We start from the raw sequence: 288,358 nt of genomic DNA on the forward strand, positions 1-288,358 counted from the left end.
CGGGTGCCGCAGTCATAAGTTAAGATTCATAAATAATTGAGCCCGGAAAGAGCAATAAACAAAGTTTGAGGGAAAATTGTTTACAAAATTCAATAGAAAATTCATGACGTAAAGAACACTGTATTATATTTTGGGTGGCATCACACGTATTTTAAACTAGTTAAGTTATATTATACACTTAACTTGCAATAGTTTTCATTGTTTGCAAATTATTATTAACATTTATCGCCCATAATTAGTTAATTATTATAGATATGACGATTTTGAGCAGAGCAATGTGTAGATCGCTATAGACTACGTCTAAAAACTGTGCTATATGCAGTTCTATGTTAAAACTTTGCAGCACAGATGTAAAGAAACAAATTTGGCGAAACTTTGCAAAAACTAAAACTTGATTTACCGGTGATAGGATAATCCTAGAAACTGATGTAACATACGAGGGCTATCCACAAAGTACATTACCTTTTGGAATTAATAATAAAGTACTGGAATTTTTTTTTATTATATACAGATGAAAGCGACACTTAAATACTACTTTTCTACATAGTTTCCATTTAAATTACGGCACTTATCGTAGCGATGGACGAGCTTGGAAATTCCTTCGTCGTAAAATTCGGCCGCCTGCGCCTTCAACCACGTGGTTAATCAGTAACCCGGTAGAAATACGATTTTTGTGGATTTCCTGGAAAGAGGCACTACAATAAACTCTCAAAGGTATTGCCAAACTCTGCACAACCTCAGAAGAGCAATACAAAACAAGCGCAGGGGAAAGTTGGGCTCAAAGATCTTGCTGATTCACGACAACGCCCGGGTCCACACGGAAAATGCCACTCGTGAAGTTCTCGAATCTTTAAAGTGGGAGTTGTTTCCTCATCCGCCGTACAGTCCCGACCTGGCACCGAGCGACTTCCACTTATTCCCAGCAATGAAGAAGTGGTTGGCTATGCAGCGTTTTGATGACGACGCACAGCTTCAAGAAGAGGCAACCACGTGGTTGAAGGCGCAGGCGGCCGAATTTTACGACGAAGGAATTTCCAAGCTCGTCCATCGCTACGATAAGTGCCTTAATTTAAATGGCAACTATGTAGAAAAGTAGTATTTAAGTGTGGCTTTCATCTGTATATAATAAAAAAATTTCCAATACTTTATTTATTTTTAATTCCAAAACGGAATGTACCTTGTGGATAGCCCTCGTAGTAAATAAGATGTACTTTTTAGTGCGGTTCCGATGGTTTACTTATTTCTGTCGAGGGATGTATGTATCAAAATTTGTAGCCTTAACTGGTGAGATTGGTACTTGCATAACCAAGGGGGTTTGACGTCCGAGCCTATATAAGCGAGCGGCCATCTTGGCCAGGGGTCAGTCGTTGGTCAGTCGTTTTGGAGGGTGGCTGGCGAGCGAGTCCCACTTGTGGGTGGCCCATGTGGTCGTTTGAGTAAGAATTTTTTGTGCCGATTTATTTCGAAAAAGAGTATTGTTTAATAGTGCAAGTGCGCAAGCATATATTTGGTGAACTGGAAGTGCTACGATTATTTGTGTGAGTACGAATTACGAGGTATAAATTGGCGTAAGTGAACATGTGGCGATCTGTGATTTCGCACCAAAACTGCTAGAACAAAGAGGACAGTGGGACTTGTGGTTCTGTTTGAATTGATTGAGTAATTTTCGTTTATAGCAGCGTACATTATTACTATTTGGAGGATAGGAGTCAACTTATTATTAAAGTAAAACTGTAAACCGTCTCACCAGTGCTAATTTCATTGTGTGAAAAAAAAGGACGACGCCAATAAATAGTGACTGAACTGTGTCGCGAAAAATGATTTTGATATAATAATCACCTAATTTTTGTTCCCTAGCATAAACTGTACTCATGTCTGAGTGAATAATTAATTCAGAAACTATAACTAATGCGCGAGTGTGGAACAGTGTACTAATGCACCTAGTGTGCAACTCATCCCCTGAGACTTACGTGAGAGCCAAAATTTGCACTCACATTTCTTAACTAACATTTGTATATGCACATTCGTGTGCACTCTGCAACCGCACTTCTTGATTTACCGCCCCGTCGCAGGACACAGAAGGGCGACGGAGATGATGGACATCTGGCCATTCCGCAGTTGATGTTTGGGGCTCGTTCGATTGTGGCAATGAATGGTTTGCACCTGCAGTTCCCACCGCACAATTGGTAAGATGTATCTATGGCAAAGCGTTCCGAGACTTTGATGAAGTCAAACCTGGGTTGTATTCAATCTGTAAACTTCATTCCATGGATGTATATAGTCACGTTATCCGTCAGTGGTACACTGAAGTGCCAAAGAAACTGGTATAGGTACGCGTATTCAAATACAGAGATATGTAAACAGGCAGAATACAGCGTATAACACTATCGTCTGCTGCTACTGTACCATGATCTTAAAGTTGGAGGCAGGTTGTGAAATAAAAGCAATTATTAAAGCAATTAAGGTATAACGCAACAGAGCAGTGTTACCCTCTGAGAGGAATTTTGTTATGTTGACCGTGTTGTACCTAACGGAGGTGGCTTATCGGAAATGAAAGTCAGAATTACGTAAATATTCTAACAGTAACAAATAATATTTTACCTAGCTACACTGTTTAAAGAATAAAGAAAACGGTCGCCAGCCTAATTAGGCAAGAGAATGATTGATATTCTTGTTCAAGAAATAAAGTATGAGTAACTTTAAACAGACAGACACAATCTATATTTTGCCACACGCGAGTGCAATGAACTCTGACACCTGCATATGTTCACAGTTAAGATTGGAAGCTGACAGAGCGGAACAGACTGTTTGCATAAATATAACAGATAACGGAACACACTATTACTTTCAGGGCTAATTCAAACCGAATATATATATATATATATATATATATATATATATATATATATATATATATATATATATATATATATATAATAACATTACTATTAATATCCACTGCAGAATCATAAATTGGACATAGGTTAAGTATTATTTTTCAAACACTTTCCTAGTTGACATAAAATTATAAATGTAGTTCACTGCAAAATTACGAACAGGTTAAATAATATTTATTATTTAAAATGAAAGTTAATTGGAATTCACTAACAGGTTCCTTCTCACTGTCTTTTGAATAAAGAAATTGTTGTTTTCATAAATAGTGGTCTTTCTATTTAATTGTTATTTATTATGAGCATTAAGGAAAACCTGTGGATCCTATTACACTATTAATGTGCACTTTCATTACCCAAAAGAAACAAGTGCTTAGCAAGCATGAGTATTTAACATTCCACTATTGCAGTTTTCCACTTTTACTACAGGGAGACACAATGTTGACAAATTTGCAAGAAACTGACTCACCTTTTAAAATTTACTACAGGCAGCACTATGATCGTTAACTAAGCAAAACTTTATAAGCCTCAGTTTTAAGAACTCTTAATCTTTAAAATAAACAGCAAATTGTCTTCATTACAACAGTCTTCTACTTTCAAGTAAATTATTAAATAGGTGACTTTGAAACTCAACAAAACTTTAAATTATAATGTTTCCATCACATGGAGGCTTTCACAAAACTACCTTTACTACCTCCCACAATTTCACTAAATCCACAGTAAATCTGAATACTCCCTTCTTACCAAAGATCAAACAACATTATTTAATTAACTATTTGGCTTTGAGGCTTTCATTTTTTCCACAAACTAGGACACTCGGTAATCATAGTTCAAATGGAGAGGAACCTGAGAGGTAGGTACATGAATTCAGTTATAAGTTACCTTATATTTGTGCACACTAAAACATCAAATGAGCTGATCCTTCACTGTACATTACTATAGTGCTCCATTATGGTGATTGAGTGATGTGGTGGCGATTGCATGTTGGTAGGTGGAATTGCCGGTAGAATTGCTGGACTCTGTCATTTCTTGGTGGCGATGATAGATACCAATTCCAGAAAAGTCCCAGCTATTTATCCATCCATCCGAGGCATTGGAAAGCGGCAAGAAAAGCCTCTCTCGGAACCAGTACAATATACAACTCTTACATGGGCAGTGCACAGTTTGGTAGCTCGTCCCCGACTGACTTTTCTACCTAGGCCAACCACAACTTGCGCGCGCTACTAAGTTCCGTTCCCGAGGGGAACCACACTGCCTTTTCCATACAGAATAACTAAGAACCCTAAGTGAAGGTCAACAGTTTACATAACAACAAACAAACATTTTAAATAAAACAGAACCTTTGCACACATTAACATTTCTATAAAAAATTATTTAAACGAAATTATTCAGTCTCAAAGATAACCAAAGACATTAAGTGAGAAAGATAAACATACCATTTGCTCATATCGTACATATTACCTACGTCAAACTTCCCACATTCTAAAAGACATCAAGTTTATAACAGAGAGAAGAATAAACACTCTCATGGTATCTATTCAATCAAACACATTTACAGAAGCTCAAAGATGTAACATTAAATAAAATAAAAGGCAAAATAAATCAGTAGAGCATTAGAGCTATGGTGTTACAAGCGATGAGGTTGGCAACGCCTATATGAGATAACAAGTGTCTGGCGCAGTTGTTAGATCGGTTACTGCTGCTACAATGGCAGGTTATCAAGATATAAGTGACTTTCGGCGTGGTATTATAGTCGGCGTATGAGCGATTGGACACAGCATGTCCGAGGTAACGATGAAGTGGGGATTTTCCCATGCGATCATTTCACGAGTGTACCATGAATATGAGGCATCCGGTAAAACATCAAATCTCCGACATCGCTGCGGCCGGAAAAAGATCCTGCAAGAATGGGACCAACGACGACTGAAGAGAATCGTTCCATGTGACAAATGTGCAACATGCTGCAGATTTAAATGCTGGGCCATCAACAAGTGTCAACGAAACTTCATCGATATGTGCTTTCGGAGCTGAAGGCCTTCTCGTGAACCCTTTATGACTGCACGACACAAAGCTTTACTCATCGACTGTGCCCGGCAACACTAACATTGGAGTGTTGATGACTGGAAACATGTTGTCTGGTCGGACGAGTCTCGTTACCTCGAGCGGATGGATGTGTACGGTTATGGAGACAACCTCATGAATCCATGGACCCTGGATGTCAGCAGGGGACTGTTCAAGCTGGCGGAGGCTCTGTAATGGAGTGGATGGAGTGGAGCGTGTGCAGTTGGAGTGATACGGGACCCCTGATACGTCTATATACCACTCTGACAAGTGACACGTACGTAAGCATCCTGTCTGATCACCTGCATCTATTCAGGTCCATTGTGCATTCCGACGGAGATGCGACACCCCACGCGTCGAGAACTGGTACAGAGTGGCTCCAGAAACACCTTTCTGAGTTTAAACACTTCCGCTGGCCACCAAACTCCTGAGACATGAACATTATTGAGGATATCTGGGATGCATTGCAACGTGCTGTTCAGAAGAGATCTGCACCCTCTCATTCTCTTAAGGATTTATGGACAGCCCTGCAGAATACACAATTCCATCCAGCACCATTTCACACATTAGTTGAGTCCGAATCACGTCATGTTGCGGCACTTCTGCGTGCTCGCGGCGGCCCTTCGCGATATTAGGCAGTTGTACTAGTTTCTATGGCGCTTCACTGTATATTGGGCCAAGTATAGTAGCTGGGACTAGCTACAAATTCGAAGTCAGATTCGCGTAACCATTCACACAACAAGCTACTAATAGTAAATTCTGTTGTTATGGGCAGTTTTGTAAGGTTTCTGTTTGAAATGGTAGTGTTTCCCATGAGATAATGTAAGATCTCTGCCCGTACATCGTCTGGGCAGGGCGTCGATGTCAACATATTACACTACTGGCCATTAAAATTGATACACCACGAAGATGACGTGCTGTAGATGCGAAATTTAACCGACAGGAAGAAGATGCTGTGATATGCAAATGATTAGCTTTTCAGAGCATTCACACAAGGTTGGCTACGGTGGCGACACCTACAACGTGCTGACATCAGGAAAGTTTCCAACCGATTTGTCATACACAAACAGCAGTTGACCGGTGTTGTTTGGTGAAACTTTGTTGTCATGCCTCGTGTAAGGAGGAGAAATGCGTACCATCACGTTTCCGACTTTGATAAAGGTCGGATTGAAGCCTATCGCGGTTGCGATTTATCGTATCGCGACATTGCTGCTCGCGTTGGTCGATATCCAATGACTGTTAGCAGAATATGGAATCGGTGGGTTCAGGAGGGTAATACGGAACGCCGTGCTGGATCCCAACGACCTCGTATCACTAGCAGTCGAGATGACAGGCATCTTATGACCATGGCTGTAACGGATCGTGCAGCCACGTCTCGATCCCTGAGTCAACAGATGAGGACGTTTGCAAGACAACAACCATCTGCACGAACAGTTCGACGACGTTTGCAGCAGCATGGACTATCAGCTCGGAGACCATAGCTGCGGTTACCCTTGACGCTGCATCACAGACAGGAGCGCCTGCGATGGTGTACTCAACGACGAACCTGGGTGCACGAATGGCAAAACGTCATTTTTTCGGATGAATCCAGGTTCTGTTTACATCATCATGATGGTCGCATCCGTGTTTGGCGACATCGCGGTGAACGCACATTGGAAGCGTGTATTCGTCATCGCCATTCTGGCATATCACCCGTCGTGATGGTACGGGGTGCCATTGGTTACACGTCTCTGTCACTTCATGTTCGCACTGACGGCGCTTTGAACAGTGGACGATACATTTCAGATGTGTTACGACCAGTGGCTCTACCCTTCATTCGATATCTGCGAAACCCTACACTTCAGCAGGATAATGCACGACCGCATGTTGCAGGTCCTGTACGGGCCTTTCGGGATACAGAAAATGTTCGACTGCTGCCTGGCCAGCACATTCTACAGATCTCTCAGCAATTGAAAACATCTGAGCAATGGTGGCCGAGCAACTGGCTCGTCACAATACGCCAGTCACTACTCTTGATGAACTGTGGTATCGTGTTGAAGCTGCATGGGCAGCTGTACCTGTACACGCCATCCAAGCTCTGTTTGACTCAATGCCCAGGCGTATGATGGCCGTTATTACGGCCAGAGGTGGTTGTTCTGGGTGCTGATTTCTCAGGATCTATGCACCCAAATTGCGTGAAAATGTTATCACATGTCAGTTCTGGTATAATATATTTGTCCAATGAATACGTGTTTACCATCTGCGTTTCTTCTTGATGTAGCAATTTTAAGGGCCAGTAGTGTATAATGTTGGCCGATTATGAAATTAAATTATTGAAACTGCTAATGAAGGAGGATCCAGCATTGTAGGAATTGCGCAATTTTTTTTTTCTAGAAAATGGTTCTTAGGACCTAATACGGAAATAAATGATTTGTGGTACGTTATGATATTAGGTTTTGTAGTAAAGAAAGTAAGTGAAGTAAAGATTTAACAAAGCATGATACAAAGTGTCTTGTAGAGATCCGGCAGCCGGGTTATATCTCCAGCTTGACATCAACGTCCAGATCAATGTGAATGCCCCTTGGTGTCTCTTACCATCTGCTGGAGGAGTCGCTGATAGCGCCTACTGCAGTTCGTCGATCTCACTGTCAGATGACAGAAATATAGCATTAACTGTGTGTGATATTCCTTGGCGAAGTTGCGTCTCAAGAAGTATCTATACTCCAGAGGCTGCTCACCATGCAAGGTGGAGGGCAAAAGGCATTTATTATTTAAAAATGTTCGTGTACTGTGTTGATTTATGAGACTGAACAGTTTGTTGCGAATAAAACAAGACTGTTTCTTACAACATTTGACTTGAGTGATGAGTTCCTTCAACTACATCATTCGCAACGGCATGGAAATGTAGATTTCATCAAAGCTCCAATAAATGAACGGATATTTTTAAACGGTCTGCAGAAAGAGGGCTACAATAAATTATTTACAAGAACGAGAAACAGAAGCAGTATGTGCTTCATGTTGTATTCGAGGATTGCTGCAAGTCCACGGCGTAGAAAAGAATATAAAAAATAAAGATTTGTTAATGAAAATGCGATTTTCTCGTCATATTTCCCTCACAGACATTTACGAGTACGTAGCAGTGTTATATATTTAATTGTTAACGTTATGTAACAAATATTGGAATTTAGCTGAATGCTATTGGTTGATCACCTACCTGAGTGTAATATTTTTTGAAACAAAAGGAACAGATTTTTTTGTGATTATTCCTTTTTTCCAGATGTAGTTTTCAAGCTGTATAACTCCCGTTTTCCTATGGAGCTCAATTACATAAAACAAATTTTTTCGTACAGCGGATTCAAACTAGATAATACAGCAAAGAAAGAAAGTTAAAAAAGGAGAGCCACATACGAGCCACCGTAATGTAATTGTTCCTTGCGTCTCTCCTAATTATCCCTTCCTCAGACGTTTCTGACAAATTGTAGTACTCGTGAGATGTAATGGTAAAGTAAACAGGAAAAGTTTCGAATTCCTTATGTTGTGTTACATGCGAATGTGGACAGAAAACGTTGTATGATTCTCAGCACAAAAAATTGTTTGCTGAGTAGCCTTTTTTTGTGCAGCAATTTATTACATAAGAGAAATTAGGGTCGTGGGGTGGCTTGTGAAGCATGTATATAGATGGCAGATGTAGTCCAGTGAGATATTCAGTACTAAGTTATGTGTCGCAGTAACAAGAGAATATGAAGAATAAGCAGTGTGTCCACGAGCAACTGAGCAATGCATTTGTCTCTCCGCACTGGCGTAACATACCATCATACAGAAAACTTACATAGTCCTATTAAAACACAGATTCTTCGTGTTTTTCTGGCTCCTGTAACAGATATTCTTCCAATGAATGTCGCTCCAGACTAGGGTAGGAGACTTGGATACACAAAGTTAGGTGTTAAAAAAGATATTTGAAATGAGAACCAAATCGACGTTCTTCTACTATTCTGGAAGTCTCAATGAATAATTAATTAATTTATTCATATCCGTTGATTCATTCTACGAATCACATAAACATAATCGGAAGTTATCAGGGAAGTTATCAGTCTCAGTTGCACATTTTGTAATACATTACATATTTCGATTTCTATGGATCATCTTCAGATCTAAAACAGTACACTTTCACTGACAAACCCGTGCTAATCCTAAAGCAGTCATGCACAAACCCTTCCATTTACGTTAGCAAGTTTATGGTAACGTATTTCCCGAAATCTGAACAGCTACTAAGCACTGATTGTTCTTAAATGAAAATGCTCGCAATACTGTTAAGTTTGCTGCACTCAAGTGTTTAGTAACCGATCTGATCAATATGCCACGTGGAATTACTATCTTTTCTCATATACAAAATTATTTAAAAAATCCGTACTTTCAAAAAAAAAAAAAAAAACACCGGAATGAATATGCCTTCACTTTAAAACACTTTTGACCCTGGGCTCCGACTCAGACTGCTGTAAGCATTCTCTATCTCCAAGAGAAAAGACGCAGAAAGAATACTCCGTTCTGATTGGTCGGTTTTCTTTGAGACCAATAGAAAAAAAATATTCTCTCGCGTTAGTCCGCGCTTTTCATGACTAACCAATCAACAAATAACACTTTCGAACTGTACTTTCTCCCAAAATAAATATTTAACATTCTGATATTTTGTTTATACTTATTAACTATTTTCATTTGCACTCGAATTAGTTTTCCTTTTACTATAAACTTACTTAACATATTATGATACAAAATTCCCCATCATACAATGTTCATCAGTAGAACAGTGATCTACATATTTACTGTACACCACATTCACGCATCATTCACACTACTAAAAGCATATACAAAACGTAACAAACATAAATAAACAAAAAAGCCTTCAAGAAATAAACAGGACAATTCACAAAAACATTCTCTTGGCCTGTTTCTTGAATGTCTCTCTGCAGTACTGCACTCTGGTGGATGAAAATTAGAACTACGTACTCGACTGCTCACGCTTCAGACCATCTGTCTTTGTGCAGACACGAGTCATTCTCCCGATACACAAGCTCCAGACAGGAGCGATATAAGGCGCCATGCCTCACAACGGATGTCTTTTTCCTGTTTACCGTTTGAGCTATTTGTAGTTGTGAAATTGGCCTTCCTGGAAGAACGGTGGAAAATTTTGTATTTCTGCAGCTGGTAAAGACATCTTGAAAAAACTGCATTGAAAGTGGTACAAACGTGAAAATTTTATATCGCTATAACCTGACATTTTTGCTTTAGAATAAAGTAATGCAGTATAAATGTATTGTATTCCCACCATTATCATAACAGTAATTTTATAAAATATTTATTTCAGGACAGAGTATGTAATATGCTTTAAAATATCCTGTTCTTTCATAAATAAATACACAATTTAAAGGAGCATTTACAGGGTGTTTCAAAAATGACCGGTATATTTGAAACGGCAATAAAAACTAAACGAGCAGCGATAGAAATACACCATTTGTTGCAATATGCTTGGGACAACAGTACATTTTCAGGCGGACAAACTTTCGAAATTACAGTAGTTACAATTTTCAACAACAGATGGCGCTGCAAGTGATTCTGTACGTCATCTTTCTGCTGTAAGCGTGTGCTGTTCACAACGTGCAAGTGTGCTGTAGACAACATGGTTTATTCCTTAGAACAGAGGATTTTTCTGGTGTTGGAATTCCACCGCCTAGAACACAGTGTTGTTGCAACAAGACGAAGTTTTCAACGGAGGTTTAATGTAACCAAAGGACCGAAAAGCGATACAATAAAGGATCTGTTTGAAAAATTTCAACGGACTGGGAACGTGACGGATGAACGTGCTGGAAAGGTAGGGCAACCGCGTACGGCAACCACAGAGGGCAACGCGCAGCTAGTGCAGCAGGTGATCCAACAGCGGCCTCGGGTTTCCGTTCGCCGTGTTGCAGCTGCGGTCCAAATGACGCCAACGTCCACGTATCGTCTCATGCGCCAGAGTTTACACCTCTATCCATACAAAATTCAAACGCGGCAACCCCTCAGCGCCACTACCATTGCTGCACGAGAGACATTCGCTAACGATATAGTGCACAGGATTGATGACGGCGATATGCATGTGGGCAGCATTTGGTTTACTGACGAAGCTTATTTTTACCTGGACGGCTTCGTCAATAAACAGAACTGGCGCATATGGGGAACCGAAAAGCCCCATGTTGCAGTCCCATCGTCCCTGCATCCTCAAAAAGTACTGGTCTGGGCCGCCATTTCTTCCAATGGAATCATTGGCCCATTTTTCAGATCCGAAACGATTACTGCATCACGCTATCTGGACATTCTTCGTGAATTTGTGGCGGTACAAACTGCCTTAGACGACACTGCGAACACCTCGTGGTTTATGCAAGATGGTGCCCGGCCACATCGCACGGCCGACGTCTTTAATTTCCTGAATGAATATTTCGATGATCGTGTGATTGCTTTGGGCTATCCGAAACATACAGGAGGTGGCGTGGATAGGCCTCCCTATTCGCCAGACATGAACCCCTGTGACTTCTTTCTGTGGGGACACTTGAAAGACCAGGTGTACCGCCAGAATCCAGAAACAATTGAACAACTGAAGCAGTGCATCTCATCTGCATGTGAAGCCATTCCACCAGACACGTTGTCAAAGGTTTCGGGTAATTTCATTCAGAGACTACGCCATATTATTGCTACGCATGGTGGATATGTGGAAAATATCGTACTATAGAGTTTCCCAGACCGCAGCGCCATCTGTTGTTGAAAATTGTAACTACTGTAATTTCGAAAGTTTGTCTGCCTGAAAATGTACTGTTGTCCCAAGCATATTGCAACAAACGGTGTATTTCTACCGCTGCTCGTTTAGTTTTTATTGCCGTTTCGAATATACCGGTCATTTTTGAAACACCCTGTATCTACGGATTTCTACCAACTAAAGTTCAATGCTCAGTCTCAACAACAAAGTAGCTTGATTCAATTGTTAAAACCAGTCAGGTGAAGATATGAAACTGATGCCACATTTTAGAGGAAGTGTACATTTCGTTATTACTTACCCAGTTAAAGTAAAAATTTTGAACTTTGTCTGAAAACGTACTGTGATGCATCTGCAGTTACACCTCGATGCATTTAGATACTTCAGAATATACAGAAATCTAAAATTAGCAGTCCATGTGATAACCACTGTAAACATTGAAATCGTCCTGATGCAGTAACCGATGCACTGCCGGATGATATTGGAGCACACATTAAATGTCTACCGAAGGAGTCCAGCCAGTTCAGTAGACAAAAGTTTCAGACCTGGTACCCATCGCCCGATTCAGCTGTAAGTAACGCCTGTAGGCTTTTGAAGGACATGTATCTAAGTAGTCCAGCTAGTGAACACATGTACAGAGATACTTTTAACTCTGAATTCAGTTTAAAATTTACTACTTCCGAATCATATACGTGTTAATATTTTGATGACCTTATTGCTGCAGATGATGAGGGAAAGAGACAAAAAATTCAGTTAGAAAGTAATCTCCACTATTTGAAAGTAAAATCGGCATACAAAACATTGCATACCGCATATTGCATCTCTAGAAACCAAGTTCAACAAAGACTGCAGTGCTCTGTGTGTAGACACGCAGCAAATTTTATCTTGCCCTACATTACGACATTCGGGTATATATTATCAGGGGCAACTTACACAAGTAACCCTGCTCTCTTCAATAGAGAAGAAGGGGAAACTACAATGCACTTCTCGTGTCATGAAAATGGGAATCAGCTGAAATTACCTCAGTATGTTTCATGTATGACAGACTTTCAGTGATAAAGGCGATTAATTGTTTGCCGTGATCGTTTTGTAGTGCACAACAACAAATGAACAATGATACTTTTGTACATCTACGTTGGTCCGGCAGGGTGTTTCACTACAGCCAGAGCAAGATTTTCTGGTTTTGGGCACAGCTTCCCGCACTATGACCATGCTTCTGCAGTACTTACGAAAAAATCGAGAATACGGAATGTCACGATTCCCTCTGAATGTATGTAATAGCTGAAGCTTGTTGAAGTATACCTTTTATTACAGGGGAAATGATCCAGTTGTTCTCAACGGTATTAAGTTCATTATAGTTTGGTTGAGCATCTAGTTATCTTGTTGGGGGGCTGTTTCTACAGTTCACTGTTGGATAAATCGCATGGTGTTTCTAAGGTATTTTTCAGTTTATAACTTTGAGAATAACTATTCGATGCGTAATAGTATGGCTGCGACGAACGAAATTAATGAGAAACTTTTCACTGACTCTTGCCGTTTGGTTTCACTGGATGTTAAGGATCTATGACCCAATCGATCGAAATATTCAGAAAAATTACCTCATACACAGTAAAATTTCAGTTCAAGAGAGCGCTGAATGCACTGAACTTTTACTGATGATTACAGGTTTTAACTATTTCACTTTTAATAATATGTTTTATATGCAAAACAATGTTTCAGCCGTGGGGTCCAGCATTTCAGGGACCATGTTTGACCTTTTGATCAATGACCTAGAAGATAAAGTTTTATAGTCTGATCAAGCCATCATGGGTTTCTTATAAACGTTATTTAGACGATACGTTGTCGCTTATTGATAGTCCTGAGGAACACATAGAAGATACAGCAAAAAAGTTCAGTAACACCCACAGAAACATTGAGTTAACTATGTAGCACGAAACTGACGGCAATATGCAATTCTATTTTAACATCAAATGTAGGGAAATGAGCACGCGTTAACCGTTTACAAGAAACCGACAGCAGCTTATGCTGTGATTCCTAATGATTCATGCCATGCCTCCCGTAATTCAGTGCCCAGGGCAGTCAACATGCCTATGACTGAGTTGGAAAGATAGACGGAACTTAACACCATTAAGAAGATAGCCATTATTGTTGCACAAAGGTAATAAGAACAGAAAGAATAAACTTAATGACAAAAATGAAAAGGGTCACTATGCCGTATTATAGAACAGTCTTGCAAAAGATCGCAAACATTTTTAAACCACATGGTATTAAAAGAGCGCTCCACACAAACAGCCTAGTGCGTTGTAACCTGAAGCATGCTGTCGGTTAGAAGGTAAATAAGTTCGAAAGGTTTGGAATTTATAAAATTCAGCGCGCATCCTGTGATGCAAAGTATTTTGGACAGAGAGTAAGAATATTTTCAGTATGAAGGAGCATAAAGTTACTTTCATACTAGGTAATTTTGACACATCAGATTTTGCGAAGCATGTGTTCGCAACAGGCCATCTCCTGAAGGGAACAAAAGAAGACTTGGAAAATTTGCACACTGAACAGAAAGGGAGGACACTCAACTTGCTGGAAGAACTGGACATAGTCGTTCATGAAAAGAAACACTGCAACATTGTGAATGTGCAAGGTTATTACTACGGAATGAGATTTGTTAACGCTTTTGTAGAACTATTTTTAGGCAGATACATGTTTATAAACATGCAATGCCTTCTTGACAAAGTAGCCGAAAGCTGACGACCATAGACATAGGAGATGAGGAAAATGCAGGCGACCAACAGAACAGCGTTATGGTTGACACAGTAGATGCGCTTACGCAGCAATACCGCGGACATGTCAGTTAGCAACAACCTCTGCATAAGCGTTGTCTTGACGCTCTTCGAGCCAAAGCGCAGATCAATAGGACGCGACCTGGGGCAGTGTGCTGTGTGTGAGGGGACAGCCACTGACAGAAGTCGTCGATTTTAATGTAAGGCGAGGACACAGAGTCCAATGTGTATTTATTCTTTTGTATCCCGCCTGGAAGGCGGCGCGTGGGTACTGGGTAGGAGCAGGAAAAGGTGAAAATCTCTCGGTAGTGCAGTGTGAATTAAAACCACCTTTACTTTAGCAACAAGAATAATACATAACTTTGCCCTGAGGTGCGAAGCCAAAGCGAAGTTTCCCAGCCAACTGCTCTGGATGAAATGGGTGGACTCTGCAGTGGAGCTCGTAGATCTCAACAGCGCCGACTAGAGGGCGCTGTCGTCGGTGTCGGTCGTAGTGCCAACCTAATAACTTTAAATCGCCGTGGCATCGTTGCTATCGATACCACATATTCCATTTTATTTTGGGAACGCTCAACTGTTAGACTTATTAGAGCTTCAAGTTCATGTGATAAGTTTTAGAACCTGTTGATGAGAGCATCGTCTCTCGAAACTCGTTGTTGAGTTGTGTGTGTACAAAAATTATGGTTGAATGCTACCAATATACCCAGGTCGATAGCCACCCTCTCACCTACCACCACCCTGACGATGTCACCCATGCCGCCTCCTTTCTCCAGCAGACCTTGTCTGAGGCCGTGGAGGCCCACGTTCCTACTGTCGCCATCCACCCCCACCGTCCTACCTTACCCCCACAGGCCGTTCTCCTCCTCCGTGAATCCCGTCGTCTCTACCGTGCCTTCCTCCGCACGCGTGACCCGGACACACTACGACGCCACCGGCAACTCCAGCGACACGTTCGTAATTTGCTCGCGGCTAAGAAACGCCGGGACTGGCGACAGACATGCACCCGTTTAACTGCAACCCTACCAATCAACTCGTCCAAGTTCTGGTCGGCCTTCCGTCGCCTTACCGGAACTAAACCCTCCCCCTACTATCCTCTTCTCCACGATGATCACCCCTTCCCTGACGCCCTTAGTAAGGCCAATCACTTTGCCTCCTACCTCTCCGATGTTTTCTCCATCCCCGATGATCCCCAGTTCGATTACTCCCTCTTCCCGGATATCCGCGATCGAACTGACACCTCTGTCCCTCCCCTCGCTCCTGGTTTCCAGTACTTGGACAACATTACACACACGGAACTCAATGCCCCTATCACTACACAGGATCTCATTGATACACTCCGCACAAAACGCAACACCGCTCCTGGTCACGATCGTGCCACCTACCGTCACCTTCGTGAAGCTCCTGTCTCTTTCCTCTCCACCCTGGCCAGGCTCTACAATGTAGTCCTGTCCACCGGTTACTACCCCGACCTGTGGAAAACCTCCCGTATCCTCATGTTCCTTAAACCTGGCAAACCGCCGTCCGCCGTCTCCTCTTACCGTCCTATCAGCCTTACCTCGGTCTTCAGCAAGGTCCTGGAATCTATCCTCACCCGCCGCATCCACCAGCATCTCCGCCAGCACCGCCTCCTTCCCGTCACCCAGTGTGGCTTTCGGCCGTCCTTCTCTTCTGACGATCTTCTCCTTCACCTCACTCATCTCCTTTCCGAACAGCTTAATTCCCGTCGCTCCGCAATCTTCCTCTCTCTTGACCTCGAACGCGCTTATGACCGCGTCTGGCATTCCGGTCTCCTCTTCAAGCTCCACACCTTTGCCCTTCCCATTAACTACGTCCGTCTGATCGGCTCCTTTCTCTCCCGCCGTCCTTCCTATGTCACCATCCATAACACAGATTCCTACACCTTTTTCCCCTCCGCCGGTGTGCCCCAAGGCTCCGTCCTCTCCCCCCTTCTGTACCTTTTGTACACGGCGGACATGCCGCCGCCGTCACCCCCCGTCCACCTTCTCCAGTTTGCCGATGACACTGCCTTCCTTGCCCTTGCCCCCACCCTGCAACGCTCCCAACGCCTTCTCCAATCCCATCTTGACCGCTTCACTGCTTGGTGCAACCAGTGGTTGCTTAAGGTCAATCCCTCCAAAACCCAGGCGATCATTGTAGGCAAAACCACCCCTTCCTTCCGCCTCCTTGATTTCTATCTCACCGTCTATGGCCGTCCTATCGCCCTCACTCCCACCCTTCAGTACCTTGGCGTCACCCTCGACCGTCGCCTCTCCTGGACTCCCCATCTCTGGACAATCCAAGCCAAGGCACGTTCCCGCCTCCGTCTCCTCAAGCTCCTTTCTGGCCGTACGTGGGGTTTGGACGCCTCCACAATCCTCCACACCTATAACTCCCTCATCCGCCCTATACTTTGTTACGCCCATCCCGCCTGGATCTCCGCGCCCCCTACCTTTTATAAATCCCTCCAAATCCTTGAACGCCATGCTCTCCGCCTTGCCTATCGCATCCGTCTCCCCTCCCCCACGCGGATCCTGTATGATCTCATCCCCTTCCCCCACCTCCTCCTTTTCCTTGAAAGGATACGGATCCTGTACATCTCCCGTAAACTTGATCCTCCTCACCCGCTCGTGTCCCCGATCCTCTCCCACCCCCGCCCGCTGCCGCGCCTGTATTCCCACATCCCACCTGGTCTCCATCTCTCCACCCTCCTTACCCTCTCCCAAGGTGGCTTCCGCCAGCTCCCCCTCCCTGATGATGTCCTCCTCCCCTGCATATACCCCTCCTATCAACTTTGATCCTCCCCCCCACCTCCTGTGTCCTTTCCTTTAGGCACCCTCCCTCCCCCCCTTTCCCTTCCCTTCTCTTTCCTTTCCCCCCTCCCTCCTACCCTCTCCTCCGGGCTTCCCCTCCCCCTTCCTCCCTCCCCCTCTCTCCTTTGCCCATGGCATCTCTGCTCTCCCCTCTCCCATCTCCCCTTCCTCCTCCTTCACCTCCACTCTTGGCAGGTCCCCGGACTCGTACACGCTGAGTGAACATTCGCGCGCCGGAGGTCATCGCCATCAGTGTATCGTGTGTGCCGTCGTGTTTAGTGTTCAGTTTCGTCGTCACACTCCATTGTTCACCAGGGCCATTGTCTTCTTCAGTGTTCGTGCGTCGTGACAACAGTTTGTTGTGAATTATCGTCGAGTGTGAACGGCTCCGTGTTTGTCTTTATGTGTCTCCTTTTATTAAACACCGTTATGTCACATTTGTGTATTCTTTCTGTTCTTTCTTATCTCCTCTACGGCTGAAGAGCGGCGTACCACGCTGCTGACAGCCTGCCTGTTTTGTACGGGTTTTAAAATAACAATAAAGAAAAAAAAAAAGCTACCAATATATTATTTCTGTACATGGATGAATATCGCTGCATATGACACAAATGCAGTGTACGTGCAGCTTGGTCAAAATATCGTTCACCTTTGATACGCCCTTGTCTTGCTAAAACCAAAAGAGGAAATCAAGTTAACAACCATATATCACTCATGGGATTTCCAGTGTTGTGTTAGGAGCTTTTTCCTCTATCGACAGCGAAAAAGGACTTCTTTGATGTATGTAAATACTGTACCTTGATGTACAGAACAGGGAATTTTATATGAACTTACCTTGCGAGTGAACAGTTCAAACTATTTATCCTTTGTATAAATTCCGCTAGGTTAATATTCTTGTCTTTTTTTAGTTTGGAGGTTAATTAAATGAATACATTGTATTACTTTAATATGCCTGATAATATATTCTGTTAATACATTCCATTATTTTTGCCTTAGTGACAAAAAATTAATATTTTTTGACACTGAACTTTAGTTTACAACGTACTTTTACCAGATATACAACGTTCTTACGCAGAATGCTACACAGATTTTAAGACAGCTTTCTAAGTATTGTAAAATGTACAAAATACATTTTGCTATTGTATAACATTTACTTCGTTGCTCGATTTTAAATAATAAATAAATAGTATCGAAGGAAAACACCAGTAATTTTTATTTGCTGGAAAATTATGAAATTGTGAAATACAACTTTCTTTGAAGGGGGTGTTCAAGTGTACATAAATGTGGAATTCACTTACACAGTTGTGCCAGCAACCTAACGTGTCTGTGGAAAAATCTCACATCAGAGTACGGTGTTTAGCAACTGTGGTCATTGTCTTAAACCAGTATCTGGCGGACCAGACATCAACTTAAAAACTTGACAGCAGTTGCAAAACACGTGAGGTTCTGACACAGATACGATTGTTTGTTGAAGCAACTACGTAAGTAAATATTATAATTATGTATAATTCTTTTCTGCTTGTAAAATAATAGACACTATGTACTTATACATACTTTGTTTCAGATTTAAAGTTGATCCACAGAGATGTCATGTATCATAACTGTGTAACTGAGAGTGAAGAATAAATGAGAATTGCTTTGAATATCAATACATTTGCTTTTCTCTTTTTTGTCGGCTGTAGCTATAATCGGAACTATTTTCAGAGTCGTTAGAGAAATCTTAGGTGAGACATCTTGCGAATACCCTAGATCAGGGCTTCCCAACCATTTCAGTTGGCAGACCCGTTCTTCAGTTGAAAATCCATGGCGGACCCCTAGTCAGTCAAGAGCACAGTAACTTTAAATTTCAGAGCGAAACCCGTGGGGACTGAAAGCTTCTTAATGCAAGTGCCATGTTCCCAATGAACCCCCCCCCCTCCCCCCCCCCCCCCACCGAGGTATCAATAGTCTTCGGTTTAGAGATGAATGAAAACAACTTGAAATTAACGATCCAATTTTAATTCCCACTGTATCCAGACACTTACTAGTGGATTTACACCCTTTGTTCAACACACTATAGCCTGATTAAAATTACTTGGTAATTGACATTTCACACGTTGGAGCTGCCTTCCTCCAAGAGCAATCAAAGTCACGTCCAGACTGTTCGCTGTTGACAAGCTGCCACTTGTGGTCTGTTCACTGCCACCGTTTGGCTACTGTTGGGTGTTCAAATGTATCTAAAGTCTATGGGACTTAACTGCTGAGGTCATCAGTCCCTAGTCTTACACACTATTAACCTAAGTTTAACTTCCGCTAAGGACAAAACACACATACACACACACACACAGACACACACACAGACACACACACACACACACACACACACATGCCTGAGGGAGGACCCGAACCTGCGGGAGCGACCGCGCAATCCACGACGACATGGCGCCTACGACTGCGCGGCCATTCCGCGCGGCTGTGAAGAAAAGAGGCAGACCCATGATTCGGGGTACAAACACATCACGAAAGAAAAGAGGCCAAGGGAATTCCTTTAAAGGGCTATTGTGACATCTATGGTGCAATGTGTGGGAATACATACACCCAGTTTACATGTGTTTCCAAAACCGGATTTCGTAAGCCGATGTCCCAGTTCCGCTTTTGGTTGGTCAGGTAAACACTTCAAAATCGATTCTGGAAATCTGCTTTTATAAAGCCATTTTCCAGTTCAAAAAATGGTTCAAATGGCTCTGAGCACTATGGGACTTAACATCTGTGGTCATCAGTCCCCTAGAACTTAGAACTACTTAAACCTAACTAATCTAAGGACATCACACAACACACAGGCATGACGAGGCAGAGAAAATCCCTGACCCCGCCGGGAATCGAACCCGGGAACCCGGGCGTGGGAAGCGAGAACGATACCGCACGACCACGAGCTGCGGCCTACAGAGTTATAGTTCAGGTACCTTCACTGAGCATCTTTACTATAGATGAGTCTGTAGGAATAGTAATGGAACCCTAATGTGATGGTTGAGGGTGCTTCTGCTGACACAATTTTGAAAAGTTGGGTTCAGTTCTTGACAACTGGAGACGGATGTCTGGTTCCGCATCTAGACAGCTTCAGTACTTAGTTTTGTGGGCAGCATAGATCGAGAATCCAGATTCACACATGTATGTTGTGGCAAACGGAAGAAGTACACGTTTGGCCTTTTCAGCAAGGAGGTAGTATTTCTTGTTATCCAAACGGATCCAAAAGTGTGAGTAACCGTCAATGTCAAAACTTGATTTCATGGTAGGGTCTGTGGCAATTTCTATCAACAACTCATATTCATTTGATGATAGAATGTTCGGCTTTTTGGATACTTTGAATGGGTTGACCACCCATTCGTATTTCTGCAGCTTCTCATCTTCAGCTTTTGGGAAATAATGCTCCAACAATGACATCAAGCTTCAGAGATGTTCCAGGATTTGATGAAACAAACTTCCCCAGCGCTAATGTTTTGTTTTTCAAAAACTCCTAGAGAAGAGGAAAACACTCAACCTCCCCCTCCTCAACACTCTCTGCACAAAAATTGATTTTCCTCTTGAATGCTCGAGCTTTGTCGTAGCAGTGAACTTTGTTTAACTTTGCCCCTGGAGTGAAATATTCATTTCGTTCATTTTGGAGAAAATATCTGACAAATAGGCAAGTATACACTGCCAATTTTCGTCATTAATAAGGTCTGTTAATTTGGTGTTATGCTCCAAAAGCTTCCAATCTTAATTCGTACAACCGAGGTAATGCATTCCCACGTGAGAGCCACCTCACTTCTTTGTGGAGAGGCAGGGAACGATGAAGGCTTCCCATATCTTCGCACAGTATTGTTAAAAGTCTTGACTTCAACAGCCATGATTTTATGTAGTTAATGATTTTAGTGGATTCGTCTAAAACTTTCTTGAACGAAACAGGCATTTGTTTCGTAGCTAAAGCGTATCTGTGGAGAACACAAAGACTACTGCTGCAAATCATGGCGTTTTCTTTTATTTTCTTTATCGCTCCGACTGTAGGACCCGTCATAGCTTTTGCACCATCTGTGCACACATCTATGCAATTAGACCATGAAACTTCGTTAGTCCTTAAAAAAATCATCCAATGGACGGAATATTTCAGCACCTATTGTGTTGGCAGGTAGTGGTCTGCACAATAAGAGGTCCTCCTCAAAACATCCAGAATATTCATAACGGACAAAAGCTAATAAAATCGCTAATTTTGCAACATCAGTGGACTCATCTATCTGCAGAGAAATGAACTGTGTTGGATGCGAGAGAGTGTCTTTCACATCATTTGACATGTCAACATTGCGTCTCTTGACAGTATTGTTTGACAATGGGACCGAAGATACAAGCTTTACTGCCTTTTCGTCTAGCATGCAAGAAACAATATCATTAACACACAGCTTTATGAGATTTTCTGCAATGGTATGAGCTTTGCCTGTTTTTGCCACTCGATAACTAACCAAGAACGAAGCTTTTAATGAATTTTCATTAATTGTTTTTGCATGAGTTTTCATGCAATGGTGAGAAGCAGCTAGTTCACCACTCTTCCTTTTGAAAAAATCGATGTCTTTAGCCTGGAAATCCGGGTGAGTACCTTCAAAATGACGGTGCAATTTAACTGGAACCATTGAACTGTTTGGAAGGACTCGCGCACAAATTACACACTGAGCTTTACCCCCCTTTGTCTCCACAAAGCCCATTTCTAAATATCTTTCGTTGTAGTTACGCTTCTTGGTTATTCCACTTCCACAGGATATTGCAACCAATGGAGTACTTGCACCGTTTACACATAATAAATCCGGCTTTGGAGCTTCTTGTGATTGTTCTTCCTTTGGTCGTCCTCCCTCCTCGTTCATTTCAACTGGAAACTTCCCTTGTTGGGGAGGCGATGGAGAAACTGCACCCTTCTTCAATGATTCTGACTTCAGCCACCGATCCATGTTAGAAGCAATAAACAGGTCAGAAATCGATTTATCAAATAGGTAGTGCACTGACAAAGCAAGTTTAAGATTTAATGAGGCCCGGGGCCGCACACGTGCCAGCGAGCGCTGTGATTGGTCTACAAAGCTCGCTCCGCGCCTGCGTAAAAAGTTTCAGCGCATCTAGCGCCGTGATCCGGCGCACAAACGAGCCCCATATTGTTGCGAAACAGTCGATCAGAGAAGCCGCATTCTCCGGCACTAATCTGTGTATGCGTTCTCACTTGGGAACCGCAAAGGCTGCTTGGGAATACGACCTGATGTAAAAGTACACATGTTTTTCACACGAAAAAAAGTGATGAATTTTATTTTCACACTTTTATTCAATAATTCTACTTATTATTTTACACGATTTGGTGAAAGGTGGCCGCAGACCCCCTATAAAGAGCCGGCGGACCCCTAAGGGGTCCGCGGACCACACGTTGGGAAGCCCTGCCCTAGATGGTAAGTTGCCGTAAGATTAGTTTGACAGGTTGTTAGCACGTCACCAGTAACAATGTTCTACGTGAAGCTAGTCCGTCTTCTCTCTCGTTTCACCGTAGCCACTCGCACCTTATTCAGACATTTCTCTTTGGTTAACACACTCACGCTTTCCTTGCAGCAGTCAGCAACATAGAAACAGTTTTGGGAATCGTGTCGTAGGACATTGCTACAGAGCTGTCAACTGCAGAAAGTGACCTTGACTGCATGCGCAGAGAGGACGTCGGCAGCGATGCGAGGAAAATAATGCGGTAATGGGTTTCGCGCTACAAGATGACGTCAGAGCTTCCCGGCGTCGAAAATAGCAGGTATATACTCTGCGGGGAAGACCACCACGGCAGTTAGTCGCAGCTCGTGCCGAGAGGTGTCTCCCGCTTCGCTGTATCCTCTCTTGTAAGTAATCTTATCGATTGCTGATAGCTACGTAGCACCGCAGTGCTACTAGTTAACCACACGGGCATTGCGCACCATGGCGTGAAGGTAAGTCAGTTAAACTGTTGATATCCCGTGTCACCTGCACGATAAAGTCCGAGCAGTATTTGTTGGATTTCGAGTCTACTTATCATGCAAAACACCTGTTTTTCATATAGACCGAAACACGTTTCAGCATCTTTGTGCCATCGTCAGTGGCATTTCTTTATTCAAATCTCTGAAATGTGGAGATGTTCAAGTGACGAGTAATCTACGAAAATTAGGTCTAAAACTGATTTTGTTTGTTGTTGTCTTAATGTTAGATTCACATTGTACAGTTATGCAGGACCCTCTGTATAGTATGTGGTCGTAGTAGCTTCTCATCTGCAACTAAATTATGTTAATATGAAATTAGTTAGTGAGTTAACGAATCACTTTATATCTAAACTTAATTTGTTGTGTGGAAATATTTCGTGCCTGTGCTTTACGAATACCTAGTTTAGCTTTGCTAATCCTTTCTAATCTGCGATCTCATGAGTTACTGAGAATCACAAGTACTACACGCGTTTTGCATAAATCTCCTTTGTAAATAACACTTTCAACTTTGCCAAAACAAGCTGTGTGGCAAACTGCATTCTCGCGTCTGAAGTGAGCCCAGTGTTAGGAATGCAGGCGAGTTTCTCTTCTTCCTCTATCTCCTCTTTGCGGATAGCCGAATCACTCGTTTTCTCGATATATTTAACGCGGAATATACATAATGCAGCTGAGAGAAATTAAGTTATGTCTCAGTGCAATGGTCGGCCTCTCTAGCAGAGTGGTGAACGCGACAGACCCTAATGTGGGGGGCTAGGTTCAATTCCCTGTACGGCCAGGGAGTTTTCCTTGCTCGTGGTGCCGAAAAGCTGCCTGATTGAGAGGTGGCGGCTCCAAGGTCGAAACGTCGACAACGAAAAATTCCTTACCGATTGATGCCGTGCTTGTGGAGTGTTTTAACATCTGTCATTGGCTGATAACAGCGATTAGATCTTTCTGTGCTTGTAATAATTAGGAATCTGTCAAACACATAAGAGGAGACGAACAGAAGATAAACATCTCGAGTACATCTACTAGTTAGATGATGATGAAGTCCCATACTCCTTCACACTGCATAGGGGAACGATGCGGGAGACCCTCACCGCTGTACTAGGCAAGGTCCTAGTGGAGGTGGTTTGCCATTGCCTTCCTCCGACCGTAATGGGTATGAATGATGATGATGAAGACGACACAGCAACACCCAGTCACCTCGAGGCAGGTCAAAATCCCTGACCCCGTCGGTAATCGAACCCGTGACCCCGTGCTCGGGAAGCGAGAATGCTACAGCGAGACCACAAGCGGCGGACATCTACTAAATAGAAGGCTTGGTGATATATCTTACATTATAACTGGTTGCTTTACAAGTTTATTATCATCCAGTTCTTCAGTATGAATACATCTTAAGCTCTCAGAAACCTGACATAAATTCAGCGATAACTGCACCAGTGAAATCACTACCGCCCAGAAACGTACAAAATAGATTCCCCTCTTCAGTAAGCCTCTCTATATACACAGCTAAGGGGGCAGGCAACCAAGGCAGCTATAAAACATGGAATTTCAAAAGTTTAAAACTTTGCTGTGCTAAGTAGAAGTGCCTTACAAAAATTGGCGTTTCGCTGCAAGTGGACTCAAGCAAATACGTTAACGTGTAATAGTTCTTTTGAATGTAATTTGGATTACCAAAGCTAAGCAGCAAGACGTTAATATGCATAAAGGCTCACTGTGGGACCCAGCATAACGAAACGGTGGATGCTTTAGTTAAATATAATGTTACGAAAGGCAGTTTCCAAGACTTACTACAACGATCAATAGGACGCTCCTGCGACGTGCGTGTTATTCAAGCCACCTCCATAGGATAAAAGCTAAAGGCGGTCTGTATTCTCCTTGTATTATCCTGCGAAAGCTTTACAAGCAGCCAATCTCAGTCACGTCATTTTGACATGCGAAAAGTACAGAAATGAGCAGGAATACTTGTACAGCAAACTTCAGAAAACGCTTCCCCCACTTCAGTATCTGTCTTACTTCACTGAAATTACAGCATTTAAAAAACATAAGCTTCGTATTTAAACATGGTTTATAAATGAATTAATGATCTCCCATCATTCCAATATCAACCCATGAAAAAAAATCAGTGCAAAGGAACTCCACGAATTTTCATTATTAATGTAACACCATGTTTCAAAACATGTTAGTACGTTTGTAGTTTAGTGTGTTGTGGTGAATCATTGTTGTGATTTATGTTTATTCTACCGGTAATTGTTAAAAAAAAACTGGCTGTTTCGTTTGACTGACAGAGGCTTACAAATAAGTAAGAACGTTTCCAGAACAAATTTTCATTCTGCAGCGGTGCGTGCGCTAATATGAAACTTCCTGGCAGACTAAAACTGTGTGCCGGACCGAGACTCGAACTCGGGACCTACGCAAAATGTTGGCACAGTTTTTATTAATAGATCTATTACGATTTTTCCTTTAATTGACTAGAGCCAGATATTTTAGCCATACACCAGGTCTACACTCCTTGTCTACATCAGGTTGTGTCAAGATGCCTAAATGTTCTGGTTTTTAGAAAGAAAACTCAATTCTTAGTTATGTGAGGTTTAAAGGTTTAACTTTTTACATTTGTAGCACCGTAAAAGTATCTGTACTTTATTTCAATATCGTATACCTAATCTAACATACCGTGTCGCACCACATTATGAAAAGCGTTCACACGGCCTACTTGATGATGCATTCAATTCGAAGTTCAAACCTCAGAAAGTAGAGAAATGGAATTTGTGTTACGTTTTCCCAGTAAAAACTCTGCACTAGAGCATGTCTTTTCTTCTGATGACTACGATATCTGCATCTGAGGAAACCAAATGAAAGTAGAGACTTTGAAAGCAACACTGATCGTGAAAGTCAGTTTGTAAAGCAGTTGTTCGGAATTCTGTGACTTCTTCGACATAAAGTGAGGCAAAGATCTGCTAAATAAAATTCACTCATCACATGATTATAGGGCATGAACAGCTGAGAGTTAAAGGCTGTGTGTAGTTTGAGACCTGGTGGTCAAGGAAGGCAGGATTCGGTTACGATCGTGGACGGGGCCGTAATCAGTTACTATTAGTTGACTTTTCTTTTAATCACAAACAATGTACTTAAAATCAACAACAAATTAAAATAATGGCAATAATTTAAGAATTGTTTGACGGCTGAAGGCATTAATGACAATAAATTAAGGATTGATTAAACTTGCTGCAACTTACAATTACAGTTATTAAAATATAAAAGACAAGTAACGAAGGCCTTAAATCTCGCTGCAAAAATACAATTTCCAAATTAAAATCTTAAGACAAGTAACGACACTCACTACTGAAGGCCTTAATGGCAATAAATTAAGAATTGTTTCACGGCTGAAGGCCTTAATGGCAATAAATTAAGAATTGATTCACTTGTTGCAACTTTCAAACTACAGTTATTAAAATATTGGAAACAAATCACCAAAGTCTTAAAGGTTACTGCTAAAAATACGATTGACACGTTAGAATTTTAAGACAAGTAGCGACAGTGACGGCTGAAGGCCTTTAACGCCAAGAATGGCAATTATTTAAAAAAAAAATTTAACAAACATACTGTCAAACAGCAAGGCAATAGGAAAAGTTAATTCTAAAGGACAAGCAACTGATCACCAAACAGGTGAGACAAAATGATAGTAAACTTGGTAGCACAACCGTTTAAACTCGCTGTAACGCCAAGAATAGCAATTACATTTAAAAAAATTCAGAAACACACAATAAAACAGCAAATATAATAACAAGATTAATTCAAAACAACAAGCAACTCATCACCAAATACGTGATACAAATGGTGGTAACTTGGTAATGCAATAATAAAATAATAACACAATAATAAAACACAAGGGCCAGTCACAGACGGTGCTCCACTAACCGACCTCTGAGTAGGTCAGGCCAAAAACACTTTCGCGAGTGATGAGAAAGGCAGCCAACAGTTGCATTCACTTCACAAGGTGGTAACTCAGAGTAGTGGCACTCTAACGAATGACTAATCATAATCTGCTGAAGCTACCTAACGTCCGATAACCAATGCAATGATGGAACACCACGCCAAAGCCGGAACCATCGGTCAGCACTACATCCTCAGAATGCTGTGTTTAGAGCGTCCGAAAGGAGAAACGAACCTCTACTACCAGAGTAGAAGAAACACCAACCGCCCTACAAATCAAGGAAACTGTCAAAACTACACTCCTTTCCTGACAGTAGCGGCAAGGCGAGGAAACGTACCCAGCCGTCACATACTCTAAGTTGCAAGGCAGGTCACTGGGGCGTTAGCGGCCACCAGGCAGGAAAAATACCACTGGTTGAACTTAACAGATAGTAACACTTAGAATGCAGCAATTAGTAACAAGAGGCCGAGGAAAGCTAATTAGATCCGCCTTTCCCCAAGGACTCCACTCGCTGCTCTTCGTCTCGGCGACACTGCGAGCAGCAACACGAAGCCAAGTCACTGGAGAATCGCGAGATCTCGCAGTGGAGGAGGTTTCACTGCTAGGATTAAAATCCACTTAACTTAAAGCCTGTTGGATCCGGTTGACGACTAGGTCGTGTACCCTCGCGACCACAGCCCTTCCATCTGACAGTCCATGCGTGCCACCAGCAGTCCCGGCGTGTTATCGCATTGCCCTCTTGGCTCCTCCGGAGTCCACAACCGAACTGCCTATTCACACGACCCGGAAGAACAACGACGTCACCCCAAAGACAGGATCACACTTACTACATATTGATAACCCCGCTGCTGCCACTAGCGGACAGGCAACGCTTGCCAAACCAAGTGGCGCCAGTCGACACAAGAAGAATACAAACAACCGCAACCATGTCAACTGAATGATACAGTGTGCTCCAACAAGGACGGAAACCTACAACAGCCCCAACGCGAGCCGCAGCATGGCTCGTAGTTACCTAAGCAAGTCTTGTGTCCTGTTAAGTAACTTTTAAGATTTAAGTGTAGTGCAGTTATACAATAACAAACCAATAATGTGCCTATGTTTCAGATTATCTTTTTTATACACTGATGGAAAAAATCGCAGCGCCAAGGAGGAGTTATCTGACATAAATGAAAGTTGTTAGGCGTGTTTCTACATCTGAAAGATGATGTCTACTCTGAACTCGCGCCAGTGGCTTAAGGGTAGTGTTAGTAGCGCAGATCAAGTTTGCTTTACGTACACTCTGTAACGATCGTGAGCCTTAGTTACCTCTGAGATTGGACATGGTGAGTTGTTGTTAGTCAAGAATGCCATTACGGCGACAAAGGAGCCACTACCAACACCTCACTGAGTTTGAACGAGGTCATGTAGTAGGGTTACAAGACGCTGGATGTTCCTTCTGCGATATTGCAAAAAGACTTGGCAGGAGTGTACCTACGTTGTCCTCGATGGTGAATGTTCTTCGGAGGTGAGGGTATCATCTGGAGTGCCCCAGGAAAGTGTGGTGGGCCCGCTGTTGTTTTCTATCTACATAAATGATCTTTTGGATAGGGAGGATAGCAATGTGCAGCTGTTTGCTGATGATGCTGTGGTGTACAGGAAGGTGTCGTCGTTGAGTGACTGTAGGAGGATACAAGATGACTTGGACAGGATTTGTGATTGGTGTAAAGAATGGCAGCTAACTCTAAATATAGATAAATGTAAATTAATGCAGATGAATAGGAAAAAAGAATCCCGTAATGTTTGAATACTCCATTAGTAGTGTAGCGCTTGACACGGTCACGTCGATTAAATATTTGCAGAGAGATATGAAGTGGGACAAGCATGTAATGGCAGTTGTGGGGAAGGCGGATAGTCGTCTTCGGTTCATTGGTAGAATTTTGCGAAGATGTGGTTCATCTGAAGAGGAGACCGCTTATAAAACACTAATACGACCTATTCTCGAGTACTGCTCGAGCGTTTGGGATCCCTATCAGGTCGGATTGAGGGAGGACATAGAAGCAATTCAGAGGCGGGCTGCTAGATTTGTTACTGGTAGGTTTGATCATCACGCGAGTGTTACGGAAATGCTTCAGGAACTCTGGTGAGAGTCTCTGGAGGAAAGGAGACGTTCTTTTCGTGAATCGCTACTGAGGAAATTTAGAGAACCAGCATTTGAGGCTGACTGCAGTACAATTTTACTGCCGCCAACTTATATTTCGCGGAAAGACCACAAAGATAAGATAAGATAAGAGAGATTAGGGGTCGTACAGAGGCATACAGGCAGTCATTTTTCCCTCGTTCTGTTTGGAAGTGGAACAGGGAGAGAAGATGCTAGTGTGGTACGAGGTACCCTCCGCCACGCACCATATGGTGGATTGCGGAGTATGTATGTAGATGTAGATGTACTGTACAAGACTGCTGGCAGCAGTAGTCAAGAAAATGTACGGTCGCAAGAAGACCAGGCACTACCGACAGAGAAGATCATCGTCTTCAGTGTACGGCTCTGGCGCATCGTCCTGCATCTGTTGCAGCAGTTTGAGCACCAATTAGCACTACAGTGATTAAACGAACTGTTATGAATCGGTTACTTCAAGGACAGCTCGGAGCCAGACGCCCTGTAGTGTGCATTTCACTCACCACAAGTCACCGCCATTTGCGACTTCAATGGTGTCAAGTGAGAGCTCATTGGACGGCAGGGTGGAGGTCTGTTATATTTTCTGGTGGATTCTGGTTCTGCCTCGGTGCCAGTGATGGCCGTGTGTTTGTTAGGAGGCCAATTGAGGGAGAGCAACTAACCTGTCTGCATGCTAGACACACTGGAGTTATGGTCTGGGATGCAATTTCGTATCACAGCAGGAGCACTCTCGCGGTTATCCCATGCACCCTGACAGTAAATCTGTGCATAAATCTGGTGACTCGACCTGCCATGATGCGATTCAAGTATAACATTCCAGGCGGTGTTTTCCAACAGGATAATGCTTGTTGTAAACCACCATTTCATACAGAGTGTCGACATGTTGTCTTGGTCTACTCTATCAACAGGTCTGTCTCTGATCAAGCACATATAGGACGTCATCGGACGTGAACTCCAGCGTCATTCACAATCAGCATTAACCGTCGCTATATTGACCCATCAAATGCAGCAGACATGGAACTCCAGCCCACAAGCTGACATCTGGCACCTGTACAGCACAATGGATGCACATTTCCATGCTTGCGTTCAACAGTCTCCTGGTTATACCAGTTTATAATGTACCATCATCTCATATCTGCTATGGCTTGTCTCGTGCTTACACTGCAATGTTAATCATTTATCGTAAATATGTTACCTAGACAAATTTATTCCCAAAATTTCATTACTGTACATTAATTATTTTCTGATGTTGCGTTTCTTTCCGTCAGTGTATTAACATTTCTGGCTTATTATTCATTTAGACGTATACAGTGCATTGACGTATTCCGAGAAGTGAGCCGCTACAAAATAGGTCCCAGCTTCGACTCCTAGTAATATGGTCACTTTATATTTTATTTTCTTCCAGCCGAAGACAATGGTCATCAGTATGTCCACTTTTTTCACGTTATTACGTGGCGTGTTTTTTAAGTAAGTACCGTTTTGAAATTTTTTAATTTCAAAACGGTACTTACTTAAAAAACACGCCACGTATTAACGTGAAAAAATGCTAAGATATCTCAATAATTTTATTTTTACATGAAAGCCTGTACCTTAATCTTCTTTTCTACATAATTCCGTCAATATTGAGGCACTTGTAAAACGCTGTACCAGTTTTTGAATACCCTCCTCACAGAAGTCTGCCGCCTGACTTGTTAACCACTGCATCACCATTGTTTTGACTTCGTCATCGTCTTGAAGACGCTGACCGCCCAGGTGTTTCTTCAAGTGCAGGAACAGATGGTAGTCACTGGGCGCAAGATCGGGGCTGTACGGAGGCTGATCTAGAGTTTCCCATCGAAAAGATGTGATGAGATCTTTGGTCTGATTCGCCACATGCGGACGGGCATTGTCTTGCAGCAAAACGATGCCGTTGCTCAACTTCCATGGACTGTTGCTTTGATTCTGGTGTGACGTAGGCCACCCATGTTTCATCACCCGTAACAATTTGGCTTAAGAAATCATCACCGTCATTGTGGTACTGCTCAAGGAAGGTCAAGGCACTGTCTAAACGTTTGGTTTTGTGCACATCCGTCGGTACCCAACGTGCGCACAATTTTCGGTAATTCAAGTGCTCGGTCACAACGCCATACAAAATGTGGTGTCACCGCCAGACACCACACTTGCTAGCCTTTAAATCGGCCGCGGTCCGTTAGTATATGTCGGACCCGCGTGTCGCCACTATCAGTGATTGCAGACCGAGCGCCGCCACTCCTTAGCACTCGCCGCAGTTGTACAGCCGACTTTGCTAGCGATGGTTCACTGTCTACATACGCTCTCATTTGCCGAGACGACAGTTAAGCATAGCCTTCAGCTACGTCATTTGCTACGATCTAGCAAGGCGCCATATTGAGTTACTATTCTGAACGGATAATAATGTGAATCATGTACCGTCAAGAGCGACGTTCATCATTAATGGATTAAAGGTAAGTATGAAACTAATTACGTACGCTTTCTGAATTCTGATTCCTTGTCATGTTCCAGACCTCACGTCAGTATAGTCCTTCCCTCCTCACGCCAGCCCGCGTGAGCTAAAACGCGTGCATTTCGGCCTCCATTAGTAACACGGTGTTGGCTCTTCAGCCAACACAACACAAAACACGAAGAGAAACATAAGCAAAGTCATCCCGCAAGGATGAAATCGTAGAGCGTCTGTTTTCTCTCACCTTATTGTCCACTTCCTGCACCAAACTTTCATTAACGACCGAAGGACGCCCACTACGTTGTTCATCATGCACATTTGTGCGGCCATCTTTAAATGCTCTCACCCACTTTCTCACCATTCATCACTCATAATGTTTTCTCCGTAACCTTCACAGATCTCACGATGAATATCGATCGCTTTTAGGCCTTTAGCACTAAGGAATCTTATAACAGGCCGTACTTCACAATTGGCGGGACTCACGATTATCGGAGGCATCTTAAACACTCAGTACACAACGTAAACAAGGAACAATCAGACTGTAATGGCGTCAGTGCGTAGATCAAGGTACAGGCTTTCATGTCAAAATAAAATTATTGAGATATCTTAGCATGTCTTTTTTTAATTTCAAAACGGTACTTACTTAAGAAACACGCCTCGTAACTCACCTGTAAACGTCCGATTAGCCCATTTATAAAAAGCTTCAAACGTCTGATTGCTTTGCAAATGAGTGAATGTGTCAAATGTTTGACGTTAAGCGTGTGAAGGAGAAGAAGTGTAAAAAAGTTTTGAAACTGTGCTTAAACTTTGCTGGTAATCGTTAAGTGCTCTCAACCTCAGATAATGGAAAATATAGTCAGGGTAATACGTGTGAAATGAGCTACGTTGGCTCAAAACATACATGTACACTGTTGCCAACTGTAACACTTGTGTTGCTGTGTTTAGCGACGACATAAGACTTGCTGTGTTACATATGGGTTTTCTGCTGCTGTGTGGTTGTTCTCTAACCAGCATTCCATACAAGTAAACCAGTTGCGACTTTTTAGCTGATGTTGCTCCTATTTTAGGTAACTAGGATATGTAGGGCTCTGCTTAAAACGAGCAGCTCAATTTAGTCATAGGGTCAAGTCGCACATATCTGCTTTTTTGCCCACCAGATAATCACTGCAAATCATAATCTGTAGGTGTGATCGTCCAGTCAAGTAGTCTACGCATTGTCATTGTGTATAAATAAAACAAGGCGGAAATATAAAATAAAAGAAAAATAAATAACTTGATAAAAGCGTTCTATTGTAACGTTTGTAATTGATGTAGACGAAAGTGAATTATGTCGAATAATGCGATCTGAAGTTTTCCCGGCGTATTTCCAATTAGAACAGTTCTCGGGTATCCGACCGGGTAGCGTCGTAATTTCTCCACAATATTTCGGCAGACGTACACGCTGCCATCTTCAGGTGGTTACTGACGAATGCTGTGTTGCTCCTCTCGGCGCCCTATATATACTAGCCGTTACCCCCTCCACCGTTCATCTCCTGGTGTCTTCGGTGCGGCCGGCGCGGCGGCTACTGGAGGTGGTGGGGAAAGCGGCGCCTGGGTCTGAACTGGGGTCTGCAGTCTCCCTGCTGCCGCCGTCGGGGGCGGTCCTCGATCTCTGGGATCGCGTCTTTCTCTCCAGGCTGAGTGCAGGGTTCCAAGCCTGACTAGGTTGGAGGCCGCTGCCTTTATTCATTAGACCGTCCTGTAGTCGGATTTCAATGGCATCTTTAGTAACGCAGTCCCAGAAGTAGGAGGATTGACAGAGTATTTTTGTTTTTTCGTAGTCCATAGTATGGCCAGTCTTTATACAATGGTCAGCCACGGCTGATTTAGTGGCGTGGCGTAATTCAGTATGGCGCTTGTGTTCGCGGCACCTCTCTTCTACAGTGCGGACTGTCTCCCCAGTGTATGATTTTCCGCACTGGCAGGGAATTTGATAAACGCCTGGTTTTCGAAGGCCTAGGTCATCTTTCACTGAACCCAGTAGAGTCAAGGTTTTTGCAGGGGGTCGGAATACACATTTCACATTGTGTTTCCCCAGGATTGTGCCGATTTTTCGTGAGGCGTTTCCGACAAACGGAATGCACGACAACAACTTGTGTTCGTCTGTTTCTTCTTCGTGTTCTCTTGGCGCAGTCTGTCTGAGTGCGTCTCTTATTTCCTTCTGGTTGTACCCATTTTTCCTAAATGTTGTCTCTAGGTGCTGCAGTTCTGCTGGAAGGCTCTCCTGATCGCAGATCGATCGTGCCCTGTGAACAGGTGTGCGCAAAACGCCTTCACGCTGGGAGCTGTGGTGGCAGCTGAAGGCATTTAGGTACAAATCAGTGTGTGTAGGTTTTCTGTATACACTGTGTCCCAGCTTGCCGTCAGGATTCCGTTTCACCAGGACGTCAAGAAACGGTAGGGCACCATCCTGTTCCACCGACGGCGGCAGCAGGAAGACTGCAGACCCCAGTTCAGACCCAGGCGCCGCTTCCTCCACCAACTCCAGTAGCCGCCGCGCCGGCCGCGCCAAAGTCACCAGGAGAGGAACGGTGGAGGGGGTAACGGCTAGTATATATAGGGCGGCGAGGTGAACAGCACAGCATTCGTCAGGAACCACCTGAAGATGGCAGCGTGTACGTCTGCGAAATATTGTGGAGAAATTGCGACGCTACCCGGTCGGATATCCGAGAACTGTTCAAAATGTCGAATCATGTTTATTCAACAAATAAAATCTCAAATAAACGGAAAGTGGTCCTACAATATACTGTTAACATACAAACAGGAAACAACATTATGAAATGCAATAAAGTTGCGTTGAGAGCGTCATGATAATGGTAGCAGGATGTTTCTCTTTTCAACAGTGGTGTCAGCTAACAAACGCTATCCAAGACACGTGAAAAGTAAGCCCATTTCGTGATCACAATACACGAAAAATTCACCAGCTCAAAACAGTTCAAACATGATTATTTACAAATTGACACACACAAGGTAATCTAATCTCAATTTTGTAATGCAGTCGGAAGTTAAGAATCCTGTAGCAGGCATCACCGCCCTGAATCTGTTACCTACAAGATCATATACCATTCGTTACCACAGGCAGCGCAAACGTGAAAGTGTCTTCTTCAAGATCTAAACGGAAAGTGTCCAGAATTGCCCGCTGGAGTGAACCAATCGAAAAAAGCCTATCCCACTTGACTCCAATGGTGTTCCCTAGGGACATGATTTGTCTCAAGTTGGCGACTTCCCACACTAAAGTAATACATTGCGACAACATTTCAATAAAGAAATATTATAAATCTCACTCAGACTATTCAGAATAATTACTAGAAAAGCTTTGTTCATAAATAAATAGCCTAGAATTTTTGCACAAGTGCGCTCATTTTATATCGTTTAAGCAATCTTATGTCTGCCTGATGGAAGCGTCTCTTGGTTCTATTTTCAACAGTGGTGTCAGCTAACACATGTGGTTGACCGTAAATTACCATGATTTTGTATTAGGAATTGTAATCAACACTTAAATAAATATCTGGCAGAAGTAGTAAAAATGGTTCAAATGGCTCTAAGCACTGTGGGACTTAACATCTGAGGTCGTCAGTCCCCTAGACTTAGAACTACTTAAACCTGACTAAACCAAGAACATCATACACATCCATGCCTGAGGCAGGATTCGAACCTGCGACCGTAGCAGCAGCGCGGTTCCGAACTGAAGCGCCTAGAACCGCTCGGTCACAGCGGCCGGGGCAGAAGTAATAACATGTTCAATAAATAATTGTCTGACACTCCGCCAATGCTGATGCATCGTCCCTTCTTCTAAAATTGTGACAGCTGTCCAAATCCCGCGTAATGGGATTTACCTACATCCGGCCCTTTGCTGACGCCTTTGGACCTGGCGTCGCCTGGAGGACTCGCTGCAGCTTGCTCGGCCATGGCGCTCTGGCTGAGCAGGCCGTGCCACGTCCCTATCCATGGGCGTGCTAGATTTCACCCACACCCATTCACCTCATACCAATTCTAGGCGGCCTGTTAGCTCGTCTCCATACGCGTAACATTACTCATTGAAGTCAATGAAATTTTTCTGTGTTTGTGACCGCATTGTCAGTATGTAAAACTACCGACGTTTCGGTCACTGATGCAAGTGACCTTCTTCAGGGTCACTTGGAACAGTGACCGAAAGGTCGGTAGTTTTACATATTGATAATGCGTCACAAACACAGAACAATTTTATTGACTGTGACAATGGCCGCGGAAGCCTACGTTTATAATTACTGATTGTGCCTCTTAATGGGTAGATTGTGACAGCGTTTTAAATTTTTAAATTCAGCCGACAATTATATGAAGTACTGAAAATCAATTTTTTTTTTTGCCCCTAGAAAGCGTTAGATAGGCAGCTTATAAGTGGACATATGAACCGTGAACCAAGAGCATTGGATCACCAACCGGGTTAATCAGTTAGTAGTTTACTTAATGGTTTAGACTGCCGTGTTTAATAATTGTCGCCCAATGTATGCTGCAGTCTGGAATCTTCTGCAGCTTCCTCCGTGATGTTTGTAGCGTTACTACTGATCAGCATTTTACTTCAAACACTCTACCGACTGCAGGGCACCAACCCTAGCTGCTGACTGGTGCGAACTTTATAACCAAGGGGCTGTCAGTATGAAACCATGCTAAGTGCGGAATACCGTTTTAAATTAAAGTTGTGTTTTGCTAAATTACGCAGAAATACGAGTAATATTGAAAACAAGTTTTAGTTACAACTTCTTTTTCTTCGTCTCCCATTGTCTTATCCCACTTCTTCTCGGGTGTGGCATGTGTATTTGGATTTGACTGTCTTACTGGTAGAGCGTGACCAGATGCCTATCCTGTCCCTCTCCTCAATCCCCCCCCCCCCTTGTCTCCAGGTGTCAATTAGTGTACGCCATTTTTCTGCATCTTGTCTTATGCCACGCGAAATGTTGCTGATAAAAAGGATAAAAATTGTTAAGTATGGGTTATACATACTTAGATCAATATCTGCTCACAAAATTTCATCATACGTGTATAACTTGCCCAGTAATCTGCAATCAAGCTGAATTTAATATATAAAGGGTGGTCCATTGATAGCGACCGGGCCATATATCTCACGAAATAAGCATCAAATGAAAAAACTACAAAGAACGAAACTCGTCTAGCTTGAAGGAGGAAACCAGATGGCGCTATGGTTGGCCCGCTAGATGGCTCTGCCATAGGTCAAACGGATATCTACTGCGTTTTTTTAAAATAGGAACCCCCATTCTTTATTACATACTCGTGTAGTACGTAAAGAAATATGAATGTTTTATTTGGATCACTTTCTTCGCTTAGTGATAGATGGCGCTGTCATAGTCGGAAACGTATAAGTACGTGGTATCACGTAACATTCCGTCAGTGCGTAAGGTATTTGATTCGTGATACATTATCCGTCTTAAAATGGACCGTTTACCAATGGCGGAAAAGGTCGATATCGTGTTGATGTATGGCTATTGTGATCAAAATACCCAACGGGACTGTGCTCTGTATGCTGCTCGGTATCCTGGAGGACATCATCCAAGTGTCCGGACCGTTCGCAGGATAGTTACGTTGTTTAAGGGAACAGGAAGTGTTCAGCCACGTGTGAAACGTCAAACACGACCTGTAACAAATGATGATTGCCAAGTAGGTGTTTTAGCTACTGTTGCGGCTGATCCGCACATCAGTAGCAGACAAACTGAGCGAGAATCGGGAATCTCAGAAACGTCGGTTTTGAGAATGCTACATAACATCGACCGCACCCGTACCATATTTCTACGCACCGGGAATTGCATGGCGACGACTTCGAACGTCGTTTACAGTTCTGCCACTGGGCACAAGAGAAATTACGGGACGATGGCAGATTTTTTGCACGCGTTCTATTTAGCGACGAAGCGTCATTCACCAACAGCGGTAACGTAAACCGGCATAATGTGACCTATTGGGCAACGGAAAATCCACGATGGCTGCGACAAGTGGAACATCAGCGACCTTGGCAGGTTAATGTATGGTACGGCATTATGGGAGGAAGGATAATTGACTCCCATTTTATTGATGGCAATCTAAATGGTGCGATGTATGTTGATTTCCTGTGTAATGTTCTACCGATGTTACTACAATATGTTTCACTGCATGACAGAATGGCGATGTACTTTTCCAACATGATGGATGTCCGGCACATAGCTCGCGTGCGGTTGAAGTGGTACTGAATAACATATTTCATGACAGGTGGACTGGTCGTCGAAGCACGCACTTTCGCCGGATCTGACGCCCCCGGATCTCTTTCTGTGGGGAAAGTTGAAGGGTATTTGCTATCGTGATCCACCGACAACGCCTGACAACAAGGGTTAACGCATTGTGAATACATGTGCGAACATTACGGAAGGCGCACTACTCGGTGTTGAGAGGAATGTCGTTACACGTATTTCCAAATGCATTCAGGTTGACGGACATAATTTTGAGCATTTATTGCATTAATGTGGTATTCACAGGTAATCGCGTTGTAACAGCATGCGTTCTCAGAAATGATAAGTTCACAAAGGTACATGTATCACACTGGAATAACCGAAATAAAATGTTCAAATGGTTCAAATGGCTCTGAGCACTATGGGACTTAACATCTATGGTCATCAGTCCCCTAGAACTTAGAACTACTTAAACCTAACTAACCTAAGGACAGCACACAACACCCAGCCATCACGAGGCAGAGAAAATCCCTGACCCCGCCGGGAATCGAACCTGGGAACCCGAGCGTGGGAAGCGAGAACGCTACCGCACGACCACGAGATGCGGGCAAATAAAATGTTCAAACGTACCTACGTTCTGTATTTTAATTTAAAAAACCTACCTGTTACCAACTGTTCGTCTAAAATTGTGAGCCACATGTTTGTGACTATTACAGCGCTATCTATCACAAAGCGAAGAAAGTGGTGCAACTAAAACACTCGTATTTTTTTACATACTACACGAATATGTAATAAAAATGGGTATTCCTATTTAAAAACTCAGTTGATATCCGTTCGACCTATGGCAGCGCCATCTAGCGGGCCAACCATAGCGCCATCTGGTTTCCCCCTTCAAGCTAGACAAGTTTCGTTCTTTGTTGTTTTTTGTTTGAGGCTTATTTCGTGAGATATTTGGCCCGGTCTCGATCAATGGACCACCCTGTAGATGTAAATTTAGATCGTTTCACACCGCCTAAAAATCACAAATTCTGAGTGTCGGTCAGTTCTTGACTTCCGCAAGGCGTTCGATACAGTTCCCCACAGTCGTTTAATGAACAAAGTAAGAGCATATGGACTATCAGACCAATTGTGTGATTGGATTGAAGAGTTCCTATATAACAGAACGCAGCATGTCATTCTCAATGGAGAGAAGTCTTCCGAAGTAAGAGTGATATCAGGTGTGCCACAGGGGAGTGTCATAGGACCGTTGCTATTCACAATATACATAAATGACCTTGTGGATGACATCGGAAGTTCACTGAGGCTTTTTGCGGATGATGCTGTGGTGTATCGAGAGGTTGTAACAATGGAAAATTGTACTGAAATGCAGGAGGATCTGCAGCGAATTGATGCATGGTACAGGGAATGGCAATTGAATCTCAATGTAGACAAGTGTAATGTGCTGCGAATACATAGAAGGAAAGATCCCTTATCATTTAGCTACAAAATAGCAGGTCAACAACTGGAAGCAGTTAATTCCATAAACTATCTGGGAGTACGCGTTAGGAGTGATTTAAAATGGAATGATCATATAAAGTTGATCGTCGGTAAAGCAGATGCCAAACTGAGATTCATTGGAAGAACCCTAAGGAAATGCAATCCGAAAACAAAGGATGTAGGTTACAGTACGCTTGTTCGCCCACTGCTTGAATACTGCTCAGCAGTGTGGGATCCGTACCAAATAGGGGTGATAGAAGAGATAGAGAAGATCCAACAGAGCAGCGCGCTTCGTTACAGGATCATTTAGTAATCGCGAAAGCGTTACGGAGATGATAGATAAACTCCAGTGGAAGACTGCACCAGAGACGCTCAGTAGCTCGGTACGGGCTTTTGTTAAAGTTTCGAGAACATACCTTCACCGAAGAGTCAAGCGGTATATTGCTCCCTCCTACGTATATCTCACGATGAGACCATGAGGATAAAATCAGAGAGATTAGAGCCCACACAGAAGCATACCGACAATCCTTCTTTCCACGAACAATACGAGACTGGAATAGAAGGGAGAACCGATAGAGGTACTCAGGGTACCCTCCGTCACACACCGTCAGGTGGCTTGCGGAGTATGGATGTAGACGTAGAAGGCGCATATTGAAGTTAACAGTCATGCCTAGACTGCAAGAGGCGCACCGGGAGCAGAAGGCGTACAGCAGGACTTTCCCACTCGGCCACAATATGAAATCGTATGCCAATGTTGCGGCTATAGCTATCACCGGTGAAAATGTGCCAACTCACTCCAGCACCACGACTCACCCCGCGAGCGCTACCGATCTGCTTAGTGGTCGTAGCGCCATCTGCCCTCTATAGGGGCGTGAGAGGTGTACACGTTCTTGTGAATTACGCAAAGATACACTAAGACACACTATCGCTCTCTTACACTCGCACTGGAAAGTATCACTGACATGACTGCACTAGTAAATATATCGTGTCGGGGAGACCGGGTCCCACGAGAAAAATGGGCCCTGCAACGAACTTGTGACGTCACACTAGTCGGCTTGTCCGCCACACTTCGCGAACGACGGGCGCCCTGTGGGGCCAACGGGAAATCAATAGCTAATTGAAAAGATAACGACTCAGGGTCCTAACTTTGTCAATGGGCTACTGAGAGTTTACATGCATTTAAACTCGTAGTCAAGAATTATTAAGCTCGTCTGAAATTCTCACGTGCTCCCCGCCAGAGATGGCTGTTGGCTTTTGGCAGTGTCACCTGGTGTGACGTAGGCGCCAGGGCCTGTGGCTCTCGTTGGGCCTCGGGGGAAATCTTTGCTCTTGGGACCTACGTTTAATAAGATTATTTGCGTCTTTCACTATCGCTCAGTCCCCCTATTGTGTGTACCTATAATAGACACTGAAGAGCCAAAGAAACTGGTGTACCTAACTAATATGGCAACAGTATTGCCGCAGTGGATACACCGGTTCCTGTGAGATCACCGAAGTTAAGCGCTGTCGGGCGCGGTCGCCACTTGGATGGTTGACCAACCAGGCCGCCATGCGCTGTTGCCATTTTTTGGGGTGCACTCAGCCTCGTGTTGCCAATTGAGGAGCTACTCGACCAAATAGTAGCGGCTTCGTTTAAGAATACCGTCATAATGACCGGGAGAGCGGTGTGCTGACCCCACGCCCATCCTATCCGCATCCTCTACTGAGGATGACACGGCGGTCGGATGGTCCCGTTAGGCCACTCGTAGCCCGAAGACGGAAAGTACCTGCATAATATCGCACAGGGCCCCCACGAGCACACAGAAGCGCTGCAACACGAGGTGGCATGGTCCCAACTAATGTCTTAAGTAGCGCTGGAGGGAACTGTCACATGAATCCTGCAGGTCTTTCCATAAATCCGTAAGAGTACGAGTCGGTGGAGATCTCTTCTGAACAGCAAGTTGCAAGCCATCCCAGATATTCTCAATAACGTTCATGTGTGGGAAGTTTGGTGGCCAGAGGAAGTGTTTAAAGGCAGAAGAGTGTTCCTGGAGCTATTCTGTAACAATTCTGGAAATGTGAGGTGACGCATTGTCTTGCTGGAATTTCCCAAGTCCGTCGGAATGCACAATTGACATGAATGGATCTAGGTGATCAGACAGGGTGCCTACGTACCAGTCACCAGTCAGGGTCGTATCTAGACGTATCAGGAGCCTCATATCATTCCATCTACACAAGCCCAAAGCTTTACAGAGCCTCCACCAGCTTGAATAGTCCTCTGCTGACATGCAGGGTCCGCTTCGTCATGAGGAGACACAATTCTCTTGAGTGGCAAGGCGTGCAGTCTCCACGGAAGAACCTTGTCGTGCAGGCGCTGCAACATCCGCATCCTGGTTACACTAATCGTGGCCCATGCAGTTGAGCCATACGTCAGGGCAGGCAGGAGAACTGCTCGGCAGATGCGGAGCTTGGTATGCAGATTAAGTTCCCTACTGTGGAAGAGGGGGTACAAAGCCCCGGTCAGCCTTTGCCCCTTATTGGTGACATACTCTGCATGACAGTGGAGTAGTAACATATGATCCATCTGGACCCATTGAGAGGTGGTCGTCGGGGACCAGGGCACTGCATGCCTGCAATCGAAATATTGTGGAGGCAGACTGGGCGCCGTTTGGTGAAATAGACTGCCGTAGTTTTGGCGGCAGTGAGAGCTATTTTGTTTGTCCGGCACCAGGTGATTGTGGGGATCACTTGTCGCTGGAGGCGGACGACGACGGCGTCATTGATACGGCCAGTGGTATACAGGGTGGCCCATTGATCGTGACCGGGCCAAATATCTCACGAAATAAGCGTCAAACGAAAAAACTACATAGAGCGATAATTGTCTAGCTCGAAGGGGGAAACCAGATGGCGCTGCCATAGATAAAACGGATATCAACTGCGGTTTTTTTAAATAGGAACCCCCATTTTCCTTACATATTCGTGTAGTACGTAAAGAAATATGAATGTTTTAGTTGGACCACTATTTTCACTTTGTGACAGATGGCGCTGTAATAGTCACAAACATATGGCTCACAATTTTAGACGAACAGTTGGTAACAGGAAGGTTTTTTAAATTAAAATACAGAACGTAGGTCCGTTAGAACATTTTATTTCTGTTGTTCCAATGTGATACATGTAGCTTTGTGAACTTATAATTTCTGAGAACGCATGTTGTTACAGCATTATTACCTGTAAATACCACATTAATGCAAGAAATGCTCAAAATGATGTTCGTCAACCTTAATGCATTTGGCAATACGTGTAACGACATTCCTCTCAACAGCGAGTAGTTCGCCTTCCGTAATGTTCGCACATGCATTGAAAATGCGCTGACGCATGTTGTCAGGCGTTGTCGGTGGATCACGATAGCAAATATTCTTCAACTTTCCCCACAGAAAGAAATCCGGGGACGTCAGATCCGGTGAACGTGCGGGCCATGATATGGTGCTTCGACGACCAATCCACCTGTCATGAAATGTGCTATTCAATACCGCTTCAACCGCACGCGAACTATGTGCTGGACATCCATCATGTTGGAAGTACATCGCCATTCTGTCATGCAGTGAAACATCTTGTAGTAACATCGGTAGCACATGACGTAGGAAATCAGCATACATTGCACTATTTAGATTGCCATCGATAAAATGGGGCCAATTATCCTTCTTCCCATAATGCCGCACCATACATTAACCCGCCAAGGTCGCTGATGTTCCACTTGTCGCAGACATCGTGGATTTTCCGTTGCCCAATAGTGCATATTATGCCGGTTTACGTTACCGCTGTTGGTGAATGACGCTTCGTCGCTAAATAGAACGCGTGCAAAAAATCTGCCATCGTCCCGTAATTTCTCTTGTGCCCAGTGGCAGAACTGTACACGACGTTCAAAGTCGTCGCCATGCAATTCCTGGTACATAGAAATATGGTACGGGTGCAATCGATGTTGATGTAGCATTCTCAACATCGGCGTTTTTGAGATTCCCGATCTCGCGCAACTGGTCTGCTACTGATGTGCGGATTAGCGCGACAGCAGCTAAAACACCTACTTGGGCATCATCATTTGTTGCAGGTCGTGGCTGACGTTTCACATGTGGCTGAACACTTCCTGTTTCCTTAAATAACGTCTCTATCCGGCGAACGGTCCGAACACTTCGATGATGTCATCCAGGATATCGAGCAGCATACATAGCACACGCCCGTTGGGCATTTTGATCATAATAGCCATACATCAACACGATATAGACCTTTTCCGCAATTGGTAAACGGTCCTTTTTAACAGGGGTAATGTATCACGAATCAAATACCGTCCGCACTGGCGGAATGTTGCGTGATACTATGTACTTATACCTTTGTGACGATTACAGCGCCATCTATCACAAAGCGGAAAAAAGTGGTCCAACTAAAACATTCATATTTCTTTACTTATTACACGAATATATAATAAAAAATGGGGTTCCTATTTAAAAAAAGGCAGTTGATATCCGTTTGACCTTTGGCAGCGCCATGTAGCGGGCCAACCACAGCGCCTTCTGGTTTCCCCCTTCAAGCTAGACGAGTTTCGTTCTTTGTAGTTTTTTCGTTTGGTGCTTATTTCGTGAGATATTTGGACCGGTCACTATCAATGGACCACCCTGTGTAGTGCTGTGTCGTCAGCAAGTCCGCCAGGCACTTCTTGTCTTATGTAGACATTACCGACCGCAGCGCCGTATTCTGCCTGTTAACATACAGGGTGTTTCAAAAATGACCGGTATATTTGAAACGGCAATAAAAACTAAACGAGCAGCGATAGAAATACACCGTTTGTTGCAAGACGAAGTTTTCAACGGAGGTTTAATGTAACCAAAGGACCGAAAAGCGATACAATAAAGGATCTGTTTGAAAAATTTCAACGGACTGGGAACGTGACGGATGAACGTGCTCGAAAGGTAGGGCAACCGCATACAGCAACCACAGAGGGCAACGCGCAGCTAGTGCAGCAGGTGATCCAACAGCGGCCTCGGGTTTCCGTTCGCCGTGTTGCAGCTGCGGTCCAAATGACGCCAACGTACACGTATCGTCTCATGCGCCAGAGTTTACACCTCTATCCATACAAAATTCAAACGCAGCAACCCCTCAGCGCCGCTACCACTGCTGCACGAGAGACATTCGCTAACGATATAGTGCACAGGATTGATGACGGCGATATGCATGTGGGCAGCATTTGGTTTACTGACGAAGCTTATTTTTACCTGGACGGCTTCGTCAATAAACAGAACTGGCGCATATGGGGAACCGAAAAGCCCCATGTTGCAGTCCCAGCGTCCCTGCATCCTCAAAAAGTACTGGTCTGGGCCGCCATTTCTTCCAAAGGAATCATTGGCCCATTTTTCAGATCCGAAACGATTACTGCATCTCGCTATCTGGACATTCTTCGTGAATTTGTGGCGGTACAAACTGCCTTAGACGACACTGCGAACACCTCGTGGTTTATGCAAGATGGTGCCCGGCCACATCGCACGGCCGACGTCTTTAATTTCCTGAATGAATATTTCGATGATCGTGTGATTGCTTTGGGCTATCCGAAACATACAGGAGGCGGCGTGGATTGGCCTCCCTATTCGCCAGACATGAACCCCTGTGACTTCTTTCTGTGGGGACACGTGAAAGACCAGGTGTACCGCCAGAATCCAGAAACAATTGAACAGCTGAAGCAGTACATCTCATCTGCATGTGAAGCCATTCCGCCAGACACGTTGTCAAAGGTTTCGGGTAATTTCATTCAGAGACTACGCCATATTATTGCTACGCATGGTGGATATGTGGAAAATATCGTACTATAGAGTTTCCCAGACCGCAGCGCCATCTGTTGTTGACAATTGTAACTACTGTAATTTCGAAAGTTTGTCTGCCTGAAAATGTACTGTTGTCCCAAGCATATTGCAACAAACGGCGTATTTCTATCGCTGCTCGTTTAGTTTTTATTGCCGTTTCAAATATACCGGTCATTTTTGAAACACCCTGTATCTCTGTATTTGAATACGCATGCCTGTACCAGTTTCTTTGGCGCTTCAGTGTATTTCAGAGATGTCCCACTGAAGAAGACAGATGACTCAAAGACATTCTCCTAAACGGTAGCCAACAGGGTGGTAACATCAGCATGCGGCTTTCAGAGAACAGGTTAACGTTTAACTGCGTCAAAACACAATACAAACTGCATGAAATTTTTACTCTACAGCGGAATGTGCATTGATATGAAACTGTCTGGCAGACGAGATACTGGCGGAAGTAGAGCTGTAAGGACGAGTCCCTGTGTTGTACTTGGTAGCTCAGTCGGTAGAGCATGTGTCCTTGAAAGGAAAAGATCGAGAGTTCGAATCTCGGTCCCGCATATGGTTTTAGTCTGCCCGGAAGTTTCACAACAGTAACAGTTCCTTACGCGAATATCTTGCAAAAGCTAAACTTTTTTACCCCAAGGTAGTTAATAAGTGAAGTCGACCATTTTAAACTACTAGGTGGAAGACTTTCTTGGTAGTATCACGTTCAAGATCTTGTACAGAAACTGAATGCTGCTGTCTTCACTTTGAGAGTTATCTCCACTGTCTCTGACACAGAAACTGTGTTGTTCACTTTTCTTACTTCCAGTTTATGATCTCATATGATGTCATACCTTGCGCCAACTCCGTGCACTCACCACGAATATCCTAAGCTCAGAAAAGGTGGTCACACTGACCTGCGGTGTCAGTTCGCGAGCATCGTGTTGGCTGTTGTTCATGTGTCTCGGAATTCCAACTCTGCTGTTCCTGTACATACGTTGCATGATGGGATTTGTTGTTGGCAGCACTGCCTCATCCCAGAGAAACTGGGAAAACGATATGCACTTCAATAGCACTTCCTTAAGCACAGAACATAAAGGTGAGCACTATTTAGCACGTTTAATTTTAACAGTCTTCCAGAAAACTGAAAGAATTTCATGGCAAACCCCAAGTATTCAGATCCACATTGGAGAGTTTCCTTGTTGCATACTCCTTGTATTCTGTTCTGGAATCCCTCACATTAGTTCATAACTTATTTCTGTAATGTGTTATTTATTCGTGTTCTGTCAGACAATTTTCTAATCATCGTTCTGTAAACCATGTACTGACTCGTGCGATGACCAAGCATCTTTCGCTCGCATGGTCCCAGCGCGATTGAAAACTAAATAAATAAATAAAATTTAAAGAGTTATGAGTAGCTGTATTCTCTTAGCAATTGAATATCTGTAGAAGTTTCGTGACTGTTTCAGTTTAAAGTACATACGGTAATGATTGATTATTAACTTGGATATACAATACATTTTATGGTAGGTTTTAGTGAACTTCCACATATTTACCGGCGGCACCTGAAAGGCCTTGTAAAGCAACTGTATCTTCCACACAAGTCACTCATTGCCGCCTTTTTTTCTTTTCTCTTTTCTCTTTAGGTGGCTGTAATTTTACGGCGCCATGGGAGACGCTAACGCCGTAGCTGCTCTCAATGCAATATCCCATTCAAACACCAACTTCACTGTGGATTTGTACAAGGTTAGTACAAATTTTAAAGATAATACTCACCAGATACAGAATCAACGTAACTCACTATGTAATGTTGTTACTTTAATTTATTCTGCAAGCGGTGCTGATATTCTAGAGCATAAAGGTGGGTTAAAAGCTGTGAGCTCTCTGAGGAAGTTAACCTTGTATTACTGCGCAACTGTTTCACCAGGTATCCAGTCTAGCTTACCAAATTCCCAACCAGACTAACATTAATTATAATCTTTTAATAGTCATACGACAACCGGAGATATATATATATATATATATATATATATATATATATATATACTCCTGGAAATGGAAAAAAGAGCACATTGACACCGGTGTGTCAGACCCACCATACTTGCTCCGGACACTGCGAGAGGGCTGTACAAGCAATGATCACACGCACGGCACAGCGGACACACCAGGAACCGCGGTGTTGGCCGTCGAATGGCGCTAGCTGCGCAGCATTTGTGCACCGCCGCCGTCAGTGTCAGCCAGTTTGCCGTGGCATACGGAGCTCCATCGCAGTCTTTAACACTGGTAGCATGCCGCGACAGCGTGGACGTGAACCGTATGTGCAGTTGACGGACTTTGAGCGAGGGCGTATAGTGGGCATGCGGGAGGCCGGGTGGATGTACCGCCGAATTGCTCAACACGTGGGGCGTGAGGTCTCCACAGTACATCGATGTTGTCGCCAGTGGTCGGCGGAAGGTGCACGTGCCCGTCGACCTGGGACCGGACCGCAGCGACGCACGGATGCACGCCAAGACCGTAGGATCCTACGCAGTGCCGTAGGGGACCGCACCGCCACTTCCCAGCAAATTAGGGACACTTTTGCTCCTGGGGTATCGGCGAGGACCATTCGCAACCGTCTCCATGAAGCTGGGCTACGGTCCCGCACACCGTTAGGCCGTCTTCCGCTCACGCCCCAACATCGTGCAGCCCGACTCCAGTGGTGTCGCGACAGGCGTGAATGGAGGGACGAATGGAGACGTGTCGTCTTCAGCGATGAGAGTCGCTTCTGCCTTGGTGCCAATGGTGGTCGTATGCGTGTTTGGCGCCGTGCAGGTGAACGCCACAATCAGAACTGCATACGACCGAGGCACACAGGGCCAACACCCGGCATCATGGTGTGGGGAGCGATCTCCTACACTGGCCGTACACCACTGGTGATCGTCGAGGGGACACTGAATAGTGCACGGTACATCCAAACCGTCATCGAACCCATCGTTCTACCATTCCTAGACTGGCAAGGGAACTTGCTGTTCCAACAGGACAATGCACGTCCGCATGTATCCCGTGCCACCCAACGTGCTCTAGAAGGTGTAAGTCAACTACCCTGGCCAGCAAGATCTCCGGATCTGTCCCCCATTGAGCATGTTTGGGACTGGATGAAGCGTCGTCTCACGCGGTCTGCACGTCCAGCACGAACGCTGGTCCAACTGAGGCGCCAGGTGGAAATGGCATGGCAAGCCGTTCCACAGGACTACATCCAGCATCTCTACGATCGTCTCCATGGGAGAATAGCAGCCTGCATTGCTGCGAAAGGTGGATATACACTGTACTAGTGCCGACATTGTGCATGCTCTGTTGCCTGTGTCTATGTGCCTGTGGTTCTGTTAGTGTGATCATGTGATGTATCTTACCCCAGGAATGTGTCAATAAAGTTTCCCCTTCCTGGGACAATGAATTCACGGTGTTCTTATTTCAATTTCCAGGAGTATATATATATATATATATATATATATATATAATTCACGGTGTTCTTATTTCAATTTCCAGGAGTGTATACATATATATATATATATACACTCCTGGAAATTGAAATAAGAACACCGTGAATTCATTGTCCCAGGAAGGGGAAACTTTATTGACACATTCCTGGGGTCAGATACATCACATGATCACACTAACAGAACCACAGGCACATAGACACAGGCAACAGAGCATGCACAATGTCGGCACTAGTACAGTGTATATCCATCTTTCGCAGCAATGCAGGCTGCTATTCTCCCATGGAGACGATCGTAGAGATGCTGGATGTAGTCCTGTGGAACGGCTTGCCATGCCATTTCCACCTGGCGCCTCAGTTGGACCAGCGTTCGTGCTGGACGTGCAGACCGCGTGAGACGACGCTTTATCCAGTCCCAAACATGCTCAATGGGGGACAGATCCGGAGATCTTGCTGGCCAGGGTAGTTGACTTACACCTTCTAGAGCACGTTGGGTGGCACGGGATACATGCGGACGTGCATTGTCCTGTTGGAACAGCAAGTTCCCTTGCCGATCTAGGAATGGTAGAACGATGGGTTCGATGACGGTTTGGATGTACCGTGCACTATTCAGTGTCCCCTCGACGATCACCAGTGGTGTACGGCCAGTGTAGGAGATCGCTCCCCACACCATGATGCCGGGTGTTGGCCCTGTGTGCCTCGGTCGTATGCAGTCCTGATTGTGGCGCTCACCTGCACGGCGCCAAACACGCATACGACCATCATTGGCACCAAGGCAGAAGCGACTCTCATCGCTGAAGACGACACGTCTCCATTCGTCCCTCCATTCACGCCTGTCGCGACACCACTGGAGGCGGGCTGCACGATGTTGGGGCGTGAGCGGAAGACGGCCTAACGGTGTGCGGGACCGTAGCCCAGCTTCATGGAGACGGTTGCGAATGGTCCTCGCCGATACCCCAGGAGCAACAGTGTCCCTAATTTGCTGGGAAGTGGCGGTGCGGTCCCCTACGGCACTGCGTAGGATCCTACGGTCTTGGCGTGCATCCGTGCGTCGCTGCGGTCCGGTCCCAGGTCGACGGGCACGTGCACCTTCCGCCGACCACTGGCGACAACATCGATGTACTGTGGAGACCTCACGCCCCACGTGTTGAGCAATTCGGCGGTACGTCCACCCGGCCTCCTGCATGCCCACTATACGCCCTCGCCTAAAGTCCGTCAACTGCACATACGGTTCACGTCCACGCTGTCGCGGCATGCTACCAGTGTTAAAGACTGCGATGGAGCTCCGTATGCCACGGCAAACTGGCTGACACTGACGGCGGCGGTGCACAAATGCTGCGCAGCTAGCGCCATTCGACGGCCAACACCGCGGTTCCTGGTGTGTCCGCTGTGCCGTGCGTGTGATCATTGCTTGTACAGCCCTCTCGCAGTGTCCGGAGCAAGTATGGTGGGTCTGACACACCGGTGTCAATGTGTTCTTTTTTCCATTTCCAGGAGTGTATATATAAAGAGAATTTAAATAAAAAGAAATAAATAAGTTTATATTTGGAAATTTATTTTAACATTGATCATTGAAATTTCAGCATATTAAACTTGATTCATAACTAAACTGGTGCCTTATTTAGGATTGTGAAAATGTGAGATTGTAATCTTACGAAACACATCAAATATGGAGCCCAGATTGGGAGACTGCATACAACACTGCATTCATAAAACAACACACGAAGAACGTTGAAACATATGCAAGAGGAAATTAACCACAACCAACCGATTCAATTTTCACCCAAAGAAGTTACGTTCGTATCGCAGTCCTGTTCGTCACGTAATTACCACACGCTGGTATACTAAATTCATACTAACTCTCTGTGAAATCTTCCCGAAAAGAATAGCTGAGGACTACTTTGATGATTACACCACATGCTTCACGTGGTCAACTTGGTTTACACAAAGAGTGTAACTCCACAATAATTTTGATAATTAAAATAAATTAGATCGAAAAGCAATTTACAAAAGAAAAACCTCTAACTGGTTACTATCGTCTTACTATTAACCTGATGAGCCAAACAATTGTATAAGGACGTGGTACTGGTCTCACAAAGTACACCCCATGTGGGTTGAACATAAAGAAAAGTTGCTATATTGAAAAATATTGTCAAGACGAGACGTTATAATCTCACCCACATTCGCATTTAAGATTGATGATCTTAGTTAGAGTTACTGATCAACACGTGGTTCCACTTTACTCACAAAGTAGTGACAAAGCAACTACCGGAATATATTCTGAACTTCACACTCGAATTACACTGCGTTGCAATTTAACATAACATTAGATATTTTAGAGCTAAACCTGAAATAAAGGTGATTAAATTTTCAGTTAGGCTGAACTTAAGAAATCCATTGTCCTACGGACTTAGCAGACACTCGCTTAGCCGGAGATCTTGCCACTTCAGACGCTCGCCGCTGACAGACTGACCTGCGCTCCTACCGAGCGTGCTTCCCAAATACAAACGGAAGTGACCAGAGAGGCAGTTCCCTATACCAACATGACAAGGGACGGACAGGACCATACTAAGAATAGAAACCACTCTGCTTTTAGAAAGCGTAGCTACCTGTTCCGACGTTGGTCCTACTGTTCTCTAGCAGACAGGCTTGTCTGCAACCATCCAGCATGCAACTAGAAATACATTTACTCATTCATCCTCTCACACAGAAGGGAAGGGGGATGACAGTATCTTATCATATACAGTATATAAAAGAAAGCGGATGTAGGTTCCGTATGAGACTGTGTGACATGAATTACATATATGAATTACATATAAACTGTGCTTTAAAGTGTAGTAGTGTGACAGATCGCTCTTGTTTAAGTGTAAAAGTAACACGTTCCACTACTCAGTCTCCTCCCAGATAGTCAGACACGCCACAGTAAATTTAGAAGAGGAATTTATGCCGTAAATGACAACAGATTTAAGAAATTAACATGAAAGGAATCCAACAGAGACCTTTCAACTATACGTCGTTTCTTCACGTGCAAGAGATCCTGGGCATATGGACCATCACTCAGCAGCAATGTTAATGCAGCACTTTGAATTAAAAAATATGCCTGCTATTTCATGCGAAGTGTTGGTGGTTGCAGTGCCACTTTTTGTTGGGTGCATGTGGAGTTTCAGATACAGAGAAGTGAGAGACTGAGTATCGTTTTCATTAACAAAAAATGGTTCAAATGGCTCTGAGCACTATGGGACTTAACATCTGAGGTCATCAGTCCCCTAGAACTTAGAACTACTTAAACCTAACTAACCTAAGGAGATCATACACATCCATGCCCGAGGCAGGATTCGAACCTGCGACCGTAGCAGTCGCGCGGTTCCAGACTGAAGGGCCTAGAATCATTAACAGTGATACAGGAGTTGTGAAGTCAGCGCTGAAAACTTCCAAAAAGACAATAGGCTTACCTAAAATTCATAATTTATACAATCCCTATAGTACAGTAGCGAGCAGCAAAGAAAAATATATTATGCTGTTACAGAATGCTATGAATATGATGTGCGTTTGATTTCAGGTGCTGGCGAACGAACCGGGGAATCTGTTTTTCTCACCCTTAAGCATTCAAGTAGTTCTCGCTCTGGTGTATTTCGGAGCAAAGGGTGACACAGCAGATGAATTGGAGAGAGGTTTGCACCTTCCCCGCGACAAACAGCTCACAGACAATGGAATTAATGCCCTTATGCATCAGCTAAGTGTGAGTACAAAGTACCAGTCTAAGTTTTTTACAAATTAGATCTGTAAAAGCTTGTAATTGATTGTTTTGATACAATGGCACATTTTGCAGTCATGAAACATCACGTATTATTATTATTATTTATTGTCTTACTCATTTTTTTCACGGTATTGATAAAATAACTGTGTAAAGAGCACTATCACTAAATTAATTGCTGTATGTTCTCTGAGACACCAACAAACTGATCCTCAGGTGTTCTGCACAAGCGCCTTCTGGTGTTGCCAACACGCAAGGATGCGTTTCTAGGTGCTGCATGCCTGTGATCAGCAATAGCGACTAAAGACCTACGGTGTAAGGAGCCTTAATAGCCCCGACAGCCGCCTAAGTTAGATTCACTCAGACACCATCGTAGACGCGACCTCCCTATCACTTGGTTCTAGGCGAGTGGCCGCGACCCAGTCTACATCGCATGAGCTGATCTGCATCTACATTTACATGGTTACTCTGCAATTGACGTTAAGTGCCTGGCAGTGGATCCATCTAACCACCTTGTAGTTACTTTTCTATCATTCCACTGCACGCAAGAAATACCAACACTTACATCTTTCCGACCGAGCTCTGATTTCTCAAAAAAAAATGGCTCTGAGCACTATGGGACTTAACATCTATGGCCATCAGTCCCCTAGGACTTAGGATACTTAAACCTAACTAACCTAAGGACAGCACACAACACCCAGTCATCACGAGGCAGAGAAAATCCCTGACCCCGCCGGGAATCGAACTCGGGAACCCGGGCGTGGGAAGCGAGAACGCTACCGCACCACCACGAGCTGCGGACTCTGATTTCTCATATTTTATTATGAAGATAATTTCTCCCTATGTAGATGAGCGCCAATAAAATATTTGACACTCTGAAGAGAATTTTGGTGATCGAAATTTCATGAGAAGGTCCTGCTGCAGTGAGAAATGCCTTTTTTTTTTTAGTGACTGACACCCCAATTAGGTACCATATCAGTGGTACTCTCTCCCATATTTCGCGATAATACGAAGGAAGCTGCCCTCCTTTTAACTTTTTCGATGTCCTCTGGTAATCCTATCTCATTCGGATCGCACACGTCACAGCAATGCTCCAGAAGAGGGCGGACAGGCATAGTGTAAGCACTTTCTTTAGTACATATGTTACATTTTGTAGTGTCCTACCAGTAAATCGCATGATCATCTGGTAACTTCACATGGCAGCAAATGATACCATTATTTGCAAACGATCTAAGAGGGCTGCTCAGATTGTCTCCTAAATCGTTTATGTAGATCAGGAACAGTAGAGAGCCTATAATATTTCGTTGTGGAACACCATCTGTTACTTCTATTTTACTCGATGACTTTCCGTTCAGTTATTACGAAATGTGACCTTTCTGTTAGGAAATCAAAAATAACTAGACGATACTCCATAGACACGCAATTTAATTAGAAGTCGCTTGTGAGGAACGGTGTAAAAGCCTTCTGGAAATCTAAAAGCATGGAAACAATTTGACGTCCCCAGTCAATAACACTCATTACTTCGTGAGACAAAGAGCTGATTGAATTTCACAAGAACGGTATTTTCTGAATCCGTGTTGGCTATTCACCAATAAATAGTACCGAGCAAGGTGGCCCACGGTAATACATTGCAAGGTAACTTCTTTCTGAGGAGATGCATTTAAAAAGAAAATCCCGTTGTTGAAGGGACACATTCTGACAAAGACAATGAAGGTCACTCAGCTCACTGGCGTTAAAGAAAATGCGAGGTCTGAAGAATTCATTGTGGTCTTGAAAGAATTACATGGTTAGTGTTTTGAAGATTTTGAGGACATACACCTGCCCTCGAGCCGTTCAGTTGTAAGCGACCCCTTGTATGTGCGGATGTAATTGATTTACCTTCAAAGTAATTCCAATTTTAATGTCAAATCTTTTCACGTTAAAACTGTCCACTGTCTTCAGTGCTTTCCTCAGGTAGAGTTTCCAAGTTTGCATAATGAGATTGCAAAAGTACTATAATATTTCGATCGGTATATTTGTGTGAAAGACCTTTTTCCGGTTATGAAACTAAGTAAGTCACAATTATGTGACAACTTGAGTGTTAAACTTTGCGAAGTTAGTCTGCGTCTCTCCGTATGTTGGCAGTTTGTGCCAGACAGAAATTATGTCTTCAACTTTCTCTCTGTTCTTCGTCTCTTCGTCGCGCTCAGGCAGCGTGGAGGGAAATGCCAGTGGCCGGGGGGGGGGGGGGGGGGGGGCTGAGCGCTTTGATCTCGTGCCCGGGGACGATCTGTGAGCCAAAATCTTGGCCGCCCTTGGTTTAAGGCAATCGCGGTTAACAAACGCCCGGATCACAAACAGCCCGCTTTGACAAGAAGAAATAAAACTTGCGCACAAAATGAAAAATGCAGTGAGAAATTTTTCTACTCTTATACAACGCTTGACTGCAATCTTCGACACTGATCTGCTGCTGGTTAGTAACTTATACATAAATGAATGTCATTACAGATACCTTGAATCCTAGCTCCGATCGATGTTATAATAGAAGTCATCGTTTGTATCAGTAGGCCCAAATAACTTCTGGTTATTAAATACTGAGTAACTTATTGTTGTAGTACTAAAGTGTAAACTTTTGTTCCAGGAATCTCAAAATGTATTACTTGACATAGCGAACAGGATATATCTTCGGACTGGTTCAGAAATCAAGAATGAATTCAAGAAAACTGCTGACAGGTTCCTTGCTGGAGTTGAGCAGATTAACTTTGCCGAAACAGAACAGGCCAGAAAAACAATTAACAACTGGATTGAAAATAAAACTAATGGAAAGATAAAAGATATAATTGAAGAAGGTAATGGAGCTTTTTTAAAATCGTATTTTTATAAATTATTTTACTTTTGCTGTTTGCCTGTTTAAGTGGAGGTGATAAAAGACCTAACGATACCTCTCACCTAGTAAACCAAAAGAAAATGAAGCCATTCATTAGCCGATGTTCTGTAGTTTCATTACTACATTGTTCCTTGTAGTCGTATAATGCATTCTAAATGCCTCCTCGTTTTCTTGCGATAGCAGAAGCTTCTAAAATCAGTTTTGACAACTGCTGAAATGTTATTACGGGGCTTAAATTAGACGCGTTCCAGCTCTAAGTATGGCACCAGTGGAATGTACGGCATCAAAATACTATCCTCGAAAGAGACTCTAACCCAGATCCCAACATTTCGAGGCCAGTGTGCTACTGCTACCACTACACACACACACACACACACACACACACACATGAAGGAACTACCTATCTTTTAATTTCTAGCCATAAAGATCCAGCCTCATCTAGCACTAGTCTCTCAAGTGCACAACTCTCGTTAATATAATTGCTGTGGAGTCGTTTCTTTGTCCAGGGTTGCAGGTCGAAGCATTCACTTGATGTTTCAGATTATACTGAGCAATAAAAAACAGACAACAAATTTGTCTATTTGCTCGACTTTCAGTATGATTTTTTGGAGTGTTGTGCCAAGTGCCATCTGAAGCTGTCCGGTCCAAACGACTTAACTAAATAAAAACTGTGGTAGCTTTTTTTTTTTTTCAAGCGTAGGCGTATGACGTCAGTCTTGTGCCGTCTACCGAGCCTTACGTCAGAGACACGAACTCTCTTTTGAACCAAATTATCATTTGTATAATTTCTAGTCACGCTGAAGACCAAATTTCAATGTGAGTCAGTCGGTCAGAAAGGAATTCAGGACGCCTAACAGACTGCCAGTTCTTTTCACATGCAAATCGTATTTACAATACACTGACGGGAAAAATTCCATCACCAAGAAGGAATTGTGTGAAATAAACGGAAATTGGTAGATGTGTTATTACATCTGAAAGATGACCTCCATTCAAAGTTCGCTAGTACCGCCATTATGAGGGTGAAAATCAGGTTTGTTTTAAACACGCGCTGTGAAGGTCCTGAACTTTAGTTACCTTTGAGATTGAACGTAGTGAATTAATGTTAGTTAATAATGACTTTAAAATGACGAAGAAACAATCAGCAACACCCCACTGAGTTTGTAGAAGAATGTGTACTTCTAACATTCTGCGTGGTGTCTGTTTGTTCTAAGTCGTGTCTCCCTACCACTTTCGCGCAACGACGCTCTGAGCGTGTTTTTTAGGGAATTGACTAGTTTGAACCTGGGGCCTGTTGCTGGTAAGGAGACGCCAGACCACACATGACATGTAGAGTTCAGAAGAGTTCAGTGAGACTAGCGATGATATAATCAAATACTTAATGATTTCAGCGTCAGCTCCACTGCACTCCCTGTAAAAGAATCTTAATACTAACTAAATTTAGTGGAAGGGGTTCAAGGCTTTCCTATTTTTAATTAGCTGGTAAAATAACTTCGAAAAAGTAGTTAAATTTAACATTGGAATTTTTATTCTACTCACAAAACATTGTTTATAAATTGCACTATTGATAAAAGGAAATATTTTAATACAGGATGATAAAAACCAACTGCGTTCAACAAAAATGTGAACGAATATTCCCTGAATGGGTTTCCAAGTTCTACAATGGACCGAAGGATGACCTACGCCATATCACATCTATAATCTAGATTTAAGTTAAGTTTCATAAAAGAGAAAACTATCAACATGGTCTACAGTGACCCTCAATTATCTTTAATTACTTATTTACACTTGTCGTAAATTACAGTGGCTGATGTGGCTTCTCAATAATTATATAACAGAAAAATCATCGCGTTCCGGATTTTAACTTCTAGCAGCAAATGTGAATACCACAAAGTTTAATTGACGATCGACACTAGTATTACGTAAAAAGGGGATGTAACAGATGAGACTTCTGCAGTTCTGAGTGAAGCATTATGGCGGCACCGCGTGTGTTCATTACCTTGTCGGTGTTTAGGCAGCGTCAGGGGACGGCAGGCGGCGCAGCTCCACGCACCTCGCCGTCTCGGAAGCAACTCTCTCCTAACTTCTCCTAACTACAATTTACCGAAGTTGGTTTAAAAAAAGCTATCTGGCTGTTTTCAACTGACCAATCAGGGTCTCAATGTTAACCTTAAGCTCTGCCTACAAAACTTCTGTCTATCCAATGAGAAAAGTTATACTTTTCGTGTTGGAGCAATGTTTTTAACGTTTGCAATGTAACAGAGACGCGTATAGTCTCACGCTAAAACTTTCAGCTGGTGTGGTCCTTTTAGTGTTATCGTAAGATCTATACTGTTTTTCTGGAGGGCTCTATCCTTTAACAAGGACTGGGGGGGGGGTGGTCCTGGCGGTCGGATGGCGACGTGGGTGTCCGTCCCTTACCGTAGGGCCTCCTAGCCTACACGACTCTGCTCTCGGCTTCTGTTCTCGTTTCTTCCCTCGGAACTGCGTCTGTTTCACGGTGGGAAGGTATGACATGCATTTAGGCGTTCTTCTGTTAGTCTGTGGTATTCCATTTGCTCACTCGTTGATCGTATTACTTTGGTTTATTTAATGTCAGGATTTATTCGGGGCTATGTGACATACTGCCGGAATTGCTATCATGTCAGGGTTTTCATGGAAGGTGTTGGATTTGCCTGACACCTTACATACTAGATATATGAGAAGCTTGATGTCCCTTCTGCGACACTGCAGAAAGACTTTGCATGAATGAATGTAGCCACTATACGTAACTACTGGCAGCAATAGTCATGAGTCGGTCGCTAGAAAAGGCCGGGCTCCGGACAATCACGTGGCACTACCGAGAGGGTAGACTTATCGTGTTCAGCGTATGGCTCTGGCGATTGGTACTGCATCTGCAGCAGCAATTTGAGCGGCAGTTGGCATCACAGTGACACAACGTACTGTTACTAATCGGTTACTTCAAGGACAGCTCTAAGCCAGATACCTTATAGCAAGCATTCCACTGATGCCAAACCACCGCCATTTGTGACTTCAGTGGTGTCAAGCGAGAGCTCATTGGAGGTCAGGGTGCAGGATTGTTGTGTTTTCTGATGAAAGCTGGTTCTACCTCCGTGCCAGTGATGGCCGTGTGTTGGGTAGGAGGAGACCAGTTGGGGGCGTGCAGCCAACCTGTCTGTATGCTAGACACACCGGACCTACACCTGGAGTTATGGTCTGGGGTGAGATTTTATATGACAGCAGGAGCCCTCTCGTGGTTATCCCACGCACTCTCACCTCAACTGTGTACTTCAGTCTGGCGATCCGACCTGTCGTACTGCTATCAATGAACAGCATTCCAGGGGATGTTTTCCAACTTACTGCTGCTGTGACTCAACATTTTCTACCGACTATGGACATATTACACTACTGGCCATTAAAATTGCTACACCACGAAGATGGCGTGCTACAGACGCGAAATTTAACCGCCAGGAAGAAGATGCTGTGACATGCAAATGATTTGCTTTTCAGAGCATTCACACAAGGTTGGCAACGGTGGCGACACCTACAACGTGCTGACATGAGGAAAGTTTCCAACCGATTTCTCATACAGCAGTTGATCGGCGTTGCCTGATGAAACGTTGTTGTGATGCCTCGCGTAAGGAGCAGAAATGCGTACCATCACATTTCCGACTTTGATAAAGGTCGAATTGTAGCCTACCGCGATTGTGGTTTATCGTATCGCGAAATTACTGCTCGCGTTGGTCGAGATCCAATGACTGTTGGCAGAATATGGAATCGGTGGGTTCAGGAGAGTAATACGGAACACCGTGCTGGATCCCAACGGCCTCGTATCACTAGCAGTCGAGATGACAGGCATCTTATCCGCATAGCTGTAACGGATCGTGCAGCCACGTCTCGATCCCTGAGTTAACAGATGGGGACGTTTGCAAGACAACAACCATCTGCGCGAACAGTTCGACGACGTTTGCAGCAGCATGGACTATCAGCTCGGAGACCATGGCTGCAGTTACCCTTGACACTGCATCACAGACAGGAGCGCCTGCGATGGAGTACTCAACGACGAACCTGGGTGCACGAATGGCAAAACGTCATTTTTTCGGATGAATCCAGGTTCTGTTTACAGTATCATGATGGTCGCATCCGTGTTTGGCGACATAGCGGTGAACGCACATTGGAAGCGTGTATTCGTCATCGCCATATTGACGTATCAGCCGGTGTTGTGGTATGGGGTGCCATTGGTTACACGTCTCGGTCAGCTCTTGTTCACATTGACGGCACTTTGAACAGTGGACGTTACATTTCCGATGTGTTACGACCGGTGGCTCTACCCTTCATTCGATCCCTGCGAAACCCTACATTTCAGCAGGATAATGCACGACCGTATGTTGCAGGTCCTGTACGGGCCTTTCTGGATACAGAAAATGTTCGACTGCTACCCTAGCCAGCACGTTCTCCAGATCTCTCACCAATTTAAAACGTCTGGTCAATGGCGTCCGAGCAACTGGCCGGTCACAATACGCCAGTCACTACTCTTGATGAACTGTGGTATCGCGTTGAAACTGCATGGGCAGCTGTACCTGTACACGCCATCCAAGCTCTGTTTGACTCAATGCCCAGGCGAATCAAGGCCGTTATTAATCTGGGTACTGATTTTTCAGAATCACCGAAATTGCGTGAAAATGTAATCACATGTCAGTTCTAGTATAATATATTTGTCCAATGAATACCCGTTTATCATCTGCATTTCTTCTTGGTGTAGCAAAATTAATGGCCAGTAGTGTACCTTGGCTTGCTCCAATCGGGCATGTATGGGAAATCATTTGACATTCCAGTGTCATCCACAAACAGCATTAACGATCCCCGTATTGACGGAGTAAGTGAATGTGCAACAGGCACGAAACTTCGTTCCACAATCTGAAATCTGGCACCTGTACGAAACAATGTACGAGGATAAGTCAATTGTTATCCGCAATTTAGTTATATTTTTGTTTATTTTGGTAGTACTGTCGTTTTATGTTGATGACGCATGCTTTGTTTATTTCTTGTTATATCTTTGCAATTTTCAACCTGCTAGGTTAGTTTCGTTATCTCTGCCCTGCTGTTAATCATGGCTGCCCCGCTGCCTATTTGCACCAAAGAAGAGCAACGTCAGTGATCCGTTTTTTGTGGTCGGAATGCATATCAGGGGCCGAAATTGATCGAAGACTTTCGGTACAGTATGGGAACAGTGTTTTGCCACAACGGAGTGTCTACGAATGGATTGAAAAATTCCGAAATGGTCGCACAGGTGTTACGCACGATGAAGGAGCCGGACGACCGTTTACCGCCATAAATGAAGTAACCATTGAGCAGTCACGTGAAATGTTTCTCTTAGACGATTAACTATTGACGAAGTGGCACATCGTCTGCAAATTAGTCACGGTTCTGCCTAAGAAATCATCTACAACAGACTTGGGTTTCATAAAGTTTGTGCAAGATGGGTTCCAAAACAACTCACACGGTTGCATAAACAAACGCGCTTGGACATCTGCAAAAAATATTTGGCTCGCTATGGTAACGGAGGGAACAACTTCTTAGATAGGATCATTACTGGTGACGAAACGTGGATCCATCATTACGAGCCGGAGAGTAAACGGCAGAGTATGGAATGGAATCAGGCAAATTCCCCATGCAAGACCCAACCGTCCACAGGGAAACTGATGCTTACGGTTTTTTGTGACACACAAGGTCCAGTACTGGAACATTATGGGGAAAGGGGCACAACAATATACAGTGCACGTTACGTGAGATGCTTACTGCCAGGCTGAAGACTCTAGTTTAACGCAAACGCCGAGGATTGTTGTCAAAAGGTGTTGTGCTGTTGCACGTCAATGCCTGTCCGCATACTGATGCCCACACTGCTGAAACGCTCCAGAAACTCGTACTGGATCATCCTCCATATGGTTCCGATCTTGCCGCTTCTGACTATCACTCGTTTGGTCCACTGAAACAGGCATTAAGGGACAGTCGATTTGCCTCGGACGAAGCAGTGAAAGAAGTGGTGCATTCGTGGCTCGCAGCTCAACCGAGAACCTTCTTTTAAGAGAGCATCAGGAAGCTTGTACAACGATGGACCAAATGCGTTGAAACACAAGGAGACCATGTCGAAAAATGATGTTCTTGTAAGTTTCCTATTTGATCAGAATAAAATTTTATAACTACTTTGCGGATAATAATTAACTTGCCACCGAGCGAGGTGGCGCAGTGGTTAGCACACTGGACTCGCATTCGGGAGGACGATGGTTCAATCCCGCGTCCGGCCATCCTGATTTAGGTTTTCCGTGATTTCCCTAAATCGATCCAGGCAAATGCCGGGATGGTACCTTTGAAAGGGCACGGCCGACATCCTTCCCTAATCCGATGAGACCGATGACCTCGCTGTTTGGTCTCTTCCCCCCAAACAAACAACAACAACAAACAATTAACTTGCCCTCGTATGCACGGAGCATTCTGGCAGCTACAACGGTTATTAGCGTACCAGCGTTTCACATTTGTTATAGCTTATTTCGCACTTACATTAAGCCGTGAACTTGGAACGTTAATCACTTAAATTTATTTCGGATATTTCATTACTCTACATTAATTATTTATTGGTGTTGGGATTTTTTCCGTCGGTGTATATTAATTTAAACGAGTTGATTAGAGGCTAGGAGGCTTAAAACTACAGAAGTACGGAAATCAGTACAGGAAGGTCAAATCAACAACTCAGAGGAATGTCTTTGTATGTCCATCTTTACACAGATGGTTGCAGGACCTCGGCTGTTCTGTACAGAACGCAGAACGTCGAAACAAAACACTTTTAAGCCTTCTAAATTTCCAGTTGTTATCTTACTGACCAACGAGTTTCGGCTTCTGACCGACGTGTAAACAGATTCCCACCTTTATACCAGTCAAAATAGGGGCTAGAATTCATTGACTGGTTCAAAAATAGTTCAAATGTTTCTGAGCACTATTTGACTTAACTTCTGAGTTCATCAGTCGCCTAGAACTTAGAACTAATTAAACCTAACTAACCTAAGGACATCACACACATCCATGCCCGAGGCAGAATTCGAACCTGCGACCGTAGCGGTCGCGCGGTTTGTAACCTCCCCCTCACTTACCGACCTTAATGACAGTGAAAAATGAAACCGCGTGTACCTAATGGGAGTTTTGGAAAAGCAATCGTCACCGAAGTTAACCTGTCGGTAAAGAGGGAGGAAAGGGTTACATCTAAATGAAAAGAAATGTGCTAATGAAACTGGTGGAAATTAATTTTGAAAAGGGATAAAGTTAATAAAGAAAGTAAATGTGCAGCCGTTACGTTAACAATTAACTAGCGGTAATTAGGTATTTGAGATTTGGGGGAAATCACGGTCGCCAGTCCTGAGGACAATTACTATAGTAACTGAAAAAGAAAGGTTATTACACATATAATTGGCACTAGAAGCGTGGCTACTGAAGGTCGACACGTGTAGTGTGAAAACTGAAAGTTTGTCAGAAGTAATAAATTTCGCTACACCCTGACTTAATTTAGCAAAAGAATTAATGAAACCGGAAAATCGAAAGTTAATTTAGTGACTGAAGTTAATAGTGAGCTTTCTTTCTGAAGCACATCGAAATTCAGTAAAATACGGTTAGTCTTGGACTACCTCAACAATCATTTCAAAAACTACTTGAATCTACGCAATTTAGAAATAAGAGATTTAACTTTGAACTTGAATTAAATGATTCCGAACAATTAACAATAGTAAAATTTAGTACGTACCAAGCTGAGCTGCAGTCACAGGTAAGCTAAAATATGGTAACAAAACTCGCACTCTTAATTTGTGCTTGTGTAATCTAAATAGTGTAGCCAGCTATAAATACTTTAACCGTATTTTGAAATTAAAGCAGTGAAAACGAGTTAGCTATATTACTTTAATGCTGGCGTTTGAATTTCAACGACACTCGGGTTCATTTCGGAAAAGGAAGGGACTCTGCTTGGTAATGCAATTGGGACAATGAGCAACAAAAGTTCATGCTAAGTTGCTGTAATTATAGTGACGAAAATGGAACAGTTTGAAAAGCTGAGGTCTGCCATACAGTTCTAAAACTTTACGTGCGTCCAGTCTTCCTTGTTGGTTGATTGAAAGTTTGAAGCCGTCGATCGAGGAGGTGGCGACAGTCACTCATTGTCGGCCGTCGCTGTTGCAGAAGCTGGATGTTGGCGCGCCTTCTTCTCGACACGGTCACCAGACGAAACGGGCTCTTGATGTGCGCCAGCTAATGCTTCCAGTCCGCGACACCATGTCAGAAACTATCATCGCAAGTCGAGCGCAATTACATGCTGCCAAACCCCGAAAGCGCGGCAGCTCGCGGGAGCTTCACACAACACACCTGCTCCACTCGCTACTCCAGCCAGACTCCCTCTGCCCAGCCCGCGCTCCACGCGGCAGAGTTAACACTACCAAAGATCCTACACACTTTGATTCTTCACACGACCTATCGACGTAATCGTTCGATAGCAGTTTTCCCTAGGCAAGACCCAGCGTAAAAATACAAATAATATTTACGAAACAAACCAATTATACATCGACATAAATGCATAAATATACAAATAGTAAAACAATTACAATATACAAAGAGACAGAAATGTCATATCTTGAGGTAACAAAGCAAGGAAAAAAAATAATAGCACAATAGATGGAAATAGGAGGATATGCATTTCCGGCGTTACAGGTTACACACTGTAGCGCCTAGAACCGCTGGGACACTCCGGCCGGCTCATTGACTGGTATCCGTAGAATTTTGACACAGCGGTCCCTTCGACCGCTGTGTCAAAAACCTACGTACAACAGTCATTGAATGCTGGCCCTCATTTTGATTGGACCAGAGGTGGGAATCTACCTACATGTCGGTCAGAGGGCCTGAAGATGGAGTAATACGTGGTCTGTTCAAAAAATTACGGAACTTTGTGGTCCACAAAATTTTTATACGCTTTTTATTGTCATAGCCTCCATCGAAATACTCTCCTGCACAATTGATGCATCGCTCCCAACACCGTTTCCACTTCCCGAAGCAGTCTTTGGAGCACCTCTTGATGGATCGCAAGAAGCACAGTCTACTAATTTTCTCTTATCTCGTCTACCATTGTAAATCTTCGATCTTTCAACGGATTTTTCACCGTTGGAAATAAAAAAATGTCCGCAGGGGGGAGTTCTGGAGGATGAGGTAACACAGTGATTTCGTATTCTGTGCAGTAGTCACCTACCAACAGGGATGAATGCGCGAGTGCGTTATCGTGATGCAAGAGCCATTAGTTGCCACATTTCAGGCAGTTTCCTTCTCACATTTTCTCGCAGGCGTCGCAACACGTCCCGATAGTACGACAGATTAACGGTTTTTCCTGTGGCACGAATTCATGAGGAACTAATCCTTCAGAGTCAAAGAAAACCATCAGCATGGCTTTGACATCTGACCTGACGAGTTCTTTTGGTCTTGGAGAACCTTTCCCGACTCACTGTGTAGACTGAACCTTGGTCTCATCGTCATAGCCGTTGACCCACGTCTCATCATCAGTTATGATTCTCTTAAGGAACATCTCGTTCTCATTTGCGCGAACCAAAACTTCTTCACAGATTGCGAGGCGACGGTCTTTCTGGTCTTGACTCATGAGCCATGGGACGAACTTGGCGGCAACACAATGCATTCCAAGATGCCGTGTCAGGATTTCATGACATGATCCAAATGAATTGTTACATTCTTCTGCACTGTTTCGGACAATGAGTCTTCGTATTGGCACGAACAGTTTCATTGAAATTCATGACATGAGCGTTGAAGACGTCGAAGGGCTTCCTGAAGGAGAGTCATCTTTAAATTCTGTCCGGGCATTTTTGGACTGAGTGAACCATTCGTAAAACCGAATACTGCTTAAGTACTCATCATTGTAGGCGTCCTGCATTGTTTGGTGTGTCTCTGTAAAGGTTTTCTTGAGTTTCACGAAAAATTTAATGCAGACGCATTGTTCTTGTAACTCTGCCATCTCGAAATTGGCAAACTGAGCACTGACAAATAACTAACAGACCTACAACGATGAAACTTCCGGCAGTTACACATTAAACACAGGTGTGTGCAGGGATGACCAACACATTTCGCTTCAACACACCACTGGCGCGAAATTACGAATGTTCCGGAATTTTTCGAACAGTTCTCGTACAGCGCTGAAACTGGTTGCTCAATAAAATAACAACTGGGAATTTAGATGGTTGAAAGGTGTTTCGACATTCCAATCCGAATTTGGTTGACGCATATATCACTAAATATTGTATTTAACTGGCAGACTACAACTCTCGACTCAGATTTTTTTGAGACATTTCGTAAGTCATCTATGCATTTGTATTGGTGTTTTAATCAGTTAATATTAATCATATATCGTCTCTTGGTTGGAATTATTGATCTGTACTGTGGTATTTCAACTTCGTCTATTGCTTGTGATACCTGAATAGCTTTAAAATCTTTTTCAAATAATGTGTCGACAAATAAGATGAGGGAGTGGAATAGCCCATGAAAGCTGTCCGCCACAAAATATTTTATGCCACTTCAAATAATCGGTTATTCTCCTTTGCAGCCGCGCGGGATTAGCCGAGCGGTCTACGGCGCTGCAGTCATGGACTGTGCGGCTGGTCCCGGCGGAGGTTCGAGTCCTCCCTCGGGCATGGGTGTGTGTGTTTGTCCTTAGGACAATTTAGATTAAGTAGTGTGTAAGCTTAGGGACTGATGACCTTAGCAGTTAAGTCCCATAAGATTTCACAGACATTTGAACATTTCTCCTTTCCAATAAATATTAGTAATGGAGGAAGAGGGTGGAGAATGGAGCTGGACTTGTCGAGTGACGTGATACATCGGGTGTTCAGGACGTCCCATGCTACGAGTATGCACGATATGAATGGCGCGTAGTCAGAAGAGGGAACATGTACCGGGTTTCCTGCAGACAAGGTTCTGGAGCATCACACCGTGCGAGTGAATGTGTGCTGCAATTGGAAATGTACCCGAAAGTAGAAGTGCATGGAGCAGTACGATTCTTGTGGGAAAAACGTCTAAACTGCACACAAAATCGTTGTGAAATTCTGGTGGTACAGGGACCAAACGCTATGATTCGCTTTCAGCCACAGTGAAATGGTGCTAACGTTTTCTCTTAGGCCGCAGGAACGTGGGTGCTGCTGATCGGAAAGAAAGGACAAAAAAAGGCCGTCGACATTGACCACAAACGACAATGCCTAGTGAATGTTTCAGGACAGAGAAAAAGAGAATTTTCAACGCTGAGGACCTTCACATAGGTGTTCTCGAATGGTTTCGTGACCAAGTCGCGGATTTCTATCGTGGAGGAACTGAGCTATTGGTAGACTGTCACGATCTGCGTTGAAAGAGACTTGGTGACTATGTTGCAAATCACCGAAATGTATCAGAGTCACTCTGAAGCGTAATTCATCATTCAATAATGTATGTATGTAAATGTAATAATGTATGTATGTAAATGAGTTCCAAAAGAAATCCGTTGGAATTCGGTTACTCGATAAATAGTACAATTCTCAAGGCTGTCAATTCAACTAAGTACCTGGGTGTTAAAATTACGAACAACTTCAGTTGGAAAGACCACATAGATAATATTGTGGGGACGGCGGGCCAAAGGTTGCGTTTCATTGGCAGGACACTTAGAAGATGCAACAAGTCCACTAAAGAGACAGCTTACACTACACTCGTTCGTCCTCTGTTAGAATATTGCTGCGCGGTGTGGAATGCTTACCAGGTGGGATTGACGGAGGACATCGGAAGGGTGCAAAAAAGGGCAGCTAGTTTTGTATTATCACGTAATAGGGGAGAGAGTGTGGCAGATATGATACGCGAGTTGGGATGGAAGTCATTAAAGCAAAGACGTTTTTCGTCGCGTCGAGATCTATTTACGAAATTTCAGTCACCAACTTTCTCTTCCGAATGCGAAAATATTTTGTTGAGCCCAACCTACATAGGTAGGAATGATCATCAAAATAAAATAAGAGAAATCAGAGCTCGAACAGAAAGGTTTAGGTGTTCGTTTTTCCCGCGCGCTGTTCGGGAGTGGAATGGTAGAGAGATAATACGATTGTGGTTCGATGAACCCACTGCCAAGCACTTAAATGTGAATTGCAGAGTAATCATGTAGATGCAGATGTAGATGTAGATGTAACTTAGTTTTAGAAATCCCCTGGTAGACCAATAAATGTGAGTTGATATAGAAGACATAGGGTATTCAGTATTGGAGGCGGCGTTTGCAAGATCTGAATTAGGTAACGCACCAGGAACAGACAATATTGCTTCGGAGTTTCTAAAACCATTGGTGGAAGTGGCGACCAAACGGCTATTCAAGTTGAAGTGAAGAATAAATGACACTTGAGGAATACCACCAGACTTTTAGAAAAATATCATCCATGCAATCCTGAAGACAGCAAGTGCAGATAACTGCGAGGCCTATTGTACAATCACCTCAACGCCCCATGCATCCAAGCTGCTGATAAGAATAATATTCTCTATAGAATTGGCGAAGAAATATTTTTGTGGTGGTAAGTTCCTATGGGACCAAACTGCTGCAGGTCATCGGTCCCTAGGATTACTCACTACTCAATCTAACTTAAGCTAAGGACAACACACACACCAATGCCCGAGGGAGAACTCGAACCTCCGACGGGGGAAGCCGCGCGAACCTTGGCAAGGCGCGTGGCTACAACACGCGGCTGGCGAAGAAAGGAACACATGGAAAAAGCACTGACAGGATGACGTGGAGGGACGATAGGACATGTGTTAAAATATCACTGAATAACTTGTGTGGTAGTAGATAGCAGTAGAGGATAAAAATTTCAGGCGAGTACATAGACTGGAATACATCCAAAAGATAATTGAGGATGTACGGTGCAAGTGCTACTCTGAGATGAAAAAGTTGACTCTGTAACGACTTGCTAGAATGATACCCATGCTCCTTTCTCATTTAAGGTCACTGTGGATTCAAAGTTAACATCAAAAATCAATTTTCTAATGTAAGGTCCGACAAAGACGCTTTCTTTTACTTTAGCTTCTGAAAGGTGTGGAAACGTTTGGCAGACATACTTAAAACTTGGTCCCTCTTTAGGCAAAGCCTTTACAAACTGTTTCATTAGGCCTAACTTTATATTTAGAGGTGGTAGGAGTACGTTTTTTGGATCTACAAGATTAGATGGGTAAATCACATAACTAATGGAAATGAAATGGAAATGAGCGTTTGGCGTCATTGGCCGGGAGGCCCCTCGCGGGGCAGGTCCGGCCGCCTTGGCGCAGGTCTTATTACATTCGGCGCCACATTGGGCGACCTGCACGCCGGATGGGGATGAAATGATGATGAACACAACACAACACCCAGTCCCTGAGCGGAGAAAATCTCCGACCCAGCCGGGAATCGAACCCGGGCCCGGAGGACGGCAATCCGTCACGCTGACCACTCAGCTACTGGGGCGGACACATAACTAATGAGGAAGTATTGAATAGGATTGGGGAGAAGAGAAGTTTGTGGCACAACTTGACCAGAAGAAGGGATCGGTTGGTAGGACATGTCCTGAGGCATCAAGGGATCACCAATTTAGTATTGGAGGGCAGCGTGGAGGGTAAAAATCGTAGGGGGAGACCAAGAGATGAATACACTAAGCAGATTCAGAAGGATGTACGTTGCAGTAGGTACTGGGAGATGAAGAAGCTTGCACAGGATAGAGTAGCATGGAGAGCTGCATCAAACCAGTCTCAGGACTGAAGACCATAACAACAACAACAACAACAACAACAAGGTTTTTGCGTGGAATGTTCTTCTCACCAGGTTTTAAAGACTCCCTCATAGGCCAGTTCTTTCTGCACCAGTGTTGATCCCTAGCCCAACTGTCCCATTCATACAAGAAACATGGAAATTTGGTAAAGCCACCTTGTTGACCAAGAACCATGCATGTTACTTCTAGATCGCCAGATATCATCCAACCATGAGCAGAATAGCCTATTTTATTTAGCACTATTTCTAGGTTTTCATAGCTTTCTTTCATATGTACAGATTGTCCAACAGGTATAGATGCATACATGTTACCATTGTGTAATAAAACAGCCTTTAAACTAGTTTTGGATGAATCAATAAACAGCCCGCATCTCGTGGTCGTACGGTAGCGTTTTCGCTTCCCACGCCCGGGTTCCCGGGTTCGATTCCCGGCGGGGTCAGGGATTTTCTCTGCCTCGTGATGGCTGGGTGTTGTGTGATGTCCTTAGGTTAATTAGGTTTAAGTAGTTCTAAGTTCCAGGGGACTGATGACCATAGATGTTAAGTCCCATAGTGCTCAGAGCCATTTGAACCATTTTTTTGAATCAATAAACAGCCTCCAGTCTTCCTTTTTGTATTCAATACTAAACTCACTCATCAGACTGGGAATGTATGAGCAGTATACTAAATCACCTTCTTGTTGAAAAAACTTGGAAAATTGCTGCTCTCACTTCTATACATGTATATGCCGGTTCCAGCTGTCAATAATTTCTTTTCTGTTAATCTAGAGCCAAGCAATTAAGCTTTTTATTTCGTTAAGCCCAAATCCCGAACCAAATCGTTCAGCTCGGTCTGAGTAAACAATTTGGGCTCTACACTCTCTGTATTACAATGGAATTCATCATCATCTGGTTCATCTAAATCACATTGTACGTCAGAAAATATTTCTGTTGGAATAGAATTTAAATCATCTGGTGGTTCAGGAAATGGCAAATCTGCACCATGCCCTGCCGGTCGGATGGCAGACGAAAGGTTAGGGTAGCTTATTACGTTCTTGTTTTTCGAATTATGGCCAGTAATATGAACAATGCAAAAGTAGAAATCACCGGAATGATTTCTTGGCTCCCTCTGTATCATATGAACCGCCAATCTAAAGGCTTTTTTTCTCCTTTGTGGACCATTTTCTCAGATCTTCAACACACATATAACATACCTCATGCGGCGCTCAAGATTTTTCTTGATCACCAAGTTTAGATCCAAAGTATGATAGATAAACCTTTTTCACAAAGTCTGTAATGTTTCTTTGGTGTTTTGTAATCACAAATTCACCACAAATGCAACAAAAACGTTCAGCAGAGTTTTTACAACCACGATTAGACATTGTACTGAGCACAGGTACAGGAAACGGGAAAGTGAGGTTCGGCTGACAGTAAACAAAACACCATCTGCTAACACAAAAACTGACATTTTTTGCCAGAAAATGTTTTTCAGCAGTGCTACCAACATCATCTACTTCATTACACCTCCTTTTAAAATTATTTTAACTATATAAAAGCTGTTAAATTTTTTAATCACTTAATTTAATAAAATTAGCTGTAAAATGTGAAGAAATGGAGGCTGATACAGTGTTTTAAGAATCATAGTTGGATTTCCCGCCCTAAAAGACATAAGAATAAGGTATTTTCAGCAAAAAAGTTTTTCCATCGTTGGCCTGTGTAACCAATGATTTGGGTAGAGTTCAAGTAAAAATGTTATCAGTAGAGCGAACATCACAACAATGGAATTGTACTTCGTTTTTATCCTGTAAGAGTCATTTCTTATGCATTACGAGTCCATTTTGTAAAATTATCAATGAAGTTTTTGTTGCAATCCTGTATCGTAATATAAAAACGATTTTTCTCCCTTTCTACATTTGGTGTTCCACTTTCACAGGCGCTTTGGATGCTGAAACACTCATGGTCCTTGTCAACGCTATTTACTTTAAGGGTGCATGGCTTAAGGTATTTTACGAGGATGAAACCAAGCCTACACCTTTCCATTTATCGTCAGGAACGACGGAAGATGTTGATATGATGTACGTCGAGGACCATTTCCAGTATGTTGACTTAACTGAATTAAATACGCAGGCGCTTATGCTTCCTTACAAGGTAATTTGATTCACAATTTCCACATATTTAATTCTTCATATAATTTTAGGAATGGGCGATACTACTAGTGAGAATTAAATAAAAATTTGCATAAATATTTCAAAGGACAGAAATGTTACGAGTTAAAATAACCACGTTTTCTGCAGCCGGTGTCACACTCATTAAAATCCCTTCTCAGTGCATGTGCTTAGCAACTGCAGGAACGTCGGTTATTTTAGAGTTTCAGTATTTTAAGCATTTCATAAGATCGCGAGGTTGTACACCCTGCAGGATTTTAATGAGGTTATAGCGCAAGCTCTAGTTGCATTTGCACATCAGAAATCTAAGTTTCAGAAAATTCCATGAATATTATGAGGGGTGTTCAAAAGAAAAGTTACTATACACTACTGTAGGTATAACTGAAGTGTTTATTCAAAAGTAATGAACAGGGGTCTGAGCACAACAATTTCAGTTTCACTTTTTCAAGAGCCGAAGAGTTCCCTGTGTCCTTCAGTTCGTCGTTCGAGTTAAAGGGCTTCTCTGAGTTTTTTTTTTTTTCCGAGCACAGTCACTATCCGGTAAGCAGCTCAGGCCGTTTGCTCTTGATTACTTCGGTGGGCTACGGAGTATCTAACAGTACACGTCACTCTTAATGACTTAATGGTTTCTCCTAGCTCGATGTAGTCGATGAGTATCAGACCTCGGACGTCGAAAAAGACGGAGAGCAGCACCTTGTCTGCTGAGAACGCAACTTTGAATTTTTTAGGGATAGGTAACGACGCTTCCATCGCGTCCATAGATGTCTCAGTACGTTATCCCAAAGCGGATAACGTCAATTTCAGCTGGTTTGGTTGCTGCGACAATGCGTACCTTTTCATTTGAAAACTCCTTATACTGTTGTAGTTCACAAGAAAAACGTCTTTTGCATACTTTACTGTAAAAACTTCAATGAACTGTTTTAAATCTATAGCCTGAACGTATAAACGATAACCTATATGTAAAAAAATCGTGTTGTGTTTCAGGTCGCTCTCTCGAGATGCATTGTAACTAAGGCGAAACGCGTCTGAGTGCTTAAGTTAAATAAAAAAATTTCATGTTCAGAATGAAAAAGGCGTTAACTGGAAGTTATATACAGCTGTTACGGAAATGCCCACAACTAGAAACTTGTTTCTCCTTATGTTGTAGTTCTAAATGGACAAATTTTTATTTTTATTGTAAAATTATCTTTTTTCATGGCCCAAGTAAAAGATACAGTGGAAAGATATTTTCTGATTACCTAATCAATTTTATACATATTATATTCCAGGTGCGAATCACAATTTTTTTTTGACATCAGGTAATTAATTTCGGTCCATAATTACGGTCTTCAGACCTGAGTACATACACTTCCTAATCATATCGAGCCGACATATGTAAAAGTGGTGCAGTCACAATGCCGACTCGATATGATTAGCAAACTGTGTATACTCGGGTATGAAGATGGTAATCGTGGACAGAAATACTTACTCGATGTATAAAAAAATTTTATGAACCGTAACTGGAGTAAAAATACATAAATATCTCCTTGTATCGCTTGGAAATTTTGCTGCAACTGTGTTTGAATTCGGTCTAATCAGTTTCCGTTTTCTTCCTCAGGATTGGAATCTGAATATGGTGGTATTGTTACCAAAAGAAGTGAATGGTTTGCAAGAGCTCGAGAGAAATCTTGACAAAGTTGATGTGTCGGACATTGTGAAGAGAATGACCAACAACAACGTCTTTGTATATTTACCGAAATTCAAAATGGAATACTTCAAGACTCTAAAAGACACTCTGATAACAGTGAGTTTAATATTTTCAAACTCATAATAAGTCAGATATGTTTAATAAGTAATATTTAACGTAAACTTTTCCTCATAATAACGTCACAAAATCTGCCCGAAAGACGTTCGCACTACCCTTTGTTGCATAGGAGGTGTTTTATTAATCTGGAACCGCTTTCTTCATACTCTTTTGACATCAGGGAATCACTACGTAAAGCTACACGTGTAATGGAAGTAAGAATAAACTTGCAATCTCACAGTGGTTGCTAACTGGGCAGTACGTCTTGTGTATGCTGTTCTATCAACATGCTTCGACTGGTCGTGTTAATACCAGCGTGTGAACGAATTGTCGCTTTTTGGGAATAAAAGTGTTGTCAGCGCGTGGAGGAGGCCGTGTTCTCGAAGCGACATTACTCCAACTTTCTACAAAACCCTGAAGAATTTGCCTGTAGGGGTCGTCTGTGCCAGCAACACCTGCTGATGGCAGCCACTTACAAATTATCGTATCGTATAGGTTCACCCCACAACAACAACAGAACTACATAATCTCAGTTGTTTCTTCTTTTTAAGATAACTGGGGAGGCTGTAGCGACTCAAGCAATATACAAAACTCTATCCTATACACTACTGGCCATTAAAATTGCTACACCAAGAAGAAATGCAGATGATAAACGGGTATTCATTGGATGAATATATTATACTAAAACTGACATGTGATTACATTTTCACGCAATTTGGGTGCAGAGATCCTGAGAAATCAGTACCCAGAATAACCACCTCTGGCCGTAATAACGGCCTTGATACGCCTGGACATTGAGTCAAACAGAGCTTGGATGGCGTGTACAGGTACAGCTGCCCATGCAGCTTCAACACGATACCACAGTTCATCAAGAGTAGTGACTGGCGTATTGTGACGAGACAGTTGCTCGGCCACCATTAACCAGACGTTTTCAGTTGGTGAGAGATTTGGAGAATGTGCTGGCCAGGGCAGCAGTCGAACATTTTCTGAATCCAGAAGGGTCCGTACAGGACCTGCAACATGCGCTCGTTCATTGTCTTGTTGAAATGTAGGATTTCGCAGGAATCGAATGAAGGTTAGAGCCACGGGTCATAACACATCTGAAATGTATCGTCCACTGTTCAAAGTGCCGTCATTGCGAACAAGAGGTGACCGAGACGTGTAACCAATGGCACCCCCTACCATCACTCCGGGCGATACGCCAGTATGGCGATGACGAATACACGCTTCCATTGTGCGTTCATCGCGACGTCGCCAAACACGGATGCGACCATCATGATGCTGTAAACAGAATCTGGATTCATCCGAAAAAATGACGTTTTGCCATTCGAGCACCCAGGTTCGTCGTTGAGTACACCAACACAGGTGCTCCTGTCTGTGATGCAACGTCAAGGGTAACCGCAGCCACGGTCTCCGAGCTGGTAGTCCATGCTGCTGCAAACGTCGTCGAACTGTTCGTGCAGATGGTTGTTGTCTTACAAACGTCCCCATCTGTTGACTCAGGGATCGAGACGTGGCTGCACGATCCGTTACACCCATGCGTATGAGATGCCTGTCATCTCGACTGCTAGCGATACGAGGCCATTGGGATCCAGCACAGCGTTCCGTATTACCCTCCTGAACCCACCGATTCCATATTCTGCTAACAGTCATTGGATCTCGACCAACGCGAGCAGCTCTGTTGTGATACGATAAATCGCAATCGCGATAGGCTACAATCCGACATCTATCAAAGTCGGAAACGTGATGGTACGCATTTCTCCTCCTTACACGAGGCATCACAACAACGTTTCACCAGGCAACGCCGGTCAACTGCTGTTTGTGTATGAGAAATCGGTTGGAAACTTTCCTCATGTCAGCACGTTGTAGGTGTCGCTACCGGCGCCAATGCTGTGTGAATGCTCTGAAAAGTTAATCATTTGCATATCACAGCATCTTCTTCCTGCCGGTTAAATTTCGCGTCTGTAGTACGTCATCTTCGTGGTGTAACAATTTTAATGACCAGTAGTGTAATTTGCTTTCTGGGCGCCTGTTACTAACAACGGTTTAAAACCCCAGGACTGCGGTCAGCAGAAAAAGATGTAATATACCTGATTTGCCTAGGTCAATGGCGTCCGCTTACTTTCACAGCAGCATTGTTAAACCTGCTCAAGGGCTTCCATCTCACTTAATTATTCATTGCCCTTCTACAAAAATCTCAAGATTTTGTGACTTATAAACACAGCATAGTTGCAAGAGAACACAGAAAAATTGCCTACCTCAGAGAAGTATTCCAGCTTATCTTCTATTCAACATCTACATGAATGACCAATCGCCGACTCAAAGTACAAGAAGCTTCATGTATGGAGATGACATAGCATTTGCTGCACAGCGCAAAAGCTTTGACACTGTGGGGAGAAGTGCGCATCATTTACAGAACAAATAAAGTTGTCGTTAGCCACATACGGTCTGGTACCGCGCGCAGCAGAATTTGAATCCGCGCTAGACGTCATGGACGTCGAAGACCCATAGAGGTCTCTGCACCATCGCGCCGTAAGCTGTGGCGGCGAGCGCCTCCTGGCCCGCTTTTAGTGTGGGGGCGCCACGGCGGAACACGTGGTCCCAGCGGCCAACAGCGGCGCCCCCGATAGCGTACTTAAGCGCCTGCCTCTCGCTCAGCCAGTTGGACAACATTGCACACACGGAACTCAATGCCCCTATCACTACACAGGATCTCATTGCTACATTCCGCACAAAACGCAACACCGCTCCTGTCACCTACCGCCACCTTCGTGAAGCTCCTGTCTCTTTCCTCTCCACCCTGGCCAGGCTCTACATTGTAGTCCTGTCCACCGGTTACTACCCCGACCTGTGGAAAACCTCCCGCATCCTGATGTTCCTTAAACCCGGTAAACCGCCGTCCGCCGTCTCTTCCTGCCGTCCCATCAGCCTTACCTCGGTCTTCAGCACCGCCTCCTTCCTGTTACCCACTGTGGCTTTCGGCCGTCCTTCTCTTCCGACGACCTTCTCCTTCACCTCACTCATCTCCTTGCCGAACAGCTTAATTCCCGTCGCTCCGCAATCTTCCTCTCCCTGGACCTCGAACGTGCCTATGACCGCGTATGGCATTCCAGTCTCCTCTTCAAGCTCCAAACCTTCGCCCTTCCCATTAACTATGTCCGTCTGATCGCCTCCTTTCTCTCCCACCGTCCTTCCTACGTCACCATCCATAACACGGATTCCTACACCTTTTTTCCCTCCGCCAGTGTGCCCCAAGGTTCCGTTCTCTCTCCCCTTCTGTACCTTTTGTATACGGCGGACATGCCGCCGCCGTCACCCCCCGTCGACCTTCTCCAGTTTGCCGATGACACCGCCTTCCTTGCCCTTGCCCCCACCCTGCAGCGTTCCCAACACCTTCTCCAATCCCATCTTCACCGGTTCACCGCTTGGTGCAACCAATGGTTGCTTAAGGTCAATCCCTCCAAAAACAGGGCGATCATTGTAGGCAAAACCACCCCTTCCTTCTGCCTCCTTGATTTCTATCTTACCATCTATGGCCGTCCTATTGCCCTCACCTCCACCCTTAAGTACCTTGGCGTCACCCTTGACCGTCGACTCTCCTGGACCCTCCATCTCCGGACAATCCAAGCCGAGGCACGCTCCCGACTCTGTCTCCTCGATCTCCTTTCCGGCCGTACGTGGTGTCTGGACTCCTCCACCATACTCCACACCTATAAATCCCTCATCCGCCCTATCCTTTGTTATGCCCATCCAGCCTGGATCTCCGCCCCCCCTACCTTTTATAAATCCCTTCAAATCCTTGAACGCCATGCTCTCCGCCTCGCCTATCGCATCCGTCTCCCCTCCCCCACGCAGATCCTGTACGATCTCATTCCATTCCCCCACCTCCTCCTTTTCCTTGAAAGGATACGGATCCTGTACACCTCCCGCAAACTCGATCCTCCTCACCCGCTTGTCTCGCCCATCCTCTCCCGGCCTCGCCCGCTGCCGCGCTTGTATTCCCACGTCCCACCCGGTCTCCATCTCCCCACCTCCTTACCCTCTCCCAAGATGGCATCCGCCAGCTCCCTCTCCCTGATTATGCCCTCCTCCCCTCCATCTACCCCTCCTATCAACTTTGATCCTCCCTTCCCACTTCCTGTGTTTTTTTCCTTTGGGCACCCTCCCTCCCTTCTCTCCTCCTTCCCTCCCTCCTCCCTTTCTCACCACTTCTCACCCGGGCTTCCCCTACCCCCGTCCCTCTACTCCTCCTCCCATCTCCTCCGCCATTGGCATCTTTGCTCTCCCCTCTCCCTCCCCCTCACCCTTCTCCCGCTCTTGGCAGGTCCCCGGACTCGCACACATTACGTGAACATTAGCGCGCCGGAGATCATCGCCATCCGTTTCTCTTGTGTGCCGTCGTGTTTTGTGTTTAGTGTTGACCGTCACATTCCATCGTTCACATGTGCCACCGACATCTTCAGTGTTTGTGCGTCGTGTCAACAGATTGTAGTGTGGATTATCGTCGAGTGTGAATGGCTCCGTGGTTTTGTATTTATGTGTCTACTGTTTTATTATCCGCCGTTATGTAAATTCTGTGTATTTCTTATGTTTTTTCTCATTGTCTATTCTGCGGCTGAAGAGCAGCGTAGAATGCTGCTGCCAGCCTGCATGTTGTACAGGTTTTAAAATCAAAATAAAGAAAAAAAAAAAGCTCAGCCAGCCAGTCTAATCTCGCGTACGTCTGTTGACACATCGCCTCGCGTTAGACAGCTTACTTACTTGTTCTGTGTCAGAGTGGACGTGTTTGTTTGGTTTCCTTGTGACTCCGTTGTTCGATCTCGTTGTTGTTTGTTCTGTCCTTCGTTGGTCGTGTCCGTCGTCTCGCGCTGTGTTGTTGTTCGCGGGCCTCTCCGCAGGTCCCGCCGCGCTTTCCATCATTTCTACCCCGCGACCGTCCCGGTCGCAGTTACAACATACCGAACGAGGAGGAACCCGAGTGCTCCTAAGCACCTGAGAATAACCTTGACAGAACATTTACATTCAATGTCATTGTAAGAACAGCGAAATTGGAATCTCCACACTAAGACGTCTGACTTGAAAACAGGCAGGGTCAAAATGAGGCTAGCACTCTTCAACAATCGCTTCAGTAACGACGGCGCTCTGTGCTTCTGCTGTGGAATATGCCCGTCCGATCTGGTGCACATGAAACATGTAGGCTAACTACAGGTTGCCTCAAGCTAACTCCGACAAACCTTATTACTCACTTCGATTAGCGCCACCTTCTGAAGTTGGTGGTGATAACGAGAGGCTTCCAGTGGACCAGAACAGAGCCCACTGGTCGCATCGACACATGCCTCAAACCCTCGTCCTCAACGGTTCAGATTCTGTGATCATCGAAATAGCTTACCGAGTCTCCGTAAAAGGCAAACTGGAACTGTGGAAGACGCAAGTGGATATCAGCAGCCTAGCAGCTAACTCCGAGGGCAAATTAAGAGCTGGCAGGTGCGGAAGTCGCTAAACGGATTACCCTTCATAGTGGGGAGATCCAAGGACTGTATGAAGAAATAGGACTTGATGACATTTACTTTGGGTGCCGCATCGCTCAGTGTCTTCTGTGCCAAACATCCTGCACAAAACATGAGATAATCTATGCCACGCTGAGCGCTTCACAGGTTGTGACATGAAGATAAAGGGTCGCTGCAACTGTTCTATTTTCCCAGTCTGTTATCTGTTTTCTGATTTGATTGTCAGTCTGTGTATTTCTACGAGGGAGTGCCCTAAAGGAAGCGAACGTACTTTTTCTGAAATTATTCATTCACATTTTATGCACAAACCTTCAGTGCCCTTCATCTACATCTACATGGATACTCTGGAAATCACATTTAAGTGCCTGGCAGAGGGCTCATCGAACCACCTTCACAATTCTCTATTATTCCAATATCGTATAGCGCGCGGGAAGAATGAGCACCTATATCTTTCCGTACGAGCTCTGATTTCCCTTATTTTATCGTGGTGAGCGTTCCGCCGTATGTGGGTCGGTGTGAACAATACATTTTCGCATTCGGAGGAGAAAGTTGGTGATTGTAATTACGTGAAAAGATTCCGTCGCAATGAAAAACGCCTTTCTTTTAATGATTTCCAGCTCAAATCCCGTATCATTTCTGTGACACACTCTCCCATATTTCGCGATAATACAAAACGTGCTGCCTTTCTTTGAACTTTTTCGATGTACTCCGTCAGTCCTACCTGGTAAGGATACCACACCGCGCAGCAGTATTCTAAAAGAGAACGGACAAGCGTAGTGTAGGCAGTCTCCTTAGTAGGTCTGTTACATTTTCTAAGTGTCCTGCCAATAAAACGCAGCCTTTGCGTAGCCTTTCCCACAACATTTTATGTGTTCTTTCCAATTAAGTTGTTGGTAATTGTAATACCTAGGTATTTAGATGAATTTACGGCTTTTACATTAGACTGATTTATCATGTAACCGAAGTTTAACGAGTTCCTTTTAGTACTCATGTGGATGACCTCACACTTTTCGTTATTTAGGGTCAACTGACACTTTTCGCACCATTCAAAGTACTCTCCACTTGCAATAATAAACTTCTCTAATCTTTTATTCCAGTTTAGAAAACATTGGTTAAATTCATCTTTTGTGGTGATAGACAGTGGCTCCATCTTTTTTTATTCACCTCATCAATGCCTGCAAAATGCTTTCCTTTCATGTCTCGTTTCATTGTAGGAAAAAGAAAAGTCACGTGGGGCAAAGTCGGGTGATTATGGGTGTGAGAAACAGGTATCACACCATTTTTGGTCAATAATTGTCGTACAGACAGGTGATTGTGAGCAAAGGCATTGCCGTGATAGACAAACCGGTCACCGCACAGCCGCAAATCAGACCGCTTCCGCCGCACACTGTTGCACAGTCTTTTCAAAACTCCCAAGCAGACAGCCTGGTTAACCGTGTGACCCTGCGGAACAAACTCTGAATGGACGGCTCCTCTCATATCGGAAAAACAAATCAGCGTGGTTTTAATGATGATTTCACCTGATGTGTTTTCTTGGGGCGAGGTGAACTTTAAGTGTTCTACTGGCTTTACTGTTGCTTTGATTCAGGCCCATAAGCATAGCACTAAGTTTAGTCACGTGTGATAATTTTTTTTTAAAGTTTCGGTCATTTCGGGACTCACAGCATACTTCAAAGCACAGCATACTTCCCGCGACTTTGTTTTCATTCATGCAGTCAGCAGTAGTAGTAAGAATTTGACAGCAATCCTATACATTCCCAAACTCCAAGTCACTCCCGACCGCTCTACAATTTCTTCAATGGTCCGTCGTCGACCTTCATTGATGACTGCAACAATGTTTTCAACATTTTCATGTGTTCAGGTCGTGAAAGGACGATCAGAACGAGATTTGTCATCAGCTAACTTTTACCATTTTTAAACGGGAAAACCACTCAGACACTTGACTTTTCCCCATAGCATCGTCCTTGTACGCCTTTATTAACGTTTCAAGTGTTTCTCTTCCACTTTTTTCGAGCAAAAAGCAAAAGTTCACCGTCGCATGCTCTTCATGAAAATCAGCCATTGCAAAAACGACAATTACACAAAACAGTTGTCACTATAAACTCTGCCGAAACTAGTCCTGACATTCTTCAGCAACAGTACTCGGCTTTCTGACCCATGTTCGCTCTGTGCGCTCCTACAAAATCTCTGCCTCCCAAGAAATGAGTTCAGTTTCTTTTGGGTACACCCTCGTATGTCTCTGACTCGAGAATAGATAAATCAAAGGCTGCAAGATATTTTTAACTCGTGATTGTCGTAGGAAAGATACCAACGCACGTTGGGAGTAGAAGATAGTTTAGTCATGTTTCGTGTCGATATAATGTGCAAAAGTTGGATATCTCTAGCCGTGATAGAAAATGATATCAGGGTTACACAGCATCGGAACACTATCGTACAACCACTGTCGACCCCTACAGTCAAACATTTTGGCGATGGGTTCGTCTTTCAAGACGGTAGTGCACGAGTGCATTGTGACCACTTCGTGAACATCAAGTAATCAATCGAACAGTCTCCGGTATCTGCTGGGATGAACCTGATTGAACGTACTTGAGACCTGTTTAAATCTACAATGTATCGTGACTGGAGGCATCCTCATATACTGGATATCACGAGAGATCGCATCCAAGAATAGGACAGTTTTGCGCGGGAAAGTCTCGCCGCCTTGTGGTGGTTCAAAGCACAAGCGGAACAACCTGATACTGAGCATTAGCCAACAGCTTACTTTGATTTCACAGATGTACAGAGATGTCCACTTCCGACGGACTGTCTTTCTTTTCGAATTTTTTCCTTTTGTTAATAAAAAATATCGTTTTCATAGTCTAAATTTCGTTCGTTGGCCATCTTTGACATCCTACCGATGTCTTTTGAGCCCATCAATCAGCGCATTTTTTTTTGCTCCTCAGCTAAAGGCCCTCTCCGTCTTATGGATTCTGGTTGCACCATCACCCTTATAGCTTTTACCATCTTTCCGAAACCATTAGTATCAGTTATATTGCATTCTACAATGCCCGTCTCTCTTAGATCTCTCTCACATTCTTGCAACCATCTTAGCTTAGATTACATCAGATTTTGATAATTTTAGATTTTCCTTGTGAGACTGTTATTGGCAATGCGGCAAATGTGCCCGTGGAAGATTAATATTTTAGCTGATATTGTCATTAATTTCCTCTTGCCATATACTTCTTTACTAGATCTCATTCGAAACACTCCGTCTCTCGCCAATATATTCCGTAAGATCTTTTATGTAACTGTCTTTTTCGGTGCAAGCCCTGTGTCACTGAAGCACACACGCCTACAAACGTTCTAATCTTATAACAGTGCTGTAATAGTTTGTCTCCTATATTCAGCGTATTCTTCTTACGGACATTTTCAGTCAATTGATACTCCCACTCTAGTTTCCGGATCTGGATACCAGTCACATCTTGTTCTAGCCCATAGTGTTGGGATACTTTACCCGAATACCTAGACTTGTTCACCCTTGTGATCTTCAAGTGATCCGTTATCAGCCATTCTGGCCCGTCATTGAAATGTATAATGTACTTCGTTTTCCAATAGGAGATTTGTTCTACGTTCTTGTTGTTTCTTTAAGTTTTTATCTACCTGATTGCTGAATCGATGTAATTGTCAAAAATGGCCATATCATCGCGATAACCAGATAGTCCCCGTAAGCTTCTTTGAGTTTGGGACCCAAGAGAAACTGATTTCTTTCCTTTGTACTTTATACAGCGAACTTCTCCATTCTCGAACAACACGTTCTAAGATACTATTGGAAAGACGCAGAGACGTTCAGATTCCTTCATAAACCCCAATCTTTATCTCAAAGAGCTTTCAAATCTCTTTCTTTAATTTTATCTTTGTTATTACGTAAGTGACAGTATGCTTAATCACGTTTATGAACGTCTCATCCACCCCACATACTTCCATAACGACTCGTGATTAATCGCGCCCTTTGCTTTCTGAATTTAACGAACGCAACCAAACAGTTAAACTTCTCAGCTGACATATATCTGATGATGTCATTCAGATCCAAAATTTGTTCTGGATGGGACAGCATTTTCTGTAACCAGCCGGTATTCGCCAATCTGTTTATCAAGATGAAATTATATTCCCAACAGATGTGCTTAAAATCTTGTACAGAACGGGCATGACTCATATATCCCTTTTACTGTCGACGTCTTTATTGCCATCGTTTCTATGGAGAGGATGGATTAGCTTTTGACTGCTATTCAACCAAGATTATACCCGTTCTCGAACGTTTTTGAAAGAGGCAAGGTAGTATGCACAGGTTGTCATTAATCGCAAGCTGTAATACTTGCGACACAATAAAATCTCCACAAGCTACTTTATTGCCTTTTAGGTTACCTCTGATTAGTTCAGTTTCCATGTGACAAGGTGGCTGAAAGTTAGAGAAACACTGAACAGGAGGGGATGTGGATAGTCTGTTGCCGCTTCACTGCTGAGCAGCTCCATGAAATTTAACTTAGGCAACCTACTGAAGTAAGGAACCAGAATGTTGCTATTTTCAATAGTGTTCAGGCTTAGCATTCCAATTTCATCTCTAAAGCACAAATTAGGAGGTCGTTACCATTTTAGAATCGACTAAAATGCGTGATAAAAATCCTTGATGTTGTTCTTACAGAAACCCCGATCGACCATTTCCGTGCGTCATTTCTCGTATGCTCGAAACACTCGGGCTGCAACACTCCTCGCTGTACAAAACATCGAAGATTTATTGTTCCTTGGTCTAATCTCAGTTTTTTCAGGCAACTCTTCTTCGAGGCAGCGAATTGCCACAGATTTCGTTCTCCTCTCGGTGATTTTGTTTTGCAGCGGCCAGGATTGTGGCGCTAACCGCCTGTGGAATCTCAAGTGAAACGTCAGTCCAATTTTTCTAGTCTGATTTTGTGTGGTCACATCATGTTTCTTAGTAATGTTTTTGCGATCCGCAGTCTTCTTGAGAGGAATAAAATTCATGGAAGGCTATTGACCACAGTTAAGCATGAGATCTCTCTGAACTTTGAAGTTCGTTATCTCCATTACTTTACCCGGTGACCACCTAGGCTTCTGTTTCCTTGATTTACTTCTTTTTTAGTTCCATAAGGCCAATACTTGTCAGCCAGTCTAGGAGAAGACATTTGGTCATAAACTCAATGAATGGAAATCCTGACATAGCCTCCAAATGATAAGGGGCAACGCTTGTCACACAAATGGCTAACGACGCAGGGACCGAGTATCTCCCGGTGTAAAGAGACACCTTCTGCCAAGTGGCAACAGCCTCCTTGGAGGGCCCTCTCTTGCCCTCGAAATGGGAAAGCACTCCTAAATGCGGATGAGCCTGACAAGGCCAATGGCATAGGATACGGAAGGCAGAAGGAAACCACTGTATTAAAGACCCACGTAATATACCTAGTCCCTCTGGACTGTGTTCTGAGGTACAGGTATTCCTGAGAAAAAATATTCCACAATAGGCCCACAATCTGATCTCCGGGTGGGCTCATACCCAGGAGAACTGCGGGCTGAAATCAAGGTAAAAGGAGCAAAAGGGAAACATCTCTATTGAGGATTGCTGTATGGAACGTGAAGACGGTAAACGAAAATTATAAAACGTGAAGGCAAGAATTGCAGAGACGTAGCTTAAGTCGTTTACGGTTGAGTGAAGTTCAGTGGAAAGGAGAAGAATTTGAATCAAGTCAATACAAAGTAATTTGCATTGGGTCGGAAACGAAGGAAAATGGAGTTGGAATTACATATTAGAACGCAAAGTTGTTTGCACTAGTGGCAGAGTGTCTGCAGTGAAGTTAAACAGTAACCCTGTGGCTGCACTGATTATTCAAGTTTCTATGTCAACATCAGGTACAAACGAAGAGAAAGCAGACAAAATACATGAGCAGATGTAAGAAATCTACGAAGAAAATGGGAAAGGATAAGTAAGAACTGTCATGGGGGACGAGTAGTAAAGTGAAAAAAAGAAGAGAAGAAAAAGTTGATGGAAACTAAGACCTGGAAAAGGACCAAAGAAATCGGAGAAAACTTGATAAGCTTCTGTGAACGATTTAATCTCTGGGTTGCTAGTACGAGGTTTATGCACCATCAACGAAGATCATACACTTGGAAAACTCCAGTGATGTTGATAGATATCAAATAGTGAAGCGGCAAGAAACGTGGGAGTGGGGGAGAACCAGATGCTGGTGGCTTTATTGTGCAAATTTCAAGTCATCATTTATTAATAAAAGACCAAATACAAACATTAAACATAATTGTAAGAGCGGCTTCACCTTGGCTGATCACAGAAGTTTGATCCCAAAGTATACTTTATCACATGTGGCTATAAGGCACGAAATGATAACAACACGGTTTCAAGTCGAAATACACTTACGAAAATGAGTATTCGCCCTTACCACTGATAGAAAAATGTGTGTGGCTGTAATTTCTCATGTACATCATCTAGAAAACACAACAAACATCGAAGATCCATACTATTACGGCACATTGTTTCACCAAAGATGATGACAAACTGAATGTAAATGATCAATATAAAAAGAAAGATCGTTGTAAGGAATATTTAAATTTACAGTTACTACAAGTTCGCAACCAGTGATACTTTCTGCTTGTGAATCGTGAAAGGGATTTACAAACAATCACCAAATACTTTAAAATAAATGTTCAGTTAAAAAATTTACGCAGTAAAACATATGTAACTCACGTATATCAGTTAGATTAACTTTAGCGCGGCGCAGGGGCTGAGTACCTCCCGGTATACGGAGACTTCTTCTGCCAAGTGCCAACAGCCTCTTTGGAAGGCACTCCCTTGCCTTCGACATGGGAAAGCACTCCTAAATGCGGATGAACCCGACGAAGCTAACGGTATAGGATGCAGAAGGCAGGCAATAAACTTTACAGAAGCAAGTGGTGAAACATTTCAAGCAGACAAGAAATTCTTTAGAATAAATATTCAGTACAAAACTCCGCAGAAAAAGAACATCCACGACATGTACATCAAATAATTTAAGGCCCATAAAAGTCTTCATATAGTCTTGCCCCACTGGCGCACTAAACCGTGTAGAATCGAACGGTTTCCCTCCCGAGGTCAATAATTTCACACACACAACCTCACCGCAATAAAATTGTAACTGTATTAGAATGAGTGTTCTCTGCAGCATGTAACACATATCAATAAGGACGCAGGTAGACAAATAAATGGGAAGCCAAGCTAGACACTAACTTCAACCAACAGGGCAAACGAGAAAAGAAGTTTCATATTCAGAAACAGACTACCCACATGTACAAAACCCCACACACTGAGATACACAGTTTAACAAGAACGCTAGTTCAGGGACAGCATGACACGCTAACACAACTCAATGAACTAGGCAAACATGACATCAAAGACACCAGAAAAAACGCAATGCTGTACGAACCACAATGGACGACAAAACTACATCTCTCACCACACGGTCGTCCTCTTAGTAGCGGCAGATGAGCACCAGGCTAACATGATTCTGTCACTGTAGCATCCACAGCAACAGGTACGTGACAGGTGTAGAATGTACTCGCACATCGCAGCCCACACAGAGTCTCGACAGCAGCGAGAAAATGGCAAGTCGACATCTTATACTCGTCGCTGGTGAGTCCCCGACGTCTGTCACAGCGTCGTGTTTGGTGCATGGTACCGAGGTAATGACAGACAGACAGCCAGCATTCAATACATACGGGCGCCGCACTGCATGCCCACCACTGAGAAGTGGCAGACAAACAAACAGCTCTCACTCGGCGGGCACGACTCAGGGCTGCCCTCGCCGCTCACGGTCGCGGCTACAGCTCCAGGCTGGTTGCTACCCAAAGCCCTCCAGCGGGCCGTGTGTTCCCTTCCTCGTTCGCAGGCCGACCTCAGACTGAACACCCGCACCAGCCAACGCTATTGCACTTCCGCCTTGGCCGCAGAAAACAAGCCTCACAGTACACTCGCGGCAAGGCTCTCTGATATCGGTACCCAGAGATATGCTGGCATAGCCCAGATAGACTTTGCTATAGTCAATCGTAGATTCAAAAACAGTATTAGGGTGGCAAAACCCTTTCCAGGTGCAGATGCTGATGCAGCAGGTATAAGGACAAGGTTAAAGGACATTAAGAAAAGTCAGCAGATAAACAAATGAGACAGTGAGAAATCGAAAGATGAGAACTTTAAGAAAGAGTACAGTCACTATGTCGAATATAAACTGGAGTACGTAAGGAGGATTGTAGAAGTAATTCTAGAGTGAAATATTGTTAGAAACATAGTGTTTTAAGGATTAGAGATAGAGACTGGAGAGGTGAAGAGAACAAGAATTAAGAAAGAGAATGAGAACAGGAAATGCAGAAGTGACAATTAAGAAGAAAGCATAAGACAGTAAAGAAAACTGACCAATGAACTAAAAAAGTTAAATGACCAGGTTAGATAGGACTGGATAAGAACACAATATGAGGAAATAGAAGAACTGAAAAAGAGAGGAAAATTGGAAGAAATGTACAAAACCACAATATACTTAACAAGAAGAGTAGTAAAGAAATTAAGCAAAGAAGGAATGTTAAATAAACATGGGAAGAGGATCGTATTTATAAAAGAGGACAGTTTGGGTGAGTTGTGTGGAGGAATTACATCGTGCACAGGGGGAGAACACCAGACTAGTTTTGGAAGGTGCAATGAGAATTGGAGAATGCAGTTCAGGAGCTGTGGGAGAAGAAAGCTTCGGACTGTCACAGAATACCATCTGAGGTAATAGAAATCTTAGGTCCGAATTCAATAGCCAGATTGAGACAGGAAACAATTTACGACACAAGGTTCAAGATCTACTTAAGACCATCAAGTATCTTTACGTTAATGGTGCAACGCAAAAGAATGCAAAGACTATAAGACAAATACTTTTATCAGACATCTTACTAAGGCTGTAACGAGAGTTAAGCTAAGGAGAACTGAAAAGCAAATTGAAGAAAAAACTATGCTAGACCAGTTCGTGTTTAGAAAGGATAAAGAACAAGAGATGCTGTAGGTTGTCTCCAGATGACTGGGGAAAAAGCGATGGAAACGAAGTAGGAGGTATATATTTGTTTTATAGACTGGAAGAGGGCCTGCAACGAAGTCTATGAGCACTTCTTCATCTGTGATACTGTGAAACAAATCTCTTCTACTGCATGTTTTGAGAGATAGTAGTATAGACTCAAGCAAGAAGAGAAAAAAGGCAAGTAGACATGGACTCTAAAGTACATACCTTAGAAGCTACACTGAAGCTCCAGAGAAACTGGTATAGGCAAGCGTATTCAAATACAGAGGTATGTAAACAAGCAGAATATGGCGCTGCGGTCGGCAACGCCTACATAAAAGACAACAAGTGTCTGTCGCAGTTGCTATATCGGTTACTGCTGTTACAATAGCAGATTATCAAGATTTCAGTGAGTCTGAACATGGCGTTATAGTCGGCGCACCAGCGAAGGGGCCACAGCGTCTCCGAGATAGCGATGAGTTGGAGATTTTCACGTAAGACCATTTCACGAGTGTACCACGAATATCAGGAATCGGGTAAAACATCAAATCTCCGACAATTCTGCGGCTGAAAAAAATCCTGCAAGAACGGGATGGTGGTTGGTGGTTGGTTGGTTGGGGGAAGGAGACCAGACAGCGTGGTCATCGGTCTCACCGGATTAGGGAAGGATGGGGAAGGAAGTTGGCCGTGCCCTTTCAGAGGAACCATCCCGGCATTTGCCTGGAGTGATTTAGGGAAATCACGGAAAACCTAAATCAGGATGGCCGGACGCGGGATTGAACCGTCGTCCTTCCGAATGCGAGTCCAGTGTAAGAACGGGACCAACGATGACTGAAGATAATCGTTCCTCGTGACAGAAGTGCGACCCTTCCGCAAATTGCTGCAGATGTCAACGCTGGGCTGTCAACAAGTGTCAACGTGCGAACCATTCAACAAAACATCATTGATATGGGCTTTCGGAGCAGAAGACCCACTCGTGTACCCTTGACGATTGCACGACACAAAGCTTTACGCCTCGCCTGGGCCTGTCAACACCGACATTGAACTGTTGATGACTTGAAACATGTTGCCTTGTCAGACGAGTCTCATTTCAAATGGTATCGAGTGGATGACCGTGTATGGGTATGGAGACATCCTCATGAATCCATGGAACCCGCATGTCAGCAGGGGACTGTTCAAGCGGGTGGAGGCTCTGTAATGGTGTAGGGTGTGTGCGGTTGGAGTGGTATGGGACCCCTGATATGTCTAGCTATGACTGTGATAGGTAACACGTACGTAAGCATACTGTCTGATCACCTGCATCCATCCGTGTCCACTGTGCATTCCGACAGACTTGGGCAATTCCAGCGGGACCCCACACATCCAGAATTGCTATAGAGTGGTTCCGGAAACACTCTTCTGAGTTTGAGCACTTCCGCTGGCCACCAAACTGCCCGGACGTGAACATTATTTAGCATAACTCGGATGACCTGCAACGTGCTGTTCAGGAGAGATCTCCACTCCATCGTACTCTTACGGATTTATAAACAGCCCTGCAGGTTTCGTGGTGTCAGTTCCCTCCAGCACTACTTCAGACATTAGTCGAGTCGATGCCACGTCATGTAGCGGCACTTCCGCGCACTCGCGGGGGCCCTACACGATGTTAGGCAGGTGTACCAGTTTCTTTTACTCTTCTACATCTACATCTACATTTATACTCCGCAAGCCACCCAATAGCGTATGGCGGAGGACACTTTACGTGCCACTGTCATTACCTCCCTTTCCTGTTCCAGTCGCGTATGGTTCGCGGGGAGAACGACTGCCGGAAAGCCTCCGTGCGCGCTCGAATCTCTCTAAATTTTACATTCGTGATATCCGCGGGAGGTATAAGTAGGGGGAAGCCATATATTCGATACCTCATCCAGAAACGTACCCTTCTGGAACCTGGACAGCAAGCTACACCGCGATGCAGAGCGCCTCTCTTGCAGAGTCTGCCACTTGAGTTTGCTAAACACCTCCGTAACGCTGTCACGCTTACCAAATAACCCTGTGACGAAACGCTCCGCTCTTCTTTGGATCATCTCTATCTCCTCTGTCAACTCGACCTGGTACGGATCCCACACTGATGAGCAATACTCAAATATAGGTCGAACGAGTGTTTTGTAAGCCCCTCCTTTGTTGATGAACTACATTTTCTAAGGACTCTCCCGACGAATCTCAACCTGGCACCCGCCTTACCAACAATTAATTTTATATGAACATTCCACTTCAAATCGTTCCGCACGCATACTCCCAGATATTTTACAGAAGTAACTGCTACCAGTGTTTGTTCCGCTATCATATAATCATACAATAAAGGATCCTTCTTTCTATGTATTCGCAGTACATTACATTTGTCCATGTTAAGGGTCAGTTGCCACTCCCTGCACCAAGTGCCTATCCGCTGCAGATCTTCCTGCATTTTGCTGCAATTTTCTAATGCTTCAACTTCTCTGTATACTACAGCATCATCCGTGAAAAGCAGCATGCAACTTCCGACACTATCTACTAGGTCATTTATACATATTGTGAGTAGCAGTGGTCCCATAACACTCCCCTGTGGCACGCCAGAGGTTACTGTAACGTCTGTAGACGTCTCTCATACTCTTCAATGTATAAGCGCTTGTTCATCCTCGTTACTGTAAAACAGATCTCTTCAACTGAACAAATGCTCATAGCTCGTAAGGTACGTATTTTAGAGACCATGTTTACTAGACATATTTTGATTCGAACGGTCATTCCGTTCATATCCCTGAATATTGATAATTCCTCTTGGGATATCCTGTATAAAGAGGAGAAGTCGATCAGCTCACAATCCAGAAAATCTCAGTTTATCGTAAGATGAACTTTGGTTTACAATTATTTTTACACCGTTTTTCCCATAGAACTTTAAATTATCATTTAACAGCCTCTACAGTGATAGCTGTAGAATGCATCATATCTCGAGCCCTTCTCGCCGAAGCCTTTCACAGGTCGTGCTGGATATAGTCCGAATATGCACAAATTTTAATCTAATTCTCTAATCTAAATGGGCTACAGTGCTGATCTGTACCATAGAATACGCGTCATTTTGCGCCCTTCATAATCAAGCTTTTATCTTCTTTCTACGATTAATACTAGCAAAAGCATAGTGTAGTAAACGAATCGTACTTCGTGATGTATACAAATTCTAGAAAGGAAACTTTAGAATCGTAATCCGTAATGAGCACATAAGCTATTAGTCTCACAGACTTTTTCGTTCTGTTCACACTGGTGTGTGCACATTTATTCCATCATACATCCTTTGTCCGTTATTACTTAAATCAGGCTCCTGATTTATAAATGTTTATTCTTGTCTATTGCAACTGCAGGATTCAAAGCTATTCCTCAGCTAGTTCCATTTTACCCTAGTGCATGCTGTTGTGTGCGTCTGTGTATTTAATCACTTTATTGTATACCATTGATGAGGTCATTAAGTTAATTAGCAGTCTTTCGCTCTTGCCAGCTGATGAAATACCAGTAGGTGTGTGGCACAGACTGTTTACGCTATCATCTGTCTTGCCATAAACTATTCTTAGACGCCGGCCGTAGTGGCCGAGCGGTTCTACGCTCTTTAGTCTGGAACCGCGTGACCACTACGGTCGCTCTTCTTCACTCAGCTGCTTGTCTGTCTTTTCACTTATTCGATTTAGTAAAATTCTTTCAAAAATCTTGACTGACTCATAAGGGTTATTCCTCTGTAGTTTTTACAAAGGCTTTTATCGCCTTTTTTGAAGATAGGAACAATGTGTCCTCTTCTCCAGTCGTCAGGTATTGCACTATTTCTCCACAGACTTAATAGAACTCTATACAGTCACTGCATTCCCACTGGATCTGCTGCTCTTATCATGTCCACTGATACTTCATCAGGCCGGCCGCAGTGGCCATGTGGTTCTAGGCGCTCCAGTCTGGAACCGCGCGATCGCTACGGTCGCAGGTTCGAATCGTGCCTCGGGCGTGGATGGGTGTGAAGTCCTTAGATTAGTTAGGTTTAATTAGTTCTAAGTTCTATGGGACTGATGACCTCAGATGTTAAGTCCCATGGTGCTCAGAGCTATTTGAACCATTTGATACTTCATCAGATCCTGGGGCTTTCGCGCCATTCATCTTCTTCACAGCTATTTCCATTTCTTCCCGTGTAATTTGTCCTAATTCTGCTTCCCAACTGCTCTCAGTTTCTCCATTATTTGTTGTCTCCTCGTGTACCTGCTCCTCAGCGTTTAACAGTTTTTTAAAAAGTTCTTTCCAGAAATCTTTTATATTCCCTGCACCTTCAACCACAGTACCACCCTCTGTTTCTATCTTTACTAGTACTTCAGAAGCCTTCCTTTTATTTTTCATCATTTTATAGAACATTTTCTTATTGCTCTTCACATCTTCTTCAAGTTTTTTTGTAAACTCTTGCCATGCCTTTTTATTTGCTGTTTCCAATATTTCTTTGCAGTTCTTCTTTTCCTCTATGTATCTTTTATGGTCCTCATTATTTTTAGTTTTCCACCACTTTCTTCATGCTTCATTGTTCTTCTAACTGCTTGGATTGTGGTATCATACCACCAACTTGTCTATCTTACTTTTTCCTTTCCAAATGTTCTACCACTTACTTTTGTGCTGCTTCAACTAAAGTGTCTTTCAATAAACTCCATTCTTTTTCTACATCGCAGAAAACTTCTTTTGGAAATGTTTGCGTGATTAACTCTCTATACTTCTCAGCACTTTCACTCCCCTTCAGTTTCCAATCCCGTATCCTCATCACTTTCTTCCGTTTTCTATTTTTCACACACTGATTCATTTTTCATTCTCCCACCAGTAATACATGGTCTCCATCTGCACCCACACTTGAAATTACCTTCACATTTGTTACTTTCTCTCCCCATTTCCTATCTACTAGAATATAATCACTTGCACTCTTGCTCCTTATATCCCAACTGTATCTGGTGATAACATGACTTCCTCTCTTCACAAACAAGCTGTTTGCTATTTTCATTCCATTCCTCTGACACAAATCCAGGAGTCTTTCCCCTTCTTCATTTCTGCCTCCATATCCAGAACATCCCAACACTTGCTCAAATCCCTTTCTGTCTTTGCCTACCTGTGCATTAAAATCTCCCATCACTGTATTAGCGTCCGCTCCCGGTAGCTGAGTGGTCAGTGTGAAAATGTTAATCCTAAGGGCCCGGGTTCGATTCCCGGCTGGGTCGCAGATTTTCTCTGCTCAGGGACTGGATGTTGTGTTGTCCTAATCATCATCATTTCATCCCCATCGACTCGCAACTCGCCGAAGTGGCGTCAAATCGAAAGACTTACAACCGGCGAACGGTCTACCCGACGGGAGGCTCTAGTCACACGACATTACATTTACTATATTAGCACTCTGTATATGGTTCTCTAACTCATTTTCAAAGTCCATCTTCTGTTCTTCGCTACATCCAAATTGAGGCGCATAGATCAGAATAACTTTTAGTGTTTCGTTGTGGAATCTCAGGTTTAAGATTATGATCCTGTCTGATATATATCTCACACTTTCAATACAGTTTTGTACATTCTTATTCACCATTTCTTCCAAACCTGTTATTTCCACTCCAGTACACTTTTCCTCCTCCTCTCAAATTCTAATCATCTTTTCCCTTCCACTTCGTTTCGTTTAATCCCAAAATATCTAACTTTCTCCCTGTTAGTACATCTGTCATTTCTTCTATTTTTCCATTGAGGATTAATGTATTAAGGGTGCCAATATTTAGGCTATTTTTAGTCCATTTGATTCATCTTCTTGTACTGATGAATATCCTCAGGACTCCCATCGTTCGCAGAGTACTTGAAGAAGCAATGGAGTCAAATCCTGAGTGGTTCGTTCCGAGGCTCATCTGTGTTTTGAAAGCAATATATGAAGACTTTCCTACTGGCTTTCCAGACCTAACGCAAGAAAGGATTTTCTGTTGGGGTTGTCTCCCTTAGCCTTTGGAGTTTATCCTCCACCACGAGGCAGTGGTTCCCTTCTCATTTAATCCCCAGAAAGGAGGGTTGCCTCATCTGCCAGGTACGCCGTTCCGAAGTCTTCCTTCTCCGCCGTCGCTGCCATTAAGGTCTTCACCCGTAACCCTGGGCATGGGTTCCATGTTATACCCCGCGGGATTGGATCCCTGCCTGAACTCAACCATCTTATCACTCTGGCCCGTTGAAGTGTAGGATGCCCTTCCCCGCGACGTGGACGCCCCAGACAGGAATTACCCCACTAGAGGAATAGGGAAGGGGACCCTACCCTACCACCCTGGAGCCGGGTTAATGATAGTGTATGGCGCCACCATCAAATGGTTCAAATGGCTCTGAGCTCTATGGGACTTAACTTCTGAGGTCATCAGTCCCCTAGACTTAGAACTACTTAAACATAACTAACCTAAGGACATCACACACATCCATTCCCGAGGCAGGATTCGAACCTGCGACCGTAGTGGTCGCGCAGTTCCAGACTGTAGCGCCTAGAACCGCTCGGCCACTCTGGCAGGCACACCACAATCAATGGCTTTAATAACTGTATAAAATTGAATATAATAGAATTATTTTAAGCATTTATTTTAAGCATTTAGTAATAGCTGTATAAAACGAAATGCTTAAAATAATTCCATTAACTAGCAGTGAAAAGACGTCATACAGCCTTTAGAATATTTTTCAAGAAAGCTTTTCACGTACTAGTTTAGAATAATTCGCCTCATTAAAGATTAGTCAGGTGAAGACACGTAAATAGTACCGTACGTGATCTTTAGTAGCTTCACAAAGTGAATTCATTCTTTGAAGCAACGAAATAATATTGTATTACTGTTCGCTGCGAACGTTCTGTCTTAGCACTATTTAAAGTAACCTCTTGAACAGAGACTTTTATTTACATGCATTTCCAAATTTCGATTTCAGCTCGGGATGGAGTCCATGTTTAATCCAGCCAAAGCGAACTTCTCTGGCATCGTTGATGAGAAGTTTGTAGTAAGCAAGGTCCTGCACAAAGCGTTCATAGAGGTCAACGAGAATGGCACCGAAGCGGCAGCCGCAACAGGTGGGTGATTTCAGAACTTAATATTCACCAATTACGGGGACTGATAAACTACACTTCCATGTGGAAAGCCTGAAGTTATTTTTACATTTGCCAATAACTGTCTGTCTAATATAACACGCTGTGCAAAAGCGTCGTACTCCTGTAGAACACTTCGGCTTAATTTCTTCAGTTATGTCATTCAGCTTTCATAATTTTATATCTTCTCTGAGTACTCTGTGTCATATTAGCCTCAGCTTAACCTCAAACAGTAATTAGGATCTGTAGTTAACTTAAGTTGTCTGTTTTATCTTAACATACAAGCCTGACACACAATACCACTGCCGTTGTTTCGTAAAATTGTTCTATATCCTTCCTTGTTTTGCTTCGTGAGTAATTCGGATTGTACCAGATATGTGCTGATATATGTATCCGATTTGTTGCTTGCGGGAAAGTGCTCTACCAACTGAGCTACCCGCGAAAGGCAAAGGTCCCGAGTTCGAGTCTCGGCCCGGCACACAGTTTTAATCTGCCAGGAAGTTTCATATCAGTGCACACTCCGCTGCAGAGTGAAAATCTCTTTTGGGGAGAGAGAATAGATTGGCTGGACTAGAAGAATGCCTAGAGGCAGGGACGTGCACTTTCAGCATTGTTCTTCTTTCTAGTGATGGATGAGGCAATGACCAAATTGGCATAAGCAATTGGTGAAGAAAAGATGAAAGCAACGGTTGTCATGTTTTCTTTTTTTCGACCTTCCTTAGTTGCTAAGAAATTCATGGAGGTTGAAACGTCCCCTTTGAACAATTTATACACGACTGTGCTTAACCTGACACACAATATTATTTAGCGCAACGCAATCTGACTTTCAAAAATCCCTACAAAAGAATGGCCCTGACTAACATTAAACTATACCTTTCACAAATAACTTACCTCACAAAAATCTTCATTACTCGAACTACTGCAATACAGCGAGCGCCACTATTGCCAGCTAAATAAAAGATTCAAACTACAGAAGGCACTAACTGCTGATAGGGATAGTTAGCAAATGAAAGATATTAATAGAGAAAAAACAATGTATTTACCTTAATAGTCATAATATATATATAGCAGTTCATGACATATTACAAAACTCCGCCATCTCTCTCCCCACATCCACCACTGCTGGCGGCTCACCTCCAACTGCGCAACGCTACGCGCTGTTCACATCCAGCTGCCGCTGCCCAACACTACAATGGCAGACAACAATGCAAACTAGCCACAGACTGCACACAGCACAGCCAGTGATTTTCATATAGAGCGCTACGTAACGTTGCCAATAAGAAAACATAAACAGCCTACTTACATAAAGAAAACATAAACAGCCTACTTACATAGCCCCCATGCTCCCCACAAAAAATTTTACAAATTGTTTTGGCCAGTGGCCAATAATGATTTGATAAAATTTTTCATAATTACAATAACAAAGATATCAAATGCACACACTTATTAATACAATGGTGGTCAAAAGCTAAAATTTTCTCACAGTCCATAAAGACAGTCCTGATCATTCATCACAGTAAAACTGCCGTTTCTTTTATCAAAGTCTGAGCAGTAAAAGACAATGCACACGGAAGTAATGGATGTCCATGCAGTCTTCAAGAAGTAGTGTTGTCCTTCCAACAGAAAGACAGTACTGACTCTTGACATGCTGACAGGTAATGGGCCACAACAGAGCAAACCCACAGCAGAGTCAGTCAAAGTTTTGAAGAATATTGGTAGGTAGCTCATCACAGAGCAGACCCACTGTAGTCCTGGTAGAGATTGTGGTATTGGTGGGCCACCAGAGGTGCAGACCCACTGCAGTCCTTGTAGAGATAATGGTATTGGTGAGTCAGCAAAGGTGTAGACCCACTGTAGTCCTTGTAGAAATAATGGTATTGGTGGGTCATCAAAGGTGTAGACCCACTGTAGTCCTTGTAGAGATGGCCAGTAGCCATCTGCTGCGACTGTGCAGGTGCACAATCACCATCGAAGAGTCTTGCAGAGAAGATAGCAAGTCCATAAACCACTTGTGCACTCACAAAGTTTTTGGAATTGTCCTTAGAACCAGCAATGCTGTTATCCAGTCCCTTGCTGAATTATTAACAAACATGCAAACACAACAGTCCCAACTTCTCACATATTGTGCATTACTGTGACCAACAGAAACGTGTGCAGTGAAATGTAACTTACAAGTTACTTAAATTGATGAACTGGTGTCAATTACAATATTATAACATTAGAATACAATTACAAAGGTACAAAATACATCATTAAAGAACATAACAATACAGATAACATTGGTAGTACAGGCTTTACAACAGAATAGAAATAAACATATACATCAATGTTACAGGAATTATGAGATAAGTAGATACATAAACGATCAGAATAACTTTTGAAACATCAACTTTACACATGAGCATTAAAACAAAACAGAATAAATAATGTCTAAGCATCTTTACAAGGTAAATAACATATTATTAATGCCAATTATATTTGAGGATAACAGTATTCCTCATCATAGTGAATATAGCTTAGTATTAGAAGAAAAAAAAATTTATGAAACTACACAGAGACAGGAAGAAAACAACTACACAAGGGTACACAAACACATAGTGGGATAACACAAAAAGATAGGACAGGGTTCGTTTTCAGTGTAACATTTGGTACTGCAGTCCAACCCAAAACTTCATTCCATAGATTTTTCGTCTTATTTCAACATTTGTTTCCACCAAAAAATTCTATCCAAGCATGCTTTTTGTATTTATATATTCACATTTTTCTTACGTCATTATTTATTTTTCATTATCTTACCTAATCATTTATTTCCAAGAAAATCCTACCTATACCTGCTTTCTGTACTTTTTTTGTATAACTTCTCAATGCATTTCTTCCAATTAATCGCAACTCATTCTCTTATAGTCTACCCCCTCTTAAGCTAACTTAAATCTACTGAGCTCAGATGCTAAACTAAGGGACGAGGCAATGCAGCAGCGCAAAATAATTAACACAAACAGCAATGACAAAAAAAAATGGAAAATTGCAAAGCAAGCTACAGCAAATCTAAATTACCAAACAATGCAACATTACAACTAATGTGAGCCAATGTGCAGCAACAAGAAAAATAAATCAGTAGTAAAACTAGCTTAACAGAGTAATACAAAGTGAAATTTAGTAGCACTATGCCTGGCACACAGCAGCAGCAGAAGTATTAACTTATATCTAAACATGACATAGCTCAAGCAAAAAAAAAAAAACATTACACTAAAGACAACAATGCAGACAAGGGAAATGTATATTCACATCTTAACGTCTATGTAATTAAAATGGTGCACCACAACTTATTCTACGAATAAGTAGTTGAAAAGAAAATTATGTATGCAAGTCCTGTGAAGGGAAATGTCTTTTTGTGCTCCTTCGTTTTTTTTAAGTTATTGTTTACTGGATCTGTAGGCATAAAATATCTATATTAGTACATTCATAAAATTTTATTTTAAACAATGCTGCAGTGCAGCTAGAAACTAGGTATTAAACGAAATGAGCATATGTACAAAGTAAAGCGTAAAAAATCCTTTAATAGTCATGTGGCATTTCATAAGTTAGTAGAAATTCTCTCAAATCTCGTAGAAAGATACTTGTCATAATCAGGTGTATAGACATAAAATATTTCTCGTCATTTCATTAGGCATTTCAGTAAATCATAAATTAAGAGCTCCACAGTGTTATCATATGTTTTCAAGTTCGACCATGTCGTTTTTGCGATGCTTTCTACAAAGGAACGTCAATAGCGAGGATAATGGCCCCCTTTTTTTTCCACCTGTACCTCTGAAAGGGGCACACGCTAATGGCTCTTTTTTGTCAGACGACTACCTCTCAGCTGGGCGCCCAAAACTCATTACGTGCAGGTGGTCACTTACCTTTCTTACTGAAATATTTACGACAGCAGTTTCTACTACAGTGGCAGTCTCATATAAAAATTTCACAGGTCGAGAATTAGCGTTACAAATGTGTAGAAACAAAATCCTGTAAATATAACAGTGTCCAAAAAATTTTCGCCGGCATTGTGATACATTCACGCATTTACACACATTTCATAACTCTTAAAGTACGATTCTTGGTTTCCAACATCCTTTTCATAAATCAGAGTACCTAACCACTATTCATTACTCCTTACCTTACTACACATATACATATTCGTCGACACTTTTTCAATATTTCATCTTAATAAGTATGTAGCATAATCAAATTCCTCATATATCATTGGCTTATTGATCATAAACATACCTCAACAGCATAATACACATCGTCGTCATAAAAATAACATCATAACACCTCAGTCAAATCTCAAAAACGTCGTAGCTTTCTGCAATAATTTCAAAACCTAAATAAAATTCTCTGCTCATTTCAGTAGTGTCATCTACCTCAAACGTACTTTAAAAATCATGATCTCATACCAAATACACTCCTGGAAATGGAAAAAAGAACACATTGACACCGGTGTGTCAGACCCACCATACTTGCTCCGGACACTGCGAGAGGGCTGTACAAGCAATGATCACACGCACGGCACAGCGGACACACCAGGAACCATGGTGTTGGCCGTCGAATGGCGCTAGCTGCGCAGCATTTGTGCACCGCCACCGTCAGTGTCAGCCAGTTTGCCGTGGTGTACGGAGCTCCATCGCAGTCTTTAACACTGGTAGCATGCTGCGACAGCGTGGATGTGAACTGTATGTGCAGTTGACGGACTTTGAGCGAGGGCGTATAGTGGGCATGCGGGAGGCCGGGTGGACGTACCGCCGAATTGCTCAACACGTGGGGCGTGAGGTCTCCACAGTACATCGATGTTGTCGCCAGTGGTCGGCTGAAGGTGCACGTGCCCGTCGACCTGGGACCGGACCGCAGCGACGCACGGATGCATGCCAAGACCGTAGGATCCTACGCAGTGCCGTAGGGGACCGCACCGCCACTTTCCAGCAAATTAGGGACACTGTTGCTCCTGGCGTATCGGCGAGGACCATTTGCAACCGTCTCCATGAAGCTGGGCTACGGTCCCGCACACCGTTAGGCCGTCTTCCGCTCACGCCCCAACATTGTGCAGCCCGCCTCCAGTGGTGTCGCGACAGGCGTGAATGGAGGGACGAATGGAGACGTGTCGTCTTCAGCGATGAGAGTCGCTTCTGCCTTGGTGCCAATGATGGTCGTATGCGTGTTTGGCTTCGTGCAGGTGAGCGCCACAATCAGGACTGCATACGACCGAGGCACACAGGGCCAACACCCGGCATCACGGTGTGGGGAGCGATCTCCTACACTGGCCGTACACCACTGGTGATCGTCAAGGGGACACTGAATAGTGCACGGTACATCCAAACCATCATCGAACCCATCGTTCTACCATTCCTAGACCGGCAAGGGAACTTGCTGTTCCAACAGGACAATGCACGTCCGCATGTATCCCGTGCCACCCAACGTGCTCTAGAAGGTGTAAGTCAACTACCCTGGCCAGCAAGATCTCCGGATCTGTCCCCCATTGAGCATGTTTGGGACTGGATGAAGCGTCGTCTCACGCGGTCTGCACGTCCAGCACAAACGCTGGTCCAACTGAGGCGCCAGGTGGAAATGGCATGGCAAGCCGTTCCACAGGACTACATCCAGCATCTCTACGATCGTCTCCATGGGAGAATAGCAGCCTGCATTTCTGCGAAAGGTGGATATACACTATACTAGTGCCGACATTGTGCATGCTCTGTTGCCTGTGTCTATGTGCCTGTGGTTCTGTCAGTGTGATCATGTGATGTATCTGACCCCAGGAATGTGTCAATAAAGTTTCCCCTTCCTGGGACAATGAATTCACGGTGTTCTTATTTCAATTTCCAGGAGTGTACATCATTCAAAGCTCTCATAGTATCACAATGGGTCCGAAAAAATATGAACAGTTCACACAGTACAGACAAAATACAATTTCGTAAGTGTGAAGTAATCCAACTCTGTAATTGCGTAAACATGTGTCACTGACGTAATAAAAAAGTTTGTCTCTCTCAGTTAAATGATCAGATAGCTATGTAATTTATGTGTTAGAGGAATATGGTACCGATGTGTAAAGTTGTATAAGCAAATACCATATTAGCTAGGGCTCCTTGTGCTTGCCAAACACATGGTACACAAAGTAGGCGTGTACCCCCCTGAGGATTAATGTAATTATACCCTCAGGTGTTACAGATTACAGCAATGTATCGCAGAAAACTTTCTTTGTATTTCAAAAATCTTGAAAAATAAATGGTTTAAGTACAAAATTAAGCACTCAAATGCGTGTCCTGTAGCGCTAAATGTTCATCTTGTTGTAAGATAATCTCTGTGGAAGTGTCGTAGTTATTGTCCTCTGAAAGCTAAGTTCTGCAGAAGTCAATGTACTTACCTCATGATAAACAAAAGTGAAATGCTTTGCGTATAGATTGTTTGCAGCCCGCTCCATTTCCCTATGTACAATTACCAAATTACTACTTTCAACATTAGTTAATTCATTACTCGGTGGCGCTAACACACTGCTTTCGTCTTCACTGTCATTTCTCAGTTTACTTTGGAAACTAGTATTGCGTTTTTCACACGCCATTATTGTCACAATATTTCACTCTACAACACAAAAAAAAACACAATTTGAAGAGCAAAAATAAGAGAACACATTAACATAGAACTGAAAATAATATCTAGTTAATTGCAAGCGCAGCTGCGAAATAGTTGGTGCAAATCTACATGCATGCCACAACCGTTTTACTGTGCAACAATGACAAACCACAACTACCAAGGAAATTCTCTCTATAATTACGCGCTAGCAATAAACAAAAGCTACACTAAATACACAAACTACAAGAAAAAAATCAGAAGGTTCCACAGAGGTATCCTAGGCTAAGGGTCGACATATGAAACGTCCCCTTTGAACAATTTATACAAGACTGTGCTTAACCTGACAGACTGTGCTTAACCTGACAGACTGTGCTTAACCTGACACAATATTATTTAGCGCAACGCAATCTGACTTTCAAAAATCCCTACAAAAGAATGGCCCAAACTAACATTAAACTATACCTTTCACTAATAACTTACCTCACAAAAATCTTCATTACTCGAACTACTGCAATACAGCGAGCGCCACTATTGCCAGCTAAATAAAAGATTCAAACTACAGAAGGCACTAACTACTGATAGGGATAGTTAGCAAATGAAAGATATTAATAGAGAAAAAACAATGTATTTACCTTAATAGTCATAATATATATATAGCAGTTCATGACATATTACAAAACTCCGCCATCTCTCTCCCCACATCCACCACTGCTGGCGGCTCACCTCCAACTGCGCAACGCTACGCGCTGTTCACATCCAGCTGCCGCTGCCCAACACTACAATGGCAGACAACAATGCAAACTAGCCACAGACTGCACACAGCACAGCCAGTGATTTTCATATAGAGCGCTACGTAACGTTGCCAATATGAAAACATAAACAGCCTACTTACATAAAGAAAACATAAACAACCTACTTACAAGGTATGTTCTGTTTTCGCATATATACATATATATATATATATATATATATATATATATATATATATATAGGGTGAGTCACCTAACATTACCGCTGGATATATTTCGTAAACCACATCAAATACCGACGAATCGATTCCACAGACCGAACGTGAGGAGAGGGGCTAGTGTAATTGGTTACTACAAACCATAAAAAAATGCACGGAAGTATGTTTTTTAACACAAACCAGCGTTTATTTAAATGTAACCCCGTTGGTTTTGTTAGCACATCTGAACATATAAACAAATACGTAATCAGTGCCGTTTGTTGCATTGTAAAATGTTAATTACATCCGGAGATATTGTAAGCTAATGTTGACGCTTGAGTACCACTCCTCCGCTGCTCGATTGTGTGTATCGGACAGCACCGAATTACGTAGGGATCCAAAGGGAACGGTGATGGTCCTTAGGTACAGAAGAGACTGGAAGAGCACATTACGTCCACATGCTAACACCTTTTTATTGGTCTTTTTCACAGACGCACATGTACATTACCATGAGGGGTGAGGTACACGTACACACGTGGCTTCCGTTTTCAAGTACGGAGTGGAATAGAGTGTGTCCCGACATGTCAGGCCAATAGATGTTCAATGTGGTGGCCATCATTTGCTGCACACAATTACAATCTCTGGCATAATGAATGTCGTACACGCCGCAGTACATCTGGTGTAATGTCGCCGCAGGCTGCCACAATACGTTGTTTCATATCCTCTGGGCTTGTAGGCACATCACGGTACACATTCTCCTTTAACGTACCCCACAGAAAGAAGTCCAGAGGTGTAAGATCAGGAGAACGGGCTGGCCAATTTATGCGTCCTCCACGTCCTATGAAACGCCCATGGAACATCCTGTCAAGGGTCAGCCTAGTATTAATTGCGGAATGTGCAGGTGCACCATCATGCTGATACCACATACGTCGACGCGTTTCCATTGGGACATTTTCGAGCAACGTTGGCAGATCATTCTGTAGAAACGCGATGTATGTTGCAGCTGTTTGGGCCCCTGCAATGAAGTGAGGACAATGTTTCAAGCGTCAACTTTATGTTACAATATCTCCGGATGTAATTAATTACAATATCTCCGGATGTAATTAACATTTTACAATGCAACAAACGGCACTGATTACGTATTTGTTTATATATTCAGATGTGCTAACAAAACTAACGTGGTTCCATTTAAAAAAACGTAGGTTTGTGTTAAAAAACATACTTCCGTGCATTTTTGTATGGTTTGTATTAAACAATTACACTAGCCCCTCTCCTCACGTTCGGTCTGTGGAATCGGTTCGTCATTATTTGATGTGTTTTACGAAATATATCCAGCGGTAACGTTAAGTGACTCACCCTGTGTAGAGACCTACTTTAGAGTTAGTAGTGCAAAATATGTTACGTTTCCTCATGTTTTTCTCTTGTGTTTCAGCTTAGAAACAACTTTTGTAGCACAAGTTTTGTGAAATTAGATTACCGTTTTGTGTTACGATTTCCAATGTTGTTAGTCCGTGTCCCCATACCCCAGATGGCCGATTTCCAACATTTTTTCACCCATACTTATTATAACACTTCACTTACGATTTTCATTGTGTGTTCAACGTGCGTGTTTTACAGTGTGTATTGTGTTTACCTTTCGTCATTGGTTTGTGTTGCGATTGTCATTTGATATTTTATTTGTTATGTCTGTGTGTGCGAATGTGTCTGTCTTTTTGTTATGCGTGAATGGGTCATTCCTTGTGAGACTGCTTTTTTTAAAAAAAATTGTGTATTTGCTATTCTATGTGTTGATATGTGTTTCTATCTTAAAGTATACCGTTTCCTTCAGTCAGTCATGCCATGAGTGTAACTGTTTTGTGTTTCTGGTTGTCAGCTGTAGTGTCTGCTGGGTTCTGTGGCGTTTGTGTTCTCTGCATGTTTACAATTTTCTTTAGCTGTGTTTTGATTTTTTGGTTGAGTCTTTGCACTATAAAGGTGTTACAATTATTGTTTGTGGCTATGAGCTGCATTGTTTGTAATTCTTCTTCATAGTTTTCTTTGCTGAGTAGGATGTTATTTAGTCTGCGTTATATGTGTCTTACGGCCGCAAGTTTCTTTTTTTTTCTCTTTTTAATGTAGCCTGTATAATTGTATCTGGGGCTGTTGGCTTCCTGAATAAGTCAAATATGCGCTAATTGCTGTATCCCTTTTTGACATATCCAAGAAATGTACTAGCTTTTGTGATTCTGTTTCCATGTATATTGTTTATGTCTGTATGAAGTTTATCTGTTTTTTCGGTTCGTTCATCCACCGTACCATCCGCATATCTGTACCAGTAAACAATTTTGTATATTTCTTTGTGGTGACTGTATCGAAGATCGCGTTTTCTATATGGCTGACGAATATGTTTGCAATTGATCCTGATATTGGGGATCCCAATGGAAGGCCACCTTTTTGTAAATAAACATCCTTTCCAAATCGGAAGTCAGCACACAGAATAGCAAATACACACACAAACCCACGTACACACACAAACACACACACACAAAGAATAACGCTTTCACACATTTTTTGTAAAGAAAAAAAGCGCTCTCACAAGGAATGACACATTTACACACAACATTACACACAAGCAACACGAACACATACAAACAAAAACAAAACAAATGGATATATCAAACCACTTGCACCACACAAAGGACGAAAAATAAACACCCAGCCACAACTGGCAACACAACACATTGCAAACACATACATATATAACTCATCATTAAAAGTAAAAGTAAAGTCTTGTAATAAACGTGGGTGAGAAAAAGCCGGATATCGGCCATCTGTAGTATGGGGAGCGTATGAACACGCTTACGGGTCTACGCACATGGAATAGCAACAATGGAAATCGTAACACCAAAAGGCAATTTAACTTCACGAAACTTGTGCTACAAAACTTCTTCCTTATCTATAAAACAAGAGAAAAACATGAAAAATGTAACTTTGGAACTACTATATATATACACAGGGTGGTCCATTGATAGTGACCGGGCCAAATATCTCACGAAATAAGCATCGAACGAAAAAACTAGAAAGAACGAAACTCGTCTAGCTTGAAGGGGGAAACCAGATGGCGCTATGGTTGGCCCGCTAGATGGCGCTGCCATAGGTCAAACGGATATCAACTGCGTTTTTTTAAATAGGAACCCACATTTTTCATTACATATTCGTGTAGTACGTAAAGAAATATAAATGTTTTAGTTGGACCACTTTTTTCGCTTTGTGATAGATGGCGCCGTAATAGTCACAAACGCATAAGTACGTGGTATCACGTAACATTCCGTCAGTGCGGTCGGTATTTGCTTCGTGATACATTACCCGTGTTAAAATGGACCGTTTACCAACTGCGGAAAAGGTCGATATCGTGTTGATGTATGGCTATTGTGATCAAAATGCCCAACGGGCGTGTGCTATGTATGCTGCTCGGTATCCTGGACGACATCATCCAAGTGTCTGGGTCGTTCGCCGGATAGTTAACGTTATTTAAGGAAACAGGAAGTGTTCAGCCACATGTGAAACGCCAACCACGACCTGCAACAGATGATGATGCCCGAGTAGGTGTTTTAGCTGCTGTCGCGGCTAATCCGCACATCAGTAGCAGACAAATCGCGCGAGAATCGGGAATCTGAAAAACGTCGGTGTTGAGAATGCTACACCAACATCGATTGCACCCGTACGATATTTCTATGCACCAGGAATTGCTTGGCGACGACTTTGAACGTCGTGTACAGTTCTGCTAATGGGCACAAGAGCAATTACGGGACGATGACAGATTTTTTGCTCGCGTTCTGTTGAGCGACGAAGCGTCATTCACCAACAGCGGTAACGTAAACCGGCATAATATGCACTTTTGGGCACCGGAAAATCCACGATGGCTGCGACAAGTAGAACATCAGCGACCTTGGCGGGTTAATGTATGGTGCGGCTTTATGGGTGGAAGGATAATTGGCCCCAATTTTATCAATGGCAATCTAAATGGTGCAATGTATGCTTATTTCCTACGTAATGTTCTACCGACGTTACTACAAGATAATTCACTGCATGACAGAATGGCGATGTACTTCCTACATGATGGATGTCCGGCACATAGCTCGCGTGCGGTTGAAGCGGTATTGAGTAGCATATTTCATGACAGGTGGATTGGTCGTCGAAGCACCATACCATGACCCGCACGTTCACCGGATCTGACGTCCCCGGATTTCTTTCTGTGGGGAAAGTTGAAGGATATTTGCTATCGTGCTCCACCGTCAACGCCTGAAAACGTGCGTCAGCGCACTGTCAATACAAGTGCGAACATTACGGAAGGCACTATACAGGTGTTACAACTATTGTTTGTGGCTATGAGCTGTATTGCTTGTAATTCTTTTTCATAGTTTTCTTTGCTGATTGGGATGTTATTTAGTGTGTGTATCAGGTTGGATGTAGCCGGTATAAGTGTATCTGGGACTGTTGGCTTCCTGAATAAGTCAAATATGCGCTAACTTCTGTCTCCCTTTTTGGCATATCCAAGATATGTACTAGCTTTTGTGATTCTGTTTCCATGTATACTGTTTATGTCCGTATGAAGTATATCTGTTTTTTCTGTTCGTTCATCCAGAATTATGTCATCCGCATATCTGTACCAGTAAACAATTTTATATATTTCTTTGTGATGACTGTATCGAAGATCGCGTTTTCTATATGGCTGACGAATACGTTTGTGATTGCTCCTGATATTGGGGATCCCATTGGAAGGCCCCCTTTTTGTAAGTAAACATCCTTTCCATATCGGAAGTCATTTTTGGATGGGATTACTTTAAGGGTTTTGGATATTCCACTAACACAACACAAAGAATGGCAAAGACACACACAAACACATGCACACACACAAACATACACACATACAAAGAATAACGCTTCCACACATTTTTTAAAGAAAAAAGGAGTGACACATTTACACACAACATAACACACAAGCAGACACACATACATACAAACAAAAACAAAACAAATAAAATATCCAACCACATGCACAACACAAACGAATTACGAAAAATAAACACCCAGCGACAGTTGGCAACACAACACATTGCAAACACACACATACTGAACCCACAATGAAAAGTGAAAGTTTGCAGGTCTACACACGTGGAATAGCAACACTGAAAATCCTAACACCAAAAGGCAATTTAACTTCACGAAACTTGTGCTACAAAAGTTCTGCCTTATCTGTAAAACAAGAGAAAACATGAAAAATGTAACTTTGGAAGTAGAAGCATGTGAACAGACCACTGAAGATGCTTCACAAAAGAAAGAAGCGAAACGCGAATGACAAAAAACAAACTGTCTATCATTTAGTTGCAAGATGGAACATACCTCCAAGAAAGCGACGGTGTTTGCAGAGGATTTGATGATTTGCAGAAACTAGAAGGAGATAGTGCAGGGCAGTTGGACGTTTGGCAACAAACAGGACAAGAATATCGGATGAAATGTAGCATACGTAAGTGTGAAATGATTATCTCAAAAAAGAAGAACAATTGGGGGTGAGGACGTCTGAGAAAAATGGAGAGTTTCAGGTACCTGCAAACCTTAGTACTGGAAAATGGAAGAAGCGATAAAGAAATAAATAAGTGAGGAAGAGAAGTAGAGCATTCTGGGAGATTATTAGCAGCCTGATACGCAGCAAGGACGTCCTGCAAAACAATAAAATGGTTATGTATCGGGTGTAGTCTGTTCCCATCTCGATGTGTACCTCGGAGATGTGAATAATGAAAGGAAGAGACAGAAGCAAAATGAAATAGGAGAGATGAAATTCTTGAGAAACAGTATTGGAGTGACGAAAACGGAAAGGTTAAAGAATGAAGAGTGTCAGCGAAGGAGAAGAAAACACCCAGAACGGTATATGAGGTGAAAGGCAAGGTAAAAGTATGAAGAGGAAGACCAAGAGACTGGTGGTTAAAAAGAGTGAATAGCTGCGTGCGAAAGACTGCAGCGAGGTGGAGACGGAAGGATGGTGGTAAGACAGAAGACGATGGACAAGTTTGTTTCGAATTTTCATGGAAAATGTTGGCTGGCAACGGTTGCGGATGGAAGGGTGCCGAAGCCTCAGCAGATAAGAATTCGCACCAATGTCCTGTATAGAATCACATACCTCGCTCAAGGAGAGAAACTATTGTTGTACTGTCTCTGAGTTGAGGTCAGAAAGGTCGGCGGCCTTGTATGCGAGAGCCGTAGGTTTCTATGCCAGCACAAGGTTTGAGCCTCTCCTCATTTCTCCGTGATCATCATCATCATCACCACCATCATTATCCTAAACTCAAATACAACATGCCGGCCGGTGTGGCCGAGCGGTTCTAGGCGCTTCGGTCTGGTGCCGCGCGACCGCTACGGTCGCAGGTTCGAATCCTGCCTCGGGCATGGATGTGTGTGATGTCCTTAGGTTAGTTAGGTTTAAGTAGTTCTAAGTTCTAGGGGATTGATGACCTCAGAAGTTAAGCCCCATAGTGCTCAGAGCCATTTGAACCATTTTTGAAGTTACTGGAATACATCACCACTGTGTGAGTAGAATGTGTTGTACTAGACTCAAACCCCGAGTCTTGCGTTTCGTGAGCAACGATCTTCCTATCTCCCACTGTGTGAGTGCCCTGGATATGCTGTTTTACACGTGCGTGCGAATAAAAGTTGTAGGACTGTCACCTCGGACAGAGAAAGTAATGCCTGTTCCTGCTGTTGCAGTTCTCGTGGCGGTTGGTGCGGGCGCTCCTCAGTTTCCGCCACCACCACCCGTCATCTTCAAGGCCGACCACCCCTTCTTGTTCTTCATTATGGATGACGTCACCCCTACGATTCTTTTCGCGGGACGAGTTGCGACACCTTCTGCATAATTAGTGAGGTGTCAGAATATATAAGTTTAATTTCTTATGATCCTGAAACCTGTAGAAACAATTGGTGAAATTGCTATTTTTCATAGTGTTGAAATGTGCCTGACAAAAGATATGTAATAAAAAGTCTTTTCAAACCCGAAGAATGTACAATATTTCTATTTAAACTGAGAACAGTTGTCAACACATGGAAAACTTTTGTTTTCTAGCTTACATCCCCTAAATAGCGGTAATTCCTGAATTCCGGAAAAAGTGTTTCTATCCAAAGGATGATGATAAAATTCCGGATGAGAGTCATCTTTGCGATGATAATACACGTTACAACGTTTTCTAATTTGCTCTAAACACAAACATAATCACAGGCTTCTAATCATGAGTGGGTTCCGCCATAGATTAGTCGTCGTTAGAAACTTTGGGTGAGACATCTTATGCTGGGTGTCAGAATACGCGTCACCATATGTTCTCATGAAAGAAATGAGAAGTAATAAAAGAATTATGTATGCATGTAAATCACTGTTGTTAATGGACATAATGTCGTTCTTTCGAGTCAGAAACTTGATGCAGACTCGAAGCGTTATAGTTGCTCCATGCAGTTAGCACAATATCGAATTTTACGTTTTTTGCATAATCGTTTTTATAACGTATCGCCTCCTTAAACAAATGGTTAATGCCGCTGCCTTCGGAGCGAAAGAACGCGGTTCAATTCCTGTTAATTCCTAAGATTTTTTTCTGACGCAAGGAGGTCAAGTGCTTCAGTACAGAAGCAGCAGCACCGGTTGCATTTATCTGCTGAAAATAACGTCTGTAGGGGTTAGCGACATGATAATCACATGTGCCACGATCTTTATCGCTTCTCCTAAGGTAGCAGTTGACCAGTCCGAACAGAACTTTATGTCCTCCACGTTGGAGTGTTTTTCTGAGGAAACTGCGACTGTTTTGACAAAAAAAGTTCAAATAAAACAAATTTATCTTCGGTCAGTGGGGTCAGTCCTTTTTGGTCAGTTTTTGGGTCAGTCTTTTTTTTCTCCCACGACGCGTTTTGACAGTTTATCTCTGATCTTCAGGTGGAAAACAGCATATCTTGTTACCTGTATACCAGCTGAATGCAGCTAGTAGTATTTTTTTTCTTTTATTTTGCTACAAAAAGTATAACAAGCACTTGTTGTCATATGGCACTAAGATCATACATTGGAAATGGTGATGGAGCTACTTACAGTCTGTTCCAGTGCACAGAACTCTTCAGTTCGTTATAAAATAAAATCACCATTGACTTGATTTATCACACAGAAACCAGTAATATAAACACACCAAAGGTTGTAGTGATGTAAAGATACGGTACTTCGCCTCACAGAGCATTCATAGCTAGTTCACACTGTGGATAAGAGATACACGTAGCAATTATATAATTATTTCTTTCCTTACAACATCTTGTTAAAGTACTGTATTGCAATATGTGTGACAGGAACATAAAATGAAATAGATAAACTAAGTACATACATATATATAAATGACATAGCTGTGAATATACTGCGTCTCTAAAGTACTTTGGGATTATTTATTTTTCTTTAATAACTGACTCAGGAGGTAGAAGATAGAAAGAGTTACAATGCATTATCTAGTACACCTACAAAACTCTTAAAGAAGCTCATTGTCACTGTCTCAGTGCTTTTCATTTAGAGCATTCTGTCCATGTTTTCTGTTGGAAATAAAAATTTCCAGCTCTTCATAAATGTTGAGTTTGTGACTTTTTTTCATTTTGTGAAGTTATATTAGATTGTCCTCTGTGTTGTCAAATGAATGTCCTGTGTCCTGAATGTGTGTACCTATGACTGATTTATTGGGTGTGTTATATCTAAAGGCATTAATGTGTTCTCTGAATCTAGTTTGAAAGCTCCGTCTGGTCTGACCTACGTAGTGTACAGGGCGTTGACTGCATTTTATCTTGTATGCACCTAAGTTGGAAAATTTATCTTTATTGGTTTCTGTATTGTGTGGCAGTTTATTACCTAATTTATTGTTTGTGGAGAAAGCAACTCTTACAATATATGGTCTCAACACATTAGCAGGTTTTTGTAAAGCGATAACAAAGTAGGGAAAGCATACTGCTCTGGTGTCTATCTGTTTGTTGTTCTTATTTATGTTTCTCTCTATTCCTTTCTTAACTTTCTTAGATATTTTCTCAATGAGTGTACGTTGAGAACCATTTGCAGCTGCTATCTGTTTGATGGCTTCAGTTTCATATTGGAGCCTGTCTTTGCTTAAGGGCATTGTGTCTGCTCTGTGCAACATGGATCTTTAGACTGCTAATTTGGGTGTGTGTAGGTGGTATGGACTAATCTAAAGTGGCAAAAATGTCAAACTTTAGGTTAAGCCTGATTTAGAAATGTTCCTAATGTAGTATGTTTTCGAAAACATAGGGAGCATTAAAATATTTTGCAAAGTACGTGCTACAGATATTTTGTTTTCTTAACTTGAAAAACGGAGAAATTTATGAATGAGAAACAAAATGCAAAATGTTATTCCATATTTGTACCACTTCCTCTCTCTCTCTCTCTCTCTCTCTCTCTCTCTCTCTATATATATATATATATATATATATATATATATATATATATATATATAACTGCCACACAAAAGATATATATATATATATATATATATATATATCACTGCCATGTATTTTACAGTTTATATAGTTTATCTATTTTATTTTAGTCACTGCCATATATTTTACAGTGCAATAGTTTTAATAAGATGTTGTAAAGATAGAAATAATTTTATAAATGCTATATGTATCTCTGATCCACAGTGTAAATTAGCTATGAATGATCTCCAAGATAAAGTACCATATCTTTACAGTGCTATAAACTTTGGTCTGTTTATATTAGTGGTTCGTGTTTCTGCATGACAAATCAAGTCAAAAATGTTAATTTATAACGAACTGCAGGGTTCTGTAAAGTGAAACAGATTGTAAGTAATTCTATCACCATTTCAGAGGTATGCATAGGGAATGAAGTCCTCTGTGACTATAATTAGAGTCCAGTATGTAACTTCCACTCAGCAACAGAGTGCTCACTGACGTGATTCGCCAATTACAACTGTGGTAGACCATATGACCCATGCGCTTTCTTTCATTAAAAGAAAGAATACCATCTGGTCAGATCACTTCGCGGTACTTGCCTATTTTTTACATATAGTTTTGCTTTTTGTAATGTCTAACAATAAACTATGCATAATCAGAACTTGGATATTCCGTTAGTCGTGTTGCTGGTGTCTAATATCGACACCACTGGACTGATCCTCACGCGATATTCATTTTAAAAAAACTTGTTTTTAAGTGTACCGCCTACACCTTTAGGTAATTAACCTGTATCGGTATGTATATGCCCAACAGAGACTGTAAACTATCATTTGTTACACAAGGTTTTTTTATTAAGGCTAAATTGTGTCCCTAAATACGTCAAAAGGGTGATGGGATAGTGACTGTAATTTAACTTTGTGACCAGGTGAGACACGTATGATATGAAAGTCAAAGTTGCTGTATGGTCTATTGTTTATTATAAATTGTCACACAAAACGAGTGAAATAGTTGCACTGAAGTATAAACGAACATGTTTAATAATATCCCATTCACTGACAAATGATCACAAGAACATGAAATAGTTACAAATAACTAATTCGAGGGGAGATTCAAGACAAGGAACCGATAGGTAGGCTACTACACTGTTAGCACACTGATTTGTTTCCGCGATCTGACCACAGTGATTGCCAAAATTTGAGTTCGTGGAACGATGCATGCCAGAAGGACGTCATCCTCCTATTCATTAACACTCTAACCCTTAGTGAATATATTGCGACCTGTACACGCCTAAGCCAATTGCAGATATTACCAGTCGGTTTAACAGCGTCGTGTGTTGTCCGCTAATGTCGGCGTCCACTGTGGAAGATGCCTGTGAATCGCGAAAAGCTGCCTGACGTTAACTTTACTTCAAGTTCCAGTTTGATCTGCAAAGCGAAACGAGCACTTCTCACACCGCATTCTGCGAGCGGAATTCCCAGTGGTTCTTTCGCTATCTGCAGTCGAAAAATGGCTCTGAGCACTATGGGACTTAACTTCTAAGGTCATCAGTCCCCTAGAACTTAGAACTACTTAAACCTAACTAACCTAAAGACAACACGCACATCCATGCCCGAGGCAGGATTCGAACCTGCGACCGTAGCGGTCTCGCGGTTCCAGATTGTAGCGCCTAGAACCACTCGGCCACATTGGCCGGCTATCTGCAGTCGGAGAGCCACTTTAGTTCCTTCTGTTTTCCCTCGTAACACTCGCCCCTTCTTCGAGAGTCAATTCTAGCCTCTTACGAGCAGTCATGCAATCACAAGACTCAATTCTCGTGGAGCATTCTCCTGCTTCTCAATATTTTTCCGAAACTGCTACGGCAAACCAGGCAGACCAATGAAATTTCCTCATTTTCGCGCACAGAGACCTACAGCTAAAGAAAGGAACGTTGAAACGTCCCCTTAGAAAATGCACAGTCACAACAGATGGCTGCTGGCCATCTTTACAAGTACTACAGTGAGTCGGCATCTTTGATGACTCACCAGTACCATTATTTCTACAAGGACTGCAGTGGGTCTGCATCTCTGATGGCCCACCAATACCATAATCTCTACCAGGACTACAGTGGGTCTGCTCTGCGATGACCTACCTACCAATATTCTTCAAAACGTCGAATGACTCTGCTGTGGGTTTGCTCTGTTGTGGCCCATTACCTGTCAGCATGTCAAGAGTCAGCACTGTCTTTCCGTTGGAAGGACAGTACTACTTCTTCAAGACTGCATGGAAATCCACTACTTCCGTGTGCATTTTCTTTTACTGCTCAGACTTTGAGAAAAACACTGCAATTTTACTGTAATGAACAATCTGGACTGTCTTTATGGACTGTGAGAACATTTTAGATCTTGACCAACATTGTATCAATAAGTGTGTGCATTTGATTTATTTGATATTGTAATTATGAAAAATTTTTTCAAATCTGTATTGGCCACTGCCCAAAACAATTTGTAAAAATGTTTGTGGGGAGCATGGTGGCTATGTAAGTAGGCTGTTTATGTTTTCTTATTGGCAACGTTACGTAGCGCTCTGTACGAAAATCACTGGCTGTGCTGTGTGCAGTCTGTGGCTAGTTTGCATTGTTGTCTGCCATTGTAGTGTTGGGCAGCTGAATGTGAACAGCGCGTAGCGTTGCGCAGTTGGAGGTGAGCCGCCAGCAGTGGTGGATGTGGGGAGAGAAATGGCGGAGTTTTGAAATTTGTAAGACTGGATGGCATATATATTATGATTATTAAGTTTGAATCTTTTATTTAGCTGGCAGTAGTGGTGCTCGCTGTATTGCAGTAGCTTGAGTAAAGAAGATTTTTGTGAGGTAAGTGATTTGTGAAAGGTACAGGTTAATGTTAGTCAGGGCCATTCTTTTGCAGGGATTTTTTAAAGTCAGATTGCGTTGCGCTAAAAAAAATATTGTGTGTCAGTTTAAGCACAGACATGTATAATTGTTCAAAGGGGACGTTTCAACGTGTTTCAGCTGTGCTTCAAAGGAACGCCTTAGCATGTTTCCCACGATTCACCAAAGATTCGTATCTGCTTTATATGCATGAGGTGCCAGCTACAAGTATTTTTGGGCAGAAAAAGTGGAAGTCTCACACTTCTAGAATCTTCACACCTTGCCTGCCTTGTTCTGCCGAGAGCCTGGAGCCATAAATACCTGTGGCTTTCACGGAGCCTGCGTAGCGTCCACCGGTATGTTGCTCTTCTATCGGCAGACTGGCGCCGTCTTCTCTGCAGTCTCCGCCCAAGGCTCATTGCTGCCCGCCTTCCGGGACGTTTACTGTACTTCACAACGTCCGCACCGCAGAAAAACACTTTAGGAACACGGGAGCGGCTGTCATCACATGACAGAATTTCAACGACTGCGATAACTGCTGTCAGTATTGTGTCGGCTCGCGACGGGCGTCAGCTCACTGTAAGGGGTCCGTAGGCCCTTACTGTAGGTTTGCACTCGGCACAGGTCGACAGGGCAAACTATCGATTAGTGTGTCGAGTAGCGAGAGCGAGTGGAGAGTTGAGTCAGTTGTTCCTGTGTGGCGGGCCGAGCTGGGCGGAAGCCAGCAGTTGTTGTAGTTCAAGGTTTACCGACAAAGGGAGTGGCCATCGCCGCGGTTTAACCCCTTTGTGTTAGAATAATACGGGAAAGTGATAAAGTATAATTACGAGAGTGATCAGTGATATTTCTGTGCCGTTATTTTGATTTCGCGTCTACCGCGCCGGCATTATTTTGGATTTGCAGTGTTGGATTGCAGTGTTGGATTGCAGTGATTGTATCAGCGTGTGACGAATATAAATAACGAAGAATCCTGTGCTGAGATTAGCCGTTATTAAAAGTGTATGACGAAGGCAGTGGCTGTCTCCTTTTTCTTGTGTTCTTGAGACGAATATAGGTCTTGATCAGTGAAGCTGTGTTGGCGTTATTCTTGTCACCAGACATTTCATTATTACAGCATTGAGAAGAACAAAATGGAATGTAACAACTCCGTAGCAGTCCATTCCGATTGCCAGCCCCATTAGGTACACGGTCACATTATTTAATTATTCATTTGGGCTGCTATTAGATCCCGATCGAGCGGGATATATAAAATACAGACGTGTTACATCACCCTGTCCAGTACACACAACAGCCTCAGCGAACTCTGTCCTACCTGGCATCGGCGTCACTTCTGCAACCTGCGTTAAGTTAATGGTGCTCGTCGTGATGCTTTGATCTGTTGTCTGTGTGTGAGACTCCCAGCCCTGCCAAACGCAATTCTCAAGAAATAAAACACCTACAAGTACTTCATGTATCCGCAATCACTATCGTATAACCTTTAATGAAAATAAAGGACTACACTATTTTCAGATCAATTTAATTCAGTCTACATATCGCACTATATAATTTGCATCTCAAATGTCTATAGTCGAAACTTCGAAGAAACCGTCAGTTTCACCGTCTTTGAAGTTGCTTGAGTAGGAATAAAATGATGTTGCGTTCACTAATGGTAACACTAATCGTGTCCTGTAAATTGACTCGTTCCACATCACTTCGATCATCAATGAAACATGTAACTCACTATTTAACCAAATATTCATTTGTAGTGACTAATTACAAATAGTTGCCACAACTGTTACACATGCAGAAACGGAGAAGAAACTGGGTCCAATAAGTGCAGCGCAAACTTTTAAAGCATTTATTAAGTAAATAAAAACTTAAATAAAATTTCAAAACAATGTGAAATTTAAGCATTTCTTTGAACATTTAGTCATATCTTTACCAGCGCAGTTAGTGTCTATATACACAGTTGTTGTTGTTGTAGTTTTCAGTTCTGAGACTGGTTTGATGCAGCTCTCCATGCTACTCTATCCTGTGCAAGCTCCTTCATCTCCCAGTACCTACTGCAACCTACATCCTTCTGAATCTGCTAAGTGTATTCATCTCTTGGTCTCCCACTACGATTTTTACCCTCCACGCCGCCCTCCAATACCAAACTGGTGATCCCTTGATGCCTCAGAACATGTATTCCCAACAGATCCCTTCTCCTAGTCAAGTTGTGCCGCAAACTTCCCTTCTCCCCTATTCTATTCAATGCCTCCTCATTAGTTATGTGATCTACCCATCTAATCTTCAGCATCCTGCTGTAGCACCTCATTTCGAAAGCTTCTATTCTCTTCTTGTCTGAACTATTTATCATCCACGTTTCACTTCCATACACGGCTACACTCTACATCTACATCTACATGATTACTCTGCAATTCACATTCAAGTGCTTGGCAGAGGGTTCATCGAACCACAATCATACTATCTCTCTACCATTCCACTCCCGAACAGCGCGCGGGAAAAACGAACACCTAAACCTTTCTGTTCGAGCTCTGATTTCTCTTATTTTATTTTGATGATCATTCCTACCTATGTAGGTTGGGCACAACAAAATATTTTCGCATTCGGAAGAGAAAGTTGGTGACTGAAATTTCGTAAATAGATCTCGCCGCGACGAAAAAGTCTTTGCTTTAATGACTTCCATCCCAACTCGCGTATCATATCTGCCACACTTTCTCCCCTATTACGTGATAATACAAAACGAGCTGCCCTTTTTTGCACCCTTTCGATGTCCTCCGTCAATTCCACCTGGTAAGGATCCCACACCGCGCAGCAATATTCTAACAGAGGACGAACGAGTGTAGTGTAAGCTGTCTCTTTAGTGGACTTGTTGCATCTTCTAAGTGTCCTGCCAATGAAACGCAACCTTTGGCTCGCCTTCCCCACAATATTATCTATGTGGTCTTTCCAACTGAAGTTGTTCGCAATTTTAACACCCAGGTACTTAGTTGAATTGACAGCCTTGAGAATTGTACTATTTATCGAGTAATCGAACTCCAACGGATTTCTTTTGGAACTCATGTGGATCACCTCACACTTTTCGTTATTTAGCGTCAATTACCACCTGCCACACCATACAGCAATCTTTTCTAAATCGCTTTGCAACTGATACTGGTCTTCGGATGACCTTACTAGACGATAAATTACAGCATCATCTGCGAACAACCTAAGAGAACTGCTCAGATGGTCACCCAGGTCATTTATATAGATCAGGAACAGCAGAGGTTCCAGGACGCTTCCCTGGGGAACACCTGATATCACTTCAGTTTTACTCGATGATTTGCCGTCTATTACTACGAACTGCGACCTTCCTGACAGGAAATCACGAATCCAGTCGCACAACTGAGACGATACCCCATAGGCCCGCAGCTTGATTAGAAGTCGCTTGTGAGGAACGGTGTCAAAAGCTTTCCGGAAATCTAGAAATACGGAATCAACTTGAGATCCCCTGTCGATAGCGGCCATTACTTCGTGCGATAAAGAGCTAGCTGCGTTGCACAAGAACGATGTTTTCTGAAACCATGCTGATTACGTATCAATAGATCGTTCCCTTCGAGGTGATTCATAATGTTTGAACACAGTATATGCTCCAAAACCCTACTGCAAACCGACGTCAATGATATAGGTCTGTAGTTCGATGGATTACTCCTACTACCCTTCTTAAACACTGGTGCGACCTGCGCAATTTTCCAATCTGTAGGTACAGATCTATCGGTGAGCGAGCGGTTGTATATGATTGCTAAGTAGGGAGCTATTGTATCAGCGTAATCTGAAAGGAACCTAATCGGTATACAATCTGGACCTGAAGACTTGCCCGTATCAAGCGATTTGAGTTGCTTCGCAACCCCTAAGGTATCTACTTCTAAGAACTCATGCTAGCAGCTGTTCGTGTTTCAAATTCTGGATTATTCCAGTCGTCTTCCCTGGTGAAGGAATTTCGGAAAACTGCGTTCAATAACTCCGCTTTAGCGGTATTGACTGCGTCTTGCCGCTTGTGTACTTTACACACGACCAGAATTTCTTCGGATTTTCTACCAGATTTCGAGACAATGTTTCGTTGTGGAAACTATTAAAGACATCTCGCATTGAAGTCCGTGCCAAATTTCGCGCGTCTGTAAATTTTAGCCAATCTTCGGGATTTCGCTTTCTTCTGAACTTCGCATGCTTTTTCCGTTGCCTCTGCAACAGCGTTCGGACCTGTTTTGTGTACCATGGGGGATCAGTTCCATCTCTTACCAATTTATGAGGTACAAATCTCTCAATTACTGTTGCTACTATATCTTTAAATTTGAGCCACATCTCGTCTACATTTGCATAGTCAATTCAGAAGGAATGGATAATGTCTCTTAGGAAGGCTTCTAGTGACACTTATCCGCTTTTTTAAATAAAATTATTTTGCGTTTGTTTCTGGTGGATTTGAAAGAAACGGTATTGAGCCTAGCTACAACGACCTTGTGATCACTAATCCCTGTATCAGTCATGATGCTCTCTATTAGTTCTGGATTGTTTGTGGCTAAGAGGTCAAGTGTGTTTTCGCAACCATTTACAATTCGCGTGGGTTCGTGGACTAACTGTTCGAAATCGTTTTCGGAGAAAGCATTTAGGACAATCTCGAAAGATGTTTTCCGCCTACCACCGGTTTTGAACAAGTATTTTTGCCAACATATCGAGGGAAGGTTGAAGTCCCCACCAACTATAACCGTATGAGTGTGGTATTTATTTGTTACGAGACTCAAATTTTCTCTGAACTGTTCAGCAACTATATCATCGGAGACTGGGGGTCGGTAGAAGGAGCCAATTACTAACTTAGTTCAGCTGTTAAGTATAACCTCCACCCACTCCATACAAATACTTCCAGAAAAGGCTTCCTCACACTTAAATCTATACTCAATGTTAACAAATTTCTCTTCTTCAGAAACGCTTTCCTTGCCATTGCCAGTCTACATTTTATATCCTCTCTACTTCGACCATCATCAGCTATTTTGCTCCCCAAATAGCAAAACTCCTTTACTACTTTAAGTGTTTCATTTCCTAACCTAATTCCCTCAGCATCACCAGACCTAATTCGATTACATTCCATTATCCTCGTTTTGCTTTTGTTGATGTTCATCTTATATCCTCCTTTCAAGACACTGTCCATTCCGTTCAACTGCTCTTCCAGGTCCTTTGCTGTCTCTGACAGAATTACAATGTCATCGGCGAACCTCAGAGTTTTTATGTTTCCTTCATTGCTTGCTCAATATACAGATTGAATAACATCGGAGAGAGGCTACAACCCTGTCTCACTCCCTTCCAAACCACTACTTCCCTTTCATGTCCCTCGACGCTTATAACTGCCATCTGGTTTCTGTACAAATTGTAAATAGCCTTTCGCTACCTGTATTTTACCCCTGCCACCTTCAGAATTTGAAAGAGAGTATTCCACTCAACATTGTCAAAAGCTTTCTCTAAGTCTACAAATGCTAGAAACGTAGGTTTGTCTTTCCTTAATCTATTTTCTAAGATAAGTCGTATGGTCAGTATTGCCTCACGTGTTCCAGTATTTCTACGGAAACCAAACTCATCTCCCTCGAAGTCGGCTTCTACCAGTTTTTCCCTTCGTCTGTAAAGAAAGCAGATGGTAGAGTTTTGTCAGGACTGGCTCTCCGAAGGCCGACAGTAGTTCCAATGGAATGTTGTCTACTCCCGGGGCCTTGTTCCGAGTTAGATCTTTCAGTGCTCTGTCAAACTCATCACGCAGTGTCATAGCTCCCATTTCATCCTCTTCCATTTCCATAATATTGTCCTCAAGTACATCGCCCTTATATAGTCCCTGTATATACTCCTTCCACCTTTCTGCTTTCCCTTCTTTGCTTAGAACTGGGTTTCCATGTGAGCTCTTGATATTAATAGAAGTGGTTCTCTTTTCTCCATAGGTCTCTTTTATTTTCCTGTAGGCAGTATCTACCTTACTGCTAATGAGATAAACCTTTACACCCTTAGATTTGTCCTCCAGCCACCCCTGCTTAGCCATTTTGCACTTCTTGTCGATCTCATTTTTGAGACGTTTGTATTCCTTTTTGCCTGCTTCATTTACTGCATTTTTATATTTTCTCCTTTTATCAGTTAAATTCAATATTTCTTCTGTTACCCAAGGATTTCTACTAGCTCTCGTCTTTTTACCTACTTGATCCTCTGCTGCCTTAACTACTTCATCCCTCAAAGCTACCCATTCCTCTTCTACTGTATTTCTTTCCCCCATCCTGTCAATTTTTCCCTTATGCTCTCCCTGAAACACTCTATAACCTCTGGTTTAGTCAGTTTATCCAGGTCCCATCTCCTTAAATTCCCACCTTTTTGCAATTTCTTCCGTTTTAATCTACATTTCATAGCCAGTAGATTGTGGTCAGAGTCCACATCTGCCCCTGGAAATGTCTTACAATTTAATACCTGGTTCCTAAATCTCTGTCTTACCATTATATAATCTATCTGATACCTTCTAGTATTTCCAGGATTCTTCCATGTGTACAACCTTCTTTTATGATTCTTGAAGCAAGTGTTAGCTATGATTAAGTTATGCTCTGTGCAAAATTCTACCAGGCGGCTTCCTCTTTCATTTCTTACCCCCAATCCATATTCACCTACTACGTTTCCTTCTCTCCCTTTTCCTACTATCGAATTCCAGTCACCCATGACTACTAAATTTTCGTCTCCTTTCACTATCTGAATAATTTGTTTTATCTCATCATACATTTCATCAATTTCTTCGTCATCTGCAGAGCTAGTTGGCATATACACAGTATGTAACATGAATTAATCTAATAGTAATCTCCTCAAGTCAGCTGGGCGACACAGCACAACCAACGTAGGTGGACGCCTCAGTTATATACAAAGTATCGGTCCATGAACGCCACCGCAATCGGGCCGACACAAGTAATAGAAATGATATCACAACAGGTTCATCTGGAACGGAAACTATATTAAAACGTTACCACATAAGCGTTCAATAACTACTCCTTTGCTCATAGTGCCAACCCTTTTCCCTTTAACACCCAAACCATGAATTTAAAAATTGGCCGACTTCTATGCCAGATACCTATAAATTATAACCTGACCTATACTACCAGTTACAACATTCATCAAACAACAAAAGTTTTAGGAGAATTTCCAGAACCAGATTTCAGCTTCTGGGGACAGATCTCAGTAGCCACTTACAGCACAATAACAAACAGTTTGACAAAAGAACCAATAAAAGCTCAGCTGAACTCCGTAAGGTTTACTACAAATGATAACAGGCTTAGTGCGAGCTTATCTACATCCAGGTGCTTACTTGCGCACACATAACAGGCTGGCAACAGGGCCCTAAGGGTCACAACAAAAGCACGTGACCCAACGAACTAGCGTAATGCAAGAACGAACAAAGATTAACGCCGCTGTCTAAAAGCACATACAACAAATACTGACGCACTTCGTTAATAAAAACGTGGCGCTGGACACAAATTATGTGTGGTGGCTATGAATCGTATAGAATACACAGATCGTCCAACAAGGCAAGGCGAGGTACGATAAACAGCAATATGTTCACCAACAACATCACACTCACTGGTTGCCCTGTGTGTCCAGCCGCACACCACAGTTATGCTGTTTCGGATCCTTAAGCCATTAGTATCAGTATATCATTGTGCAAAACACCATCGGATTTCAACCCGGTAATATGCTTCAAATTCACAGGGGCGTACAGTCTGTCAGCCATCTCCTTTCGGCAACCTTTTAACAGCCGTACATCATGCATAGTAATCGCTGCTGCTGGGCGCATGTGTGTTCCTGAGGGCTCGTTCCAATTGACCCACTCCCAGTCCATCTCTCTTCCCGCCACCACATCCCTATGGCGCTCGTGACCGGGCCAGCCCACCCACCTCCAAGGTGTGCCAGTCCGCCGACACAAGAACAGATTTGCCAGCTTACGGCACACAGCTCAAAATACGAGAACTTCCTTCTGCTACATTAATAATCCAGGTGCAGTAGTCCAAGAGATACAGCGAAGGAACTGCTGCGAACGAGGGACACTAGGCAGGAGATGTTGCCACACTGATGGCAAGGGTTAGTTCCTGTAGGACGCTTGTGTAAGTCTGATTTTCAGTTTTATTCTCAGTGTCTCTCAGATCTGGTTGATTGTTGTCTTTGACAAGACAACAATCGATAGTTAAGTTTTAGCTTTGACAGGGATTATCTCTGCTCATCACGCGTTACTTCGACCACCCCCCCCCTCTCCTACAGTATACAGGGTGAGTCACCTAACGTTACCGCTGGATATATTTCGTAAACCACATGAAATACTGACGAACCGATTCCACAGACCGAACGTGAGGAGAGGGGCTAGTGTAATTGTTTAATACAAACCATACAAAAATGCACGGAAGTATGTTTTTTAACACAAACCTACGTTTTTTTAATGGAACCACGTTAGTTTTGTTAGCACATTTGAACATATAAACAAATACGTGATCAGTGCCGTTTGTTGCATTGTAAAATGTTAATTACATCCGGAGATATTGTAACCTAAAGTTGACGCTTGAAACCTCCGACGTTCAGTTGCGTGTTGTAACAAACACGGGCCACGGTCGGCAGGGACATGTTTACGATGACGATCGTGTTTACGAGTGTGGCTGTAGTGCACTGTTGTGGTTTGGTCTAGCTGTCGCAGTGTCCGCATGCAACACTTGCTGCTATTGATATTCTGCATTCGTCTCCGCACGCAGACCAACTGTAGTACACCGTGTTACCAGACGTCTGTGATAGTGTAATGTTGTAGGAACTGTGACCATGGTGTATTCGAACTCTGAAAAGGCGGAGATGATACTCATCTATGGCGAGTGTCGACGAAATGGAGCGGAAGCCTGCAGGGTGTATGCAGAACGGTACCCGGACAGAGAGAATCCAACGTGCCACACATTGCAAAACATCTACCGCCAACTGTATGCAACAGATGTGGTCGTAGCACGCAAACGGGTCCGTAACAGGCCCGTCACAGGAGAAGCGGGTGAAGTTGGTGTGTTAGCTGCTGTTGCCATGAACCCACTCATGAGTACACGGGACATTGCGAGAGCCGGTGGACTGAGTCAAAGTAGTGTCATGCGTATACTGCATCGTCACCGCTTTCACCCGTTTCATGTGTCGCTACATCAGCAATTACATGGTGATGAATTTAATCATCGAGTGCAAGTCTGTCAATGGGCATTAACAGAGAATGCGTTGCAGTTCTACCTGTTTACCGATGAAGCGGGTTTCACAAACCACGGGGCAGTGAATCTACGGAACATGCATTACTGGTCCGTGGACAATCCTCTCTGGCTCAGACAGGTAGAGCGACAGCGACCGTGGACTGTAAATGTGTGGTGCGGAATCATTGGCGACCACCTCATTGGTCCTCACTTCATTGTAGGGGCCCAAACAGCTGCAACATACATCGCGTTTCTACAGAATTATCTGCCAACGTTGCTCGAAATTGTCCCAGTGGAAACGCGTCGACGTATGTGGTATCGGCATGATGGTGCACTGCACATTCCGCAATTAACACTAGACTGAACCTTGACAGGATGTTCGACGGGCGTTTCATAGGACGTGGAGGACGCATAAACTGGCCAGCCCGTTCTCCTGATCTTACACCTTTGGACTTCTTTCTGTGGGGTACGTTGAAGGAGAATGTGTACCGTGATGTGCCTACAACCCCAGAGGATATGAAACAACGTATTGTGGCAGCCTGCGGCGACATTACACCAGATGTACTGCGGCGTGTACGACATTCATTACGCCAGAGATTGCAATTGTGTGCAGCAAATGATGGCCACCACATTGAACATCTATTGGCCTGACATGTCGGGACACACTCTATTCCACTCCGTAATTGAAAACGGAAACCACGTGTGTACGTGTACCTCACCCCTCATGGTAATGTACATGTGCGTCAGTGAAAAAGACCAATAAAAAGGTGTTAGCATGTGGACTTAATGTGCTCTTCCAGTCTCTTCTGTACCTAAGGACCATCACCGTTCCCTTTGGATCCCTACGTAATTCGGTGCTCTCCGATACACACGATCGAACAGCGGAGGAGTGGTACTCAAGCGTCAACTTTAGGTTACAATATCTCCGGAAGTAATTAACATTTTACAATGCAACAAACGGCACTGATTACGTATTTGTTTATTTGTTCCGATGTGCTAACAAAACCAACGGGGTTCCATTTAAAAAAACGTAGGTTTGTGTTAAAAAAACATACTTTCGTGCATTTTTGTATGGTTTGTATTAAACAATTACACTAGCCCCTCTCCTCACGTTCGGTCTGTGGAATCGGTTCGTCAGTATTTGATGTGGTTTACGAAATATATCCAGCGGTAATGTTAGGTGACTCACCCTGTATATGTCGCTCTCGGACGTCCGAACGGTCAGTCGCAAGACTCAGAGGAGGAGCGTTCTGAGGATGTCCAGCGCAGTCTTGGACGAAACGTCAGGCACAGAAGAGTTTCTTGGACCACGACCTCACATACCGAAATATTTACCAGAAGCTATGTCATCCGGCCGTGAAAGCCTTCATTCTGTAATCAATACTGAGCCTGAACACCGAAGGTGAACTTCATGAGTGAGAAGATGAACTAGAAAAATTTTAATCCATAATTGCACTATCATATATGAGTAGTTTATAGTCAAATTAATTCAGATAGTTCATATAAAGTTACAATGATTCTTCGCCCTCCAAAGAAGACAGCGCCACTTTTGGGTAATGTCAAGGATAATGTGATGCTCTGCAAGGCTGGTGTTTACAAGCTACTCTGCTAATGCGGCCTTTTATAGACTGATCAGACGACGCATACACTCCAGGAGGGATGCACGGAGCACCAAAAGTATACCCCGCCCTTACAGCCCATTACTCGGCTATGGCATAGCAGTGGATCGACAATGACCACTCTAAGCCGAATGACAACGCCGAAATTCTACTGTCTGCTTTCTTATTCTGGGACTCGGTGGTGAGTAAACGGTGTAAATTAGTTTGGCAAAGAATTTAATTAACAGAGATAGCGGTTTCACACTGGAAAAATCATGCAATCAGCCGCTTTGTTTGCTCAATCGGCAAAGACATCGCTGCAGAACAGGTCCTAGTAATAGACCTCGTATATCCCGGAATAAATCGAGCTTCTAACTACGAATTTAGTTCATACAAATTCTTGCCACCATGCTTCATCTCTGGCTATTCTCTTTTCTGTGACTGCAAGAGCAATAACACGACTTTCGTTTTTAAGATAGCAAATGCGAGTCCTGTATCTGTAGAACTATAGTATTTGACCGAAATATCTGTCGAAGAAATGGAGTTTACGCAGCTGCACGCCTGAAATATAATGGATGAGTCAATACGCCGTGAAAATACACTGATAAGTCGAAACATGACAACTTGGTGATATTTAAGTTTTACTGTAGAAATATGTGTTTAGAAGATTAATAATTAGGTTATTGTGGCCTGTTATTTCTTTCTACAGCTACGTAAAATCTATGTATAAGTTAATTAGATTAAATCGAGGCAGGATATTATTCCAAACCTACACAAAATTGTTTACTAACTAACTTAGTTGTAGTAGTTGTTATGTAACCTAGCAAACATTACCTGACACAGCATGCTGACAAAGACCACGAACATATATTAGATTAACGAATCCTGCAACGCTTCGCAGTTGTTAAATACGTGTGGGAATTACACATACGCCCTAATCTACTTCCCCCCCCCCCCCTCTCTCTCTCTCTGTCCATCTCGTCCTCCCGCTCTCTTTGTCCATCTCCTCTTCTTCTTCCCTCTCTTTGTACTTTTCCTCCTTTCCCCCCTCCCAAACTCTCTCCATCTCCTCCTCACCCTTTACTGTTACTGCAAACGGAAGATCGGTTAGGAAATGAAGTCACTTAAGATGAGCAGAAAATCATTGTGATCATTAAAATGAGGGGTACAGGAGAGTTCTGTCCAGCTGCTGGACCTATGAGGATAGTAGTTTCAATGACAGTATTTGTCATAGTTTTAATCTGTGAATGAGAGGATTCAGATTCCATAGTGGTATTCTAATCATAAGTTGATAAGCTATAAATACAACAATCCTCTTTCCTCTCAAAACTGACTATGACGATGAAAACAACGCAGCACGCTGTTGCGCATACAAGTTTATATTTAAAATTATAGTTTTCATAGTTATAAAACCTGAGGGTGTCCTTCTGTTAAATTAATTAACCCAGGTGAGTTAGTTCAACATATACTGCGACAGAAGTGCTGTGAAGGTAGAAATCTATGTGATACATTTGGCACACTGATGATATGAGTTAGTTCGTGAAGGTTGCTTGTATAATGGCTTGGACTGGTCGTAGCATTAACGTGTGAGATTTTACAGTCAAGTTGGACTAACAAAAGTTTGATAGTATAATTACACTGAGGTGACGAAAGCCATGGGATGGCGATATGGCCTGCGAGAGTGGCCGTGCGGTTCTAGGCGCTGCAGACTGGAACCGCGAGACCGCTACGGTCGCAGGTTCGAATCCTGACTCGGGCATGGATGTTTGTGCTGTCCTTAGGTTAGTTAGGTTTAAGCAGTTCTAAGTTCTAGGGGACTAATGACCTCAGAAGTTGAGTCCCATAGTGCTCAGAGCCATTTGAACCATTTGAACCATGGCTATATGCATACACATACAGGTGGCACTAGTATCGCGCTCGTACACAAGGTATAAAAGGGCAGTGCGCTGGAGCAGCTGCCATTTCTACTCAGGTGACTCATGTGAAAAGGTTTCCGACGTGTTTATGGCCCACGACGCGAATTAACAGACTTTGAACGTGGAATGGTAGTCGGAGCCAGACGCATGGAACGTTCCATTCCGGAAATCGTTAGGAAGTACAACATACCGAGATCCACAGTGTCAACAGTGTGCCGAGAATACCAAATTTCAGGCATTACCTCTCACCACGGATAACGTAGAGGCCGACGACCTTCAAATAACGACCGAGAACATCGACGTTTGCATAGAGTTGCCAGTGCCAACAGACAAGCGACACAGACTGAAATAACCGCAGAAATCAATGTGGGACGTACACCGAACGTATCTGTTAAGACATCTACATCTACATCTACATCTACATCCATACTCCGCAAGCCACCTGACGGTGTGTGGCGGAGGGTACCCTGAGTACCTCTGTCGGTTCTCCCTTCTATTCCAGTCTCGTATTGTCCGTGGAAAGAAGGATTGTCGGTATGCCTCCGTGTGGGCTCTAATCTCTCCGATTTTATCCTCATGGTCTCTTCACGAGATATACGTAGGAGGGAGCAATATACTGCTTGACTCCTCGGTGAAGGTATGTTCTCGAAACTTCAACAAAAGCCCGTACCGAGTTACTGAACGTCTGTCCTGCAGAGTCTTCCACTGGAGTTTATCTATCATCTGCGTAACGCATCCGCGATTACTAAATGATCCTGTAACGATGCGCGCTGCTCTCCATTGGAGCCGACCGGAGTGGCCGTGCGGTTGTAGGCGCTACAGTCTGGAGCCGAGCGACCGCTACGGTCGCAGGTTCGAATCCTGCCTCGGCCATGGATGTGTGTCATGTCCTTATGTTAGTTAGGTTTAATTAGTTCTAAGTTCTAGGCGACTGATGACCTCAGAAGTTAAGTCGCATAGTGCTCGGAGCCATTTTTTTCTCCGTCGGATCTTCTCTATCTCTTCTATCAACCCTATCTGGTACCGATCCCACACTGCTGAGCAGTACTCAAGCAGTGGGCGAACAAGCGTACTGTAACCTACTTCCTTTGTTTTCGGATTGCATTTCCTTAGAATTCTTCCAAAGAATCTCAGTCTGGCATCTGCTTTACCGACGATCAACTTTATATGATCATTCCATTTTAAATCACACCTAATGCGTACTCCCAAATAATTTATGGTATTAACTGCTTCAGTTGCTGACCTGCCATATTGTAGCTAAATGATAAGGGATCTTTCTTTCTATGTATTCGCAGCACATTACACTTGTCTACATTGAGATTCAATTGCCATTCCCTGTACCATGCGTCAATTCGCTGCAGATCCTCCTGCATTTCAGTACAATTTTCCATTGTTACAACCTCTCGATATACCACAGCATCATCCGCAAAAAGCCTCAGTGAACTTCCGATGTCACCCACAAGGTCATTTATGTATATTGTGAATAGCAACGGTCCTACGACACTCCCCTGCGGCACACCTGAAATCACTCTTACTTCGGAAGACTTCTCTCCATTGAGAATATCATGCTGCGTTCTGTTATGTAGGAACTCTTCAATCCAATCACACAATTGGTCTGATAGTCCATATGCTCTTACTTTGTCCATTAAACGACTATGGGGAACTGTATCGAACGCCTTAATCTGGCTTAATGCGTTATGGCAGCAGACGACCGACGCGCGTACCTTTGCTAATAGCACGACATTGCTTGCAGCGCCCTTCCTGGGCTCATGATCATATCGGTGGACCCTAGACGACTGGAAAACCGTGATATGGTCAGGTGAGTCCCGATTTCAGTTGGTAAGAGCTGATGATAGGGTTCTAGTGTGGCGCAGACCCCGCAAAAACATATAACCAGGTTGGTAAGGCAATGTGCAAGCTAGTGGTGGCTCCTTAAGGGTGTGGTCTGTGTTTACGTGGAACAGATTGTGCCCTGTGGTAAAACTGAACCGATCATTGACTGGAAATGGTCATGTTCCGCTACTTGAAGACCATTTGCAGGCATTCATGGGGGTCATATTTCCAAACAACGATGTCATGTCACTGGGCCACAGTTTTTCGTGATTGGTTTGAAGAATATTCCGGACCATTCGAGCGAATGATTTGGCCACACAGATCGCCCGACGTCAGTCACAACGAGTGTTTATGGAACATAATGGAGAGGTCAGTTCGTGCACAACATCCTGCACTCGCAACACTTTCGCATTTATGGACGGCTATAGAGGCATTATGGCTCAGTATTTCTGCAGAGCACTTCCAACGACTTTTTGAATCCTTGCCACGTCGAGATGCTGCACTACGACGAATAAATGGATGTCCGACACGATGTTAGGAGATATCACATGACTTTTGTCACATCAGTGTGTTTCCTAAGACAGTTTTATCATGTCCGCTCCTCCTGTTGCAGTTCTCATAACAGAGGGTGCGAGCTTTCCACTGTTTCCGCCTCCACCGCCCGTCATCTTCAAGGCTGACCACCCCTTCATCTTCTTCATTGTGGATGAGGTCACAGGGACGATCCTCTTCGCTGGACGTTTTGTGAAATCTTCTGCGTAATTATTGAATGTTTGAAAAATGTGAGTTGTGTGTTGAACCTTCTGGACAATTACTGAATGTTTGAAATATGTGAGTCGTGTATTCCAGTGATCCCAAAATACTTCTGTAGCTACAGTTTTGATGAAATTGCTATTATTCATTCTGGTGAAATCTGGAAGACCTTAAAGATTTAATAAAAGATATTTCATATCCAAAATTTTTTAACTATTTCTCTTTTAATTGAGAAAAATCTGTATGGTGCGACAATAAAAACACTTTTCTTTCTCAACTTATATCCTTTGAAAGTTAAAATATCTTAATCCTGTAAGATGTTTTTCTATACAGACAAACAACGATGTTGAAATGTCTAGTAAGTATCTGCGTTCGAATATTTTGTCTGCTGGTCCTGAACAATACACTTTATACAATTCTTTTTCTGTTTCATGTAGACATGAACAAAGTAGCAGGCGTAAGTTGTGAACAGTTCGACAATACACGCACACACACACACACACACACACACACACACACACAGTCTTTACCAGGGTGAAATTTTCAGTATGTAGCGGAGTACTAATGGGTGTAACTCATCTATCTTCAATAGTGGCTCGTCACATGCACCACACGCCTTGTTACACACTGCCGTTAAAAGCTGTAGTACAGACTGCTCACGTCACTTTGTGGTATTTGCTTATGTTGTGAACAATTTCGCCAGCTGGATTTCTTTGTGTTTAACTAAGTACTACCAAAACGTTGTTTGTGCACCCTCAGTTACATGATATTATAAAATGAACTGAAATTAAATTAATGGGGTGAGGTAGTGAAATTAATGAGGTTACGACATGCAACATGTCAGGTAAAATTATTAGATATTTGGAAATTGAAGAAGCCAGTCAGCCACAAATTTTCAGTTGTTACTGCATGTCCATTTCGTGTTGTGGTTATTGTTGTGGTCTTCAGTCCAAAGTTTGGTTTGATGCAGCTCTTTATGCTACTCTATCCTGTGCAAGCCTCTTCATTCCGACTTCTACCTGCATCCCTCTGAATCTGCTTACTGTATTCATCCCTTGGTCTCCCTCTAGGATTTTTACCCTCTACGCTTCTCTCCAATACTAAGTGGTGATTCCTTGGTCCCTCAGAACGTGTCCTACCAACCGATCCCTTCTTCAAGTCAAGTTCTGCCACAAATTCCTCTTCTTCCCAATTCTCTTCAGTATCTCTTCATTAGTTACGTAATCTACCCATTTAATCATCAGTATTCTTCTGTAGCATCACATTTCGAAAACTTCTATTCTCTTCTTGTCTAAACTATTTATCGTCTATGTTTCATTGCCATACATAGCTACAGTCCTTACAAATACTTTCAGAAAAGACTACATTACACTTAATCTGTACTCGATGTTAACAAATTTCTCTTCTTCAGAAACGCTTTTCTTGCAATTGCCAGTCTACATTTTATATCCTCTCTACTTCGACCATCGTCAGTTATTTTGCTCCCCACATAGCAAAACCCATCTATTACAAGTGTCTTATTTCCTAATCTAATCCCCTCAGCATCACCTGATTTAATTCGACTAAATTCCATTATCCTCATTTGGCTTTTGTTGAAGGTCATTTTATCTCCTCCTTTCAAGACACTGTCCATTCCGTTCAACTGCTCTTCTAAGTCCTCGGCAAACCTCAAAGTGTTTATTTCTTCTCCCTGGATTTCAATTCCTACTCCAAATTTTTCTTTTGTTCCCTTTACAGCTAGATTGAATAAAATCGGGGATGGGCTACAACCCTGTCTCACTCGCGTGTCAACCACTGCTTCCCTTTCATGTTCCTTGACTCTTATAACTGCCATCTGGCGTCTGTACAAATTGTAAATAACCTTTCGTTCCCTCTATTATACCCTTGCCACCTTTAGAATTTGAAAGAGAGTATTCTAGTCAACATTGTCAAAAGCTTTCTCTACGTGTACAAATGCTAGAAACGTAGGTTTCCCTTTCCGTAATCTATCTTCTACGAGAAGTTGTAGCGTCAGTATTGCCTCGCGTGTTCCTATTTTTTTCCGGAATCCAAACTGATCTTCGCCAAGGTCGGCTTCGAGTACTTCTTCCATACTTCTGTAAAGGATTCGTGTTAGTATTTTGCAGCCGTGACTTATTAAACTGATAGTTCGGTAATTTTCACACCTGTCTGCACCTGCTTTCCTTGGGATTGGAATTTGTGGTGAGCGTACTGTAAGACCTTCAGTAAACACACCATCAGATTATTTGACTTGTCGCTCTGACGAAGTAGGCGAGTGTCAGCAATATGACTCGTGGTCTTATCGTGGCGTGTTTGTCTTCTGCCATTAGGTCAGACGATAGAAATGCCACTTGCATGTTTAGAGTAGTAGATTGACGGTGACCTACTTTAAACAGAACTTGATTAATTTTCACACACATTTATTAAAATAATAACAAGCCTAAAAACTATTTAACTTGGTTCTGGATGCTATTTACAATTGATAATCTGAAGTTCCTTTGGTCTTGGTACGTTAATCTTATTCTCACATATCTCTGATACTTGACAAAGTGTCTATACATTTATCTTCATGGTTATGTACAGGAATATGATAATCTTATTAGGCGCAGACTGAAACTTGACTATAGACTGGTGCAGACTAATGCAGACTGACTAATCGAAGGTCTGTACACTCGTTATAATACCTCGTGTGTTCATGTATCACTGCGCGAGTGTGATCCGTGAGGAGAAAAGGTTCTACGTTAGCAGCAATCTCATTGGCTGCATTACATATTAATACACGGATCGGCGGAAGCAGAATTTGGTCCGTCTCTATGGCAGCGCCATCTCGTAGTGCGGAGACGGACGAGCACTGCGCCTGCACTGTTGTGCTTAGCGGGGCGCGCTCTAGTGGGAAAGTTGTGTACGCGCTGACTACGCGGAACTATGTACACAACAGAATTATTATATTCTTCTTGAAGTCTGAGGGTAGTTCACCTGTCTCATACATATTTCTCACCAGATGGAAGAGTTTTGTCATGGCTGACTCTCCCAAAGCTATCAGTAGCTCTCACAGTATGTTGCCCACTCCCAGGACGTTGTTTCGAATTAATTCTTTCAGTGCTTCATCAAATTATTCGTGCAGTATAATATCTCTCTTCGCATCTTCCTCTACGTCCTCTTCCATTTCCATAACATTGCCCGCATGTACATCTCCCTTATATAGCCCCTCTATATACTCCTTCCACCTTTCTGCTTTCCCTTTCTTTGATTGGGGCTGGTTTTCCATGTGAGCTCTTGGTCATTAACTGTTTGAACCGATACCATTTCATGTTATTGCTCCTTTACTGAATTGATCCCAGCACATCTTTTCATTTAATTTCAATGCATTTAAATTATTTCACGGACTGATGAATCAAAACATTGTGGCCATCTGTTTAATAGCGTATTGGTCGACTTTTGGAATGCACAACAAAAGCGATTATTCAGGGCATTGATTCGACAAGTCCATGATAGTTTTTCCGGTAGCTTATGGGACAAGCTGCCTTCACACTGGCCATACATTTTCCATAAATTACCGGCTGGTGGATTGTGGGCGCGTATCTGACGCCTGACAGTCGCAGATGTCTTCAGATCGACGAACTGATAGCCAATACATCAGCGTGAGTTCACTACCATGTTCCTCTAACCACTGTAGCACGATTCTGGCCTTGTGACACTGACAGTTATCCTCCTAAATGATGTCTGCGCCATCAGAGAACAAATCAAACGTGAAGCTGCACAGATAGCGAGCAATTAAATTCACGTTGTCCTCACTGTCATGATACCTTCAATTTCTAGTTGTCTCATACTTTAGAAAATATTATAATTTATATTCTACAAAGCTTTAATCAGATAAATACTCATTAATTTTTGAACCAAATGGGCAGTTCCAACCCTGTCGTGTAGGAGAGGTGCTGGGACAAGAAATGTTAAGCACTATCTAAAAGCAGAACTTGTTTATTTTACTAAATACCCGAAAGATGGCAATTTCAAATCAAAATTACTGACATATATTGGACTCTAGGTAAAGCTTTCCTTTGTTTGCAAAACCATGACAATTTAAATTTATATCTAGTCAAGACTCTACAATAAAACCAAATGTCAATAAAATTCAGTAGTTCTACATGAGATTAAAACATCAACTTTAATACTTTCAAAGCTTTTTAAAATTTCATTGGCTAAACTTTACCATAAATTTTAGGAAAACAAATTTTCACAGTCATCAAGAAATTAAATCACTGGATAGGTAAGCAATGCAATTACAAATAGAATAAATCCTTTGCAGTAAGAGAACATCAAGCTCCCCATTTCTAAAAGATGTTTACATGGCGGATTATCTTTAGATTAGGCGGTCGGCCGTACCACTCAACATGCCACCTCTATGGCTGTTGGTTCACTGTTACATCAACACAGTTTCCGCACATGATTATGGTAGCTGCTGTAACAAAAAACTGTTACATAACCAGAGAAGGAGCTAGTCCAGTTAATTGCCAAACCGACCGACAAATTTAAAAATTAAAACAAACACTGCATCTCAGTTACTTGGTGAAATTTAAAGCAAGAAATTTACATAACCAAAACATGTACGTCAGAAGAAAAGAAGGTAGGCAAACTCGACTGACAAATTTAAATATGAATAAACATCACCTCACTTGCCCGATGCACCACACTCTTTAAATTTAAGGAAGTTTTTGCGTCGCATAACTGCGCAGGCGCTGGATCCAAATCGATGTCAGATAACCAGCATGGCGACCTTCACAAAGGTTGCGTAAGTACTGTACTTACCAAATGTAAAACTATCACCGCGTCCTTCGTCGTGAGTCCTACAATACCATTTTCATATACAGGGGGTATCAAAAACGATCATCCGATTTTAAAAATCGTAACTATTATGTTATTTGAGATATGTGCGTGAACAGCTTACTTTTGGAAAGAGCAGACTCTCGAGTTTTACATGGTTCCCGCTAGGTAGCAGCAGTGTGCGACTACGTCAGTTCTCGTAAAATTGTGTCAGGAGAACAGAAAGCGTTTTGTGTTCTACGTCATGCGCAGTGCGGGTCAGTAATAAATGTTTAGCGTGTCTTTCGTACTAGGTTGGTTGATTTGTGGGTGGGGACCAAACAGCGAGGTCATCGGTCCCGTCCGATTAGGCAAGCAAGTCAGCCGTGCCCTTTCAAAGGGACTATCCCGACACTTGCCTGAAGCGATTTAGGGAAATCACGGAAAACCTAAATCAGTATAGCCGGACGCGGTTTTGAAACGCGTCCTCCCGAATGCGAGTCCAGTGTGCTAACCACTGCGCCACCTCGCTCGGTTTCATACTAGGTATGGTGTGGATCCTCCTACAGAACAGAGCATTAGACGATGGCATAAACGATTCCGAGAAAGAGGAAAGAGGTTGTTTGTGTAATGGCAAATCGGCAGCCGTCCCAGAGTGTCTGACACCTAAGTCGAACGCATCCGCCATAGTTTCACAAGGAGTACGCAGAAATCCGTTCGCCGTGCAGCTCGACAGCTCAACGTGTCCCTGATGTCCATCTGACGTGTATTGCATCAACGTTTACACATTAAATCATCCGTAATTCAGCTACTGCAAGCTCTTCGTGAAGGTGACAAAGAACAACGTGTGAGAAGTTCTGTAATTTCGTTCTTGGTGAGATGCAGGATGACAGTTTTCTCCCACGCTTAGTGTTTAGTGATGAGGCAACATTCCATTTAAATGGAAAAGTGGACCGTCATAAATTGTGAACATGCGGTACGGAACAATCGCATGAAGTTGTACAACATCAGAGGGAGTCTCCGAAATTTAGTGTTTTTTGCGCAGTTTCGTAGGAAAAGATGTATGGTCCATTTTTCTTTACCGAGAACACTGTTACAGGACGCACATATCACGATATGCTTCAGAACTTTCTTTTCCCACGTCATTCGAACGACGTCATTTACTAACATAATGGGGCACCAACACCATGGCATCTGGAAGTGTGGGAATTTTTTTTTTAATCAGGATTACTGAACGATGGATCGGTCGCACTGGACCAAATGATTCAGCCTTACATTACTGGCCTCCAAGGTCACCGGACCTGAATGTATGTGATTATTTCTTGTGGGGGATTATAAGAGATTATGTTTATGTGCTTCAGTTACCAACAACAATAAATGAACTGAGACATCTCATAACAGTAACTGTGGAAGCTGTAACGCAAGACATGCTCTTTGCAGTGTGGGAACAACTAGAATATCTAATTGACATATGTCGTGCATCTCAAGGGAGCATATTGAACACCTTGAAGAGGTATGAAAAATAACGTTTTGAGTTTCCCGATCATCAAAAGAGAAAATTCATTGTACACATGTATTACATGTATTAGTTTCAGAAACATAGACGTGGCAAATCAGACGATTCTTTTTTATATATCCGTTATGTTACCCACACTGAAAGTTATCTTAATTAAAATAATATGACTTGTTATTCATTAAAAATTTTGCTCGCTGGCGGTGTAAGCTATCCGTTAGGTAACGTAAACTTCCAGCATAGAAGTTCGTGAACTCTGCACATGAGAAATCGACTGCGAGATTGTGTCGCAAAATTTGACTGCGAGAAAGTAACTCGAAAGTGCCAATCTTGTTCCCTGTATGTTTAAACATTCGTAATGGCAAGAATACTGTCTGAATTGAACACCGTGAGTCATTAAACTACTGAACTTATCAATTGGCCATGGAAAAAACGAATTTTCCCTTTTTTAATTTTTTTTATTTTGTCTTACCTGTTGCGCAATGGGAAAATCGTGACACTGCTCTTGTCTTGAAAGCGCGTCACATTTTTGAGCTACAACCAAGTACTGAGATCCTCCTCATGAAATGCGCTTTTTTTAAAAAAAAAAAAAAAGAGCAAAGCTTTCTTTGTTCATAATAAATCTGAATAAGTAAAAATGATAACTCATATTCTGGCATGAACTTTGGATGCGGGCAGTTACTTGGGACAAATTATAACATCAAATGTAATTAGTTTTCTGATTAGAGAATCTCTATATTGAATAATCATCTCTTTCTTTTCTTCGCAAACCTTAAAACACAAAAAATTACAGTTCTTGAGTAGACAAAAGTAAGTAGTCTTTAACATCAAAAGACATCTTTTCAAAAAATGCAACTCATAAAAATGCCATTAAATATTCAACGATTAATCCTCCCCCCCAAATTCAAATTGTAAATTATGCATGTCTGCTTATCTTTCCCAATACTCAAGAGCCTGGATGTTTGAACCAAGAATGGGTAATTACAAACTGCCACAATAAAGAACAAAATCCGGAATCAGTTATCTTAAATTAAATCTTCTATTACTCATCAAAATAAACATAATAAAATATTCTTCTCAACAATACTTCAATCTCTTTCGTTATCTAAAAGAATAAAGCAGTAAATCAACATGTTCCACTTCATCACAATATAACTGCAACCGTACCACTCGGTCTGGGCTGTACTATTACTAATGGCACACCACTGCCGACTAATGTGTCTTCTAGTCACGATTAACAGTGCGCATCACCTCCCATGAATCTTGCAAGACAGAGATGGTCCGAGCAAGCCTCCAGGCGACACAGCATCTCTGATGACACTGTGTGCTTATAATTTCAAACAGCACAAATGCCCCCTATCAACACTACAAGACCCATCTGAAGTTGAACGCGTTGCACACACTAGCACCAATAACTTGTTCCACAAGGTATTTCCAGAACGTTGCCTTCAGTGGGAAGTGAGCAGCAACTGCTATGCTGAGAGTGCGATCCACTGGTGGAACTGAGACAAGCTGACACGCGCTGCCTGCAGACACTGCGGCAGTTTGTACTGAGCTTGGCAGGACCTAGCCGGCACATACAACCACCCTTCCACACAGGACACAACACACAGCAGCTCTGCATACAGCCAAGTGCACTATGGCTCCACCTCTTATCTCCCCTGTGAGCACGCACTCACTCTGCAGTCGCTTCTCTCTCTCTCTCTCTCTCTCTCTCTCTCTCTCTCTCTCTCTTCGTCTCTCTCTCTCTCTCTCTCTCTCTCTCTCTCTCACACACACACACACACACACACACAGTTCGTCCCTGCCATCCCAACAGCCAATAGCACAACCGTGCGCGCCCATTTAAGACTAGCTATGCCAGATTATCTATCCGAGCTGCGATTTAACGCGAGATATCAAGCCTCGATCAGGGCTGGAGCAGGGTCGACCATGCCACGGTTCAGCTGCTACATTCCGCGCAGAACGCCATGGCCGGTAGATGCCCAGACAGCATGGCACATGTGGGGTGAGGGTAGTGGTGGGGGTTATGAGCAGGCGTTATAGGGTAAACGCCGAGCAAGGGAGGAGAAGTACGTTCTAAACTGAAGCCTACACTCGCATGTTTTGTACACATTAAGTGGGGCTCCTCCATGTCCACAGTTGCATGGTGACCATTCAAAAAGATCTACTATCATCCTTGCTTTCGTTAGTAACTAAAAAGAATTCCACTTAAAATGCAGTGATTTACTTTCGCCTGGCTTGTTAACCATTTGTAACTTCCAGAGAACGTCAAAAGTGGAGAATTTTGAGTAAAACCTACACATTTCTCTGGTTGCCGTTTTAAAAATTGCTTCTTTTGCCAAACCACAGTGGACTTTACATAGTCTCACCTCACTAACATGTTGTGCAGGGATAACTGTGAGAGAATTCTGAAACAGTGGTTTATTAAGCGAGGCAGTAAGGAAAAGAAAAGTCATTAGCTAATGAAAAAGCACGTCCTCGGTACAAAAAAAAAAAAAAAACGAGTAATGTCTTCTCTTATGTTGATCGAAAACCCATAGCATTTCTTGTTTGACCAAATATTGACAGCCCTTAAAAATTACATCCTTTCATTGAAAATAATCTGTAGTTAGTGGAGTAACACGGTGGATAATAAAGTTTTGCGCAATAACGATATGTAAAACACTTTCCTCTTTAGCTGATATCATTTCCAGAAATCTCGTTTCGATGTCTGAAACCATTTATGAAATATGAAGGAATGTTGTGGATATTTCATCCTAGCTGTATTGCTGGTGCGGCGCGATCACAAATAAGTCTTCTCCATCAGTTTTCTTGAGGTTGGTGACAGATAGATATCTCTACCCACGTCTAAAGAAAAATTCAATATGTAAGCTAAATTTCATGTGTAACAACATATCATGTAACATGCACCAAACGCAAAGTTAAATTTCTCTCAGTGGCTTACTTCCACGTAAATACCGCAGTAACTATGACCATTAACAAAATGATGGGTACATAATCATGAACCTGACATATAAGGCTATAAGTAAGGCAAAAATGAAATTTTTTTTCTTAATAGTTTCTGTAACATCGTTCGAGTAAGATTGCAGAGCGTCGTCGCTGACTGGTCGAAAGATGGAAAACACTTGTCGGCCTCCCCTTCCGAAAAGACGAATGAACTCTGCCAGGGCTGTGGACGAAAACGAAAACTGGGCCGCGCGGAGTGGCCGCGCGGTTAGAGGCGTCATGTCACGGATTGCGCGGCCCCTCCCGCCGGAGATTCGAGTACTGCCTCGGGCGTGGCTATGTGTGTTGTTCTTAGCGTAAGTTAGTTTAAATAGTGTGTAAGTCTAGGGGCCGAGGACCTCAGCAGTTTGGTCCCTTAGGAATTCACACACATTTGAACTTTTCGAACGAAAACTGATCACTGCGCATCGGCTGCCATACCTTGTGTGGACTATACAGATTCCAAGCAAAGCAATGTGAATGTCCCCTTAGAATGATACTGCACTCACCTATGTCCTGTAATGTATCCCTCATAAAAGGAGGAAAGAAATGAATATTGATAATGCTGTACTTAATTCTTATGAAAATTAATGGTCTATAGGGTAGATACTTCACACTGACCACTGCAGGAACATAACAAAGAATGGTACATCATCAGTTCAACCTCATTACACCGAAACCTCCTGCATGGCTAAAGTGAAACTCCTGTGTTACTTGTTTTCATTGCATTTAGGCTCAGAGTCACTGTTGGGGCGCAGAAAAGCTTGGTCTACATTTAAATCTACGTGATTACTCTGTTATTCCCAATAAAGTGCCTGGCAGAGGGTTCAATGAACCACCTTCAAGCTATCTCTCTACCGTTCCACTCTAGGACGTCCGCCCCCGGTAGCTGAGTGATCAGCGTGACGGCATGTCAATCCTAAGAGCCCGCGTTCCATTCCCGGCTGGGTCGGAGATTTTCTCCGCTAAGGGACTGGGTGTTGTGGTGTCCTAACCATCATCATTTCATCCCCATCGACGCGCAAGTCCCCGAAGTGGCGTCAAATCGAAAGACTTGCACCCGGCGAACGGTCTACGCGACGGGAGGCCCTACTCACACTACGTTTACATTTTTACTCTCAGACGGCGTGCGGGAAAAACGAGTGCTTAAATCTTTCAATGCGAGCCCTGGTTTCTCTTATTTTATCGTGATGATCATTTCTTCCAATGTAGGTGGGTGCAAACAGAATGTTTTCGCATTCGGAGGAGAAAACTGGCGATGGAAATATGAGAAGATCCCGTCGCAACGAAAAACGCCTTTGTTTTGATGATTGACACTCCAATTCACGCATCATGTCTCTGGCACTATCTCCCCTACTTCGCGATAATGCAAAACGAGCCGCCCTTCTTTGAACTTTTTTATTATTATCCTTCAGTCCCACCTGATGCGGATCCCACACCGCACAGCAGTACTCCAGAGTAGGGTCGACAAGCGTGGTGTAAGCAGTCTCTTTAGTAGATCTGTTGCACCTTCTAAGTGTTCTGCCAGTGAGTTGCAGTCTTTGGTTTGCTCTACCCACAACATTATCTATGAGATCGTTCTAAAGACAGTAAATGACAGCATCATCTGCAAACAATCCAAGACGGCTACTCAGATTGTCTCCTATGGCGTTAATATAGATCAGGAACAATAGAGGGCCTACAACACTTCCTTGAGGTACGCCGGATATTACTTCTGTTATACTTTTCTTTATTTTATTTATTTATTTTATTTATTTATTTTTTTTGCATTTTTGTTCGTTGTTGATCGTTGGGTTTGGTCGTTGCGGACGTCACATGACATCCGTTAAAGTTCGTTTGTTGATCCTTCCACTCAGATTTTTATCACAGACGCCAACCAGCTCTCTGACCGAACACGCTGAGTTACCGTGTCGGGAGTTGTACTCGATGACTTTCCGCCGAATACTACGAACTGTGACCTTTCTGACAGGAAATCACGAATCCAGTCGCACAACTGAGGCGATATTTCATAGTCACACAGTTTGGTTATAACACGCTTGAGAGGAACAGTGTCGAAAGCCTTCTGCAAATCTAAAAATACAGAATCTATTTGACATCCCCTGTCAGCAGACTGCGATAATACGCTGTATAAGACAACGGAATATCTTGCATTACACAATTAAGTTTATGCTGCAAGCAAATGGAAATTTGCATGTAATGGCCCGCAGATGGCACGTTGTTCACAATTCACCAAACCAATCGCTTCCCAACGTTAGTAGAAAACTTAAACAGACATTAATTCTGAACACAAAATTAGTAACTTACTCTTCAGAGCGTGAAAATATTTTGATGGCGCCCACCTATAGGGAGGAATGATCATGATAACGGAATAAGGAAACTAGAGCTCTAACGGAAAGTTTGACGTGTCCTTTTTCTGGCGCGCTGTTCGAGAGTGGCAAGGTAAAGAAGTAACTTGAAGGTAAATCGATGCCTCCTCTGCCAGGTACTTAATTTTCAACTGCAGAATAATCATGTAGATGTAGATGTGTAAATGAGTTTAAATATTATCATTACTATTCGTAAATTATAAGTAAAAAAGAAATGCGTCTTTACAGGAAGGTGGACGGAGGAACAAAGGTAAGGAGGAGGCTGTATGTGCCTCAATAATTTTTTGAGTTGAATAGCGACAATTATACCAACGATTTTAAGCGGTAAGACAGGTACAAGATACAACTGGATCTGAATTACCGCGATAGGTTCATTTATTACAGTCCATGGTGTAGTGCAATTTTCGAGCAGCCGCTCTTCTGGATAACCGCGTTTTCGGACTCGATCTTCGACCTGAAGTAACAAGAAACGTGATTTATCCTACCACGTGACACGTTTCCGTTGCTCCAGTCTCGACGATCCCGTGCGTACAGTAATCGTCACTGGTGATGTCGTGCGCTTAACTGTGTTCTCTGCAGCACTTAGTGGCTGCAGCAGCCTCATTCTGTGTCGAGAAGTCCATCACAGGTCGCTGTCCATCCTGCTTTAAATACCGTGCAAACCTTCAACCTCCGCGTTCTGTGATGGGGCAGGGACCTCCAACGCTTTGGCGCCTACTTGTGGTTTGACCGTCCTTCAATCATCTTCCACAGACACTCACGACAACAGCATGCAAACAACCGAACTACTTTGCCGTATCCAAGATGCTGATATCCAGGTGCCAGGCCATAACAGTCTGTCCTCTGTCAGAATGGCTTAAGTCAGTGGATTTCCCTATTTGCGATCCTTATCATCGCTAGAACGATTCCCCATTCGTCTTTGCTCCGGTTATAAACTTTCCCTGCTGGGTCATCCGCCAGCAGGGCCACAAACCGGTATGTAATATCGCCACGGGCAATGGTCGTAAAATTTTGAGCCATCAGTCTGTTATATATGAATGAATGGTGTCTGTTTTTTCGGACGCGTCCAAATGCACAGACACCATGCATTCATATAGCTGATTCGCCTAACTGGGCAAAGGACACCTTCTTCATTGCGGATGCACAAGTACTTCCGACCTCCTGCGGGATTCTCATAGTAGAGAGCGTGGAGGAAATGAACAGCGACTGCGTACAGGTGACACCCGGTGGGAATGCGGGTCGTCCATGAGGCGTCCGCCATAGTCTGGGCAGCTGCGATAACACTGTGTCCCGTATGACGCATTTGCTGACACTCCTGCCTAGTAAAAACGAGCTCCTGGTTTCCAAAGCTATTAAAACCTCTGGTAAAAATTGAGATAATTAACTATAAAATTGGAGTTTCTTCTAAACATGAAGTTTAAAATGTAACAGCTCATTCATTTTTTTCATAAATTAAATAAATTCTAGAGTTTCACACACCTGTAAGTATGGTTTCTATTCTGTGCAAAATTCATCGAAGAATCACTCTTACTTACGAAGAAAAGTGTACCTGTAGAAACAAATGCAGCCAATAGTAAGTGAAAAAAATGATGAAATTTGGCATGCAAATAAGTTTTATTTTGTTATGTTTTTGAACTTCCGCTGCTGTGAGTGTGAACCCTGAATCCTTCACGGTCGTGCTGACAAAGTTTTATGAATTTGTTTGTAAAAGTATAGGCAGTGGAAATTAAAATGTCCTGTGGTGCTTCTTCTGCTCCAAGTCAACCCGTTTCACGGGTCTATTCCCCCCCCCCCCCCCCCCTCCCAGGATATTTTCCACTGTCAAGTAAATGTTGTAGCTTTGTACATCTATATTTCAAAGAGATAGTTTCGGAACATTATTAAACACGCGAAGCAAATTGTAGAAAGTGTCACAAACTGTTTTCTAGAAAGTTGGAAATAAATTTAAAATTAGAACTGTTCTTCTGGGATAAACTTTAATTTTCCTTGCACAGTTGCATATAGCAAGAGATTAATTGAAGATTTGGCGCACTGGCTCCTGTTGAGGGAGCCAGTCATATCATACCACTACTAAACTCGCGTAATTCATCACGGAGTTGGTACCCACCGTACTATCCAATGAAGAAACGTTTGTTTTGGAGATACCAACGTGCGGGTAGTGTCTCACACAGTTCATACTTATCGAGCAATTTGGTATGTTTTCGGCAAAATGATGGTAATTTAAAGCAATACGTTCTTGCAGGACACGAAATATGATTCCTGCCTTTCGTAAGCATTGCTCATCTTCCGCTATCTGGAAACCCCGCAAATCTTAACTGTCTTGTACATAAACAGCGGTAACAAAATTATTTCCTAGAAAAGTTATCTAATGACTGCTCTTGCTGTTGCAGTTCTCCTCCCTCTTGGTGCGAGCTTTCCCGTGCTTCCACCACCACCACCTGTCATCTTCAAAGCCGACCACCCCTTCATGATCTTCATCTTGGATCACGTCACACGGACGATCCTCTTCGCTGGACGTCTTGTGAAACCTTCTCCGTAATTATTGCCTTTTCAAATATATGAGTTCTGTATTTCAGTGATGTGCAAGAATGTAGCAACAGTTTTTATGATATTTTTATTGTTCTGAATGTACAAGACCTTAATTATTTAATAAAATATTTCGAATTAAAAGGATATGCAATGTTTTTAATTTAGAGAAATAATTATTTAAGGCATGAACTTAAAGAAGGCTTTTGTTTTCCGGTGTATAACCATAAAAGTTATAATAGCTGAATTGTGTAAGATGTCTTGAGTCTACTCATACAAACAAAGATACTGAAACGTCCATTACGTTTTCTGACCCTAAATAGTACACTTTATACAATTTTTATTTATTCTCGACACGAAAAGAGTAACAAGCTTCAAAGTCGACTATTCTAATGGAGAATATAAGCGTATACACAATTGTTACCATACATAACTCCAGAAGAAATAAAGGAAAACGAGATCTGTGCTTGAGAATTTTTGTCCTTCATGCACACACTATTTTTTTGAGTCATCAGGCTCTGACCGAAGACGCCACGAATTCGTCTCGCCGCCCGGAGTGGCCGCACGGTTCGAGGCGCCATGTCGCGGATTGCGCGGCCCCTCCCGCCGGAGGTTCGAGTCCTCCCTCGGGCATGGGTGTGTGTGTTGTTCTTAGCGTAAGTTAGTTTAAATAGTGTGTAAGTCTAGGGGCCGAGGACCTCAGCAGTTTGGTCCCTTACGAATTCACACACAATTTCTCTCCTGTGCCAACCTTTTCGTCTCGAGTAGCACTTGCAACTTACGTTCTCAATTATTTGCTGGATGTATTCGAATCTCTGTCCTCTTCTACAGTTTTTGCCCTCTACAGCCCCCTCTAATACCATGGAACTCATTCCCTGATGTCTCAACAGGTCCTATCGTCTTGTCCGTTCTCTTTGTCAGTGTTTTCCACATATTCCATTCCTCTCCGTTTCTGCACAGAAACTCCTTATTCCTCACATCATCAAACCACCTAATTTTCAGCATTCTTCTGTAGCACCACATCTCAAATGCTTCGATTCTCTTCTGTTCCGGTTTCCCCACTGTCCATGTTTCATTACCACACAATGCTGTGCACGAAACGTACATTCTCATAAATTTCTTCCTCAAATTGAGGCTTATGTTTGATACTAGTAGACTTCTCTTGGCCAGGGATTCCCTTTTTTCCAGTGCTAGTCTAGCTTTGATGTCCTCCTTGCTCCGTCCGTCATGGTTATTTTGCTGTCTAGGTAGTAGAATTCCTTAACTTTATCTACTTCGTGACCATCAATCCTGATGTTCTCATTTCTGGTTCTTCTCGTTGCTTTCGTCTTTCTTGATTTACTCCCAATCCATATTTGGTTTTCATTAGACTGTTCACTCCATTCAGTACATCACGTAATTCTTCTTCACTTTCACTCAGGATAGCAATGTCATCATATCCTTTCACCGTGAATTTTAATCCCATTCCTGAACCTTTCTTTTATTTCCGTCATTGCTTCTACGATGTACAGTTTCAACAGTAGGTGTAAAAGACTACAGCCCTTTCTTACACCCTTTATAATCCCAGCATTTCGTCCTTTCTCTTCCAGTCACATCGCTCCCTCTTGGTTCTTGTATATATTATACATTACCCCTCTATAGCTTCCCCCTTTTTTATTCCAGAATTTCCAACATCTTGCACCATTTTACATTGTAAAACGCTTTTTCCAGCTCGACAAATCCTGTAATGGTGTCTTGAGTTTTCTTTAGTTTTGCTTGCATTTCAACCGCAACGTCAGATTTGCCTCTCTGATGCCTTTACCTAAACTAAAGCCAAACTGATCGTCATCTAACATATCTTCAATTTTCTTTTCCATTCTTCTGCATATTATTCTTGTCAGTAACTTGGATGCATGAGCTGTTAAGATGATCGTGCAATGATTCTCGCTCTTGTCAGTTCATGCAGTCTTCGAAATTGTGTTGATGACATTTTTCTGAACGTCAGATGGTATACTTATACATTCTACAAATCCAACGTCAGTAGTTTTGTTTTCATTTTCCCCAATGATTTTAGAGATTATGATCCCTTCTGCCTTATTTGATCTAAAGTCCTCCAAAGCTCTCTTAAATTCTGATTCTAATACTGGATCCACCATCCCTTCTACATCTAATCCTGTTTCTTCTTCCATCACAACAGAGAAATCTTCCCCCTCGTCGAGACCTTCAATGTACTGTTTGCACCTATCCGCTCTCTCTTTTCTGTATTTAACAGTGGAATTCTCGTTGCAGTCTTAATGTCACCACCCATGATTTTAATTTCACCGAATGTTGTTTTCACTTTTCTATATGTTGAGTCAGTCCTTCCGACAATCATTTCTTTTTCGATTTCTTCAGATTTTTCCTGCAGCCATTTCGTCTTAGCTTCCCTGCACTTTCTGTTTATTTCCTTCCTCAGCGACATGTATTTTTGTATTTCTGAATTTCCCTGAACATTTTTGTACTTGCTTCTTTCGTCGATCCACTGAAGTATTTCTTCTGTTGCCCAAGGTTTCTTCGCAGTTACCTTCTTGATACCTATCTTTTCCTCCCCAACATCTGTGATTGCCCATTTCAGAGATGTCCATTCCTCTTCAACTGGACTGCCTACTGAGCCATTCCTTACTGCTCTATCTATAGCGTTCGGAAACTTCAAGCGTATCTCGTCATTCCTTAGTTTCTTGTATCACTTCTTTGCGTATTGATTCTTCCTGCCTAATCTCTTAAACTTCTGCCTACTCTTCATCACTATTAAATTGTGATCTGATCGTTATGTGCCCCTGGGTACACCTTACAATCCAGTATCCGATTTCGGAATCTCTGTCTGACCATGATGTAATCTAACTGAAATCTTCCCGTATCACTCGACCTTTTCCAAGTACACCTCCTCGTCTTGTGATTCTTGAACAGAGTATTCGCTATTACTTTTTTTACAGAACTCTCTCTTTCTCCTCTCGCGCTCCTTTTCCCAAGCCCATATTCTCCTGTAACCTTTTCTTCTACTCCTTCTCCTACAACTGCTTTCCAGACCCCCATGACTATTAAATATTCATTTCCGATTACGTACTGTGTTACTCTTTCAGTAGCCTCATATACTTTCCCTATCTCTTGGTCTTCAGCCTGAGACTTTAGAATGTGTACCTGAACTATCGTTGTAGGTGGTGGTCTGCATCGATTCTGATAAGATCAACTCTGTCACTGAACTGTTCACAGTAACACACTCTCTGCCCTACCTTCCTATTCATAACGAATCCTACTTCTTTTACACCATTTTCTGCTGCTGTTGATATTACCCTATACTCATCTGACCAGAAATCCTTGTCTTCTTTCCATTTCACTTCACTGAACCCTACTATATCTAGATTGAGCCTTTGCATTTCTCTATAAAGATTTTCTAGCTTCTCTGCCACGTTCAAGCTTCTGACATTCCACGCCCCAACTCGTAGAACGTTATGCTTTCGTTGTTTATTAAATATTTTTCTCACAGACACTTCCCCTTTCGCACTCCCCGCCCAGAGTTCCGAATGGGGGAGTACAGTACTACGGAATCTTTTGCCAATGGAGAGATCATCATGAAGTATTTTCAGTTACAGGTCACATGTCCTGTGGATACACGTTATGTGTCTTTACTGCAGTTGTTTCCATTACCTACTGCATCCTCATACTGTTGATCATTGCTGATTCTTCCGTCTTTAGGAGTAGTTTCCCACCCCTAGGACAAGACAGTGCACTGTACCTCTGACCGCTTCTCCGCCCTCTTTGACAAAGCGGTTGGCAGAATGAGGGCGACTTCTTATGCCGGAAGTAATCAAAATGGTGGTGGGTTCGAACCCGGGACGGAGGACGTTTTGATTAAAAATCAAAGACGCTAACCCAGAGAGAGAGATCACAAACAACAATCTGAATTTCCATAGTGGTTTGTATGCAGTCGAAAGTCATCTGTCACTTGGATCCTTGAAGCTTTCCAGCATTAGCAGAGTCCTCACTGATGATTCGTCAGTGGCTTCAGCTGCAGCACGTCATAGGCTCCATATGCCTGAGGTCACACTGTCATAAAAAAAACTTACCACAGACTGGGTACATCACTTTGTGATATTTGCTTAAGTTGTGCCCACAGTTTTCCAGCTGGATGTCTTTGCGGTTGGCTAAGCGCTGCCACCACTTACTTTGTGGACCCTCAATGACGTCATATTGTAAAATTCATTGAAATTAAATGAATGAATTGACATGGACGAAATCAAAGAAGCTACAACGACATGAAATGATATTACACAGACTGTTCAGATATTTTCAGTTGAAGGTCATCCACAAATTTTCAGTAGTTGTTACGCATCCATTACACGACATGTTCAGTATTCCTGAACTAGAGCTGATGTTGGGTAAATGTTTAAGGAGACCAAACTGTGAAGGTCGTCAGTCTCCTAGTTATCCCCCAGGATAGAAGTATTCTACCTAATCTGTCTGGGTATAAATTCTGAGAACAAGTGTTATATGTTGGCGTAGCGTGTATCTGAAGCGGAAGACGTGATCCAGCCTTGTATTCGCCTAGTGGGATGTGGGAAACTGCCTAATACCGCATCCTGACTGGTAGGTGCAGCGACCCTCGTCGTTAATCTGCAGGACAGATTGTATACTGTGTCGGATACCTCACTATGACAGAAACGGCCGTGTTAACACGCGCGGCTACCTGAGCAGGGCTAAGCTGCTATCACATCATTTGATCGCACTTTCACTGATTTGATCCCAATACATCCATACAATCCATTTCAATGCATTTATTGTACTTCACAAGCTGATGATTCGAAACATAATGATTGAGACGTAGCGCCTCTACATCGTCCATAATAAGATAGGAGATACACTATGTGATCAAAAGTATCCGGACACACCCAAAAAAACACGTTTTTCATATTAGGTGCATTGTGCTGCCACCTACTACCAGGTACTCCATATCAGTGACCTCAGTAATCTTAGACATCATGAGAGAGCAGAATGGGGCGATCCGCTGCGCTCATGGACTTCGAACGTCGTCAGATGATTGGGTGTCACTTGTGTCATACGTCTGTACGCGAGATTTCCACACTCCTAAACATCCCTATGTACACTGCTTCTGATGTGGCAGTGAAGTGGAAACATAAAGGGAGACGTACAGCACAAAAATGTATAGGCCGGCTTGGTTGTTGACTGACATAGACCGCAGACAGTTGAAGAGGGTCGTAATGTGTAATAGGCTGACATCTATCCGGACCATCACACAGGAATTCCAAACTGCATCAGGATCCACTGAAAGTACTGTGACAGTTAGGCGGGAGGTGGAAAACTTGGATTTCATGGTCGAGCGGTTGCTCATAAGCCACACACTACGCCGGTAAATGCAAAACGACGCCTCGCTTGGTGTAAGGAGCGTAAACATTGGACGACTGAACAGTGGAAAAACGTTGTGTGGAGTGACTGGTCACGATACACTGTGTGGCGGTCCGATGGCAGGGTGTGGGTATGGCGAAAGCCCGGTGAACGTCATCTTCCAGCGTGTGTAGTGCTAACAGTAAAATTCGGTGTGGTCCTGTTTTTCAAATGGCTCTGAGCACTATGGGACTTGACATCTGAGGTCATCAGTCCCCTGGAACTTAGAACTACTTGAACCTAACTAACCTAAGGACATCACACAGCCGGCCGCGGTGGTCTAGCGGTTCTAGGCGCTCAGTCCGAAACCGCGCGGCTGCTACGGTCGCAGGTTCGAATCCTGCCTCGGGCATGGATATGTGTGATGTCCTTGGGTTAGTTAGGTTTAAGTAGTTCTAAGTTCTAGGGGACTGATGACCACAGATGTTAAGTCCCATAGTGCTTAGAGCCATTTGAACCATTTTGACATCACACACATCCATGCTCGAGGCAGGATTTGAACCTGCGACCGCAGCAGTCGCGCGGTTCCGTACTGAAGAGCCTAGAACCGCTCGGTCATCTCGGCCGGCCCTGTTTTTCACGGAGGGGGCTTGCACCCCTTGTTGTTTTGCATGAAACTATCATGGCACAGGCCTACATTGACGTATAAGCACCTTCTTGATTTCCATTGCTGAAGAGCTTTTCGGAGATGGCGATTGCATATTTCAACACGATGGAGCACTTGTTCATAATGTATGGCCAGTGGCGGAGTGGTTACACGACAATAACATCCCTGTAATGGACTGGCCTGCACAGAGTCCTGACCTGAATCATATATAACACCTCTGGGATGTTTTGGAACGCCGACTTCGTGCCAGGCCTCACCGACCGACTACGATACCTCTCCTCAGTGCAGCATTCGGTGAAGAATAAGCTGCCAATCCCCAAGAAACCTTCGAGCACACGATTGAACGTATTGCTGCGAGAGTGGAAGCTGTCATCAAGGCCAAGGGTGGGCCAACACCGTATTGAATTCCAGCCAGGAACTTTAAAGTCATTTTCAGTAAGGTGTCCGGATACTTTTGATCACATAGTGTATGTGAACAGGCGTCAAGTGTGAGTCACGCGGAAGACAGGTGGCGTCACATGGGTCTAGTGTATATACACTCCTGGAAATTGAAATAAGAACACCGTGAATTCATTGTCCCAAGAAGGGGAAACTTTATTTACACATTCCTGGGGTCAGATACATCACATGATCACACTGACAGAACCACAGGCACATAGACACAGGCAACAGAGCATGCACAATGTCGGCACTAGTACAGTGTATATCCACCTTTCGCAGCAATGCAGGCTGCTATTCTCCCATGGAGACGATCGTAGAGATGCTGGATGTAGTCCTGTGGAACGGCTTGCCATGCCATTTCCACCTGGCGCCTCAGTTGGACCAGCGTTCGTGCTGGACGTGCAGACCGCGTGAGACGACGCTTCATCCAGTCCCAAACATGCTCAATGGGGGACAGATCCGGATATCTTGCTGGCCAGGGTAGTTGACGTACACCTTCTAGAGCACGTTGGGTGGCACGGGATACATGCGGACGTGCATTGTCCTGTTGGAACAGCAAGTTCCCTTGCCGGTCTAGGAATGGTAGAACGATGGGTTCGATGACGGTTTGGATGTACCGTGCACTATTCAGTGTCCCCTCGACGATCACCAGTGGTGTACGGCCAGTGTAGGAGATCGCTCCCCACACCAAGATGCCGGGTGTTGGCCCTGTGTGCCTCGGTCGTATGCAGTCCTGATTGTGGCGCTCACCTGCACGGCGCCAAACACGCATACGACCATCATTGGCACCAAGACAGAAGCGACTCTCATCGCTGAAGACGACACGTCTCCATTCGTCCCTCCATTCACGCCTGTCGCGACACCACTGGAGGCGGGCTGCACGATGTTGGGGCGTGAGCGAAAGACGGCCTAACGGTGTGCGGGACCGTAGCCCAGCTTCATGGAGACGGTTGCGAATGGTCCTCGCCGATACCCCAGGAGCAACAGTGTCCCTAATTTGCTGGGAAGTGGCGGTGCGGTCCCCTACGGCACTGCGTAGGATCCTACGGTCTTGGCGTGCATCCGTGTGTCGCTGCGGTCCGGTCCCAGGTCGACGGGCACGTGCACCTTCCGCCGACCACTGGCGACAACATCGATGTACTGTGGAGACCTCACGCCCCACGTGTTGAGCAATTCGGCGGTACGTCCACCCGGCCTCCCGCATGCCCACTATACGCCCTCGCTCAAAGTCCGTCAACTGCACATACGGTTCACGTCCACGCTGTCGCGGCATGCTACCAGTGTTAAAGACTGCGATGGAGCTCCGTATGCCACGGCAAACTGGCTGACACTGACGGCGGCGGTGCACAAATGCTGCGCAGCTAGCGCCATTCGACGACCAACACCGCGGTTCCTGGTGTGTCCGCTGTGCCGTGCGTGTGATCATTGCTTGTACAGCCCTCTCGCAGTGTCCGGAGCAAGTATGGTGGGTTTGACACACCGGTGTCAATGTGTTCTTTTTTCCATTTCCAGGAGTGTAGTTTCTATGCCATATGATGGAGGTCACTGGTTGACGGACACTGTTGGAGATGCAGTCAAAACACTGTTAAATTTATTTTCGATTTTGTCTTTCTTTTTCTAATTGTTTATTAATTACTACTTTTATTGTGTTTCTTTATGAGAGTGAAAGAAGGTGTGAATGTGAAATACTGTTTTATGCAAAGTTTTTGTACTATACATTGAAGCGACTGGTCACGTGAGTAATATTCGAGAATGACGTGTGTCTTAGTCATTCGTAATGGGGAATTTATTATAAACTATTTCCTCAGTTTATGGTATTGGAGAAATGGTTTGGTAAAGGGGCATTAATATTATATTTGTGGATTTTCCAAATTTATGAATGGTACTTTATTTTTGTGATTCAGTACAAATTTTGATTGGTTCTGTATGTAGGTGCGGGATTGAGTGGGCTAGATGCTGCTTTCCGATAGGCTGTGATTTTTCTCTGCCAATCAGAAATTAGCGTAGTCGCGCTTGTTTTGGGGACTAGAAGCTTCTTTTGTGTAGAGAGAAGAGTGAGTCGGGGCTTGGATCTCAAAGTAATCAGACTTATTGATTTGTGCTCCGTTGAAAATTATTAATATTGTGGGATTTCGGTAATAAAATGTTAGAGCTGTGATGCAAAGTGCTTACTTGAGAAGTGAAACATTTTGTTCTGTGAGGCTGATATTAGCAACATTTGAGAGAGCAATTCTAAAAGAAAGAATCAGTTTGTAAACTTTCAGTGAACGATTACCATAAACTGGATAAAGTTATGAATGAGGTGTGCTTGTGAACTTTTCAGACTATGTACTGTTTAGAATAAGGTGTTCGCAAGCTTATCGTAATAGAGTGAAATATTACGCAAACAAATACTTTCACTTAACAATTTCCTTCCATTGCCAAAACAATTTTAGTGCGACTTGAGATCGTGGTGTGCACAGAGCCGTTTTTTCTATACCTTTTTTCTGACTGGGAAATCCATGCCAATATCTTCAAGGAGGCGTGAGTGTGTAAGAAAAAATTTAACACCAGGTGAGTGGAAGTTTGCATATCACGCTGCGACGCCACAGGGTCCCCTGCTTACAGTCCGCCCTCGGTAGCTGAATAGTCAACGTGACGGATTGTCAATCATCTGGGACCGGGTTCGATTCCCTTTTGGGTCGGGGAATTTTCTCCGCCCAGGGACTGGGTGTTGTCCTGTCCTCATCATCATCATCCTATCATCCTCATCGACTGCAGGTGGCCGCAGTGGCGACAAATTGAAAGACCGACACCCGGCGAACGGCCTGCCATACGATTAAATAAACCTGCTTACAGCGTATAAAAGTATTGATCGGCCTTTGGAACGTAATTCAGCGCGATCGTAAGAGGTATGGGTTAGATAAGACCATGATATTTTGCCGGGGGTATGTGGCACGAATTGTCTGCAGACACGTAATGCAACTCCCGTCAACCATGAAACGGTAGTTTTGGGCTCCGAACTGGATCTTAATAGTCCCACGTGTGCCCCATCATGTTTAGGTTGGGCGAATGGGTAGCCGAGACACGAAGGTGAGTTCGCTATCACGCTCCTCAAAACACTGCAGAACGAGTTTGGTCTTGTGACATGGGCAGTTATACTGCTGCAAGACGTAAGCGCCTTCGGGGAAGACATTAAGCACAAAATTGTTCAGGTGGTGAGCAATTAGATTTCCGTACTCCCCAGTTGTCATGATCCCTTCGATTACTACCACAGAAGTTCAGGCGAATACCTCCCATCGTATAATACCACGCTCACCTTCCTCTTTGTTTGCTGCAGCTGATGTTACAAGAAATATGGTGCATACGACCAGGCGACGCGTTTCCACTGTTCGACGGCCTAGTCCCGATGATCCCATGTTCGCTGCAGTCATCATTGACCATTTTGGTGTGATAATATGAGCACACTTAGGGTCGTGTATTGGAGAGTACAATACACTAAGATAACAGAAGTCGTGGGATATCTCCCAAAATCGTGTCGGACATCCTTTTTCCCGGCGTTGTGCAGTAACTCGAGGTGGCATGGAGTCAACAAGTTGTTCGAGGTCCCCTGGAGAAATACTGATCCATGATGCCTCTTTAGTCGCCCATAATTGCGACGCTACGATCGCAGGATCGAATCCTGCCTCGGGCATGGATGTGTGTGATGTCCTTAGGTTAAATAAGTTTAAGTTGTTCTAAGTTCTAGGGGACTGATGACCTCAGATGTTAAGTCCCATAGTGCTCAGAGCCATTTGAACCGTAATTGCGAAAATGTTGCCCATGAAGAATTTTGTGCACGAACTGACCTCCCGATTATCGCCCATTAACGTTCGATGGGATTAATGCGGACGATCTGGGTGGCTAAAATGTTCGCTCTAATTGTCCAGAACGTTCTCCAGTCTTGTCGGCAGACTCTTTAATTCCCAACGATTTCTGAAATGGAATGCCCCACGCGTCTAGCTCCAGCTACCATTCTGCGCTCATAGTCTGTTAATCCACGTCGTGCAGACATAGTCACGTCGGAAACCTTTATGTACACTACTGGCCATTAAAATTGCTACACCACGAAGATTACGTGCTACAGACGAGAAATTTAACCGATAGGAAGAAGATGCTGTGATATGCAAATGATTAGCTTTTCAGAGCATTCACACAAGGTTGGCGCCGGTGGCGACACCTACAACGTGCTGACATGAGGAAAGTTTCCAACCGATTTCTCATACACACACAGCAGTTGACCGGCGTTGCTTGGTGAAACGTTGTTGCGATGCCTCGTGTAAGGAGGAGAAATGCGTACCACCACGTTTCCGACTTTGATAAAGGTCGGATTGTAGCCTATCGCGATTGTGGTTTATCGTATCGCGACATTGCTGCTCGGTTGATCGAGATCCAATTAGCAGAATATGGAATCGACGGGTTCAGGAGGGAAATATGGAACGCCGTTCTGGATCCCAACGGCCTCATAGCACTAGCAGTCGAGATGACAGGCATCTTATCCGCATGGCTGTTACGGATCGTGCAGCCACGTCTCGATCCCTGAGTCAACAGATGGGGACGTTTGCAAGACAACAACCATCTGCACGAACAGTTCCACGACGTTTGCAGCAACATTGACTATCAGCTCGGAGACCACGGCTGCGGTTACGCGGTGACGCTGCATCACAGACAGGAGCTCCTCAACGACGAAGCTGGGTGCACGAATGGCAAAACGTCATTTTTTCGGATGAATCCAGGTTCTGTTTACAGCATCATGATGGTCGCATCCGTGTTTGGCGACATCGCGGTGAAAGCACATTGGAAGCGTGTATTCGTCATCGCCATACTGGCGTACCACCCGGCGTGATGGTACGGGGTGCCATTGGTTACACGTCTCGGTCACCTCTTGTTCGCATTGACGGCTCTTTGAACAGTGGACGTTATGTTTCAGATGTGTTACGATACGTGGCTCTACTCTTCATTCGATCCCTGCGAAACCCTACATTTCAGCAGGTTAATGCACGACCGCATGTTGCAGGTCCTGTACGAACCTTTCTGGATACAGAAAATGTTCGACTGCTGCCCTGGCCAGAACATTCTCCAGATCTCCCACCAATTGAAAACGTCTGGACAATGGTGCCCGAGCAACTGGCTCGTCACAATACGCCAGTCACTGCTCTTGATGAACTGTGGTATCGTGTTGAAGCTGCTTGGGCAGCTGTACCTGTACACGCCATCCAAGCTCTGTTTGCCTCAATGCCCAGGCGTATCAAGGCCGTAATTACGGCCAGAGCTGGTTGTCCTGGGTACTGATTTCTCAGGATCTATGCACCCAAATTGCGTGAAAATGTAATGACATGTCAGTTCTAGTATAATATATTTGTCCAATGAATACCCATTTATCATCTGCATTTCTTCTTGGTGTAGCAATTTTAATGGCCAGTAGTTTAGGAATGACTTGGTGTTAATGAAAGCTCCACCAATGCACAACTCTTTTATAACTTGTCTATGCCATACTGCCTCCATCTACGTATATTCATATCGCTATCCCACGGCTTTTGTCACCTCAGTATATTGAGTGATGTGTGCTGAACGTTAGGGATGGGCTGTAATCGTGCGACACTAAGGAGAAATCAAGAATGTCTCGGGTTCCGTAGGAGTTGTCGACGATGCTGCTCTCTCAGAGTGTGCACGAAACTACTGTACGGTGCGATTCAGCAAAACAGAACATATTTCAATTGTTTATTACAGAGATACTGTGAAAGATAGAAGTGTTTTACTCATAGTAACTGGATAGAGGAAGATTCAAAGTTCTATGTTCGCACAGACACCACACCAAGCCATACCGTTCAAGATGTGAACTATGCCATGCTCGAGAAACATCGAAACAGCAGGTCCGCACACGAATCAGCAGCTCCCTGTTTCTTGAATCGACAGCTTCAAATAATTCGTTTTCTCAGACCTTCAAGAGCAGCTGCCATAGTCGGACAAAGACTCTGTCTTTTATGTACCTTCACAGAAAATAATCGCAAGATGTGGGGTCTGGTGACCTGGGAGACCAAAAGCAATGTACAAGTTACTGTGTCCACCTCTTCCATTCCAGCGTCGTGAGATGGTGGTGTTAAGGTAACGTCGTATCTCAAGGTGAAAGTGGGGCCAGGCGCCGTCATGCGCAAATATGAAATCATTGGAATCTTTGTGAAGTCGAACAAACAACCAGTTTTGCAGCATTTCCAGGTGTCGCAGTTTCCTCCCCAAAACATAGAGGTCCATAAACTTTGTGAACAGAAACGGCACAAAACACATTCAGTTACGGCGAGTTCTTTTCATTTTCGACAACGACGCCAGGATTCTGTGACCCCCAAACCCTTACATTATGGTGATTTACTTTACCCGATAGATGAAACGTTGATTCGTCCTGAAAGTTGAGTCATTCGGAAAATGTGTACTCTGCCAAATTCCGGAGAACTGATAGGAAAAACTCATACCTTCTGTTATGGTCGCCGGAACCGAATTTCTGCAGTAACAGTGACTGGTAAAGCTTCATATGCAGACGTCGTTTCAGAACACGCCACACCATTGCTCGAGGAAGTTGAATTTCCTGGCCTATCCGTCCTGTGGGCTTCGCATGATTTTTCAGACACATTTTCGTCAAACGTGTTTGGCCAGTTACCAAACTAATTAGAAATACTAAGAGAAATTATAAGAAAAACCTATTTAAACGAATAGATCACGATTTAAAAATTAATAATGCCATAAATTCCTATAAGACTTTCAAAAGAAACTTAATATTTTTCACTGTAATATTTTAGCTACAGTGCGACGGAGGAAATTATGCCTGTAACAGTTATAAACACTATCTGTTCGACGTATAAGAAAATAGTGAAAACGATAAATATTAATTATTTATATAATATTCTATGATGTAATTGGACATATCGATGTATATCATACAAAGACAATTATAACTGTAAATTGCATTTATGATCTGCGTTTGTGTTCCTTTGTTTTTACGTTTTGTTGGTTGGCTTTTGTAGGTTGCGGACTCATATCAAACTGAGGTCTGTTAAGAAATTGTAATTATTTGTTAATTATTACTTGAAAATAGAGTTCATTATTAATATAAAAATGAGCGATTAATTATTTGTAACTTTAATTCCTCTCTCAGTAAGCATTATTTGTGTTAATTATTTCTTTTCGCTGCAACGAGCGCAGCCATTGATGATAGTGATTTGTATCGCGTTTTTGTCTGTGTTTTCCTTAGAAACAAATCAAATGTTTGCTTGATGAAGTCTAAATAGTGCACAATAATAAGCATTTCAAATACTTACTTAGTTGGTCTAACAATAGAAAGTCTCCATCAATTGTCTGCCGCCATCTTAACAATTATCTCAGCGGCAAATTCAAATTACGAAACTCTGCAGATATAAATGCCGAAGGTAATACAAATGTGTAAAAATAAAAGTGCACCCGTGGTCCCGAACTCATTTTAATGAAAATAATTCGAATCAGATTGGTTCTTTAAAAACAGTGTTCATAGCACAATCCTTATAAGAAACTTTTCTAGCTGATGTATGGAGCCGAAATTAATTACGCACGAGTTGCGAAGAATATTATTTCAGATAACATATGTCAGTGTTGTGCGCGGCTGATATTCGGTGGTTTTAATGATCATTTTGCTGAAGATAACTGTTTCCATCATAATCCATAGTTGCATAGAATCTGTTGTATGAACTGTGATTTAGTGACACTTACACAACTTACAGACAACACTTTAACACGACGTTAACTTGGAGTTCTTTAGCCGGGAGAAAATTTATTTAGTAATTACTCAATGTAATAAAATAAGATTATCATTTTCATTTACAAATTAGTTAAATACCAAACCACTGAATAAAACAGCGAACGCCACATCACCAAGCCTTTGCTTTAAAGACAGAACTGGCAAAATAGCAAAAAGTAACCAAGAAAACTGATGTTTTATCGCGGTATTTTGAAAATTTTCTAACTTGTGAATCTCCGATATAAAGACTGAACTTCACATAAGAAACACTCAGTACCGAGACTCATCTCCCAAACAAAAGGGAAAAATCAATGAAATCACCAAATCCCTCATAAACAATAAAGCGCCTGAGGAGGATTTCATAATTGCAGAACTTCGAAATTATGCGAATAAAAAAGTTTCTGAAATATCTGGTAAACAGAGGAGATTCCTGAATACTGGGAGACAACCTTGACCCACCTACTGCACATAGCAGGTGATAGAACCGATGATTTTTTTCCTACCAGTTACCTAAAAAATCTTATAAAAACAATTGTTAACTAGGATGAACAACAACTCGGGTAGCTAATTGGTCAATATCAATGTGGCTCTAGAAAGAACAGATCATGTTCACAGCAGAGTTTCAACTTAAAATCAATAATAATGTATCTGAAAAGAAGATCTAAAAATTCTGTCATCACTTTTATTGACTTCAGGAAACCCCATGACGCAGCTCACAGGAAGCCACTGTTTGAAAACTCTACGAACTGAGTTTAGATAGCAAAAACACAACTTCAGTTAAACAAACTCTAATGAGTAAAAATTCTAAACTGAAATTTAGAGGTGAAATTTCTCTAAGTTTTGAGATCAAAACTGCTGCTCTCTGTTCTAGAAAATGTCATAAGGTAATGGAGCATGCCTTTAGGAGAAAGCCAAGTAAATGAGGGAGTGGGATTAGGTTATAAAAGGGGCAACCTACAAATGTACTGTCTAGCGCATGCGGATGACCTAGATATGTTATCAGATTCAATGGAAACGGCCACTAGACAATTAATTACTTAAACAACAAGCTGAAAAAGTAGGCTTGCAAATCTCCTTTGATAAAACCAAATTGAGACAAATATTAAGGTAGCTCCAAACACGAGGAAACTAAATACGGAAAAATTGAGAGATCTAACAAATTCAAGTATCAAGGAGTAGTAACTGAACAAGACATCTCAGAGGAGAAGCAGTTAAAATCAAGAGTTAATAAGATGAAAACGGTATACTATCTCATCAAGCAGGTATATAAGAAATCAGTTGCCATCAATGATGAACTTACACATCACTCCACAGTAATTCGTCCAGAAGCTCTGTACGCATCAGGATGTTTGAGCTCTAAACAAAAAGGCGATGATGGAAACACTGGAAACCACATAAAGAAGAATGCTGAGGAAAATTTTGGGACCAGATAAAGAGGAAACACAACACAGAAGACATTATAATAGTGAAATTTATACAGGTACTGTAAAAAATTAGACGTGATTAGGAAAAGGAGAGTAACTTTTTACAGATACAGTCAAAGGATGAATGTCAACAGATGGACAGAAAGACTATTCCTCTACTTTTGTAAATTAAAAAATGGTAACACATGGGGCAAAGAAGTTGGAAGGAACACAGACGAACTTCAAATTACCCCAGAATAATTTGTGCAACAACTGCCACCCAGAAAGAAATTGCAGGACTAAGAATGGTTCACATGAAAAATTCAAGACGACTGCAGCCACTTCAAATTGAAGGAATCAAAGAGAAACATCGAAAAAGTTGAAGCAAAGAATGAAGGAACAGTTGAAAAGATCATACTCCAAGCAACTCATATTTAAAAGAATATTACTATTATTATTATCTTTAATCATCAGAATGCTTCACAGTTGGCAGCTGCTGGGCCTCTATTCCAGTCCTGCTTGACTGACTTTCAGACCAAAATAAATTAATAAAATACAAAGTCAAATGTATTGCTTCTGACAAAGCGGCAGATCAGTATAGAAATAGAAAGAACATCAATCTATGCTGTCTTTAAGATGATCTCCATATTGAAGCCCAGTGGCATTTCTCAGCTTAAGCTGTTAGCAATGGTGCTGGTGGAATGCCGAAGCGAATGGCTGCCCTAGCAAGTCTGCAACGTCCTTACAGTGATCAAATGACTCCTGAAGATCTAAGTATTTGCTCAGATTAATGTAATGTAGAAGAGATCAGTTTCAAATATGCCACAATTGAGGATCACGAAGATTAAGAATTGAAATTCAGAGATATTTGATAAATGTTTAGACACTTGTAAGAACACAAAAACTTCACACTTATCCCCTAAGCAAGAACAAAATAACCGAAGTGCATTCAGACTAATGAAAGCAAAACTGAACTGCAGTGACGTTTGTTGACAGTGATCCGATGACGTTTGATGTCAACGGATATGTTGCTTGTGATTATAAAGGACAACAACCGTGATTAGCCTGTGTAGTAGGAAAAAAAATCAGGAAAAGGATGTAATCACATCTACCTTCTTACATGAACATGGACTGTCCAAATCTTTTATAGTTTGTACTTAGGCAGACATTTTTTCCCGTAAGCAGCAGGAAAGTGAATCCAATATTGAACCCTGAAACCGGGCGAACATACACGCAGAAAAGGCGATGTGCAGCAAACTGATTGGCTAGAAGAATGATGAACTGGACTGGTGTGACTTTTCAGTAACAACAACTAATAAAAAGTTGAATTTAAGGCTATCTCTGGTATTCAGTTGTTTTGATTTTTTTAAAGGTTTGCAACTTCTTGTATTCGCAGGTTTAACGCCGATAAGGCAGATAATGTTTTTGTCTACTATTTATTACAAGCTATTTTGTTATTTGGTGTCCACATTTAGCTATATAGTAACGCATAACTCATGAAGTAGGCCTAATATTTGCAATAAATTGAAGGTGTTTTGTAGCGCCATCTTAAATACGTTACGTTTGCTAGTGTTCTCACGCTCACTCCAAGTTGGAACTTTCAGAATAAGTAGAAGAAAACAGCACCTTTCGAACATATGTTTTTTATAAAAATATTTTGAACTTCATTTGAAATCTCTTTAAAAGACCTTTCAACTGAATTCTGTTTCATTGCTCTAGCTTAATTAGAGCCCAACTTGTGAACAAATTAGTACTGTTCTGCAAGTCAAATATATTTTCTTCCTTTTGAGTATTTCGCTGTCTCTTTTCTGCTTTGTCTATTGCTCGCGTAACAACTAATATATGAGATAAAATATGTTGCTATGAAAAGAGCCCTGAAATACTTTTTAGGAATGCTGTGCTGTGACTTTCTTTGGATAATTAATTTTCAACAAAACAAAATATATTATGTTCTTATTATTCTGGATCTGGCTTTCTATTAAAGGAACATTATCTCGTTACTGTAACTCGCTATAAAGTTCGACATATCTTCCTTACTTTACAGTTATTGAAGAGGTTACTGAAAATTATTTCGTTATCAATACTGATGTTACAGTACGCAATGTTTGTTCAACATCAAAGTTTTGCAGTGGATTTTTGTTAACAGTAAAACAGCAGTAAGTACCACGACTAACACGAGAACATGAGACTATTATCAGAGAAAAAGATGTTTTTACTATAACGTTTGCCAGACCAGAACTACGCACAGCAAGATTTCTTTTATGTTATGAAGGTAAATTATCTTTTTGCACTGTTAATAATATATCATCCGCAGCCCGCATCCACCTGTAAAACACATCATAAAATCTGCTGCTCTGCCCTGCAATCCAGAAAGCTGAAAGAAATAATTTTAGTTCACTATTACCTGTCCGCTTCTTTGCGGTATGATTTGTTTCATTTAATGCAGTTTGAATGCGCCGCGGCAGCGGCTCGTTCATTCGTAGCGCAGCTCTGCACCACGAATAATATTTAAATTGCTGAAAATGTCTTAAAAGGATGGGATAAAATACAGGCAAGCTTATTACAAATCATAATGCAAGTTTTCACTAAGTAACTCTATTCAAAACATTTAGACAGATTAAGTTATTACACACCTTTACAAATCAGTACCTAATGGCGTCCTTCTCTCAATCTTGACAAAATAATGCTACACAAGCATACAATATTGCGTCACAGGCTCTTCTTACTCACGTAACTCCAAGAAGACGACAGAGAAATTAATGCTCAGTCACTACTATTTATACTCGATGTGACATATTCTCATCTTTGTTTCATATTTAATAAGTATCGTCTGTGGCGGTTTCAGTACTCGCCGACACAGATATTATCTTTAAAAAAATCAGTACATAATTCTATACAGGTATAAAAAAATGACACGTAATGGTTTCTCTTTATTACATAAAGTTCACACAATCATTGTCCACGCAATTACAATCATCCAGTTCAATTATTCTTTTCTCTTTTTTTACCACATACGTGTTTTGCCAGGAGATGTTGAAGTACCCATTACTTAGTAACATCCAATAACAAAAACGTGAAAAAATTGTTTTGTGTTACTATTTATGAATACTACATCCAAATAAACCTAAGATGGTCAGGTTGAAGATAATATTCATTAATTTGTTTGACAAAGAATGACCCATAAAGGTCCATTTTACGTCAAGATTGAGGTGACTGCACAGACAGAAAATTGACGTATGCATCAAAATATATTTATTCGAAATACATGATGTTTATGGTACTGAATAAAACACGCCGTCTTACACTCCCAATCATTTCGGTTGTTATTCGTGAATTTAAAACCATTTACACCGATTGCTCAGTTCAAAACAAATACTTTCGACTATCTTAACGCAAATTATTACTAAGCGACCAAAAAACAGGACATAAAAAAAAGAAAAATCTACGATAAAGTGGATTTTTATATCCAAAAACAGTTGACATATAGTTCACGTGTGGATGAATTCTGCTTCCTAGTTATAATTGTCATAGATAATTACAGTTTTATTTATTCACTGTGCTCAGGATTTCAAATGTATACTTTTCATCAATAGCTTGTACAAAACGTGGAAAATGCAGTTTCATGACTGTGGTAGATTACACTATGCTGCTGTATCTATTAAACGGACTAAATTTATTAGATGAATGGTTCATTTAGCAAATAAATAATAGCATAAGCATTTAGGGCCATCTTTCATTTTTTTCTATATATTACTGTTGACTGAACAAGGCTCTCATGTGTTTACATTAGTATTGAGTCATATTTTCTATGTAGCTCAGTCTTTGATGTAGCCGTATTACAAATAATACATGAACTGATATCTGACTTTTTACGAGCGGTATTTTAAAGCAGAAACACTAACAATAATAACAATAAATAATAGTAATAAATACTAAGGCTAATAATACTACTAACAATAACGATAAGAGTAATTAACTATTTGATAAAAGCGTTAAAAATTTTCTTTAAGCGTTCTAATTTGTTATACATCCGGAGAAGAGAGCCGTCCAGCGAAGAGCACCATTCTCGTCTCTAGGTCTAGTATGAAGAAGGCGAACGGCCGATCAGCTCTGAATAGAATGGACTGCGGTGGCGGTGATACGGCTGTAGAGAGGACAGCAATTTCAGCAACTGTAAAGAATAAAATAACAGTGCGTTTAAACTCATTCTTTGATTGGAACTCGAAACTATGCATTGTGCCGAGCTTCATACATGTGTTATGTTCCAGGACACTTTCAGTCTATTCTCATCAGATCTTTGGTTAATGAGATGTCGGCCATCACTCATGTTTTGCTTTATGGATCACACAGTAACAGACGAAGCTGTAGCAGAACATTGTATAAATGTTCGTCATTCCCTGAACTACAGTGACGCGACGATTTTAACATGCACCTCTTGCTATATTACCGTTGTCACTCATTTGTGACACTATAAGGAAATAAGCCACTGTCAGAGGTTTCTTATAATAGCTTAGCGCCCGCTGATTCGCTCGCGAAGATTGTTGTTTTTCTGTTTACGCTGATCATAAATTGCATCGCCTTCTAAACTTTCACGCTAATTAAGGCCTTGGAACCGTGGTCTTTCTACATCTACATCTACGTCCATACTCCACAAGCCACCTGACGGTGTGTGGCGGAGGGTACCTTGAGTAACTATCATTTCTCCCTTCTATTCCAGTCTCGTATTGTTCGTGGAAAGAAGGACTGTCGGTATGCCTATGTGTGGGCTCTAATCTCTCTGATTTTATCCTCATGGTCTCTTCGTGAGATATACGTAGGAGGGAGCAATATACTGCTTGACTCTTCGGTGAAGGTATGTTCTCGAAACTTTGACAAAAGCCCGTACCGAGCTACTGAGCGTCTCTCCTGCAAAGTCTTCCACTGGAATTTATCTATCATCTCCGTAACGCTTTCGCGATTACTAAATGATCCTGTAACGAAGCGCGCTGCTCTCCGTTGGATCTTCTCTATCTCTTCTATCAACCCTATCTGGTACGGATCCCACACTGCTGAGCAGTATTCAAGCAGTGGGCGAACACGCGTACTGTAACCTACTTCCTTTGTTTTCGGATTGCATTTCCTTAGGATTCTTCCAATGAATCTCAGTCTGGCATCTGCTTTACCGACGATCAACTTTATATGAGCATTCCATTTTAAATCACTCCTAATGCGTACTCCCAGATAATTTATGGAATTAACTGCTTCCAGTTTCTGACCTGCTATATTGTAGCTAAATGATAAGGGATCTTTTTTTCTATGTATTCCCAGCATATTACACTTGTCTACATGGAGATTCAATCGCCATACCCTGCACCATGCGTCAATTCGCTGCAGATCCTCCTGCATTTCACTACAATTTTCCATTGTTACAACCTTTCGATATACCACAGCATCATCTGCAAAAAGCCTCAGTGAACTTCCGATGTTATCCACAAGGTCATTTATGTATATTGTGAACAGCAACGGTCCTACGACACTCCCCTGCGGCACACCTGAAATCACTCTAACTTCGGAAGACTTCTCTCCATTGAGAATGACGTGGTGCGTTCTGCTATCTAGGAACTCTTCAATCCAATCACACATTTGGTCTGATAGTCCATATGCTCTTACTTTGTTCATTAAACGACTTCCGCCTTGCGGAAGTCAAGAAACATGGCGTCTACCTGGGAACTCGTGTCTATGGCCCTCTGAGTCTCTTGGACGAATAGCGCGCGGTGCGTTTCACACGATCGTCTTTTCCGAAACCCATGTTGATTCCTACAGAGTAGATTTCTAGTCTCCAGAAAACTCGAACACAATACGTGTTCCAAAATTCTACAACTGATCGACGTTAGAGATATAGGTCTATAGTTCTGCACATCTGTTCGACGTCTCTTCTTGAAAACGGGGATGGAACGCTACGCTCTTCTAGAGACCTACGATACACCGCTGCAAGAAGGGGGTCAAGTTCCTTCGCGTACTCTGTGTAAAATCGAACTGGTATCCCATCAGGTCGAGCGGCGTTTCCCCTTTTTAGCGATTTTAAATGTTTCTCTATCCCTCTGTCGTCTATTTCGAATGTACTTCTGACCAGAGAGCGATTCTGATATCTGAAGTCCTAGGTTTCTGTTAATCATGACTATTGCATTCTCGTGATGATATTCCCCACAGAAACTTTCATCCCTTAACATATTTCTTTATATATAACCGAGAAGTGAAGTACTAAGTTTCATAAACGCAGCTTTAAAAACTCTTTACCAGTTCTTTTACAACGATATATTTTCAGAAACAACTTTCATCCAGTATGTAATCCCAATAAGGGCTAAATTCCCAAAAATGCTGCAACATATACTTCTTTATTTCTGACCAAGAAACGAAATGACAATTTCCCTAGGTCCTGCCTCAAACTTGCCTTAATAGCGACATATTTTTTAAAATATCTTTTGTCCCATGTTTCACCATCTTACGGACGGAATTTCATAAAATCCCTTTTTAAACGACGCCTATACTGTAAGATCAGCCCCCTCAGTAAATTTCAAGTTTCTGTCCTTAGTGGTTTGGACTGGGCGATGGTGAGTCAGTGAATCCGTCAGTCGGGACATCGCTTTTATATACCGCTCGGTCACAGCGGCCGGCTCGGTGCGTGAAATACCGAAGATATACACGCTAACTACAGCCGCACACGTTAGCTGTAGCAGAACACTCTATAGATATGGGGACATTCGCTGAACTACAGTGAGGCGAAGATTTAAAAAAAATGTTCAAATGTGTGTGAATACCTAAGGCACCAGACTGCTGATATCATCGGTCCCTAGACTTACGCACTACTTAAACTACCTTAATCTAACTTAGAAGAAAATTTCGGAGTAGGAATTAAAATCCATGGAGAAGAAATAAAAATTTTGAGGTTCGCCGATGACATTGTAATTCTGTCAGAGACAGCACAGGACCTGGAAGAGCAACTGAACGGAATGGACAGTGTGTTGAAAGGAGGATATAAGATGAACATCAACAAAAGCAAAATTAGGATAATGGAATGCAGTCACATTAAATCGCGTGATGCTGAGGAATTAGATTAGGAAATGAGACGCTTAAAGTAGTAAATGAGTTCTGCTATTTGGGGAGCAAAATAAATCATGATAGTCGAAGTAGAGAGGATATAAATATATACTGGCAATGGCAAGGAAAGCGTTTCTGAAGAAGAGAAATTTGTTAACATCGAGTATAGATTTAAGTGTCAGGAAGTCATTTCTGAAAGTATTTGTATGGAGTGTAGCCATGTATGGAAGTGAAACATGGACGATAAATGGTTTGGGTAAGAAGAGAATAGAAGCTTTCTGAATGTGGTGTTACAGAAGAATGCTGATGATTAGATGGGTAGATCACATAACTAATGAGGAGGTATTGAATAGAATTGGAGAGAAGAGGAGTTTGTGGCACAACTTGGCTAGAAGAAGGGATCGGTTGGTACGGCATATTCTGAGAGTGGAAGGTAGAAATCGTAGAGGGAGACCAAGAGATGAAACACTAAACAGATTCAGGAGGATGTAGGTTGCAGTAGGTACTGGGAGATGAAGAAGGTTGCACAGGATAGAGTAGCATGGAGAGCTGCATCATACCTGTCTCTGGACTGAAGACCACAACCACAACAACAACAAACTAACTTATGCTAAGAACTACACACACACACACACACACACACACACACACACACGAGGGAGGACTGGAACCCCCGGCGGGAGGGGCCGCGGAATCCGTGAAATGGTGCCTCAAACCACGCGGCCACTCCGTGCGGCGCGGACATTTTAACTTCCACCTCTTCGTTTTGGGGTTCTATTTTCAAGGAAGCCATAGAAATTAGTTCAGTGGAGATAATGGTTTCCTTTTGAATAAGGTAGAGGATTTGGCTGTTGATGTAATTAAATTGCAGAGAAATCGTCAAGATGGTACCGCCGCCGAATATACATCGATAACCGAATCGAATGGCTTATCGCTTTGAGCACCGGTGGGGCGTATTTTGGGTGTACCTTTTTGCCGCCGACCAGCTTTTCAGAGCATTCACACAAGGTTGGCGCCGGTGGCGACACCTACAACATGCTGACATCAGAAAGTTTCCAACCGATTTCTCATACACAAACAGCAGTTGACCGGCGTTTCCTGGTGAAACGTTGTTGTGATGCCTCGTGTAAGGAGGAGAAATGCGTACCATCACGTTTCCGACTTTGATAAAGGTCGGATTGTAGCCTATTGCGATTGCGGTTTATCGTATCGCGACATAACTGCTCGCGTTGGTCGAGATGCAATTACTGTTAGCGGAATATGGAATCGGTGGGTTGAGGACGGTAATACGGAACGCCGTGCTGAATTCCAACGACCTCGTATCACTAGCAGTCGAGATGACAGGCATCTTATCCGCATGGCTGTAACGGATCGTGCAGCCACGTCTCGATCCCTGAGTCAACACATGGGGACGTTTGCAAGACAACAACCATCTGCACGAACAGTTCCACGTCGTTTGCAGCAGCATGGACTATCAGCTCGGAGATCATGGCTGCGGTTATCCCTGACGCTGCATCACAGACAGGAGCGCCTGCGATGGTGTCTTCAACGACGAACCTGGGTGCACGAATGGCAAAACGTCATTTTTTCGGATGAATCCAGGTTCTGTTTACAGTATCATGATGGTCGCATCCGTGTTTGGCGACATCGCGGTGAACGCACATTGGAAGCGAGTATCGCCGTACCGGCTTGTCACCCAGCGTGATGGTACGTGGTGCTGTTGGTTATTACGGCCAGAGGTGGTTGTTCTGGGTACTGATTTCTCAGGATCTATGCACCCAAATTGCGTGAAAATGTAATCACATGTCTGTTCTAGTATAATATATTTGTCCAATCAATACCCGTTTATCATGTCTATTTCTTCTCGGTGTAGCAATTTTAATGGCCAGTAGTGTAGTATTTACGCGGCTGTTTGCCATAAATTTAATGGATTATTCATTACGCAGCAGGAAGCTGAAAATGAACGTGATTTGTACTGTTCCCTTCCTTACACCTGTTGTGAAGGTGTACCAACTATCTATTTGTCTGCCGTATGTCTCTAATTCTTTGCTGTTTATCATGATGTGAGAGACATCTTAGGGATGAAAGCGGTACTATTTAAGAGCGGTGTTGAGTGTCTCTCTGCGGCGTCTGTCATTGGAGTTTGTTGAGACGCTGTTTTCTAAAAGTCTGGTGGGAAATAATATAGCTGTTTACGGGCCCTGCCAGTCTCTACCATCATTCGTATTTCACGAATTCGTATAAGAGAAACATGACAAGCTATGCGTCAGGCGAATGAGTGACCTCCGAATTTCTTTGATACCACTGACAGTACCGTTTTGGTTGAAGTACAAAATACGCGGACAATCACATTGCACCAAATTTGCACCTTCATGGTAGTCAGAAGGTGGGGCATCCCAAACAGCTAAGCGAATGACGCAGGGGAACGATGCTGCCACACAGCGGTAATTCTTCAGCCCTCGGAATCAGTCTGCGTGCTTAGATATTTAGCTTTACTGCGAGAAGGACGTGAATGTCTCACGCGAGAAGAAGCACTAACGAGCTTTCCGGATAGCCACTTGACTTCAAGGCCTCCTCACGCCATCAGAAAAGTACTGTTACTTGGCCACCGGTTTCACTGGGACGGGCGCGCTTTGGCTCCGTATTGAATTCACCACCGTATCCTTCAGACAAATCTACAGGAAACACTTGATCGATCGACCGATTTAGACTAGTTAATCTCACAGAGCATGATGTGAAAGCTTTAATCTATCTGCTTTTGACGAATTTGAAAAACAGTCTTTAGAAGCAATTGAGCTATACGTGTAAATGCTTTTGTCAAACCACCTTTATTACGACGATTGCTTCCACATAAAAGACATCATCATCGTTTGGCCCCTAATGGACCACATAGTTTACAAAAAGAGTTTTGTTTTAGCTTTCCTTTGTGGCCAGGTCAATTTCATTCTCTCCAAATGGGCTCTTATCTGCTCGTCAGACCAAACTGTCCCGGTCTTCTACTAGGCCTACTGTCAAGTCGTGAATTTTCTGCTTAAAATATTTTCTATCTAGTATATAAAGTTGTGTTATTCATTCTTCCGTCAGTTATTTTTAACTGCACCTCTCATTATTTTTGTTTCAGTTTGTGTATTACTGTAGGGCTATTACTGTAGGGCTTCGTAGAATTTCACAAGCTGTCTGGTTAATCTTGTTACCTCCATTCTTTTAATATCGCTACAGAAATTTAGTTTGCTTTTTTCATGTCCGAAAGGATGTGGATGTCATTTTCAATATCTTTATTTGATCGTAGTTTTTATGTTCCTTTCTCAGTATAATTTGGAGCTGAAGTATCCCTGATTACTTTTCATTCTCGTTTCTGATTTCTCCAGTGTCCTTCCTCCTTCTTTCAAATGGTGGTTTCAGCCCCAAAAAGACACGCTAGTTTCATGGATTTATTGTGTCTTAAAGTGGGGTATTTTGAGAATTATTTTTCGTAACAGATGTCTTTTGCAAGCCTGAAAGCCGTTTCCATTTTGTGACAACGAATTTCTTAACCATTCTTTACCAGGCCAGTTGTTTCGCTTAAGTATTTGGATTGTCTAACATTCGGTTTTGTCGTGTTTTAATTTCAGTACTTTGGGCGCCAGATAGTTGCTAGAAAGGTATTTCTTGTAGTTGTATTTACAGTCGTACTCTTTCCGATTTTTCTTTAAGAATCTTTATTTTTGCCCTGTTTTGACTTCCTGACCTAGAAAAGCCAGGTTGTCTGTAAGAAATAACCGGCCTACCGTAATATTGGCACTTTCTAGTTTGAATGGTTCGTCCATTTTAAGCTTAGATTTCAGTTTTCTCGCTCTTCACTTACTTTGGCTATGACACAGTTGAAAAGTAATGGAGAGAGAGTTAATCAACTTGTCTCTCTTCTGTTTTAGTTTCAAAATTTTTCAAAATTTCTCCGCCTTGTACTGTTTGGAGTTTCCCGAATAATTTCAGTGGTTTGGAGGTCCTGATCTTATTCTTTAAGAATTTGCAGGACAGAGCTACAATCGCCTGAGTCAAAGCTTTTTAAGAATCTACGAAGAAGTGTCTTTTTACCATTTCATTGTAATTTTTTTCACGCCTGAGAAATAGTTTGAGTATTAATATTTTTTACTGTGCAAGGTCTGAGACATGCTTGATATTCACCTATTTTGCATTCGTGTTTTTGTTGAACTCGGTCCAGAAGACCCTGAGACAGAATTCTGTTATGTGACAGACAAAAGGGAAATCCCAGTGTAACTGTTAACATCTGTTCTTTCTCTGTATGTAATTTGTGTATGAATGCGTTTTTCCGGTCATTCGAAATTACATCTGTTTGTCAAATTTTTGTCATGATCAATGTAGTTCCTCTGAAGTTTTAGGGCACCTGATTTCAAGAGCTCTGCAACAACTCCATCTTCATTAGATACTTTTTTTTTACCTTTTAATTTGTCTAGCAATTTCCTCTTCATTTGGTGCATATGAACTTGGCATGACGAATAGCCTCCCAGCAGTAAGCTGCACTATTTCGACCGTCAGCTACGACGGCGAGGTCTTTGCCTCCCGGCTGCCAGAAATTTGTCTAGCAAATTGCGGCAGATTAACCGTTTATTCCTTGTGAAAGGAGTCTACTGGTGCACATTTGTATGTGGTGTCCGAATGTGATTTTATAAGAAACAAGGCCCCCGGAGTAGACAACATTCCATTGGAACTACTGACGGCCTTGGGAGAGCCAGTCCTGACAAAACTCTACCATCTGGTGAGCAAGATGTATGAGACAGGCGAAATACCCTCAGACTTCAAGAAGAATATAATAATTCCAATCCCAAAGAAAGCAGGTGTTGACAGATGTGAAAATTACCGAACAATCAGTTTAATAAGCCACAGCTGCAAAATACTAACACGAATTCTTTACAGACGAATGGAAAAACTAGTAGAAGCCGACCTCGGGGAAGATCAGTTTGGATTCCGTAGAAATACTGGAACACGTGAGGCAATACTGACCTTACGACTTATCTTAGAAGAAAGATTAAGGAAAGGCAAACCTACTTTTCTAGCATTTGTAGACTTAGAGAAAGCTTTTGACAATGTTGACTGAAATACTCTCTTTCAAATTCTAAAGGTGGCAGGGGTAAAATACAGGGAGCGAAAGGCTATTTACAATTTGTACAGAAACCAGATGGCAGTTATAAGAGTCGAGGGACGTGAAAGGGAAGCAGTGGTTGGGAAGGGAGTAAGACAGGGTTGTAGCCTCTCCCCGATGTTATTCAATCTGTATATTGAGCAAGCAGTAAAGGAAACAAAAGAAAAATTCGGAGTAGGTATTAAAATCCATGGAGAAAAATAAAAACTTTGAGGTTCGCCGATGACATTGTAATTCTGTCAGAGACAGCAAAGGACTTGGAAGAGCAGTTGCACGGAATGGACAGTGTCTTGAAGGGAGGATATAAGATGAACATCAACAAAACGAGGATAATGGAATGTAGTCGAATTAAATCGGGTGATGTTGAGGGTATTAGATTAGGAAATGAGACACTTAAAGTAGTAAAGGCGTTTTGCTATTTGGGGAGCAAAATAACTGATGATGGTCGAAGTAGAGAGGATATAAAATGTAGACTGGCAATGGCAAGGAAAGCGTTTCTGAAGAAGAGAAGAGAAATTTGTTAACATCGAGTATAGATTTAAGTGTCAGGAAGTCGTTTTTGAAAGTATTTGTATGGAGTGTAGCCATGTATGGAAGTGAAACATGGACGGTAAATAGTTTGGGCAAGAAGAGAATAGAAGCTTTCGAAATGTGGTGCTACAGAAGAATGCTGAAGATTAGACGGGTAGATCACATAACTAATGAGGAAGTATTGAATAGGATTGGGGAGAAGAGAAGTTTGTGGCACAACTTGACCAGAAGAAGGGATCGGTTGGTAGGTCATGTTCTGAGGCATCAAGGGATCACCAATTTAGTATTGGAGGGCAGCGTGGAGGGTAATAATCGTAGGGGGAGACCAAGAGACGAATACACTAAGCAGATTCAGAAGGATGTAGGTTGCAGTAGGTACTGGGAGATGAAGAAGCTTGCACAGGATAGAGTAGCATGGAGAGCTGCATCAAACCAGTCTCAGGACTGAAGACCACAACAACAACAAAGAGATGTATGTCTTCGACAGGCTGTATATCGCTGACTGTGTAAGATTGCAGACACAGAGATACTGATTCTGGTCTGATATTATTATAGTGTTGGTGTAAGAGAGGGCTAGGCGCACAGTTGTAGGTAGCTGTCTGTGAGGGAAAGACTATGGAGTAGGCAGTCTCTGGGGTGTGCTGTGTGAAGCCATGAAGTGTCAGATTAATGTAGGTATGTCAATACTACTGAACATGGAAGCAGAAGTCTTCATGCAAGCAAGGTAACGCTCTTAAATAATTATGATTTCTGTTTTTGCCAGCACGTTAGTATAGATAAGTTGGCTGATAATTTGTAGTTGTTGAGTAATCCCCTTATGTATGTAAACCGTTGTGATAAAAAGGCTAGTTAGATATTTCACTTTTGTAATGTTTTAAGATTTGTTAACAAAGCCATGTGTAATTTGATAACTTGCATTATGTTGCCTTAGTCAGCTTAGATAATACTTGCTGTTTAAATCTCATTGTTTGTGAATGAGTTGTGAGTAATGTAACTTCAACTGTCAGATGTTTTTGAGAAGACAAAGTTAACTTTCAATATAATTGTGCTAAAAAAAAATCAGTGTTAGTAATTCATCATAATCAGTACCGCCTCCCGGTTCAGGTCATATATTTTTTAAAGAAATTGGACTTTCTTAAATAATTTCGTTTATCAGCCAAAAGAATTTTATGTGCATTTCAAGTATAATGGCCAGCATTGCACACTGCTTAGCCTGTAGCTAGCATATTTTTGTTTTTCGTGAGAGGTCAGAAAATACAGCGTTCTGCTGTGGTCATCAGTCCCCTAGAACTCAGAACTACTTAAACCTAACTAACCTAAGGACATCACACACATCCATGACCGAGGAAGGATTCGAATCTGCGACCGTAGCGGTCGAGCGGTTCCAGACTGTAGCGCCTAGAACCGCTCGGCCACTCCGGCCGGCCTGCTTTAGAGGTAAGACAATTTAATTTATTTGCTATGTGCGCAGGAACCAAAGTTATCAGTTTTGAACAGGGCCAGATGATTCAGTGCCTAAGGGGCTGAATGTATTTTGCAGTGTCTGTATTTCGTTATAGGTATTGGGAGCTGCATTTCGCATAAAGTTTTTGCTAATAATAACACAGGGTAAGCACACCACTTGCAATTAGAACACACTACACGATAACTGGAGTTCAGTACCCTTTCCACAGATCGGGCATTCATTCAACGTGGTCGTAAAGTTTTTCTTTTCTACAGTTCGTTACACTTCTAAGGGAATATCTGTCAAAATATTTTTAAAGTATGTGATTATTTTAATGTGAAGTTCATTTACGTTATTATGTCCTGTAATTTTGTAACTAAACTGATATTCATTTACGTTCATTGCCTCAAAGAGCGAGAACATTGTTAAGAAATGAGAAAGTATAGATCCTCTGAGGGTGTAACATTAATTACTTTTAATCGTGTGGTTTACTTGGACTCTGAAATCTTTTTTGGTAAAGCATAGTCACATGTGTTACTAGTAGAACAAAAATTATCCTTAGGTAAGCATTGCACCAAGTGGTAGATGGACGAATATTTGCGGTGACGAATGTCATTTTAACTGCGTTTCCTTGGCAAACAATGAAAAGAGATTAAAGCCGCAATGCAGCAACCCAATGTGAAGCTTCGATTTTTATACACGGGATACATAGTCGCCTAGACGCGAACTGTGGAATATTACCAGAAACCGTATCACTCCATGTAAGCATTCTCCACACGTAAATACGTCTAGCGCCTACTTGAAGGGTGACATGCTAGGAGAAGTGATTTATCACACTCTTACCTTCCGAGCAGCTATACCGACCTATTCCGCAACTGATTACTTCGGACACCCTTTTCCATGTTAGGATCTTCGATCACTGCAGTTTCCTCTGACGACAGTCGTTATCCACGAAATTAGGTACCTTTATGGGATGCCATTTGAAAATTCATGTGGCAGCTCTACTAGGGAAGAAGTATACCATGGAACACAACTAATGAATGAAACAAGTTATGCCAAAAAACGTCGTCTTTGTGAAGTACGACTAAATAATAAAATTTAGTAACATTAACTGCAATATCCACAGAGGCAGCAGAATCTGCAAGATGTAAAATCAATGAGAAAAGTAACGCAAGCAGACCCCAAAAGCTTTGGAATGAACCGCATTTGGAATGGACTGGAAGCCTAATGGTGGACGGTAGAAGATGAAGCTAATTAATACAGTTACTTGACAATCTTTCTGTTAGCCTCTGCTGACTAAATTTTGTCAAGAAAATCGTAAAATATCAATGATTTATCTTCCTGCATAAAATACCTTTTTTGAGAGCAGTCGTACTTACAGGGTGGCACAAGTACATTTTAGAAACTGTTTGTGTCTTGTTGTTTAATCGTATGCCGTAAATTGTCGTGATGGTGTACTGTAATTCTGAAAATTCTGTAGTTCACTCACTGATATCTCAGTTCACATTTCAGAATGGAAGCACAAACAATGCAACAGTGATACTATGAACCCAAACTTTCAAGCTGCTACTTCCACAAAAAGTCACTGTTTAGCGCGCAATAAATGCACGACGCATTATTGGGCCGATTTTTATTGAGGACTGCTACGGTCGCAGGTTCGAATCCTGCCTCGGGAATGGGTGTGTGTGATGTCCGTAGGTTAGTTAGGTTTAAGTAGTTCTAAGTTCTAGGGGACTTATGACCTAAGATGTTGAGTCCCATAGTGCTCAGAGCCATTTGAACCATTTTTTATTGAGGAACCTGTCACAAAACAAATACAGACAAATCCTGGAACACGAATCTCTTCAGGCTGCACGACGCCACCAAATGTCTGAAACTATAGGTTCATGCAGCATGGAGCACCTCCACACCGTACTGCAGACGTCTTCCATCTTCTACAAGCGACATTCACATATCGGATCGCCGCCCTGGACACCTTAGCATTCACAACATGGCGTACAATGGCGCCCTAATGGTCTCGATCTGAACCTGTATGATTATTTCTCATGGGATAGTGTAAAGGACAGCGTGTCGAAAGATGTTCCTGAAACACTCCAGGATCATCGTACTGCAATTTCCAGAGAAATTTGTGTAGCTGAAAATGAAATTCTTCAGAACGTTATCAAGGAATTCAGTTCAAGGCTCTACTCACACATTGCGTCAGAAGGATACCACTTTGAAAGCCTTCTGTGTTAAATTTCAGGTCGTCTGCTATAGCGTAAATGTGGTAACAAGAACATATTTGCCCTTATTTCGTCGTTGTAGACGAAAACTCTCTAACACCTATTTTGCGCCACGCTGTATGAGCCAATCATTCGTAGCATGTACCTCCCTCTGAGGGAGCGAGACAGGGTTTAGCTTATCAGCGATATTATTTAACCTGTACCTTGAGCAAGCAGTTAAGGAAAGCCAGTAGAAATTGACGAAAAGAATTAAAATTCAGAGAGAACTAAAAATTATGATGTTTGCCGGCAACATTCAAATCTGTCAAAGATCGCAAAGGACTTGAAATATGATTTGAATGGAATGGATGGTGTCTGGGAAGCAGGCTACAGAATGATCAAAGAAAATGAATTAGATTAAGAAATTAGACACTAGAAGCAGTCAGGTGTTTTGCTATTTGGGCAACAAAGAAACTGATCATGGCTGAAATAGGGAAGATACAAAACGTAGACAGGCAGTAGAAAGAAAGGCATCTCTGAGAAACCTGTTTGTTAACATCGAATATAAATTTAAGTGTTGATAACTCTTTTCTGAAGGCATTTATCCGGAATGTAGCCTTGTAGGGAAGTGCAACTTGGACAATAAGCATTTCAGATATGAAGAGAGCAGAAACTTTTGAAATGTGATGCTACAGAAGAATGCTGAAGTTGAGATAGTAGATTGTTTAACTAGTCAGGAAGTGGTGGTGGTGGTTAGTGTTTAACGTCCCGTCGACAACGCGGTCATTAGAGACGGAGCGCAAGCTCGGGTTAGGGAAGGATTGGGAAGGAAATCGGCCGTGCCCTTTCAAAGGAACCATCCCAGCATTTGCCTGAACCGATTTAGGGAAATCACGGAAAACCTAAATCAGGATGGCTGGAGACGGGATTGAACCGTCGTCCTCCCGAATGCGAGTCCAGTGTGCTAACCACTGCGCCACCTCGCTCGGTAGTCAGGAAGTGTTAGGTAAAATAATAAATGACAGTATATTCTGTGACATCAAGAAATCACCAGTTCTGTAATGAAATTAAGCGGCGATGGGGGGGGGGGGGGGGGGGAATTGTAGAGGCAGACCAAGACTTGACTTTAAAGCAAGCAAATTCGAAGAAATGTGAGTTGCAGTAGTTGTGCAGAAATGATGAGGCTTGGACAGGGTCAAGAGGCGCATCAAAACTGTCTTCGGACTGAAGACGAAGACGATCTCCACGTGATACGTACAAAGACGCTGACAATTTCTAGTTTATAAAATAAACTCTTAATCCAACCACGCCGTTTCTAATGCGTAATATTTAGATCGATAAAATGGCACTAGAAGACTGGGTATCAGAATAGTGTGCTAACAATAAACAAGTAGTTCAGATTCTAGCACTTGAATGGTCAGAGCCATACGTTCGTACTTACCAGTGGCCGCCGCTGCTTCCGTTCCTTCCTCGTTGACTTCGATGAACGCCTTGTGTATGACGTTGCTGACTGCAAGTGGTGCATCGCTGATTCCAGTGAAGTTAGCCCTGTGTATGTCGAACATATCTACCATGCCATGCTGGAAATAATTCAGAAAGGAAGATACTGTTAACTTCATAGAATACTTTTTAAAAACGGAAATAAGCAAAATCCTAAAGTAACTGGTTTCTTGGCTAGACAGGTGAACCTACCCTGGCACTGCAACACGAATGCAGGATGAAGAACAAAATTAAGCAACGAATCTCTTGAGAGCATACTGTATACACTGAAACAGAATACGATTGCGGTATATCAAGGTTCTCCTAGGCTTGACACTGTCCACACACAGAAATTAACCGCTTTATTTGTGCCTGTTCTTCACAAGTGGCCTCAACAGGGTCCACCGATACTCAAAGATCTTCTCAAGGTATGGATTATTTTACCATGAACTGTTTAAGTTACTGACAGAAATTATTGTGTGCATTTTAGAGCTATATCATACAACATAAATTCAGCATGCAAAACGTTTTCATACGACATTGTTTCCATAGAAAGGGAGCGCGATTTATTATTAAACATATGAGTTGCAGTGCCAGTATATACTCAAAATGGCATCGATAACTACAATGTTTCTCAAGCAGAAAGTTCGTTGACAGGAATTGCCAGTGGAGAGTACCCCTTTTCTTGGGCTGTGTTACACAGCTTGAGGAGGACACTTACACCTGGTAAAATTTCTTCAAGTTCTCTTTCGTACTCCATTTTGAACTTTGGTAGGTACACGTGCACTGTTTGCCAGTATGTGTGGTCTGCAACGTCAAAGAGGTCTATGCCCCCTATCCTCCTCTCAGCAGCAAACAGACCGTTTACTCTCTTCGGCAGCAGAACCATCATGGAGAACCGCTCACCCTGTTAAGAAAAAAAGAAAGAACACATTAAAAAGATTCTTTAATATTAAATCAGTTAAGGAACATACAGATGGTAGTAGGAGAAAAGGAAGCGACGTTACGAATTACAACTGTACGTTAATGTGTTATCAGTGGCATCTACATCTATACTCCGCAAACCACTAGGAACTGCATGGTTGAGTGTACATTGTAACACTACCGGCCCTCACCAAATTGGCAGTCGCCGATAATGTCAACCTTCTGTGAAAGGTTCTAGCCTGACAGTGACTGTACCCAATGACAAGAAATCGGATTTTAATTTCTATTCGTCAAGTAAGTGAAAAACTGACAACAGCAAAGTAAACGGGTTTTGCACTGAAGTTCTGTTAACATGAAAGTAAACTGTAATTAGGCTTAATTAGGCAACGCGGTGTCAAGTTTTATGACAAAGTGGAAATAAACTTCACCTAAGGAAACTAACCACACTTGATACCCTAACTAACCTCTTCTAACACAGTTACTCTCAGTAGCATACAGTAACTTGCCCTAGTAAACAATACGATTAACCCTTATGCCGAACATAGAATGGCCAATAAATGCAACTTAACCTCTTGCCTGTGTTTACATTCCGCGCTGACCAGTTGCAGCTGTAGCGGCGCATCGAAAGCTAAGTACTAATTAATTGTTTGTGTATAGTGGTTTATTTAGGAACTTTAGTAGTCTTCAACCGGTGTTCTTGGTGTTTTCTGGTGAAATAATTTCAGAAGAACCTTTTGGGAACTGTTTACAGCTTCGTTACTGTGTCATTAGACGTTTGATTCTCTTTCTGTATTAGTCTTTTGCTATATTCACATTTGTTGTTTATTAATACTGTTAATAAATGTAGTTACTTCCCTTGTAGAGTAAGTTTGTGATTATTGTAGTCAGGTTTTTAACATCTTATTTTAGTAGCGGAACTTAGAAAAAGTAAAATTTTACCATGAGTGAGAAGTGTGGGCTTTGCCGTAGGTTCGTGAGTAGTGGATTGCGGTGTGAGACTTGTTCGAAGTATTTTCACTGGGGGGAATGCAGTGAGGAAGCCAGTGGGCATTCTGGTGAGATCCTCTCCTGGAACTGCAGGTTATGTAGCAAGAGTAAATTGATAGAGGAGCAGGAGCGTAAGATCTGTGCCCTTCAGGTGCAGTTGAAAAACGCACAGGAAGAGCTAGATAGGATGAGGAGGGAGAAGGGGGTTGGGGAATGGGATCTGGCTGTTGGCAAGAGACCTGCTAGGAGAAGAAGATTTTCAGATAGTTTTACTATTGGTGTTTACAATATATATGACCAACTGTCAGAGTCTAGTGGAGAGGAATTTCTAGTAGCTGTAGATGTAGGAAGTATGCAGCAGACCTCAGTAGTTACTGTGCCTAGAACAGTTGCAAAGTCGAAGAGGAAGAAGAAGGTTCTGCTGTTAGGTAGTTCTCATGGCAGAGGTGCAGGCCAGCAGTTGCAGGAAGTGCTGGGGAGTGAGTACCAGGTCACCAGCATTGTGAAGCCTAATGCAGGATTGGCTCAGGTGACTTAACATAGGGGGGTTATGTAGGGATTTTACTAAAGAGGATCAGGTAGTGATTGTGGGTGGGGCTGGTAATAGTATTGATAGGGATGGGGAGTATAACATAGATGGTGACCTGGAAAAGATAGCCACTCAGACTGGCAACACGAATGTGCATTTCGTGGAACTGTTTCAGCGTCACGATCGGCCTCATCTCAATACAGCCGTCAGGCGTAATAACATGAGACTTGGGGGTGCGCTGATGACAGAAAGCATGGGTCACATTTCAGTGGTGTCGGTGGAGTCTATCAGCAGGACGGGTTTCACTAGACACGGCCTGAACCTCAACAGGTATGGGAAGAGGAGGTTGGCAAAGCTTATAGGTGACAGCATAGGTGGGGTTGGTGGGATCACTCATGGGAAAATTCCTGCAGTAGTGGGTGTTAGAGCTGCACCTTTTTTAGATTGAAGTCAGCTGATAGGTATTCCTGCTTAAGGGAAGTCTCTCTAACAAGGGAATCATTTTTGACAAAGCTTAGGTATCCGAGTAATGAGGGAATTAGTATATTTCATCAAAATATACAAGGTATTAGAGATAAAGTTGGTGAACTGCTTATAGATGTTGACTCTGAAATTATTGGTATATCTGAACACTTCTTAAATAAGGAGATAATTCAGAGGCTTCCTTTACCAGGATACAGGTTGGCTGGCTGCTATTCGAGGAGCTCTTTGCGGTGTGGGGGAGTAGCCATGTATGTGAAAAACGGCATCGCATTTGAGTCAATTGATGTTTCAAAGTACTGCACTGAAAAGGTGTTTGAATGTTGTGCAGGTGTGGTTAAATTTAACGAAGCTAAACTTCTAACTGTTGTTATTTATAGATCCTCAGACTCCGATTTCACAACATTTTTGCTAAAGCTTAGAGGAGGTTCTTGGTTCACTTTATAGGAAATACAAAAAGTTAGTTATATGTGGTGACTTCAATATTAATTGTATAAGTGATTGTACAAGGAAGAGGATGCTGGTAGACCTCTTTAATTCATATAATGTTATGCAAACCGTATTCTTTCCAACGAGAGTGCAAGGGAACAGTAGAACAACCATAGACAACATTTTTGTTCATTCCTCATTACTAGAAGGGCATTCTGTTAGCAAAAAGTTGAATGGCCTTTCAGATCATGATGCGCAAATTTTAACTTTAAAAGATTTTTATGCTGCAACACGTGTTAAATATAGTCATCAGCTGTTCAGGAAATCTGATCCAGTTGCTGTAGAGACCTTTGTAAACCTTATGAAGGAACAAGAGTGGCAAGATGTTTATAGCGCTGATACAGTAGACGATAAATATAATGCTTTTCTCAAGACGTTTCTCATGCTCTTTGAAAGTTGCTTTCCGTTAGAACGTTTAAAACAGGGTACTAGCACAAACAGGCAGCCTGGGTGGCTGACTAGAGGGATAAGAATATCTTGTAGAACAAAGTGGCAATTATATCAAAACATTAGAAACAGTCAAAATCTAAATGCTGCAGCCCATTACAAACAAGTATTGTAAGGTGCTTAAAAACTTTATTAGGAAGGCAAAAAGTATGTGGTATGCAGATAGAATAGCTAAGTCTCAGGATAAAATTAAAACCATATGGTCAGTCGTAAAGGAAGTGGCTGGTCTGCAGAGACAGGTCGAGGATATAGCATCAGTGCGTAGTGGGAATGTCCGTGTTACTGATAAGTCGCATATATGTACAGTATTTAATAATCACTTTCTGAATATAGCAGGTGAACTAAATAGAAACCTAGTCCCAACAGGGAATCATATAGCGCTCTTAGAAAAAAGTGTTCCGAGACTGTTACCTGAAATGCTCCTCCATGATACTGACAAGAGGGAGATTGAGTTAATAATTAAATCACTAAAGACCAAGAACTCTCATGGATATGTCGGGGTATCTAGGACAATCCTGAAGTATTGTTCTATGTATGTTAGCCCAGTTCTCAGCCATATCTGTAACTTTTCCTTTAGGAGTGGTCGGTTTCCTGACCGATTAAAGTACTCGGTAGTGAAGCCACTTTATAAAAAGGGAGACATTGATAATGTTGACAATTTTAGACCAATTTCTATGCCATCGGTGTTTGCTAAAGTTATCGAGAAGGTTGTATATACAAGGTTACTGGAGCATTTAAATTCACATAATTTGCTGTCAAATGTTCAGTTTGGTTTTAGAAATGGTTTAACAACTGAAAATGCTATATTCTCTTTTCTCTGTGAGGTTTTGGACGGATTAAATAAAAGGTTGCGAACGCTAGGTGTTTTCTTTGATTTAACGAAGGCTTTTGACTGTGTTGACCACAAAATATTACTGCAGAAGTTGGACCATTATGGAGTAAGGGAAGTAGCTTACAATTGGTTCGCCTCTTACTTTAAGAACAGAAAGCAGAGGGTAATTCTCCGCAATATTGAGAGTGGTAGTGATGTTCAGTCCCAATGGGGCACAAATGATATGCCTTCTAGTATTACAGGTGATTCAAAAATATTTCTGTTTGCTGATGACACCAGCTTGATAGTGAAGGATCTTATGTGTAATATTGAAACAGTAACAAATAATGTAGTTCATGAAATAAGTTTGTGGCTTGTGGAAAATAATTTGATGCTAAATCACAGTAAGACTCAGTTTTTATAGTTTCTAACTCACAATTCAACAAGAACCGATATTTTGATCAGACAGAATGGGCATATTATAAGCGAGACGGAACAGTTCAAATTCCTAGGCGTTCGGATAGATAGTAAGCTGTTGTGGAAAGCCCATGTCCAGGATCTTGTTCAGAAGCTAAATGCTGCTTTATTTACCATTAGAACAGTATCTGAAATAAGTGACTTCAATACGAAAAGTAGTCTATTTCGCATATTTTCATACGCTTATGTCGTATGGTATTATTTTTGGGGTAATTCTTCTGATTCAAAAGGGGTATTTTTGGCTCAAAAACGGGCTGTTCGAGCTATATGTGGTGTAACTTCGAGAACCTCTTGTCGACCACTATTCAAAAATCTGGGAATTCTGACATTGCCCTCACAGTATATATTTTCTTTAATGTCGTTTGTTGTTAGCAATATTAGCCTATTCCCAAGAGTTAGCAGCTTTCACTCAGCTAATACTAGGCAGAAATCAAATCTGCATGTAGAATGCACTTCCTTGACTCTTGTGCAGAAAGGAGTGCAGTATTCTGCTGCATCCATTTTCAATAAGCTACCACAAGAACTCCAAAATCTTAGTAGTAGCCCAAACTCTTTTAAGTCTAAACTGAAGAGTTTCCTCATGGCTCACTCCTCCTATTCTGTCGAGGAGCTCCTGGAAGAGCTAAAAAATTAAGCAAATTCCAGTGATACATTGTTTATTGTCTTCATTTAAACTTACGACTTGTCACCTGAATAGGTTTTTTTTATATTTCATTTTATCTGTTTCTAATGTGTTATAATTTCATGTATTGACTCGTTCCATGACCATGGAGACTTCTCCTTAATTTGGTCCCACGGAACAATAAATAAAAAAAATAATAAAAAAATGAAGCAGCACACACTATATCACAGCAACACTCGCTGTTAGCAAACACTGCTATACAGTGTAATGAACAAATTCAGGACATATGAACATATTAACAAAGTCTGAGCGGCAATAACGTGAACTACAATTTCTTTAATTAACTATCACAAAAAATATCATGATTTGAAAGAGAACTGATTACTTCGGGCTTCAGAAGTTTGCACGTGAAGTTATTTTACACAAATCGGCAGTATAATTATTATTTAGAAGAAAAGCTTTGTTGCAGATAAATGATTCTACTGATTGCAACACTCTCAGAAAGAGCCTTTACTTTCGTTTATCACGTAAGTTAAGTAGCTTACGGAGTCTCTTAAAGTGGTATGGTTTGAAAAACCACCATCAATTGTAAACGGTAATAGACAATGGCAACGTCTTTAGTAGTAAGTTTAAGTGTACTGAATAATGAAAAATTAGTTCAACATTTAACAAGGGGATCTAGCAACTAGTCTCTCATTGTACTCCAAATCAAACTGGCTTCGTAAATGACTACCCAACTTGAAAAACTACTTTAAAATAATTTATACAAAGAAACAAAAAATTACAAGTTTATAAATCTGCTCAAAGTGTCTTTTTAAAACTTTTACTTTTTAAAAAAAACTTTTACTTTTTAAAAACTTTTACTTACAGACAGCTGTAAGCAATTTATATTTTGTCATTTATTATTTTAATGGGAGTTTCTTTTTCAATGAAAATATTTCTTTTTGAACACTTTGAGATACTTTAACATTAAAAATTATGTGGAGTGAATCATTTGCTACTGTACAGACAACTAACCAAACTTCATACTCCACAAAGTTAATGAAACTGCGAAATGTTTCATTGCCAAAATAGTTTAATAAAAACAGGATACTCGGAATTGGAAAGGACCCTGTCTAGGAATGTGACTGGGGATAATCGCGGGTGTGTGCACGTAATTTAGAGGTTCCACAAAAAATTATTTTTCAATACATAATAACTGGTTTATTACATGTGCATATTTAGGTAACAGTTCTGCTGAAGATGGTAGCGCTTGTGGCAAATTACAGTGACTATAAAACTGGCGGTAAAGCAACCATGGTTCTTGATGTTAGCCACGCCCTGATATAACTCTTCTTGGCGTCGTAAAGTTAACCAAACAGGGCCAATAATAATAATAATACCATGGTCGATAGGCCACTTTACATTCCATCCGAGGCGAATTTACATGCTCTCAAGCTCTTCTTACCTCAATTTATACATCAAAATTAACCACAACAGCTGACCAAGGCTGCCACTGGCCACTCAGTATCACAGTCAGAACTCGACTGCGTCACTTCCCACAAAGGAATCAAGCGCCTTGGGCGCCAAGTCCAACTTTCCCAGTTCCGCCAAACTACCTACGTATCGGCAGGGCTTTACCATAGATTTTACATTTTGTTTCCCTACTTTTATGGACCAGGAAAATTTACAGAGTTTGTACAAATTATTGCATCCACTGAGTACTACATATTAAACCAGAGGTACAGTTACAATATAATTTCTTAAAAGGACAAAATAAATAACACAATTATTACTTATTTCTACAACCAAAGAACTTGACTATGGAGATTCATTAGCATACAATGTCAGCAGAGAAATTATACAGGATATATATAAATCTATGTATTATTGGTGTTACAACATCCCATTGTACCAGTTATTTGGGCTTCTTCCATGTCCACACACGTACGGCGAGCGAGAAGAATGATTATTTAAATGCCTCACGATTCCTAAGGTAGCGATACATAGGGGCGTAAAATATTCCTACAGTCATTTAAAGCCGGTTCTTTAAACCTTGTAATTGGGCTTTCACGGGATGGTTTGCATCTATCTCCAAGAATTTGCCAGTTCATTTCCTTCGATATGTCAGTGACACTCTCCGGCAGGTCAAACAAAACTGTGGCCGTTCGTGCTGCCCTTCTCTATATACTTTCAGTACCCACCGTCAGTCCTACTTTAGCAATATTTTCTAGGATGGGTCGCACCAGTGATTTGTAAGCCATATTCTTTGTAGACTAATTGCATTCCCCTAGTACTCCACCAATAAACCGAAGTATGCTACATGATTTATCAACACTTCATCTTATGTCGTCATTCCATTTCACGTCCCTGCAAAGTGTTACACCCAGGTATTTGTAAGAGTTCGCCGATTCCCACTGTGTATCATTGACATTATATTCATAGGATACTATGTATTGTCTTTTAGTTTTGTAAAGTGCACGATTTTGTATTCTGGACGTATAAAGCAAGTTGCCCATCTTTGCATTTTGAAATCTTATCAATTTCTAACAATGTTTCTGCTACTTCTTTCAGACAGTACCTTATGAATACTGTACCTGTATCGTCTGCGAAACGTCTGAGGTTTCCGTTAACATTACCCGCAAAGTCATTAATGTACAACATGAACAGAAAGGGCCCAAGCGCACTTCTATAGGGCACACTAGAAGTTAAGTGCACATTTGTCGACGACGCTCCATCCAAGGTAATTTGCTGCGCCCTACGAAAACATCACAGATTTCGCTTGATACACCTACGCGATTGTGCTTTTGATAACAAGCGTAGGGTTGGTAATGAGTCAAATGTTTTCTAAAAATCTAGAATTACTGTACCTACCAAACGGCCTTTATCCATGACTGTTAGTATGCCATGTGACAAAAAAAGTGAGTTGGTTTTAACACGATCTATGTTTTAGGAATTCGTGCTTGCTGGCTTCGAGTAGGTCATTCTGTTCGAGATACCACATTTCGTTTGATCTCAGAATACGTTCCAAAATTTTCAACAAATGGATACATGGATGGCCGGCCGGGATGGCCGAGCGGTTCTAGGCGCTACAGTCTGGAACCGCGCGACCGCTACGTCGCATGTTCGAATCCTGCCTCGGGCATGGATGTGTGTGATGTCCTTAGGTTAGTTAGGTTTAAGTAGTTCTAAGTTCTAGGGGACTGATGACCTCAGAAGTTAAGTCCCATAGTGCTCAGAGCCATTTGAACCATTTGATACATGGCTATTGCAGGGTTGTTTTGTGGATCACTTCAGTTAGCCGTATAGTAGATGAATACGATCCATGATTTCTACAACTAATGGTTTTTTTGCTCGAAGGGTCTAGCATAGATTACCGCTATCAGGGAGGCTGACTCAGCTGAAAATTGGATGCAGAATCTGATAGAGATTCCAGCGGGCCTTGGAGCTTTTATCTATTTTAACGACCTCAGCAGTTTATCAAGGCCACTGACATCTAAACTGAGGTGACAAAAGTCAGGGGGTAGTGATAAGCAGATATACAGATGGCGGTAGTATCGCGTACACAATATATAAAAGGACAGAGCATTGGCGGAGATGTCATTTGTTCTCAGCTGATTCATGTGAAAAGATTTTCAAAGTGATTATGGCCGCTCGACGGAAATTAACAGACACTGAACGCGGAATGGTGGTTGGAGCTAGACGCATAGCACATTCCATTGCGGAAATCGTCAGGGACGCAATATTCAGAGATCCGCAGTGTGAAGAGTTTGCGAATATGAAATTTCAGGCATTACCGCTCACTATGGACAACGCAGTGGCCGAAGGCCTTCACTTGACTGCCGAGAGCATCGGCATTTGCATAGAGTTCTCGCTGATAAGGGACAAGGAACGATGAGCGAAATAAAGACAGAAATCGATGTGGGATGCACGACGAACGTATCCGCTGACAGGGAGGCTAAATTTGGCATTAATGGGCTATGGCAGCAGACGACCGATGCGAGAGCGTTTGCTAACAGCACGGCATCGCGTGCGGCGCCTTTCCTGGGCTCTTGATCATATCGGTTGGACCCTAGACGAACGGAAAACCGTGGCCTGGTCAGATGAGTTCCAATTTCAGTTAGTAATAGCTGATTGTAGGGTTCGGGCATGGCATAGACCCCACGGAGCTATGGACCCAAATCGTCAACGAGGCATTATGCAAGCTGGTGGTGGTTACATAATGGCTTGGGCTATGTATACATGGAATGGACTTGATCCTCTAGTCCAACTGAACCGATCACTGACAGGAAATGGTTATGATCGGCTACTTTAAGTCCATGACAGGTGGCAAATGGTCTCCACGTTCCAAAACAACAGTGTTATATCACCTGACCACAATTGTTCGCGAGTGATTTGAAGAACATTGTTTACAGTTCGAGTGAATGATTTGGTCACCCAGATCGCCCGACCCGATTCCCATGAAACATTTATGAGACGTAATCTTGAGATCAGTTGGTGCACTAAATGCTGCACCGGCAACACTTTCGCAATTATGGACTGCTATAGAGGCTGCACGATTCATTATTTCTGCAGGGACCTCCAACGACACGTTGAGCACCTGTCACATCGAGTTGCTGCACTACGTCGAGCAAAAGGAAATCCTCCAAAATTTTAGGAGGTATCCCACTTCTCTCACCTCTATTTCACTCATCTTTTGAGTGGTATGAGAATTAAACTGGGATAATACTTCAGGTACTGCTTCATAAAGGAAAATTTGAAAATGGAATTATACATTTCAGTCTGTGCTTTGCTGCCTACAGTTTCAGTTCCTGTCTTATCCGCGACTGACTGGACACTATCTTTGGTGCCACTAACAGCCTTTACATACGACCATAATTTGTTTGGCTTTTGTAAAAGATCTTTCGACAATACTCTGCTACAGTAACCAATGAAGGCTTCATGCATTGCACTCTTGACAGCAAAGCTCGTTCTATTCAGAACATTTATCTATAGCCCGATACTTCGCTTAATACCTATTACGCAGTAATCTGTTTCGTTCAAACTTTTTTTTTTTTTTCAGTGACTGCATACCATGAAGGGTCCTTCCCATCGTGAACTGCTCTCCTGGGTACGTATCTATCCAGTTCGTGACCGACTATTCTTTTAAAACACAAAGGAAATACAGACATCGCGTTCGAGCGGGCATTGATTGAAATGAATGGGGAAAGTTGAAAATTTGTGCAGGACACAGTTTTCATTGAAACTGCACGGTCTACCCTAGCACGCATCCAGTCAGACCTAAACTCTCAACTTATCCACATACTACTAATGCAGTGCCCCTTACGCATTACCCCCATTACTCGTGGCATTTCCCCGATTCACGTACGAGTTCGACCCTGGTGTGCACCTGCACTGAAGACATCACTGGCTGTCTCGGGGGGGGGGGGGGGGGGGGGGGGGGGGTCCGAAAGGACAGACACCACGTATATTTCTTCAGTGCAGATTCACGCCAGGAACTCGGAACTCTTACAGGAATCTGCGAAATGTAGGGAGCAATGAGGATAATAATGGTCTAGGGGCACTACGTTAGTAGTGTGTGGATAAGTTGAGCATTTGGGTCTCATCACGGGAGGCATGCTAGTGGGCAGTTGCAACCATTACTGTGTCCGGATGGCTTAGGGCGCCGGCACACTAGCTCAGCGTGTTCGGTCAGAGGATGAGCTGATCTCCGTAGTAAAAAAACTAAGTGAACAGGTCAACGATGTACCTGATCACATGTCATGAGATGTCCGCCCCGAAAAAATACACCGAAAAAAAAAAAGCTTAGTGGTCAGAGCATCTGAGTAGTAAGCAGCAGGGGACCCGGTTCCGAATCCAGATACAGCATAAATTTTCTACTTTCCCCACTGATTTCAATTACTCCCAATAACAACCCACTGAGGAGGTTATTGCAGTCCCAATTGGTTCTCCAAATCAAATAATTTCGGTTAGTATTGTTTACAGTGTTTGTTTATTGTGTCTTGCTGTATTGAAGAAAATTAGTTGTTGTATTACCCTGTAAGGCAGGAGAAGAACCTGGGAATCCAGCTGTGGCAGGTAAGTGTACTTGAATCTTTCCTTCACAAACATCATCTCCACATTTGTTGCTCGTTCCGAATGGAAAAGCATCGGCGAAGTACTCGTTTTCTCGAATTGTTTTACCCATTCTCCTTTGAAGTAAACTGCATTTGCTATGACCATCCGAGTAAAAGATGACAGAACACCTGTAAAGTCACAAAATATTAAACACACACCACTGAATCAAATGTCTTTATTAGCGACAAGTTAAAATACATGTGTCGGGGAAAAATACCTGCATCCTGCACAATGCATTACATTTTTCTGAGAAATACACGTCAATATATTACGCTGTTTTTTGCAGTCAGTTTAGTTCAGCTTTATGAAATGCAGAATGTGTACTAGTACAACTAAGCCCACAACAATATGAATAACTGCAACACCTTTCACTTTCACACAACAACATGTTAATAATATTTTAGTGCTCGTCCCTACGACGTTGTTTCGGCGATGCTGAAGGGATTCTCAGTACGAAACTGCTCTGGTTTCTCTCTAATTACACTCCTGGAAATTGAAATAAGAACACCGAGAATTCATTGTCCCAGGAAGGGGAAACTTTATTGACACATTCCTGGGGTCAGATACATCACATGATCACACTGACAGAACCACAGGCACATAGACACAGGCAACAGAGCATGCACAATGTCGGCACTAGTACAGTGTATATCCACCTTTCGCAGCAATGCAGGCTGCTATTCTCCCGTGGAGACGATCGTAGAGATGCTGGATGTAGTCCTGTGGAACGGCTTGCCATGCCATTTCCACCTGGCGCCTCAGTTGGACCAGCGTTCGTGCTGGACGTGCAGACCGCGTGAGACGACGCTTCATCCAGTCCCAAACATGCTCAATGGGGGACAGATCCGGAGATCTTGCTGGCCAGGGTAGTTGACTTACACCTTCTAGAGCACGTTGGGTGGCACGGGATACATGCAGACGTGCATTGTCCTGTTGGAACAGCAAGTTCCCTTGCCGGTCTAGGAATGGTAGAACAATGGGTTCGATGACGGTTTGTATGTACCGTGCACTATTCAGTGTCCCCTCGACGATCACCAGTGGTGTACGGCCAGTGTAGGAGATCGCTCCCCACACCATGGTGCCGGGTGTTGGCCCTGTGTGCCTCGGTCGTATGCAGTCCTGATTGTGGCGCTCACCTGCACGCGCCAAACACGCATACGACCATCATTGGCACCAAGGCAGAAGCGACTCTCATCGCTGAAGACGACACGTCTCCATTCGTCCCTCCATTCACGCCTGTCGCGACACCACTGGAGGCGGGCTGCACGATGTTGGGGCGTGAGCGGAAGACGGCCTAACGATGTGCGGGACCGTAGCCCAGCTTCATGGAGACGGTTGCGAATGGTCCTCGCCGATACCCCAGGAGCAACAGTGTCCCTAATTTGCTGGGAAGTGGCGGTGCGGTCCCCTACGGCACTGCGTAGGATCCTACGGTCTTGGCGTGCATCCGTGCGTCGCTGCGGTCCGGTCCCAGGTCGACGGGCACGTGCACCTTCCGCCGACCACTGGCGACAACATCGATGTACTGTGGAGACCTCACGCCCGACGTGTTGAGCAATTCGGCGGTACGTCCACCCGGCCTCCCGCATGCCCACTATACGCCCTCGCTCAAAGTCCGTCAACTGCACATACGGTTCACGTCCACGCTGTCGCGGCATGCTACCAGTGTTAAAGACTGCGATGGAGCTCCGTATGCCACGGCAAACTGGCTGACACTGACGGCGGCGGTGCACAAATGCTGCGCAGCTAGCGCCATTCGACGGCCAACACCGCGGTTGCTGGTGTGTCCGCTGTGCCGTGCGTGTGATCATTGCTTGTACAGCCCTCTCGCAGTGTCCGGAGCAAGTATGGTGGGTCTGACACACCGGTGTCAATGTGTTCTTTTTTCCATTTCCAGGAGTGTACATCATTTTAATTAACTGCTAATGTAGTTTACCATTGGTTATGTAAGTTGCGAACTCAGATGCGATATTTTTATACATGATGTAATGGTAACATCGGAACTCTTTATGATATGGGGACCAACATTTACGTACACAGAGAATATTAGATCCCACGGGTTCCCCACAATACTTGTCAACCTGACTGAAGAACGAGGAGGATAAACACTGAATGAGTGATTCAACCGGCTGCGAATATGATGAGGGGCCAATATCAACAGCTAAGACAGCAAAACACCGCATGGCACTGCATTCGTGTATTTACGGATATGAAGTAAATTTTGGCACGTCTCAATACGACTGCTTCCCAGCTTGTAAAAATGGTAGCCTGGCTGAAAGTCACTTTTACACTGAAGCTCTGTCAAGTTCAATCGGTTAAAGCCCAAGAAATACGAAGGATACTCTCACATTCTATAATATCGTCCAACTATTGGCACGACTCTTTACCTACCACTTCCTTCGATAGTATCTATGCTATTTTCTGACTGGTTCGAGAAATAAAAACGTTAATTAACCTATTTTCCTTTTTTTCCTTAAAAGAACGAATCATAGAATAAACTACATTTTTCGTAATACTTTGTTTAACTGTATGATGTTTCGTTGGCACACGAAATGTAACATACTTTCAGCATGCGGAGCTTCTACACATTCTGCTGCATACGTGAGGCAACGTCACAGTAGTAAGTTCCCTGTCCGATGAATAGGGTAGCGTGGTTCCTTTATCTGGTCACCAAGACTTCTGCACCTATGATAGTTAGATTCTCGTGTAAAGTGTTGCGTGTAGGCGATAGTGTTTAGAAGAAAGGATACATGAGATGAGTACTAAAGTCCACTGAAACTGAATGTGTATTGATTGACAATAAAGTCGGTTCTTGGTGGGTCGTGCGGTAGCGTCTCGCTTCCCGCGCCCGGGTTCCCGGGTTCGATTCCCGGCGGGGTCAGGGATTTTCTCTGCCTCGTGATGACTGGGTGTAGTGTGATGTCCTTAGGTTAGTTAGGTTCAAGTAGTTCTAAGTTCTAGGGGACTGATGACCATAGATGTTAAGTCCCATAGTGCTCAGAGCCATTCGAACCATTTGGTTCTTGGTAAAATATTTGTATATAATGAAAGGAAGCACTCCCCAGGAACATGTCACCAAAGTTCAATTCAGTTCACTTTCTTCTAAGAAAGATTGCTGTATTTTCTAACATAGTTCATTAGTTACTGTGTCACTTATTTTATCTTAATTAAATAATTTTACACTGCAGTTTTCGTTGACATAATTCCATTTGTTTTAATCCTAAATCTAACAATAACAAATTACATCTTTGGTAGTGGAGAGAATCGGTAGCTCCACTAGTTTAAAACTCTTTGATCCTACAAAAATTTCACAGTACTACATATTTATCTTTATACCTGATGATGACATAACAGCCGATACCGGTTTGTGGAATATGTTATCATGACGACGAACGAATCGTCGCCAATGTGAATGACTGGTGGCCAATGCGAAATAGAAACATACAAACCTCTTCTTTGCATATACAACAGGTTTGTCAGTGAAGTCGCTGCATGGTCTGAGTCTGGTAAAAAATAGTATATTGTACTTAACTGGTGGTACAGGAGTCTTCATAGTTAGGAGGTATCTAATTACAAACAGGGAGCTATAGAGGCATCACATAGGCCATACTTTAACGAAGCGCCTTGTTAGAGGTTGCTTCCTGTCAGCTGAAGGCTATTCTACTTTCGTACTTGACGTCCCGAGTAAGAGTGGCCGAGCGCACGCTGGAGACTTGTTGCAAGCCGCGGAGCGGCGCTAGTCTCGACTCGCGGGTCCAGCAATACTAGTACGGACCGCGGTCGATAACTGCAACCCCTAACAAGTGTAGTATCGAACGTTGATACCACAGAATAAACGAGAAATACTGTAGAATACCTCACTACTGTTGTGTGCATTTTCATTTATAGTCTATGCAGTTAACGATGAACACGTCAATTTACATTTTCACTGATAAAACCGAATAATCTATCAGCCTAACCTCTGATAATAATGACAATTATCTTGTGACTGGTTGGTTGGTCGATACTTTTTTTTTTGGGGGGGGGGGGCGGGGAGGGATCAAACAGCGAAGTCATCGGTCCCATGATCTAAGATGGCAAAAATCAAGAGAGGAGCAACACAAACAGCACTGTCCAGTCAAGGGGAAGAGAAATCGGGCAAACAAAGAGGGAAAACGGACGTCAGGGCAGCAGGAGGAGGAGGAAAGAACAGGAGGGGGTGGATGGAAACGGGGAGAGCAGGGTTTTCCCAGAAATTCTACATGCGGTGGGGCGCCAGCACCGCCACCAACCCTTTCCGACACCCACATAATACCATCATCACGAAACAACGGGGACAACACCAGTGGAAGAAGACAAAAGAAAAGCGGAAATAAGACTGCACAACAGACCAGACAAAATGTAGGGAAAAGGCGGGGAGAATGTGGCTGATGTGGAGGCAAGGTCAAGGCCTTCATAACCTACACCTACGTTAACCGAGGGACTCAATTTTCAGAGGAAAATTCAAGGACTTAAACTGAGAAGACAAACCACTTTCACAAAGAAAACAGAGGATAGACATAACCATGTGAGTGTAACACACAAGACAAGCAAGGCAGCAGGGCATATTTGGTGTAAAGGGCCAAAAGGTGGAGACAGTCCAGCAAAATATGGATCACCCTGAGTGAAGGCCCACACTTCAAGGGTGGAGGGGGACGGCTCATTACAGAGTAAAATGCCATGAGTCAACTTAATATGGCCAATATGAGGACAGCAGAGGATGATATATTTCTGCTGGGAGAGTCAGAGGGAAGAATGTCGTAAGGTGGAAGTCTCCTTGATTGCAAAAAGGTTATTAGACATGGGGGGGGGGGGGGGTAGCCTCCCAAGAGTTGGCCCCAGAGGGGACACAGAATGGAGCGTAGGTGGTCACCTCCCCAACAGATGATGAGCAAGTTCGTTAGCTGAGATACCTATGTGGCCTGGAACCCAAAGGAAATCAACCAAACAAGCAGCATCATCAAGATCAGTGAGAAGGTTGTGGATGGTAGAGATCAAGGGGTGATGGAAAAAGTTCTGAGCAATAACCTGAAGGCCTCTCAATTGAGTCGATACATAACAAAACACAGGTGAGTGTTGAATGAAGCAGAGGGTCTAGTACATGGCCATCAATTCCGCAATGGAAACCACACAGATGGCAGGCAAGAGATGGTGTCTGTGTCAACAGAAGATGTGAAGGCATATCCCTCATGATCACTTGACTTACAGCCATTGGTGTAAAAAACAGCGCCATCCTTAAACTCCCATAAGAGTGTTCAAAACAAACAACAGAACATTATTGGGGTGACGGAGAATTTCGTACCCTGTAAGACATCCATCCAAATCCAGGGCTGAGGAACTAACAAAGTGGGGGTGGTTGGGAGAGAATGTGGGGAGAGGACCAAGAGGGAAGATGGAAGTCACAGTGGACTGAAGCAACGTGGAGCCCAACTGGTAAACCCACCAAAGGGCAAGCAGCAGGTGAACAACAGCCTGAAGCTGTGGAAAGATAGAACAGGAGGGGCGAGCAGGGGGAGCAGATAGTGATACCACACGAAACTACGAGCAGTGACCGCCGAATCGACAGGGGAGGGATCCAAGTGCCAACAAGAAGACTATCGACAGGGCTGGTGCAAACGACACTGGTGGCTAAACAGATACCATGGTGCTGAACTAGGCCCAAAAGGACCACTATGGAAGGGGCAGTTGGTCCATAAACTTGATAGCCATAGTCCAGATGAGACAGAACAATTAAGTGATGGTCTTTACGTGAAAACGTTTAAAGGTAAGAAAACTGGCGGAGGACAGGTGCCACGTAAGGTGCTGCAAGTCATGACGGCGATCATGGGTAGCAGTAGCTACAGCCATGCTCCACCACGAAACTTACCGACAGCGAATCAGGCCTATCAAGCAGGGAACAGCAGAGCCGGCAGTGTGGTTTATGTTATCAGACAGAGCTTGGAAGATTACGTCAATAAAGCATGTCAAAGAAAGTGCAAAAATGACCTTGGAGGTGTATAGACGCCAGTGGGGTACCTCGTCATTGGGAGGCAGGGAGGGAACGATAGATTCAACCAGAAGTAGTCACTACCAGATAGGTCATTGCGTGGCGATTGGTGTATGGAAGGAAGAAGGGGAAGGGAAGAGAGCGAAAGATCAATGGCATGCAAAGTGCCATATGCAGCACTAAAATTAGAAGGGAACCATTACTATGAAGGCATAGGTTGTGGTCCGCAAGAAATTTATCAATGAGGAGCAACTGACTAGACGAAAAAGCACCGCTTTACAAAGGATAATAGGCACTAAAATCCCCAAGGAGGAGGAAAGGAAGAGGGATATGCTGAAGGAGGACAGTTAAGGCAGCAGATGTTGGTGACCTGTTAGGAGGGAGATAGAGACTGCAAACCGTGAGTGCAGATTCCAAATGGATCCAGAAGGCAACTGCTTCCAATATGGTATGAACTCGGATCCATATATCAACAATAAGGACCGACCCTGTTGCGACAGAAATCACAGAACCCTCGAAGGGTCTGTGAGTGGGCATCAGTAAAGTGAGTTTCCTAGAGAACAACACAAGCTACTGCGTAAAAGGCAATAAGGGATTGTAACTCTTGGAGGTGAAAATAATATCCATTAAATTTCCATGGATTGGGTATCGAAATGGGAGGCAAATGGGCTAGAGCCAATCACACCACTGTCTGCCACAAACGAGGGTGCGGAGACATCCATAAATAAGTGATCAGACTCAGGATGTGGTGGCACCTCTGGGGGCACTGGGAGGCCTTGTCCTGGGACTTACGTTTCTTCTTCTTCTCTTTCATAGACTGAGAACGGCAGGGCACAGGTAGAGCAGGCTGCTGCAAGATCCAGAACCGAAAGAGAGCGAGTGGCCTTGGGGCACATAGACTGTGTGCCCTCAGGCCGAGTTGCAGTAGCAGCCCTCTGGGCCGAGAGACACCAGGGGCCGGGGTCCAGGATGGAGTGCCATCATCAGCAGACACCAAAGTAGGGGGGCGCTTCTTCGGCCAGGGAGGGGAGCAGCACCCAGAGTGGAGAGTGTGGGAACCACAAGATGGGAGGAGAGGAGAGTAAGGAAGAGAGATGGTGGAGGAGGGGGAAAGGACATAACAGAGGCAAAAGTAGAAGTTATCAATGCAGGGTGGAATCTGTCTCAGTGTAAGACAAACGATAAAGGGACTTATACTTTTGTTTGTTGTAAGCAAGGTTATCTGATGAGCATAAGCACTCCTGTGATGGTGTCCACATTGCCACATAGAGGGTCCACGGTATATCAGGAAGATGTGCCCAAAATGCAAGCACCAAAAGCACCTCTTAGGTGGTGGGACGAACAGACTCATGTCACGCTGATAATACGTAACTTTGACTTTCTGTGGAAGAAAATGGTTAAAATGGCTCTGAGCACTACGGGACTTAACATCTGAGGTCATCAGTCCCCTAGAACTTAGAACTACTTAAACCTAACTAGCCTAAAGACATCACACACATCCATGCCAGAGGCCGGATTCGAACCTGCGACCGTGTTCTGTGGAAGAGTATCTTCCTCGAATGCTGTAATAAACGCACTGGTATCTGTGCAATTATCCTAATCACCTTTCTGGGCATGCTGAACAAAATGAAAGCCCCTTCATTCCAGATTGGCCCAGAGTTCATCATCAGTTTGAAGGGTGAGGTCCCTATGAAAAATTACTCCCTGACGTATATTCAAAGACTGCTAAGGTGTTATGGACACTGGCACGTCGCCAAGATGATCACAAGTATGAAGGGCTGCAGACTGGGCAGCAGAGGTAGTTTACATCAACAGCAAATCCAACCGCTTCTTGCTGAGAACGCCCCTTCACCGAATTTGTCTTCGATGTTTTCCATAAAATAACGGTTTTGTGGCGGTGAACGTGTCCCCATCCATCCTAGTATCCACGTAGAGGGGAAAGTGTTTCACCCCAAGCTGGCGAGCCTGGTCCTTCTAACACACTGTAGCCAGGGAAAGGAAGGCTGCAGGGTCATAAGAAGCAGCATTCAATGATCCCCTATCAAACAAATAGATGGTCATGGAATAACGACCAGATTTTTAGAGCTTGATACCTTTCATATGCAAAGCATCCTCTCTGACACCACCCACTCTGATCAGGGGCTCTCCCCATGGGCGCCACCCAGCTGCGACAAGGGCCACCTGGCACGGTGGCTGTTACCGGGAATTCTGATGCCACAGAATGATAAGCAATCACTCTTAGGCATACATGGAGAGGAAACCGCTCAGGTATCGTAAGTGTGATCCCTGTGTTGTCAGTGGACTCAACTACATGGGTACATAACAGCCCCACGACATGTGCTGGTGACCTATCCAGGCTGAAGGGAGAGGAAGGAAGAGGGGGAGTAGGGGGGAGAGAAATCCACGCTGTGGACGCTAGGGAGGCAGTTCTTCCCCAAACGGCTCACACTGCAGAGAGAAAATTTGGAAGTGGAGGTCATATCCCAAAGAGGGACTAAAACCGCCAAAAAGGGAGGATGAAAAATAAAAGGGGAACAAAAGCTGCAAATAATACAGGAAACCAGTCTGACAGGCAGGCCGACTTAGGTAAGAACACCGAGTGAGCGGAAGAAGGGGACAGCGGGGAAGGAGCGATGTCGGGGATGGAGGGGCAAGAGAAAAGAAATCAAACGCAGTAAGGAAGAGCTTGGGACCCAGGGCTGCATGGGCACCAAGCACGAATTCACAGAAGAACCGTGGGCCGTCTGAGGGGACAATTATGTAATGGATAAGCTGATCGATTTTTCTGTTATGGGAGTCGTTACAACGGATTTCTGGGCTGATCAATAGCATTATACTCGAGGAATGTAGATTTTGCAATAATCAAGGTCAGTGTGAGTATGTAGCTGTGAACTAATGTATTCTAATTAGACACAATGGGCAATAGTTACTAACTTCTTCTTACACGTTTGCTCACGTCTTATCTCAGCAGAGGTCCAGCAGATCGAAATATCGTCGTACATTATTATAGTGATCTGCGCACTTGGTACGCACTGCAACCCACTGGCTGGCGCAGTACGTGCGAATGCTTATAATTGGTACTCTGTAATTTTATGCATTGACTTCTTGGTAAGAGTAAATACTGTTAGTTATTAGTTGGTATGATTTAACTATTTACTGAGGGTCGACCTACATCGATGAGGAGACAGTCAGCCCTTATGATACTCCATCGCAACTCTGTCTGACAAAAATAGTTTAGTCAATGAAGGAAAAGTAAGGAAAAATTCGTGCGGTCGCAAATTTTTGTACAGTGATAGGAGGAGTGTCATGAACGAGGTACTACAAATCCTGGACCGGTGGGTTGAGAACTTTGGAGGGGTGGGAGTGGGAGGGACGGGATTTTTTACTTTTTACGTTTTTCTTTGGTAGCTAAAACCGCGGTTTGTCTCGAAAATGTTTCCCAGTGTAAGGTTTTATATGTTTCCTAATTTTGCAAATAATTCTCCTTTAGTACACAGTAACAAAGGTGAATGAACGTACTGCATGGGTGGTGAATAAGATCCTTGACCCTGTGTTTGGTTTTATCTCTGGTTCACTTGCTAGTCAGTCAGTTGTACAGCGTTGGGGCATTGTTAGGTGAGGCAGAGCAGCGAGCAGTCGAGTTTTTAGAGAAGGAGATTATTTGATGTACACTAATCTAGAGAAATTATCTGGAATGTTTTACTGCGGAGATGAAAACTCATAATACTTTCTTGTTCTTTATATTGATGGAGAAGTTTCCGGAGGAGTTTTTCAAGGTAACCACCGCAAGCGCAAAAATGAAATATTTCTTTGTCGGAACGATTTATCCATGGGGAACTTTGTCCCTTATATAGCTAATATAATTCACGTTTAGGGTTAATTTGTTCTCTTTGTTGTCACTTTATCACAAGTAATGCAACTGCTTGAAATGTTTGCACTGAGAGACTTTTGTAAATATTAGAGCCTTCTTATGTTGTAGAATCTTTTTATCAATTATCAGAGTCTGATTTCTCAAGACCGATTTTTTAAAAAGTAAAGCCCACCTCCGCGATTCATAGTAAAGGTTTGAACAGTTTGTTGTGTGCGCTTTACACCTTACGCCACACGAAGTCACAGATTGTTTCTCACAAGAGTAGTTTATCTTGCTTTAGCTGCTGCATCTGCTGATTTGTATTTGCTTTCGAGAACACAGTACTCCAGAGACAGAAACAGCTGGCTGAGCAACAGGTGAGCTCTTTTTGTTTCAGGGCGGATCTTAACTTGCATTCTTGAGCAAACAGTATATAGTCGGGTTTGTCAGGTGTCGTGGTAGCAAGCAGGTTAATTTCCAGTGAACAGTATTGGTAATTTCAAGCAATTACTTTCTTCCGAATAGAACAGTAATTTATTTTTGTGGATAATCCAAGTTAAACATTGCACTTAGAATCACGAAATGTTCCTAATGTACTTCGGTACTGAGTTGCAGCTGTACCGTTTCCACTGATCACAAATTTAGTTTCTTTCGTCATTTAATTTGACTCATTTTCTTTATTTCAAATTTTGCATTTCATGAAGGTTAAAGTTTTGGTCCACTACACTGTTGACATGCGCAGCACAGAGCCAACTAACGACAGTTTTACTCAGCAATCGAACACGGTAACTAAAGGACACTTTAAACAAGGGGAAAGTTTTTGAAATTAATATATTCAGTTTTCTCACATAGAGACAACAATGTATAGGAAGCTTACACCAGTACGATATTAAATTACATTAAATTTTCTATAAAAAAAGAACCTATTCATTTTATCTCTAGAACGAATTGTTTCCGTTTTGTGGGGGATGGAAAAATCGCATATTATTAAAAATAGTGTTTTAGGTATAAAATTAATTTTTACTGGTAAATGAAGTGGGGTAAGAACAAGTATTAAATGTGTGTACCAAGTCAAAGTGCGGTAGAGCTGTGTTAAGGAGTAAGTTCTGTTCTTGGGGTGTAACAGGGTGGAGGCAGTGAAGAGTAGACGCACGAGGGAAGGCAGGGCATCAGATAGTGATCATGTACCCCCTTCGTACATAGGGCTGCAAACTGAAGAGCGAACAGGTGGCTCCATTGTCTACCCCATTACGTCACGGGGAGCAACTACAGGGTGTTTCACGAAGTTGTAACGACCCTCCGAAGTGCGCCTTATAAATCACTGGCAGATATGCCCAGGGGTTGTTTACTTTCCTCAAAGGAGATAAACACCACTTTGGGGGTCGATATGAATTACAATACTAACGCAGAAACGCGTATAGACAGGAACTATGTAAATCTCTTCCCCGCGTTTTACACAGCTAGAAAAAAAAATTGATTCTTAGCCATCCTGTGCGGCAGCGGCGTTCTGCGAAAGGTGACATCTTCCTACGCGAGTGTTTCTAGATTTTGAATGTACAGGCAGACTGTAACTCCCTAGAACTTCAACGAACTCGCGTTTCTGTAGCGGAGATTTTTCAGTTGTTCAGTTACCTTTTACGTAAAATTTGTAAACAATGGCTCAGAAGTGTTTAACCTGTGAGTGTGATGATGTCAGCGACCGATGTGGTACTGATGGGAAAGGGACTGAAATGGTGAATGTCGTATCTTGTACTGTATATCGTCGACAGCCTATAGTAAAGGCGCGTAATTGTATTGTAGTCACTTGGTAGTGAATTACACAATGACAGAAGTTAACTTGTTTCACTATCGTGTTACTGATATACAATGCATCTCTTCCGCTCACCAACTGCTGTCACTCGTAGAGTGGGCTACACGGAGTGGAGCCACTAACTACACATCCACAGTGTAATTTCCAAAGTGGGTGTTAGTATGTCTGATTGAATGTGCGTGTCTAAGATAGTTATCTGCTGTAATGTACTGCTTAACTTGTGTTTAAGGATCTGAAGTTCCCTAACACCTAGAGGGATCCAGTTTATACCTCTGGGCCTCTTCAGATGTTGGTAGAGCTGAGGCTGGGCTGATGGACTTATAGCCTTATGCTTTGTAAAGTACTCGGTGGAGACAGCAGAATCGACATTGTCAAATATATATGGACAACATGTTACACTCTGGAGATGCTCTTCTGTGCGGTAGACGGTTCCAGCTTTTTTGTGTTTTTATATAATAGCCGACTTAACGCAAGAAATACGTACTCAAACTGAAAATTACTGTGCTATATAGACATGGGCACAGTGAAGTTATTTTGTCTTCTCATATAAGAGTACTCGACAGGCAATGCTGATCAGGTATAGTCAAACCGTAAACTGAAAAGCGAGTAGCATCTGTGGTGGAGGGAATTACCTTTCCGGAAGAATGCTATTGTAGTTGCCACACTGGATGATTAATAATCAATTTCCTCTCTAGCAGTGTAGGACAATGTGCAGCGGTTTACGATGATTCTGTCTACATGCACGTCCTGCGTTGGTGTTACTAGTAATTCATATCGATATCCTTTGTAGTGTAAACACACTTAGTGGCAAATCAACACCCTCTGGGCGTATCTCCACACAGTGTCACCAGTGATTCGTAAGGCGCGCTGCAGGGGTCGTTATAACTTTGTGACACACCTTGCAGTTGCTCTGTGTGAGATAGTTGGTGTAGATACAGTGTGAAACCACCTGTTTGCTCTTCAGTTCTCAGACGAATGTGGGAAGTTCATGACCACAATGTGGCGTCCCACTTGCCCTCGCACCCCTACCCTCCACTCTTCTCCACTTCGTCACATCCCCACAACATAACACATTTATCCTTTAATACGGTTCCACTGCAGTTAGATATTATACACATATTGTTTTTTCAACCCGCTTAATTCAGCAAACATTATACCATTAAAACACTGTTTTTAACAGTCTACGATTATTCAAGCTGTCCAATTCTGGAGCTATTGGACACAGAAAAAAAAGAATAGGGCTTTACTTCTAGGCAATTTAATTTAATGAAATACTGAGAAACATGGTCGCAAGAAGCCAAGGCTTTCGTTTTATTCAAGAGAAACAAAAAGTGAACCCAGCCCCCCCCCCCGCGCACACACAGACACACACACACACACACACACACACACACACACACACACACACACACACACTAGCGGCCAGTATGTTTTTCATGGTACTCCCTCCTACCACTGTACAAAAATATTTAACTGCACATTTTCATGTGACCGGGTTTTTTGGTCTTCGTTGACTGGCGTATATCACTCACTAACTTCCTCATCGCTTGAAGATCTATTCTTTTCCTAACCTCGACCTATGTGAGAAAAATATTATATCTGAGTAAGAGTGTCTTGGATGTATTACAATCTGTATAAATCAATCATGTAGTGCTGAAAAGTTATTGTTGGTGGTCGAAAATGTGTTCTGCACTTTTTTCATATCTACTGTGAATTTTAGAAAATTCGTAGTCTGCCAAATAATGTGAACTGTCACTTAAAAGTACTTAACAAAATAAAATTATTAGATTACAATACTAAATGTCTACAACTATTAGTTCAGGAACCTTTCTTAACAGAGCATATGTTTATATGAAACTTCTTGTCTCAAATGAAAATTTTTGGAAATATTCAGAGTTGTGACCTGGTCTCTCGACACTTGTCTTACAAACGTAGTGTGTGACATCCACGCATTGCGGACAAGGAAAATTAAATATAGTTCCTTTTGATTACCAAATTAGTGAGTGAAGACAGAGAATGCGCACGTGATACTTAGGTGGCGAACAGATTCATCTTTCTCCTATTTCGTTACGAATATACACGAGGTAAATAGTTTCACCGCGTAATGCCAAGCTGAATGAGTGATCTATGTTTTGCTGAAATAATGGAAAAATTATTATTGTGGATACTACGTTTTCCTTCTACTGTCTTCCACTGTCTACTGTCTTCCTTCTACTGTCTTCCACCAAAGTAGGCTATTCTGTTTCGAAAGTATGCCAACTGCTACCGACTGGTTTAATCGAGACTACTGGACGCGGCAGCAAAGAAATATTCATTATTCAACAATTAAATCCAGATTTGTTGACAAAGAAATGTAATTAGAAGGACTCAGAATTATTACCTATAACGAAACGTATTTTCCTGATTGGGCCTATTCATAACTCCAGTGCACTGTAGTGAGCTGAGTAGGACGAAAGAAAAGGTGCAGAACGAATAAGGAAAGTGTGACAGGAAGAAAAGGGGGGGGGGGGGATGGTGGTACCGTTAGTACACTACCCTCAAACTGCTTGTTGAGTATTTATGTTGATATAATGGTCTATAGAGATAACCTACTACTGACTTGTTAATGGAACTCACGTGGCTGGCCGATGTGGTCGTGCGGTTCTAGGCGCTTCAGTCCGGAACCGCGCTGCTGCTACGGTCGCAGGTTCGAATCCTGCCTCGGGACTGGAGGTGTATGATGTCCTTAGGTTAGTTAGGTTTAAGTAGTTCTAAGTTCTAGGGGACTGATGACCTCAGATGTTAAGTCCCATAGTGCTCAGAGCCATGCTGAACTCACTGATAGAAGGCAGAATCAAACGCTCAAGGGAAGAGGCCGCAGTGACTAACCAAAAGCAGTACAATGAAAGAATAACGAATATAAACATTACACTGACGTATGGTATAACAGAAAAATTCAAATTCAGTCTGAGTTACCAGGAAAAAAGTCATACTGCTTCATTCGAAAAACTCTGTAGAACTGAAGAAACTTGTCTTTTGACTTTAGTGCAGCATTATGATTACTCCTTTCATAGGATAGAAATTACTTTGACAGTCAACTGTGATTTTCGCTTTGCTCTGTTACACTTATCTATTTACTTGCTCTTTTATTCCATTATCAACGAGTAAGCTACTTTTGTGAGTATACAGGGTGACTTTTTCCACCGTGTACAAACTCTAGGAATTGATCGATGAGAGGATACGGGACGAAAAAGGTCTAATAAACTTATGTCCGGAAATGCATGGTTTCCATGCTAGAGACAATTTATTCAATCATACTTTGTTACAGAGACTGCGGTCTGACTGTGCGGCTGGTCCCGGTGGAGGTTCGAGTCCTCCCTCGGGTATGGGTGTGGTTATTTGTCCTTAGGATAGTTTAGGTTAAGTATTGTGTAAGCTTAGGGACTAATGACCTTAGCTGTTGGGTCCCATAAGATTTCACACGCATTTCAACATTTTTTGAGTGCGGTCTAATACGCGCTGTTCCATGCAGGCTAAAAATGGCTGAGCACTATGGGACTTAATTTCTGAGGTCGTCAGTCCCCTAGAACTTAGAACTACTTACACCTAACTAACGTAAGGACATCACACACATCCATGCCTGAGGCAGGATTCGAACCTGCGCCCGTAGCTGTCGCGCGGTTCCAGATTGTAGCGCCTAGAACCGCTCGGCTACCCCGGTCGGCCGTACCATGCAGCCACAGTTACAGTATGCATGGTTTCCTCTTAGATGGTAGTACTGTTCCTCATACGTCATGCCCCAGCACCTTCTTCTGCCATAGTAACTGGTAATGTTGTGTCTAGTTCACTTCTCTTGCTGACTCAGCGTTGTACACAATGATTCCGTATTCGAATCGAGAGCATGTCGACAAAGTTTTTATTTATGGAAAATCAAATGGCAACGGGCGGCGCGCAGCAAGGTTGTATCCTCACCGACAACAACCACAGCATTCAATCTTTGCAACAATGTTTCGACGTTTGTCAGAGACAGGATCGTTTCAGGAAGCAGGAAATCATGAAGAACGTTCCCGAAATTTTCTGACACCAGTCTCGGAGGAAAGTGTGATTAACACTGTGGAAGGCGACCGCCGTATCAGTACCAGGCAGTTGGCCCACCAGTACAGGGTAAGCCAGACGACCATGTGGAACATTCTTCATGACAATTATTACTATCCTCATCACTTGTAACGTGTGCAGGGCTTACCAGCGACAGACTTTCCACACCGGAAACAGTTTAGTCACTGGTTTCTTCACCAGGCGATCACGGTTCCGTGATTTGTGTCATTTATCCTATTCACTGATGAGGCCACCTTTGTGCGGAGTGGTATCTTCAACTTTCATAACAGTCATCTGTGGGATAGTATGCAGAACCTCCATGGTATGCTGACAACGAATCATCAGTATCGGTGCAGCCGGAATGTGTGGGCCGTGATAATTGGTGACCGACTTTTGGAACCAGTCTTCCTTCCACGTCGCCTAACAGGCCTCAAATATCGGCGTTTATTGCGGGTGACTTTCCCTTCCATGCTGGAAGAAGTGCCATTTACGATTCGAAGGGTTATGTGCTCCAGCCCACTTCGCCGTTAACGGCCGGGCGCATCTCAATCGTGTCTTTCCTGGTCGATGGATCGGACGAGGGGGGTCCAGTTGCATGGCCTGCTCGTTCACCGGATCTCAAACCGTTCGAGTTCTGGTTACGGGGCCACCTCAAAAGTATAGTGTCTGCAGAGCCCAATCCAGATGTGAAAACACAACTATGCATACAAGCATGCGTTAAGGCACATGGAAATCATTTTCAACACGTACTGTAAATATGACTGCATGGTACAGCGCGCATTATCATTACGCAATCTCTGTAACAAGGTATGGGTGCCTTTCAAAACTTGATTATGGTAATTTGTGCTCCTCCAAGCTCTATTGACATCAGGTACCTTAAGTTTACCTGGCTTTATTAAATTTTTTATCTTCCTTTGAGTTTTCTCTTCTATCCATCCATTAATTTGCGCCCTTGACTCTTCAGGTCGATTGAAGTCCAGTTCCTCGGCTCCCGAGTTGAATGCAGTAGCCGCATGTTTGAATTTGTTTTTTATTTTAAAACCGCGTTTCAAGAAAACTTCATTAGCGATCTGAAGCGATACTTCATCGTACCCCTGAAAGAAACAAAAAGGTTAACACATTTGAACATGAGATTAGTGAGTAATATTTTGTTCTTCCAGTGAAAGACGAGTTTAATTGCTAATCAATTACAGATTATTTTTTTTTCTGAATTCATTTGAATATTTGCACTCAGAGAGAGAGAGAGAGAGAGAGAGAGAGAGAGAGAGAGAGAGAGAGAGAGAAGACACATCACGAAGGTATTATCCGAATGGAAGGGAAATCCGCACATTTGATGTATATGTGCAGCCAAACAAATGATTACAATTTCAGAAGAATTGAATGATTTAGTCAACAAAAAGGGCTTCACAAATTGAGCAAGTCAGTAACGCGTTGGTCCACCTCTGGCCCAATGCAAACAGTTATTCGGCTTGGCATTGACAGAACTATCGATTGTCCTCCTGAGGGTTATCGAGTCAAATTCTGTTCAACTAGCGCGTTAGATTGTCAAAATCCCGAGTCGGTTGATTAGCGCTGCCCATAATGCTTCAAACGTTCTCAATTGGGGAGAGATCCGGCGACTTTTTGGACGATCTAATGCATCATGCAACATAATGCAACATAATTTGACACGGTACCTCTCAAGTGGACGTTGTAATGGTCGCCTAGTCGTAGATATTGCTAATTGCTCTAATCGCACTATTTCACTCCCATTTACGGAGCTTGTTAGCACTTGATGTTAGGTTGGCACCATTAAAATGCATTGTGTTGTGGTAATCGCTGCTACTTGCTGGATCGCTGCTGTGTCTCGATGCTGATGCTGGCTCTAAATCTGGTTGTCTAGGGTTAAAAACATGAGATCCCGTGTTTTTTATGTGCTTTTGATGATAAAAAACGAGCGAAACCAACAAATATGTAAACTTCAAATATTTATTACTCTGGTGGCCATCTTAATTCCGCTGTCCACCAAAGATCATGACACAACACAAAGTAGTACTTCCTTTACATGTTCTTTGCATTGTTTATCCACCTCAAACAATAACACACAAACACACTTTACCAAAGTGACATTCCGACTGCGCCCCAACCCTTCTTGCTGCTTGTATTTATAACCTTGTCAAAGAACTACTAAAAAGAGATATAGTTTATAAGTCACATGTACATCTGTTATCATAATTTGTGCAGGAAAGTTATTAATTTGCATCGAGTGACATAATTTAACATGTTATTAAAATGACAGACAGATTTGTTGACTTGACAGAATAATTCTTTGTTGCAAAAAGGCCGTGTTTTAGAAGTTTGTCAATTGACTTCTCTAATTTGCATAAATAAGTAAATAACATGAATTATTAAGAATTAAATTGGTTTTCGTCTAAAATAGGATTGATTACATGAATACTGAGTGAAAACGCTCCTAGTGAAAAAATAGGTTTCACTGGGTGATTTTTATTTAAGGAGATCCAAAATACCTAAGTTGGCCACTATTTTTCGTACTTTGTAAGTAGGCTGTTTAGGTTCTTATATTGGTAACGCCGCCGCCACGTAGTGCTCTCTGTATGAAAATCACTGGCTGTGCTGTGTGCAGTCTGTGGCTAGTTTGCATTGTTGTCTGCCATTATAGTGTTGGGCAGCTGGATGTGAACAGCGCATAGCGTTGCACAGTTGGAGGTGAGCCGCCAGCAGAGGTGGATGTGGGGAGAGAGATGGAGTTTGGAAATTTGTAAGACTGTATGTCATGAACATGTATATTATGGTTTTTCAACACTATTAAGGTAAATAAATTGTTTGTTCTCTACTAAAATCTTTCATTTGCTAACTATGCCTATCAGTAGTTAGTGCCTTCAGTAGTTTGAATTTTTTATTTAGCTGGCAGTAGTGGCGCTCGCTGCATTGCAGTAGTTCGAGTAACGAAGATTTTTGTGAGGTAAGTGATTTGTGAAAGGTACAGGTTAATGTTAATCAGGGCCATTCCTTTGTACGGATTTCTGAAAGTCAGATTGCGTTGCGCTAAAAATATTGTGTGTCAGTTTAAGCACAGTCATGTCTAAATTTTTCAAAGGGGACGTTTCAACTTCATATTAATTATTTAAGATGAACTTAGTGTTTTTACATGATGACATTTGCTTTATCAGTGATCAAGTGATATTAACTTTTGTGTGGGTCATTTATTCAGTATAATTTAATGGGTTGACTGTTTATGGAGACATGTTATGCAATCATTGTTAACATACACAATAACTTTTCTATAATCATAAATACTCGCTAAACTGGTTGAATTTGGAGGGTATCGCATACTTCGGTACAGTAAAGCCTTTAATATGTTCCGTTACAACGTCCAACAACTCCATTAGTCGACGCCTTGCGTAAGGACCAGAGGTGGTCCATCGCGTTATTGACTTGCTCAATTTGTGAAGCTCTTTCTCCTGAGCAAATCACCCAATTGTAATTATTTGTTTGTCTGCACATGTACCTCACATCACCAATGTAGGTCTCATTCGGATGAAATCCTTCGTGATGCGTCTTTTTGTCTTTGAGTGCATATGCCTGAATTATTTCAAGAGGTAAGCGGATTGGAAACACAAGAACAGAGAAATCTCGCAGTCACAGTGTTCTACATAAAAAAAGGTTTTATACAGGGTGTCCCATTTATCTTGACCACCCTAAATAACTTTTTGTCCAGATGCAAATTATAAAATGTTTCAAGCAAATATTCTGTAATCGTCAGGGGGACATCAATCACCATGATTGCCTTCGTGGTAGCTTTCTTTTTTACAAAGATATGAACAGCCGTATGACTTTTTTAAATCGCACCCTTTATTTTTTATTCGGTAATTCATTTCCTCTCCTAAAGACCTATTCAAAAATGTATCACAGTGTACCATTCACTGAAACACAACGTTATTAACTGCATAACACAACATTGACGTTGACGCACCCAGCGCTTAGTACAGGTACTCGGGGTAAGGGAACACATCAACAGTGCTGAAGTTGACAGAAGACAAATGTAAACATAAGTAGAATGCACACCCGTCATTCCGTCAACCGTCGTCAGTTGAAGAGTTGTGTGACCAGAATGCACACCAACGAAGAGAAGGTAGAAATGCTACTCATCTATGGGGAATGTAAGTTAGCAGAACAGTGACTGAAATACTGTTTTCTTATGTACAGGTACATTTCGTACAGTAGTTTAGTCCTTTTAAATACTGTTGTGTAGAGTATGAATACCGTAAAGGCTGTCCTTCCTGCAAACTGCATCGACATAATGTTTGTTTTATTGTTGTTGTTTTTGAAGGTAGGCGAAATGTTATGGTAGCAGTGGAACTGTACAGAGAGCGATATCCTGACAAGAACCCACCTTCGCGACGGATGTTTCCTCGTCTTGTTGCGACGCTACAGGAAACGGGAAGTTTCAACCCACGACAACGCAATCGTCGTAGCACTCGCACAGTCGAAGCTGCCGAAGTTACTGTTCTCGCTTCCGTTGCTATGAATCCACATGTGAGCACACGACCGTTTGAACTCGAGACTGGCATTCCTAAAACCAGTGTACATCATATTCTTACATGTCACCGGTTCCATCCTTACCACCTAAACGTACATCAAGTATCGCATGGAAATGATTTCCAGAATCGTGTACAGTTCTGTCAGTGGGCACAGCAGCAAATCCTCGCCAACCCGAACTTCTTCTCCAGTGTTCTATTTACCGATGAACGTTCCTGAACATTCCTTCTCAAACAAAGGATAGGTAAATGGAAGGATCATGCATTATTGGTCCAGCGACAACCCACGATGGCTTAGACAGGTGGAACATCAGCGTCAATGGAGGGTTAACGCCTGTTGTGGGACGTTTGGTACTACAATTATTGACCCTTATTTCATCAATGGTAGTCTAGACAGCGCAGCGTAGGCCAACTTCCTCAGACGAAGTCTTCCTCCCCTTCTGGATGAAGTGCCGCTAAGAACCAGAATGCTTATGTGGTATCAAGACGATGGATGTCCAGCACATAATGCCTTGCGTGCACGTCGTGTTCTGAACCTAAGGTATCCTGCGAGATGGATTTGTCGAGGAGGAAGAGTTACTTGGTCTGCTAGGTCTCCTGATTTAAATCCTCTGGACTTTTTTCTTTGGAGATGTATTAAAGACATTGTCTGTCGCGATAGTCCAACAACCCTAGAGGACATGCAGGAACGTATCGTGTTTGCTTGTAACTGTCTTCAGTGGGCAACACGGGAAGCAGTAAATAATTCCTTCATTCAACGAGTGAACCAGTGTATCGGTGTCCAGAGTCACCACTTTGAGCACATTTGAATGTTCTACATCTGGGCAATGGTACAGGAGAGTCAAAGTCAATTTTGTGTTATATATTTACTTGGTTTTCATTTGTTTTCTGACAACTCCAGCAAGTGGACGAGTTTGTGATCCAGGGCTCAAAGTCAATGTTGTGTTATACGTATAATTAATAACGTTATGTTTCAGTGAATGGTAGACTGTGATACGTTTTTAAATAGGTCTTTAGAAATGGAAATGAATTACCGAATAAAAAAATACAGGGTCCATTTAAAGTCATACCGCTGTTCATATCTTTGTAAAAAACAAAGCTACAACGAAGGCAGTCATGCTGATTAATGTACCTCTGATGGCTACAGAACATTTGTTTGAAACATTTTGTAATTTACATCTAGACAAACAGTTGTTTAGGATGGTCAACATAAATGGGACACCATGTATATAAAAAGGCTATATGATCAAAAAGTCAGTGTAAATTTGAAAACTTAATAAAACACGGAATAATATAGATAGAGAGGTAAGAACTGACACACATGCTTGGAATGACGTGGGGTTTTATCAAAACAAAAAAAAAAAACAAAGTTCACAAAATGTCTGACAGATGGTGCTGGACAGCAAAACGTCAGTGACTGCGCATGACAATCGTGTATAAAAGGAGCTGTAATGAGAGAGAGAATCAGATGCACCAGCAGTTGCAGCATGTTGACGTTACCTGAAAAGGCACTTTTAGTGAAGCTGTATTATCAGAATGGGGAATTTGCTAGTTCAACGTTACGATCCTATCGCCATAGGAAGGGGATTAGAACGGGTAAACGTCCGTTGACAAATGCAGCTGTGGCGAGAATGATTTCGAAGTTCGAAGCCTTGGGTTGTTTAGACGATAGACCCCGTAGTGGTCGACCGAGCACAAGGCGGAATGCTGCTGAGACAGTTCAGGAACAAATGGAGACTGTAGCGCAGGGCTTCACAACATACGTGCTCGCGGAGCGAGCTGTGAGCAGCAAGGCGCGAGCACGGAGCAGCGCGAGCACGCTACCCCCACTACCGGACCAGAGCGGAGAGTGGGGAAAGTCACGTGGGGCACACAACAACTGCCGCCAGTCAATGTAAATCCGCGGCCACCTGCAGGGATATCACTCACGAATTATTACTGCGACAAATGAAACAAATAAAGGAGAATGTACACATGCCACATAATTTTATTAGCTTAATGTATGCCTCTACATTCGCATTAATTTGTGAACTGTTACACAATAAAAGGTGTCACTGAAGTGTGGGATTCTCGGTTATCTTGTACTTTTTGCCCTTTACAATTGCGTCTATGTTCGGAGTAATTGTTCTTGTGCATTTTAGGCAATTTGTCTCTGTATTCTCTGTCACACTGCAGGTCAATAATTTCTTGCTGCAGCTCAGGACGAATCTCTTAAATATTCGCTGAATATGGAGAGAACAGATCAAAATCACTGTCTAGTGCTGTCAGATCTTGAAAGCGCTGATCAACTAAACTATGTGAATAACGTTCACAGTCTTTGTGAACATCTTGTATGGATGATAATTTAGGAAAATGAGCTAGGTTTCCTGTTTCCAGCTGACTCACCCAAAGTGTCAATTTCATTTTAAAAGCTCGTATTCGATCTATGAAATGAGTAATTAGCAGATCTTTACCTTGTAGTAAAATGTTCAAAGCATTCAGATGGCTAGTTAAATCTGCTAAGAACGCGAGATCACATTCAAACGTGCGCGCGCATTTCCCCTCCCTCCCCTCCGTCCCCTCCCTCCCTACTCCGCGACCTTGCACCTGCTCGCGAGCACGTGCCTGAGCATACGCGAGTACTCGCGCTCAAAACCGGCCAGTTGTTAAGCCCTGCTGTAGCGGGTTCGTCTATGCACGGGGAAGCCAGCGCTCGTGCAGTCGCGCGTCGCACCGGCATTCCATACACTACTGTTTTGTTGGCACTGAGGTGTACCCTCCGATGCTATCCGTACAAAATCCATCGACATCATGAACTGTTACCTGGCGATTTAGTGAAGCGGAGGGCATTTGCGGTGTGGGCGTTTCAAAAGATGGCGGAAGACGACGATTGGTTGAGTAACATGTTGTGGACCGACGAAGCTCATTTCACGCCCCGAGGGTCTGTATACGCCCACAACTGCAGAATTTGCGCTACCGAAAATCCTTGAACTGTCGTGGAAACTCCATTGCACGACGAGAAAGTCACGATATGGGTTAGATTTACCACATCTACCGTTATCGGGCCTTTTTTCTTCGAGGAAATGCATGGTTCTGGTTTTCTAAGTGCTACCGTGACGGGTGAAAGGTACGACGATATGGTACAGAATCTCATCATCCCCAGCCTAGCTGATAAGCACCTGCTGGATCGTACGATGTTTATGAAGAATGGCGCTCCACCCCATATTGCTAGACGCGTGAAAGATCTCTTGCGCGCGTCGTTCGGTGATGATCGTGTGCTCAGCCGCCACTTTCGTCATGCTTGGCCTCCCAGTTCCACAGACCTCAATCCGTGCGATTATTGGTTTTGGGGTTACCTGAAATCGCAAGAGTATCGTGATTGACTGACATCTCTAGGGATGCTGAAAGACAAAATCCAACGCCAATGCCTCACCATAACACCGGACATACTTTACAGTCCTGTTCTCAACATTATTGCTCGACTACAGCTATTGTTGAGGAATGATGGTGGACATATTGAGCATTTCCTGTAAAGATCATCATCTTTGCTTTGTCTTACTTTGTTATGCTAATTATTGCTATTCGCTATTCTGATCAGGTGAAGCGCCATCTGTCGGACATTTTTTTAACTTTTGTATTTTTTGGTTCTAATAAAACCCCATGTCATTCCAAGAATGTGTGTCAATTAGTACCTCTCTATCTACATTATTTCGTGATTTATTCAGTTTTCAAATTTATACTGACTTTTGATCACCCGGTATAATATATATATATATATATATATATATATATATATGTATATATATATATATATATATATATATATATATATATATTATTAGTCCTAAATTAGCGTCTTTGCCTTTTACAGTAAATACCAGAAGGGTAAATCATCTACCACATATACAAACGCAGTACGAATTTGAAATGAATGGAAATAAGTAAAATTCGCCGATTTGTGGAGCCAAATAAAGTCATTTTAACTAATCCGCTTCTGGGAAACGAATTGTTTATCAGGAATCTGCATAAGAAGCTGAACTGTCACACAAAAACGATCTGTTGCGATTTCTGATTTTGTTGTTCATTTTATGAACAGTTCTGAGAAGAATAATGACCTAGGAACATTATTTTGATGATATCATTTGATTTCAGTAAATATTGTTTCCAGCTTTTGTGGATAGTAGAAGCCTGATTTATATTTTCTGTGTAACTTTTACTGACAGCTAGCAAATTAGTGTGTTCTCGGTACTTAATGGACACAGTAACCACAATGCATAGCTAATTTAAAGTAGATTGTATTGCCATTTAACAGATAGTATCCAAATATTACCAAACTCTAGATTTGGCACGCCAGTGGTTACGTGTACAGTGAAATCTCACTAGCTGTCTCAACAACGGTTCCAGGCTCTGCAGTCTGGAACTGCGCGACCCGGTCGCAGGTTCGAATCCTGCCTCGGACATGGATGTGCGATGTCCTTAGGTTAGTTAGGTTTAAGTAGTTCTAAGTTATAGGGGACTGATGACCCCAGACGTTAAGTGCCATAGTGCTCAGAGAGATTTTAACCATTTTTTGTCTCCCCAAACACCCTACTTGAATCGTTTGCCATGTGTATGCTCGCCTGGAATATTTGGTATGTTACTGGTTAGCATTTCCGTTATCATGTAAACCTAAATTCATGGTTTTTCAGTGGATGACCTGGAAGATCTGTGTGTCTGTATAAAGTTTTGTAAGACTTTCGCAATATAAATGTGTTTACGAGGTGCATTCAAGTTCTAAGGCCTCCGATTTTTTTCTAATTAACTACTCACCCGAAATCGATGAAACTGGCGTTACTTCCCGAAGTAATCGGCCCTGCAGACGTACATATTTTTCACAACGCTGACGCCATGATTCCATGGCAGCGGTGAAGGCTTCTTTAGGAGTCTGTTTTGACCACTGGAAAATCGCTGAGGCAATAGCAGCACGGCTGGTGAATGTGGGGCCACGGAGAGTGTCTTTCATTGTTGGAAAAAGCCAAAAGTCACTAGGAGCCAGGTCAGGTGAGTAGGGAGCATGAGGAATCACTTCAAAGTTGTTATCACGAAGAAACTGTTGCGTAAAGTTAGCTCGATGTGCGGGTGCGTTGTCTTGGTGAAACAGCACACGCATAGCCCTTCCCGGACGTTTTTGTTGCAGTGCAGGAAGGAATTTGTTCTCCAAAACATTTTCGTAGGATGCACTCGTTACCGTAGTGCCCTCTGGAGCGCAGTGGGTCAGGATTACGCCCTCGCTGTCCCAGAACATGGACACCATTTTTTCAGCACTGGCGGTTGCCCGAAATTTTTTTGGTGGCGGTGAATCTGTGTGCTTCCATTGAGCTAACTCTCGCTTTGTTTCTGGATTGAAAAATGGCATCCACGTCTCATCCATTGTCACAACCGACGAAAAGAAAGTCCCATTCATGCTGTCGTTGCGCGTCAACATTGCTTGGCAACATGCCACACGGGCAGCCATGTGGTCGTCCGTCAGCATTCGTGGCACCCACCTGGATGACACTTTTCGCATTTTCAGGTCATCATGCAGGATTGTGTGCACAGAACCCACAGAAATGCCAACTCTGGAGGCGATCTGTTCAACAGTCATTCGGCGATCCCCCAAAACAATTCTCTCCACTTTCTCGATCATGTCGTCAGACCGGCTTGTGCGAACCCGAGGTTGTTTCGGTTTGTTGTCACATGATGTTCTGCCTTCATTAAACTGTCGCACCCACAAACGCACTTTCGACACATCCGTAACTCCATCACCACATGTCTCCTTCAAATGTCGATGAATTTCAATTGGTTTCACACCACGCAAATTCAGAAAACGAATGAGTGCACGCTGTTCAAGTAAGGAAAACGTCGCCATTTTAAGTATTTAAAACCTTTCTCATTCTCGCCGCTGGCGGTAAAATTCCATCTGCCGTACGGTGCTGCCATCTCTGGGACGTATTGACAATGAATGCAGCCTCATTTTAAAACAATGCGCATGTTTCTATCTCTTTCCAGTCCGGAGAAAAGAAATGGGAGGCCTTAGAACTTGAATGCACCTCGTATAACGTATTGTTAACGTAGAAAATGACAGCATTAATATACCCACACAAACCATACACCACTGACGCCAAATACAATTCAAACTTGCGCGCATCACCCAGCCAAACACGCTACGAAACAAATGAATACCTCACAACCAAAACAACACGTATTGGCACCGAAAACTCTGCGTATGTTTTGAGAACTCGAAAAAGTGCAGTGCCAAGCGACCATAGGCCACGAAGTAAGCCTATTTACTTCGCCAACAACACAGGAGAACGCACCACAATTTCAAAACTAAGTTACACACAAAAACGTGATACAGTCTCATTTCTGTTCGTAAATGCATAACAAACAGAAAAATAAATTAAGTTTGCTGTTTGCAGATAACAAGTTATATATTGTGTAGCAGAATAGCTACCAAAATAAATGGACAATAGCATCATGTAAGGTATGTTAACTAATGCATACATCCACTTTTCGCCACTTAAGCTATAAATGGAACTTTGACATAATGTTATAAACAACACAAATATTAATATGTAACAACAATTTTTCAGTTAAAAATAAAAATTAAACCCATTGAAGATAGCACAAAAGTGCTGAAACATGTATGGGTGAAACAAAACAGAAAAAAAGGTTTCTTGCAACAGGCGGAATTTCTCATCACATTTGCGTTGCAAGCACGGACATAAGTTTTCATTCTGCATGTGTGGAAGTTTTACAATGTGTTGATACATCCTTCCCACTTGTTTTCAAACTTAGTTCAACCTGTTCCCGTGAGTGGCGCCGTCACAGCATATCTTCAAGATGGCTACTAGACTTGACGTTCGTCAGAAGCATCGTGCTGTCATAGAATTCCTGTGCTGTGAAAACGAGACAGTAGGTAACATCCACAAGTGGTTGAAAAAAGCGTATGGAGATGCTGCTGTCGATCGCAGTACAGTTAGTTGGTGGGCAAGCAGGTTACGTGATGAAAGCAGGCACGGCAATATTGGGGATTGTCCTCGCAGCGGCAGGCCTCGTACTGCACACACTCCACACAATGTGCAGAGAGTTAACGAATTGGTGACTGCTGACAGACGCATCACGGTGAATGAATTGTCACGCTACGTTGGGGTAGGGGAAGGAAGTGTTTGCAGAATACTGAAAGTGTTGGCGTTAAAAAAGGTTTGTGCCATATGGGTTCCCAGGATGTTGACAGTGGCTCACAAAGAAACAAGAAAAACGGCATGCAGCGAACTTTTGGAACAGTGCAAGAATGGTGGAGATGAATTGCTTGGAAGAATTGTGACAGGTGATGAAACATGACTCCCATCATTTTTCACCAGAGACGAGGAGGCAATCAATGGAGTGGGATCATGCAAATTCACCCAAGGAAAAAAAATTCAAAACCACACCTTCTGCTGGAAAAGTTAAGGCTGTGGTGTTTTTCGATTCCAATGGACTCTTGTAATGGTCAGCCAAACTGAAAAAAGTACACTATTCCTGATCTCAGTTAACTAAAAATTTCCGTGCACGGAAAATTTAGGGGAGACGGATTGGGGTATTATCAGTCAGAATAGTTGAACATGGTAGGTTCTATCTCAATCAGTGTTTGAGGGGGTGTTGTTTCGGATGATACAGTTACATTTTGTAATGCCCCCTAATCCGTTACCGCCACATAACGAAGCTAGAAAATCTGGAAATGGAGCTGCTAAAGCTCAATCCAGATATAGTGGGGGTTAGTGAAATGAAATGGAAAGAAAACAAAGGCTGAAAAAAAAAAAACAGTGAGTGACTGAACACTTTAGTGACAACATGGCTGTTATCAGAATCGACAGCAAGCCATAATCGACAACAACAGTTCTCTTATACACACAGATGACCCAAGAAGGAGAAGGAGAAAGGGAGAGGGAGAGGGGGAGGTGGAGGGAGAGGGGGGAGAGAGGGGAGGGAGAGGGAAAAGGTGAGGGAGAGAGGGGGAGGAGGAGGGGGAGGGGGAGGGGGAGGGAGGGTGTCTGAGGATATTTTAGAGGTAATTCAGTATGTAATCGGAGATTAAAATCTAATATTCATGGGGGTTTAGGATTCTGCTGTAGAGGAAGGAGTAGAAAAAGTAAGGGAAAATATGAGATTGGTAGTACGAATGAGAGAGGAGGAAGACTAATTACATTCTGCAATAAATTTCAGTCAACACTCTGTTCAATAACCACAAGTGAAGGATATATATACTTCTAAAAGGCCGGGAGATACGGGAAGATTGCAGTTGGATTGCCTCTTGATTGGGCAGAGATTCCGAAATCAGATACTAGGTTGTAAAGTGTACCCAGGATTAGATACAGACTCAGATCACAATTAATACTGATTAAAAGTAGGCTGAAGTTTAACAGACTGGGCAGGATGAATCAATACGCGAAGAAGTGCGATACGGAAATGCCAAGGAATGAAGAGATACGCCTGAAGTTCTCTGAGGCTATAGATGATGCACTAATAGCTCAGAATGCAGTTCATTTGATGTGGAATGAACATCTCCAAAAACGGCAATGAGAGACGTTAGAAAGAAAAATGTAGGTACCAAGAAGGTAACTGCGAAGAAACCACAGGTAACAGAAGAAATGTTCCTCTTGATCATGGAAAGAAGGAAGAACAAAAACGTTCAGGGAAATTCTGGAATACAGAAATACAATCCACTCAAGAATAAAATAAATAGCACCTGCAGGTACGCTAAGCTGAAATGGCTGTAGGAAAAATATGATGAAATCGAAAAAGAAATGATTGCCAGAAGGACTGAGTCAGCATATAGACATGTCGAAACGACCTTCAGTGAAATTAAAATCAAGGGCGCTAATGTTAAGAGCGCAGTGGTAATTCCGCTTTCAAATGCAGAGGAGAGAGCAGATGGGTGGAAAGAGTACACTGAGTGCCTCTATGAGCGAAAGGACTTACCTGATGACGTGAAAGAAGAAGAAACAGAGTCGATAAAGATGAGACAGGGGATCCAGTATTAGAATCGGAACTTAAAAGCCGAGAGCACTGTTTGGGAGTCTGGAAACTAATAATCTCTCTTCCCTACCCTCCCTCCTCTTTTTAAACAGAGGCAGTCTTTCTCTAGTCAGTGTCGTTTTAGACAGGATAGAGAAAGGAACAGTGCGGTTCAAATGGTTCAAATGGCTCTGAGCACTATGGGACTTAACATCTCTGGTCATCAGTCCCCTAGAACTTAGAACTACTTAAACCTAACTAACCTAAGGACATCACACACATCCATGCCCGAGGCAGGATTCGAACCTGCGACCGTAGCAGTCGCGCGGTTCCGGACTGAGCGCCTAGAACCACTAGACCACCGCGGCCGGCAGGAACAGTGCGTTAGGAGGACAGAAAAACATGAGTCCTTGACTGAGACAGTGGTTGGTCATTTCAGATCGTATGAAACATTCCCCTCAGGTTGTTGAACAGAGATAGCGTGGAGGTAGACACGAAAGAGGAGGAGACAGATTTGAACAAGAATGGGATGTGAGGGAGAGATTTCCATTGGCCACTTCAAAGTTACTGAGTCTCTCCCCCTACAACTAACGGAAGAGGGAGCTATTTCTAGCGCAGTTACTTTCCTATTACTTCTAGCTGAACTGGGTAAGTCTGCGGAGTTGCCTCGTCTTTGGAGAAAGGTATTAGACTGTGTTTTTTTTTCGTTTGGGTTTGCGTGTACTTTTTCTGAGTTTTATTAGGGCAGGAATTTGAGAATCATTTTCCTTTGATTCTTGATTAAATGTGAGTTTCGTAGCATTTTTTGTTCCGCGTTAGACGATTCTACTTACTCGGTCACCATTGTTCTACCGCAGTGAACAATAATTAATAGGAAGGCATGTTTTCCCTGTGTATTGCGATGTATGCGGGGAAAGTAGCATTTTCCCGTTATCACAAACGATTACTTCAGTCCCTTCCCAAATAGTGTAGACATTTGTAACTGAATGAAACCATGCGTGCTAGGACTAGCATTCGTCGTCGTCGTCGTCGTCGTCGTATATGTTCTGATTGTAATTACAAAATCGATGATGAACCATTTGATTTCGTCTTAAGGAAAACGATCATCATCATCATTATTGTAACTTATGGAAGCAGTTCGCCACCTATACACAAGGATCACCAACAGTCCAGAAACTTTTTCCACACCAAAACCTGTGTTCTGAGAAATTTTTGCAGTTATCAATCACGTCGAAGTTATATCATGTACAAAGTGTCCGAATGGTATGTGCGCACCACGAAGTCACTTTTCAACACTTACTTGCTTGTAAGTCGTTATTCTGTTACGCGAAACTAGAGAATCGTTACATTAGGGTGTTATTAAGTTGTTTCATCTTAATCTCCAAGGCAACTGGGTGGGGGGAATCAGACGCGAGGGAGTAAAGCAGAAACAGTAGTGTTTCATTTAGCGACCTCCTTCCAGGCTAATTGCTCCAAAAACAATCTTTCAAAACTTTGATTCATTATTGAAGTCTATTAGACTTCTGGAACGGATCATTAATTTCTGGTGATTTTAACGTTAATTTATTGAAGGGATCTAACGAGTAAAGTGATCTAGAGATCTTACCCGAGTTGCTTAAGACAGCAGTACCCTTATAAATCCTGAACTCATGTATGAAGCGGAAGTTAAAGGGACTCATGCCAATCCTGTGGTGAACGGTTTGTCACATGTTGATGCACAGTCACCTAACTTAGCTACTTGTACACTTCAGAAACACACAAAAGAAACACTGAAGCTGGTTAGTCACAAGAATACTGAATATTTCGAAGGAATCTTTAAAAAGAGTGTTGACTGGGCTGAAGTTACAATGAGCGTAATGCTAGCTAAAGTGAACATATTTCTCAATTATTTCATACCCATTTGGGAAACAAATTTTTCCGAAACAGATCAATGTAACAATTTGTGTTCACTAAAGAAGCCTCAGTTCACCGCAAGTATATGAGCTGACAGCTCGCGTCCGCCATCACTCCACCGAAATTGTATTTCTAGAATCTTCTCTTTTCTTTTTTGTAGCAAACAGGCAGAACCAGAGTTAAAGTCAATGTTGTCAGCTCTCACTGATACTATTTACAGTCCTGAAAACCCGCCGTGTTACAGCCGTGGTGCCTGGAATGCTGTCGAAGAGGAAACAAAGTGAGACGTCACTTCCACGAATCACACAAAGGTTTTGGGATAATGACAGCACTCAAGCGAAGCACCTGTTACTGTTCCACAGTAGACAACTCTTGACTGTTTCATGGTGACGCTGTAGAAACAAGCTTTTCAACAGATTTACTGGCTGTCAGACGTAGGCCGCAAACTGGCCTTTTTATGGCTTGTTGTGGTTTAATTTTAAATTTTCGCTTCAAATAGTAACGAACTGTATTGGTTTTACTGAGCTGCCAGATGCCTTTAAGAACACTTCAAACCTAACTCTTATCTTATGTCTGATTTACTGTAATGAGTGAACTATTCGACTTCTTATCATAAAGATTTATTTATAAATCTGTTTTCTATACTTACATTTAGTTGTCGCATTACTTCACTGAAAGCAGCCCCAATGACTTGCTTATTATCTCTTAAATGCAGTCCTCTCGCTATCTCGAATGCTGTATTTCCTTTCGCCCCAAGATACACCAGCACGAGTGCTATCTGTATGCTAAGAGGCGAGAAGAAGATGTTACCTGGCTGTGTCGATAAGTCCTGTAACAACCAAATACAAATATGCAGTAACGTTCTTTAACACGATCATATTTATTAATTTAACACTTTGTGTATGATTCCTGATCATATTTGTTTTTCACGAAACATTATACCAATTCGAAATACTGAGCAGGAATTTTTATACGTTAGAGGAGATACAACTGTCATTGCTCTCGTCAAATATACTCTAAAAAAACTACGAACCATGGGACAGAAATTGTAAATAAATAAAGCAATTACAGAAAAACTGAATAATTTATTCAAGAGAAAGAGTTCAACATACTGAACAAGTTCGAAAATGTTCAGATGTGTGTGAAATCTTATGGCACTTAACTGCTAAGGTCATCATTCCCTAAGCTTACACTCTACTTAACCTAAATTATCCTAAGGACAAACACACACACCCATGCCCGAGGGAGGGCTCGAACCTCCGCCGGGACCAGCCGCACAGTCCATGACTGCAGCGCCTTAGACTGCTCGGCTAATCCCGCGCGGCTGTTGAACAAGTCAATAATGCGTTGATCCAACTCTGGCCCTGAAGCTAGCAGTTATTCAGGTTAGCAATGATGTATAGAGTAGTGGGAGGTCCTCCTGATGGAGATCGTGCCAAATTACGCCCGAATCTTGTTGACCAAGGTACAGTTTGGTTCAAAAATGGTTCAAATGGCTCTGAGAAGTATCGGACTTAACTTCTGAGGTCATCAGTCCCCTAGAACTTAGAACAACGTAAACCTAACTAGCCTAAGGACATCACACACAACCATGCCCGAGGCAGGATTCGAACATGCGACTGTAGCGGTCTCGCGGTTCCAGACTGTAGCGCCTAGAACCGCTCGGCCAGCCCGGCCGACTAGAGTTTGGTAAGCACAAAGACAAGCAGTAGAAACTCACGCCGTGTGTGGGTGGGCATTATCTTGCTGAAATGAAAGCCCAAGATGGCTTGCTACGAAAGCCAACACAATAGGTCATCTCCAGATGCATCCTCAGCCTGGAATCTCGCTGACTGTAGTAGAATTGTCGTAAGTGATGAGTACCGATTCGAACTGAGCTCCGATGGCCAGTGAGGACGTGTCTTGGGACGCTCAGGACAGTGGTGGGATACTAATCTGACATGCTTCCACCATATGGCCCGACTGCAAGCCATCCTGAGCTTACATTTCAGCAAGATAATGAAGTGAGATTTCGTATTGGACTGGACTGATGAGATTGAAGGGACCAAACTATGAAGTCATCAATCCTGTCACCTTATATGTATTAAGCCCGTACGAGTTCACAGAGAAGAAAGACACAGAAAAACCCTGATGAGCCTTGTTGTAACCGAGGATCAATAAAACCGGAAGACAGAAGCAAGGGAAGGCGAGAGAGGGGCGAGAGGGTGGAGGTGGGTGAGTTGCTCTGAACATAAATTAGGGACATGTTATGTATGTGTGAGGTAACGAGCGAGTTGAGGCGCCCTGGAAATATTACGAGGTGCATTCAAGTTCTAAGGCCTCCGATTTTTTTTCTCCAGACTGGAAAGAGATAGAAACATGCGCATTGTTTTAAAATGAGGCCGCATTCATTGTCAATAGGTCCAAGAGATGGCAGCACCGTACGGCAGATGGAATTTTACCGCCAGCGGCGAGAATGAGAACTGTTTTAAATACTTAAAATGGCGACGTTTACCTTACTTGAACAGCGTGCAATCATTCGTTTTCTGAATTTGTGTGGTGTGAAACCAATTGAAATTCATCAACAGTTGATGGAGACAAGTGGTGATGGAGTTACGGATGTGTTGAAAGTGCATTCGTGGGTGCGACAGTTTAATGAAGGCAGAACATCGTGTGACAACAAACCGAAACAACCTCGGGCTCGCACAAGCCGGTCTGACGACATTATCAAAAAAGTGGAGAGAATTGTTTTGGGGGATCGCCGAATGACTGTTGAACAGATCGCCTCCAGAGTTGGCATTTTTGTGGGTTCTGTGCACACAATCCTGCATGACGACCTAAAAATGCGAAAAGCGTCACCCAGGTGGGTGCCACGAATGCTGACGGACGACCACACGGCTGCCCGTGTGGCATGTTGCCAAGCAATATTGACGCGCAACGACAGCATGAATGGAACTTTCTTTTCGTCAGTTGTGACAATGGATGAGACGTGGATGCCATTTTTCAATCCAGAAACAAAGCGAGAGTCAGCTCAATGGAAGCACACAGATTCACCGCCACCAAAATAATTTCGGGTAACCGCCAGTGCTGAAAAAATGATGGTGTCCATGTTCTGGGACAGCGAGAGCGTAATTCTTACCCACTGCGTTCCAAAGGGCACTAGGGTAACAGGTGCATCCTACAAAAATGTTTTGAAGAACAAATTCCTTCCTACACTGCAACAAAAACGTCCGGGAAGGGCTATGCGTGTGCTGTTTCACCAAGACAACGCTCCCGCACATCGAGCTAACGTTACACAACAGTTTCTTCGTGATAACAACTTTGAAGTGATTCCTCATGCTCCCTACTCACCTGACCTGGCTCCTAGTGAGTTTTGGCTTTTTCCAACAATGAAAGACACTCTCCGTGGCCGCACATTCACCAGCCGTGCTGCTATTGCCTCAGCGATTTTCCAGTGGTCAAAACAGACTCCTAAAGAAGCCTTCGCCGCTGCCATGGAATCATGGCGTCAGCGTTGTGAAAAATTTGTACGTCTGCAGGACGATTACGTCGAGAAGTAACGCCAGTTTCATCGATTTCGGGTGAATAGTTAATTAGAAAAAAAAATCGGGTGCCTTAGAACCTGAATGCACCTCGTATATGTCCGCAGTTGGGCCGGCCACACAGGACGCTCGTCAAAGCCACGGCTCGGCAACAACCACGTGGTCCCGAACGTTAGCTTAGCAACCGCGTGATGCCGCACAACGGCTGGTCCAGCCACGTGGCTGGGAATTCCATTGTGACGCTGTGTTAATGAAGGGTACATGCCGGGAGTGCCAAAGACGGCGGACTTTGTGAAACCTTAATGGCAGACATTTCACAGTTCGTATAGAAATTAATAGTAGCCAGATGAATCATGATACCTCAAAAAGAAACATGTACATTACTATTATTTGCACGACGATTCTGATGGTGTAATCAGATTTTCAATATATTTATTAGTTTAAAGTTTAGCATCTGACGGTAAATTATACAAGTAACACCAGCAACTAATTTCCAAAATATGAACGCTTCATCCGATTTTGTTGATCGCCGTGTCTTTAGAAAGCTACTAGTGTAAACCTAAATTGGTATGAATTATAGGCATGTAACTTGAATAGTACACCAGTTATTGGATGTCAAAGTGGCCGCTGACTATCTGTTTTGTTGGCAGAAGAGCCAACACCGTGTTACTAGAGGAGGCCGAAATGCACGCGTTTTAGCTCACGCAGGCTGGTGTGGGGAGGGAAGAACTATACTGACGTGAGGTCTGGATCATGACAAGGAATTAGAATGCCGAAAGCGGACGTAATTAGTTTGATACTTAACTTTAATCCATTAATGATGAACGTCGCTCTTGACGGTACATGATTCACAATATTATCTCTTCAGAATACATTCATAGTAACTGAATATGGCGCCTTGCTAGGTCGTAGCAAATGACGTAGCTGAAGGCTATGCTAAACTGTCGTCTCTAAAACTGAGAGCGTATGTAGACAGTGAAACATCGCTAGCAAAGTCGGCTGTACAACTGGGGCGAGTTCTAGTGAGTCTCTCTAGACTAGACCTGCCGTGTGGCGGCGCTCGGTCTGCAATCACTGATAGTGGGGACACGCGGGTCCGACGTATAATAACGGACCGCGGCCGATTTAAAGGCTACCACCTAGCAAGTGCGGTGTCTGGCGGTGACACCACACTATCGATGGCGTCAGACCGTAAGTACTCCACAGTTACACGAGGAAACGGTAGCAGCATGCTTGTAAATATATTTATTCGTCTATGTCTTTGTTTATAAAAAAATAGTTCAAATGGTTCTGAGCACTATGGGATTTAGCTTCTGAGGTCATCAGTCCCCTAAAACTTAGAACTACTTAACCTAACTAACCTAAGGACATCACACACATCCATGGCCGAGGCAGGATTCGAACCTGCGACCGTAGCGGTCGCGCGGTTCCAGACTGTAGCACCTAGAACCACTCTGCCACTCCGGCCGGCCTTTGTTTATATCCGATATATACTGTTCATGAAGAAATTGGTTAAATATTTACTGTGTGTTAGAAAGCACAGAGACAGGCTCCTGGCCTACCTTTTGCTTCTTTTCTTTTGATATATGTTTATTTAATTATTTATGTATTTAATAATGTGTGTTAGAGCGTATTTATGGTCCAGCCGTAGGAAAACTTAATTTCAACTTATTTAAATGTAAATCCAGTATTTGGTATCGTTCAATATTTTTGCGAGTGCACGTCGACTTCTAGACATGGAGGGAGCGCTCTAGCCTATCACAGCGCTCGTTACAAAGAGAGACGTATGGAGGCTGGGGATGAGCATCGTTTCCGGAGAGGACACGAGGAGGGGAGGGGTTTCGGAACGGTGTGGCGCGAGAGTGTGGCACAGGACACGGGAAGTGCTGAACGCAACGGCGCGTCGGAAGCGGAGTCGGGGAGACAGACTTGGAGTGTGTCCAGCGGTTTGCGCGTGGTCGCGACAGACAGAAATACTTCGGAGTGCTGACTTGTGAACTTGTGAGATTACCGTGGCTTTTACATTGAAGACGTAGTGCGCGTTTAGAAGTGAATATCTCGCGAGCTATGTTGTCGTTCATAACTAATTACGTGCAGTAGGAATCTATTGTTTCCCTGTTATTCAACTTCTATTTTATTTAATTGCTAGACCATCGACACCAATAAGTGTTTTGCAGAAATATACCGCATTCTCAAAAGTACTTCTGCTATCGTACTCATCATTTAAAGTCTTTAAGATAGTGCCTACAGATTTTATTTAATTGCAATCTTTCACTTATAAATTTATATGTTACATTCATAATTCGCAATTTCCGAGTGAGAGAAACCTTCGACCATTCGATTCATGTGTGTATTCTTATCGTATACTGTAGACTAAGCAGTATTTGGTCTGTAATGCGGTAACTACGTATCCCAGCCCCTAGACAACGACACCAGCCAAAACTTATAATATTGCAACGTAGTTGAGGGCCATACCAACACATCATTTCATTATTATTATTATTTGAAACCCCGCATATGGGAGAGACACCGTGTGCTTCCGACCGGTGCTTCCTCACTCTCCATTACCAATAATAAACTAATAATGCGAAGTTTATAGATACTCAGGAAAGAGAACAACGACGACGAGACAGTAAACCTGCGACAGATGTAGAAGAATTGAAAATCTTGGAAGGGCATGAGCTAGGCTTGACTATCAAGCGAGGGCAGCCATATGCCTGTGAGTCACAGCAGGCTATGTCTCACCCCTCCAGTCCTTATGTGGTTGACAAGGCCGATGTACCCTACCTCACAGACGAGTAGAAACCACCTTCAATGGTAAAATCCTATCAGCTGCTGTGCCGTTTAACATAAGAGGCAGCATCAGTAAGTTTAACGTTTGGCCACAACGTGTCCAAATTTGGGCAGTCTATTAGGATGTGGGACTCTAATACGAGGGCTGGAACTTTAATAGTGGCAACTATTTATTCACAGCTCGTACAAAAGAGATACGTGTTTCAAAGTTTTACTGACCTTAAATGTAGTCACCAGGATTGTGTATAACCCGTTGCCAGCGATTTGGAAGTCGTAGGATACTCTTAGCAGTGCCAGTTGTGTCGACAGTTCGAGCGGCGCTGTCTATTGCCCGGCGAATTTGTAGCAGTTCTGAAGCGAATGTCGTGGAGTGTTTCCTTCAGTTTAGAAATCGAGTTGAACTTACGAGGGCTTAAGTCAGGGGAGTGCAGTAAGTGGTATAACACTTAGCATCCCCATCAGTCAAACAAATCAGTAACAGCTTGCACTGTACGTGCGTGAGCACTGTCCTGCAAAATGATGGTCAGGACCTGCAGAAAGCATCATCACTTCTGTCTCTAAGCTAGTCGTAGTCTCGGTTCCAAAAATGACTTAAAGACGAAAAGAAGTGAAAAGTATTTATCCTAGCGATCATCACCCACAATGCGACAATCTTCCAAAGAAGAAGGACCACTCGCCTTTACCCACAAGTGAACGCTACAATCAGAATTTATCTTACAACGTCTACGACAAGACAAAGACAAACTCTCGTGCGGAAAAAGGTAGGAACCCTCACTAGCAATAATAATCTCAGAAACAGGTATAGTACGGTAAGCTAAGATTTCCCTAGTTTCAAAGGATTCCAAACCTGGTCTACCTGCATTGTTACAAGCAACGAAAGCTACAGTTAGCCATCCGTTACCCAAACTAGAGGAAGAAGAAACTTTCATTAAAGAAAAATTTAACCTCGCACCACAAAATAAAGTAAGTCCATTAATAAGAACAAACTGAGTAGTTTTACCAATATTTGCAATATCAAATTAAGTCATGTTATTCGTGGTGATTTATAATTATTGTGGGTATTTAAATATAATAGGATACTTACGATTTATGTAAATCTGACAGCTGAGCCAGAGATTGGCTTTATCACTGAACATTTTCGACGACGATAAAATTATGACCAGGACAGTTGAAAGTTCTTTTGCTCAAGATAGAGTCTTATAAGACTGTTGCACTATCTGACTCCGTTTAGATCTCATTCACTGCACAACGTGTCTAAAATAGTTCTAGTAACTGAGCAGTGGAATTTATGAACATTCAATTTTTCTCTGACGATGAATGTGTGCTTCGCATCATTATGTCAATACTTTAGGTGATTCACTTACTTTCCATGTGTAATCCAGATCCATATTTACCATGTCCTTCCCTTGCCTTACCTTGTGTGTGTCAGAATGTGAGTGAATGGGTGTTTTTATGTGTCTCCGCAGGTTTGTCTTGTGTCTGGTAGCTGAGTTGCTTTTCGTCTCCTGAGAGCACAGGATAACTAGCCTAACATAAGACTGTGGGATAACCAGCTTTGTATCTCTGACCTGGACAAAGAGGTCTATGCCTATTGTTCGAGAGTTATCTGCTTGTTAAGCTGGTGACGGAAACGACCCCTCTGGTCGCTTCTGTTTCACGTGAGGGTGCTCTGAGAGGAGCGGCGTGGTGCTGGCTGTTGGCGGGTGTGGTTCACAGCTCCTATGCAAGCCTTTTGCTGCCAGTGATGATATAGCTCGTAGCTTTAACTGCGGTCTTCATGTGTTCTAAGTTCTTGAGAATACTAAAGTTCTTCATTCTAACTGTAGTGTTCAAATTATTTCGTCTTAATGTGCTTTGAACTGTTCATGATAGGCATTGCTTGAGTTTAAGATCTTATCAGTGACTGGAGTTAGCTTTTTTCCCTTGGAAAATGGCGGTGTGGAGGGAGCTCCATGGAATACGGTTAGGGTGGGCTACGGTGCTTTTAATCTTATATGAATGTGAGAGTAATTGTGTCTTCGCGTGTGTGTGCGGTATTTCTTTGTATTTGTTGTACTTTTCCCTCACACGTACTAATTCCTGATTTGTTCTCGTATTGTCCCATGTGTTCTTTGTTCTGTGAGCCTTCTGCTCCGTTACTGATCTCAATACGTTGTCCTTACTAGTTTAATAGATCAGTGCCGGACGTGAATTAATTGAGCTATCACATTTTCGCCTTTTGGGGGAATTTTAGTAACTGCCTTCGTTTAGTGGGGACTACGTGTTCCTTTAGCCATTGGGGCCTTCTACCTTGCTGGTTTGGTATCATTTCGCGGTGATTCGCCTACATCTTCGCCTACATAAATACTCCGCAAGCCACCGTACGGTGCGTAGCAGAGGGTACCGTGTACCACTAACAGTCATTTCCTTCCCTGTCCCACTCGAAATACGGTGAGAGAAAAAACAACTGTTTGTATGCCTCCGTATGAGGCCTAACTTCCCGTGTCTTATCTTCGTCGTCCTTATGTGCAATCTATATCGGTGGCAGTAGAATCGTTTGGCAGTCAGCTTCAAATGCCGGTTCTCTGAATTATCTCGACAATGTTTCTCGAAAAGAAAGTCACCTTCCCTCCAGGGATTCCCATTTGAGTTAAAGAAGCATATACGTAACTCTCACGTGTTGTTCGAACCTACAGCTTGCGGGCTTTCAAAACTGCGCACCCTCCGATTCAACGTTGAAATATTAAAAGTATTGTCTTGTTTCGTTGTCTAGGGGCTGGGATACGTAGTTGCCGCATTACAGGCCAAATACTGCTGAGTCTACAGTACACAATAAGAATACACACATGAATCGTATGGGCGAAGGTTTCTATCACTCGGCAATTGCGAATTATGAAAGTAACATACGAATTTATAAATGAATGATCGCAATTAAATAAAATCTGCAGGTACTATCTTAACGCCTTAAATGATGAGTACGATAGTAGTATTAATTTTGAGAATGTGGTATATTTCTCCAAAACACTTATTGGTGTATATGGTCCAGCAATTAAATAAAATATAAGTTCAATAACAGGAAAACAATAGATTCCTAGAGCACGTAATTAGTTATGAACAACACAGCTCGCGAGATATTCACTTCTAAACGCACACTACGTCTTCACTGTAAAAGCCACGGAAATCTCACAAGTGCACAGGTCGGCACTCCAAAGTATTTCTATCTGTCGCGACCACGCGCAAAACCACTTCACACTCTCCACGTCTCTCCCGCGACTGTGCGTCCGTCGCGCTGTACTGTCCGCGTCCGGCACCTCCCTACTCTCCAGGACTGCCACACTCCCAGATACTGGTGGGCAGGTAATCGCGTATCTGTTAGAAATCACAGTGACTGAAAAGTCACAGATATCACAATAGCAACTTTACAGAATCTAACTGCGATTTCAGTCACAGTTAGCAGTCCCAAGTAGCATTTCACATTCAAAGCCGTGAGCCATCTGTTGGCCGAATGTCTTACTGCTTTCTGTGATTTCAGTGACAAGTCGCGACTAAAAGTCGCAAGTAGCAACTAAAAAGCGCAGTTGACATTCTTTTCCTAGTGCCATCTGTTGACCGACGTACGTACTTTGTTATGAGAGCCTTTTGCCTCACGAGATCGATGTGCTGTGTGTGCATATGAAGGGCTTATTTCAATAGTGGTACAAGTCCATTTTTGTTCATTTTGAGATACAGAGTCCGAAAGTTGAATGAGCGCTGAAAAATCTGCAGTTGAGATACCAGAAATATTCAATCATATGGCTTCTTGCTAGAGATGAACCTTCCTTTCTGTTTGTTTGGATCATTGATTTCAGAGCCATTAGAGACAGAAAAGTGGAGGTAATGGACTTGTACCACTATTGAAATAAGCCCTTCATATTATATGACAAGCACATTCAGCACCAGTTATGGTTGGTAAAACACAGCTGTGACTGAATGTATTATGTTAATAAGAAGAAACATGCCTTTTTCTCTTGAAAATATCAAGTGACCTAAAAAATATGTTTGATTCTGCTTCGAATATGACAGTTTTGGTTAATACTCCACATGCCTACAGAACTTTGCAATGTGAACACAACAGAACTCAGACATCTGTATAAGTGTAAAGAAATGAAAACAGTAGTATTCAGTCGTATGAATGCCTCCCTTTTGTTGCGACACAATTCAAGACTCTGGAGAAAAGTTTTACGCCTGGTGTTCTACTTGGTAACTGCACACACAAGAACTTTTTGCCGACACTACTACCACCAACATAAGTAAGCTTTTCCTGTGTTACTTTCAAGTCCGTACGACTGCTATTGGTCGCAGGTTCGAATCCTGCCTCGGGCATGGATGTGTGTGATGTCCTTAGGTTAGTTAGGTTTAAGTAGTTCTAAGATCTAGGGGACTGATGACCTCAGATGTTAAGTCCCATAGTGCTCAGAGCCATTTGAACCTTTAACCATTTTACTTTCAAGTAATGCAGTTAAACTATTCCTGATTTAACTGGAAGGTCTGTACTTTCCACTTTCATATCAACAGCCTCAAAATGCATATTCTAGACCTCAGGTTATGTTACAGGTCTGTGTCACACCAAGATTGTGGAGAAAGGGGATGGGGAGGGGACGGCATGTCACTCTCCAACAAGTGTTTACCAATAAATAAGTGGCGGAAAATTTACGGGTATAGGACGGATTAACATGTGGAAAATGAGATTTTCATTATTCATTCACTGTATTTAACATTTATTATTCCTTTAAAATCACATAGCAACTTCAATAAAACACAGTTTAATCACTCATTCTGCAAACGTATTTCATCATTATGGCACTTTTAATCTGCAAATCCTCTAAGACCTGTCTTGAATCTTCACGATTCTCTCTCAAAAGCCTTGATGGGGATAGATACGTACAGCAACCAGTAATCAGAGTCGGAGCTGTGTCTGCAAAATCACAAGGATTATTAAACAATTTTGCTGTCACTAATTACAAGCAATGTAATTGACAGTAGTATTGCTAATATTTGCTGTAATGAAAGCCACTCAATGGGCTATATTTCACATTTGCAAGAACGATCTCACTTAAGTAATTAAGTTCATCGAAACACTTAGAGACTAACCTCTCGTCTGACGAAGACAGTCTAAAGACGCAGTGGCAATTTCTCCAGATCTGTTGACAATGATATTTTGAGTTATCACTTTACTCAGTGATTGAAATGTAGTTCGGGTTCCTGTGAACAAAACAATATGTTAGAATTCATTTTCTAAACACGAACTATTGCGGCACTGTATGTCTACTTACTTGTTAATTACACTATTAATATTTTCACAGTTGTTTCTTTAATACAAAATTAAAGCCAACGGAAGAACATACGTAAAACATACTTACTAATGACAGTTTTGTTGAGATGTAATTTTCTGCGTGGACAAATGTAACTTTTTCATACGGTGGTAAGTCGCAGAAAACGCAGGAGTCACAGAAATCGCAGAAATAGAAGTTGTAGAGTGCGGAGGGATACACGATCTGGATTCCTTAACTGCGACTCTTAACTGAGACAAATCACAGTTAAGAATAACAGATACTGAAAAGTTGCATTCACAGAAATCACTGATATCCAGTTTAGCCCATCACTACTCCCAGAACTACCTCGTGTCCCTTCCGGAAACTCGCTTCCATCTAGTCTCCCCAATCACGAGCGCTGTGATTGGCTAGAGCGCTCGCGCCATGTCTTCATGCCAACGCAGTCACAAACATAATGAAACATATTCGGAATACTGTATTTACATCGAAATAATTGAAATTAAATAAAAATTCCTACGGCTGGACCATAAACACGCTCTAACATACAGTATTAAATACATAAACAATTAAATAAACACACATCAAAAGAAAAGAAGCAAAAGTTAGGCCAGGAGCCTACTGTCTCTGTGCTTTGTAACACACAGTAAATAATTGACCAATTTCTTCATGAATAGCATATATCGGATATTAACAAAGACACAGATGAATCAATATATTTATAAGCAAGCTGCTACCAAAATGTTCAAATGTGTGTGAAATCTTATGGGACTTAACTGCTAAGGTCATCAGTCCCTAAGCTTATACACTACTTAACCTAAATTATCCTAAGGACTAACACACACACCCATGCCCGAGGGAGGACTCAAACCTCCGTCGGGATCAGCCGCTCAGTCCATGACTGCAGCGCCCCAGACCGCCTTTTTTTTGTCTTATTTTGTTCGTTTTCGTTCGTTGTATCTGCTCGGGGCGGACGTCGCAAGACACCCTTTTCAGTTCACTATTAATCCATTAAATCAGTTTTTTTTTGTTACAGTGGGCAGCTAACCCCCTGACCGAACACGCTGAGTTACCGTGCCGGCTCGGCTAATCCCGCGCGGCCATGCTGTTACCGTTTTTTCGTGTAACTGTGGAGCACTTATGGCGCTGTCGCGATCATTAGTAATTGGCCACTTTAATCTCCAATAACTCATGTACTATTCAAGTTACAAGCCTGTAATTTACACCAATTTAGGTTTACACTAATAGCTTTCTAAAGACACGGCAATCGACAAAATCGGATGAGACGTTTATATTTTGGAAATTCGTTGCTGGTTGTTACTTGTATAATTTGTCGTCAGATACTAAACTTTAAACTAATAAATATATTGAAAATCTTATTACACCATCAGAATCGTCGTGCAAATAATAGTAACGCACGTGTTTATTTTTGAGATATCGTGATTCATCTGGCTACTATTAATTGCTATAAGAACTGTGAAATGTCTGCCATTAAGGTTTCACAAAGGCCGCCATCTTTGGAACTCCCCGCATAGACATCTAGTTCATCGACACAAAGCACCGTCCTCGTCACAGCGGAATTCCCAACCACGCGGCTGGACCATGCGCTGCGGCTACCCCTCTCGTCCGGCTAACATTCGGCACCACATGTTTGCTAACGAGTTCGGCTCTGCCGCGCGGCTCGAGCGATTGACGCCAACTCTGAACTTAGAATATTTCCAGGGCGCCGCAACTCTCCCGTTACCTCACAAGTTAACGAATCTAGCAGCCCGCCTCTGAACTGCTTCGAAGTCTTCCTTCAATCCGACCAGGTACAGATCCCAAGCGATACTCAAGAACAGGTCGCACAAGCGTCCTATATGCGACCTCCTTTACAGGCAAACCAATCTTTCCTAAAAGTCTTCCAATAAATTGAAGTCGACCATATGCCTTCCCTACCAGAGTCCTCATATGATCGTTACATTACATATCGCTTTGCAACTTCACGCTCAGATATTTAAACGACTTGATTGTGTCAATCAAGACGCTAGTTATACTGTATCCGAAAATTAATGGTTTGTTCTTCCTACTCATCCGCATTAACTTAATTTTTCTAAATTTAGGACTAGTTCCCATTCATCACACCAACAGGAAATTTTGTCTAAGTCGTCTTGTATCTTCCTACATTCACTCAACTTCGATACCTTTCCGTACACAGCATCATCAGCAAAGAACTGCAGATTGCTGCCCAACCTGTTCGCCAAATTATTTCTGTATATAGAGAACAACAACGATCCTATGACACTTCCCTGGGGGCACTCCTAACAATACCGTTGTCGCTGATGAACACTCGCCGTCGAGGACAATACACTGGGTTCTGTTCATTATCTTTTCATGCATTGATTCACGATCTGTCAATTCTTGTAGTCGTGTTCCCTCATTGATTCTACACGTTTCACGATTTTTCGTCTGTATCTTATTCGAGCAGTTAGATGTGTGACTTAGTCCACCACGTGGACAGTTCGGCTCCTTGCATGTCGTGTGTGCGAATTCTCATGTCGTGTATTTATGCTAACAAGATGTTCCAATCGTTATAAACCCCTCTGTGGTTGGTGAATGCACGCAATGGTGGCGGTTTGTTCCTCTGAACTTCCACTTTTTCGTGTGGATCTAGACTGGATGAATGAAGTCATGTCTGTCCTATTCCTTTTCCTCTCTTTTTTCCCTCAGGTATACATAGTTAAATTATGAAACGTAATTTCATCTGATCAAGGCACGTTAATTTAGTTTATGTTCAGGCACCAGTTAAGAATATTGATAGGTGTCTACCCATAATTCTTTGTCGCTCTCTTTGAATAAATATGTTTCGTGCATCTTGTTACCTTAATTACAGCTTACCAAATAGCTACCCACTTTGCAAGTTAATGTTTTCAATGCCTTTATTGTTTTAAGTACTAGCCTGGTTTTATATGCTGCACAAAGGGGCAGTGATATCGAAGTAATGTTCTCAGAGAGGAAGTGCATAGGACTAATGTGCCAAATTTACAAGTTCTTGATTAATTATTCGAGTTCATTTAACAATATTATGTACTCTGATTTTTACGTAATTCACTTCAGTTGAAATTTTCTTTTCTTTTCTTTCGAGCACGCAGTCTGATAATTTCCAGTTCAGTCTTTTCTCGTATTGTAGGAAGGGATTACGCTGGTAGCGACCCTGTAATTTAATTGAACAGTTATCTCTTGTAGGAGGTTTAACCACTGAGTGCGCACAAATGCTAAGTATGCATGCAGACTGGTACGTAACCTACGTCACTTCAGTCAAGCACCAACAGTAAGCTATTCGACCAGTGGATTTTTTTCCCCTGGATCTACCCTAACTGGCAGTCCTTTTTGGGTGAAGAAAATTTCTGGGTTACTACATCTGTAGTAAAATTAATGAACGGTTTATCACATTTTTATATCAAGATGAAAGCGAAGAAAGGTCGTCTCCCGTTGGTAATACATCGGGAGCTACGTACTGTTCCATGGAAGGTACTTCATAGAATCACGTCGCATCAGTCGCAATATGAAGTCGGTGATGCTGAACAGACGCACATTTTCTTCAGAAACCCATGGCGAATAAATGTCATTGTAATGTTATCTTTTAAAATGCTTACCTGATAGAGATTAAGTGCGAACCCGCTGCTTGCTCCGGATACTGCTTGAATAGGAGAAAATTCCCGTATCGCTCCGAACTGAGAATACTCGTAGCTCTCCACCATCGTCTGCAAAGAAAGGAGAACTGGTAAGTAAATCCGAGTCAATCTTAAAGCATTATCATACTGAAGAAATTGCAGGAACTTCATTTTCAAGAAGGAGACATCTTAATAACAATGACTGAAGAGTAAATATATTTTGGGAGATTGAGCTGATGCACTTCTAATATTTTCATCATTCAAGATGTGATCCGCTATGAGTAAGTTATTCAAAGAGCAAATAAGATTTATAAGGCTAAAAGTAAGAGAGAGAAATATTACATTGTGTAGTAACAGACATATCAAGCTCTTCAGATGGGAGTATTAGTAACAGCAGAAAAAAGGAAAGACAAGTACATGAAAACAGATATAGCAGCAGTGCCTTGTGACTCAGAGTCACATACTGATTTAAGTTGAAGCATTCCAATTTTATTTTAAGAAGTACAGCAGCCATTCACTTCACGCATGTTTACATATACGAAAACAAGTTTCGAGCTTTCGTCCATATTCCATTGGTTTCACATTAACACACACACGTGCGCATTTAGCACATCCGTAAAAATATCTACTGCAATTCTGATACTACAGCTACCATTCTAATCATCTTTTTTGCTCCAATTTTGCGTATGTATGGAAACAGAAAGGTAGCTCCAATAACCACGTCGATGTTTTTAAAGATGTGGTAATTAAATCTTTAAGGGAGGACATTCATAATGAAACTGACCGAAAACGTCAATTTCAATTTACTTTTTATTTATTAATACAATTCGTGGACAGTAAGTTACCAAAGTTTCGACAATGAAATGGCATCGGAAGTACCTGAAAAAGGTCTGACGCGCTCTACCTGCCACGCCCACTTTTTATTCACAGTCCGCAACTCGTGGTCGTGCGGTAGCGTTCTCGCTTCCCACGCCCAGGTTCCCGGGTTCGATTCCCGGCGGGGTCAGGGATTTTCTCTGCCTCGTGATGACTGGGTGTTGTTTGATGTCCTTAGGTTAGTTAGGTTTAAGTAGTTCTAAGTGCTAGAGGACTGATGACCATAGATGTTAAGTCCCATAGTGCTCAGAGCCATTTGAACCATTTTTTTTGTTCACAACTGGCTCGGTAAACAACGATTCCATGGATTACTTTCTAGCAACCTTTCGCGGGATACATCTAGGAGGCTGTGATATACAGAACTTCCTTTGGAACATACGGCTGTGTAACCTACCCCTCCCTTATCGACCTTAATGACAGTGAAAAATTAAACCACGTCTATCTAATGGAAATTTTGGAAAAGCAATCGTCACCGAAGTGAATCTGTCGGTAAAGAGGGAGGAAAGGGTTGTATCTAAATGAAAGGAAAAATGAAATTGATGGAAATTAATTTTGAGAAAAGGGTAAAATTAATAAAGAAAGTAAATGTGCAGTCGTTATGTTAACAATTAATTGGCGTTAATTAGATATATGAGATTTGGGGAAAATTACGGTCGCCAGTCCTATGGACAACTACTATAATAACTGAAAATGAAAGATTACTGCACATATAATTAGCACTAAAAGCGTGGCAACTGAAGGTTGACACGTGTTGTGTGAAAACTGAATGTTTGTCAGAAGTAACAAATTTCGTCACACTCTGACTTAATTTAGCAAAAGAATTAATAAAACCAGAAAATTGAAAGTTAATTTAGCGACTGAAATTAATAGTGAACTTTGTTTCTGAAGCACTACGAAATTCAATAAAATAAGGTTAGTCTTGGTCTACCTCAACAACAATTTCAAAAGCTACTTGAATCTACGCAATTTAGAAATAAGAGATTTAACTTTGAACTTGAGTTAAATGATTCTGAACAAATAATAGTAAAATTTAGTACGTACCAAGCGGAGCTGCAGTCACAGGTAAGCTAAAATATGGTAACAAAACTCGCACTCTTAATTTCTGCTTGTGCAATCTAAATATTGTAGCCAGCTATGAATACTTTAACTGAACTTTGAAATTAAAGCAATGAAATTGACTGACATTAATGCTGGCGTATGAATTTCAACGACACTCGGGTTCATTCCAGAAAAGGAAGGGACCTTGCTTGGTAATGCAATTGGGACAATGAGCAACAAAGGTTCATGCTAAGTTGCTATAATTTTGCGACGCAACAGTTTGAAAAGCTGAGGTCTGCCATACAGTTCTAAAACTTTACGTGCTTTTTGTCTTCCTTGTTGGTTGATTGAAGGTTTGCAGTCGTTAATCGGGGAGGTGGCGACAGTCACTCATTGTCGGCCGTCGCTGTTGCAGAAGCTTGATGTTGGTGCGCCTTCTTCTCGACACGGTCACAAGGCGAAACGGGCTCTTGATGTGCGCCAGCTAATGCTCCCCGTCCGCGACACCGTGGCAGAAACTATCATAGAAAGTCGAGCGCAGTTACATGCTGCCAAACACCGAAGCGCGGCAACTCGCGGGAGCGTCACACAACACACCTGCTCCACCGCCCTACTCCAGCCAGACTCCCCTCTGCCCGCACTCCACACAGCAGAGTTAACACTACCAAAGATCCTAAACACTTTGGTTCTCCACACGACCTATCGATGTAATCGTTCGAAAGCATAGTTTTCCCTAGGCAAGAACCAGCGTAAAAATACAAGTAATATTTACAAAACAAACCAATTATACATCGACATAAATGCATATATATATATATATATATATATATATATATATATATATATATATATATATATATATATATATACACACAAATAGTAAAACAATTACAATATATAAAGACACAGAAATGACGTATCTTCAGGTAACAAAATAAGGAAAACATTTATAGTACAATAGATGGAAATAGGAGGATATGCATTTCCGGCATTACAACTGGCATTGGTGGACACGCCAGAATCACAAAGTTGATGGTAGACACTCCTGAAGTGTATAATGGCAAGGCTACCCGGCACAACCTATCCAGTGTAAGTCACGCTAAAAGTGCAGTATGGGCTACATATTTCCACATGGTGTCGGCAGATGAATATCCCTCTCACCATCTGTGCCACATTAGATGGTGTAAACGTCTATAGGCTCAGAGGTATAGATACCCCTACATTCAAAAGGAGAGGCTTACAAATTGTATTCTGGATGCCATTAAATGTTTTTGGCCAAAACTGAATTTCTAAACAAGTTTTGAGAATTGAAACACTGTCCAAATGGGCCGTATTCTTATTATTATCTGCGCGAATGGCCAGTTTCAACCTTGGACCATTTTCAAGCACGATCTTAAGCTTCCAGCTTCACTTTATATTACATTCTCAAAATATGTTGAGGCTATGTACCCCCAACTAAAATAAAATTCTAAAGAAGTGTGTTCGTGCCAAAACCCACAATCCAAACGAGTCCAACGAGGCTCTAAACTTACTCATATGGAAGCGATACCCTAAAATCAAATTTCCGTCTGCTAAAATTGCTAGAACTGCAACTTATGATACAGTTCTTTTATTTAATGATAGGAACATAGGGTGGATTAAGGTATTAGAGAGAATGGGCTTTAAGATAGGGAATTTCATTCAAAACGTCTTGAGAAAAATTTACAGCGCCTCTTTGCAGCTGAAGACCTGGTAAAGGAAAGAAGGCGGAAAGCAAGAAACCAGAAGAAGAGCCTTGAAGGGCAAGAGGACCCTGAGTTCAAATCTGGGGCCTCCTGAAGAGGTAACGTGAGAAAAAACCTTAGGCTGAACGTTAATTTGCGTTTCCTGAAAATTATTTTTTTAATTTATGTACTTTTTTGTCAGAATCTATGAAGGCTAGAATAATGAATTTTTGTATACTACAAAGAATTTTTGTAGAGTCATCACTTCTGTCTCTAAGCTGGTCGTAGGTTGTGTTTCAAAAATGAACAGCATAGAGACAGAAGTGATGACACTTTCTGCAGGACCTGACCATTTTGCAGGACAATGCTTAAGCATGTTCAATGCAAGCTTTTACTGATTTCTTTTTGACTGATGGGGCTGCTAAGTGCTATACCACCTACTGCACTCCCCTGACATAAGCCCTCGTGAGTTCAACTCGATTTCTAAACTGAAGGAAACACTTCACGGCATTCGCTTCAGAACTGCTACAAACTCGTCGGGCAATAGGCCGCGCCGCTCGAACTGTCAACACAACTGGCACTGCTAAGAGTATCCTACGACTTCCACACCGCTGGCAACGAGTTATACACAATGCTTGTGACTACTTTGAAGGTCTGTAAAACTTTGAAACACGTATCTATTTTGTACGAGCTGTAAATAAATAGTTGCTGCTATTAAAGTTCCAACCCCAGTAGAAATACATAAAGATGTTGCTACTTGCTGCAGTTCTTAAATTAGTATAAGCCACAGTGATGGAGCTCAACAACCAGGGAAATGGATGAATTAATGTGCATATGTAACTATTTAGGTACTCTTAACACTTCTATTTGTGGAGAATAAGATCATAGTAACAGAAAATTTTATACATTTTATTTACCAAAAGGAGGACGATGGTAATGCAGGCGTTCTCGGCGAGTTTCATTGATGAGATCTTCTTGGTTTATCAGCCAGGCGTGGCGTCGTTTCGACGACTTTCCTACTCGATATCTTCAGGCGTAGATGTGTGGTTCGTGTCTAATACGTCTGTTTACAGCTGCTGGAGTGCAGATCCCTCTGCGGACGGCCCTATTGATGGGTCGGCCAAGTGCCGGCGGAAGAGTTGTTGCGCCCCCTGGTGGTGGGGCGTGATGGGGATTGGTGAGTGTCTGCCTCATCCGCCCGCTGTCTCCAACGCTTTCAATCTCTGCGTTCCTTTAATATGTTCGCTAACATCACATCCTCTAAGTTATTCACTTGGAAACAACTGCCTCAGTCGATGAGGTCATCATGTACCCTTATTTCCACTGCCACTTTGATGACGTAATCCCAGAACCCGCTAGCAAGGCAAAGCACCGTTGTGTGGTCAGAAACACCCAGCCTTCGCTGCCGATCTGCTCTGCCACTGCAGAGTTGTTGGTTTGGCTGAGGCGAACACTCGGTAATTGTTCTGAATGGGGCAGCAAGATACCTTGCTGCTTCTGGTTGGTGTTCTGTATACAACACTCGCACCTCATGATCTAAAGTCCAGGTGTCTGTAGCCCTAGGAGGTTTTTGACTAAAACGACCTTTATTTTAACCGCTGAGTGGCAAATTTTAATGTTGTTGTTCTCCATTATCCTGTCAGTATTGTCTGCGGGTGGCCCTGCGTACGGAACGAACGCCAGCCGCTTGGTTTCTTCTTCTGCGTTGTTTCTTTTCTTCTTCTTTCTCGGCTGGGTAGCGCTTCTTATTGGTCTCTTCGAGTAGTCATTCTCGTGAAAGGTTTCGCGTGATTGCTGAAGCTCTGTAGGTAGACTTCCCTTGTCCCATATGGCTTTTGATGTAGATGCTGCAGCTTTGTAGATAGACTTACCTTCTCCCACATGACTCGCGCTGTGTATACCAAGGTAACGAGCACTGCACGATGACAGCTATTGACGGTTAGGTACAGGTCCGTGTCCGTGTCTTTTTCCTGTAGACGGAATGTCCATGTGTATCTTCAGAGTTCTGGTTTATCACAACGTCTAGGGAACACTAGACATCGTTTTCTTGCATCTTGGTGGTGAACCAAAGATTGTGTATGCTGTTAAGTGGCACAGCAATTCTTGTAGGTTTTCTTCACCATGCTGCCCCACCACGAATGTGTCGTCTGAATCTCTGTAGAACGCATCTGGTTTCAGGCGCGCGGTATCAAGTGCTGCTTCCTCAAAGTTTTACACATACGGGTTAGTGATACCTGCCGTCAAAGGCAATCCAGCGGTGGCTATTCCTAGATTTGTCCGCCGCTCTGGATGCTGATAGTGGCGAGTGCATGTCTAAAGGATCCTACATAAGCACCAGTTTTTCGGCCGACCGACCAATTTCATGGTAGCCTACACACATTACTATCGACTTCACTCAGCGATTACAGCGCCCCTTTTCCTATCGCTGGTTGCGATTTGTTTATCTTACGTTCATTGAGGTAATGTTCTACAAGATTCCACATGGTATTACACGGACACAAAAACTGGGATTTGCCTTGTTTGTTTTATAGCTAACGAGGCCGAAGAAAGCCGAGACAACGCTGTTCGTGGAGAAACGGCTGCTACAAAGGAAGAATTTCACACATGCTATGTTCAAATGTGTGTGAAATCTTATGGGACTTAACTGCTAATGTCCTCAGTCCCTAAGCTTACAAACTACGTAACCTAAATTATCCTAAGGACAAACACACACACCCATGCCCGAGGGAGGATTCGAACCTCCGCCGGGACCAGCCGCAAAGTCCATGACTGCAGCGCCGTCGACCGCTCGTCTAATCCCGCGCGGCCATGCTATGTTACTTGTGCAGCTGGAAGCTTATGGTTTTCGGGATTATTTAAGAAAGACAAACATGCTTTTCAGATCTGCTGAGCGTTATCACACCATATTTGACGAAAAAGAATACGGTCTTGAGAGAATCTGCAAGCTATATTGCTGTTTCTAGACAGTACCAGTAGTTACGAGGAGCCATAATTCAATGGAATTGCATCCCACAATTAGTTTCTAAAATGATTCCTGAAACATGGAAGGTGATTTACAGTTGCATGAGGAAATAAACCAAGATAAAGCAAACCAAGTAAAACAAATCGCGTTCACACAAAATTTATGAATTTATTTGTTTATGTATGATACCTACAGTAAGTTTAAGAAACTTTTCTCTTGTAAGAAGGACTACAAATAGTGATTGCCTATATTATTAATAAATACAACAAAAGGTATCTGAGAGCTGAATAATTTAGCAACTCACCAGTTTGCTTTTGTTCTACAATATTATTTTTATTGCTAACCGGTTTTCGGCTTACAAGGCCATCTTCAGGCATTTACTGAGTATTATCACCAAAGAAGTTAAATGTTAGCAGACAACAATGGAAGAGAAGTAACACATCTAGAGTGAACTAGAAACATACGGTGAGAAACATCTTTGCAATGAAATAGTAAAAACTGAACAGTACATATATAACAATGGAGTTGACAGGAAAACCTTTAGCACAAAATAAGAATAGCATGCCTACATAACAGTTTCTATTGATAAACAAAACTATTGAAATAAGATAAAACGTGTGTACACATATAAAAGTGGTACATATGGCAATCACATCTAAGTTACACCTGTGTGAGTTCGATGTTTTCGATCGAGAAGTTCGTCAAAGTGTAAGTGATCTTATTCACGACGTATTTTTGCGTCAGAACAAGAAATTATCTATGATTAGGAACGTGAGTGAACCTCTAACCTCAAAATGTAAACAAAATTTTTCGCAACGTGTAATTAACTTATCGAACTTGGTTCTGTCCCCTAAGGAACAAAAAGTGCTTGAAAAAGGTTTTAAATATGCTCCTCCCCACCCTCCATCAGAAAAACAACTGGATGTTATGAAAGTTGATATTGAATATGCCTTAACGAAAGACACCACTGCAAAATATATAGTTGCCAATGCACTAAAGAACGAAACCAAATTCGTGTGTAACATGCCACGGTCTATTGACTTTCACACCCTCAAGTCCTTAAAACAGAAATTACAACACCAAGGTGTCGTTGCTACAAAATCTGATAAAGGCAACAGTATTGTGCTTTTGAACAAATGTGATTATGTGGATAAAGTTAATGATTTTCTGAATACCACAGGCTTCCAAGTCTTTCCTAAAGACCCTAATAAATTGTTCAAAGAGGATGTTAAATATGCAATCATTTCATGCAAAAGCATATTCTCTGAATTTGAAGTAAAACTGTTAACTAATATGAACCCAGTGCCTCCTAGAATGTACGGCCTTCCTAAACTGCATAAACAAGATATTCCTATTCGTCCAGTTGTATCATCATTCACTGCTCCATCTTACAAACTAGCCAGTAAACTTCATGTCCTAATTAAGAGCAAGACTAAATTTAAACCAAAGCATGGTATTTCAAACTCTGTGGACCTAGTAAACAAGTTAAAAGGTATATCTGTCTCACACAGTGATAAATTAGTATCCTTTGATGTCAGCAGTTTGTTTTCTAACATACCAGTAGCAGAATGTATTGACATTCTGACAGAGCTGATGCACAAGTCTAATGTCAATCCTGTGGAATTGAATGACTTGAGACTGGCCACACTGACCTGCCTTGCACAGAACTATTTCCAGTTCCAAGGCACTCTTTATAAACAATTAGATGGCTTAGCTATGGGTTCCCCTCTTAGTCCACTGTTGGCTGAAATATTTATGGACCATTTTGAACAAAATTTTCTAAAAACAGAACCTTTGAGTGCAAACATCAAATACTGGTTTAGATATGTAGATGATGTCCTGTGTATGTGGACTGGTACTACAAGACAACTCAACACATTCTTGAAAAACCTAAATGGTCAACATAAAATATCAAGTTCACTATGGAAATTGGCAACAAATCCATAAACTTCTTAGATCTCACCATTGACATCAGTACACACACACATTGTTTCAAAATTTACAGAAAAACAACTACTACTGACACAGTAATACCTTCTTGCTCACAACACCCCATAGCTCACAAACATGCAGCTTTCCACTCAATGGTACACAGTCTCATATCCATCCCCATGTCCAGAGATGATTTTAAAGCAGAGTTAGATACAATAAAATTTATTGCCTCAGCCAATGGCTACAATCCAGTTCTTATTGACCACATCTTGCACAGGAAACAAAAACGGAAAATTATACCCCTCCTCTATGCCCCACCTGCTTCCCCATCCACTGTCTGCAAGAAATGGTGTACTATACCATTTCTAGGTCAGGTATCACAGACTATAGCAAAAGCACTGAAATCCTGCAAGTATAGGGTTTCCTACTATGTCAGGAACACTACAGCCCAGTGTGTTTTTAATAGCAAAGATAAGATCCAGTTATTAGCCAACAGTGGGGTATACAAAATCACCTGTTCTGATTGTGACAAATTTTACATTGGTCAGTCAGGCAGAGACATATCAACTAGGCTAGCTGAACATGAACGCAGCTGGAGGTTGCAGAATTCAGACTCTACATTTGCTGAGCATGTACTGAGTGAGGGTCACAACTACCAGCCAGTGTCCCATGTACTTCACTTAGCAAACAAAGGCCATAAACTCAACCTGCTGGAAGCCCTGGAAATTAACAAACATCTTGCTCACAGTCCAGATCTCATCCTAAATGACCAGACACAACTCAACACTTCCCCTCTCCTAAACTTCATATAATCATCTTTGTTGTTCATTACTTCCCACACTCTCTCATCCTACATATTCCCATTTTCCTGTAGTCATTAAGTTGTTTTATTTGTTGCAGTTGTCTTTGTATTCCACATATGCTGTAGTTTAAATAGTTAAGGGTTTGCTTTTAACTTGTATTACTGTCCATGTTTAACTCCCCTTGTAGTTGTCTCATCAAATACTGTTCATATTTTACTTTGCTCATTTATTTAAAGTAAACTGGTATACAGCCACTGCTTTGATTATAATGTTAATGTTAAAATGCAGTACCACCACACTCTCAAACTGTAGGTTCCCTCGAACACCTCAATTTTCCTGCATTTATTAATTTCTGTTTATTGTATTGATATGGCTTAAGTTCCTCGTGTATTCTGTATTTACATTGACAACTGTCTCTTCTTTTTTAATTGGTTGTGTATTACTCTCCATGTTTCATACCTCTTGATGCAGCCTTGCCTAGTACTAATTTTATCTTATTTCAATAGTTTTGTTTATCAATAGAAACTGTTATGTAGGCATGCTATTCTTATTTTGTGCTAAAGGTTTTCCTGTCAACTCCATTGTTATTTATGTACTGTTCAGTTTTTACTATTTCATTGCAAAGATGTTTCTCACCGTATGTTTCTAGTTCACCCTAGATGTGTTACTTCTCTTGCAATGTTGTCTGCTAACATTTAACTTCTTTGGTGATAATACTCAGTAAATGCCTGAAGATGGCCTTGTAAGCCGAAAACCGGTTAGCAATAAAAATAATATTGTAGAACAAAAGCAAACTGGTGCTTTTCATTTATTATTATAATGTTGTTCTACCAAGAACCGACGGAATATTCTGTTAATTTAGCAACTGTTAGAACCGTAAAAAAGACCTTCACTTCGATCTTCATGGCAGAGGGCGTGGCGATCAGTCGCATTTTTGACACATCTAGCAATGAAGGAAGTATATTTTTTGAATAAAAATCAGTACAGTGCATGTATTTCGTTTTTGAAGTTTTATTTCCGACACGTATCCCAAATAAGACCTAAAATTTAATCTGTCTGTATTGCGGTTTCTAGATTTAATTTCCGTAAAGCGTCTGAAATAAAAACTAAAAACGGAAATACAGACAATCGAAGGATTTTTATTCATAAAATATGGATGTTTCATTATCTCTGTGTGACATGCAAAAATTATGGCTTCGTTCAAACATTAAATACTTTCTTTACTGTATCGATATTGGTATACTTCTTACATGTGTCTCAAAAATCTACAGGCAATAAACTTCTCCAGAAACTGTATCATCGAAGTTTCGTCCGTTTCGTCCTTTACGTGTTTGAACATTTATTCCTGCACGCAATGACAGAGCTAGACATGGTGCAGTCCGTCGGGTGAAGTGTAGGAGAGGATCATGCCCACCCAACCGACAGACAAGAAAAATCGGTCGATCTGTTGGCACAAACGCCTAGAGGCGTCCGATATGTTGTTCGGTCGGTCGGTGCATATGTTGAGCCCTTATAACAGTTTCACCGTGCTGCTGCCAAGGTGACTAGTAATACTATTGTGGAATCAGCTAGCAGTACTAACAATACGCTACCGCTGAATTTTGAAGGCATACAGTTATCGAGCATTCTTCATCAAAATTAAAACGTCGAGAAAGAATGAGTACAAATTACGGTACATCAGAAACACCATAACCCAGTCAAAGCATAACTGAAGGGCAGAAATAGCACACCACAACAGCAAGCAGAACAATAAATCGAGGGACGAAATTAAGAAGCAACAGCTTAGTTAATTATGGACAGTTAGGATACAAAGCGAAGATCGCTCAAAGTCGACAGGACAGATATGTAGTGAACTACATCTGCCAACTTACTCAGGATCTCAGCTACGGTACAGGTAGGGGGGGATAGGGGAGGGGGGAGGGGGGGAAGAGTGCGCGGAGAACGAAGATGCTTGTATTGACAGTTTTCCTCCCCCCACTGTGGGTATGCGCTTTCCGGGAATAGTGGTCGTCTCCGAATATTATCGTGTCCTGAGGTCTGAATGAGGTTATCTGAGGTTCCTTGGAAGTTCCTAAAGATTTTGAAGCTGTTTTTAATGAAGGCCGTAACGACTGTCATTTTATCCCGACAGGAAAGCAATCGGTCTGAAGTAGCCGCATCATTAATAGTCTAGACAGTTCGGATACGGTGCCATCCACCTTGAAAACAGGAAAAGTGCTGGGCAGCACGTCTGCTAGATGCAGGATGAAACGTTCAACGGTAATTTTACTACTGGGAAACTGTTTTGTGTTTTTCGCGAAGACTGTTAGCAGCACTGTCGGATCTTTAAGCTCTGGAGGATTTAACGTATACTTCCTCATACGAGGCATATAAATGTAGAGATCCTGTAATAAAAAAAATAGTCACTGACTATATCACTCTTTTCAACGTAAATTCGGATGCTACGATTGCCTGGGACAGCCTGGCGCCTAGACAGCAGAATTCGCACGTACATCACAGTCTAAACTACTGCAGTGTGTTTATGGTTATTAGATAGAAAGGAATTCGCCATCCCGTTAACACATCAGGTGTGTGTGTGTGTGTGTGTGTGTGTGTGTGTGTGTGTGTGTGTGTGTGTCACTCCTGCGATCAGCGAAGCCGCTATACTGAGATCCATCGTCAACTCAGCATACAAAGGATTATAGATCTAGCAACATTATCTAAGAAATAAATCAACCTGCAGATACTTCAAACGACTCAACTCGGCTCATCATCTCTCAGAGGCACAGGTTACTGCTTGACAGGTATCTCCCATCTCCAGAATGAGATTTTCACTCTGCAGCGGAGTGTGCGCTGTTTTGAAACTTCCTGGCAGACAAACTGTGTGCCAGACCGAGACTCGAACTCGGGACATTTGCCTTTCGCGGACAAGTGCTCTACCATCTGAGATACTCAAGCACAACTCATATCAGCGCACAATCCGCTGCAGAGTGAAAATCTCATTCTGGAAACATCCCCCAGGATGTGGATAAGCCATGTCTCCGCAATATCCTTTCTTTCAGGAATGGTAGTTCTGCAGGTTCGCAGGAGAGCTTCTGTAAAGTTTGGATGGTAGAAGTAAGGCTGTAAGGACGGGTCGGTCGCACTTGGGTATCTCAGATGGTAGAGCACTTGCCCGCGAAAGGCAAAGGTCCCGAGTTCGAGTCTCGGTCGGACACACAGTTTTAATCTGCCAGGAAGTTTCATCTCCCGTCTCATTCCTACACATGAATGAGAAAATGCAGGAATTTGCTAATAGACTTAATTATATGGTAAGTACGTTTCCTTTAGGACCGGAAAGGAAAAACACTAAAACTGTTATTATGGGCGAAAACCATTTATGAGCCTACTGTCTGTAACAAGAAGTAGATTAAAATAAAGCATTTTGTGAGGAACGCAATGTTCCTAAATTGAAGGGTGGAAATGGTAAACGTTCTGAGGGCTTTTTTTACCAAAAACCTCATTTTCACTGCTATTTTGTTCTCGGTACACTTTTGAATGTACCTGTTCTTGTTTCGACATTCAAATCAAGGAGAAAATGTTTCAAACATCAATTACAAGAAAGTGAGTGGTCTTTGCGCCATCTCAAATAACATTTAAAATTTCTTACTCTCAAACAGATAAATGTAAAAAAAAATGTCTGTGCATTCAGAAGAAGAAAGACCATAGCAAATGTGTGCCTTTCCGTACTTCATGTAAAGACCAAAAATTTTTAACACAATCAAATCAAAGACACTCTGAGGATGTTGCCATTTCTTCAACAGCACTGAGAGTTTAACAGTAAAGTTTACAACGTCTGATCCTAATAAATTTAACTTTATTAGTCTCCTGCAAAAAAAGTAAAAGAAATGAGAAATAGATATTACTGGTAACATTTCCTGTAATTCAGATGTTACTGCTGTATTTCCGTACTTGTATTTCACCTATGAAACGTAGTGCTTCTGTATTAATGACAAGCCGGCCACTGTGGCTGATCGGTTCTAGGCGCTTTAGTCCGAAACCGCGCTGCTGCGGTCGTAGGCTCGAATCCTGCCTTGGGCGTGGATGTGTGTGATGTCCATGGGTTAGTTAGATTTAAGTAGTTCTAAGTCTAGGGGACTGATGACCCCAGATGTTAAGTCCCACAGTGCTTAGAGCCATTTGAACCATTTTATTAATGGCACTTTGAACTAGTTTCATGGAGTGGCACTTAGAACGTTCTTAATGAATTATTTGTTTTCTAATTTGTCTCATTTTTTGCAGTGATGAGGCGTGCAGCATCATTCTGTGGTAGCGAAACACTTTCAGTTTTTTGGATACGAGTTACGTACAGAAAGTGTGCTTTTGATTCTCCACACAAATGTTAAATTTGGCCTAAGAACATTTTCCGGTTCAAAAAACTGTTAAGGTTTTCGTGGCCACTTGTTGACAAACAGCCTGCTGGTTTCTGTCTCGGGTCATACGGCCAACGTTCGTCTGATTATTTTTCTGACGTTTCGCCAGCACGAGTGGCTGGCACTGTCAGCTTCATCCTCCATTGCTGGTGCCCTCTTCAGTTGGTTGATGATGGAGACCAGCCGTTCTAAGGATACGCTCGTTTGGTCTTGGGATAGGAAACTAAAATCTGAAGCACTTTAACATATTTCTCCTGTTTATTTTACCAACCTGCAGTCAAAAATTAAGTCGCCCATTAATTCACGGGGATAAATGACTATAACTCCGGAAGTTTTCTTACGATCCTTACTGACAGTGCTCTCAAAAACTAATCGCACGTATTGTATTACAGTCTGCTTGATAGGATGGCATTGTAGTATAAATCATCAAGTTAGTAATAATCCACAGATGGTCACTGTAACACCTATTTTACATTTCTTCATTTCTGCAAGCGCTTCCTCGGCGGTCTGAACCTAGTATCTTTGTTAAACTACTAACCAAAGAACGAAGAAATAATTGAAACTTAGTGTTTAATGCCTCGCCGACAACAAAGCCGTTACGAGGTGACGCACAAGCTCGAATTTGGGAAAGTGTGAGGGCGAAATCGTCCCAGTGCTCTCCAAAGGAAACATCCCATTTGATTTGAGTGTTACGTAGACCACGGGGAGTATGAATGTGGATATCAGACGAGTACTTGAGCCGACAACCTCTCTAATACGTGTCTAGCGAGCTGACTACTACGCCACAGTGCCTAAGAAGAACTGTGGCTTAGCGCGCTCCTATTATTGCCTTATTTGTGGTTTTAGAACAGTATACTGGATATTCGGAAATTGCCATTACAAACTTCTACCACTTGTAGAGGGGAGTGAGTGCATAATATTTTGAACAGGAACCCATCTACAGAACCGAACCGTGCCCGTGCTGCAACTACACTCCTGGAAATGGAAAAAAGAACACATTGACACCGGTGTGTCAGACCCACTATACTTGCTCCGGACACTGCGAGAGGGCTGTACAAGCAATGATCACACGCACGGCACAGCGGACACACCAGAAACCGCGGTGTTGGCCGTCGAATGGCGCTAGCTGCGCAGCATTTGTGCACCGCCGCCGTCAGTGTCAGCCAGTTTGCCGTGGCATACGGAGCTCCATCGCAGTCTTTAACACTGGTAGCATGCCGCGACAGCGTGGACGTGAACCGTATGTGCAGTTGACGGACTTTAAGCGACAGCGTATAGTGGGCATGCGGGAGGCCGGGTGGACGTACCGCCGAATTGCTCAACACGTGGGGCGTGAGGTCTCCACAGTACATCGATGTTGTCGCCAGTGGTCGGCGGAAGGTGCACGTGCCCGTCGACCTGAGACCGGACCGCAGCGACGCACGGATGCACGCCAAGACCGTAGGATCCTACGCAGTGCCGTAGGGGACCGCACCGCCACTTCCCAGCAAATTAGGGACACTGTTGCTCCTGGGGTATCGGCGAGGACCATTCGCAACCGTCTCCATGAAGCTGGGCTACGGTCCCGCACACCGTTAGGCCGTCTTCCGCTCACGCCCCAACATCGTGCAGCCCGCCTCCAGTGGTGTCGCGACAGGCGTGAATGGAGGGACGAATGGAGACGTGTCGTCTTCAGCGATGAGAGTCGCTTCTGCCTTGGTGCCAATGATGGTCGTATGCGTGTTTGGCGCCGTGCAGGTGAGCGCCACAATCAGGACTGCATACGACCGAGGCACACAGGGCCAACACCCGGCATCATGGTGTGGGGAGCGATCTCCTACACTGGCCGTACACCACTGGTGATCGTCGAGGGGACACTGAATAGTGCACGGTACATCCAAACCGTCATCGAACCCATCGTTCTACCATTCCTAGACCGGCAAGGGAACTTGCTGTTCCAACAGGACAATGCACGTCCGCATGTATCCCGTGCCACCCAACGTGCTCTAGAAGGTGTAAGTCAACTACCCTGGCCAGCAAGATCTCCGGATCTGTCCCCCATTGAGCATGTTTGGGACTGGATGAAGCGTCGTCTCACGCGGTCTGCACGTCCAGCACGAACGCTGGTCCAACTGAGGCGCCAGGTGGAAATGGCATGACAAGCCGTTCCACAGGACTACATCCAGCATCTCTACGATCGTCTCCATGGGAGAATAGCAGCCTGCATTGCTGCGAAAGGTGGATATACACTGTACTAGTGCCGACATTGTGCATGCTCTGTTGCCTGTGTCTATGTGCCTGTGGTTCTATCAGTGTGATCATGTGATGTATCTGACCGCAGGAATGTGTCAATAAAGTTTCCCCTTCCTGGGACAATGAATTCACGGTGTTCTTATTTCAATTTCCAGGAGTGTATTTGAAAACATGTTGGTAATGCGACCACTTTTACATGTAATTTATTAGGCCTGACCCAACACGTCGGTTGTTTAACAGTTACACTCATTAATAACCACAGAAATTGCTCGCGTACTCGTTGATGGGTCCTTTTCTACGTGGTGCAGTACGGCTTCTTCCACTTCGGGTGTTCGGTATCTTCTTGCAGCACGATAGCCACGCCTGCTGACGGTGGAGGTTCCCCTTTCTCGAAGCCGTTGTGTAATTGTGGCGAAAGGGGTATGCTATGGAGTGATACGTCGTGGATAACGATCTTTATAAAGGCGACGAGCAGCTGATCCATTACCGTGAGCTTCTCCTTACAGAAAGTTCATGTCTGTGTATTCTCATTTGTGTACTCAACCACGTTGGTCTCAACACTTGCATGAGGCTCGAACCATGTCAAAGAGGTGGTTCAAATGGTTCAAATGGCTCTGAGCACTATGAGACTTAACTTCTGAGGTCATCAGTCCCCTAGAACTTAGAACTACTTAAACCTAACTAACCTAAGAACATCACAAACATCCATGCGCGAGGCAGGATTCGAACCTGCGACCGTAGCGGTCGCGCGGTTCCAAAGAGGTGGGACAGACGTCAAATGAGTAGGACGGATGTCAAATGACATCAGCCAATCCGACGTCAAAAAAGCCCCCCTTTTTATGACTACCCTGTTGTATACGTACCTAGCAAACATATTTTAAAACGGCTGTAACAAGTAAACAATAGTTTCCAAGATATGACTTCCAGTGCAAAATATTATCTACTGAGTCCCTTCTACGAGTCCTAGAAGCTTGTAATGAGAGGTTCTGAACACCCTGCGTAAGGCCATGGAATGCATAGTGCAATGCAAGTTTATCGACTACCTAACGAATAACCTACAAGATGAATGCCAATCAAATTTCTGCAAACATCCTAACTAGAGATCTAGTAAAATAATTAAAGTAACAGATGGCCTGAAACTGGTCAGCAGGGAGAGACAAGCGATGACTATCACAGGCTTCTTAGATATCAGCAAAGCCTTCGATAGTGTTAACTTCTACAATGTGTTCCGCGCGGGGAAGCCAGGCGATGAAGGCGCCTTGCCACGGTTCGCGCGGCTCTCCCCGTCGAAGGTTACAGTCCTCCCTCGGGCATGGGTGTGTGTGTGTTGTCCTTAGCATAAGTTAGTTCAAGTTGGAGTAAGCAGTGCGTAAGCGTAGGGACCGATGGCTTCAGCATTTGGTGCCATAGTCCTTACCACAAATTCAAATTCAGTTCTACAATGTGTTTAGTACCACAGTACCCATGTGTCAGAGTGCCACGTATCGGCTGTAAGGACCAGGTGTATAGCGAAAACGGCACTCCAGTTCGATAGAACAAACTAATCCAAAATGCGAAAACAAAGAATCATCAAGAGAGTGCAAATAAAGCCACAATAGCAAATGAAAGCCAAGGCCTAGTGCGAAAACAGCGTTGACGATCGGAAATCTTTGGAAACAAAACAACGACTGAACGAGGAAAACGCGCGCGCCTTTTTTTTTTTTTTTTTTTTTTTTTTAACGAGACGTCAGACTAGAGCACACTGTTGAAATGTGATAGGGAAATTGCTTAGGGTGCAGGTTCTGCTATCGTCACCAGCCACCAGCCACCCTGCCCCCCCCACCCCCCCCCCACCCCCCCGCGACCAAACACACAATCTGTCCGCGGCTCGTGGTCTAGTGGCTAGCATTGCTGCCTGTGGATCACGGGGTCCTGGGTTTGATTCCTGGCCGGGTTGGGGATTTTCTCTGCTCGGGGACTGGGTGTTTTTGTTGTCCTCGTCCTTTCATCATCATCATCATCATCATCAATCGTGACCGTTGCTAGATTGGATTGAGTTAAAAACTGGACTGTGTAAAAATTGGGACTTTTCATGGGCGCTGTTGGCCGCGCAGTTGAAGTTGAGCGCCCCCCCCCCTCCCCCCCAAACTAATCATCATCACACTACACACACACTATACTCCTAGGTTATGCCGCCACAGTGTCTTCTCAATAGATGCGAAGACGACGTGAATCCAAACAACACGTTAAATCATTCATGCGGCAAGTTCTAGAACATAGCTCAAGTGTGTGGGAACCGTACCTAACAGGACGAACAGCGGATATTGAACGTATACAGAGAGAGGCAGCATGAATTGTCGTAGGTTTGTTTGATCCGTGGGAGACTGGCATGGAGATACTGGAGAAAATGAACTGACAGACTCGTGTAGATAGACGTAAACTATCCTGAGAAAGTCTACTAACAAAGTTTAAAAAACCGGCTTTAAGCGATGACTCTAGGAATATACTAAAACCACCCACGGATCGCTCACATAAGGATCGTGAAGATAAGATTAGAACGATTACAGCATGCGCTGAGGCACACAAACAACTATTCTTCCCGAACTCCATATGTGAATGGAACCGGAAGAAACCCTGCTAACTGACACTGTGGGCCCTATCTTCTGCCATGCATTTCACGGTGGTTCGAACAATGTAGATGTAGACCCAGAGCTGTGGACGGCCACCGCTTGTGCGCCCACCTCTATGTCTGAGTTTTGCGACGAGAGCAGAACTTGTCTTTCATCCTAAACAATTTCCAGAGTGCAGTTCAACGGTTTGCTCGTGCCTGGCGCCTCGTTAAACATACGCAATTTGTGGAACTACGAATTCGCAATGCGAATAGGTAGCTCACCGTTTGGAAGAAAGGACAGGAAGAAGGTTAGTGTTTAACGACCCGTCGACGACGTGTTAGACTCCGGGCACCAGCTCGGATTCAGGAAGGATAGGGAAGGAAGTCGGTAGCAAAGGGCTGACCATCTTCAGAAATTGAAATGACGACGAACCGTGGTGCAGCTGGGACGGTCTTTGAATTGGGAGCTTCATTCCGTTTGGTAGACATGGACTGCAAAAAGATGATGATTGGCTCATTGCGAGAAAATCCCCCATTATTGCCAAGTCTCCGATGGTGCACTCCTTCCAGCTGGAGGACCCCCTTCAGAGGGGGGCTCACCTGCCTTACATGATTATTCACACCTCAGATCACACCTTCTGAACACCTGACAGAGGGACCAATTGGCAATTTGGGAAGGTAGCAGCTCAGGTACTCACCCCTCCCTGGGCCTGGCCTGTACCAGGGGGTGCATGCGAAGCCTAACTGTCGACATGGTGCCGGGAATTACACGTTACCCAGTCACCTGTTGTGCGTCAGACACCTAGTCGGCCTTCAGGAGCGCACAGGGAGGAGGAAGAAAAAGAGGAGCTGAAACGCCGTGGCAGAGGAAGGATAGGAGAAGGCGAACGAAGGAAGGAAAAACAGAAACGAGAAACAGTGTTCAGACTGTTCCTATGTCAGCTATGGAAAGTGCAGAACACCCCAGATATGTTCCCCAAGGGAGGAGAAAAAGAATAGCAAGAGGACAGACATGAAGCCGGCCGTGGTGGCCGAGTGGTTCTAGGCGCTTCAGTCTGAAACCGCGTGACCGCTACGGTCGCAGGTTCGAATCCTGCCTCGGGCATGGATGTGTGTGATGTCTTTAGGTTAGTTACGTTTAAGTAGTTCTAAGTTCTAGGGGACTGATGACCTCAGATGTTAAGTCCCATAGTGCTCAGAGCCATTTGAACCATTTTTTTGACAGACATGCAGCACCGAAGGGAAAAGATGGTTCAAATGGCTCTGAGCACTGGACCGAAATATCGAACGTTTTTGGGGCATGAACTACCGGTAACACTACAGAATGTTGCCCTGGGTGTTTAACAACGTATGTGGCTTCACAATGACGGTTGCCCAGCCTATTACGCAACTGAAGCATGGGAGGTATCAGAACGTGGTTACTCTGGTCGGTGGATCGGCAGAGGTGGCCCTATTAATTGACCCGCTAGGTTGCCAGATTTCTATCTGTGGGTATATTTAAAAGAAAAGGTGTACCAGCAAGTGCCAACAGGTCGTGAAGACATGGTCGACCGCATCAGAAACGCCTGTGCTACCATTCCCGCAGATATGCTTGTGTCCTGTGTACGATCATTTGAAAAGCGGATCAATAAGTGTATTGAAGTTGGCGGTAGGTACGTTTGAACACTTACTCTAATAGGTACAGTAGGGAAGCGTTGCCCTCGAGCCGCGGTCATAATGGTGCGTCAGGGTAGGCCCCCCATTCGATATGTCGGAGGAATACAACGTTGAGAATCGAATTAGAAATGACGAAATACTGGCTTGTCCTACCCTCGCAGCATGGAGGTGGGGTCCCTCATGCCATTGGATATTCAAGGGCCATTGAGTATCAGGTCGTAAATTATGTTCGTGTGACCGTTTCTATTCCTCCGATTACAGCCCCATCTGTCGCGAAACGGAGAAGATGCTTCAGTCAAGACGTTCGTAAATTTTGCAGTATAATCGTAATCTGCAATAAAAATCTGATGTTCCCATTGAAGATTTCAAAGCTGCCCCCTGCCACCCACGCAAGGGCTGGGGGGGAGGGGGGTCGATTGTGGTATCATTGGATGTGCCCCCCTGAGACAAAAAAACTGGAATTATAACTTTTTTTTGATACGATGTGTACGTTTCCGAGATATTTAAATATCTTCAGTTAAAGTGAACACCCAAGGTCTAGTAGAAATCCTTGGATAACAGGAGATATTGCTTTCATTTCAAGACAGGAGAAAATATAACAATATATAACAATATTGCAAATGAAACAAGTGAAAGGGAATACAAACGTTTAAAAAATGAAATTGGCAGGAAGTGCAAAACGGCTAAACAGGAGTGACTAGAGAAAAATGTAAGAATTTAGAAGCGTATTCCACTAGGGGAAAGACGGATACCGCGTACAGAAAAATTTAGAAGGTCTTTGGAGAAAAGAGACTCAGCTGTAGGAATATAAAGAGCTAAGATGGAAAATCAGTCCTAAGGAAATTAAGGAAAGCTGAAAGGTGGAAGGAGCATGTAGAGAGAGACGAACTTGAAGATCTATTAATAGTACGCATTCTGAGACATCAAGCGATCACCAATTTAGTATTGAAGGGACGTTTGGGGGGAGGGGGGTGTATATATCGTAGAAGGAGACCAAGAGATGAATACAGCAAACAGATTCAGAATGATGTAGGTTGCAGTAGTTATTCGGAGATGATGAGGCTTGCACAGAGTAGAGTAGCATGGAGAGCTACATCAAACCAATCTTTAGACTGAAGACGACGCAACAGCAACAAGCAAAGCCAGAGCAGCCTGAATACCAATACGAAAAACAAAAGCGCTACAAATTTATGCACGAACCTAATGTTATTGACCTATTTGACCTGGCAAGGTTAGGATCGTGAGGGTCTCTCTTACATCTGACCAGGCTTCTGCATGTTCCACTGAAACACTACTTTTAAAAATTACGATAGTGCAGATAAAAATATATTCTTTCATGATAAGTGCGATAATAAATACAAATTACGCGAACGTAGGTTTAACACTTTCGCGACGGGACGCGAGTAGGGCTCGCTCAACTTCAGGCGAATGGCGTCCGAGTGTTGTTAGTGCAGCTCTTGAAACTTCGCTGCTGTAACTGCAGTGCGCTTTCTTCTCTTTATCTTTAACCATGTAGACAGCAAAGGAAGGGTCTCTACATTGTCCTACCATGTAGTGATCGAATTCAGCCCTATCTGTGTTCCAATACAGCGCCTTGTAGGTTTCGTCCGTCCGTAAGAGCTAGAAGGGAAAAGGCGCCGAGAAGAAACGTCCTGGTGGTGTCCATGTTGTAATTTAAGTCTCTGTATGCATGAGTGTTTCAAAACATAATAAAACCAGGCAAATTATTTGTGAGAATGGCGTGTACAAATCATGGTTCAGCAAAACTGTTTGTATATCTGCTAATTTTATTATCCTTTTCCAATAATAAAAGCAAGGTTCAAGAGTGGGATTAAAATTCAAGGTGAAATTCGCTGATGACCTTGCTTTCCTCAGCGAAAGCGAATAAAAAATACAGGATCTGTTGAATAGAATGAACCATCTAGTGAGTACAGAAGATGCAGTGAGAGTAAAACGAAGAAAGACGAAAGTAATGAGAAGTAGCAGAAATGAGAACAGCGAGATATTTAATATCAGAATTGGGGATCACGAAGTAGATGAAGTTAAGAAATTCTGCTATCTAGGTAGCAAAATAACTCTTGACGGACGGAGGAAGGAAGACTTCAAAAGCGGACTAGCACTAGCAGAAAGGCATTGTTAGCCAAGAGAAGTCTGCAAGTATCAGACATAGGCCTTAATTTGAGGAAGAAATTTGTGAGGAAGTGCGTTTGGGGCACGGCATTGTATGGAAGTGAGACACGGACTGCGGAGAAACCGGAACAAAAGAGAATCGAAGCATTTGAGATGCAGTGCTACAGGAGAATGTTGGGAATTGGAAGGGCAGGATAATAGGACATCTGTTAAGACATCAGGGAATGACTTCCATGGTACTTGAGGGAGCTGTGGAGAGCAAAAGCTGCAGAGATTGGAAGACAGTCATCAAATAATTGAGAACGTATGTGGCAAGTGCTGCTCTAAAATGGAACGGTTGGCCCAGGAAAGGAATTCGTGACGGGCCGCATCAAACCAGTCAGAAGACTGACGATAACAATGACCATTTACGAATACTTCAGTTTTCATCGTTTCAAATGACATCACAGGAGTTTATTACACTTACCTTTCGTCTCACGTACAATCATTATGCGGTTCGAAATCCTCTATTTATTCGCTGCAATGAAACGGAAGATAACAGTGAGAAGGCCGAAACACTGAATTCAGTCTTCCGAAATTGTTTCACCACGGAAGACTGTAACACGGTACCTTTTATCAATCATCGTATGGACGCCAAAATGGCTTAGTAGTAGAAATGCATCAGGACGATACGAGATACCTGTACCATTCTACAAAGCTTAAGCGAAAGAGCTTGCTTCCCTTCAAACAGCAGTTTATCGTAGATCGCCGGAACAACGGAGGGTAAGTAGCTACTGGAAAAAGCGCAGGTCAATCCCGTTTTCAAAAAGGATCGTAGGACGGATGCACATAATATAGACCTATATCGTTGACGTAAGTCTGTTGTTAAATTTTGGAACATGTTTTATGCTAGTTTACTTGAAAAAAATACGAGCTTCCCAAATATCGGACCAGATTTGGTACTGGGTTCAAGACTTCCTTACAGGTAGAACTCGACATGTCGCTCTTAACGGAACTCGACATGTCGCTCTTAACGGAACAATATCGACAGATGTGAAGGTAATTTCCGGAATACCCCAAGGAAGTGTGATAGTACCGCTTCTGTTGAGAGTATCTATAACTGATCTAATAGAATGCGTCGGAAGCTGTTTAGGATTTTTCGCAGATGGTGCTGTTGTCTATGACAAAGACACAACGCCGGAAGACTATCGAATTGCAGGACGACCTGCAGGCTCTGACAGTTGGAACTGAACGTAAATAAATGTAACATATTGCTCATACCCAGGAAAAGAAAGCCACTACTTTACAACTACGAGGGTTGGAACTTAAATAGTGGCAAATATCCATTATTTTGATTTGCAGCTCCTTGTATTGGCCGTGTTTGAGTTAAAATTGTTGGATGTGAGGGCCGCCAGTTATGCAAAACATCGTTTTTCTCAGTACCCAAACATGTTTCGGCACCACTGTGCCATCATCAGTGAGTTTTCATTTTTATTTCTTCTGCAATGTGAACATTTTTGTTAAATGATTATAAAATTATGTGCATTTTTAGTCCAAACAACAAATCGTTTGTTGTTGTAAATACCTTCACATTTGGTGTGCATGAATCTTCTGGATCACTTGTGTGTCAATTACTACAGGTACTAAAAATGGACATAATTTTATAATCATTTGACAAAAATGTTCACATTGCAGAATAATTAAAAATTAAAACCCACTGATGATGGCACAGTGGTGCCGAAACATGTTTGGGCACTGATATAAACGGTGTTTTGCATAACTGGCGGACCTCACATCCAACAATTTTAGTGGCAAATATTTATTTACAACCGATGCAAAAGAGTTACATGTTTTCACCTGTTACTGTCCTTCAAAATATTCACCAGCGTTGTGTAGAACCAGTTACCAGCGATGTGGAAGGTTTAGTATACCGTTAGCAGAGCCTGTTCTGTTGGTGGTGCGAATGGAGCGGTCTAAAGTTATGGTGATTCTCGTGTACGACTCGCGCGACCGCTAGGGTCGCAGGTTCGAATCCTGCCTCGGGCGTGGATGTGCGTGATGTCCTTAGGTTAGTTAGGTTTAAGTAGTTCTAAGTTCTAGGGGACTGATGACCTCAGCAGTTAAGTCCCATAGTGCTCAGAGCCATTTGAACCATTTTTTTCGTGTACGACTGTGATGGTGTTATCCTAACGCATTACGTTCCTCCACGCCAGACCGTCAATGCATAGTATTACTGTTCGTTTTTGGAGCATCACCTGCGACCAGCTTTGCGAGAGAAGCGGCGACACTTTCTGCGCTACCCACCCATCATTTTGCACGACAATGCGTGGGCGCATACAGCGCAAGCTGTGGCTGCTCTGTTCGGTCGATAAGACTGGGAAGTACTGTACCATCCACCATACTCCCCGGACTTAAGTCCTTGTGACTTTGATTCCGAAGATGAAGGAACTAGTTCGTGGCATTCGCTTCAGAATTGTTCCAGAGATTCAACAGGCAGTAGACCGCTCTATTCACACCATCAACAGACCAGGCTCTGCTAACGGTATACTACGCCTTCCACATCGCTGGCAACGGATTGTACACAACGCTGGTGACTACTTTGGCAAACATGTAACTCTTTTGTGTCGGTTGTGAACAAATAGTTGCCACTATTTAAGTTCCAATCCTAGTACACTATAGATGGCAAACTACTGGAAACAGTATCTACCGCAAAATATCTAGGAGTAACTACCTACAGCAACCTTAAGTGAAATGACCACATAAAACAAAAAGTAGCAAAATCACATGCCAGACAGACGCATAGGAAGAATATGGCTTGCAAGGCGCTTGTTCGACCGATTCTTGAGTACTGAACATCAATTTGGGATCCTTACGCGGGTGGACTGATGGAAGAGAGAGAAGATCCATTGAAGAGTGGCGCGTTCTGTCATGAAATCGTTTAGTCAGCGCGAGAGTGTTACAGATATGCTCAACGAACTCCAGCGGTAGACGTGATAAAAGAGCCGTTTTGCGTCATGGAGAAATTTACGATTACTATTGAGATTTCGAGGAGCACTTTCCCGGAAGTGTCTGAGAACATATCACTTCCTCCCATATAAATCTCGTGAAATTACCAGGACGAGAAAACACAATAAAGTAGCAAAATTTTGTACATGGCTCCACGTTCAGAGACGGTGAATAGTTACAATTGAAAGAAAACAGCCCTCGGTCACTATTTTTAACGGATTAACCGGGTTTCAACACTGCTAGGAGTGTCTTCCTCAGAATTTAAATCAAAGAATGGTCACAGAATTATTACTAAAAACGTATGATACACAGTATAACTACGGAATCATCGTAAAAGACTGGCAGTACTTATATGTCATTTATAAAATACATACGCCAAAAGGGCATTAGCCACAAAGATATTTAAGATAAAGAAAACTGTGATGGCGAGCCACTAAGGGCTGCTCGTTACTTGGGTGGTGCAGGCTGCAAAACATCAGTTTTCTTTATCTTAAATATGTTTGTGACTAATGCCGCCGGCCCGAGTGGCCAAGCGGTTCTAGGCGCTACAGTCTGGAACCGCGTGACCGCTATGGTCGCAGGTTCGAATCCTGCCTCGGGCATGGATATGTGTGATGTCCTTAGGTTAGTAAGGTTTAAGTAGTTCTATGTTCTAGGGGACTGATTACCTCAGCAGTTAAGTCCCATAGTGCTCAGAGCCATTTGAACCATTTGAACTAATGCCCTTTCGGCTTATTTATTATTTTATAAATGACGTAAGTACCGCCAGTCTTTCACGATGATTCCGTACTTATACTCTGTATCATACGTTTTTAGTAATAATTCTGTGCCCATGTTATAGACCATTCTTTGATTTAAATTCTGAGGAAGACACTCCTAGCAGTGTTCCCGGTTAATTCGTTAAAAATAGTGACCTACGGCTGTTTTCTTTCAATTGTGACAAAGTAGAGCTAGTACAGAGGCTTACCGACAATCATTCTTCCCAAGCGCCATTCGCGAGTGAAACGAGGAAGGGAGGATCAATGGTATCAGAAGTATCTTGCGCCATACTGCGTAGTATGACGTAGATGTATGGTAGCCATGTAACCTGTCTAGTTGCAACCAACATAACTAGCCGTATAGATCTATGACATCGTCATATAAACGAATGCTGCACATGTAACAGACACAATCATTCACGGCTACTTATAGTGTTTGCACTATTCGTGCCGTGTTTAGTTACATCTCATTAGTAGACTGACAAGTTTATGTATCACGTATGTGAAAACATGTTCCAAAACTTTTTGAGTGCATGTAGCCAATATTTTCGACCCACTCAAAATGATCATGCCTAGTTACACACCAGTTCTTCATTGTTCGAATACCGCCGAGAAGAGTCAATTTTAGGTGAAATTCTGAACTTAATAACTTCTGACAGGTTATTAAGTTTGCTTGGGGGGTAAAGCTCTAGGTTGTTGGTACAGAAATTTATACAGCGCTGGATCGATGAGGTAACACCGACACAAGAGAAAGAAGTCGGCCTTGGCACTCCTGAGAGAACATGCTTCCAGGAAGACTTAACAAATTGCTGTCTCTTTTTCAAGTAGCTTTCAAACCACTTCAGCGCACTTTCTGAAAATTTGGCTGTTGCAATTTTGTGAACAGTACGTCAGATATGACAGTATCAGACGCATTACCGAACTCTAGATTTTTCATAATATCACGTGTGTACTGTTGCCCGTGGTATATTTCAGAGCGTCAGTTACCTTTATTAATGCAGTATTTGTGCTATGGTGTTCACGAGAGCCGGACTGATATACGTCACGTAAGTTTAAGTTAGGTATTTAATGCCAGACGACTTGTGTGGCATAGCATACTTTGTCTGCAGGTCACCGAATATCATCAAATGGTTCAAATGGCTCCAAGCACTATAGGACTAAACATCTGACGTCATCAGTCCCCTGGACTTAGATCTACTTAAACCTAACTAACCTAAGGACATTACACACATCCATGCCCGAGGCAGGATTCGAACCTGCGACCGTAGCAGCAGCGCGGTTCCAGACTGAAGCGCCAAAACCGCTTGGTCACAGCGGCCGGCGCGAATATATCTTTCATATATCTCACTTGGTGTTAGCAGTGCACGGCAAGAAAGTTGTCTGGAGGCATGAATGCTGTGTGTTCCATATTGAATCGGTGTTTGGAGAAAGAACTCATGGCAGCGATGGGAGGACATAATGATGTAAGTAACATGTAAATATTGTATGCGAATCTTGAGTGTAAGTGTGTGTGCGTGAATCAGTATGAATCTGAGGCTAACTGAAGTGACACAAAAGAAAAAAATAAGAAATGCACGTGTTGAACTCGTGTTACAGCAATCCACCTGCGAAGTTTTGTACGTGTATATTTCTATTGTCAAACCACAATTTATGAAAGATTGTTTATATTTTATTCATAGGATTGAGTAGGAATAATTAATATTTGTCTTGTTGGAAATAATTGTGATAGCAGCGAATGTCCGCACCAAAGTATTGTTGTCAGGAAAGACCGCACATTAATATAATTTTAAAAAAGGGTGGGAGAGACCGCGTATGGATACATTTTAAGAAAAGAGCGGGAAAGACCGCACATTGATACATTTTGTAATGGTAGCATGGATTGTCTGCACCAGAAAGCATTGTTGGCAGCAGAGACAGTACTTTACCGTTCGTAGGAAGTCAGTAGTAAGCGAGATGTGAAGCGAGTCGGTAGCAGGTCTGAAGCGAGAGGTTGAGAGGAGCGGTGTGCCTGCCAGCCACCAGCTATGATGTACAAGAGATTATAAACGGATGTACAGAGTCATCAACTAACTATTATCATAAGAGGAACTAATATTATTGAATTTTTTTTTTGAGGAACTCAAGACTACTGAAGGTATGTTTGCGCAATGCTAGTTGCAAGATTTATGTAAAAAGTAAGTCCCATTTGAACGTTTGTAAAACATTTGAAGAATCGTTTTCAGAATATAATTAATTTTTGCCAGCAATACTGCATTACTGATTATAATCCATCTCAAAAACCATCAACGTAAAACTTTGCAAAATTTTATAGTTGTCAAGAAAAAGTTTAACTATGAATTACGTAACTTCAGTCAAATTAATTAAACAATAACGTCAGCTTTGCTATTAAAGAATAACGTCAGCTTTGGTAATAAATACAGCCACTTATTGTGACAGCCCATCAGCAGTTAACAGAGTAAGTATATTCATGTCGCAGTTCGATGTAGCTGTCAGATGGCGATCCAGTAACAGTAAAAAAAGGTAAGGAACAGTTTTGGGTTATTGCAGGTAACGACTGAGGGCCACGACGACGACACATTCTATGTTTCGTCGAAATAATCAGAAAATAACTTTTAATAGGCAGCATTTAAATTTGTATGTGAAGATGGAGAAAGAGAATTAATTTCAAAGGGAAGATTTCATTTGTTATTATTAAGCAAGAGGTAGAAATCCTAAGGGAAAGTTTCATAGGTTATTGTAAAAGGGAGGCTTGCGTAACAAAAGAGAGATAGAGGAGACGGGAAGGCTTCAATAGCACTCTTATTCACTGTGCTACGCAAAGAATAGTGTCTGCATCTCTGTTTTATTCAAGGAGGGCAGAAAGCCGAACGTTGCATCATCTGCTGCGCTGGCTGAAAGAACTTATCTAAACGTAGCAAATTTGCAGAAGTATTTTTTCGGCAAATGTTTTACTTGTAGCACAAAAAAATAAAACACCACATATGGGGGTGAACATTAATAAAACGTAGAAAGTGCAGGGGCGGATTCCTGACTGGAAATTGAGGCAAAAAAGTCCTATGAATATATGTCTGGAAATGGATCGTGTACGCGGAACGACACATAGTTCCGCAACACAGTACACGGCTGCATCGTATCCACGCCACAACAAATGTTGAAAGTTGCTTCCGTGGCATGGAATGCATACGTTCACAGGTCGCCTCACGGGTTGCCGCACTCTTTAGCACGTTCCGGCCTCTCTCCGAATAGCGTCACCGATGCAGAACCCAGTCATCCAAATTTGGTGTTCCCACAGTCCGCCGCTTCCCTACACGTTCGTCTGTCTGGAAGGGCCCATGATCAGACAAATGCCCAAAAAGGGCTTGAAAATTACGTGATGTGGTTAGTGTTTGTGAGGGTACTTGTTTCGGTATAGTCGTGTTGCTTGCCGACCGTTTCCATCTGCTTGGCCATACACACCGTCTCGGCTTGTTCCCGACGGACCATTCTGCTGCTTACAATACGCTGCATCAATCTCACAATATGCAACACACAAGGAACACATGATACGTGGCAACGATGCATTTCAGGACACACACTCATAGGACCTTTTTCCCCTCCATTTTCAGTCAAGAATCCGTCCCTGCAGTTTATCGGTTTTATTAATGTTCACCCTGGATTTTGTATGCGAATGCTTTTCGCTGTGCAACTGATCTCAAAAGATTCCTTGGGAACTATTACTACTTAAAAATATTTGATTGTTTGAAATTGCAAGTCAAATCACAACCTGTTGTGTTGTGGTCTTCAGTCCAGAGACTGGTTTGATGCAGCTCTCCATGCTACTCTCTCCTGTGCAAGCTGCTTTATCTCCCAGTACCTACTGCAACCTACATCCTTCTTAATCTGTTTATTGTATTCTTCTCTTGGTCTCCCTCTACGATTTTTACCCTCCACGCTGCCCTCCAATACTAAATTGGTGATCCCTTGATGCCTCAGAATATGTCCTACCAACCGATCCTCTCTTCTAGTCAAGTTGCGCCAAAATTTCTCTTCTCCCCAATTCTATTCAATACCTCCTCATTAGTTATGTGATCTACCCATCTAATCTTCAGCATTCTTCTGTAGCCCACATTTCGAAAGCTTCTATTCTCTTCTTGTCTATGCTATTTATCGTCCATGTTTCACATCCATACATGGCTACACTCCATACAAATACTTTCAGAAACGACTTCCTAACACTTAAATCTATACTGAGTGTTAACAAATTTCTCTTCAGAAACGCCTTCCTTGCCATTGCCAGTCTACATTTTAGTTCCTCTTTACTTCGACCATCATCAGTTATTTTGCTCCCCAAAAAGCAAAACTTATTTACTACTTTAAGCGTCTCATTTCCTAACCTAATTTCTAAATTCTAGGGGACTGATGACCATAGACGTTGAGTCCCATAGTGCTCACAGCCATTTGAACCTAATCTAATTCCTTCAGCACCACCCAATTTAATTCGACTACATTGCATTACCCTCGCATTTGTTGATGTTCATCTTATATCCTCCTTTCAAGACACTGTCAATTCCGTTCAGCTGCTCTTCCAGGTCCTTCACTGTCTGACAGAATTATAATCTCAGCGGAAAAACTCAAAGTTTTTATTTCTTCTCCATAGATTTTAATTCTTACTCCGAATTTTTCTTTTGTTTCCGTTACTGCTTGCTCAATATGCAGATTGAATAGGCTACAACCCGGTCTCACTCCCTTCCCAACCGCTGCTTCCCTTTCATGCCCCTCGACTCTTATAACTGCCATCTGGTTTCTCTACAAATTGTAAATAGCCTTTCGCGGCCTGTATTTTACCTCTGCCACCTTAAGAATTTGAAAGAGAGTGTTCCACTCAACGTTGTCAAAACCTTTCTCTAAGTCTACAAATGCTAGAAACTTAGGTTTGCCTATTCTTTCGTTATTGATCATATAATATTACGATACTTGAGTAACTCACTACCCGTTGTTCGAAGAATTTGCAGTGAATTAAGAGTGCGAATTGGTATCCCTCATCTGAGACAAGCAAAAATTGGCTAAGTCAGCTTGTCACATTTCGAAAAAATGCATCTTCACATCATTCAAAAGTGAATGTAAGTTCGAAAGGCAGAGTGGAAGAAAGTGACCCACCCTGAATTCGATTCCACTACATTTCTGTTTTCAGCCCCACATTACCGCTAAACCACCACAGCGGATGCCAATTAAATCCCACTTGCTGCGTTCGAGGCACTGCTGCTGTCTTGAGATATGGCGGCTGTTTGCCAGGTGCAATGGTGTCGTGTTCATAACTTAGATTTAATTCACCATATTTCGGACAGTTTGTACGAAATATACACAAATTATATACAAAAGTCTTCCTCGTAAATCAGTGTATCTATTAAACTCTGTCAAAATCCCCGCACCAGTTCCTAAGATTAGCCTGGTATACAGACGGACGCGTACAAGCGACTTCATTTAGGTAATTTGGTCGTGAACAATATTCACAGTATTCCAAGAACTTAGTATTGTAACACGACAGCCTACGGTAAAGGGAAGAGGCACTTTATTCAACCACAAAAACGAGACCGCTGACGTACAGGCGGCGGCTAAGATCGGGACTCATTCGTGTTGACAACTGAAATCAGTTTTGCACGAGCAGGTGGAGCGCCAGTTTCACACTTTCACACTGTGCTCCGCAGAGTCTCTGGACTTCCACCGGCCGCTAAGGTGACCGCGTGACCGGGAAAATCCATCCGTTGGGTAGTACAATACCTGCTCATTTCTCGCAGCCGCTTCTCACGTCCAGTGCAAAACTAAAGCTTATCCCAAAATTAAAAAAGCTTGAGCCACATATGTGACTGAAGAGCCACTGGGCTTATTTGAAACGGAAGAGATGGACGATTACGCGTATGAAGACGCGCCTTCGATGGTCGGATTGTATTGTAAGTTATTGCAAGTTAAACGTTATAAGTAATTCCTGAACTGTAAAAATGAATGTCTCTGCAATGCATTACGCGACTGCAACAAACGAGGTGTCTACGGATACATCTCGAACAGTACCGGACTGTCATAATCGATTCACTGAAATTGTTGCAATACTTAAATGAGAGGCAAAAAGGTGGATTTCGAGCAATTAAAAGTAGCTTTTCTTAATAAATAGATAAATACACTACTGGCCATTAAAACTGCTACACCAAGAAGAAATGCAGATGATAGACGGGCAAATATATTATATTAAAACTGACATGTGATTACATATTCACGCACTTTGGGTGCATAGATCCTGAGAAATCAGTACCCAGAACAACCACCTCTTGCCGTAATAACGGCCTTGATACGCCTGGGCATTGAGTCAAACAGAACTTGGATGCCGTGTACAGGTACAGCTGCCCATGCAGCTTCAGCACGATACCACAGTTCATCAAGAGTAGTCACTGGCGTATTGTGACGAGCCAATTGCTCGGTCACCATTGACCAGACGTTTTCAATTGGTGAGAGATCTGGAGAATGTGCTGTGTACTGGCCAGGGCAGCAGTCGAACATTTTTTTGTATCCAGAAAGGCCCGTAGAGGACCTGCAACATGCGGTCGTGCATTATCCTGCTGAAGTATAGGGCTTCGCAGGGATCGAATGAAGGGTAGAGCCACGGGTCGTAACACATCTGAAATGTAACGTCCACTGTTCAAAGTGGCGTCAATGCGAACAAGAGGTGACCGAGTCGTCTAACCAATGGCACCCCATACCATCACGTCGGGTGAAACGCCAGTATAGCGATGACGAATACACGCTTCCAATGTGCGTTCACCGCGATGTCGCCAAACACGGATGCGACCATGATGATGCTATAAACAGAACCTGGATTCATCCGAAAAAATGACGTTTTGCCATTCGTGCACCCAGGTTCGTCGTTGAGTACACCATCGAAGGCGCTCGTGCCTGTGATGCAGCGTCAAGGGTAACCGCAGCCATGGTCTCCGAGCTGACAGTCCATGCTGCTGCAAACGTCGTCGAACTGTTCGTGCAGATGGTTGTTGTCTTGCAAACGTCCCTATCTGTTGACTCAGGGATCGAGACGTGGCTGCACGATCAGTTACAGCCACGGATAAGATGCCTGTCATCTCGACTGCTACTGATACGAGGCCGTTGGGATTCAGCACGGCGTTCCGAATTACTCTCCTGAACCCACCGATTCCATATTCTGCTTACAGTCATTGGATCTCGACAGACGCGAGCAGCAATGTCGCGATACGATAAACCGCAATCGCGATAGGCTACAATCCGATCTTTATCAAAGTCGGAAACGTGATGGTACGCATTTCTCCTCCTTACACGAGGCGTCACAACGACGTTTCACCAGGCAACGCCGGTCATCAACTGCTGTTTGTGTGAGAAATTGGTTGGAAACTTTCCTCATGTCAGCACGTTGTAGGTGTCGCCACCGACACGAACCTTGTGTGAATGCTCTGAAAAGCTAATCATTTGCATATCATAGCATCTTTTTCCTGTCAGTTAAATTTCACCTCTGTAGCACGTCATCTTCGTGGTGCAGCAATTTTAATGGCCAGTGGTGTATTACAAGTAGCGGCAATACTGTAAACTCTTGTTAATGTTTACACTTATGAATCCGAAAATGGATAAAAACGATAGAAATTATTGTTTATAAATAAACTGTGGCAGTTGAGAGAAAACTGGTAACAGCAGAATATTTCTCGGAAAATTTACATGTGATTTGATGTATCATACGCGTATAAAAGGTTAAAATCAGAATTTCAGCAATTTTAATTTACAGTAGTTCAACTGACTTCAGTGGTGCTTGACCGAGATTTCTTGGGTGAACAGCGGCATTTTGGTGGGAATCTAGGTTCGGAGTCGGACGCCGTTGGAGGCGGTCAGATTGCGTTCGTCTGTGTTAGGACATGTGCGAATTATTCAGAGTTCCTGCTTTCGAACATAAACATTTTTCGGCATCTGATGAACTTGTTACTTTCTGGGCTGCGTGTGATACAAACCGCACTTATAAGGCTTGGGTTTGTAACCATTGTGGAATTTATAGTTTGATATACTGTGGAACCTAAACGGTTTTCTAAAGGTAACTCACGCAATTAATCCTGGTTTATTCAGCGTCCTCCAGGATCTTAAGAAACTCCGTCAGGTTCTGAAATTAATTTATTGTAAACTGTGACTTTAGATTTTTCTACGTTCTTATTGGAAATAAACTCGAATTTGTGAAACTTTAAAAAATACATAAGTGCGTACCTGATTTTTGCAGAACAGATACTGGTTGCTGTTACGTTAAATACTTTTGCGGAACATCGGGTGCATTGCGACGAGTGTGAGTTTGCGTCCCATAGGCGAAACGTAGCCAAACTTGTAAGCCCAACCACATTTACGGGGGCGCATTGAAGTGTTTGTACTCTGTAAAGTATGGGTGAATCTTTTCGTGCAGTAGCACGTGGGCCTCCAAGCTGAAATAGAATTTATGAACATTTTAGAACTTTTGATTCCCGGAGAGCTGATGAGACGGGCATTTTATTTCGTCATCCACAGGTGGCCTGCTTAGCTGAGTGGTAACGTGCTTACATACCGTGAACGTGGACTGGGTGTTGTGTTGTCCACGTCATCCTTTATGATCATTACCGGCACCCAAGTCGCCCAACGTGGCGTCGACTGAAATAAAACTTGCAGCTCAGCTTTCGAACTTCCCGAATGAGGCCTCCCGGCCAATAATGCCACACTATCATTTCATTTCGTCATCCACACCATACGCGCATTCGCAGGACACAGTGGGCAGTATGCTGATTGGTCAATAATCACAAGGTGGATTATTGGTTCTGAGCTTAGGGATAGGTCGAATTATGATTTTCCATGGAGTGGAATATATTCCATCCACAAGACAAAATTTAAATATGTATTTTGAGACAGATAAACTAAAAGTTTGCAATATTCTTCATCATGGTAATGCTTATGCCGTCGTTGCCTGTTGCTTCAGAGGGAAATGTCTTTACTGCTTTTCATATTGTACTTGTTACGTGCTTTGGTGGAAAGTGCCTTAGTTAGTTATGCAGTGTAGAGGTTCTAGCCGACGGTAGTATTTCGCAGCATTAGGATTGAAAAACTCATTTATTTCGTCAGTTGAGACCAGCAATTCAGCTTCGTATTTTGTCTTTCCGATACTCAAGCTACAGACCCTTCCACAGAATCGTTTGTGTCACGCAGCTCCACAGAAAGCAAAGAACGTGCCTGGTTGACTCTCCTTCACCCTGTTTCGGAGCCTTCTGTATTCTTCCTAGCGTTCCGGTTTCTGATTTCCGTTCAGACGTCTACAAGCAGCATCCAGTTGTACATCCGACATAATTCAATCGTCAGCAAAGGGGCGGGAATTTCTTATGTGAATTATACATGTAGGAGCGCACTATGACAGGAATTACAGTTATTCTAATGAGATCACGTTTTTTAGCTTCACCGACCCACGCCTTTAGACCTAACGTAGACATCGGTTTGAAGACCTGAACTTCACAAAGGGCCGTCCAATTGCTGTTCGTATGATAGCAGTATAGACCACATTTGACGGCGTGCCGACGTGTCAAGCTGGAGGCAGCGAGAGGGAGGGTCAATGAACGGACATTAACCAAATTGGCGCTAACATTCGAAATAATCGCATTTTGTGGTCGCCCTACATGCCACATTCTGCTTTTGTCGCGTATTGATGTTTGTTATACTACTAATATATTTAAAGAAATTCATATTAGCAGCACAAGCTGTTTCTAGTATGTTTTACTTGTTAAGATATCCTAAGGTATTTTATTGTGTATTGTGCGTCTACTTGAAAATGGCACATCTTACCGAAGATAGTCATCAATAAAGCATAACTGATTGAAAGCAACTAACAGTGGTAACAATAATTGTTTCAAGTCTATATAGCACATTTGCAGCATTTAATGTAAAAATAAAATGAATACAAAGCAAAATCGGGTTTAGCATTCGGATGAAGTTCTTATCTGTCACTTATTCCGATATGTAAAGTTGGAAGATGACAGTTCGACTGCGAGTTGGCTAAGCCAACGAATGTGCAAAGGTAGCAGACTGACGTTTGGGTTGGCTGGAGGTTTATGCACGCTTCTCAGCTGATAGTTTCGTTTATTTTCTGTTAATTGGCTCTGAGCACTATAGGACTTACCATTTGAGGTCATCAGTCCCCTAGAACTTAGAACTACTTAAACCGATAGACATCACACACATCCATGCCGGAGGCAGGATTCGAACCTGCGACCGTAGCGCTCGCGCGGTTCCAGACTGAAGCGCCTAGAACCGCTCGGCCACACCGGCCGCCTTCTGTCAATTGCTTCAAGAGTCCTGCGGTATATAAATGAACATCAGAAACGTCAAAATGCTGTAGAAGCATAAATGCTAAATTAATTGCTACTTGTTTGTGTGTATTTCCCCCTACAGTCCAAGTTGTTCGTCGAAAATTCAGTTTGATCGCACTAGAACCTAGTACGTTCAAACATTTCTTTCTGTTAAATATTTAAAGATTCCTCCCGCAGTGGAAAAAAAATTATCGTTCCGTCACCATAACGGCATGGCCATTCACGACAAGCGTTAGCAACATACACGTCGAGATTACAGCGTGGGCAGTCCCAAGTATATTTTTATCGGTGACGTTAAACATCAGTCTTTCACTACAACCTACATTCTACGAACGAAATGGACACAAATATTTTCCGTGTTCTGTTTTTCTTGGCTCACGTATGACGTCAAACGCTGCATCATTAAGTCATGCGTGAAAGCCGACGTCCGATTCTCGTAGCTTCAGTTGCCACACCTGGAGGCCTAAATCTGATCAGGGTAATTAAAAATTTTAAAAAATACATATCACTGTGCTGTCTGTAATTATGTTATTTTATTTTGCCACCGGTTCCGTTTCTGAACCAACAACGGCAGCTGTACAATATGCAGAAGTGGACAATGTGACGATGCTAAACGAAATAAGCAAAACAGAAAAACGTTAGATCGATAAAAATACTCAGGAAAATTGTCACAGTTGCAGCACATGTCATACATGCTTTAACAAAACTTACCACAGGAAACCATTATTGCCAAGATAATATAAAATCAAAAACTGCAGCAAGATAAAAATATAGTGGCACATTGATACGAGGACAAGTAATTTACAGAAATATAAGTCAAAGAACTTCAGTGTCAAAAATGACAGTCTTGATCGAATCCAAAGAGTTACAATTAAATAATTTCGTGATAATCAAAGTACAAAATTGAAGTATTAACAGTTCTACACCTGACGGAGATTACATAAAAAACCAATAAAACAAAATAGTCATTCTTTCATTTTTTGAATAGACTGTAAAATATTGTATATTATTACGTTCATCTATCTTGCTTATCTGTTGCTTTATATTTTATTTTATTGGTGCTTTAAATGTAATGTCAATCAAGTGTAGAACTGCTAGTACTTCAGTTTTGTAATCTGATTATCACATAGTTATTTAATGGCAAGTTCCTTAGAGTCAGTCGAGATCGTCATCTTTGAAGTTCTTGGACTTGTATTGCTGTACATTACTTGTTGTCCATGTGTGAAAGCGCCATCATATTTATATCTTGCTACAATTTCTGATTTTATATTATCTTGGCAACTATCGCGTCCCGTGGGGACTTACTGTATGTTAAAGCAAGTTTGACATGTGATACGTCTGTGATTATTTTCTTGAGTATTTTGACGGATTTAACGTTTTTCTGCTTTTCTTATTTCGTTTAGCATTGTCACATTGACCACTTTTGGATGTTGTGCAGCTGCCGTTGAATATGGCTCAGAACCGAAACCGGTAGCAAAATAAACTAACATTATAGACAGTATTATACATTTTTAAAAATTAGTGCATGCTGTTGACCATCGCCTAAGCAAGATTTAGTTAAAGATGTTAATACATGGATAACAAGAGATTGTAATGATCAAAATATGTGACAACAGACAACCTATCACACTTTTATGTTAGAAAAATTGATAATTTGTTGTGAAATAGTGCCTATAACAGACTGTAGATGACAGGTAACAGATAACAAAAGTACAAGACTACTAACGTGAAGCAGTCATAGGTCACTGCCAATATTGTTGCAAAACTGAGGGCTCATAAACCTACTGGAAACGTTCTTATATATTCTAGAGGCTACAGCAGCTAGCGCAGTTGCGTTCAGGTCTTACGTAGCTGATTCGAATCGAAATGGGAGAAAAGTATTCCTCTACAGGATTTAGACGGGAAGCAAAGGAGAGATGTTGGAAATAAAATTCTTCATCATCAGACGTTGCACAAAAGTGGTGGGGTGGCGTCCCAGCTCCTGAGAATTGTCTGGTGGGTTGAGGGCACGTGACACATTGATGGTATGGACTCATATTATCTCGGCTGCTCCTTTGGGACTACGTTATACAAGTGGCTGAGAGGCAGCATCGGGGATCGCCAACCCCTCTCCACCCCCCCCCCCCCCCCGCCCCCACCCCCATCAATCTATCCTATCACTCTCATAAAGATGCCCTCATATTAGCCACACACATACTCTTATGAGTCAATTATTCAAAATGACAGTCACAATCGCATTATTTATTTTGCCGCCAACCGGTTTCAACCCGCGATGGGGTCACCTTCAGGGCAATTTACACCATTTGGTCGCTAGCTGGTAACTACCAACCATACACAGGCAGGGTGACGACTCCAGCGAGTGACCAAATGGTGTGGATTGCCCTGAAGATGACCCACATTGCGGGTTGAAACCGGTTGGCGGCAAAATAAATAATGCGATTCTGACTGTCATTTTGAGTAATTGATTATAAATTAATCAGTGTTTATCTCCATACAACTATGTTGTCTAAAAATCTTATGAGTCAACTAAACAAAACGGTTACACTTCAGACCTCTGACACAAAAGCCGCTAAAATGCTGTCAATCAAACTATTTTTATTTGTTTAGGGTTCAAAAGAAAAAAATCTGACTGACGATCTGCCACACTGATTGTTATTGCTTGGATTAACATACTCTTTTACTTTGTTGTACAGTCCCAGCTGTTCAAGTGTATATTATAATCTGTCGAATTTACGTATTTCGTCTACAGTGAAAACTTGGGCTGTTCATACATCGTTAAAATGGTTGGACGTCTGCTAATGACGATAAGTCTTTTGATATGTGTGATGCACTGCAGCTAGTATGTAAGATACTACTTGTAAGCAGTGTTACAGCTCTTCACGAAACACCTAGTATCAAGTTGTTAATTTTAATAGTTTTCACCCCATATACTAAGCACTTCAGAAATTAGCTACACAATTATGAAGGCTACGAAAGAAAAGGATTTATTAGCTTCACAAGCTGCGACTTCGTCGCGAAAAAAAACAGTGACTCGTATAGGTAATAACTTTCCTTTAATTTACGTCTATGGTCACAAACTTTTTGTTAACAGATTACCGGTTTCGGCCTTTAATGACCATCATCAGATCTGTCAAATGTTAAATGCGGAATCAGCACCAGCATCGCATTTAACATTTGACGATGTCACTATGGGTGCAGTACATTAGGACTTTGTTTTTATGAAATAGAACTGATGATGGTCATTAAAGACCGAAACCGGTACTCTGTTAACAAAAAGTTTGTGAACATAGACGGAAATTAAAGGAAACTTACAGGATTTATTAGTCCAAGTAAAGACTCTGTGCGGCAGATTGTCATTCACAAAAGATGGCATCTGACCATGAGGCAGTTTAGTGAATAATGTTGAGGTACGTTTGTAAATCAGTACGAGCAACAGTTTACATACAATTCGTTTTTCTTAAAACTGAGGACAAGACGAAATGTAGTTATGAAGCAAAGATGATGAAGTTTATACTAAATCAATACCTGCTAGTAAGAATGGATGTTATTCACTAAGTCACTAAGTAAGCAAAACAATCATAAATGCCTGCCTTGAGTTTGCGTGAATAAGGAGTAAGCATATTTGGATATCAGACAAATGTTAACTAAACTACTGCTGCAGGAAAATCATTAACTCAGGAGACTTATTTTTGTATATAATTGGGGATGTCGCTATCAGTTGTTAAAGGAAAAAGTGAGATCAGATAGGATAATAAAACCGAGTTATACATAACACGCAGAGATTAGGATACTAGTAAATTATTGACGTCTGTTGTTTTTTGCTTTCTCTTTGTAAGTATTATTTGCAACTACGAGTTGTGGTTGTCTGCAATGCAATTACGTGTAAACACAGCGTATCGTGCCGTGGCCCTGACCTTTCGTTAACTATCCGTCGTCTGGAAAACGCACTCTCACTTCCAAGGTTGCGTGAAGGTGGTTTATAGTGACAAGGCGGAAATCGGCATCAAAAATATAAGGAGTTATGTCTCCGCGTACTGCAGACACTACTTACAGCCAGTCGGTGACAACAGTACACGGCGGACGACTTGGGACGAACGACTGAACCGCTATGGCCCTGGGCAAGGTACTTAAGAAGGCCGCAATCTACTTCCCCCAGCAGTGAGAGCTAATGTCACCGTCACGTATTTCCTACAGAGCCGGTCGTCAAAGAGACGTCTAAACATGACTGGATATGTAGCCTAACATCTCGCGTGATAGCACCGCATTGACAGTGCTCTTACGGGTTATAAAGGCCCTACACACGCACCTAAATTGGTGCGACCAACCAATATCGTGGCAGTCGGTACACGTCGCGACCGCCTGCACTCCACCACTACAACGCCGCCACGTTGTGATTTGTTTATCTTAAGTTCACTGAGTTTTCTTATGTTCTCCGAGGTCCGGCACTATATTCCATAGTAACAAAACTGGAGGAGGGGGGGGGGGTTAGAGGTAATATGGTTAATAAAGCCGAGAGAAAGCTGTGGGCAATGTAGTAGCTAATGCAAGGAAAGAAATGTCCTCACTTTCTCTTATTTGAGCGCTGAGGCCGAGGATTTTCGTAAATGAATCCTGCGTCTCACAGCTGCTCAACGTTATCAAACCATTCTTAACGAAAAGAATACAGAAATGAGATAAGCTGTAAGCTGCGAGTAGAGGCTGTTAGCTACGTTACGATTTCTAGCCAGTGGCAGAAGTTAAAGAGGATGTCAGATCCAGTGCTGCTGTATCCGCACAATTATTAACTAAAATGATTCCTAAAACTTGTAACGTGGTTTATAGCTGAGTGAAGAAATAAATCATGGTAAAGCAAAATTAAACAAAAGACTTTCTTGTAAAGGTTATAAATTTATCTACGTATGTAACATAAAAGGTGATATGTAACTTTAAGAAACTTATTTAGAATTCGAAAAAGAAATATTACACATGGTGGTGTCGCAAAACATTTGATAAATACAACAGATAGACTACATGAGAAACGAGGCATTTAGCAATTGTTACAACCGAAAAAAAAATCCACACTTCGTTCTTCGTAGCTGAGGGCTTGGATGTAGACCAATCTTTTCTAACACTTGTAACAATGAAGCAAGTATACTTTATGAATGAACGTAAATTGAATGTCAGTATTTTGGTTTATACGGGGTGAAAAGTATTTAAACCGACAAACTCTGGGAGGTTGTAGGGGACATCAAAAGTAAATATTTTTCCCTAATGTCATTTTTTCCTATGAGGAATATTTAAACAGGTAGAGGAAGATCTCTCTGGTAGCAAGTTAACTAAACCAACAAACACTTTTCCATTTCTTTATGACCAAGAGGCAACACATTAACATAACCCAATTTCAATTACAGTAGCTTTTCAAAAATGCCTCCATTGACACGTAAACAAAGGTTAAACCGTCAGATCATGTTCTGTCTGACACGGGCAAAAACCCCAGGAGTGCCCTGAATTGTTCCTGCTGCTGCTACTATCCGAGCAAACAGATAATCTTCTGATGCAACAAGAGTTGCATGAACAAGGTTGTGCATCTCTCCCCACACAAAAAAGTCCAGAAGGGAAATACCTGGGGATCGAGCAGGCCATCATGGTACAGGACCACCTCTACCAATCCACGTTTCTGGGAACCGTCGGTCCAGGAATCGACGCACACGATGGCTGAAATGTGCCGGCGCCGCGCCATGTTGAAACCACGCGCGTTGTCTTGTAGGGAGCGGGACGTCTTCCAGCAATTCTGGCAATTCTGGCAATGCTCTGGCGAGAAAATTGTAATAGTGTCTGCCATTTAATGGCTTAGGTAGCAGATACTGCCGAATTAAACAGTCCTCAACAACACCGACCAGCACATTAACGAAGAACCGCACTTGAGCGCTAGTAACTGTGGCATATGGGTTATCCTCACTCCAAACATGCGAATTGTGCATGTTGAAGACTCCATCACGCCCAAACGTTGCTTCATCGGTAAATAACACAGAGGATGGAAATGTAGGATACATTTCACACTGTTTCAGGTACCACTGCGAAAACTGTGCTCTGGGTAGATAATCAACTGGTTCCAGGTTGTGGACACGCTGTAAGTGAAATGGACGTAAAAATTGCTCTCGAAGGACTGTTCTTACATTCGTGTGATTTGTCCCCATGTTACGTGCAATTGCACGAATGCTGATTGAAGGATCCCACTCCACATGTTGCAAGGCAGCTTCCTCAAATTGCAGCGTTGTTACTGTACGACGGCGTCCCTGTCCAGGTAATCTGCTAAATGACCCGGTCTCAGTTGCTACACAGCAGTAAAGGTAGTACGATGCGGGATTCGGCGATTAGGATATTGTTGTTGACAAACGCGCTGTGCAGCTCGTCCGTTGTGGTGCGCTACGTAGTATGCACCAACCATATCAGTGTACTCACTCCAGGTGTATCGTTCCATTAGTAAACACAGACAATGCACTACTACACTGGTGGACAGCAGTTGCCTACAACTGAAGATCGTAATATGGCCTCTAATAACTGAATAGCGTAATATGGCCTCCACCAGTTTAAATAATCCTCATAGGAAAAAATGACATTGGGGAAAAATATTCGTTTTGATGTCACCTACAACCTCCCAGAGTTTCTCGGTTTAAATACTTTTCACCATGTAGATTCCATTTCCGATAAGTATCGGAAATAAAACCTAAGAACACAAATACAGAATGTCGACGGAATTTTATAATATGTGACACACGAAACCGTAATGGATTAGTGGAAAATGAAAAAAAGATCCATTTGTTTCATCTGTATTGTTATACTCCTTGTACGATGTGTCCCTCAAACATTTGCAGTATTTAAATTTCTCCAGAAATTCTAAGTTCCGTCCACCACGTACCCTGTCATTTGTGCTTGTCTGGCATGCAGCGCACCCGGGTTCGATTCCCGGTCGGGTTGATTTTCTCCGCTCATGGACTGGGTGTTGTGTTGTCCTCATCATTGTTTCATCCTCGTCACCAGCACGTAAGTCGCCCCTTTGTGGCGTCGCCTGCAATTAAGACTTGCACTCGGCGGCCGAACTTCGCCGGATGGGGCCTCTAGGCCAACAATGTCACTTGCTCATATATTACAGCTACACTTAATCAAATGGTTCAAATGGCTCTGAGCACTATGGGACTTAACATCTATGGTCATCAGTCCCCTAGAACTTAGAACTACTTAAACCTAACTAACCTAAGGACATCACACAACACCCAGTCATCACGAGGCAGAGAAAATCCCTGACCCCGCCGGGAATCGAACCCGGGAACCCGGGCGCGGGAAGCGAGAACGCCACCGCACGACCACGAGCTGCGGACTACACTTAATCACTTAATACCACGCGCAGTGACAAAAGACGATCTGCTGTTGGGCGGATGACACGACAGCGCTACGCGCGCGCACCTGCACATTTGAAGGAGGGAGATATCCTCGACTGGGGGGCGAAGTACTAGCGCGCGAGGCGCTTCACCTTCTGGCATGACGGTTTGGCTAGAAAATTACATGGCTTTATCGTGCTGCTTGGCTTTGTGCATTTTTCCCTTTTTTGTGATTTTTTATATTTTTTATATTTTTTATATTAAAATAAAAGAAAGATTAAAGGATAGTGAGAGGGACAGTGAGAGAAATGGAAAACGAACGGCCTAAGTGACTGGCCCGTGGTTTTAGCAAGAGTCTCCGCTACTGTGGTGATGGCCTCGCATGGTTTTCGTTACTAAAACTGTTGTTGTTTACGTGCAATGGCTTCCATGGCTTCCTGAGCTTCGGGAACCACCTTCCTCCTACCAGACCGGAACTCTTCCCTCACCCATACGTCTATAACGTCTACTAGGTCGTCCCGTTGAGAGGGCGTGAAGATGGGGTGTGAATTTATCAAGGCTAGTTCTTTCTTCGTGAGCGCTTCCATCAACACGTCACGGTATCTGTACGTGCGAAGGGGGATCGGTCGATGGGGGAGGGGGTATATGCTGGTCTGGCGCGGTAAAGGGGTATGGTTGATGTTTATAGGGGCAGGACCCATTCTTCAGTGCCGCGGCAATGTTCTTCAGGATGACCTGTACGCTGCTCACTCACTCCGGGGAATGGTAAGCTAAGCCTCCTCTTCTTCGTTGGCTTCTCAGCTTGCGAGGAGTCAGGAGGCGCCTTAGCGCCCTTGCTTGCAGCTGCCACCTTGGAGGGGGGCAGCCCAGGCGGCACATCCTCTGTTTCCATGGGCGCCACCTCCTGCATTGCTGCAAGGGGCGGAGCGGCGGTTGTTAGCGTGGCCGCATCGATCGACCCCCACCGGTCGACTCACGGGGGGGGGGGGGGGGGGCGGCGGCGGGAACTGGCGGCTTCTTCTTGGTAGCCCGCAGCTCATCGCGCAGCTGCTGGAGCTGGCGATGCACAGCTGCGAGCTCCTCCTTCAGTGCGGCCCTTTCGGTTGCAAAGGCGGCTTGGAAGCTGGCCAGAGCTTCATCGGTGGCGGCCTCAAGGCGGCGCGGCTCGCCGGAGCGGGGGGGCGGGGCGGCCGTCGAGGCGCTTGACGTCGCCGCAGGGCGTGGTGCGGCGGGTAGACGGCGTGACTCGCGGAGGTAGCCGCAGCTACGCGAGTTGGCGGGTGTGGTCCGCCGCAGTTCACGCAGCTGCAGGCCACCCCACGAGGTTTCGTGCAGCTGCGGGTGTCGTGAGCCGCCGCGCACTTCAAGCACGCGACGGCGTTCTTACACCCGCGCGCAGTGTGCCCCAGCTGCTGACAGTTGTAGCACTGGAGGCTCGTCCTGTTCCGCTGCTTTCGCTTGCGCCTTGGCTGCCGTTGGCGGCTGCTGGTGAACCCCATCGCATGGATGAGGGTTTCCAATACGGCGGCAATCCGCTTCCCAGCCATGGCGTTGCGTGCGCGGTGACGATGTGACTCGCAGCGGGTCGAGCAGCGGAAGCGCTACGCACAGCACAGTTTGTTTGGTGGGGGGGGGGGGGGGGATCGGCCGTTGAGTGGTCCTATGCGCCCTACATCCAGCAAGGGAAGTTAGTTGGTCGGTCGGTCAAAACGCCTACACACGTCCAACTTGATACTCGGTTCTTGTGTGTATAGGGCCCTGAACCAAAACGACGACAGCAACATGCAAAGCATAGAATGAACTCCTCTGAAAATAACAGAAAACAGTGCAACTGTATGCTGTCTGTGCAGTCGAGCACGACACTTGCAATAACAGGTTCAAGTTGTTATACAGTCTTTGTAAGCGTGTCGCTGTGACTAGGAATGTAACCGTTGTAGTACGCACGTATTGGAACTGAATTCGATTTTCATTTTTCCACTTTTTTTTGTTCCATGTTTTAATGTTCTGTAAATATGAAAGACGTCAAGCGGCCAGGAACCTCGAAGTCTCCATTACAGGTCCTTCTACAGCTGTTTGAGGTCAACAGGTCGCAGCAACATAACACAACTTCCAGCAGACCCATACATGGTCAATTACTGAGATGATAACGTGATTCGATTGTATGATACGGAAACAAGACAGTATAATTACAGTTTATTGCATTTCATCTTAAGTTCAAAAGAAAAGGCCCCTTGGGATTAAGCTAATTTGAATTGTGTGTTCGCTACTTCAATTCTTTCATGAAGTAAATATCATGTTTCACTTTCCTTTCTGCACTTTCGATGAACACAATTGTGAAACGAAACGTAAAATTCATCTTTTCTCAACAACCACTAAGCCTCCTTTTCTACTTAGTGTACGTGTAACAATCTGTAACAAGTACATTTCTTCTTAGTCTTGTTGTTTAATTTTTTATTACGTTTCCACAAAGCCATATCGACCATCCCTAAAAAAAAAGATTCAAATGGCTCTGAGCACTATGGGACTTAACATCTGAATTCATCAGTCCCTTAGACTTAGAACTACTGAAATCTAACTACCCTAAGGGCATCACACACATCCATGCCCGAAGCAGGATTCGAACCTGCGACCGTAGCGGTCGCGCGGCTCCAGACTGGAGCGCCTAGAACCGCCCGGCCACAGCGACCGGTTCGACTATTTTTACTTATTTTTAAAGACATTTATAATTTTACTGACATCTCATTTTAAATCCTTGTTTTAAGTACCACCTGAATTTATTAGCTTCTATGTTGCCATCTCTTCTGCCGATGATTGTGAAATTACCGAGCGAGGAAGGGAAGCGACAGGACAATGGGATCACATTCGAGACGACTGAGGCCCAGATTCCCGTCCAGTCATCCAGATGTAGGTTTTCCGTGCTTTCCCTAAATCACTAAAGGCAAAAGCCGGTATGACTCCTATCAAAAAGACATAGTCGATTCTCTTCCCCATCCATTCCTAACCCGAGTTTGGGCTCCGTCTCTTGTGGCCTTCTTATCGACGAGTCGTAAAATTCTTTAAACTTCCTTATATCTCTTTTTTTTTTGTTGATTTCATTTTGATCGTCGTTGTTCATTGCATTTGTTCCGGGCGGACGTCCAGCGTCACCCGTTCAAGTTCTTCGTCGATCGGTTTGCTCATTTTTCTTTTATTGTCCCTTCCTAACGCAAGTGGCTGGATTTCAGAAAACATGTACACAATTACTGACAACGGCCAGCCGTGTTCGAATCCTGTAAACATGTGACGTCACGTTACCGTGCACCTTGTTACGGATAATCAGCAGCGAGTCACTATGCGTACTGCGTCGAAGTCACATGACCCTCTTGCACCCCTACCTCCAACAATAAAAGATTATGTGAACAGTAATCGATTAAATCTCACTGTTAGGGCCCGGATCTTGCAGGAACGGAAATGGGGATGCTGTAGCGGATATCTCCTTTCCAGTTTATAACAGAAAATTTTCGTCATCTCTGAAGACATAACCCTTGACTGGACTTCCTTAATATCGAACCTGTAATGCTCCCGTTCCCTTTTCCTTCCTCTTTCCTGTTTCGACCTCTGATCGTACGTCTCACTTTGCGAGTATCTCACGATTTGGCAACATCAGTCGTAACACTGTGGCCGGGTGTGTTCCCTGCCAAGGTCATCCGTTGACCTGTGTCGTGAGCGCAATCTGTTTGTATTCCGTGTTCTGTGAAGTGGAGAATGGGAACCATCGTGACATTTGGCTTGAGTGTTGAAATCTTCCTAAAATGGCCGATTTACCAAACTAAAACGTCGGGCCCGCGAAATCGATTCAAGTACTGCGTACCTTCCTGACTTGGAAGCTAGCACGCTGCGTGTTAAGCTGTACCGACACATCTACTACCCGTCTCGTATCTGTAGTACTTTCTGTTGTTTTGGAATGGTAAGTGTTCAAAAGGCTATCGACGTATTTCCTTACGTTTATAGCTTAAAGGAAGTCGGACGTAAGCGTTATGTTCATCTCGCTCACTTATACTTCTAGATTCTTAGTTTTAATAACAAGCTTTAAAATAAAATTCCTAGTACATGGTAATAAACAAATCGTCGGACATCTATGTAAGTAAACGAACATACGCCGTTTCACATCTAGTGCTGCCACACTCGTTGTGCAGTGCAAGCAGACATCAATTTAGACTTGTGCTGTAACGAGAGGCATGTCTGCTATACAACATATTCAAAACCATCTGGCTTCGCCGGCGATATATGGCTCTGAAGTTGTCTGTAGTGGCCGAACTGGGTAAGTAAGTAGGACCTGACCAGTGTTCCGAGTCATCGCAGAGAGCTGCGCGGCGAATTTGGTTGGGTAGGTAACTTGGGATTCCCACACCGGCTAGGTACTTTCTACCGCTGCATGCTAATGAACTACGAGCAAACATGGCCAAGGTCTGGAATATTTACTTCTAGATAAGCTACAAAAAATGACAGCTTTGAAATCACAATAAAGAGACGGGTGCAATAAAGTTACTGCCATATTTATAAAACGAAGGTTAGCAATATGATTTACATTTATGTCTAAAGTTGTTCATAACAACAGTAAGAGAAGCTAGAGACACGCTACATACGCGTGCGACACCATTAGCTAGGTATTGAAGTCAGCTATAAAAACAACCACATTTATCTCAATACTGAACAAACAATCTAATTTTAATAAATAATTTATTCATCACTTTATAATATGGTGTCAGAACAAAGCGTTCTCTACACAAGCATGATAGATTAGGAATGATTTGCCCTGCGATTCCAATTTGTTTCTGTTTATATCTGTTTAATAAGGATTCTTATAAATCAGTGTTTGTAAGATGGATCTTTCAGAAGCATCAAAGGGAAGCGGTTAGCCGAATAAAATTACCAAATTGGCAAGCGCTTGTTTCGTTTTGTTAATCACAGCTTTTTATTGTACGTGTTTCTCATGTAGAAAAGTAATTCCCGGCAGCCAGTTATCTAAAAATGTATGTGATGTATTAGGTTGGTGCGTTATTTCGTAGCGTTTACCATAAAATTAATAAACACGATAGATACACATAACAGAGACTAAAGTCATCAATAATACAGGGTGATTCACGAAGATATTTTAATACGTCATTCTGCAAGTAAAACTAAACTAAAGAAAAAAGTTCATATTATCGTAGGCTCGCAAATGTTTAGTTACGGAGTTACGGCTAATAAAAAAAAAATGCCTGAAATTCAGCTACTTCCGTAATATGAAGACATCGCAAAAGTGTACGAGGTTAAAGTAAAGCACGATTTACATTTATTATGTTGTTATTGATCCGTTGAATCTAATAAAACATGTATCAGACGTGTATCTGCAGTAGTTTTCTGTAACATCCAGAGAAGCAAAGACGTAATTTCGTAAAATTTTTAATTTATTAACTACTTGGTCCTACTTATTTTTTCAGTTCCAGATAATTTCACAAAGTTTTCAATGGAAGTTGTAGAGAACTTAATTTTGGAAAAGTGATCGTAATAACGTTAACTGAAACTGTATGAATGTGTCAGATAATCTTTTATTAATACCGTAGCACACGTGAATTCATGTTAAGGAAGTTGTACAGCGTACATAAAATTTCACAGTACATTCACAATAAATGTTCAAAAATTCGTATTTAGCTGTACGTGCATGAACAGATTTTGTTGCTCGTTTCAGTTTTCACAAGATTGTTCTTAATTACGTCTATTGCATACATAATGCGAACAAGTAATGCAGATACACGTCTGGGACATGTTTTATTACACTACTGGCCGTTAAAATTGCTACACTACGAAGATGACGTGTTACAGACGCGAAATTTAACCGACAGGGAAAAGATACTGTGATATGCAAATGATCAGATTTTCAGAGCATTCACACAAGGTTGGAGCCGGTGGCGACACCTACAACGTGCTGACATGTGGAAAGTTTCCAACCGATTTCTCATACACAAACAGCAGTTGACCAGCGTTGCCTGGTGAAACGTTGTTGTGATGCCTCTTGTAAGGAGGAGAAATGTTACCATCACGACTTTGATAAAGGTCGGATTGTAGCCTATCGCGATTGCGGTTTATCGTATCGCGACATTGCTGCTCGCGTTGGTCAAGATCCAATGACTGTGAGCAGAATATGGAATCGGTGGGTTCAGGAGGGTAATACGGAACGCCGTGCTGAATCCCAATGCCCTCATATCACTAGCAGTCGAGATGACAGGCATCTTATTCGCATGGCTGTAACGGATCGTGCAGTCACGTCTCGATCCCTGAGTCAACAGATGGGGACGTTTGCAAGACAACAACCATCTGCACGAACGGTTCGACGACGTTTGCAGCATCATGGACTTTCAGCTCGGAGACCATGGGTGCGGTTACCCTTGACGCTGCATCACAGACAGGAGCGCCTGCGATGGTGTACTCAACGACGAACCTGGGTGCACGAATGGCAAAACGTCATTTTTTCGGATGAATCCAGGTTCTGTTTATAGCATCATCATGGTCGCATCCGTGTTTGGCGACATCGCGGTGAACGCACATTGGAAGCGTCTTTTCGTCATCGCCATACTGGCGTATCACCCGACGTGATGGTATGGGGTGCCATTGGTTACACGTCTCTGTCACCTCTTGTTCGCATTGAGGCCACTTTGAACAGTGGACGTTACATTTCATTTCAGATGTGTTACGACCCGTGGCTCTTCGCTTCATTCGATCCCTGCGAAACCCTACATTTCAGCAGGATAATTCACGACCGCATGTTGCAGGTCCTGAACGGGCATTTCTGGATACAGAAAATGTTCGTCTGCTGCCCTGGCCGGCACATTCTCCAGATCTCTCACCAATTTAAAGCGTCTGGTCAATGGTGGCCGAGCAACTGGCTCGTCACAATACGCCAGTCACCATTCTTGATGAACTGTGGTATCGTGTTGAAGCTGCATGGGCAGCTGTAGCTGTACACGCCATCCAAGCTCTGACTCAATTCTCAGGCGTATCAAGGCCGTTATTACGGCCAGAGGTGGTTGTTCTGGGTACTGATTTCTCAGGATCTATGCACCCAAATTGCGTGACAATGTAATCTTATGTCAGTTGTAGTATAAGATATTTGTCCAATGAATACCCGTTTATCATCTGCATTTATTCTTGGTGTAGCAATTTTAATGGTCAGTAGTGTAGATTCACCAGACCAATAATAACTAAATAAATGGAAATTGTACTTTACTTTAACCTCGCAAACTTTTGTGAACACAACAGACTGCCAACGCAGGGGTAACTTTTCGATTCCGCGGCTTTAGAAATCACGTGGGTTTCATGCGAAGAAGTCGTCGGACCATGTTTGGAGAGACTTCCCAACTCAACTTCTGGTTTTGATACTGGCTCTTACTGTTGCTCTTTTTCTATTGTGGATCTTAAGAATGGAAAAAAGAAAGAACACTGAAAACCGTTTTCTTCATGAGTAGTGGAAGATAAAGTAATTTTTTGTACGCAACTGCGATGAAAAACCCTGTTTTTAAGGCGTAAAAAATGCTTATATCAAAACAAACAGAAATTTTGCTTGACGTTTTACTTCGTTCCATGAAGCAACACGCCGGTGTTAGTCTTGATGAACTATGCCCTTCTGTCGATAACTTAAAAAAAAATGGTACAAAGGTGCCTGAACGATGAAATCTTAAGGTGGCGTAGGACGTCAAACTGGCCGACTTGGAGCAGGAGAGGCACCACAGGACATTTTAATTTCCACTGTCTATACTTTAAGAAGTAAATTTATAAAACTTTGTCAGCATGACCAGGAAGGATTACCGGCCGGTGTGGCCGAGCGGTTCTAGGCGCTACAGTCTGGAACCGTGAGACCGCTACGGTCGCAGGTTCGAATCCTGCCTCGGGCATGGATGTGTGTGATGTCCTTAGGTTAGTTAGGTTTTATTAGTTCTAAGTTCTAGGGGACTGATGACCTCAGATGTTTAGTCCCATAGTTCTCAGAGCCATTTGAACCATTTTTTGAACCAGGAAGGATTCAGGATTCACACTCGTAGCAGCGGAAGTTCAAAAACATAATTTTTTTTTTTTACATCTGAAATTTCATCATTTTTTTCGCTTACTATTGGCTGCATTTGTTGCTATAGGTACACTTTTCTTCATAAGTAAGAGAGACTGTTCGATGAATTTTGCACAGCATACAAACCATACTTACAGGTGTCTGAAACTCGAGAATCTATTTAATTTATGAAAAAATGAATGAGCTGTTACGTCTTAAACTTAATGTTTAGAAAAAAATCAAATTTTGTAGTTAATTATCTCAATTTTTACCACAGTTTTTAATAGATTTGGAAAATTCTAGAGTTTCACACACCTGTAATATGATTTGTGTGCTGTGCAAAATTCATCAAAGAATCTCTCTTACTTGTGAAGAAAAATGTACTTGTAGCAACAAACGCAGCCAACAGTAAGTGAAAAAATGATGAAATTTCATATCTAAAAAAATTTTATTTTGCTGTGTTTTTGCTCTTCCACTACTATCAGTGTGAATCCTGAATCCTTCCTGGTCATGCTGACAAAGTTTTATG

The 288,358-nt window shown here is 42.7% G+C and overlaps 2 protein-coding genes across 5 annotated transcripts; one reads left to right on the forward strand and one right to left on the reverse strand.

Annotated features, from left to right (window-relative positions):
* Positions 1 to 23,080: 23,080 nt before the first annotated feature.
* Positions 23,081 to 144,308, forward strand: LOC126162930 (leukocyte elastase inhibitor-like). Of its 4 annotated transcripts, none has more exons than XM_049919752.1 (8): positions 23,081 to 23,157; positions 46,957 to 47,056; positions 52,345 to 52,524; positions 55,160 to 55,367; positions 71,136 to 71,350; positions 72,965 to 73,150; positions 94,653 to 94,791; positions 144,068 to 144,308. In XM_049919752.1, exons 2-8 carry the CDS (start codon positions 46,979 to 46,981, stop codon positions 144,214 to 144,216), a joined length of 1,155 nt encoding a protein of 384 aa, XP_049775709.1. In that variant the 5' UTR covers positions 23,081 to 23,157; positions 46,957 to 46,978; the 3' UTR covers positions 144,217 to 144,308. The 4 variants fall into 4 exon arrangements, with proteins under 4 accessions (XP_049775709.1, XP_049775708.1, XP_049775707.1 ...); XM_049919751.1 differs by lacking the exon at positions 144,068 to 144,308 and adding an exon at positions 129,871 to 130,154; XM_049919750.1 differs by lacking the exon at positions 144,068 to 144,308 and adding an exon at positions 109,097 to 109,388.
* Positions 144,309 to 163,695: 19,387 nt separating this feature from the next.
* LOC126149010 (serpin B6-like) lies at positions 163,696 to 276,494 on the reverse strand. Its single transcript, XM_049915788.1, has 8 exons — positions 276,464 to 276,494; positions 235,987 to 236,094; positions 221,399 to 221,578; positions 206,211 to 206,418; positions 189,506 to 189,714; positions 178,446 to 178,631; positions 177,687 to 177,825; positions 163,696 to 164,023 (listed from the first exon to the last, which is right to left on the reverse strand). The coding sequence occupies exons 2-8, from the start codon at positions 236,089 to 236,091 to the stop codon at positions 163,875 to 163,877; spliced, it is 1,176 nt and encodes a 391-aa protein (XP_049771745.1). The 5' UTR covers positions 236,092 to 236,094; positions 276,464 to 276,494; the 3' UTR covers positions 163,696 to 163,874.
* Between the last annotated feature and the right edge of the window lie 11,864 nt (positions 276,495 to 288,358).

The sequence above is a fragment of the Schistocerca cancellata genome, chromosome 2 (genome assembly GCF_023864275.1).
Source record: "Schistocerca cancellata isolate TAMUIC-IGC-003103 chromosome 2, iqSchCanc2.1, whole genome shotgun sequence".
Classification (NCBI taxonomy): Eukaryota; Metazoa; Arthropoda; class Insecta; order Orthoptera; family Acrididae; genus Schistocerca; species Schistocerca cancellata.

Excerpts from the sequence above, each read along its gene's own strand:
- LOC126162930 (XM_049919752.1), top strand. The coding sequence starts at position 46,979 with ATGGGAGACGCTAACGCCGTAGCTGCTCTCAATGCAATATCCCATTCA. Across the intron at positions 55,368-71,135 it reads AAAAGATATAATTGAAGAAG|GCGCTTTGGATGCTGAAACA; the intron begins GTAATGGAGCTT and ends CCACTTTCACAG. Across the intron at positions 71,351-72,964 it reads CGCTTATGCTTCCTTACAAG|GATTGGAATCTGAATATGGT; the intron begins GTAATTTGATTC and ends TTTCTTCCTCAG.
- LOC126149010 (XM_049915788.1), bottom strand. The coding sequence starts at position 236,091 with ATGGTGGAGAGCTACGAGTATTCTCAGTTCGGAGCGATACGGGAATTT. Across the intron at positions 189,715-206,210 it reads AAAAAATTTAATAAAGCCAG|GTGTTCTGTCATCTTTTACT; the intron begins GTAAACTTAAGG and ends GTGACTTTACAG. Across the intron at positions 164,024-177,686 it reads GGAAGCAGCGGCGGCCACTG|TTGCTGAAATTGCTGTCCTC; the intron begins GTAAGTACGAAC and ends TATTCTTTACAG.